At 46.9% G+C, this 235,897-nt stretch overlaps 9 protein-coding genes and 1 long non-coding RNA gene across 20 annotated transcripts; 6 read left to right on the plus strand and 4 right to left on the minus strand.

Moving 5' to 3' along the window:
* Window positions 1-1,014: 1,014 nt before the first annotated feature.
* LOC133370734 (uncharacterized) lies at window positions 1,015-8,318 on the minus strand. The gene is made up of 2 exons (XR_009759195.1): window positions 8,142-8,318; window positions 1,015-1,232 (listed from the first exon to the last, which is right to left on the minus strand). It is a non-coding gene; the product is annotated as an uncharacterized LOC133370734 (long non-coding RNA).
* On the plus strand, window positions 1,529-8,637 carry LOC133370733 (homeobox protein six1b-like). 2 transcript variants are annotated; one of them, XM_061597439.1, is made up of 4 exons: window positions 1,529-1,809; window positions 1,894-2,256; window positions 5,722-5,885; window positions 7,376-8,637. In XM_061597439.1, the coding sequence occupies exons 1-4, from the start codon at window positions 1,780-1,782 to the stop codon at window positions 7,644-7,646; spliced, it is 828 nt and encodes a 275-aa protein (XP_061453423.1). In that variant the 5' UTR covers window positions 1,529-1,779; the 3' UTR covers window positions 7,647-8,637. The 2 variants fall into 2 exon arrangements, with proteins under 2 accessions (XP_061453423.1, XP_061453424.1); XM_061597440.1 differs by having other exon boundaries at window positions 1,529-2,256.
* A 1,221-nt stretch (window positions 8,638-9,858) lies between these two features.
* On the minus strand, window positions 9,859-36,765 carry MEIOSIN (meiosis initiator). Of its 4 annotated transcripts, none has more exons than XM_061596799.1 (14): window positions 36,693-36,765; window positions 30,561-30,640; window positions 29,296-29,386; window positions 29,021-29,120; window positions 27,899-28,027; window positions 26,984-27,208; window positions 22,824-22,947; window positions 21,899-22,008; window positions 21,429-21,575; window positions 18,519-18,595; window positions 16,583-16,702; window positions 14,997-15,253; window positions 12,597-12,686; window positions 9,859-11,481 (listed from the first exon to the last, which is right to left on the minus strand). In XM_061596799.1, the coding sequence occupies exons 2-14, from the start codon at window positions 30,638-30,640 to the stop codon at window positions 11,310-11,312; spliced, it is 1,722 nt and encodes a 573-aa protein (XP_061452783.1). In that variant the 5' UTR covers window positions 36,693-36,765; the 3' UTR covers window positions 9,859-11,309. The 4 variants fall into 4 exon arrangements, with proteins under 4 accessions (XP_061452783.1, XP_061452784.1, XP_061452780.1 ...); XM_061596800.1 differs by lacking the exon at window positions 36,693-36,765 and adding an exon at window positions 33,553-33,630 and having other exon boundaries at window positions 21,429-21,572; XM_061596796.1 differs by lacking the exon at window positions 36,693-36,765 and adding an exon at window positions 33,553-33,630.
* Window positions 36,766-40,920: 4,155 nt separating this feature from the next.
* On the plus strand, window positions 40,921-41,970 carry LOC133370882 (adenosine receptor A1-like). The gene has a single exon (XM_061597761.1). The coding sequence runs from the start codon at window positions 40,921-40,923 to the stop codon at window positions 41,968-41,970; it is 1,050 nt and encodes a 349-aa protein (XP_061453745.1).
* Window positions 41,971-50,158: 8,188 nt separating this feature from the next.
* Window positions 50,159-52,627, minus strand: SNRPD2 (small nuclear ribonucleoprotein D2 polypeptide). Of its 3 annotated transcripts, none has more exons than XM_061596492.1 (3): window positions 52,439-52,627; window positions 50,975-51,154; window positions 50,159-50,641 (listed from the first exon to the last, which is right to left on the minus strand). In XM_061596492.1, the coding sequence occupies exons 2-3, from the start codon at window positions 51,124-51,126 to the stop codon at window positions 50,467-50,469; spliced, it is 327 nt and encodes a 108-aa protein (XP_061452476.1). In that variant the 5' UTR covers window positions 51,127-51,154; window positions 52,439-52,627; the 3' UTR covers window positions 50,159-50,466. The 3 variants fall into 3 exon arrangements, with proteins under 3 accessions (XP_061452476.1, XP_061452475.1, XP_061452474.1); XM_061596491.1 differs by having other exon boundaries at window positions 52,431-52,627; XM_061596490.1 differs by having other exon boundaries at window positions 52,472-52,626.
* Window positions 52,628-58,509: 5,882 nt separating this feature from the next.
* On the minus strand, window positions 58,510-59,526 carry LOC133370883 (forkhead box protein G1-like). Its single transcript, XM_061597762.1, has one exon. The coding sequence runs from the start codon at window positions 59,524-59,526 to the stop codon at window positions 58,510-58,512; it is 1,017 nt and encodes a 338-aa protein (XP_061453746.1).
* Window positions 59,527-76,068: 16,542 nt separating this feature from the next.
* On the plus strand, window positions 76,069-139,159 carry HIF3A (hypoxia inducible factor 3 subunit alpha). 5 transcript variants are annotated; one of them, XM_061598044.1, is made up of 15 exons: window positions 76,069-76,143; window positions 101,184-101,374; window positions 104,096-104,241; window positions 106,448-106,532; window positions 109,500-109,609; window positions 110,866-111,080; window positions 112,209-112,315; window positions 114,540-114,687; window positions 117,216-117,376; window positions 117,500-117,741; window positions 118,282-118,377; window positions 125,088-125,470; window positions 128,411-128,522; window positions 130,737-130,842; window positions 131,276-139,159. In XM_061598044.1, exons 1-15 carry the CDS (start codon window positions 76,070-76,072, stop codon window positions 131,425-131,427), a joined length of 2,328 nt encoding a protein of 775 aa, XP_061454028.1. In that variant the 5' UTR covers window position 76,069; the 3' UTR covers window positions 131,428-139,159. The 5 variants fall into 5 exon arrangements, with proteins under 5 accessions (XP_061454028.1, XP_061454030.1, XP_061454031.1 ...); XM_061598046.1 differs by lacking the exon at window positions 76,069-76,143 and adding an exon at window positions 77,107-77,181; XM_061598047.1 differs by lacking the exon at window positions 76,069-76,143 and adding an exon at window positions 80,404-80,540.
* Window positions 139,160-143,227: 4,068 nt separating this feature from the next.
* On the plus strand, window positions 143,228-167,141 carry PPP5C (protein phosphatase 5 catalytic subunit). The gene is made up of 13 exons (XM_061596979.1): window positions 143,228-143,674; window positions 151,272-151,513; window positions 152,647-152,794; window positions 155,870-155,991; window positions 157,244-157,309; window positions 158,714-158,812; window positions 160,414-160,519; window positions 161,394-161,536; window positions 161,656-161,743; window positions 163,053-163,093; window positions 163,308-163,486; window positions 164,701-164,782; window positions 165,079-167,141. The coding sequence occupies exons 1-13, from the start codon at window positions 143,545-143,547 to the stop codon at window positions 165,139-165,141; spliced, it is 1,509 nt and encodes a 502-aa protein (XP_061452963.1). The 5' UTR covers window positions 143,228-143,544; the 3' UTR covers window positions 165,142-167,141.
* Window positions 167,142-177,329: 10,188 nt separating this feature from the next.
* On the plus strand, window positions 177,330-211,254 carry LOC133370681 (protein jagged-1b-like). The gene is made up of 14 exons (XM_061597325.1): window positions 177,330-177,637; window positions 181,576-181,878; window positions 189,339-189,402; window positions 191,365-191,619; window positions 192,265-192,325; window positions 196,834-196,964; window positions 198,871-198,990; window positions 200,569-200,703; window positions 201,983-202,096; window positions 203,155-203,268; window positions 203,967-204,013; window positions 204,867-205,052; window positions 205,558-205,699; window positions 207,430-211,254. Exons 1-14 carry the CDS (start codon window positions 177,569-177,571, stop codon window positions 207,792-207,794), a joined length of 2,106 nt encoding a protein of 701 aa, XP_061453309.1. The 5' UTR covers window positions 177,330-177,568; the 3' UTR covers window positions 207,795-211,254.
* Window positions 211,255-217,642: 6,388 nt separating this feature from the next.
* On the plus strand, window positions 217,643-227,748 carry CALM3 (calmodulin 3). Its single transcript, XM_061596253.1, has 6 exons — window positions 217,643-217,817; window positions 223,026-223,056; window positions 223,766-223,909; window positions 224,901-225,007; window positions 225,235-225,370; window positions 226,281-227,748. Exons 1-6 carry the CDS (start codon window positions 217,815-217,817, stop codon window positions 226,307-226,309), a joined length of 450 nt encoding a protein of 149 aa, XP_061452237.1. The 5' UTR covers window positions 217,643-217,814; the 3' UTR covers window positions 226,310-227,748.
* The last annotated feature ends 8,149 nt before the right edge of the window (window positions 227,749-235,897 follow it).

Below are 235,897 nucleotides of genomic sequence, written 5' to 3' on the forward strand. Positions count from 1 at the left end.
GACAGCTTGAGACTAGGATACTTGAAAGATTGTATCACCCCTTATATACCCAATCGATTGCTGCGCTCTGCAGATGAGGGCTTCCTTCAGATACCGTCTTATCAAGGGGTCCATTTTGCACAATATAGGTATCAGGCCTTAAGTGTGGTGGCACCGATATGTTGGACTTTCCTCCTGTTAAGTATCAGACAGGCACCGTCTCTGTTGTCTTTTCTGACGCTTATTGAAGACCTTCCTCTTTCAACAAGCCTTCTAAGTAGAGACCTGTACTCCATTCTGCATCTGTATTGGAATTGTTTTAAAGATGTTTTATTGCTTGTTGGTTGCTGCCCTGGGCTCCTTTGGGAGGAAGGGTGGGATATTTATTTTTATTTGTTAAATTTATACGTGGCAACAATGGCGGGCAAGGAGAAGCAGCTGCCACCCGCTCAGGGAAGCCGAGAGAGGAGAAACAGTTATACCACAGGTGGCAACAGTACCCACCGGAAGACATTTTGTTGAGCCCGCCCCTGTAAAAAAACCTCTGGAGCCAGTCTTGCTAGTTGGGTAGAGCTGGTGGGAAAGAGTGTGGCTCCTTTGCCCCAACTGAGGAGCTGCCGGGGTCTCGGTTTTCCCCGGGAGCTCCCTAAAGCAAACCTTCTCTCTCTCCCTCTCTCCACCTTTCCCTCTATAAAGGATGGTGCTTTCACCCAGCAAGCAACACAAGGCCTCTTTTTCTTTGTCTTGCGAATGGCTGCCAGCCTGGTGGGAAACATGATCTCCACATGGAAAGAGCAAAGTGGGCAAGGAAAGGGAACCGTCAAGGCAGGAGCTCTGGCTTGGGGGCTGATTTGTCACCTGGCAGGGCTAGAACAGAGGGAGAGACAAAGGATTTTCTCAGAAAATACATGAAAAGCAATTTGTTCCCAGGGATATTAAAAAGAAACTAGCCAGTGGGTTCTTCTCCCAGTCTCCCAATTTAACATCAGGAAAAATAAAATAAATTAATGTAGTTTAAGGAGCTGCTGCATCAAGAATGGATAAACAGTATTTTACTGTTGAGCACCTTATGGATTCTCAAATAAGCTTGAAAGTCGGCAGAAGCTGTGCTGGGTGGGTGTGCTGCTGACCAGGAGTGGCAGTGATTGTTGGGAAGGCTTCTGTGTCCTGCTTTGCTCCTTGTCCCTTGCCCATGCTTGGCAGAACGGAAGCAACAATCCACATTCCAAGGAAGCGTTGCATAAGATGCGATCCTAAAAGGTTTGGACAAACAGGCAGGCTTGAGCAGACACAGGGAAACAAAGGGAGAGGCAGACATGGGCGGGAAGTGGGGACTTTCCTCTTCAGCTTGCCCCCTCATGCCCCCCTCTGTAGAGGGCATCTCACATTACCAGATGCCAGCGACCCCTCCAAATAAAGGTTTACCATCCAAAGGTGACGGTGGTAAAAGTCTCCCTTTCTCTAGCTTTTCTTGCGGAGTTGGCCAATGGCTGGCCACGGCTGCAGTCTGCGTGGGCTGGGCCTGTAACCGATACCCCCAAGACATCTACCCTGGGCGACTGTCTCTAGAGCCAAAAGACAGGCAGAGAGAGGGGAGCCCTGACGGCACAGAGAAGTGGAGAGAAAAAAGCAGACATGGCCATCCCAGAGAAAAACTTGCCAGGCACCAGACTTGCCTCCCGCTCAGCTTGTTCTCCCCTGCCTTAGTGGGGCAAATCTCGTTTCCTCTTCCAGAGAGGCAGGATCACCTCCTGTCCTCTGCTGCACAGAGATCTAGAAAAGGACAGTGCCGTCTTCCACATGTGGGACTTCTTGCAGGAAGCATATCAGGTTTGTACAGCCTTCTAGGGCAGTTTTGGAAGTCACAAGGCTTTGGAGGCCACCCTCTCAGCCATGAATTTTGGTTTCACCCAGGAGCAAGTGGCATGCGTGTGTGAGGTTCTGCAGCAAGGGGGCAACATTGAGCGCTTGGGCCGTTTCCTCTGGTCGCTGCCGGCCTGTGACCACCTGCACAAGAACGAGAGCGTCTTGAAGGCCAAAGCAGTGGTGGCCTTTCATCGGGGAAACTTCCGGGAGCTCTACAAGATCTTAGAGAGCTACCAATTCTCACCACACAACCACCCCAAGCTGCAGCAACTGTGGCTCAAGGCCCACTACATTGAAGCAGAGAAGTTGCGTGGGAGGCCACTGGGGGCCGTGGGAAAATACAGGGTGCGGCGCAAATTCCCCTTGCCTCGGACCATCTGGGATGGAGAGGAAACCAGCTACTGTTTCAAGGTAAGCCTCCCTGAAATGACACTTCCTTTGATGGGCATCTCACAGTTCTCACAGAAACCCTAGTCAGAGATGTGGAACAAAGAAATCTCTAGTTCCACCAAGCCCTTCATTTTTTGCAGGCACGAAACCTCCAAATTGTTCCTTGAAAATTTTCACAGCTTGGATTAGCAAATTAGTACTTCAGGCTTCCCCCCCTCCCCACTTTGGATTGTTACAAGTGCCACCTAAGTCTACTGCAACTTTCTTCTCATTAGTCTTCCCTGTTCCTATCGTGCTTATTTATCTATTTATTATACAGTTGATACTGCCCTTCCTCCCAGAAAGTAGCCCAGGGCGGCACTTGTCCTCTTGTCAGCTGAGAACAGCCCCACTTTAAAAAACCCTTTTCTTTATCCCCACTGGTTATGTGTCGCTCCTCTCCTGTCTTCTGCATTGGTATAAAACTCATATTACATCAGATGCTGTCTTCCTTCCCTTGCCTGTATCTCCCCTCTGCTCAGCACAACCCCAAGTGCTACCTTCATCCCTTTGTCTCTTTTTCCCACACCTATTCACTTCCTTGCCCTGGAGCCCCATTCAAGCCCACTTATGCGGTCTATTCCTCCTCCCTCTGAAATCCCTCCTCAAATCCTGCTCTTCTTCCCCCCACCCCGCCAAAGCCTTACATCGGAAGCTGCCTTATCCTGAGTTGGATCATTGGTTCATCTAGTTCAGTATCATCATTCTGCACTACCCTGTGTCGCAGACCTCCAGGATTTCAGACAGGAGTATCTCCCAGCAATACTTGGAGATGCCAGAGAATGAACCTGGGACAGTCTGCATGCAAAGCAGGTGCTCTGAGCGTCACTGAGATACAGCCCTTCCTCTTAGACCTGTTCCCAGGTGAAAAAGTCCACAGGTAACTGTGTTCAGTCCTATTCATCTCCCCTGTCGCCTCTCTCCTCTCCATCCTTTTCCCCAGATTGAAAACTCTTTGAGGCAGGCCGCTGTCTTTCTTTGTAGGTTATGCTACTTTACAAAGCACTATACAACTGCTTCCCACTCTCTTGTCTTTCATGCCATCTTCTCTAAATGCCTCCTCACAATCTGTCCCTACCACAAGGTTCTGGAATAGCTTCCACAGCAAGGTATAACACCTGAGGACATTCTGGAGGGTTTGCAAAACTCATTTATTTTATGTGACCTTTGGCAACTAAAATGAATATGATTGGCCAGGGGATGGAGCTTTTGTGAGTAAGCTATGGATTTCTTTTGTGTGTATGCGTGTGTGGGGTTCAATTTAACTATTATTCATTATAGACTGTAATTTATATGATTTTAATGTTTTTACGTACGGTGCATTAAGATTAGAAGAAAACAATATTACACATGTCATAAATAAAAATATTTCTTCCACAATGCTTTTCCTGGAGCACCAAGGGTCCACATTGTCTTTGCTTCCTTACCACTTGGTAACCCCGTGCTATTCTTCCACTCTTGGTGCCACCCCAGCCTTGCTTCCCATTCATCAAGTCCTGACCTTGGATCCCAATCACTCTTTCACCTTTACTCTCTTTTTTAAAGCCCTGAAGTGTGTATGTGGGTGTCACGTCTGCATTGCTGAGAGCTAAATAAATGTTAAGCTGTAACAGTAGCAGCAGTAGTAGTAGCAGCAGTAGCAATAATAATAACAATAATAATAGCAGTGATAAAGGAAAAGTGGAAACTGGTTTGGGATAGGGCTATAATCCTCCAGGAAGGGAGAACACATTTTAGGGATGTCATCATTTCACTGCCCACCCCTACGCAGGTCTCCTGTGACTTTAACAGTTATGTGAGAGACAGGAATTCAACTTAAACATCTTTTCCCATCTGTGTGCTATGGGGAAACTGCACCAGTTGAATTTGTGCCCATCATAAGCCTGTTAAAGGCACAGTAGCCCTGCCAGGGAATGTGGGAGAAAAGGTGGCAACTTTAGGAATTTAACTTTCATATAGAAGGCTTGCTGCCTCTCCCCTCAAAAATATATCTCTCTGTAGCTTTTAATGAACACAAGTTCTCCCCCTGCACAGAGCTCCACTCATGCATTCAGGGGTGTTCCTCCTCCCTCATTCAGTCACAGAATCCAACCAACCTTTAAGGCTTCCCAAAATGATAGATATGATTAAAAATAAAATAAAAGATTGACTGAGCACAGCTAAGAAGAGAGAATGATGTCATTGCCCCCTGTTGGTCATGTTATATCACATCACCTGAACTAGATAAAAGTAAGCCTACAATAATGTACATTCAGATTAAAAATAATAATCTAACCGCATACACATAGATGGGGTCAAAAGTGGCTGTACCAAGTCAGGAAAAACCTTATGGGGTCACAAAAACCTCCAAAATCCAGTGTTCAGCAATACCTTTATTGGGATCAACCAAAATGTCACACAAGTTTGGCAAGCTTTCAAGTTCTCCAGAAATATTAATCAGGCAAGATGTTATAAAAAGCGGGGGATAAAAAATACTGGATTTTATGCCACTCTGGGCTCCTACTGGAAGGAAGGGTGGGATATAAATCTAACAAATAAATATTCAACTAAATCCTACTCAGAGTAGACCCACTGAAATTAATGGGTCATGTCTTCAATAGGTGTACTTTGAGTAGGACTACCATTAAATACCACCCTTAGTAATTATTAGGAAAGGAAGTATATTATTATTGCCATGGAAAAGCACAGGAAGCCTTGTTAGCCTATCAGGAAAAAAATGCACAAAATCCACAGTCAGGCACAACCTGTATTAGGATCATCCAAAAAGTAATAAAACAGTGTTCATTCTTTCAGGTTTCCAAGAACCCTTCATCAGACTGGATGCTAAACAAATAATGTCATTATATATTGTGGCCACATTTAGAATACTGCATAATGGTCTGGTTGCCCCATCTCAAAAACAGCATAATAGAGCTGGAAAACTTTCAAGAAGAATAAGTAAAAAGCTCAAAGGACTGAAGCACCTTTTCTATGAGAAAAAGCTAAAAGACTTCAGGATCTGTAGTTTGGAAGAGCAAAGGGGGAGGGAAGATAATTTAAAGTGGGCTGTGATGAGACTTAAAAAAATATGACTGGCATTGAGGGATATCATCTTTCTCTATTTCTCTTTTGCCCCATCAAGCTATCCTTTTTATCTGATTAGGTCAGAGGTGGTCAACCTGTGTTTTGGCCAAGGACTGCATTGCCTTGGAGGTAACCTGTTGGGGAATACATGTTGGTGGGTGGGGCCAGAGCCAAAGGTGGGTGGGGCCACCCCTTTCGCTTTTTGCCTGACATCCTTTCCAGCTCTCAGCCCAGCAAGCTGGCAACGGACGCACAGGTCGCTCTTGCAAGAGGTTCGAAATGACTGCTGGCAGAGAGAGTTTGAAAATTTAGCCGAAGGCTGCATGCCACCCACGTCTGGATGTGCTTAGTTAATGATATTCCTACCACTCTGCTCTCACGCAGGAGAAATCTCGGAGCGTCTTACGGGAGTGGTACATTCACAACCCCTACCCATCCCCTCGTGAGAAGAGGGAACTGGCAGAAGCCACAGGGCTGACCACCACCCAGGTCAGCAACTGGTTCAAGAACCGGCGCCAGAGGGACCGTGCGGCCGAAACCAAGGAGAGGTGAGGGGGCCTCCCTGCATTGGCATTGATGTGGAGCCTCTGAGGCTTTGTTGGTTCAGCAGAAGAAGGTGCACAGGTGTCTGCTCTCTACCAACACAGCAGGGGACAGAGAAGGAGGCCCTCATGCTACTAGAAGCCATAGAAAAAGGGCCAGGGCAAACCCCCTTGAGAGTCATGAGAGGAGTGCTGTTAGGGGCCAATGAAAAAGACCTTACTTGCTTTCCCACCTGTAGCCTTGGCATGCCTTTCTCACTTTCTCCAAGGTTTTCCCTCTCTGCACTGGCTCTCTGCTCGCTTTCTACTTCAGGCTTCTTAATTCTCACGTTTAAGATACAGCACGTACCCCAGGCATTGTTTTTATACGGCACAAGCTAACCTATTAGCCCTTTGTGATTCCTTTCTCAAAATCCCACTCCACAATGGAATAACCTCCCTGCAGTGGAGGCTGGTATGTTAGAGCAATTGAGGGCACGGCCCCACAAACCTTGATCTACCCTGAGCCAGCCTCCATCTGTCAGCCTTCTTACTTACAACCAGTCCAGGGGGCCATACTGGCTGTCATCTCCTTAGTCTCAGCTTTGCTCTTGTAGAACTCAGCAGGGTGGAGGACGGGGGGACAAAACTAGAATCAATTGGCTCTGGCTCCATCTAGTGTTGACCTTCCTGCCTTCCATCCTATCACTCCCAATGGGCACCAGTCATCCCAGCTTTGTTAATCATGCCATCCATCACCTCCGTAGTCCTAAAATCTTCTGCAAAACGTTTCCTGGACCACTGCAGTAGCCTCACTTTTTCACTGCATTTTACTTCTGTACTTGCTATGCTTTCTCAAGACCTCTCTCCTTTCTCTTCCCTTTTGTCATGCCCCATCTTCTTAGATCATAAGCTCCCAGAAAAGGAATGTATCTGTTCAAAGCATTCTGTTCAGGTGCAAAACACTGGTGAGATGTGACCTGTAATTGGGTCATGGCCACACCTCAGCCGCAGGTGGGTTGCACCAGCAGTAATTCCACTTTTAAAGTATTTTTTTAAAGCATTTTTATCTGAAAGGAAAAAGTGGGGAAATGGAAAAGGAAAGGAGAACGGGAGATAAGAAAAGAGGGTAAAAAAACATTTTAGCCTAAAAGCAGCTGTGGGGGTGAGGCCTCTGAATTTTATTAGAGTGCTGGGGGAGGTCAGTTAGTCTTTTCCTGCAGTGTTTCCCCTGATCTAAATGGCCTCTCCAAAGCTGCTAATAGCTGTACAGCTGAAAACATGGATCTCCTCTCATTTGGCATGAAGAAAGAAGTAGAAAATGGGAGGAGAGGGGAAAGACAGACAGATATGTACAGACATACCTGAAAAGGCTGAAAGCTACTGGCCTAACATGACTGATCTGACAAAACTTCCTGCTACCCCAGAGCCCATTATTCTATTGGGCACCCTAGCAGGACTGATTCCTTTACAACCTGGAACCTAGAGGCAGTGTTTTTTTCTTCTTCTTCCTACAGGGAGAACAGCGAGGGTGGTCCACTGAAGGAAGGAAGGGGCCTTGCACGTGAAAGACATGTTATCTCCAGCTCAGATGATGAGAGCTCTCCCATGGACAGCCCTGCAGCTCATACATCCAGCCCCTCACTGCTTTACCCTGGGTTGCCGCTCTCAGCTCCGCCAGGAAACGCCATTCACAATGCCCAAAGGGTGGATTTTCTGCAGCACCAGCCACTCCACAACAGTCTCCTGGGGCCCCTCACTTCTACTCTTGTAGATCTGGGGTCCTGAAACAGAACAGTGGAACACCCACCTCATTCCTAAAATATTGCTTTGTCTTGCTACTCTTTCCATACTTCTAAACACTCTCCTGTCCATTCACCGCTTGAACTCACACTGCCAATTACAAAGTATCTCTTCCTGACCTATGGAGGGAGCAGTTATGAGAGGATGAGGCTTATAGGCATCCACATTGCCATGGTGTTGCCCCACAATCCAAAATTCATATTTGTGACGTAGAAACTGTGCTAGAATCCTGGTAGATCTCTACTTTTTTGCATTTTTACAAAAAAGTAAAATAATTTGTTATGGAAAAGAGCACTTTTTTCTGCTAAAACCAGAAACCACTTTGGTGGGATGAGGGGGTGTCAGCAGATAGGATTTCTACTCACATACATTCCCCCATCCCACATTCTGCCAAAACTCCCAAATCCTGCTTCCGCTATCCACTGGTTAATAATGATGGCCAAGCCTTCCTATCTCATACAAGAGCAGCATGAAATGCACCTGGTGGCAAAGCGAGGGCAGGTCTGTCCCCGTGGAACCAAACAAAAGTAGTCACCAGCGCGGCAAAATCAGGAGTTTAAAGCAGAGTACATGTGTATGCAGCAGCAGCAGCAGCTTAAGTTGGAAAGCAGCCGAGCATCCAATTAAGGTTAATTAGGACTTTAGCTTAGACAGCTGAGCACATGCAAACACCTACCCTTTGGAGAGAGCAAGAGCAATTAAAGTGCCTTACAAAGGTTCCAAGAACCTGAATGACTTTGACAGAGGACTTTAATGAAGCACTTGATAGTTTTGTGGGCATTAGTATGAGGAGTGGTGGTCTGCTCTATCCTAAAATATACTTACAGCCATTCTAGGAGGCAAAACGTTAAGAGATGGTGACTCTTTTGTAGGAAGTTTCAGCAACAACAAATTAATGAATCTGGGAGATAACTCTGGAATGTGCTTCTTGGAGAGTGTGGGGTGGCATCAAGGCTAATTTTGGTTCCTTGCCTCTGCTAAGGCCTCTTATTTTAGCCCACCAAGCTATGTTATTCTGCATCACCAATTTTCTAATAAATGAAAACTGAAAAGGAAAGTGTCCTCTTGTATAATGGCACAAAGATAATGTTCTTCTAGGGGCTGTCTGGTACCCAAACAAGAACAAATTCATGGAGGACAGGGCTATCAATGGCTACCAGACATGATGGCTGTGCTTCGCCACCCAAGTCAGAGGCAGCATGCTTCTGAAAACCAGTTGCCGGAAGCCTCAGGAGGGGAGAGTGTTCTTGCACTCGGGTCCTGCTTGCGGGCTTCCCCCAGGCACCTGGTTGGCCACTGTGAGAACAGGATGCTGGACTAGATGGGCCACTGGCCTGATCCAGCAGGCTCTTCTTATGTTCTTACGTTCTTAACCCACTGGCCATTTCCTTCTTCCCTGCACAAAACTTTATGCAGGTGTCAGTTCCTTCCATCTCCGAAAGCACTGTTGCCAACTTGCTGAGGGGATGAAGCTCTACCCTATGTGGAAACCACCCTCTAACCTGAGTGTTTTGTGTGGTAAAGGACAGGCATTCTGCACTTGCACAGGAATACTATGTTGAGGGTTACTGTGGTGTAGTGACAGAGACTGCAATTCTATACACACTTACCTGAGACTAAGGTCCATTTCACTCAATGGGATTTATTTTTGAGTAGATGTTCTTAGGATTACACTGTAAGAGAGCGACCTGCAAACCAAGAAGTCTCTAGAACAAATGTCACTGCTGCAATGAACTCAATAGGCACACCACTATTTTCTCAGACCCAGACCCAGTTTAGAGGGAAGCAAGGTTATGATGTGAGCCTACAACATGGTTTGGGTTGCCCAAAAACAATTGTTTTGTTGCTGCACTTAAAATTAATTGATGCAATTAATTTCTGGGCCCAAACAAGACATATTCTGGGAAGACCTCACACTTCCCCTAACAATTGCCCACACCTCCTGGAGTGGTGGTAGGGTGGCTGCCTCACACTTTCAAAGTCACTGGTTTCAGTTCTGAAAGGACCATAGGGAGGAGAAGCACAGAGGGACCAAAACTGTTAGCTTATTTTAAAACTAGTGTTTATTTTTAAATATAAATATAGGTGAGGGAAAAAATCCTACCAATAAATATATAAATACATAAATACAACTGTGGAAAAACCCGTTCAGGCCTATAACAGAATTTCAAACGCAAACTGATTGTGAACATGGAGGAGGGGCAATTTGAGAGGTGGGTAATGGATGGGTGACTGAGAAGTTTCCCCCCAATCAGGATATAAACCAATTAGAAATGTTACATAGAGCCACTTTTTGCAAGTACAATGCTGACACCCTATCTTCTCAGTGTGCAACACTCACCCTTGTCAGCTCAGAATCAAGTTAGTATTTGAAGCTTTCTGACTCCCTTTGAACCACAGACAATATACAGTAATATTCCTCCTGCAGGACCTTTGTTGTACGGGCCCATGTATAGGGGTCAGTAGGGACACAGAGCTACTTAGAGCAAACTCTGAGCCCATTAATTTGCTCAAGGAAAAAGCAAAGAAACATATGAAGCAACTTTCTACATAATAAAGCATAGGATTTGCCATGGAGCAAGTGAGTTCATATCTAGACTTGAAAACTGCGTTTCTTGCTGCCGTGGAATGTCCCACGGATTTAAAGCACCAGTAACTAAACTGGCTGGGTGGAATATGATAAAACCTACTCTCGGAGCTAAGCTCTGGTGAAGGGAATGAGGAGCTAAAAGCTTTTGCAATAAATATGGATTTGGGATTTTGAAAAACAGACATCCAGTTTTTGGTCACACTAAACTTCTTTTGGGAAAAGTCATGGTTAAAAACAAGGGGGTATTTTTTTTTAAAAAGCCACGCAGTTCCTTCCCCTTTTCAAAATCACACCCATTCATTTCAAATGGGGTAGTGCTCCTTTACTAGGGGTGGGGGACCCACGATTGGACTGTCATTCCCATCATCGCTAACCATTGGCCATAAGGACTGGGGCTAATGGGAATTAGAGTCCAACACCACCAGGGGGCCCACAGGCTCCCATCCTTGCCCTAGACCAAGGACCCAAATCTTCAAGTGGTCCAGCATGGCCCTATCAGCCAGGCCCAGGGATCCCCCTGGTTCCCAGTGTTGCTACCACAGTGGGAGCTGTTATGTTCACCAGAGGCTAGCTTTGGTGGCCTTGAACATAGAGACAGTCACTGTGGGTCTCTGGTGGAGTATAACATGAAACACGTGGCAGTTACTGGGAAACTAGATGTATGGAAGGAGCACATCTACCAGTGTTTTTTCTTCTCCTCAGGACCCAGCTTCTGGAAGCCAGAGGCATATCAACTGATAATACACTAGTTGGGGGTGGAGGAGGATTTGCAAGCAGCAGAAAAGAGCAGCAAGTAGAGGAGTGTAGAAGTTTTACAGGTGACAAAAGGACTATTTCTCCCTCCCTCTTTTCTACACCCCCTGCATTACTGTCCCACAATGCCCCAGTCAGCGGGGTCCATGGAGCCCTTGATGCCTGGTAAGTTGCTGCAAAGGGGGAAGGCTTACACTTCATTGCAAACCCATCAACTGGGAAACTCTGTAACCATCAATAGCAGACCAGAGTAAGGGGCCATCTTTTCAGTGGATGGATATGCCATTACCGTTACAGTGTCAGAGTCAGGGAATAAGCTCTATTAAAGAGAGGTCACCAAAGTTCTGGGTTCCATGGAGAGACTTCTCAGCAAGCAGCAGATGGAAAGGTTTGGGTGGCTCTGGGTCCTCCTCCCCACTGGAGAAGTCGTCCCTCACAATCCGATTGTTCAGGCGGCTGAATCGCCGAGCTTTCATGCTGAAAAGAGATAAAACACAAACAATAAACTCAAGTAGTTATTTCCTGTTAACATTTATCTGTAATAGCCAGACTGCAATAGACATTACACGTAACAAAGCCACCATGTGATAGTTGCCATTATTATGTGACAAAACAAGGTCATACGAAGGCAAGTTCACTTAGCAGTTTACCTTGAAGCGATAGAAGATGATAAACAACCATAAGGCAAGTTCACTTAGCAGTTTACCTTGAAGCGATAGAAGATGATAAACAACCAGTCATAACATGACTCCCATTGCTGGTTAATGAATGCCTATTTTTAGAAAGGCCCAGTATAAACAGAATTAATACTAATTAGCCTCACTGTGTGGTAGAGGGGATGATACACGACTTGTATAACTGTTGTATGTGTTCAGGTTATCATGTGACAAGCAATTTTTATGCTAATTTTCTCAAAGAGGGGCATCAAACTTGGGGTGGAGACAAAGGAATGAATAAATTTCTTTTCATGGTTAGGTTTGTGGCAAGATAGAAAGAAGTTAGGATCGAGTACCCTGAGATAGAAAAGGAAGCGGCCTTATACCAACCCACACTCTTTGTCCATCTAGACAGGTATTGTCTACTCTGACTGTGAACAGCTCTCCAGGGTCTCAGGAAGACAGAAGTCTTTTCCCACCTCCAGGGGGAAATCTCTGTGGCAAGTCCAAAACTGTAGCATTCCCTCTCCACACAGGTGTGTCTGGTGTCTTCATTATGTAGATGGATGCTGAAGACACACCTCTTTACCCTGGCCTTTTGACACTTGAGAGAGAGATTTTAGGGCCCAACCTATTCTCTTGAATGTAATCTGTTTTTACTGTATTTTTAATATTGTATTTTTAAATAGTTGGATCCTGCCCTGTGACTTCACGGTGAGGGGGAAGTAAGAAATATAAACAACAACCACCACTGATCTTTTTCAAACTGTAGATGCCGGGGATTGAACCTGGGACATTCTGCGTGAAAAACAAGGGCTCTACCACTGAGCAGTGAATGTCCTTAAACCACTGGACTGACCTAGAAGCTGGCCTATTGGATGATTAGCCAAGGGACAGCCTAATCCCACAGCCTGTTTTGACCAATGCCAGACATACCAATACGGTTTCCGCTCTTGCTTCGTCATCATACGCCACAGCTGGGCCAACTCTCTTGTAGCAGCTGTGGAGGCCATGCCTGGGCAAGCACTGCCAAGAGAAAAGCCAGTTTGGTCATTCAAATTCATGAGAGGCGTGCACATATGAGGTACTGCCAATGTCTCCATGTTACCTCAAGGTTTCAAGAGAAGGTTGCCATGGTGACCCCCTGCCAGGCCAGCCTTTTGCTCTCCATGGCGATCAACGTTAAAAAATGACTAGCAAACACACATCTGAATGAAACCTACCCCCTCCCCTAAAATACACCTTCACAGCCCATGAATACAAGATTTTTTGCAGAATATATTCTATCTTAGAAACACCTAGAATTTTATAATTGAATCAGCCAGTAAGGTGCAACGCACTCTAGTCCCATGCCCAGGCACAGCTCATCATGCTACATTTCTCTGCTCCCTGGTTACAGGCCTTGATAAAATTATTAGAATCTCAACTTTCATATAGTGGGGAATTAAAAATAAATGTATTCAGGGTGGCTAAGAAACACACAAGTACAACCTATGATTTACTGCCAGGCACAGAGCCCTAGAACACGGAGCTTCAAAACATATCTCAAGTTCTGTGACCTGGGGAGAGGGTGAGAGGTGGATCTGTAATTGCAACAAAGAGTTATGCAACTGACAGATGCAAGGGTGATTGGGGTGAATGAAGGTGTTCCCAGTAGCTGCCCCCTATTTAATTATTATTCTGCTCTGTTGGGGAGAAGAAAATTTGCATTGAGTCTTCAGGGTAAGGCAGGCAAAAAACAAACAAAATAAAAACCAAATGAAACAAAAATAAATTTGTGCTCAAAAGCAGACAGGAACCAATGTTACTCAGATTCATTTCAGTCTGGCTTCCAGCCGGGTTACAAAACAGAAACAGCTTTAGCCACCCTGGCCAGGGAACGGACTGCAACCTTACCAGTTATCTACACTCTCAATGGCTTTTAATCTCATCAACCATGGCATCCTTCTGAACTGTTTTGTCGGATTATGTTTGGGCAGCACAGTCTTGTGTTGGCCGCACTCCTTTCTGTCAGGACAGACCCCGATGGTGGTGCTGAGGGACTTTTGCTCCACCTCATGGTCTTTATGGAGCACCTCAAGGTTCTATTCTGTCTGCCATGCTCTTTTAACATTTACATGAAACTGCTGGGGAAAGTCATCCAGAGTTTGGGTTGCAGGGTTATCATTTTGCGGATGACATGGAAATCTCAGCTCACATTTTCAGGGAGGCTGTGAAACTCCTGAACAGGTGTCTGGAGGCAGTTTTGAGATGAATGAGGGTGAACAAACTGAAACATAATCCAGGCAAGACAGAGGTACTGCGGGTGGGAAAACTGCCAGTTCCAGATGGAGGAGATCAGTTGGTGATGGGTGGGATTGCATTACCCCTGAAAGACTAAATTCACAGTCTGGGGTTCCTCCTAGACTTTACATTATCTGTGGAAGCAAAGGTGGTGGCAAGGAGTGTCTTTTTTAAGCTTAGCCTGATCTGCCAGCTGCAATCCTATCTGGATATAGTGGAGCTCGCTACAGTGACTCATGCCCTAGTTACATCCAGACTGGATCATTGCAATGCTTTCTATGTGGGGCTTTGTCATTTGAAAGCTTCCGCAGGGCAGAATACAGCAGCCTGGGTGATGACAGGAGCTAAATACCCGGACCATATAACACCAGTTCTGTCTCTGCTGGATTGCCTGCCTATATGCTTCTGGTCCCAATTCAAAATGTTGGTCATGACCTTTATAGCCCTTAATGCCTCAGTGAGAGAGGCTTTACTTGTATGCCCACCAGGGAGAGAGATGAGGCTGGTGGGGAGGAAGGACAGGGCCTTTTCCATGGTGACCTCACAACTGTGGAACTCCATGCAGATTGCTGATCAAGTCCAGACCTGCTTAGCTCTAATAATGCTACAATATCTGGTATTCCCAAACCGTTCACTGGATTTGGATTTTTGTGGTGTTGTTTTTTAAAAAAATCTTTGTGAACTACCTTGTCTGCTTCATAGTGCTTATGCAAGCTTTGTAGTTAAGAGTCTGAAGCCCCTCCTGGTTCAGATCTTAGCATATCTAAGCTCACTAAGTAGCCTTAAGCAAGCCAATCTCTGTAATGTGGGGGAGATAAGAGCAGCCTACCTTACAAGGCTGTTTTATGGATCCCTGAAATACCGTACATGAAGAGTTTGAACATTTTGAAATATTACACACATGCTTATTATTATCATTATATTTTGAAAATGAACCAATTAATGAAAATATGAGGTACTTGTGTGTCATGAAGAAGTGTGGTGTTGGAAGAAACGTGTATTGATTAGATGGATTTAAGTCCCTCCATAAGAGTTTGAACCTCCAGTCCTCACCGGATGTAGTGCTTGCGGTTCAGACGGCAGAACATGATAAAGCCATTCACGCATTTCTTCTTCAGCTGCAGAGGAGATGAGCTGCTGCGTTTTTCGCAGGCCCCTGGCCGGCGCCTCTGCCTCCTACCCACTTTCTTTATCTTCTTCTGAGAGGCTACCTGAGATGGCTTTGCCCTCTTGCATGGTGGTGTCCAAGTGCTGTCACTGTTCTCATCGCTGGAAGACACTGGGAATTCAGATCTGATGGTGGCAGTTTCCTAATATGAGAAGGTGGAGGTGGAGTACAGCTGGTATAGCACAGTGGGGAAGAGAGCCTGCCTGGGAGTCCAGAGTCTGTGAGTTCAAATCCCTGCTCATATGTCTCCTGGGTGTCAAGGGCCAGCTAAAGATCACCCCCACAGTGAGTGGCTCAGGGGTTATGTGCCCTGCCACCTGTGCAGCCGTAGGCAAGCTACACAGTCCCAAGCAGCCCAGTTGCCCCCCAGCTGGCAGCTGCGGACAAAGAAGGGGCTGGCTTGTGCAGCTGTGGCAAGCGGAACACGCCCTAGCCAGCTGGGGAGGACTAGCCTCAGAGGAGGTAAACCTCTTCTGAATACTTCTTAACATGAAAACCCTATGAATACAATCAGAAAAAGGATTCATAGGGTTGCCATAAGTCAGAATCAACTTGAGGGCATATAACAAACGGAGGTGGAGTAAAGTTGCTCAAAGAGGCATGTGAAATCGGGTCATCAAATACCAAAACAATGAGCAGTCTTATGATTCCTGAGCCTTTTTAAGTATTAAGAAGACTCATCTAACTGAACTAATTTAACCTCACTACTCTTGTAAAATTACTTCACTAATTGCTGTAAACTGCCCAGACAGCTTCGGCTATGGGGCGGTATATAAATGTAATAAATAAAAAATGTAATAAATAAATAAAATAAATCTAACATGAGAGTCAAACAAGACCCCTCTATAATTTAGTCACAGCTAAAACACAAGAGATGTATTTGACGACTGACTCTAACATACTGTAAAAAATATGAAACTGTATAGTTGTAAAGAAATACAAACTTAAACAGATCTAATACAGTATCTGGGGTTTGTAATAATTCCCAGAGTTAATTCCTGAGGCAGGGGTGGGGCACCTCAGGCCAGGGGGCCAAATAGGCCCCTCTATCTGGCCCTTGGGACTCTCCGCAGGCCACACCCGTCATCAGCCCTCCCTTGCACCCTGCTGGAATGTTTGTGCCTGGCTGGAATGTGCCCTTGAACTCTGCTTGCCTGGTTGGAGGAAAGAGGGGTGTGGAATCAGGACCTCACTGGCCCAAATGACCTTTTAGCAGAGATAGAGTCTCAAACTAAAATAAAAATAAAAATACAAGGTGGGTGAGGAGGGGGTTGAAACCACACAGAAAAATTAACTTCCTTACTTTAGAAGAATACATAGAAGCTGAAGCCTTACAGTTACATATATTATGACTCCTAAATGTATAAAGGATTAAATGGCCAGTCAATGAGGCTAGGCTCTAGTAATGGAATTATAGTAGAGGTTCCCTTACACAAAAAAAACACCCCCATCTCTACAATCTCCTTCCCACCTCTTGAAGAAGTTGTTTGTTCCATGAAGATGCTCTTTCATTCATTCCTGATACAGGGCTGGAATCGCTTTTACCCGTTTCGCTGTAGGAAAGGTAGCAGTGATCCAGTGTGAATGCCGACTGCAAGAGATGAAGGAGGAAATCAGAGCCTTTGGAAACAGAATTTTAAAGAGGGAGGTGGTGGTGCACAGGAGTGACAGAAAGGAACGAAGTAATGAGTTTTTGTTTCAAAATAGAGAATTGTATCACTGTGACAGGATCCTAGCAGAGAGTCCACTAATCCTTAATTCCTTGATATTAAAACTGGATAGCTTGCCTGGCAGCAGTCCAACTGCTCATGGGTGCAAAGATATTGGAACAACTGCAAAGACTATCATAAACTCCTCTAAGTGTTGTTCTATTGGGAAACTAGGGGGATGGGTATATTTGGGCAGAAATAAAACGTTTAGCTTACCACAGATACATCCTTTTCTAGGCAAGGCAGTCTACAAGTTTCTTCAGAGAGCTTTCCCATCCAGGGGCAGGGTGTTAATCTAACTGCCCATGCCCAGGGAAGTTGGGAAGGGGAGAGACCCAGAGGGCTCACTATTGGGAAGAGAACTCAACTAGACCCTCCATATGAATTACCCTTGACTGGTGCAGAACAAAAGCAAAGGGAATGACTACTTAACTGGGCCATTGTTTCTTGACAAGCATCTAAGTATCCCAACCCATCCCCTAGGGGATACCATCATCACCTTCTCCAGGAACTGCCCTTGCCCCCTGGGGTAAGGGGAGCAGGGGAAGAAACCATAATGACCACAGGATGATAGAGAACAGTTTTTCACTGTTATGCACACTAACTCAGGAACATCAAATAAAGCTGCATGTTGGAAGATTCAGGAGACAAGGTTATTAGTGTCTGCTAGCCATGATGGCTATGCTGTGCCTCCACTGTCAGAGGCAGTATGCCTTTGAGTACCAAGTGATGGGCATCGCAGGTAGGGAGAGTACTATTGCACTCAGGTCCTGCTTGTGGTTGGCCACTGTGAGAACAGGATGTTGGATTAGATAGGCTTTTGGCCTGATCCAGCAGGGCTGTTCTTATGTCCTGACTGATACTTAATGCTGATGCCTGGGGTATCTAAAGGCCCATCTTTTGGGGTACGTACCTTTTTTAACCATGGCTGATACAGTCAGAGGAAATTGATCAAGCTCCATGCTGAAACCCATTCAGGATATTCCCACCAACTGGTTAGTACAATATTATTTTACTACTTTGCTTCATTTACTTCACTGCCTTGAACTCCTTGGAGGAAAGGTGGGAGATAAGCGTAGCAAGCAGCAAATAAATGAAACAGCATTTCCTGGAGCTGGACAAAGTATGAGCTACAAGAGCCAGCATGCAGATACTTGAAAAACTGCATACAGGGAAACTGTCTCATATCAGGTTAGGGTATTTGCCCATCTAACCGTGGAGAGGCTCTGGAGGATTTTTGACAGAAGCCTTCCCATCACCAGCTGCTGATCCTTCTAGTTGGAGATGACAGGGACCTTCTGGGGTCTTCTGCATACAAGGCATATGCTTTGCAATTAAGCTACTATTCCCTCCCCCGTGTGCTCTTAGGACTAGTTAACATGCAAGTACATCACTTAATCTTTCACCATGTGATTAGTCAGTACATAATTATCTTAAAGCAAGGGTGTAAAATATCTCCCCTGAAAAATATGTATGTGAGCTTACCCTCAGTGATACAACTACATTCTTCTTTGTGGTAATTCATTAACATAAGTAAGTCGTCGTTTAATTCTGCAGTGAATGTGTAAATGAGGACTGGTTAATGGAGTACAGACTCTGCTGGAATGGCCCTGAACTGTGAAGGAGGCTTAAAGAAAAGGAATGGAAAATGGAGGAGATGGATAAAGGATATATGAAGCCCGGGGGCAATGCACTTACCTTTCTCAAAAGGGTTCCTGAAAGGGTCTGAGAAAAACTACTAGACTGAGGGGACAGATACACATCTTCGAATAACACTGCAGGGTAACAAAAAGGTTCCACTAAATCTCAAGAAAGCACTTTAAAAGGAGGCCATCCACATTCCCTCTTCACAGTCTGACAAGACAAATGAACTTCAGTCCCACACTCAAGGGGGTGGGGGTGAAGATCAATCAATTACCAGTTTCATTATTTGCTCTCAGGTTTCCCTCTCCCTATCTCTTTCAGGTGTCACAATTTACCCTAATGTAAATCCCATCCCAAGGGATAATATTCTTCCACTCTACCAGTGACTCTACCAGGGTCTGGCTTTTGTGATCTATCACACACAAGGCACCAATGTTGCCAGGTCACATTCAGCAGAGACCATTCTCCAATTTCATCATGGAGAGACCAAGAGAATCTGGAACCAACAAGCTTGGTGGTTTTTGAAAACTTTCTACTTCAGGGAACTCTTTCCAAAATCAGCTTGTCTATTCATATTTTGTGGGGGAAGAAGGGGCAATGTTTCCATCTGTCTTAGCTCATATAAATACTGGCCCTTTAACCAGTAAGCTCAGTTCAAAATATGGCCCCTGTTAAAAAATAGTTGCCAGTTAAGAAAAGACAAACTTCTCTTCTGTGCTGCCACACCCAACATTATTCATTATTAATAATTCAGTGTATACTCTCTCTTTCCATCAAGTCTGATGCCCCAAAGAGCTTACAGAAAGATCAAAAACATAAATCAACCATTTATGTTTGCTGCCCTGGGCTCCTTTGGAAGCAAGGGCAGGATATATATTCAATAAATAAATAAGTAATGATTGAATAAGCCATAAAAACAATTAAAACCTATTTTTAAAACCCACAATTGGAAAACCTACAATTAAAACCATTATAAACATTTGATGGGTAAACTCTTCAAATGGCAAAACTTTTAAATATTAAAAGCTGGTTTTACTTTCAACAAGTTCATTTCTAGGGCCCACCTAAAGGTGTTCCCAGCAACAACTTTGTGATGGCATAGCGCATAGTGCATGAGAAGGGCATGATGGAAGAAGGTCAGCAGAGCTACAGCTGGAGGTCTGTCACCACAGTGGGAATAGGCAGGCAGAAGAAGGTGCACAGATGGAGCTGAGACAGATGCATGGCAGATGCAAGGCTAAGTGATCAGGGCTGCTTGGCGAGAGGCTGGGGCAGAAGTCTCAAACACTACAGTTGGTGGGGTTACCTGAAGTAATGAAATCTACTGTGGAGAACTGCAAGGTATCCAAGACAACACTGAGCTGCTTTTTGAACATGAGAAATATACCCCATAGTAAAATTACATAGATGATGATGTTTATGTAAATCTGCAGAGGTTTAGCTGTCCATTTCATTAATCTCTGAATGCAAAACAATCTTGGAACTCAGCACAACTGCTTCAGGGGTAGATAAAACAAACTCTCACCAATCAACACAACAGTTCCTTGATTTTGCAGCAACAAATCTAGGGAAAAAATGTTTGCAAACCCCACTTGCCATTTAACTAGGCAAAATCAGATTTCTCTGTTATTCCTCCAAGGCATAAGTGATAGCTAAAATGGGAGATAAGAGTATCAGTTAGAGTGGGGCAATATACTAAAGCACACAGAAACATTTATTTGGAGGGGCCAAATGGAAAAAAATATTTTGTTTGCTATGGCCGTGTTTCTGCAGACTGTGTGTTCATGGGGCTTCCCGTTAGTAGCTGGAAAGGCAAAAGACTAATCTAAAACACATGGCTGGAGAAGAAACTCGTGCATTATTATCAAGAAAAATACCTGTCATGCTCGCTTCAGCAGCACATATACTAAGAAAAATGCCTGTCATAATGATGGAGAGACTATTGCAAGGACTCCTGGGTGTGGTGCAGCACACCCCTGTGGACACCAAGCCCAAAGACACATTACATGAAATCAGGGAATCTCTGTCAGTTACAGTCAGATCACTCAATGTCAGGGATGGAGGACTCTGCTTTGACATCCCTTTGTCCTTAAGTGTGGTGGTTTACTCTTCTCCATGAGCTAATGGAGCTTCAGGAAATCATTAAGAGGGGGGCTAAGCCAGACCTGCCCAAAGTGACCCCCAACCATTTGAAAGCAAGCTTGTTCCTATCTGCATCACGCTAGGTTCTAGGTCATTTTACACTGAAAGTGTAGAATGGAATGTTGGGAACTGGCTTTGTATATATCTGTCTAAATATATATAAGACAGAAGGGCCAAGAGAAAGAAAGATGCTTTGTGTAATAGATACGCTTTATCAGAGGCTATCACTATGTACCCTTTCTGGAATAATTTGGTAGTGGATGCCTGCTTTAGCACTCTGAAAATCCCAAATTCTTCTTCAGTAAAATAGCTATCCTTTATAACTGCAGGGATAAGCTAGGGAAAAGTGTTAGTAGTACCTAATGAAATGCAATCTCAGAAACCAGGAAGGAGGGAAATGATTACAATTTCCAGAGACCAATGGTTTTTGATTGCTCTGTGGCCTTTTGTCAGTGAATATAATGTTATGCAAAATATATGTCCAAATGTACTTCAGTAATATATTTTGCTTGTTTAAACCAGCTTTTGTTAGCCTAGGCTTTGGATCCCATCCTCCTCTTTTATATTTTTTTTTCCGGCATGGTGGTGGTAAGGTGCAGGGTACACCCCACTCCTTTTATTATCAATGAACATGAAGTATTTGCTGGCATTTCTGGCTGTAGGAATTTTTCTTGGGAGTTAACTTATCTTTGAAAAAGACTGCATATAAATCTTATCTCTCAGGATAGATTATGCTCCTACTCTCCTTGCAGGGACAGGGAGATGGACACACACCATGACTTGCAACCGACACAACTGAGCACCTCTTTCCTGTTACTTTACCTGGGGAAAGTTCATCCTGGCTGCCTTGGAGGATATACCTGGGGAGAAGCCGAGCAGGAGAGGAGAAAAGTGAAGGACTCAATCCCAAATCCAAGCAAGTGTTGCTTTGGGCCCTGATCCCAGGAGAACATAGCTGCAGGCTTCCTGCTAAGACAAGACAGCAGTTTACCAATATATTTTGTGTCCAGTTTTTAGGAGGATGTTGAATAGTGGCAGATAACCACAATGAACAGCAGGTGTTGCCTGTCTCTCAATTGCATTTAAGTTGCAATCCTAAACCAACAAGATAAATCCCATTGAATCTAGTGGGATTAAATCCAAGTAAACATGCTTAGGATCACACAGCATTTCACATTTTTGAACTCTACAACTCCTGGCCCTTCAGCTTCTCTGAATCAAGGTCCCAGCACCCTGCCCTCCTGCAATGCCTTTTCTTGGGCCCTTCCCCAGACTTGCTTGCAACTTATTACCATGGGTGATATTCACTGGGGACTGGGTTGGGACTGAGAGCCAAGGGCTGGCTCCGGGTCCTTCTTCCTCTTCTTCCTCGCAAGAGGAATAATAATACACCAGCTCCTGCCTGAAAGCATAATCAAGAGGGACACAAAGTCAGTCAAGGGATGTTATAGTGAAAGTTTAAGATGCCAGTAGTAAAAAGAAGGGCACAGATTAGGAGGGACTGAAGATACAAGGTCCTGACTTGGACCTATGGTATATTTTTAGCATACGTTTCAGCACTAGGCAAGCTGACTGCTGTTGGTTTACATTAGGGATAAGCAATTGATGGCACAGGGGCTCACTCTGAACCCTCACCCTTGGGTTTCCTATGTGGCCCATATTCCCTCGACAAATCCTAACACACACACACACACACACACACACACACACACACACACACACACACACACACACACACACACACACACACACACACACACACACACACACACACACACACACACACACACACACACACACACACACACACACACACACACACACACACACACACACACACACACACACACACACACACACACACACACACTGCAGTGTAGGCAACCTGACTTACGCAAGTAGGGACACAAGCAAAGGGCTTTTTAACCCCTGCCACCTTTTATACACCTCATTTGCTGACTCTTGAGAAAGAGGCAGGACACAACCAAATGGGAGTGAGCAGCTGAGGTGGATGGGAAGAGGTTTAGAAAAACCACGCCTTTCAGCTCCATCAAGAGTGAGTCTGTGGGCAAAGTCTATACTTCTAGCCCTCCAGGTCTTGCCCAAATCAAAATGTAAAGACCTTGTCAAAAATGAGTTGCAGACCAGAAGTGTATTTCAAACAAACAGCCGCATGGGAACTCTACAAGATGCCAGTTATCTGCTCTCTGCTCCTACCCCATCAGTGAATGTCCAGGCCCTTCAGTGTACTGACGAAGCTCGTCGTAAGCTACTTGTGCTGCACACGCAGAAAACACATCGTCTTCCTTGCTTTCCTCTTGGTCACTACCCAAGTTCCAGTCTGCCAATAACAGTTACAATGCAAGGGGGGGAAGTTGTTAAAGCTTTTTGGAACCCATTCACTTCATTCTCTATGCGGTACAGAAAGCAAGTTTTATTACAGCCAAGTACGGCACGCAGAGAACAGTCCCTAGTGGGCCCTCCTCAGAGCTGAGAGCTCCCTTTTAAGGTGCGATAAAAACCCAAACCTGAATTTCCTTTAGAAGCAAGCAAACACCGAATAACTGATATGAACTGAACTGCAGACTCTTCTTTGCATAGGTTAAAGTTTAACATACTTGAAACGCTATTCTTTAGAAGTCCGGACACAGTCCAGCCCAAGTTAAGCATTTTTAATTCAAGATGGTGGGGGTGAGTTAAGCAGATGCTGTAGCATAAGTATTCCCACACTAATTCCAGATAATAAGAAATACAAAGAATTCAGGCTGGTATCTTTTATCAGACCAACTAAGGACAGCAAGCCTAAGAGAGATCAGCCTGCCTGTTGCCAAAGTGTAGCATGCCTGAATCTGCTTCAAGTTAGAGATAGGAAGGCCTAGAGGGAAAAAAGAAAAAATAGGGGTGGGGGCTTATTTTATCCCTTTTTTCTGAAAAACTGGAGAGGAACAGGGAAAAAAGTTTTGTCCCCAAACTTTTCTGTTTCCCCCCCCCAAGCCTTCACATCTCTACTTCAAGTGCCAAAAACATTTGCATTTGTAACCCATCTTGCTCTCTCCATGTAATCAACCATTCTATTCTGCCTAATGAAGAGTTCTGTGGCACTCAAAAGACTCATTGGCATCTTCCAATAAAACAATTGGCTGGACTAACAAAATGTTTGGTTAGGGCTAGGGACTGACAAAAGAAAGCCCTTTTTTACACAACACTTAATTAATTTATGGAATTCACTGGCACAATATGTGGGGATAGCCAGTGACTCCTGACTAATTTATGGAGGGGCATGTTTATTGATGCCTGTTAGGAGTGAGAGTGAAATAGAAATTCTGTGTTCAGATAAATTTGTGGATATGTTAATTAATGTTAATTAATGCTTATGAGCAATGACAGCAAAATAGAACTTCCATGTTCAGACACAGTATTATACAGCCACAAGAGTGGCTGTATACTATAGCCAACATTGATTTTTCACATTCCACCATGATAAATTGAAAATAACCCCCATGCCATTCCGCTGCTTCCCATAAGCTCATTTCAAAATTAAATCTTACAAAACGTATAGTCCTGAACTCAGAAAAACATGCTTAACAACCCTCTGTTTTCATGGTGATACACAAAACGTGCAGAGAGAATCCAGAGTTCAAAGTGTGAAACAAAAAAACCCCAGACCCCTATTGAACATTTTTCTCTCAGTGGTCTCATAATTAATTAAAATCAGCCATGTTCACAGAGTACCTGTAATCCTATTACTGACCTTGCCCCATACTCTGACCTTCATATTCTTCAATTTAAAAGTTTAAAAGTTAAACAAAATGCATGGCTGATTTTTAATTAATTTAAGAAGATTAACACTGGAGTCTATGATAGTGTGGGCATGCTCAGTAAGAATCAACTATCAGTGTTCTAAAAGCCAGACTAACAACTGTTTGGCTTGGCCAACCTGGAGGCCACACCCATGTCAGACATTTATTCCATTTTAATTTCTATTTCCCTGACATAGCTCCAGTGGCCAGAGTGGTTTAACAGTCAGCCCCTCTTCCCAGAGAATTCTCGGGATTGTAGCTCTGTCAGGGGTATAGGGCATCTCCTAACAACTCTCAGCATCCTTCACAAACTACACTTTCCAGAATTCTTTGGGGGAAGCCATGACTATTTAAGGTGGAATAAATGTCTGGCATGGTTGTGGCCAGGGACAGCTTTGGTTTAAAGTTGGGTGGGAGATGACATGTGTCTGCTGTAGAATAAAAAGGTGGGGGAAATTCCAAAAAAATAATGATACTGTTAATATTGTTCTCCTTTTGGAAAGGAAATGGCTTTCCCTCTGCCCAGTGCCTACCTATCCAATCTCCTCCTTCCCCCTTCCTCTCTACCTCTACCCTTCTTTCGCTCCTTCCTACCCCTCTCCCAGGTCAGTTTCACCTGTCCTAAGCATGATTGCACAGGAGTAAATCCCACTGAACTTAATAAGCATGCAAATGATCAAACATGCCCTTCCCCCTCCCCTCCCCTCCCCCTCTCTTCCTGCTCCCCTTTTCTTTTCCTCCCTTCCTCCTCCTCCTAACTCATTCGCTCCCTCCGCCCCCCTTCTTTTAAATAAGCATGCAAATGATTGATCCATTCTCAGTAAATTTGCACAGGATCCCATTTCTTACCTCCCAGATTAAAAAGCAGAGAAATTCACTAATACGCAAAACTGTTGAGGTTTAAGAACATACCTATAGCCAACAGATATTTCTATCAAACTTTAAAAAGTGGGGAAATTGGGCAGCTATAGTGAATGCACCAGGGGAGCAGGAAACCTGACCTCGTCTCTGAGATATTGTACTGCCCTGCAAATTTGTAAAAATACAAACACAATTTGGGTTGGTCTTTCACAGTTCCTGTGTAGCTTGGAAGAATTTGGTAACATGAACATATGTTGAATGGTGGCAACACCTGCAATCAGGACTGCATCTCCAAAGACAGAAAATTACATTTTTTGTATGTTTGTTGGTGTTCTTATTTTGCTTCTTTCCTATGTTACTACAGTTTCTACAGATGATCTAACCTATAAAATTATATTTCTCTCAGTATTGATCCTAGAAATCTGTGTCAATTTTATTTTCATTAATTTCAAAGCCTTTTTGGGGGTAAAGTCATATGATAGTGAAGACAGTCTTTTATGTTTCAAACTGGAGGTTTTATTCTATTTCTATTTTGGGTGCATTAACAGTTTAATCTGAAACTGCAGCTTTGATATAAAATGAGACCGATTACAATATCTTGCTACTTAAGCAATGAATCTAGCTGTTGGAAAAAAACAAACTTGGCCTCTCCAAGATGCATGTGTTCTGCCTGCTATGCTTAAACTACTCCATTTAAGGAAGGTCAATTAAAAACATAGAGCACACCTAGAAATTTGCTAGAATATATTTTACCTCCCACTGTTTTATCTTGTGTAAACTGAGATGCTATTCCTGCCCACTGGAGACTATTCTGCCGTTATTCCACAATTGTTTTGGGAGATTTATTTCATGTAAATTATGCAAAGTGTTGCTCTAACCCAATATTTACAGAAACAGAAGCAAAATATATCATTTAACATAGGAAACCACTAAAACTGCAATGAAATCAAACATATTTGAAATTAATATTTGAACTACATCAACTGCCTTAATATTGTTGCTTCATTCCTGCTATAACAAGATCAGCATAGTGCAGCAAATGTCTTGTTTCTGTTATTTGGGCTGATTGCAGGTGTGGCCACCACTCACCATATGCTCAGAGACACACGTGACCAAATTCTTCCAAGCTATACAGAAAGTGGATCGGACTGTGAAAGACTAACCCAAATTGTGCTTGCATTTTTATACATTTGTAAGGCAGTACAATATTTCAGTGAGGAGGAGGTCAGATCTTCTGCTCCCCTGGCACATTCACCTATAGCTGCCCAGTTTCCCTGCTTTTTAAAGTTTGATAGAAGTAGGTACATTCTTAAACCTTAGGGTTTTTTGCCTATTAGTGAATATAGCACTCAGAGCTACATGCTGGGATAATCATCAAGGGATGGCCACTGCTTGCATGCCCTGTTAATAAGCACCCACAAGCTTCTGGCTGGCTACTGTTTGGAACAGAAAGCTGGACCGGATAGATCATGGGTCCATCTGATCCAGCAGGACTCATCTTATATTCCTAAGCTAACAAAGATCACAGTCCAAAAAATGATACTGCATTTCTTCATTCTGATTGGTCTCACACTCAAATTAAAAGTTCAAATTGGCATGAAGGAACCAACTTCAGTTTGATTTATCATTATGCCCTTGCTTCTCACTAGGAGTTTCATACAAAGTACCCACAAACCAATGAAGAAACCATTCCTACAATATGGAACAAAACTCCACCTTTGGTAATGTCTAGAAAGGTTGTGCTTGCGGGCTGGTAAGATTCTGCCACTGGAACTTGGAAGCTGGGAAAGAAAGTGGATTGCTTCTGGGAGGATGAAAGAATTGAGGACACATCTTGCACAGCAGACAGGCTCTCCTCCCTGCAGGTGTCAGCTTGGGAAGGGCCCTTCCCAGTCTCCAAAGCAAGGCACTTGCACACTTTCTTGCTCACCCCTCGCTGCTCTGCAAAACCAAATGACACAAAGACTATTGAGACAAGCCTCAGGTATTGCAGCCATCTGCCCTGTGCCCTCAGGAGCATTTGCTAAGTAAATGCAAGACTCATTCCCCCCACCTCCATGGCACAGAAACATAAGGAAACCTCAGCAGCCTTGCACATCCATTTGCAGCCTTAGTCTTCATTGGTTCAAGTCTCTCTCATACACTCTCTCTCTCTCTCTCTCTCTCTCTCTCTCTCTCTCTCTCTCTCTCTCTCTCTCTCTCTCTCTCTCTCTCTCTCTCTCACACACACACACACACACACACACACACACACACACACACACACACACACACACACACACCCCTGTTCTCTGTGATTAGCCTCCCCTAAGGGTATAGTAACCTGTAATCTGCTTTCTCCCTTAGCTGCGCATTGCAGGTGCTCCTCCACCACATCATCCCTTTATCAAAAGCAATAACTACATTGTGCCCAATGCATAGCCTGCCCTGGCTCCCTGCCATCAGTCTCATGGGTTAGTGGGGAGGGAATGTGTGTGGACTGAAGCCGCCAGGGGTGCAGGGTCTCAGCTGTGGAAATTAGAGACACTGTGCAGTGCCTATCATGCAGAGGTGGGAGGAAAGAAAGGCCCATAGATTGGAAAGCGTCAAATAATGTTGTAGAACCCAACACTTGCAGAATCCTTCCCCAACCTGATTTGTGGGTGCGTCTCCTCTTCCTAGGTTTCTTGCAGACGCCCAGTGGCTTGGTATTCTTTACTCGTGGTGTGCCTTCTCTTCGTCCTCTCTTCAGGGCAGATGTTGCCATCTGCTCAGACCCTCCTATTTTTATAAAGAAGAGAATTGTTCACACAGATCTTTCTGTCTTTTCTATCCTCTACATTGGCTGACTCCAACATGTCATCACTTTCTTCTCTCTACTTACATTTCTACTTTTCTTTTTCTCCCCCTCTCATTATTCCAGTCTGGTGCTCTTTATCTTCCCAAAAGCCAAAATAATATCCCTCAACTGCACCCTTACACCCTTCTGTTAGTATTCTTTATCTCGGCTCCTCCCATTGGTGTATTTAAACACCCAATAAAAACTCATCTCTTCATTCCATCATTCCTTAACCTGACTTCACACCTCTGTCTCCACTTCCCTTGGCTCTGATTCATTACTCAGATTGCAGGGCTGAGAGCAAAGACTGTATTTTCAATTTTTGCTTTATGTACAGTTCCTAGGTTATTTAGGTGCTCTAGAAATAAATAACTGTGTATTTATATTAAAACACAGTTCTAGAACCAGGAAAATCCACATTCTAGTGAAGGAATAAACAATGCAAGTATATTAAAATTACATTAAATAACTCTGAAGTAAGAATTTGATTTTCCTTGATGTTTAATGTATTTCTTGTGTTTTTGCATGGAACACTCACCATGCTAACTATATCAGATTTGCAAATAAGTACAAAGAATTTAGTCGTCCACAAAAATATTTACTAACCAGCCTGCTCATACATACTAATTTATAGCCCAAAAGAAGAAGAGAGCAAACCTCTGTAAAGATTTCCTCCCTGGTCACCAGGAGGCAATTCTTACCACAGGAGACCAGGGAGAGAGAATATTTACAATCTTTCATTATAGGCTGCCTCTTTGGCTCCTCTTGAGCAGCCCTCCTCACATTACTTCGCCACCCTTCCTGGACAGATATCTGTGCCAGACTAATTAACCCTTTTGTAGCTACATGCCTTTCTTTGTTCTAAGCCCATGACACTTGCAACATTTCTTGTTAAGTTTTGCTGTCTACTCTGCCTCCCTTTGGTGTTATATTACCTTTTTGCTCTCCACAACGGACCTGGAGCAGTGATCTGGCAGTATCAATGCTCGCCTGCAAATGTTCAATGTAGTGGAGGACCCGGAGGAGAATTTCTTTCTGTTCCAAGTCAGAGAATGCAAAGTGAATGAGAGGAAACAAAAAGAGGAACATTTGCAATTCTTATTAATGTACAATTTGGGAACAGCAACAGGTGTGACACATCAAACTTGCTGCAGAGCCAGGGCCAGGGCCAATTTTCAACTGTGGGAATCTGAGATTTTCAGAAAGATACCTTCGTCAGCCTCTTGTAGCTAGTCCGCAAAGGGATGGGCAACATCTGAGCCAGTTCTTTAAGAGTGCTGGTGTAGTTATCACGTTTTCTTCTGTTGAGAAGTGAAGGGGGGGGACTGGGTTAGAAATTTCCTTCCAAAGTCAGTTACTATTTTTTTTAAAGTAGTTTCTTGCCATCTTTTAATCTTTAAGAATAATATCATGATAAGCAAGCAAAAAACAAAACCTCATCGATTCACACAGAGGCAGTTCTACATACAGGGCTGTGGATCAAAGTGACTGATATGCATTAAATCTGCAACCCTATCCCACACATATCTTCATAGAAGAAAACCCCACTGCAGTCAGTTGGACTTACTCCCAGGAAGTGTGTAAGAACATAAGAAGAGCCTGCTGGATAAGGCCAATGGCCCTCTAGTCAAGCATCCTATTCTCACAGTGGCCAACCAGTTAAGAACATAAGAAGAGCCTGCTGGAACAGGCCAGTGGCCCATCTAGTCCAGCATCCTGTTTTCACAGTGGCCAATCAGATGCCTGGGGGAAGCCCGCAAGCAGGACCTGAGTGCAAGAACACTCGGCCCTCCTGAGGCTTCCGGCAACTGGTTTTCAGAAACATACTGCCTCTGACTAGGGTGGCAGAGCACAGCCATCATGGCTAGTAGCCATTGATAGCCCTGTCCTCCATGAATTTGTCTAATCTTCTTTTAAAGCCATCCAAGCTGGTAGCCATTACTGCGTCTTGTGGGAGCAAATTCCATAGTTTAACTATGCGCTGAGTAAAGTTCTCTATGGGAAACCCGCAAGCAGGACCTGAGTGCAAGAGCACTCTCCCCACCTGAGGTTTCCAGCAACTGGTATTTGGAAGCATAGTGACTCCACCTATGGAGGCAGAGCATAGCCATCATGGCTAGTAACTGTGTACAGACCACCACTTTGCTGAAGCTAAGCAGGTGTCAGTCTGGTTAGCACCTGGTGGGTGACTGCCTAGGAACCATGATAGAAGAAAGATGGGGTGTAAATGCAAGAGAATAAGCTGACAGATAGTGCTGTAATTCTGACTGCCATTTTGTATTTTCTTTAAGAATGTAGGCATGGGGAACCTGTGGCCCTCCAGATATTGCTGGACTACAACTGCCATCATTCCTGACCATTGGCCATGGAGCTGATGGGACTTGGAGTCCATATGCCTCTGGAGGGCCAATGTTCTTCATCCCTGCTGCAGCATTTCAACTTGTTTGTTCCCCCACCACCACCACATCCCCTCACCTGTCAGCAGACTTCTGTTTGGAATTCTTGCTGTTTGGCTGAAATTCTTCAGGGCAAACACGACCAATTTGGTCCCACATCTGTAGTGGAGAGAGGTGAGCGTTGAGAGAAATTGTTAATTCCTTGTCCATAAAGGATACAAAAAGTAAAAGGAAGTGAAGAGAGGGTGGAAAAAGTTAACCTACAGCAAAAAGGGCAAGGTTGTATAAGGAATGGAAAATATTAACTGGGAGGCAGGTCTTACTCAAGTGGGAGGACCTGAAGCAAATTGTATTTGCTGTATAAAGGTGGCACTGAAACCAGAAGGTCCCCTTCCCAGAATGAACACTTGCTGAACATAAAATAGGCCTACATAACTAGTGAGGCACAAAACTGATAAGAGCCCAGGAACCAGGTATGGTGGTAGTGCTTCTCAAACTGTGGGTAACAATATCCCAGAGGCTTTTATTTCTTTCACTGGACAGCACACCATTACTGTTATGTAACCACTTTAAGAGACATGTTCACTCATTCCCTTCACTCATCGGGTGGTACTCAGTGCTAGTTCTACCCAGAGTAGACCCACTAAAATTAATAGGCAATACTGTAGTTTGTCAAGTGTGCTGGCAACTGTAGCTCTGTGAGGGGTAAATTACTGTTTCCAGGATTCTTTGGGGGAAATAGTGTGCTTTAAATGTATGGTGCGTACACAGCCTAACTAATTTCAATGGGTCTACTCTGAGTAGGACTTAGTTGAATACAGCCCATCAGGTTTAATTTCTATTCAAATATATACTTCCTATATATACCAATATTAACATTAAAATATATATACTTGTTCAGTGTTAATTACTGATGCCACAGTGTTATCATTTACTGATGTTGAGGAGGAAAGGAGAAAAAGTGGAATTAGTGTTTACAAGTGTGTCCTGAAAGGATAAATAAGTTTACAGGTGAGCCCCACTTGAAAATGCTTGAGAAGCACTGACTTTGGGGCCTGTTTTTGCTCTCTGCCTGAAGATTGCAAAAACAGAACAGCTGTCAAACACTTGGCAGGCAGCAAAACACGGCTGGTGGTGGCTCAAATTTGGCCTGGTTGACAAGTTGGGCAAGCTTGACCTAAAACATATTCTTGTGAAGATCCTGGCAAAAGCAACAGCATCCCAACTTTCATTTGAGGTCAAAACAGTTATTGCGTTGCCTCCATTTTGGGTTCTGAAGAAGAGAAACTACCAGTGAAGAACATTTGTGGGAAGGAACTAAAATTAACAGCAAAGTCAGGTAATTTAAAATTCTGTAGTGGCAAAAATGTGAGGGGAGCAATAGAGAGGAACTTCCATGAACGGGCATCCCTGTGTAGAGAACAGCAACAAAGGAATTCAAGATGGCGGCTGGAGTTGAAGAGGGCTTTTTGCATGAATTAACAAGGGGAGACACTGTGGGGCAATGGAGAATGGATTTTCTTTTGGAGTCCCCCATGAGAATCTTTCATGGGGATAATGGCCCAGCTGGGAAGCTGGATCTTGGTTATCTCCCACCCTCAGGGCATTATTGTTTCATGAAGGTGTACAGCTGAAGGAGAGAAAAAATACAAAGTTACTCAGGAGTTCGGCCTGTGGGGTGGTGGTGGTATCTTTTTTTAAACTGAATGAGGGTTCTTCCCAGAGGTATTTGGGGATCCAGCTCATTCAGAATGAGGGGAAAGTAGTTCTCACTAGGGTGGGGCAATGTAAATGACTGTGATGCAAGAATATTGATTTTATTTTATTATATTATTATTTATTAAATTTACATTATAGAATAGTAGAATTGGAAGGAGCCTATACGGCCATCCCGCCCTTCCTCCCAGAAGGAGCCCAGGGAGGAGGCTTTTCACTCCTTAGGGTTTTATGGGATTTTTTCATTGGGAGGCAAAACCCTATGTAAGGAAAACATTTGTCCCAGGAGTGATACCTGACATGAGGGAGCAGTGGAGTAATGGGTGGAGAGGAATCTGATTTTAGGGAGTTGAAGGGTGGCTCTCTATGGGAATGGTGAGGCAGACAGGAAAGGAACTTTTAATGGAAATGTAATATGGTGGCAGGTCATATCTGAAAGACATTTGTGTTGGTATCACTGAATAGCAGCAATGAGAAGGGATCTATCTGACTGAGGAAGCACTGGGGATAGAATCTATCTATAAAAGAGCTTTATACTGGCAGGTCAAGATCTGATCTAAGGTGGGCCATAACAGCACCACCACCACCATAGAAGTGAGTGTTAAAGAAAATATAAAAGTGGGTACTCAAATGCATGTTTGGGTTAAAGATGGATCCTGGATCTGAAACAGTTGAAGACTACTGGTCTAGAGGGTCTTTGTACATCATTTGTTAGAGGTTCCTGAAAGGAAAGTGAAACATCGTTCTTTAAACTGTGGGTGCAATGTGGGGCCGGGATGTTCCTGTAAGGTTTTATGTGGCATGGAGATGGTCCTCAAGGTTTCAGGTCCAACTGAAAGAGAAGCTGGGAGTGGGCAGATTAATGGGCAAGTCTTCTAGCAGGGATTGATTGGATCAACATGCAATGGAGGGGGGACATGTGTGAGGAATATTTATTTAGTTTTCACCATTTGATATTTGTGTGAACTTTAAAAAGAAAACAAAATGTGAAAGTGGTATCAAATTATATGTGATTAGCAGTAGGGGAACTCGAAACAAAAGCCATCCTGGTTTTGTGTAATGAGTGAGTGACAAGGATGGTGTGTGCGTGCATGCGCTTTATTTGTTGAAACCTAGTAGGGGGAACTAAAATAATTTATACAGAATGTGAAGGGAAGCCAGGATTTGACCAAGAGGAATTGAAAAGAAGTGGTTGTATGGCTTTCTTTAGGGAGAAAGGAAAGAGAAAAGTTAATGAGGAGAATCTTAATCTCTCCAATCTATCAGATAAGAGGAATCAAAGACATTAAATAAGGGGAGGGAGACAATCCTGCTGAAGAACAGGAGATCTCCCCACACCCCCCAAAAAAATCTACCTCTCAGGGATACCTTCGCTTACAACCAAGCAAAGGAGTGAGGGAAGGCGAAAGCGCGATCTCGCCTCAGCCCGGGGCCCGCGAAAATGAAGGGCACGCGAGCGAGGAATGCCATCGCCGCCTCTGATCAAGTGAGGGGGCGGGGCCTTGGGATGCAAGGGCGGGGTCTATGGAACGACGAGGCGAATCTACGGCTGGGTGACCTCGACTGGAGGAGGCGGAGCGGAAGAAAGAAGGAGCCGGATCCTTACAAAAAAAAAGTTTATCGTAAAAAATCCACCACCCCAGTGAATGCCTTCTGAGCATGCGTCAGTGTAGTACGCATGCTCAGATGCCTCGACTGAAGATCATGGATCCCTTCTCTTGCCCTCACTCGTAGTTAGCAGGACTTGCCCGCTTTCTTCTTTTTAAAAGTGTGCTGGCCTTGTTGCGGTGTCTAATAAACAGAGTAGCACTTGGGGGATTAAGGGAAGTAAAGTCTGTTTCTTCCCTTTCGCACCAGGAAAAGCTTCACATGCACATACACACACACACAAACCCCACACACTACAGTATGCGTGTCAGACTGGTTAAAAGCAGAGGAGCAGGGACAGAAAAAAAGTTGGCTACCTTGACAAAAGAGTTTTGTTCAAGGTGGAAGAGGGTAGCATGTTACGACGAAACAAGCCTGAAGTCACTGCTATTAGATCAAAACACATTTTTTGAGGGGGAAATGGGAAATCTGGAACAGGTCAGAGGGCTGGAGATCTGGCCAGACGTATATATATATATAGGCAATGCTCTGTTTCACATTTTAGTTATACCCCTTGAGGAGGGAGAGAGAGATGGGTGTCCTCTGCGTACATGTGGAATAGAAAGCCATGGGATTGGATGTGGTCACCCAGAAACAAGGGTGTATTAAAGAGAGAAGAGCAGAGAACCAAGAATAAATTCTGATGCAGAAAGGGGGAAATGTGCCATCTATGGAAAACACTGAAAGAATTATTAGACAGGTAGGACAAGAACCAGCTAAGGATAGAATCACAGATCCCCAGGTCAGCCTTCACCCCTGGCTGGAGCTGATGGCAGTTGAGGTCCAAAACAGCTGGAGGGCACCAGGTTGGTGAAGGCTGGCCTTGGGCACTGAGGAGGGGAGACTGTCAATTCTGTCAAAGGTAGTTGAAAAGGCAAGAAGAATGAGGCCTGAAGTTGAGGGCTTTCCACTTTGCACACAGGAAGTCCTTGGTCTGTCTTGCAAGGGCAGTTTCAATGACGGGCAGGGAGTGGAAACCAGACCGGAGAGGTCAAGAGAGGAGTTAGAGGAAAGAAGACTGAGACAACAGGAGTAAATTACCCATGCCAGGGATTTGGAGGATGCTGGTGAGGGAATACGGGTTCAGGGATGGATTTTTGAGACTCTGGGAGACAAGAGCACAATTGAACATGGAAGGAAAGGAGCCAGTGGCAGGTTATATGGAAGAAAAGAAGGGAAATGGGGAGGTGATCAAGGGGGGGGAGTACAGACTTCCCCCACGCTTGAGTACTCCACATATTTTGGACTACAACTCCCATCATCCCTGATGATTGGTCATATTGACGGAGGCTGATGGGATATGAAGTCCAGAACATGTGGCAGGCACCAGATTGCAGAAAGCTGGGCTGGAAAGATGAGGACATTAAAGACATGGGGGGGGGCTGTGGAGAGGAAAGAGGAAAAGGAGAACTGAGAGAAGGTAGAGTAGCCAGATGTCCTCATCTACAGAGGACAGTCCTCCATTTGAAGGTGTCCTTTATTTGCAGAACTGTCCGGTTCAAACCTGGTTTACAGATCACATTAGCACACCACATTACAGCCTGTCCCCCAATGGTGGGAGGTGTTGCCCTTTTATTTAAATGACAGCAATAATTTCTGGTTTTGCAACTATATGTCTAAATTAGTATATACACATTTTAAGCAAATCTACACGGAGCCTTTTCTGCCCTTTTTTGGCATTGTGCAAGTGGCTGCCCAGGGTGGGGAGTAGGGTTGAGAAGAAGAGAGCCCCAAGGGGATGATCTCTTGGAGCCCTTTACCTGAAGGGCAGAGCACAACATTTTGAAATAAGCACAGTCCTCCAGGCTTTACTAGCAAAAGTCTCCCACCCCACTGCACACTCGAGATGAAAAGAAAACCCATATAAAACCTAGTGGGCAGGAACTGCTTTGGGGGATGGTTCCTAAGGCATCACCTTTCCATCTCCGTAAAGTAGCTATTGGCCAGAGCATTTGAGCAGATCCCCTTTTTTTCTTTTTGACACAGGGACGCACAGCCCTGGCTTGTTGGCTGTGTGCTATCATGATATGGGAAACCTAGCAGATGTGAGGCTCATCTTATCTGGAGAGTGTTTAGCTACTCCGGTAATCTGGGCCAAGACAGCAGGGATAAAATGTTCCTGAAGCAGGCTGTGCATTTCAGGCCCTTATGTTACCTGGGTGTCTTTGGCCTTCCAGAAAAAATACTTTCTGTAACATGGTGGATGTCACTGCCACTGGCTTCTTCACCTGAACAAATCAGGCGATACCTCTTTTTCAAAATCAGAGAAGCTCCCTTTTGGAAGGGGTTCTTTCTTTCTATTTATTTAGAAGCAATCTTTGAACTCTTCTTTAGATGCAGGCATCCAAAGGAAAAACTATATATATCATAGAATAGTAGAGTTGGAAGGGGCCTATAAGGCCATCAAGTCCAACCCCCAATATCTTTCATACGTTCCAAAGAGAGAGACTACTTCATGCATTTGACAAAATGGGCTTTGTCTTGTGAAAGATTTTGTCCAGCCTTCGCCAACCTGGCGCGCCCCTTTTGCAGTTCAACCCCATTTGGCCCCACTGTATACAGTTTTTATTTATTTGCATTTCATTATAGCAAGGGTGGGGAAACCACGGGCCCAGGGCAGTGTGTGGCTATCCAGGCCTCTCTGCCTGGCCTGCAAAACTCTCCCCAGATCACATTCCCTCAATCCAGGCCACAGACTTCACTGGCCCTGCTCTCCCCCCCCGCCCAATGTCTGTCTGTCTATAATGTGTTCTTGGGCTCTGATCATGACTCTTGCCTGCCTGAATAGCGTGGGAGGGGTGCACGTGTGTGTGTAGCAACAAATTTACTGTACGAAGGTAAAACTTACCTGTGTTGTTCCATCCTCTTCTGCTTCTGCCCTTGCTTACCCTTGGCATGTGGCCCCTGGAAGGTTGCTCAGGAGGAAATGCGGCCCCCAAGGTGAAAAAGGTTTCCCCACGCCTGATTTATAGGTTTGTAGCCCACTTTTGAGAGAGAAAAATTCTCACAAGACAGCTTACAGATCATTGCCATAAAAAAACCAAAAAAGAATCAACAGTAAGATCAAGCCAGTAAAATGTAACAAACACAGGTTAAAACAAAACCAGCAAGTCTATAAAGCAATTAATTATATACCCAGTCGATCACTGCGCTCTGCAGGTGAGGGCCTCCTGCAGATTCCATCTCATTAGGAGGTCTGTTCTAATACTTTTTTACAGATGCATTGTTTTTAGTGCTTCATTGTTTGTTTGCCGCCCTGGGCTTCTTCTGGCAGGAAGGGCAGGATAGAAATTTAATAATAAGATAAATAAAAATAAATCAATCACAAAATAATAAATACATCTATTTTCAAAATTCTTTGAGCTGAAAGGTGGGGTGGCAGTATAGAAAATAAAGGGAAAAGGCCCTGCACAAAGAGGTGCATTGGTTTCCCCCACCTCTCCTTTGAATTTTTTTTAAACCCACCCTCCTGCCTGCCACATAATGTAAGAGGTTTTATTTAGTCAATATTTATGTTGCTCTCCAAGGAAATAGAACAGTTTTCACAGAACTCAGAACGCATAGCTAAGAGAGACACCCAATCCTGTACTTTCTTGCACAGAAACAGAAAATTGGCGGATGTTCTTTTGTGGATGTGTAGTGAGGCTGTATGCCCCCCTCCCACCTTTTCAACCTAGCCTTCACCTCCTCTTCATGTTCTCCTGCCAGGAATGTGTGTTTATTTATCCAGTGTGTATCCACAGCTGTGCTCAGCACCCTTCACCAGTTCTAGAAGCTTAACAAGTTTAATGAGCCATACATTTGATAAGAGGCTTTTCACAATAGTTTTGATTTTCTTCTTCATCATCATCATCAGGAGGGTTCCTAGATAAGAGATTTATAGGCTTGTTTGACGTAAAAGTCAATAAAATATATATATATCAAGGAGACTTGTTTGCTGGTTGTTCTGAATGTAGACAATCAATCAACATATTCTTCAAAATTCTGTGGAGAAGACATGCCAGGGTTGCCAACGTTTTCTTTCTTGCAAGGCTGCAGTGCCTTAATGCCTACAAGGCCAGCAAATGGGGGGGGGAGGAAGCAGGTGATGCTTCACCTCTCATTGGATCTCTCTGCTAGGCAAAAAGATTTATATGGGTTTTTTATGGCTGATGCTGTTATTTAAGACAGAGGAGCCCAGACAGAGTGAATAGCTGGCCATCTTCCTCTTTCCCACTTCTGCGGTGGCCTCTGTGATGCCTGAGGCAATTATGTCAGCAGTTTCTCCTAATATACAGGCCATCACTGCTTTGCCACTGCTGCCCCCAAATTTTACAGCCAGGCAACATCTACTAGTAGGTTGTGCTTGATCACCTTGGCTGACCTTGAGAGAAATCATTTAACTTGACTGGATCCTTCACTAAGGGCAACCTGAAATACATCTGCCAGTTGCTGCTTGTGCTTCTGTTCCCTCCTGTTCCACCCCCCTGCTTTTTTCCTCTCAGTTGCGAACAAACGTTTGGTTACCGAGCCGCACCACTGGTGCATCTAGTTCAGTATTATCCACACTGACTGGCAGAGGCTTTCCAGAGTTTCCAGAGGGAGTCTCTTCCAGCCCCACCTGGAGACACCAGGGATTGAACCAGGGACCTCTTGCATGCAAAGCATGTGTTCTTCCACTGAGCTATGGCCCTTCCCAGCTGCCCAACCATTTGCCTAGCCCTTTCCAATGAAGCTGCAGGTGCTTTTGTATGCCAACCGCCACTTATCAGATCTAATTTTTATAAACATTAGAAAACGAACGTCACGAAAAGCAAGCCACAGATGGACCAGGCAGCCCAGGCTGCATGAGGTGTGGTGGCACTGGGGGCCTATGCGCTGGCTTCTGCTCCCCCCCTTTGATGGCACCTTTCTGAGCTGGAAGCCGCCACAGGGACTGAGATCTGTGGGTGAGTCAGAGATCACTTTCAATTGCCCATTAATAGAACCCCTGCCCACCTTGCTCCTCCTGGGCAAAGGATGAAAACTTTCAGACCTGCTATTCCAACCCCTCTCCTGCCCCAAGAGGGCTAAATCCACCCACACTCCTTGTCTGACATCTTCGATGCTTGGATAACTACAAATAATCTTGCCAATTTTGCATTCATTGGTACTGAACCCTGAGATCATCATCCACAACAAACAAGTCCAGAGTGCTGGAGGAGTTAGCAAATGTTGCAAGGGGGGATTACAGTTGTGGGGTGGGAAACGGGTGGCTCTGTGGGGGGGGGACTGAGCCCCAGGACCCACATCACCTGCCCCTTTCCCCTTATAATTTTTTTAACTTTGCTTATAAAGCAGCAGTATGCTTTGCGAGTCATCAGCTGGTCATCATCTTCATTTCATCTATACATGCAAATTAGCACATGCAAATACTATACAAATTCGAATTGTGGGCTGGTGCCCCAGTAAGTCCTTTAAGCATTCAGCAGAAAATGGGGGGGGGGAGTGTAACAGCAAGAGGTGAGGGAGGTTTAAAATGTGACCTACTTTACTCCCTTAAAAAAAACTGTTCCATGAAAATGTTAGGGGGGGGGAAACCATTAAAAACCCAACTATCTCCCTGCCTTTAATGGGAAACTGTCCCCCCTTTTGTAAAATACATAACCAATATTTGTTTTGGTTTTTGTTGTGTTTTGTTCTCATATCTCAGGGTGACTTGCATAAATATTTACAATATTACATCAGAATGAAGTTGGGCACACATACATGCACATTAGAGATGGGGAGATTCGACCCAGTTCACCTTTAAAGCCAAATCCAATCCTCACTTTCCAAAACAATATGGAAACTGAAACTCAGACATCCTTCAACATTCACCCGTCCTCAAATTTTGCAATGCCAGTGTTTGCAAAAATGTGTTCTATTGTGAGACATTGCTTGCAAAAAATATATACATTAGTCAAAACTGCATACAGAAATGTGTTTATTGGGAGAAATGCTAAATCACTTAAGAATTTTCTTAAGAATTTTTAAAAAATCACAAACTGCTGCGGAAATGTGGAGAACTGGGAAAATTAGAAACCGAGAGAGCCAAAAGTTATAGATCCTCCCTAGTGCACACACACGTTGTGGGAGGTCTGGTGAAGACCAGCCCCCAAAATGCGGAGGGGAGTCATCTGATACTCCACAAATAAGTTTGTTTTAAATCCCCCCAGACAAAGGTTTCTCTTCTTGGGGAAGGCCCGTAACGCAGTGACAGAGCAGAAGCGTTGTGTGCAGGAGGTGAGGCCCCTGGTTCAGCTTGCAGCATCTCTCTCTCTCTGCCCAAGAGCCAGTCAGAATATTGCCAGTCAGAATATACAAATCTGGGGCAAATAGCCTGACCTGGTCATAAAGCAGCTTTTCAATCAGTATCCGGGAAAGGGCTTAAGCTCAGGGGCAGAGCGTCTGGCTCTGCATGCAAAGCATCCTAGTTCAGCCCCCAGCGGCATCTCAAGGTAGGGATGGGAATGCTCTTCCTGAAAAGCTGGAGAGCAGAGCTTGTGGCTGTCAGTGTGCTGCGTAGACCACACAGACCTAGATGGACCAACAGTCTGACTTGGTCTAATGCATCTTCTTATACTCCTGTGTCTTTCTTGGGTTCCTTCTTTAATGAGAAGATCAGAAAGGCAGTGACATTTTTGTCAGCCACTGTCATTCTTCCCCTGCAATGTGCTGCAGGCAAGAGAGTCTTGTGTGCATGTTAGGGCTCGCTTAGTTGACAGTGTTGCAGTCACCGCCCAGCGTGGGCTGGGTATGGGCCTTAGAACATTTCCCCCAAATCCTCCGCAGTGTGCAGCTTCCCCACCCACCTCCAGCAGATGAGTCCATGTGGAAAGGGTTCCATTCCCTGAATGTGGACAGTACAGGTGCAGAAGACTGACAAAACCTAGGAACATCATCCTATATCTGTAATGCGGCAACAGCTATTTAGAAATTGACTGAACTCTCAGAGGGTTTCCTCCCCCCCCTTCCCCATTTCACAGATTCCTGGACTTAGGACTCATCATGGGCCAGCAATCTGCAGAGGCAGGAAAGCTTCTTGCTAACAGAGTCAGCATGGCTGCTGTGCCATAATGGATGCCTTTGACAATTCATCATCCAAGCCGCAGCACCTTCAAACAGCAAATGCAACATCCCCACCAGTTCTAGACATCCCCTACTTCCTGAGTGAGAGCCTGACTGCTTTGTTCTCTGTCGTGGGTAACCTTTTAATCTGCACTGTCATCTTGCGGAGCAGGAAGTTGCGTGCCGTCGTCACCAACTACTTCCTGGTTTCGTTGGCCGTGGCAGACATCTTGGTCGGGGCGGTGGCTATCCCATGTGCCCAGTTTACTGACATGGGTTTGCCACGATACAGGCCGCAGTTGTGCCTCTTGATGCTGTGCACGTTGCTGGTGTTCACACAAGCGTCGGTGTTTGGGCTGTTGGCCATCGCTGTGGAGAGGTACATCTCCATCTTGAAGCCTTTCCAGTATCAATCCTTGATGAGTCCTCGCAATTCCCTCTTGGTTATCTTGGCTTCCTGGGTGCTGGCCATTTTGATTGGCCTTTTGCCCATGATGGGCTGGCACGACCCCTTGCCAGCCAATGGGGAATGCCAATTCAACAGCATCATCACAGACACTTACATGGTCTATTTCAACTTCATGGCCTGCATGTTGGCGCCTCTCTTGGTCATGATGGTGCTGTACGGACGCATCTTCCTGGAAGTCAAGCGCCAGATCCGGAAGGTAGCCGAGGGGGAGGTCGAGATCAGTGCTCGAGAGAGGCGCCGGATCATTGTCCGCAAAGAGCTGCAGACAGCCACCTCGCTCTTCATCATCCTCTTTTTCTTCACCGCCTGCTGGCTCCCAGTCCACATTCTCAACACAGTCATGCTTCTCTGCCCCACCTGTTACATCCCAAACCAGCTCGTCCTGGCAACCATCATCCTCTCCCATGCCAACTCCGCCATCAACCCAGTGGTATACGTCTTCCGCATAAGATCCTTCCGGAAGGCCTTTGAGGTAGCCTTTTCTGGCCTCTGCACCTACCCTGCCGCAGGAGTCTTCTCTGGGTCCAGAGTAACACCAACCAATGTATCAGATGTGCCACTTCGGAATATGTCTCTGCCTGGGAAGTGAATTGAACACTCCTGTTTGGGACTGGTACAGCGGAAGGCAGGGAGGCCAACAGATGGTGGAACCAGAGCCAATGACAGGCAGAGCCGCTCACGGACAGGTTGTAAGTCGGAAGGCAGGCAAGTGAGGGCTAGCTGAGGGCAGATTGAAATTGGTGGGGCAGTGCCCTCACTTTGCCCTAATGGACCAGCTTCCACTGTAACCATCCATCTATTCCCATAATAGGGGGAATGTCCAGATCAAGTAATATTCACTACAGGCAACAGTCAAGCAAACTTCATTATACGCCAGGGAGGGAGGACTATGTGAGAGAACATAGCCAGAGACGCAGTCCAACCTCTGCACCACTCTTGACCAAATTTGAACATTTGATCTCCCCCTCCCCCCACAATTTATTATGGCTTTACTGGTCATGGGGAAGTTGCTATTCTGGGCACTGATGCCCAACCTCACTCCTAACCCTTGAGAATCTCACTCAGTCACTCCTTTGCCTTCCAAGATTTCAGTTTTACTCCCACCCTTTCAAGAATATAGTTGCACCATGAGGGCTAGAAACATGTTGTTTTTGTTTTTCAGGAAACTGACTTCTTTTTCTAGTGCCCCATCCAGTTCCCATCTGTGCGATTGTGGCATTGCAGCACACCCACATCCAAAGAGACTGAAATGCATTTCATTTGTTTCTCAACGTTCTTGTGCTTATTATCCGATTTACATCAGTTGCTTTAACTAATTTCTGGATAGGCATCCTTTAATTAAGTCTCACGTCCTCTCATAGGCCTACAGTTCCCAGAGTTCCCTAGTAAGAGGGATGGATTGTGAAACCACTCTGGGAATTTTAGCTCTGGGAGAGGAACAGAGTTCTCCTAACAACTCTGGACACCCTTAACAAACTACAGTTCCCAGTGTTCTGTGGGGGAAACCACGACTGTTAAAGCGGTATAAGAGTATATTAAAGGTAAGGTGCAGATGGTCACCTTCCATGACCCAGGGACATGCTCAATCGTCAATGGACTGTTTTGAGGTTTCTCCCTCTCTTAGGGTTTTCCTCCCCTAAAATACTTTGTCATTCTGCAAACCTTGGGGTTCCTCCCAAACCCTCATGATTGTTGCTTTCTTGAGCATGGCAAATGGTGTCTTGGTTCCATTGGGATCCACACAAATTTACTATGAGCATATAGTGTGTTAATTGTGTGCTGTGTGCAGGTCTTCCATTTGACATTGTTTTAACTGGGAAATTCCCTTGAGTTTTGGGGAAACTTTTTAGCATTATGAAGGAGGGAGGGGGAAATATATATATATATATTTATTTAACATTTATGTATGTACTGTACTGCCCTCAAGTTGATTCCGACCTATGGTGACCCTATGAATAGGGTTTTCATGTACCACTTGATTGTTGAAAAAAAAAATCCCTCTACATGGTTTAAAAACAGTTAAAAACAAGTAATTAAAAGCATTTTAAAACGATTAAAACAGCAATAGACTAAAAAGAGATTTTAAAAATATCTCATTACCCCTCCTACCTTTCATTAAGGCTGCCACATGAGAGCCTGTATACATATTCTCCACAAGAGGGTGCTGTAAGACTTCATGTACTTTGAAGTCCATCACACGCAAAGTCCCTCCCCCCCATACTTTAATTCCTGAAGAGAGAAAACTGAGCACCAGCGAGACTCAGTTGGGGTGAGGAATCAAATTGCTTTCCCTGGAACAGGCTGGTGAGATGCAAAATTATATCCTGAGCTTTCACAAGCACATCCAACTAAGCATCTTTCTGCAGGGCTGGCTCCATCCAGGCCAGATTGCTGGCATTTAGAGCTGAAACCTTTTTCCAAAACCACTGCTTGGCCCAGCATGCAAAGTGAAGGGTAAGAGCAACTCTGAGCCCATGCAGAGTCCTTCACTTCAGCTTCACCAAGGACTGTTGAATTTGTGCTGGGGTGCAGCGCTGGCATCTCTTTCAATTCTAGGGTTCAACTCTGGTGTGAAATAAGAATAGAGATAAAGGGGTCCCTGAGCATGGGCAAAGTGTATTGATAATGACAGTGTTCCCACACAGGAGTTAGCAGGGAGGGCTTTTAACTCAGAGGATGTCATATCCACACAGATTCACAACCCTGTACTTTTCTCTCAAACAGCTGTGAGGAACCTTTGGCCCTCCAGATGTTGCGGAACTACAACTCCCATCAGCTCCAGCAAGCAAGGCGAATGGCCAGGGATGATGGGAGTTGTAGTCCAGAAACATCCGGAAGGCCAAAGGTTTCCTGCACCAGCTCTGTAAGGTAGCAGTTATCAAACCACCATAGGTAGCTTCGCACATCTAGAATATAGGATGGAGATCCCAGGTTTGAGGTACGCTCAAGGGCCCTGGGCATTTTGCCCTTTCTGCAAGCAAACCACTTTGCCTATCTGCAACTGTAAATGTTGAGCAGCATCCAATCCCAGCTAATTGGCATCATTTGACTCTGATTATTCTTCTCATTGTGATTTATTAATGAGCCCAGCATACACTTGCTGACAGTTGTTACGACTGTTTAACCTTTGCCTTCTGGCTGTAATGCCTCTATTTCCAGACCCTCTTAAAAACAACTACGCCACCCCAGAGATGCCAGTATCTCACCCTGTACTGTGAAAGAGCAACACACGAACACTGCTCCCCCCCACACCCACACATTTAAGGATTTGGAGAGGTAGGTCTGCAATTTGCATCCAAAAAACTATGCCAAACTCCTTTGGAGGTGGTGGTAGGGAAATGCTTCTGTAGATCTCTTCACAGCTGATGGGAACTCCTCCCCGAGCTCTCCCTGGCTCATATGACCATAAACATCTGGACACAGTGATCTATAGATAGCATGACTGATGTACATGGTGCTTTAGAGGGAGAGATGGGCTCCTTGCTATTACCCTACTTGCTCAGACCAAAGATTCACCAAATCCACTATCCTGTTTCCAACATCCAACCAAATGTCTCCAGGAATCTCACAAGCAGGGCACCAAAGCAGTCTCTCCTGTTGTTGCCCCCCACAAATGGTAGAGGTAGACTACTCCTGAACTGGAAGGTTCCATAAAAGCACCAAAACTAGCATAGTTGCTAGACCTATCCTTCAAAGAGCCTGCAATCCATGAGGAGCTTCTGACACATGCTCCATTGAAAGGGAAAAAGTCTGGCAGGAAGGAGGCCCATTGGTTTGGGCCAGTGAAGTAGAAGCCTGCATATTCTTGGTGGTTCTGGACTCCCACACACCCCCATTCCACAATCACTGTGTTCAGTTCTGGTCACCTTACCTCAAAAACGATATGGTAGAGTTGGAAAAGGTTCAGAAAAGGGCAACCAAATTTTTAAATTAATTAAATTTAAATTAAATTTAAATTAATTAAATTTATATCCTGCCTTTCCTCCCAGAAGGAGATCAGGGCGACAAACAAAAACACTAAAACATATTAAAAACAAAATACTTTAAAACATATTAAAAGAAAACATCTTTAAAAGCATATTAAAAGATATTAAAAACATATTTTTAAAAAAAATCTTAAAAAGCAACTCCAACACAGATGCAGACAGGGATAAGGTCTCTACTTAAAAGGCTTGTTGAAAGAGGAAGGTCTTCAGTAGGGACCAAGATGACAACAGAGATGGTGCCTGTGTAATATTCAAGGGGAGGGAATTCCAAAGGGTAGAAGCCACAACCTATGCTGTACGGAACGGACCTCCTGATAAGATGGTATCTGCAGGAGGCCTCACCTGCAGAGCATAGTGATCGACTGGGTATATTAGGGGTAAGACGGTCCTTCAGGTATCCTGGTCCAAAAATGTATAGGGCTTTGTACACCAAAACTAGAACCTTGAACTTGGCTTGGTAGCTAATAGGCAGCCAGTGCAATTCTTTCAGCTGTGAGGTGACATGTTGGCGATACATGATCAAAGGGAAGGAGCAACTCCACTATGAGGAAAGGTTGCAACATGTAGGGCTTTTTGGTGTAGAGAAAAGGCGAGTAAGAGGCGACATGATAGAAGTTTATAAAGTGTTGAAAGATTCAGGACAGGCAAAAGAAAGGACTTCACACAGCTAAGCTATGTTAAACTATGGAATTTGCTCCCACAAGAGGTAGTGATAGCCACCAGCTTGGATGGCTTTAAAAGAGGGTTGGACAAATTCGAGGCGGATAAGGCTATCACCGACTACTAGCCACTATGGCTATGCTCTGCTTCCACAGTTGGAAGCAATATGCTTCTGAATACCAGTTGCTGGAAACCGCAGGAGGGGAGAGCTTTCTTGTCCTCAGGTGCTGCTTGTGGGTTTTCCAAAGTCATCTGGTTGGTCACTGTGAGAACAGGACTAGATGGGCCACTGGCCTGATCCAGGGGGCTCTTCTTACGTTCTTCATGAACATGCACTTTTACCAATAAGCAAAGCAGCCCTAAATCTGGCAATTCTCATCATGCAGTTGGTCGGTCACTGTAAGAACAGGATCCTGGACTAGATGGGCCCTACGTGGCCTGATACAGCAGGGGCTGTCTTAAGTTATTCTCCCATGCTTTGGTTTTTGAACTGGTGTGGTATTATTATTATTTATTACATTTGTATACCGCCCCATAGCTGAAGCTCTCTGGGTGGTTTACAACAATTAAAAACAAATATACAAATTTAAAAACTAAAAAAAAAAAAAAAACAATTTAAAAACACATGCTAAAATGTCTGGGAGAAGAGGAAAGTCTTGATCTGGTGCCAAAAAGATAACAGTGTTGGTGCCAGGCACACCTCATCAGGGAGATCGTTCCATAATTTGGGGGCCACCACTGAGAAGGCCCTCTCCCTTGTTGCCAGCCTCCGAGCTTCCCTCGGAGTAGGCACCCAGAGGAGGGCCTTTGATGTTGAGCGTAGTGAGGTATTGATGGGTTCTGCCGCCTGGCCCAGGACCTGCTGTTATCATGCTTCCCCTTATCAGTCACAGCTGGCACCCGCCTCTCCCTTTCTTCCTGAATTAATCATCAGGACACTGCTGTCTCCCCATTTCCTGAACAGAAACTGTCGTCTCTGCAAAAACCTCTGACTTGTAGAAATCGGAGCCCTGGCTTGCACTAAACCCGAGCTGCAATATTGAGCTGGATCATCTCGCCTGCCTGGATGCATGACCAAGTCGGATGGGGCGGAGGAAGAGGGAGGGAGAGAGAGAATGAGGAGCTGGATCTCCATGCTCCTGCTTAATAAAGGAACTGTGAAGCACTTTTGAAAGCCTTGTAAACTAAGGGCCACTTCTCACCTTACAAAACAGAGAAATTAGCATGACGTTAAAAGGGTATCAGTTGTCTCAGACCAAGGACCTTTTGCAGTAAGTCTATGTGCTGGGGACCACGATTAACCCCTGCTTTCCAGACATGTATAAAAGCAGCAATTTACACACATGTAAGGACCAGTATGTAGGCCTAGTTGGCAACTAGATTTCCTGGAGGGCCACTCTGAAAAGGCAGGCAGGGTGGAGGTCCCTACTCTCCCTTGCAACCTGCTTGCAAGTCCATATTGCACTTGCTCCATACCCTTTTTGGCCCTGGGTCAGAAAGGCACGGAAAGGATGTCACGGAACACCTCATGGCCATTGCGGAAGGTAAGCAGGCAAGGTCTGTGTTTCATCAATACCTGCATGGAAGACAACCTGGCAACTCTATCTATGCCACCTTAAGTTCCATGATAGAAATGTAACAAACTGGACAGGGCAGATTTGGCTCCAGGGCTTCCAGTGCTCTTTCCTGCTATAAAATCGGAAGCATCCGTTTAGGGATTCTATGATAAGCAGCCATGATAGTCAATCATGCTCAGCTCCTTCTGAGGTCAGTTACATCTCATCACCCCCTCCTTCCTTTATAGCTTGAATGCAACTTGGGGGGGGGGACCAGTGACAAGAATGACATTGGATCAGCTTTGTGAATATTCAAAACTTAGCCATAACATTTACTGAATCTTCTAAAATGAAAAGATGGAAGACATTTTCAGATTTATGAAATAGATGTGGTAGAAAAAAACATTCCCTCTGAATACCAATGTTCATCAATTTCAGACATTTGTTAACATACATATGCAATAACTTTTCCAACTTGTCAACAGATTTACCTGTCAAATTCTAAGATGCATACTCTGTCTTCACGAAGTGGCAGTCAGTTCTTTAGTTCTGAGCAATATCCCAAGTCTCTCTTAATCTGATGGGCCCCTGGAATATTGCACTATGCATTTAATGCTATGCCTATGAATCTGAAAATTTCCCCCCTTATTTCCTCCTGCTCTCCCATGCTGAAAACATTATGGGGCACCCAAGAAGCCTGGCCTTCTCCTGCTAGGAATCTTCTGACAAGTCATCCATCTGCCCCCATATAAAATTTTTGCTGCACCTAGTCAACTGATTGGCCCCTAGGGGGTAATTGATACTTTAAGTAAATTTGTTTTTAAGCAGTGCTGCAACTCTGGAAGAGACAACTGTTAGGACACACTAGGCAGTAAAAGGTTTGTCCTGCATCAAAGCAAGACAAAGTCACTTTCAGAGGCTGGAGAGGGTTAGGGTTTCAAGTGGGGGCAGGGCAGGGAGAGAAAGCCAGCTGGGCCTAAGGAATGAGCTCATACTGACATAGGGAGAGAGACACAGCAGGGAGGAACAGATACCAGGCTTGGCAGTCAGCACAACAGGCAGGCAGAAATAATATTAGGAAATGGACTTGGGCTTTAGGGATTGCACCAGCCTTCCCCAACCTGGTGCCTTCTGGATGGTTTGGACTACAACTTCTATTAGCCGCAGCCAGCACAGGACTATAGTATGATTACCCTAAAAGAGCCCATATTTTATGAACGGTTACATCATCCACCTTGTGTTATGAGGCAAAGGGTCATAGTTCAGTGATGGAGCACCTGCTTTGCATTCAGAAGGTCCCAGGTTCCAGCCCCAGCATCTGCAGGTAGAATGGGAACGTCACCTGCCTGAAACTGTAGTGAACTGCTGCCAGTCAGTGCAGACAATACTAAGGTAAATAGACCAATGGTTTGTATAAGGCAACATCCTAAAATGAATTTGGTAAAACATTATTCTAGTTCAAATTTGTATCTTTAAAAAAGCACTTACCCTTTCCTGTTTGAGTTTCTAGCCCCTAGGGGTGTATGATGTAGGACTGGGGAGAGCAACCTTGAATCCTGTCGCTTGGGAAGGATTTTCTTCTGTGCTGTCTTACCTTGTTTTACTTGCTGATTGAGATTTGTGGCATTCTATTGTGCTCTGCTCTGTTTTGTTGGTTTAATATTCTGTTCAGTGCTTTGGGGGCCTTTGGGCCAAAAAAGTAGTATATAAATAAGTAATAACAGAAGCAGCAGTATTAACAATAATAAATTACAATATTCTCTTCATCCATTTGCCAGGGATGCTATAAGATTTTTTAAAAAGAGATAATGCAATACTGAAGTTGGAAAATTGACGCAGAAGTACTCCTTCCCTACCTTTGATCAATATAACATTTATTTAATGTTACCTTTAAAAATTGAGTTTTCAGATTTGAATTTAGAAAATTCCCAAGAATTTCAATTTGGTATAACTTTTATTTCAGGGATAGGCACATTGGTTTAATTTTGCTCTGTCTCCACATCGTATTCTGAATGGGATAGGTTATGATTTTAAACATTTGGAGATTTTTTAAGGAGCAGGGGGAGGGAGAATTGAAGTCCTTTTCATGCCCTTGAGTTGAAATCTATATGGTACTTGTCTCAAGCTCTATGACTTGCACGGAGTTCTCAGCAGGTCAGTGAAGCCACCTGGGACCAAAGGACAACTTCTGCTTTGATATCCCCTTTTCTTCATTTTTTTGGCTGGATACAGACAAGAAAATCTTTTTGCTGTAGTCGCTGCACAACTGTAGGGCATGCTGACCAACCAGGTGAAGAAATAGGTATGAACTCATCTCAGTGGGACAACTCAAAAGAGACAGACCTTGGGAGTGGGTTCCTTTCATGCCTAGGGCCCTCTTATTTTTTACTTAATTTATTTATTATTTGATTTATATCCCACCCTTCCTCCCAGCAGGAGCACAGAGGACTTCAGGTACATAACCCATACTTAGGGGACAACTTAACTACCTCCAGCCACATAACTCCCATCCCCTTCATTGCCATCAAAACTCTAACCACAGAGAAGAGCCTTTAGCAGAAAAAAGCAGACCAAGAAATGTAACAAACTGTTTATTACAAAAAGAAAAGGTAATCAGGTCACATACAAGAACATACCCAAATTAGTTTGGGAGTAGGAAATCCAACAGCCAGCTCTATGACAAACAAGAAGCCTTCTACAACCTCTCTTCATCAGGAAACCAAAACTTTGTGGCACAAGAATTATCTGAAGAGGAGGCAGGTGACAAAGAGATGCTACTGGCTAAAGCCATCTGCAAACTATATCAGTCTCTTGGTTGTTACCCGAAGGACAGCATCTTGTTTGGACCAAGCTCATAAGCATCCACAACCTTCCAACAACTCATTACTTGCCAGCAATTAGGGGGTTCCTTAGCACCACAATGACTGAATCTCCACGCAGGAACATCTTAGAGATGTAGCGGTCCTTGTTGACAGGCTTGGATTTCTTCTTGCCTTTCCCACTCTTGGGCACCTCCGTCCACATCTCCTTAACATTTTCCAATACCATGTTGCAGTGCCTGGTGAAGAGAGGGTGTTATTGCATGGACAGGAGGCACTCTTTCCTGCTACCAACAAATAGGGGAGACAGCAGAACACCTGTAACACACTCTGCTGCCAAGCAACACCCCTTCTAATAGACTAGAGAGAGTCCAGAAAAACTTCAGACGGATTTCCCCTTGAAGGGAAATTGTTCAGTGCTAAGTGCACATAGGAAATCTTCATGTGATGGAAAGCTGCCACTTACTTTGCAAGTCTTAACTTAGTCTGGTGCCATTTCTTTCAATGCAAATAATACAAACAAGCCACTGCTCTGCCAGACTGCAACAGAGGAGGCACAGATGATACCCTACCTGTCAAAGGCCTTGACGCGTCCAAGGAGCTTCTTGTTGTTGCGACAGTTGATCAGCACCTGTGTATTGTTTTTGACAGACTGCGTGAGCACAGAAAGGGGCCCTGTGTTGAACTCTTCCTCCTCCCGCTTCTGCAGCTCCTCTGGTGTCATCTCACTCTTGGGTTTGTTTAAAAGGCTCCTGAGAAAAAAAAAGAGAGAAACAGCACCTGTCAAGCTCCAGGATCACTACATAAGCATCTAGTGCATGATAACTAGCACCAGCTAAATGTGATTTGGCATTCTAAAATATTTTCTAGTGATTAAACAACTCACCCTCTCACCTCAAGCACTGGGGATACATGTGGGGCAGAGAGAAACAGAGGGAGAGAGAAAGAGAGATCCTGACTATCAGAATCATTTTCTCTCCTCCAAAACATTTTAAGGGAGAAAAACACAACTCACGGAACATCTCCTGAACAGGGGAGCAATGGGATGACTATGGAAGCAAGACCTCTTCCGCTCATAATTAAAGGGGAATGAAATTTCAGGGATTCTAATTAGTTGCTCCCATTAACTCTAAATACACAAATCACTTTATTGTGTTCTGCATAAATTTAGAATGACTACCACCCCAATGGTATGCTTGAAGCCATCAACAGACGGCAAACCTCTCCTTATCCATCAGCATGCACAGCCTTTTACTATTTTTTTAACCCAGGGATGGAGAACTTGTGACCTTCCAGATGTTGTTGGACTGTAACTCCCATTACCCCTAACTATGGCCATCCTATGTGTAGGCCACAGGTTTCCCATCCCTAGTTCAACTACAGTGTGTGGACACAGCAAAGTCGTTAAAGGAGGTGTGTGTGGGGCAGGTAAGCAATCTTGAGAAGGTGAAGCGACTATATAAATATATTATTACTACTCTTAAACTGATTAAAAAGGTGTTTGCTTTTCCCTTTGTATGTGAAAAAGTAAAAAATATACCGCCAGAACAAGCAAGTTATTATTGTTGGGGCGGGGGGAGGAAGGGCTGCTAAAGTCTGTTGCTGCTGGGCACTTAATGCCTCCCACCAGAACAGTTCTAGACCCCACAGCTGCTTCCTGGAGCGGAGCATGGAGAGAAAGATGCGTCTTCCCGCCTTCTTCTGGAGATCGGCAGAAACATATCGTTATGCTTACTTATTATGTTACGTAGCATTTTGGAACAACTTATAAGCGCAAATTTTAAAAAGAGGCGGTTTGAAACGCGTAACGTGAGACCCAACCATCCAGATCGTCACAACTATTTAACTAATGCCAGGGGAGGAAAAACAAAAACAACCCTCTATTAACCGGGGGTGGCGATTCAAAAAATGCAATAGGAACCAACACTCTTCGAATCGGGACGCCTATTCGAATATTTACGGTATAGTTGAGAAGACCCCCCTCTCCATTCCCGTTCCCCACGAAGCGAGACTACCCCTCCCACCAACCGGCTCGCCTGCCCCGAGCTCAGCCTCTTTCGCCTCCTCACATGACCACGCCGTTATCTTTTGGGTCACCGTCTACTCGCGTGGGCAGCTACTCCGTTGAGGCCTGCGAGGCGCACCTTCCCCGAACTTCCGCTTCCGAGTTACCCGGGTCGCGTGCCCGCGCGCGCCGTTCTAGCACTTCCAAGCCGATTCGCTCTCTCTCTGGACCGTCTTTATGGTTAAACCTACGGTGAGCGAGAAGAGGCAAAATACCGTTTATGCGGATTCCAGTCGCACTGCATTCAGTGATGCTTACTTCTAGGAGGAAAGTTTGCACAGTCCTAAACAGGCTTACCAGAGAATAAGCTCCATTGGGCGCAGTGGGACTTTCTTTCGAATAATCGTGCGTGTGGTTCCCCTGTAACAGTGGACTGTTACTTAAGTATTACATTTTAAAACATCATCATCGCCCTTTAAAATGGAGGATGGGGACATGCATAAATCAATCAAACCAGAGCAAAAATAGTGTAGGAAGTGGGTTGAATGCCATTATTATGCTTTACATTTACGTTGCACCCTTCCTCCAAAAAGCTGACGCTGACATACATGGTTCTACCCGATGAGGTAGGTTAGGCTGAAGGAGAGAGAGGCCAAGATCATCAGTAGTTGGGTAGGGATTTTTACCGGCATGTCCCCAGTTGTAATCCAGTGCACTAACCACTACCTCTTACCGGCTTTTAAGATCTGTTAATAAAGGGGCATGCAAGCTTTTGACTAGCATATAATCGCTGAAGGCAGGAATTGGTGTCACATATATTTCAGATTTCTGAGCATCTTGCAAGTTAAGAGCACTGACCTATTGTTATGTGCCTTCAAGTCGATTACGACTTATGGGGACCCTATGAATCCGTGGCCTCCAGTAGCATCTGTTGTAAACCACCCTGTTTGTACAACTCTGGATTCTCCTTTCGCATCTGTGTGCATCAGCCTCTGGGGTTCCTTTTGGCTTTGACCCAGCTGCATCATTAGTCGCAGTGCTGCTTGTCCTTGTCCTTTGTTCTTCCCTAGTAGCTCAGTGAGTGCCTTCTGACTTGGGGGTCTCATCTTCCAGCACTATCTTGTGTTGTATTTTGGATACTGTTTTCGTGGTAAGAGGTATTCAGAGGTGGTTTACCATTGCCTTCCTCTGAGTTTGGATGAAACTTAAGTCTGGTGCCTCAGCTTTGACCATTCCACCTTCGGTGCCCCTGCTCGGAGTCTAGCCTCAGTCTAGACTCCTGACTGCATTGCTCTCAGCTTCTTCGACACTCTCAAACCCCCTCATCATGTTAAGGTGTGCGTCCTAGAGGGGGACCACTGACCTATAGCCCTTCCCCAGTGAAATCAGTTTATGCTTCTGGTGTAAATGGCTTTGCACACCTTATTACAAATGGCGGGCCACTGAGTCTGAGGGGCACAGAAGAGAGAGGTTCTTTGTGGATGGAGGACCATGATAAAAGTCAACAGTTGCCAGCTGCAGAGGAAGAGAGAGAGAGAGACAGGGCTTGTGTTTAATCAACAGAAGCTTCTGGTTACCATCAGCTGCCTTCCCATCTCGCATGTCTGCCTTCAAGGGACTTGAAGGGGCAGGCACCTGCTTTGCTTGCATCCTTTGCATGCTGCTGCAAGTGGAATTGAAGACGATGAGGGGCATCCCTCTGATTTGGTGGAAATCCACATAAGCCTTGCTCTACTGAGCCTTGCAGTCCTGGTACTATGGTCCAGTTGGATAAAGAACTGGCGGCTCATCTAAAATACCTTCTGTAAATTTATTTTAGTAATAACTTCTCCGGGTTTATGTGAAGGTGGCTGAGGCCCCATCTGCACTGTACATTTAAGGCAATATTATACCACTTCAGTCACGCTCTCCTCCAAAGAATCCTGGGAATTGTAACTCTGGGAAGGGAATAAGAGTCTCCTAACAGCACCCTTAACAAACTACAGTTCCCAGGATTATTTGGGGGAAGCCACGACTGTTTAAAGTGGTATGATACTTTTGGAATTCACTCCCCTTAAATATTAGACATGCACCGTCTCTGTTGTCTTTTTGGCACTGAAGGCCTTCCTCTTTCAACAAACCTTTTAACTAGAGACCTTGTCCCAGTCTGCATTTGTGTTGGCCTTTTTACAAAAAAATATGGTTTTTAAGATGTTCTTTAAGATGTTTTGTTTTTAAGATGCCTTATAGATGTGTTTGGTGTTTTATTGCCTGTTTGAGACCCTGGGTTCCTTTTGGGAGGAAGGGTGGAATATAAATTTAATAAATAAATAAATATGTAGAGCAGATGGGGCCTGGGTTTGGTTTGGTTTCTAAAAATATAAAGCTTTATTTCACTGTGTTTTATGTTGTAAGCTGCTGCCTTGAAGTTTCAGATTGTGTGATGTATTGGGTGCCTCCGGACTGTCACTATTTTGTTGGAGGGATTCAAACACATATCGAGAAATTTAGGTTTGTGCTATTAAAATTAAAGTGCTCTGTTGCCCTAGCACATCAAATCCACTTAAAGCACACAAATGTTTTGCGGTTAGGAAAGTGATGGGGACATGCATGCACTGAAAAGTGTGGAATGAAGGCCTGAGAATGTAAAGTCACATAAACACCCTGCAAGCGAATCAGAATGAGTGCTTATTGTTATATAACCACCCGGCAAATAAATTGGAATGAGTGCTCAATAAAGGCCAGATACAAGCTAACTTCCATTTTTGTGCAAGCAAATCAGGATGAATGCTCAATAAACAAGTTGTCTGGAGGAGCCCCTTATTGAAACACATAAATTTGTGTTTATATTAATAATAAGTACTAGTTGTGTGGAGCTGCTAGAGTGAGGCCATGCTGTCTTGGTCCCAACTGTCCTCAATTCTTGCAATGACGAAAAAAGTTTCAAAATCAAACACAGCCATCAGTTTTGGGAAACACTTGGTAGGTATCTTTATTAAGTTCTGTGGGATTGATTCACTCAGGTAAAATCCACTCATGGTTTGTGACATATGAAGTTTTAAGCTGCATTTTGTGGAGCTTCCCTCTCCCATGCAAACATAATTAATTTCAACAAAGCTTGCTAGTCAGGGTCTACTGATCACACAGTACCTGCGCTATATGGATGGAAGACATGCTTGATGGATTGCAGCCTCCCCCCCCCAACCCCAACTCACACCAGCACACACTTTGGAAATAATACAGATAAATAAAGTGCCCGAAAGATTAGCCTGAACATTTGAACTTCTCCATTAAAAACAGTGATGATGATGATGATAAATGTCATATTACAAATTTATTCTCTCTCAAGCGGGTAATTCCTCACTCCTCAGCTCCTGCTAATTTTTATACAGAAATGCACATTAAAGTAGAAATCAGAATTTTTGAATGGTATTAATTACACTTTGTTCCATTAAGGTATGATGTTTACAAGCTAAAATTCTCATTGCGTGGTTTGTGTTTTCTCTGAATAATGGATAATTAAACACACAAACACATTGTAGGGACTAATTAATAATAATACTATTTCAATCACTGCAAAAAATGTGGAATAAATATACTGTAGAAAATGGTTGCTTCTAAATTCACTTTCAAACACACAGATCCTAAACACACAACACTTAAGTCAATGGAACTTGATTATTTTAATCTTGTGTGTAAATGTGTTCAGGACCGGGGAATCAGTTATCAAGCAGCAATTCAAAGCACAATTAATTACTCACAAGAACTATGTCCAGCAGAAATCAGGGAATGCTAGAGCCTGATCTACACACCAATTTAATCCAGACTGGAATTTGCACATTCTGACCCACTGTTTTGTACAATTCCTACTGAGCGAGTTAAGTAGAAACTGCAGTCAAATGGTTAGGACTGTAGACTTAATGCATCTCCAGCAACTCTCATTTAGAGGATTGGATGTGCTGCTGTTTCAGACAGACAACACTGAGCAATTATCCCCCATATGTGTCAAAGCACTAGATCTTAGCATCTTCCAATTAAACTGATTGGCAGGTCCCAGACAAATGAAATACTTGACATAATGAATTCCATATCATGCCCTCAAGGAATTAATTGACACAAGTTGTGGTGATAGTTGTACACTTAATTAGCTTTAAAAAAAATAGACGAATTTGCAGAAGGTAGGTCTGTGAATGTCCATTAGCCACTGTTCATTATAAATTACATGTGCGTGTTCAGAAACAATATACCACTGATTACAACTTAAATGGTATGGGCAACCCAGGATGGCTATTCCCTTGTCATACACTGGAGTGTGTTTATTTGAGGCTAATTAGTTTCTTAGGTCATCTGAGGCTGGCCGCTGCTGGAGACATAACGCTGGACTAGATGGCCCTTTGGATCTGATCCAGCAAGGCATTCATTCACTGGTGATTTCCACAATCCAGAAATGTGGGATGTTTTGTCCTGAGATGGCCCCTTACTCCTGTGGATTGCATGGACTGACTTAAGGCGTGTATTCTATATATGCTGGTTCCTCATTGCCTGCAGGGGTTCGGGGGGGGGGGTTGGAGGGAAGACACACCTGCTTTTTCCTGGGATTTTCCCTGCTTTGTTCTAGGTATGCACTACAACTCCAGATAGGAAGGCTTGAAATGAAGCCAAATTGGAGCTACCATTTGCTCCTCTCCCTTCCATTCCCTTCCTGTTACGATTCCACTGCACTTACAGAATTTATAGTTAAGCTCCTTGGGGGTAGGCAGTGAGTGAGCCTTGTCCATTTTGATTTTTCTCCATTTCTCATTTTCCTACTCTTAAGTCCAGTTGTCCACATCACTTTGCAATTTTAAAAAAACTCATGAAAATTCATAAGCACTGTAGTGTGAATTTCTCCTAATATACACATACTTCTATGCAATTTTGCAAAGCAATTTTCTCCCATATAACACACATGTTATTTTCACTAATGTATGCATTTTTATGAACACTGTACCCGTGTGTGTGTATTTGCACATGTTACTTGTCTGGAGAGCTGCATTGCAAAATTCAGAGAAGTTAAATTTCAAATCAAAGGATGGCTTTGTTTTGTTTCGGAAAGTGTGAATTAGCTAAGTTTGCCTTTAAATGCAAACTGAATCAAATTTCTTCTCCATCCCTACTTGGGATTCAGGGACCTGGCTTTTTTGCTCAGAAAATGCTATGCACATTGATGGTGCTGATGAATTAACTAACAACAAAAAGAGGAACACAAGAACTTGTCAATTGAACATGTCTCAGACCCATCATGTCTGGCTCTTCAGCCTTAAACATGTTTAGCACAAGCCTTGCTGTTTTTGATGGTCTCTTGCTTATAAGCCTGTGTGCCTGGGAGCATCACACTCAAAGGATGTAATTGCAAGGAGCGGCTTCATCACTGAAGCACAGTGGCCCAGCAGCTTCACTGGGTGAAGAAGGTCCAGGGATTTCACACTTTCCCCCTTCACATACATAAAAAAATAAGAAAACAACAAGAACATTGAATGAAAACAAATCCATGCTCTGCAAGAAAGCAGGGAGCTGTCGCTGTTGATTTGTGCCATTCAGGGGGCCTATCCTTTGATTCTATATATTAATCAAAAGGACTGGAAAAGCAGAACTGGAGACAGGGCAGGTGTAAATGTGCACATTTTATAGACAACATACTAAACAGCACCTGCTGGGCAATCCTGTCTCACCTGAAGTTCAGAGTGTCAGTCTTGATTCCAAATACCACAGCAAAGCAAAGCTTGAACCTACACCAGAAAATTGCCGATGTTCGTCGATCCTTGAATACTGTCTCCTGGGTTCATATTAGCAAGAGGCATAAGAATAAATTAATTCCCGGTGCTGGTACACACCAATAGACACGCTCACCTTACTTACACCAGAAAAGACTGCAAAGGAAAAGAACATGTGGATTAAGGTGGGGTAAAAAGTCAGCCTTTCTCCAGAGTTTTTCACAGACAACGAATGGAAGCCAATGCAACTCAGAGCACCACACAGGTGGTGGCTCTGGTGCACAAAGGCTGATTGGATTTAAATGTTAGCAGGCAATAATAAAATGCTTCTTTTTGTGAAGAGGCTTGTGGGGTCGGGAAAAGGTTATAATCAAGGCAGGCTTGGATTAAATGGAACTCCCTGATTCTGAAAAGGAAAGTAGCTCGGGAGCTCGGGAGAAAGTCGTCCAGGGAAAGTTGGAGGGACTCCACCAAGGAGATCTAGGGTGCCTTTAGATGGGAGGACAACTTGAGGGTTAATTGGCAAGGTGTGATGATGTCTCTGAGAGAAGATGTAACTCGCCTGGCCAGCCAGGAAGTTGACGGAGCAGGAGTCCAGACAGTTGGGTGCGGACAGGCTGTAGGGTATGGCTGAGACCAGCATAGTTGTGGCAATGTGTTGGTGACTGCCATAAGAGCCATCTCCTTCCATCTGTCTGTGTATCCCTGGAGGAGTAATAGCCTGATGGGAGAAAATTGAAGAGAAGGTGCCGGGATGATGGCTCAAGTAAGTTGAGGAGGCACCATAAAGAGGAGGCAGAGGCCAGTAGAGTGATCCAGCAAGGGTCAACCCAGCCGAAGCTAGCCTAGCTCCTCTCCTGAAGGTCAGCTTGGCCCGAGAAGCAGAGGATGGCCTCCTCCGAAGCTTGCCAGTGGCACCTCCAATGAAGACATCCTCACTGGAAGGGTCCAGCATCCAGTAGTTGCCTTTGCCGGGGTCGTCATAGTGTCGGGGCACTTTGACAAAGCATTTGTTGAGGCTAAGGTTGTGGCGGATGGAATTCTGCCACCCTTGCTTGTTCTCCTTGTAGTACGGGAAGTTCCCCATGATGAACTCATAGATGCCGTTGAGGGTGAGGCGCTTCTCAGGGCTCTGGCGGATGGCCATCATTATCAGGGCATTGTAGCTGAAAGGCGGCTTCTCCTGTTTCCGTCTCCTTTCCCCAGAAAGATCCTCTTTGCTCAACCTCTGCCGTTCTTCACCAGCTGCTGCTATGCTCTCTTCTTCCCTCAACGGCGGTGCTGACAGAGATCCCTCGGGAGCGCCGCTTGAGGCCACATCTTGGAGCAGGTTGGTGATGCTGAAGGGAGATTTCAGGACCCAGCTGTTTGTGTTTAACCCTTCCATTGCTGGCAAGAGAGGGCAGACGCCGCTGGGTCTTCCCAGGTCCCGTCAACAGTCCCAGCCAACTTGCCCAGCAAATCAACTGGATGTTTTGCTTAACGCTTTGGCAAAGAAGCCACTCCCATTTCATCCACTGCCATCAACACCACCAAGTTCCCTCTCTTTTTAGCCAATCGAGGCATCCAGGCATCTTGCTCTCTAGCCAATCCCATCTCAACAACTGTGCTAGCCACACCTCCTCCTCATTCATTCTGCGAGCAGCAGGACAGAGTGCCTTTCTCTGGCTTTGACTACCAAGGTGAGATTAGAACTTAACTAATAATATTAGGGTGTTTCTTTGTTAAAGTACTGGGATGGTACCAAATCTCAGTACAGCTGGAAAATAGCATTTCATAGTCCATCACTGGGATCTCAAAATCACATTGCAGTTCACTGGCCTCTCTAACACACTATTGATTTGTTATAGGTGTATACATTTTTCTGCTCTCCTCCCTCCAAAAGTATAAATATTCCATCTTGCCAGGTGAAAATAAATATGATTATTGCATTCCCCCACTCACTTTTCCTTCAAGGAGCCCGGAAAGGTATACCCCCCCCACATTTTAAGCTAGCAATAGCCATTATTATTATTATTATTATTATTATTATTATTATTATTATTATCCTGCCCTTCCTCCTGAAGGAACCCAGGGCAGCGAACATAAACAAAACCATTTAACAAAAAGAAGAAAAACACATTAAAAACAGAAACAATCCAAAACACAATTACAATTAAAAACAATTATAAAACACAATAAAAAAGTTAAAATATTCTAACAGCTAAAAACATTATTTCGTCAGTGATCTTCAAGTTGCCAGGAGCAGTCCTCTCTAGCCATAGAATAAACAGGAATATAGAGTAGGCTGAGAGCTACTGATTGTGGAATTTGCTACATATATAATATGCTGCCACAAGGCTTTGGAATTCACTACCACCATCTTGGAAGACTTTAAAAGGGAATTACACAAATTAATGGGGGATAAAGCTATCAATGGCTACCAGCTATGGTGACTGTGTACTTACTATCTCTGATGGGCTCCTGCTGGGAAGGAGGGTGGGATATAAATCAAATAATAGATAAGTAAATAATGTCAGAAACCAGCTGCTGGGAATCACAATTGGAGAGAGTGCTGTTGCGCTCAGGCCCTGCTTGTGGGCTTCCCACAGGCATCTGGTTGGCCATTGGGAGAACAGGATGCTGGACTCGATGGGCCACTGGCCTGATCCAGCAGGCTTTTCTTATCTTATTTATTTATTTATTTAATTCCACTTATATACCACCCTTCGTCAAGAGACGCCAGGGCGGTTTACAACACAAAACAGAAAAAACAATATATATATATATCAATACTTAATATCTATACAATATAAAAATTTAAAGCAATTATCTTCTTATGACTGGTCCAAAGTCTAGTACACTTAGCCATGTAACTCACTGGGTGACTTTAGGCAGAGCTTGGAAAAGTTACTTTTTTGAACTACAACTCCCATCGGCCCCAGTCAGCATGGCCACTGGATTGGGCTGATGGGAGTTGTAGTTCAAAAAGTAACTTTTCCAAGCTCTTACTTTAGGCCAGTTACTCTCTGTCAGCCTAACCTACCTCAGAGGGTTGATGTGATAACAAAATGCAGGGAGAAGGGAGAAAATACATTGACTAAGTTCTGCTCAAAGTAGACTCACTGAAATTAATGGACCTAATATATTTATGTTAATTAATCTGAATAAGTCTACTCTGTATACTAATGCTGGTTGTAGGGATGGAATTATTGTCAGTTTTGGTTCAGTTTCTAATTTTTCTCATCTAAAATTCGGTTCTCCACACTTCAACAGCAATTTGCGATTTAAAATCAAACAAAAATTCTTCAGCATTTTAGTGTGATATTCTCCTAATAAATACATTTTTGTATGCAGTTCTGACTAATGTACACATTTTTGCAACCAATTTATCTTAATATTATGCATTTTGTATGTTATTTTCACCAATATATTCATTTTGTGCACACTTTCCCCTCATACATGCATTTTTGTAAACACTTATTGGTTGGAGAAGTGCATTGCAACGTTCAGCTAAGTGTGAATTTGGAACGATGGTTGTGTTTCTGTTGTTTCGGAAAGTGTGAAATTGAAAAATTCGGCTTTAAATGCGAACTGAATCAAATTTACCCGCAAGGTAATAAATACATTAATACCCATAGCACCATACAGTGTCAACTTTCCTAGACTTAATGTTTTGCATTTTAAAGAATATTAAATAGGAGGAGCAATTGATTATTGCTTGGTACATTTTTTCTGTTATTAATTGCTTCATGTTGATTTATCACAGTGCTATTACAAACAAACCAGAATTCCTGTCCCATTTTTCTATCAATGATGATGGCAAAGACCAGTTCCTTCACTTTGATTCTAAATGCATTACTGGATACAAAATCCAATAAATGGAATACCATTAATTTTATAAGATACTTTAGGGGGGAAATATCATTTTCCCCATTGTTAGAAAAGATCTACAAACAAGGCAGTGTCTGCCAGTATTTGCTTTCCAACTCCCAAGGGACAGATTGAATCCATTTTGCAAAATAATCCCCCAACCCTTGGCTTAAAACATAGTGAATAATTAATTGCCTGAAATCCAGCTATTATACCTTCTCAAGAAATATGAACCTGTATATTTTAAATGATGTCTTTAAAATACAATAAATTTGCTTTTAAATATATTTATTTTTACAGTTTTATTCTGCCTTTTCCACAGATGAGACATACCCCCATGCCATCCCATGTGTCTAACAACGTAAGAAATATGAAAATAGACAAATAATATGCAGCTAAAACAACACATAAAACAACATTGAAAGAACACATTTAAAGGCAACTCAAAATACAAAATTATTAAACATTATTAATAATACAGGAGCACCAACAAAAGCTAGATTCCATCGTTCAATAAAGATTTAACAGTTCAATAAAACGAAGCAACCCAGTTTATTTGATTACTGTTCAAAGCGCTCCCCATTCATTACTTTGTCACCATATTAACAACCCTTGAAAGTAGGAGAGTATTGTTCTACTGGCAGGGCAAGGCTCGCCGTTTGGGGTGTTTCCACACTATGTAATTCATGTAGAATTGTCACATGTACTTTACTCCCTCTTTACAGGGCATCTGCACGATTTCATCCAGTCACTGGGTTCCTCCAGGTGACCCAGGCCATATTAATACCATACATTTATTCCACTGTTGTTCCATTTGAAACAGTTATGGCTTCTCCCCAAGAATCCTGGGAAGTGTAGTTTGCAAAGGGTGCTGAGAGTTGTTAGGATATTCCTATTCTCCTCACAGAGCTACCATTCCCAGAGTCCTCTTGGAAAACTCTGGGAATGGTAGTTCTGAGGGGAATAGGGGTCTTCTGAAAACTCTCAGTACCCTTCACAAACTACAGTTCCCAGGATTCTTTGGTGGAAGCCATGACTGTTTCAAGTGGAATAATAGTGGAATAAATGTTTGGTGTAAATGTGGCTCTGTTTATTGAGCATTCATCCTGATTTGCTTGCATAAATCAGGTTATATTGTATCCAGCCTTTATTGAGCATTTGTTCTGCTTTATTTACATGGTGGTTAGAGGACAAAGACAGCGAGCCATAATGTAGTTCATTAAACCCTGCCAAATAAATATTTTATTTAAAAAAATCTAGATTTAAAAATCTTGATAATTCTTCCCATTTCCAAATAATACAAGTATTATTGTTCTTTTAAAATAAGTATTGGACTAATTATTGAGCATCCCAGTTAATTTCAAATATTCCAGTTTTTAATCAGCCTTTTCTCATGTTAATATGCTGGGCACTTTCCTTTAATAGTTTTAACAAATACTGGGTCTTCCATCATCAGTCTTGAAGAGCAGATAATTTTTGTGTAACTAGAATCTTGTGGTGACCATTCATAGTAGGACTACAACAAATACATAAGCAATCAATTTATTATCAACTATAACACCTTCAAATAATTGGCCAAAAGATCTTCTGGTAATTCTGCCCCAATTATTTTTCTAGATAAATGCATTTCCAATATTCCTTAATATTTGGACAAGACAAGGATCTAATAACTACCCTACTAGTTCCATTGGGCTAAAGGGAACTTCAGGATCCTGTTATTGAAAAGTGATTCTGCAAGTCAGGTTGGTAAAATGTGTGAGAAATGAGTTTGAAAAGCAGTTTATAATACAGCATGGGAATCTGCCCAATAAACATGTAAATTATTTAGGCTTGATTGCCATCACACTTCAGCTCCTAGACATTCCATATAGTCCACTGCCAATTACAGTGAACCTTACTCATTCTGAACTGAGCTGGATTGCAACTTTGGGACTAGTTCTGCAGTGCTCAAGCTAAAATGAACGGGTTGGAATGTGTAGAAGAACAAGGATAAAACAAGTAACATTTATTTAAATGTACTGCACACAGGAAAACATTTTGCTAGTTTGTGCCTCCCCAAGTCATTTTTAAACATGTATTTATTTTAGTTGGAATTTAATATTGGAATTGTTTAATTATGCTAGTTTGGAAGCTCCTTACATTTCTGATTTTGTACCTCTTTTTCCTTGATGGTTTTAATTAATACTTTAAAAATTATTATTAAAGATAAATGTCTTCTAAGTTACTGTTGAAAGGGAAACTTACAAATTTCTGTAAATGAATGAATGAAAAATAGCAGATTTTTATTTAGAAAGAAAGAAAGAAAGAAAATGAATTCATTTTACACATCTGGCCACATATATGAATCTAGTTTTAATATGTGGTTTACAACACTCTAAAATTTACTTGTGTTGTAGATCACAGTTTGAATGGTCATGAGAACTATTTATTATTTGTCTGTGAAAACAAATTTTTCAATTTCTTATTGTGTATTTCACAACTCAAGCCTTTAAAAGGATTTCAGTGATGATGGACAACTTGCAAACCTGAGAACGGAAAAATGAGAGCCAAGAAACAACATTTGACTTTAGATCAGGCTGCATCTGTTCTGTCATTCTCAACTTTTTCACATTCCAAACAAGTACTTACAAATAATTTTTGGCTGTTTTGGTTTTGATCTAGAGCAGGAAAAAAATCTTGATGATTTTGAAAGAAGAATATACAAGCAGCCTTTGTTTTGGGAGTAAAGATGCTTCCAGTCTCCCTTCCGTAAAGATTTGTTTTTGTGCGGGTGTCGTTTTCTGTTGACATGTACACCAGGAAGTTATAAAGATCAAGGGTGGGCAGACTTCAGCCTCGCGGGATCTGCTTTGTTTTTTATCCCGAGACTCACCAACTGTAGCCAAGCACAAAATGCGTACACTTCAGGCACTTCCAGACAACTTGTTTACAGAGCATTCATCCCAGTTTTGTTTGCAAGGAAATTAGCTAGCATTGGCTATTTATTGAGCATTCATTCTGATTTCTTTGTGAGGAGGTTAGGTAACATTGCTGTGCTAGATGCTGTATGATTTTTGATTGTATTTTGATTGCTTCCTTTATTTCTTACATATTGTGCTTCATTGTATTACAATTTGAATTCCACAGAATTATATGTGATATATTCCATAGAATTCAAATTGTAATACAATAAAATACAATATAAGAAATACAATATACAATAAAATATGATTAAAAATAAAAATAAATATTTAATGCAATGATTATGCCGTCTCCTGTCTTCAACCAGATGGCCACAAACACGCCACGGACCACTTGAATGAAGCTTTTGGACCACAGTAAAGAATCCAGGGAAGTATAGTTTACCCCTCACAGAGCTACAATTCCCAGCACCCATAACAAACAACAGTTCCCAAGATTCTTTGGTGGAAATAATGTGCTTTAAAAATGTGTTATGGTATGTACGCACATTGCACAACTTGAGTTTGCTGTTATGTGATTGATTCTCATCTGAAGATAAGAGACAGTGAAAGTGCACTTAGAATCAACAAATTTGTGCCCAGGAACTGAGTATCAGAATTGAACTGAGTTCACCGTCCTTCTACCCAAAAATCAACTCCTGTTACCATTCCCTCCCACCACCAATCTTAATTTCAACAGTATAATTTGGGGAGGGTGGGGAGCCATTTTGTTGTTGCCATTGTTAAAAGAATTGGGAGCCAGACATGCTTGCCCATCTGCTTCAGATTGCTCTGCCAGTAGAAGATCCCAAACTCCCAGACTTCCGGGAAGGGTTGCTTTGCCAGTGCTGCCTCTGAGACGAGCTCTTGTCTCAGAAGAAGCTTTTTCAGCTTTAAAACCAGTCACAACACTCTTTTTGACTGGTAAAGATTTTCTCCCGGTCAGGGAGAAACGTAGAGATCAACCACAAAGCCTGTTTTTGTGGGGAGGACTGGATTTCATTTATTTATGACAGAAGGTTCAAACTGCAATGCCGGACGGACTTTCATCAAGCTCTTGCTGATTATAGCGACATGTTTATCTTTTCTTTAAAGAAAAACGGACTTCAACAGGCAGATAAGCATCCTTCTTTCTATTTTCTTTTTTTACTTGGTTTAAATTGGTGTAGCAAAAAAGAGATTTGTCAATGAATCAGCTGTGAAGAACTTCTAGGTGAGTTTATGGCTTTTCTCTTTCACTAACGAAATTAAGGAGGAAAGAAATCGAAAAAGCTTATCTTTGTTTTTATCGCAAAAAGCTGTCCTGGAGGTGCATTCTAAAGATATCAACGGAAGAGGGATTTCTATTTCGAGGAGGGGGGAACAAAAACTTTTTTTTTTGGTATATTTCGTTTTGAAGAATCTGCTTGTTCACGACGCCACTAATTGTTTTGATGTTGGGAACTAAGTTTGTTTTTGTATTCCTGATTACATAGAGATAAGGCAGGCTGTAATGTCTACACTGATATAAGCAAGCCTGGAACATTAACCCAATTGTGGCTGAAATAATTTTTGTTTCTGTGGTTTTAAGAAAGACAACCAGGAAAGTGATTGAGACCATGGAAGAAATTATGTTTCAGAAAATAATGGCTGAGATTGAGATAACGAAACAAACCCTGAGACAGGGTAGACAGGAGATGAAAATTGAATTTAACAAAATGACGCAGGAACTTAAAGAAACAATGGATTCTGTGAGAGAGGAGTTTGATGGGATAGGGAAGCTACAAGCCCTGGAGATTGGAACAAATGTGAAATTGGAAAAAGATTTGGAGTTTATGGAGTTAGAAATAAAGTTTACTGTTTGGAATTCAACGTTGTCTCTGAAGAAATTAATGAAGATTTTGGTGGTAAAGTTATCAATGTCTTGGATAATTTTCTGGACTGAAATGATATGATGGAGCTTGACATAGAAAAAATCAATGGAGTTGGCAACAGATATGTGACAGTGGAGAAACTCTTTAAGAAATGAGCCAGTGCATTTTGTAAAAAAGAAGAACAGAGATATGACTTTGCATCAATATTTCAGCAACATACTCAGAATTCTTGACTGGAATGATGTGATGGGGCTTGACATAGAAAAAAGTTATGGAATTAACTACAAATATGTGACAGAGCAGAGATGCACCCAGAGCAGAGATGTGACTTTACAACAATATTTCAGCAACATATTCAGAATTGTGGCAAGGACATATTTGTGATGAGGGAAATTCCCATCAGACTCCTGTTATATGACTATGGCTATGACAGCAAGATCATCATGGGATACTGATAATGGATGAATGGATACTGAAACCACTGGATTTAACAGGACTATTGAAGATGGAAGATGGAATTAATATTGATAATGGAAGAATGGTTATGGAAATTATTGGACCTAACAGATTTGACGAGATGGATTAATCAATATGTTTATTTGGACTATGGCTATGACAACAAGATTATTATGGGATACTGATAATGGAAGAATGGCTACTGAAATTACTGGACTTAACAGGATTATTGAAGATGGAAGATGGAATTAATATAGATAATGGAAGAATGGCTATTGAAATTATTGGGCCTAACAGATTTGAATTAGATGGATTAAGCGATATGTTTATTTGGAGAAAAATTGAAAGATATCTCTCTCAAGGAATTGAAACCTCTCTTGGACTTTTTGTGGAAAGAATAAAATAACGTTTATGAGATTTGATGATTAATTAAGATAACTACTGGAGGAAAGTGATTTTATAATATAATTTTAGAGATAGGATTGTTATATATTGTAGACCTATAACTGATCTGCGACAAATCGGAAGTCAACATTTTATTTTATTGTTTAATTGTTTTTGTTTTGCTTTGTTTCTTGTTTTTGAAAATTTGAATAAAAATTAATGATAAAAAAAAAAAAAGAAGAAGATCCCAAACTCCCTTCTGTGCATCCCCAGGAAGAGGTCATGCCTACACCGACAGACATGCCTGCTTTTCAACACCAATCCTTGCACAAACCCCTTTTCAATCAGGGTTGTGCAGGAGAATTTCCCTCTGGAGGTGTCCTCAGCATGTGCGTTCCATTTTGATTTTTCGCCTCACCCTCAAAACAGCTTTGCCTGGCCTTGACTTCCTATTAAACATGTCGCGCAGGAGAGCTTGCCATGTCAGCCCTTGGAGTTGTTCCCTGGCGGCCATCTCTTTTCCCTTTCCTGTCAGTTCCTTTCACTTCCACGAAAAACTCCGCTTTGTCAAGTCCCTCATTGCCTCCTGCTCTGCCACCCTCCCAGCCTTTCTGCTTCTTTCAGCTCCACGCCCCACCCGCTCTCCTCCTGCCAGACCCTTGCCGTCTCTCCACACTTGGCCGTCTCTGCCCCCTCGTTCCCATCTCTCAGCAGCCGGGCAGCTGGGTCTGCTTGCCCCTCGCTCCCCTTCAGCCTGGATCAAATTCCCAACAGAGTCTGTGAAAGTTTTGGGCCTCCACCCTGCGGCTGCTCACTTGGTACTAGCTACTACCTCTCAAGCCGCATCCCCCAAGTCCTTTATCTTTGCTATTGGCACAACAAAAATGGAGGGAAAAGGTTTCGCTGCAACGACAACTGCTTTGTGCCATATGTTGGGAGGTTTAGGCGATGGCTGAAGATGCCATTTGATAGACAGAGTTCCTACAGGGTGTAAGAGGCCTTGTCAAAGTGCCGCCATTATTATGGCCCTTTTGTCAGGCAAAACACTTTTCTCACTGTGAGGAGGCTCCAAATTGTGCTGGGAGTCAGGCCTCTAGGCTCCAGTGTGTCCCACTGACACAACTGGGGGCACTCTCTGGGGCCTAGAGCAGGCGTTCCCAAAATGTGGCCCACAGACCACCAGTGGTCTCCAAGTTTCACTGAGGTGGCCCATGGCATACCCACATTAAATATGCTTGCTGATTTTTAATTGTATTTATTTATTTATTTATTTATTATTTCAATTTATATACCGCCCTTAGCAGAATAGCTCTCTTTTTTTTTTTGCTTCTTTCGTTTCTTACATTGTATTTGATTGTATTGCAATTTGAATTCAATGAAATTCAAACTGTAGTACGTTAAAATGCAATATAATAAATAAATAAATAAAAATACAATTTAAAAAATCATACATCTAACACAGCACATAAACAGGCATAAAAATTGTGTTGTGATCTGCCAAAACCCTCAGCAATTTTCACATGGTCCATGGGGAAAAAAAATTGGGAACCACTGGCCTAGAGGCCTGATGATGATAATAATACATCCTTCCTCCCAAAGGTCAGCAAACACATGTTAAAATAAAATAACATATTTAAAATATCCACAAACAATCACGCACTCTCAGAGCAAGGAACGGTATCTTCTAACTAGGAACTGGAAGGTCCCAGGAACAGTATCACCCATAAATAAAATTCCTAGGTAAATGGGAATGTTTTTAAATTCCTCCTGAAAATTAATAAAGGGGGATATACCCACCTCACCAGGGAGGGCATTCCACAAATGGGGAACCACCCCCAAGAAGCCCCTATCACGGGTCAACGCCAACCAGGCAATGTAGCAGGGCCTCCCCTGCCAATTGTATTGGGTGAGGCACTCTTTTAGGTACAGTACTTGGGTCCCAAGCCATTTAGGGCTTGATTGCTAGTACTAACACCTTGAATGGAGCCTGGTAGCACAATGGCAGCCAATGCAGTGCGTTCAGGACCAGTGACACATGGTCCCATCAGGCTCATTAAATATACGAGTCTCTCTTTCTAGTCTTATTTCACAGTCCTGGCATTTCATCTGGACTTCAAAATGGAGACAAACAATGTCCCTAAATCTGGCATCCAAACAAGGAACTTTCAGACTTTTGTATCAGTTCTCATTACACAACCGTTTCCATTTTCAGATGGGATGTGGCAGACAGCTTGCTCGGGCAAGTTCGCGTCTGCACTTTTGGGTATCTCATTGCTGCTGTTTGCTGCTTCCCTACAGCCTTTCCCTGTGTCACTAAACCACCTTTACAGAGCTCTGTTCCCTTTCCGATTAGCCTCAGACTTTCAGCCAAGGGACAATTGGTGCCTCCCCTTCCCTTCTCACCCTACCTGCCTTTACAAACCCTGCCTCTCCATAAGACATTTTTTTTCAATTTAATGTAGATAGCGCCCTGGAAACATCAACCTTCCATTCTAAACAGGTGGCAAGAACCGCTATTGACACCCAATTTGATCTATTTATGGCTGGGATTCAGAGCTACCCTACGAATAGGGTTTTCATGGTAAGCGGTATTCAGAAGTGGTTTACCATTGCCTTCCTCTGAGGCCGAGAGGCAGTGACTAGCCCAAGATCACCCAGTGAGCTTCATGGCTGTGTGTGGATTCGAACCCTGGTTTCCCAGATCATAGTCCAACATCTTAACCACTATACCACACTGGCTCCCACACTAAGGTAAAGTGTCCATCAAAATGCATGTATTAGTGAACATAACATACAAAAATGCATTATATTGGGACAACTTGCATACAAAAATGTGTGCATTAAAAGAAATTCGCACTAAAATGCTGACAAATTTTCATGAGAATTTAAAAACAAAGAATTCGCAAACTGACCGGGGCTGATGGCAGTTAGAGCCCCAAACATCTGGGGAAGCACCAGGTTGGTGAAGCCTGCCTCAGCTCTCCAGGGCTGTCTCATCCACAGGAAATTAAAGGAAGTAAGGCTGCTTGTGGAACTTCCTGCCACTTGGGGATATGTTGAAAACATGACAATAAGCCTGGGCATGAGTTCTGGGCTATTAAGCAACTTCCGGCTCCCAAAACGTCTCTGAGTTCTTGTCACAGAGCATGGAATTGTATAACCACACCAATTCCCTCTCATCCTGCTATACCCCAAGGAGCAATCGGTTAGCTGCCACACTCCTGCTGTGTTTGGTAACTGATTTCTGCTAAAGAGCTTTCTTTCAACAACCTCATTAGCGAAGTGTTAAGAAGGGATCCGTCTGCCTCGCTGCCCCCTGGTGAGGACAGATGGGATTTATCCATCAGCAAGATATTCCCATAAATCTGGCACCTGAATTATGGTGTCAGTAGACAGAGCGAAACAAAAAGTCACAGCAGGGTTGATTGGTGGATCAAGGCACTGCTTTTTTGCACCAGATTAATTGTCCAGGATGAGTGCTTGTTGAGGGTCTGTCACCAGTACCGTTCTCTGATTTTCTAGCAAAGATGAGTTTTTCTCTTTTGACATGCTGGCTATCACGCAATCCCATCTGCTACCTGGGTCATGATTGTCTCTTCTTATTCCAAGGGGACCTGACCGTGTGCCAGAGTGTCCACAGGGAAGGCAACTCTTAGCTGTTAGGTCTCTCACGCTGACGGAGCTGTGCAGAGTCACAGCTCTTTGGCTTCAACAGTGCTGCAGCATCAGAACATTGCAAATCCTCCCACTCACCCGCTTTTTCAAGATGTTGAGCAAGAGGGCTTATTCAGGATCACTTCACACAGATGAATTGTTGTGCCTTCACGATTGAAACAGGTGTGGGAGAACCCCAGGCCTGGGGACCAAATGCACCCCTCCAGACTTCTCTGTCTGGCCCTTGGACCTCTGCCCAGGCCACACCCCTCACTGTCCCCCCACTACGCCCTCCTTGACTGTCTTTGCCTGGCTGGGGTGGGTCCTGGAACTCTGAACACGTTTCTTGCTTGCCTGGTTGGAAGATAGAGAGGCATGAGTGTGTGTGCCATGGTACCTGTTGCCTCTTGGGACTGGTAGGGCGCAAGCAGGGAGCCCATGCAGGAGGGGAAGCCACAGCCAAGGGCAGCCCTTTCTAGTTTTGCCCCCATCCTCCTCCCGGCTGTACAAAGGCATTGTTGACACTAAGGTGGAAGAAGCTAACAGGCAGGGCCACCTCCCCGGCTGGTTGGATGCAAGGAGGCAGGCAAGTGAGGCCTGGCGGAAGGCAAGATGAGCTTGGTGGAACAGCAGTCCATTAGCCCTGACAGGTCAGCCTCTACTGTCTGCGTGTGGGGGAAGAAATTAGCTTACTGTACAAAGATAAAATTATTGCTCTAAGATCCAAATACAGAGTGATTGCTCTAGCAGCTTTTGCCTCTGGCCCTGTCCACCACTGGCCATGTGGCTCCCGGAAGGTTATCCAGAAGGAAATGTGGCCCTTGCCTGAAAAAGATCCTCTGCTCCTGCAACAGGGATCTACCATGCAAGACTAAAAATCAGCCTAGTCCTGGACCAGAGCGTATTAGGGAGAATTATTGAATATAACCAGGAGTGTGTCAGGCAAACAATTAAGGGAACAGCCAAGAATTATTTTGCGGGGTGATGTTCAAAAATGTGTTAAAGACTGTACCTGTGAATATTATGTATTTGTAGCTGAAACGACATGCCTTACCAAAGAAAAGAAGCGATCACCCTCCTTGCTCCAGCAGCTCTGGAAAATGGCTGTGATGGGCCAGGCTAATATATTAATTACATTTTTAAAAAAATCTTATCACTTTAAAAAAGAATCCAAACTTACAAAAGGTCTCCGATGATCTTCCACCAGCAGGCAATTTTTTTTTTATTTAGTCAGGCTTTGGCTCTTCAGCTGACCTGTAAATATGCTGTTACTCTTTTTTAAACTATTCATTTAACAAAGAAAAGGAGGAAAAATTAAACAACAGTACATCATATGGTACATTATATTTTCAGATTTGACAGAGGTAGTTAAAATTAATGTCCTAAAGTTTTTTTCCCCTTGTTCAACCCAACAATAGCTGGTTGTTTTTACTTAATCTTTATATGCCTTGTTTTTTTACTTTGTATTTGTTGATATTTTTAACTGCACTTTATTATGCCTATTTTTCCATCTATCTGTGATGGATTTATACAACATTCTCTTATAGTAATTTAATTTTGTCTTTGTTACAGTAGATCATATTTTCTTATTAGACTTTTCCCAGTTCTTTGCCGTAATTACTTTTGTAGCTGTTAAGCAGTTAGTTATTAACCCCAAGTCATTTTCTGGAATTGTATTATTTAGAAACACAAAAAGTAGTATCTTGGGCTCATGAGGTGTAAGATAATGTACCACTTCTGTGGTGGTAATACAGACTGTATTTCTAAAAAATTGAATGATAGGACACTTCCAAAATAAATGAATAAAGTCTGGAACTGGATAAAATCCTAAAAGAAATGCACATAAGTATGTCCATCTATCATTTTGTTTGGACATTGAAAGGAAAAAAGCAGAAAAGATTTTAAAAGAACTTTAAAAGGAAGGACATATGTTATAAATTCTGCTTTTACCCTAACAACAGTTTTGAGCATACATCTTCATGCAAATTGCTTCTGTTGCAATACTGGATAAATCCCCCCCCCGTTTTCAATAGTTCAGTAGTGTTGTATTCACATAGTTTCATCATGGCCATTAATTTCCAAATAAACAAGGATTATTACAAAATAATAATTGTATGCCATTTTTTTCTTGCTTACATCTCTGGTTTTTAAAATTCTTTCAGTTTTTGGCTGGAAGCATTTATGTTGTTTTTTCCTGTAAAGATGTTACTAGTTTAAATTTTGTTAAGAAGAGAGAGGAATATTTAATTGAGATAATTTTAAGGCAATATGGAAGCCTTTTATTACGTTCTGGAAAAAATCATGCACAAGAATATGGTTGTATAAATAGACACACAACTTGATAAGAGTTTTGCAAAAGGTTGCTGTGGATTAATTTGTTTTGCAAAAATTGCTGTGTGATATTATTGGAACTTGTATTTGTTTGTTAAGAAAATATATTGAAAAAAGATGGAAAAATATGCATTTGAATACTTTAAAACACGGTAACTTTATCCATGCCTGGTTCAGTGCCAAAATCAAATGTATGGATAATATACTGCAGAAATGGTACTTTTGTCCTGTTGGAAACGGGGAAACAGGATGAAATTTTAGTTACACTTGTGGATCAGGCCCCTTTTCTCTGATTTTAATATGGCAACAAACTGACTTTTCGCAAGGAACCCAGATTATGAACCAACACTGCCCTCTGGTGGAGAATGGGAGTATACTCCTTCTTTGGAGGCTCTTCCATACCTTGTTCCCTAATATACATCAGAGCAGGAAGTTTGTGACCACCCTGACTAGGGGGAGTTGCTAGGAGTGGACCCCTAAATCTTTCCCTAAGTGCCCCAAGAGTTTCTGGGTAGGTAATAAATTTGAGGAATAATGATTTAGGGGTGAACTGGGCTACTGGGTAGAACTTTAATATGGAAGAACTTAACTTAAAATGATTTTATCTAGAGATTATTTGGGGGCAATTGAATGGGAATTCAATTTATTAATAGCAGGATTTGTTGGGGAATTAATTGGGGAAAAGAGAAATTGGTTTAGGGTGATCTGGGCTGGGGTGCAAAATAATTTAAGAATTTATGCTAGGGTGATTTGGAGGGGAAAATTAGTTGGCTTGTCTTCTGTTACACTTAAATTATAAACTGGCATCTATACATATACATTAACACATGTGAATTATATGCACTTTTCTGATCGTGGGCTCATGCCCCAAATATTTTAAGTACTTACCAATGCCTCTGTCTGGATCCCAAAATGAAACATCTGCAGCAACTGGCATCCCCTGCGCTGGGAAAATCATTCATGTGTCTGGATTGAACCATGCAGTACCAGGAGCAATCTTTCATGACCCTTTCAGGCAGCTGGTACATATAGTTATTTATTTGTTATTAAAACTTGTATGCTACTTTCCCATATAAGTATGTCCAATGTGGCTCACAACACAATAAAAATGTATTGTTAAATTTATAACCGCTCTTTTCTACCAAAGGAGCCAAAGGCAGCAGACAACAAATTATAAAACAATAAAAACGTATTTAAAACATTTAAAAAACGATTTCAATACAGATGCAGTATGGGATAAAGATCTCTGCTTGAAAGGCTTGTTGGAAGAGGAAGATCTCTCATAGGCACCAAAAAGACAACAGACACAAAATGCAAATCAGTACCTCATTATAATAACACTCAAACACTAGATCATTTCAAAACATAATATGACAATCCAAATAATCCATTTTGATGGCACAGACATTATAAAGTTTCAACAATGCTTGATGAAGTATTTGAGGATACAGATGTTAGCATTACAGTTTATACCCTTTAATTTATTATCCTTTTGTATTCTGTGTTTGTAACTGATTTGTGAAAAGATGGTGATGTGATTTTGTTCTGTTTCCCTTTCTCTTTCAGACATTTCTCACCATTACTAATATCCAATCATAGAGAGTGTTTTGTAGACATTTATAGTTAAAGCTTTTAATTTTTAATCTCTAATTTTTAGGATTTTGATTATGTCTATATGGAATGTACTTGTGTTTGGTTGTAAGTCGCCCAGAGTGGCAGATTAACCTCTGCCAGATGGGCGGCTAACAAATCTCATAAATAAATAAATAAATAAATAAATAAATAACATTTTACATTTCTGTTTATTTCTGACTCTTCTTGCACGGCACTTCCAGCTGTCCCCCCGTCCAGATTACTGATAAGCAACATTCCTTTGGTAGTATTTTTTTTTGGGGGGTGAGTGGGCAGCCATAGGTGGAGAATAACATCCTTTGCTGCAAGCCTGAAGTCTGCACGCCTTTGAAAGCTTGTTAGCTATTTTATTGCCCCGTTGTATAGCGTTGCATGTCACTCTGAGATCTTCGGCTGAACAGCAGCAAATTAGCGATTCAAATAAAATAAATATATAAATGCATTTAAAAATAATCAACAAAATATAACATAGCCTTGCCTAAAATGGGTGTAGAACCGCACCTTTCAGTCGCTGGAAATGTTTCACTGCAAAAAAAAGAAGAGAAAAAGATGGCTGCAGGAACTTTATCTCGCCACACGGGGGCGCATAGATACAATCGTTCCCACCTCTAGGGTGGCTGTTTTAAGGCTGCGATCCTCCATAGTCACCTGGCCGCGCAGACTTGGAGTGGGCGCAGGACGTAAACTCTGCTGGCGCAGGAAGTCGCGCTAAACTCCGTGGGGTGAACGTCCGAGCGGACCCGTCTAGATGGCCGCGTGCACGTGATTGACCTTAATTCTGCCCCGTTCCCCAAAGCAAACCTCAAGAGGAGGTGAAAAGTGGGAGAAGATGGAGGTGCACCGAGAGGAAGGGCCGGAGCAGCTGCTCGCCATTCCGAAGGGCCTGGGCTCAGTCATCTCCAGGTAAGGCCTTGCGGGCTTCCCCCTGCCTGAAACCCTGGTGAGCCGCTGCCAGTCAGTGTAGACGATATTGGCTTAGGCGGGCCAATGGTCTGACTCGGTACAAGGCCGCTTCCTGTGCCCCTGGGAAGCTCCTGTCCAGCTGCAGCACTGAACACTGCGAGGAAACGAACGGCGTCGGTTTGGTTTTCTAAATCCGAATTCACGCCAAGATTCGGAGTCGCTCCCTTTTTCTCATAGAGCTTGATTAATCTTCCCCTCCCCCCCGGATCTCACCCCATTGTTCCGCATTGAGCTGAAGGTTGGTTTATGCATCCAGTGACAGGTGCAATGCTATACTCAGAAGGCAATCTCACCAAGCTTCACTGGGGTTTATTGCCAAATAAGCGTGCACACAGGACTGCAGACTCAATCCGGAGTCACTCTCTTTTGTGCTGAGGCCAGTTTAATGACTCCGAAGTAGTCCACCCACTTGCTTTCAGCGGGTTCTACTCCCAGGTAACTGTGAGGGCAGCCTTGGCCTCCGAAAACGGATCCGGGTGCAGTTTACTGAAAGAAACCGTGCGACTCCGGATTAACACCAGCCTGGCGGAGAGCGCCGCTTGCCAAGCAGCCTGCCCTGCAATCTCTGCCCATCCCGCCCCCCGGGGAGCTCCCGTCCGCAGCCGCAGTGGGGCACCCTCGCCCTCTGCCGGCAGATAGGGGGGGAGGGAGCGAGCCCCCTTGGGTCTTCGAGTGACGCCCCCAGCACCCAATCGCCGCGCACATAAACAGAAGGAGGCGTGCCAAAAGTCTCCTGAATCTGCATTGCTGGGAGGGGGGGCAGCCTTGGGGGGTGGGAGGGGGAGCCAATGACATGGATGGGGGAGGGGCGGTGGGAGTAGCCTGAAGGGGAGTGGGCTTCGGGGGGGGCGAGGAAAGGCGCGCCGGCGGAGCGGCAGGAGGGCGAGAGAGCGCGGAGCAGAGCGAGGCGAAGCGGTTGGACCCGGGCAGGAGGACAGCCAGCCAGCCAGCCATGGAGAATGGCTTGCCGTGCCCCAGGTAAGGGCGGGGAAGGGCGCGAAGCCCCTTCCCCCTGGGGGGCTTGGGGGACGCCCAAGAGCGAGGTGCTTCAGAGGGGCAGGATGCGCCAGCAAGTTGCAAGCCCCAAGTTGGGCAGGGGGGCAGAGGAGGGGAGAGGATTGCGCCCGGGTTGCGTGTCTGTAAGGGTCCCTTAACACCCCCCCCCAGCGCTGGGGCGATTTAGATCTATTTTGGGGGGGATGTGCAGACTCAGCAGGTTCCAAACTGGACTGTGTGCATTAAAAAAACCCACCCCCGTTGGTGTGCTTTGGGGCTCCCTGTCGGGGGTTAGCCGGAGCCCTCTCTTGCTTCTTCCTTGCCCAGGCGACCACCACCTCCCGATTTTTCCTGAGAAGGTCCAACTCTTTCCTCTCCTAAAAAACTTCTCTAGTATGTGAAAGGAGCTTTTTGCACCGATCCCTAAAGAGAGGTTTTCTGGAGCCTTGATGTGCATTTTTGGGGGGGGAGGGAGAGAGAGCTTGGGTCTGTGACCGTATTATCATTATTATTATTTAATTAATGGAATGGCTAGCTTTTTTCTTTCTTTCTTTTTTTTTGTTTTATGCCTGTGGCTAGTCAATGTCATCCGAGGGGGCCCTCAGTAGCAGGGAATGTGCACTTCTGCAGAGCTGGAAGGTAGGAATGAAGGCAAAAATGTCCTCTTGGCTGCAAGGAGATCTAGTAGATTACAGTGGGGATCTGTGCCAAATGTAAATCAGCAATTAGGCAGTGCGGGGGAAGAGGGATTTTAAGCCTGATTCCGTCACCAGCCACAGGCTGGTTGCCAGCAAGGTACATATCATGGAACAGGCCCAAGAAGGGAAGGACAGAGGCGATGAGTGTCTCTCTCTGCCTCTCTCTAGCATCTGTGCATTTAATCTCCCCGCATACCTTGTTTACAGTGCTGCAATCTTTTATCATGGCCTCTCTGTGCTGGCTGCCTTCAGACCCCGGCTGAATAATTTAAGCATATGGATTAGATTTTGTGTGCGTGTGTGTGTCTAGAACAGTACAAGGAAGAAGGCTTTTTGTTTTTAATATGCTCAGAAACTCCTCTGCTCTATTACATCTGTGGCACTCTCTGATGTTCTGTATACATTTAAATGGACACTTAAGAGGACAGCAAAGAGCATCACGAAATGCCACTTTTAAGTCTGTACGCCTTTGGCAGAAGTGAGTCCGCAGGAGTCTTTGTACAGTAGCAGAGGAGAGGAATTCTCAAAAGGGAAAAATGCTGGGACAGTGAAAGGGGCATCCAATTACTTAGTACTACTACAACTACTACTTTAAAAATATAAGGATGTTTTCAACTGGGAAAAATTGTTTTGTTTTTGCCTCAGCTGTTGGAGCTGCTGAAAGCTTTCAGTACTGTGGCGGAGAGGGTTGGCAAGCTGAAATCACCAACAAAGTTACGGAGAGAGGAAGTGGGCTTATAGTTGCGGGGCAGCTGTTGGCATGGAGAATGTTTGCATGGAGAATGTGTGAGCTTTTGGGGGTTCCCGAAGGACTTTTAAAATGAGGCAGTGGCAGGAGATTTTGGAACAGGTATACCAGCCCCTGTGGCACAGAGGCAGTCATGAGGCATTCCAGATGTAGGTCAAATCTGCGGAGATTGTCCCAGAATTGGGTCACGGCAAGAAGGATCAGGGAGGCCAAGATATTTTTGCGGGAGGGTGAGATACAGGTATGGGAAATGACAACTTTATACACAAGGTTCTGTCCCGTGGGCTTTTCAACTTTGTGAAAAGTAGGTCCTTGGAAGTTGGTAGGCAGCGGGTGTGGAAGTGGGCTGCCAGTAGAGTTGACCAGAGGAAACAGGGCATGTAGCCATGGCAGCGCCAATGTGCCCAGGTGGGTGTGTTGCTGCTGTCGCTCCGTTCTGGCTGCAGAACTAGCCGCGCCGGATGTCCCGTTGACGATCTTGGCCGCTGTTGCCAGGTATGACAAAATTGGCATCATGCCACTGGCTTCCAAGGGCACAGGGCCAATATGGACCTAATTGTGTGTGCTTTATCCTTTGTTTTGCTTTTTGCTTTGCAGGCTACAGATCTATAGTTAACTGTTGTTAAATCAGGAACGGAGAGCTTGCCAGGGTGCAGACGTACTCAGTCACTCCCAGAATGAGTGTACCATTCAAAGTGTCAAAAGTAAGGGAAGTGTTTTGGAATCTGAAAGAATATCTCGTGGGTTTCTTCAGAAGTGCTGTTTCCTGGAATAGCCCTTTAAAGGAATCTGCACCTGTCAAATCATAGTTCCCTCACTGTACTCACTAGTTACCACTCCTTTCAGAGAGCTGGAGGAAGACCCTTGAGCTCTTGAGCCCCAGTGCCAGCCCTTGACCCCTCGCTTCCACTTCTCCCAAACGGCAATCTCTGAGATTTATTAGGTTCTCCACCCCTTATTAAATCCACAGTGCTTCTGCGGCAGATCTCAGCTGCTTTTCATGTATTGCCTTTCCTGCCCACCACGGCATTGTCCCCTGCTGGCTGAGGTAGGGACAGCCCATGATTTTTTTCTTCTTCCTAAAAAAAAGAAGGAAAAAAAAGGATTTCACATAAGACCTGCAAGCTTCCCCTGTGGGACTTGAACTTTTTACAAGCGAAATCCAGCTGTGGGATCTCTCGCCATTCTTGAGTACTTATGTGCCCCATCCTATTGCTGGCCCTGGAGATAAACTCCTGCAACCCTCGGTGCCTGTCCAGAGTGTGCCACCCACTGCTGACGCCCAGCCCCTGATCGTGCCTTTGGGAAGGCTGCTTTGTGGTTGAGTTGGGGGACGGTTTTGAATCCGGTCCGTCCATTTACAGCAAGTTTTCTGCTGTGCATCATGCCCGGCCGTTCCTTCCGGAGCTGGATATTCTCGTCTGCCTCTGTGTGACTTCCCTGGCATGGGTCCCTCCTTCTCCCCCACCCCTCCAACAGCTCCCCCTTGTGGCATTCTGAGAACTCGCTGGCTCTGGCTTTTCCCTTCAGCATTTCTCCACTTGCAGGCGGATGGACTGGCATCGGTCCCAACCCAGCCTCCTCCTCGAACATGTCCTTCCTCCTCGGCCTCTGCTGTTTGACTGTTTCCCTTTGGGCAGGGAAGCCGGTGGACCTCGTGTGCCACAGGACGAACACATGACGGGACTTGTGTGCATCACGTGTTCCCGGCCCTGTGCCAGGCCGTGACGCGGTGGGTGGAGGTAGGGGGCAGCTCCTGTTTGGAGAGGAGCACTCTCGGCTTGTGGTTGGCAGCGAGGCGGTGGTCAACTGGTGGACTGTGGGGGCAGATGGGGCCACAGGGCAGAAAAGAGGCCCTGGAGGCAGGTTGCCCGAGGGGAGAACGCCGTTGGATGGTGAGTGTGGCACTGCCAGGGGTAGGAGGCTGTGAGAGCAGATGTATGGCTGGCTTGGCTGCTCTCCTCGTCGCTTTTCTTTCTCTCCTTTCATGCGTTTCTGGCCATCTCTTCCTCCTGTTTGTCCACGTTCCTCCTCCCCGCTTTGCTCCCCTTTCCCTTGATTAGGATCTCTCTTCTCTCATCTGTCCATTGACTTCCTCATGCACACGTTCCCCAGCCACCCTCTCCTCTCTTCTGTTGGTTTCCCATTCATGTGGGTTTCCCCCCACCTCTTCTTCTGTTCTGTGTCTTCTCTCGTCCACACGTGACCTTTTCCCTTTCTTTTTTAATCTGTGTTTTCTCCTTCCTCCACGTTCTGCAGCTGTTCTGTTGTTTTCCCTATTCACATCCCAGCTGTATTCCTTCCTTTGGAATGTTTTTGTGTTCTTCCTTAAGATTTCTCTCCTTTCCTTTTCACGCATTCTGCCTTTTTCCATTTCTTGCCCTCCCTGGCCTGTTCGTTGCCCTCTCTTTCTCATCCACCATTTCCCTCATTTTCCTTCTGTGCATTTTCAAAATTTCATGCACTGTCTTCACTTCTGTCATTGTGTTTTTTTCGGTCGACTTTTCTGTGGCTCCTGGCTGAAGTAGCTGTTCTTTTTTCCAACAAAGGATCCACTTGGGGGTCTGTGGCTCTCCAGGCCCAGCTAACCCAAACTGTGTTGGGGTCCCCAAGCTGGTATTGGCTTGTACAGGGATGGTCAGCCCTGGGACTCATCCGACACTGCGTATTGGTGTCAAAAAATAGGTTGGCACTAATCTGCTTAGGCTTGAGCTGACGTGCATGAATCCAGAACTTGGGGTGAGTCGGTTTCTCGCCTCGTTCGTGACCTGCATTTTGATCATCAGAATTTGGACAAAGTTGTAGTTTTGGTTTTGGGCTGTTTTTTTTTTTTACGTGGTAGACACTTGAGGTTTATTTCTTCTGTTGGTGGGGACAGAGGAATAGCTACAAGTGTGGCCCTTTCCCTGGTTGGCAAGAGAGAGAATTTAGTCGAGTGGATTTGAGTAAGGACTGAAGAGTTGTTTTTTGTTCTTCTGCCATTTTGGGGATGGTAGCAACAGCCTCTGATGATCTGAGGCTGGCACTGAGACTTGGAACTCGGAGATAAATAACTCCTGGAATGTTGAGGCCTGAGGAAGGAGTTGTGTCAGGGGCTTGGATCAGAGGGGTTGCCAGGACGCCTGGGTTCTCTTCCTGAGTCTCGCTGCAAGCCGTCCGTTTTGAGACCGTATCTCAGCTTCCTCCTCTTGTGATCTGGATAACTGACTAATTGACTGCATGTGCATTATTTTTATGCATTTTTTTTTGGCTTCTGGGATAAGCAGTGATGAAATGTGAAAGATTGGTGTTCAAGCCCCACTGCCAGGGAAGATGTGGTGGATCTGAATGACCAGCAGGAGTCACTGGAAAGGATGGAGGTATTTGGTCCTCTAGGACGTAAGAATTGTGTTGTTTTATTTTGGCCTGGTGATCTCATTTCTCTCTCTCTCTTTTTAACTGTAATTAAGCTAACAAGGGGTAAACTGTTGATGCCAAATGAACCTTACAGGGGGCAGATCTAATAGGGGAATTATTTTTTGCTCCTTTTAGATGTAAGGGAGCCTTCAGTACAAGAATGTGTACCCACTCAGCGATTATTTTTCAAAAATAAGTATCCTGGCTCATGCTAGCCTGGAAAAAAAAAAGAGCGGTGCCCTTCCAGCCTGCAAGTGGCTGGCTTTGATTACCCTCTTGGGAGGTAACTGTATTCTGTGCATGCTCAAGAGGAATTTTTTTATTGCTTTGTATATTCCAGGGTCAGCTCTAGGGCTGAGGCCTGGCTCAAATCTAGCCTCTGTGAGCACCCAAAGTTCAGAGTTGCTTGGGGGCGGGGGCTGATGTTAGCATTATGTCCTAGGAGGTGGTGCAGGAGTCTTATAGGAGAAATGCCCATCCTTCCTAGTCCTAACAAATGTGTACTGCTTTTCAAGAAAAAAAAACCTCAGAGTGGTTCACAGGTTATGCACAATAAAATATGGTTCAGAATTATTTCGAAACATCCAAATCATTGCAAGCATTATTGTATCGACACCCTGCTCAAAGCCACCCAAAAAGTACAACAATAGTTCAGGTTTGTATAAAAGTATCAAAATCAACTCTACTGATTATGGTTAGCCGTGAAAGACCACAGTAAAAAGACGAGCCTTTAAAGAGTCCATTTTAAAATATCTAGAAATGGGACTTGCCTGAAATCATGTGGGATCATATTCCACAGTTACGGGGCCTTCACCAAACAGCCCTTGTCTGTTTGCCTGTCACCCTACATGAGTAGGTGAGCACTTCAGCAGGGTTTCAGAAGCTCATTGTAAAGAACTTAAGGCCCTATTTGAAGCTGACCCACTCTACCTAAAGGGACGCCTCCACTCTCACCAGGGGCGTCAGCTAACAAGATCATCCACGAATTGTCTACTTCTTATTCCCCCCATAAAAGCAGCTAGATTGGTGAGGACCAGGTCTAGAGCCTTCTCAGTCGTGGCTCCCTCACTTTGGAACTCCTTGCCAACCGACCTCCGCCAGGCCCCCTCCTTGCTGTGTTTTCGACGAGCCTTGAAGACCTGGCTCTTTAACCAGGCATGGGAGGGGGTTTAGGCTGGCAGATTGCAGTTCTAGGGGGGTTTAATTTTTTAATGTTCTCTGTTTATGTTTTTATATGGAATGGATTTGTGTTTTGTTGTATGTCGCCCAGAGTGGCAGATTAATCTCTGCCAGATGGGCGTCTAATAAATCTAATAAATAATAATAATAACTGGGGTTGATACTGGACATAGGTGGTCCTTTGGGTAACCCAGTCCGGCACACCACTGTTGATGATGATTTCCAGTCTCTAAAATGGGGGGGGGGGAATAAAAGGACCGTAGCTCAGTGGTGGAGCATATGATTTACATCCACTATCCTTGGCATCTCCAGTTAGAGCTGGGAATGTACCCAGTCTGGAAGCCTGGAAAACCGCTGCCTGGCAATTAAGGCAATACTGAGCACAGTATAAGGCAGCTTCCTATGTATGTGTGGACCTTATGGGGTGGATGCGAGTGCCACATAAAATAATTTCTGCATTAAGTGTTCTACTACCTGGTAATGATTTTCTGCATTGAATATCTCTGTACCAGCCTCTGTCCATAGAGCAACTCCTCCCTTACACCCTAGTGTGGAATTCTTCCAATCTTACGCTATTTATTTTATGTCTACCTTTCCTCCAAGGATCTCAGCATGTTATGCATAGGGCTACCTTGTTTTTATCTTCACAAGAGCCCTGCAAGGTAGGTTAGGTGGAGAGATTTGTGACTTGCTCAAGGCTGCTCAGTGTGAGAGGCACCAACGGTGAGTAGGGTTGGGTATAAGCCTGGGCCCGAGACTGTTGAGGGTACCCACCATGGATCTGCTGCTGCCGTCTCCCCTGCTAGTGTGTGTATGTGGGCTGCGGTATGCCATGCGAACACTCCTGGGAGTAATCTTTGATATGATCTCATAGAGTGAGAGGTAATGCCTTTCCCTCAACTCAGATGTGTTGAAGTTGGCTGTGATCACACAGTGTTAGAAGAAAAGGCTTTGTACACGCTCAACGACACTCTTCATCTTTTATTTTGCATGCCCATGACTAAACTGGGGCTAGGAGGGACTGCTTTTCAAGAGCTCTTGAATACCTGGAGCCATTGGGCTTTTTGTCTGAAAGGGGTTCTCAGGGCAGTCTCCCACATCCAATTCTCTCTCTGTCTTTTGGCCTTCCCTAACTTGTTGCTCTCCAGAGGGTTTGGACTACAACTTCCATCAACCCCAGGCACCACAGTTGTAGCCCAAAACATTTGGAGAGCGCTAGGTCGGTGGGAAAAACAGAAGGAAGTAGAAAAAGAGGAAGGCCAAACAAGAGATGGATTGATTCCATAAAGGAAGCCACAGACCTGAACTTACAAGATCTGAACAGGGTGGTTCATGACAGATGCTACTGGAGGTCGCTGATTCATAGGGTCGCCATAAGACTGAGGGGAGATATGATAGCACTCTTCAAGTACATGAAAGGTTGTCACATAGAGGAGGGCCGGGATCTCTTCTCGATCGTCCCACAGTGCAGGACACGGAATAATGGGCTCAAGTTGCAGGAAGCCAGATTTCGACTGGACATCAGGAAAAACTTCCTAACTGTTAGAGCCATATGACAATGGAATCAATTACCTAGAGAGGTAGTGGGCTCTCCAACACTGGAGGTATTCAAGAGGCAGCTGGAGAGCCATCTGTCGGGAATGCTTTGATTTGCACAGGGGGTTGGACTTGATGGCCTTGTAGCCCCTTCCAACTGTACTATTCTATGATTCTGTGATACACTTGCCTTCCCAAATGAAAGATCCTGCCTTCCAACCCTTGCTGGACTCTGGGTGAAAAAACGTTTAGGAAATGAAATGTAGGATTTCTGGCTTGCAGATCCTCTCACTGTAACTGATATGCTGTCTTTCACCTCTGGAGATTCATTGCTGTACGCTGTCCACCCTCATCCCATTATAGATCACTAAGCTTCCCTCCACTCCTTTAAAGGGGAACATCCGTTTGTATCTGTACCACATAATGAGTGCCTTGACAGGGTTCAAGGGCATTTCAGTTGCTCAACCGTGCTTTGATCACCAGCATTGATTTTAATGGGCACAGTGATGTGCTGGGATACTTTTTGCCCAGGATCCTCTTCAGGGTCAAGGGGTGAGGGGGGAGGGAGATATGCATTTTTCTTGCTCTTTGTGAAATGCGACTGGCACCTTTTTAAGCAATTTCAGTATCAGACTGCTTTTTGCTTGCTGCTGTCTGAACGTTTTATCCACGTGATTTGGGCCACAATGGCAAAGCAGTTATGGGCCCCTTCCTCCCCTCGTGCACAATGATTCCCCTCCATCCAATCCTGGCTTCATAGCGTGTCCTTCCTGCCAGCCCCCAAACTGACCAGGAATGTGCCTGCCCTGCAAACCAGGGTTGCACACCTTGGCTTGATCCTGGTTTTCAGGAAAAGCACAAGCTGTAGGTAGAAGGAGGAAGCAAGGGTTTGCCTCAGAGCAGGACTGGAAGGAGGGAATTGTGGGATGTTTGAGAGGGCACACAGATGTGTGACCCTGAACATCATCCTTGCTTGTTCCCATAATGGGAAACCATGGTTTGGGGCTAAGTCTGAATCACCCCAATGTTTTTAGTACGGCCCTAGAGTAGGACACAGCAGCTGGTGGTCACTGGGTGACATTGTACCTCTCAGTGATGTCACCTGCCCACCTTCCTCCCTAATTGTTTTGCTCCTGGAGTGGAAGACAAACCATGGCTGGAGATAGAACCATTGTTTTTCAGAGAGTTGAAAGTGGTTCAAGAGAGGGTTTGTGGTTTGTTTTACCATTGCGGGCATGTACAGCCTTCTCTTACTCCATTGTTGCCTCTTATCAAATAAATGGGTATTTGAAACTATTTGAAAAACCAGGGCCGGCCCCACTGTTAGGGTGAGGCATTGGCTAGAAAGGGAAGAGCCACAGCGCAGTGGCAAAGCATCTGCTTTGCAAGCAGAAGGTTCCTCGTTCAATCCCTGGCATTGACAGGTAAGGTTGGGAAAGGCTCTTGTCAGAAACCCTAGAGAGTTGCTGCCAGTCAGTGTAGATAATACTTACCAAAGGGATAAGGCAGATTCCTGTGTTTCTATGCCAATGCCTGGTGGTCAACAGAAGGATCCCCTAATTGACATAAAGGCCTGTGGAGGATGGTCCCTTTGGTTTCTCACATTGAAAATGGAGAGGGTTTTTTTTCTTACACCCTCGCCCTGGGCTGTCACACAGGGCTGCCAGTATGTGATTTTACAAATACCTGGCTAAGTAGTGGTGTGTATTAAAGAGAGCAAAAATGGTAGGTTGTTCCCTCTCCCCAGATTGCATTCTCACAGGCAAAGGGGTGCAGTGGCAGGTTGGTGGTCTCGAGGTCGAAATCCAGCGTTAGCAGTTACTCTACATGTTATTTGGCGCAGAAGAGCCCCTGAGTGCAAACTTATTACTTCTTGTATAGGTGAGGGAAATGATCAGAGGAGAGGGGGAATCACATGGGGATATCTCCGTACAGTAAGGCCCCACTCATATGGCGGGTTACGTTCCAGACCCTCGCCTAAAAGCAAAACCCGCCGAAAAGCAGAACTCTGTCAATAAAATGGCGCCCGATGCCCGGAAAATGCTGTAAAAACGGAACAAGCATGGTATGAGTGGGACCTTACTCTAACTGAAAGCCGCCGTATTAGCGGAACGCTGAAAAGCAGAGCCCTGCTGCAAGGGGAGAGCTGGTGTGTGTAAATGCGGTGGGAGTTTTTTATTTTATGTCATCTATTTTGTGTCAAACCGTGTGTGTGTGTGTGTGTCACATAGCAGGCCTTCTCATCTAATTTGCCATCAAAAGGTAAAATCTCAGATTATTTTTAAAAGGGGAGAGGGGATTTTTTATTTTACCTTAAGTACAGGGGACCGAATCTGCCCCTTAGTTATGTTTAGAAAAGTGCACTATTCGAATACAAAACGAAGCTGCAGCAATGCCTGAGATATTTTTGGTGTTCCCTCAGGATAACATTGCCTGCAACTTGGTGTGTATTTGAATAGTTGCGAAGAGGATTTGAATGTCTCTGAGAGATGAGTGTGATATTTCTGTTGAGAGGTTTTGGAAGGACTTGTACTTTTAAAATGCAATCCCCCCTCTCTCCCCCCTCCCCGATATATTTATCACAGCCGGCTGTTTTTCTTCTTTGGGGCTCTCACGTTCTCCCTCATTTTCACAGTGGGCTGCAGCCCCCGCCCCAAGGCAAGAGCGGCTTGGTGACCCTGCCAACGCCAGCCCATCTGGCAAAGGGCCCAAGTCTTGCGCATTATAGCCCGGCGCCCAATGGCAGTGCAGTGTTCCCAGCCGAAATTAGCAGGCAAACAGGAAAAAGGCCGGGCGCTGGTTGGCTGCTCCTGGCCAAGCCCGGGCCCCCTCCCGTCGCTCTGCTCACGTAGGCCTGGCCTGAGCGAGGGGCCTCTGGGATGCCTTCCAAGCAGAGAAAGAAATGGGGGTGGGCAGGCAGGCGGCTGGAAAGGTGCTGCTGCTTTGCAAATGGAGAGAGAGAGCTAGGCCTCGCTGAGGCTGCAGGCCCCGGGGGCCTCGGCGGAGCTCGCATCAGGTCCAGGCCTGCCTGGTGCCCAAGGGGATTCGGCCTGCTGCTGTGGTGATGCCTCTCCCAAAGGTCGGGGTGGGGGAGAATGGCAGCAGCAGCAGTGACACCCAGATATCAGGCTTGCCCAGAGCTGGCTTCTGCACACGGATGGGGGCAACGTTAGCTGGCTGATTGAGCCAGACGCCTCCATGTTTCCTATCTGAACAGGCTGCAAAGAAAGGCAGCACTGTTATTGCCTCAATATCGCCTCAGTCCTGTTTACTGCACACTCTCTGTCTCCCCCTCCCCCAAATTTGTTTGGAACTGACTTGGAAATTGCCCCTCCTGTGGTAAATTGTTCCTCGGCAGTAGAGCATCTGCCTTGCATGCAGAAGGTCACAGGTTCAATCCCTGGCAGCATCTCCAGATAGGGCAGGGAGAGACTCCCTGCCTGAAATCCTGGAGAGCTGCTACCAGACAGTGCGGACAGTACTGAGCGAGATCATAGAATAGTAGAGTTGGAAGGGCCTGTAAGGAGTCCAACTCCCTGCTGAAAGCAGGAATCCAAATCAAAGCATTCCCGACAGATGGCTGTCCAGCTGCCTCTTGAAGGCCTCCAGTGTCGGAAAGCCCACTACCTCTCCAGGTAATTGCTTCCATTGTCGTATGGCTCTAACAGTTAGGAGGTTTTCCCTGATGTCCTGTCGAAATCTGGCCTGAGAAGAGATCCTGGCCCTCCTCTGTGTGGCAACCTTTCAAGTACTTGCAGATTGCTATCATATCTCCCCTCAGTCTTCTCTTCTCCAGGCTAAACATGCCCAGTTCTTTCAGTCTCTCCTCATAGGGCTTTGTTTCCAGTCTCCTTATCATCCTTGTTTCCCTCCTTTGAACCCATTCCAGTTTGTCTGCATCCTTCTTAAAGTGCAGTGTCCGGACCTGGATGCAGTACTCTAGATGTGGCCTAACCAGTGCTGAATAGAGGGGAACCTTCATGTGATTTGGAAACTATACTTCTGTTAATGCAGCCTAAAATTGCATTGGCCTTTTTTTTTGCACCCACATCACACTATTGGCTTATATTCAGCTTGTGATCAACAACAATTCCAAGGTCCCTTTCGCATTTCGTATCGCAGAGCCAAGTATCTCCCATCTTATAACTATGCATTGGACCAATAAGGCAGACTTTCTGTGTTCCTACATGGAGTGCTGTATTTATGTTTAATGTCTTGCGACAACACATGGCAGCAAAATTGATTGTGTTTTTATTCCACCTATCCTCCCAGGGTAAGGTGTAAGGTCTCTCCTGCCCCCAACCTCAATGTTTTCCTCACAACAACCCTGTGAAATGAGTTAGGCTGAGAGGGACTGGCGTAAGATCACATGAGGAGTTTTACATCATACGGAGATATGAACTCAACTCTTTTTCGTTCTAGTCTGATATCTAACCGTCCTGGATGAGTCAAATCTGTTTTTATGTGGTGGGAAGAGATGGAACTGCACTTGTTTGTGAACAGAATTTGAGTTTGGTGTTCTGCCACAGTTGCTCAGCACAGAATGGAAACGTGGGAATCCGGACACCTGGGTTATTTCCTCAGCTTTGGAGTGACCTTGGGGGCCTAGTGGTTATTATTTATTTTATTACTTACTGTATTTATTATTTGATTTATATCCTGCCCTTCCTCCCAGCAGGAGCCCAGAGCGGCAAACAAAAGCACTAAAAACACTTTAAAACATCATAGACATCATCATGGTTAGAGTACAAAGTTGTGGGATGTGGAGTTGGGGCTTATGAGTCCTATTCACTGTGGCTAAGTACTTGTGGCTAAGCTTGTTGCATTGAGGAGAGGAGCAAGGAATATAACCCACTGAACCCAGTTTCTCACTTCACAGTGGTAGCGTGGTATAGTAGATTCAGCTGACTGCCAGGACACCTGGGTTCTATTTTCAGATGTATGTGTTTTATAGGGCAGTGGGTGAATCTGCAAGCCCGGGTGTCCTAGCCTTGGCTTTGGCTTCATCTTGGCTGTGAGCGGGCTCTTTTCCGCCCTCTCTGTTTATTCACACGCAATGTATGTTCTTGGCTTCCTCTGCTGGCTCAGCCAAAGAACAGGCCGTGGAAGTGTGCCAAGGAAATTGGGCTCCCTTGTCAGCAGTGAGCTTAGTCGCTCCGTCCTCAGGAATGCCAGAGGTTCCGTGGCCTTTCCCAGTTTGTCTTGGGAGTTTGGGATTCTGTGGCGCAGCAGGGTGGCTGAGGGGTGAGAGGACCCTTGTGCTGTGGAAGCTGTGTGGATGACCCAACCAGGGTGCTTTCCTTCTGTCACACAGCCGAGGTGAATCTTAGCAACCACACAAAGAGGAGGGTGCATTTCAGTGCTGGGATAGTGGTGGGGCAGATTGGTATAAATGAGTGTTTCACACCAGAAGTAGCTGCATTTAGCTTTCAAGGAATCCCAGTATATGAACAACTTGTTTATGTATTTGTTGTTTATTTAGAGGTTTGTTTTTTAATTCCACCCTTCAGCAAAACAAAACAAAACAAAAAGGCAGTCTCTGCCCTCAGGCTTACAAATCTAAAAAGAGATGACACAAAAGGAAAATGTATTGGGAGGGAGGAGGAGATAAGCAAACCCAGGTTTACGCTCTTTGTTACAGGTTGTTCTAATGACCAGCTGGGATGCAAAAGTTTATGGAGATGGGGCAACAAAAACTACTAGTCTCTTGGCTGCATCAGTGGAGTGTCTCTGCATTTCTTCTCTTCCATCCTCTGCCGCAGCTTGCTGATGCTTTTTTTACCGTGTATGAAGTTATTCCGTTCATATCAAGAGGCAGCTGTACCCTTCGGTGCTGCGCTCACTTTCCTAAATGTCCAGCATATACATGCTGATGTACATGTTTACATAATATGAATGATAACTATTTATAATGAAATGAGGGTGAGTGTTTTTCTCCCGCAAAGTTAAAGAGGGTTTTTCTATCTCTTTCCTATGGGGCAGCTGAACAGGGACACCAGATTCCTTCCCATTTATTATCAGCTGATGACGGAATAGCATCAGCCAGCTATTCACAGTCAGAAAATCTCACGTCTCCTGTTGTCTCCTCTTGCATGCGCTGTGGAAAATGAGAACGTCTGGGCTGGTGGGGCAGGGTGCTCTTTGCCAGGCTAGGTGCCCGAGTGTTGTCATTCTTAGGCCTTGAGCTGGCCCTGCTGGTTGTGAAATAGGTAGGCAAGGGAGGGGCTCACCTACATGAAGGAACTGTGAGTGTGAAACTGGAGAAGATCTGGAGTGTAGAGATTTGGCTGAGGGCCCCACGAGTTTTAGGACAAAATTCTAGCTTCTCGGTAGCCTTGGATGAGTCATTGGACTAGTTGGCCTCAGTGCTCGACCTGTAAAATGGAAATAACAAGGGAGCCCAAAGATGGCGACAATGAATGTGGAAAGCCTTATTGCAAATGTAAACAGCGCTTTAATAATATAAAGTCTGAAATCCTCACAGATGGGCTCTGGAAGCCAAGAATGGCATGCCGTTCCCCGGTGTGACCTGCCCAGCCCAGCCCAGCGTCCTGTGTTAGTTCAGGTAAAAGGTAGCTCACCCCTCCCTTATGTACACAAACACACACTCCAGATGCACAAGTGAATGGGGTGGGGAGTCCAGACCTTTGCCAAGAACATTGTGTTCCCACCCAGCCCAGAGGGAAGAGGCCCTTGTGTGGCTGAGAGGAACGAACGGGGTGGGGGTTGGCTTTGCAGACACTCCTGGTTCAGATTTGGGAGAGGGGGAGGGAGGGGAATTGCTTGACATACAAGTGCTCTATTATTCCCTTCCCACCCCCTTTCCTGGTGAAAAACAAGGCCGGTTGCTGGCTCACTTGCGATGTCGGCATAGTGCAATCCTGCAGAATAAGGAGCTAACTCTTTGAGATATCAAGAAATGGCGGGGTCCCCAAAATGTGCTCTTTGGTGGGTCCAGGAATACACTCTCTGCCCATCTTTGTCATCCAGGTGCCCTCCAGAGGTTTTGGACTACAACTCCCATCAGCCCCAGCCGACTGGCTGGGGCTGATGGGAGTTGTAGTCCAAAACCTCTGGAGGGCACCAGGTTGGCAACGGCTGCTCTCAAGGACAGAACTGCTTTCTTGAAGGTGGTACAGTCAGATTATTTCCTGTGTGTGTGGAAGTAGCTGGAACCCAAGAGGGTGTCACAGGGGTGCAGTCCCTCTTTTTTAGGGGTAATGCCCCCCTTTTTTAATATAGCAGCGCCGTTGACGGTGATTGAAGCTCTCTTCCTCCCCGCTTTTCTTCCTCCAGCAGCGGCATTTTTCCTCCCGCCCACAACTTTTCCTCTCCTCCCTCCCTCCCTCCCCCTGCCGTGATGAGTACTTGGCATTGGTCCCTGTCTACAGTACAGAGTGTCCTGGGCGGACGCAGACAGAACAGCCGGAGGCACTGCCAAGAGCACGTGCAACAGGATTCCTGTTTGTTGGGGGGGGTAGAAAGAGAGAGAGACGCACATTCTGGGTGGTGATTAAGGGGCATGGATCTGCGTAGAGGGTGGGCGGAGAGCGTGGGGGAGGGCTGGCTGGCTGCTGGAGTAGAAAGGAGCCAGCTCAGCAAGCTTGAGATGCTCTGCGGAAGCAGCCGCTTTGCGCACGGAAGAGCCCAGGTCCAATGTCTCCAGGTAGGGCTGGGAGAGACACCTGTCCTGCCTGAAACCCTGGAGAGCCACAGCCAGGGTAGTCAATCGTGGGTGAGATGGACCAATGTCTAAGGCAGCGCCATAGAAAGCTGTCTTATCCTGAGTCAGACCATTGGCCCATCGGCTCTCTCAAGCAGGAGTCTCTCCCAGTCGTCCCCAGAGATTCCATTGGGGACTGGATGGGGGACCTTGTTCCTACGTGCTTGTGTGGCAGAGTGGGCCCTACAGGGGGATAATGGAGTATTATGTAGCCACGGGAATTTGGGTGGGCAGGGGTAGGCAAGTGCACCAGGCTAGAAGGGGAAAAGGCATTGGGGATGGTCCGTTTGAGCTGTTGGGTTGCATTTGGGCTCTGCTAGAGTTCAGTCCTGGAATGCAGGAAGTCAGAAAGAAGAGGGTGCCTTTGAACATGTGCTAAGTGCCTTTCTCTTGCATAGACTGAGTTTTGCACAGCTAGCTGGGGAGGATCTGAAATTGGGGATGAAACATTTAGGGCAGAGAGGGTGGCACCAAGCAGGATTGAGACCCAACCACGGGTTATCTTAGAAATTAATTGGGGGGGGGGCTGAGCAGTGATTATTTAGTGGAAATGCAGTCATGGCTGGGGGGACATACAGAATTTGTATTGTGAAACGGGTTGGTTGTAGCATTGACAGAGAAGTGAAGGCCTGGGGGAAAAATGGAAACATTCAGGAAAAATGGGGGGAGAACGGGAACATTCAGGAAAAATCTGGAAACACCCTGTGCCCCCCATTTTCCCATTCCCCCCAAGTGTTTACATCTCTAAGCATTGGAAGGGTTCCAAAGGCCATCTAGTCTGACCTCCCTGCAGCTAGGCAGGACCAGCCACCCAGACAATCTCCCAGCCACCACAACACCCCAAGCTATAGTCACAATGTGCAGCAAGGTGACTAATGGAAGTGAGCCAGTCTGCATGTTTGCAGTGCAGAACAGGCTCTCATTAGGCTTGCGAGCCAATCTGATTTTTAGGGAGGGGAAATTCCTATTCAGCATCCAAATAGGATGCTGAGCCAGGCCCTTCACTGGATCACACAGCCTATTTACAGTGGCATTCCAAGGGGAATTGATCAAGGTGCTAGTCCATTCCACTCAATCTCTTCTCTCTTTTTTTTACAACAGCCCCTCTTTACCCAAGAAAGTGTTTTAGTGGGGAGACACCAATTTATTGAATGTGGCTGCCTTCAAATTCTCATGTTTTTATTTTGGTTGTCTCTATGTGCGTGTTTGCCTTAAGGAATCAATGAAAAGACAAATGATGGATCTACTAACAATTCTTTACAATCGGTTCAACCGTCCTCGTTGAAAAGGGTCGCTCGCTCCCCACTGCTGTGATGAAGTTTGCAGTGCTGAGGAGCTGGATGTTGGGGTGCTGGGGGAGGAATTGTTTCTGTCTGCCCACCGTGTCTCTCCCCCCCTGCCCTTTCCAATTTTGCAGTAATAAGGAAAAAACAGGTTTGTGTGCAGAGTAGCCAGTTGGTAACATACCACATGTGCGAAGCTGAGATATTCTCAGTGGAGGAAGGAAACTGACGTCACAGATGCTTGATCTGAGCAGAAGACATTGGAGATGCACGTGAGCTCTGCGTAGGCTGCTGTTATCAAGCAGTGTCATAGTGCAGCAGAAGGAGCTCCTGTTGGGATGGTGCTCAGGTCCTGCTGGCCTCAGCATGTGAACTTTCTCCAGGACAAGTGCCCTGACTACAGGGGTGATCTTCTAGGTTTCAGGGCAGGAAGATGTTTCTGCTTGTCATGGAGCGAGGGAGAAAATAGCTATGCAGGGTATTTTGATGTGTGCTCCCTCTGACCACCTTCTAACCTGCTCAGCCCCACTGTGGTGTTTAGGGCTTCTCTTTTCTGCGTTAATACGTTGTTTTTATTTTCATAAATAAAATAAAAAGTGTGTCTGTGTGAGGGGGAGACTATGCATTGCCAAACAATTTTCCAAGGGTGAGGTAGTTTGGGGAACTTTCTCAAAGGCTGTTCGCAAACTTTCATACCTGCCATTGGCAGCCTTGAGGACTAGAAGCTTGTAACTGTTTGCTGAGGAAGATCTGATGCCCAGTGACTTGGAAGACATATCATGTGGAGTGGAATGTTGATTTTATTCCTTCCTTTATCTGTTTATAATTTATTTTATTTCTGATGTGAAGATTATTCTGTTCTAGATTAACCCTATTACCTGTGCATTAGAATTCATTTTAAGTATTTGTATTTTAAGGGGGGGGGGTAAACGCTGTCAGGTATGGGAAAGTAGGAAAGGGTGGAGGTAAAGAAGGAAAAATATAAGAGGAATTGCTGTATGGAAGAGCCAAACAAAACTTGGAGTGCTGGATTCTTCATCCAGTCCCAAATTCTGTGGTGCCTCAATACATATGACTGTTATAGTCAGTAGTATAGTGGCAAATTCAGAACTGCAGGGTCCCTTCATGTTTGTCACAGCCATGCCCCCCCCCCTTTTGGCTGCTGGATTGAGAATTAGATCCTTGTTAGTGCCTTCTCCCACAACAACAGATATCCCTAGGAGCCAATAAGCATGAAAGGAGAGAGTTTTGGCTGCTGAGAAGAGTCTTCCCAATGGCTGACTTGCCTCTTTTCACTCTGATTGGCTCCAATAAGCAGGTAAGGACAAGGACTGATATTAGAAGACTCTTCTCAGTGGCTAACACACTCCCCTTTCATGCTGATTGTCTCATAGGATGCTGAAGACATTGGGACCCTGCTCCCAAAAAAGTAAAGGGTCTAAGACCCTCTGAGACCCTGGACAACTACACCCCTGGTTATAGTACCTGGCCCTTGGGAAATGACAAAATAATTGAACCACAGGAAACCTCTCAGCCTGATGGCATGACTAAAGAATTAGTTTGCCCAATAAATCGCTGTTAGCCATTATAGCTAAATGGGATCTCCGCAGAGCTTGGAAAAGTTACTTTTTTTGAACTACAACTCCCATCAGCCCCAGCCAGCATGGCCACTGGATTGGGCTGATAGGAGTTGTAGTTCAAAAAAGTAACTTTTCCAAGGTCTGGATCTCCGCAACCCAAAGCAGCATCTCTCTGAATACCAGGCGCTGGGAGCAAGTCCCTTCATGCTCTGCTAGTGGGCTTCCCAGCTGGGGCTTCCCTTGAGAAATGGGAATTGGGACTAGATGGACTTCTGGTCCAAATCAGCGGGACTGAATAAGTCATGTCTGTTTTATCAATGGAGTGCAAAATCTTTATGAAAAAATGGCAGGTGAGCCAAATTGGGCAGAAATATGGTCTCTTTAATGTGTCCGGATCACAGTCTTTTCAGAAAGTCAGGAGCCCGGCTTTGGAATGTGGGAAGGGTTGCTTAAAAGGAGTGTCTCTGTTCATACACAGAGTGTCTTAACCCTAGGGCACGCTTACGTTTTAAGCTGGGGGAGGAGAATAGCTTAGGGAGAGCAATTTAAGGCAGGGAAAGAGTTAAGAATCACACCTCTCTCCATCATCCTCTTCAAAGATGCCTGCATGCAAAGGGTCCCAGGTTCAACCCTTGGCATCTCCAGGTAGGGTGGGGAAGATCCCTTTCTGTAGCCTGTGGGATCTGCTGCTAGTCACTGTGGAGTCTACACTAAAGACAATTCAGAGTTTGATGGGCTGGCTCAGTATATGAGAGCATCCGGTGCTCCTAAAAAGTTAAAATATTTATTTATTAAATTTATTAGTCGCGCATCTGGCTGGTTGTCCAGCTACTCTGGACGATGTACATAATAAAAACATATAATTACATTAGAACATTAAAATCAACAGTAAGTAAAACCTAAATAAGTAAAATAAAATAAGTAAGTAAAATAAAATAAACTGGCATAGGACTTTAATAACAATGTTTGCACATAATGAGTTATTAGTCTGAGTGTGTGCTACGCATACCTGGGAAGAGGGTGCAGATTTTCTGATGAACACTTCCCCCCCCCCAAAAGCACTTCTCTGTTGTGGGGTGAGAGGAAGAGTTGATTTGAACCGGCCTCCTCTTTTGTCTAGCTGGTGTGTTCCTGTTGTGATCATTTACAGCATTCATGCCCGTGCGCATCCATGCTTGTCTTGGGCATGTGGCTGCACATGAGGATCCCCCCTGCTTGTTGCCAACCCTGTCTGGTGACCCTTTGGCCCAACTGGCCAACAGCCGTGCCTTCTCGGTGAACCCGCTTGCCTGGGAGTAAACCGAGAGCAGCAGATAAGGTGCTCTTATACCTAGTGGCAAAACACAGCCTGTTCTCTGCAACCCGGAGCCCCAGAGTGATGGGCGTCGAGCCAAAGGACAGAAACGGAACAGCCTGTGCGCTTCATGGGACCAGGGAGGGAGGAGTGGGTGGGAAGAGGCTGTGAGAGGTCTGGGGAGATCAAAGTCCAACTGATTCGACTCGGGGGAGTGAACGGAGAACGAGGCGCTGGCTATGCGGCGGAGGCGGAAGCGGTTATGGGGCAGGAGATGGTATAGGTGAGGCCTCTGTGTGCTTTTGGGGGGGCGTAAGGTTTGGAAGGGCCCTTGTGAGATAAGTGGGCTGTTCTTTGTGTTGTTCTTTCGTGCTCCAGAGCTGCACGGCTCTGTGGCGTTCTGCAGACCAATGGGGCTTGTCTCCCATGGGTTCTCCAGAGCTCTTCAGCTGCAAGGCTTCAGAGTGTTCTGCAAATTTTCTTTTGTGGGACGGTGGGGGTCTTTTGGTGGGCTTCCATGGGGTCATGGTGAATGTGTCATGCTATTATTTGGGTTAGGGACTACAACCTCCCATCTGTCTTGCTGCGTATGGCTTTTTTTAGATAAAAGGTGGGCATAAATTGTAATAAGTAAAATTATTATTTATTATTATTTGTTAAATTTCTATACCGCCCGACTAGCATAGCTCTCTGGGTGGTGTACAACAGAGAAATAATACAACAAAGAAATATAAATATACACAGTATATAAGTAGCCAAACAATAATAATAAACAACAAACTAATGAAAACATCTCAATAAATATACAATTAAGCAATCCCCACACACTTCACAACAGTGTCTAACAAAAATATGCTGTAGTCCAAATAACAGCAAAAATGAATCTCCAAAATTAAATCTTGACCCCAAAAACAACTAAAAATAAAAATGCTAGCCTCCAGAAACTGTGAATTGTGTGGGCTTTTCCTGGAGCTTACAAGGGCATCCCTCTCTCTCTCTCTCTCTCTCTCTCTCTCTCTCTCTCTCTCTCTCTCTCTCTCTCTGGTGTCCCAAGGAACAGTAGGCTTTTCAATTGTGCAGTATTTCTGTGGGTCCAACCGCTATTGGGGGGGTTGTGGTGTTTGTGGGGATCTGTCTGTCTGGGGATACTTCTCCCTGGAGCTTGGGGTATGAGGGCTTTTGGTCACTGACCTCCCTTGCAAGCGGTGAGGATGTGGATCTCTAGGGGTCTCCGGCATATCCGTGGCGGTGGAGTTCTTTCTATATTTGTGGGATTTCACAGTAGAGGCTGCAATGCTGAGGATTATTTTTTTGGTGGAAACGGTTTGCCTAGAAGCTCACTCAGTGGCCTGGTTAGAACAGAATGGGGCATGTGGCGGCGGACGAAGAGAGTTAGTAAAAGGATTCCAGTAAGCAGTGGGAACTGGGGAGAGGAATTGGTGGTGGGGGAAAACCGCAATGGGAGCCTAGATTGGTTTGTCCCCAGGGGAGCAATACAGAGTCAGGCAGAATGTTGGGGCATATGAAATGTAGAATTTGGAGGTGCTTGTTGGTGCTAGGCCTGGATTTAGGCAAAGTGGTATAGGGGAGAGAGTTGGCAGATGTGCGTTTGTTGAGGGGCTGATCAGAATCCAAAGGGAGGCGTGTCACCATTTTTTAGTCCGAGAGAGGGGTCTTCCATCCCTCTTGCCAGCCCACCTGCTCTACCTCACCCCAATCTGTGTGCATCTTTCTTGTCTCAGTTTGCTTGTGGGGAATTCCCCCCAAAATAACACCATCTTTTCTTTTTGGAAGATGATTGGCTGCTTTATAGGGATGCCACCATTTTAAAGCAAAACACCCAGGCACCCGTTCCCCACCTCTCAGGGTACTTCCATTGTGGTAGGCTGTGGGATGGGTTGTGTAGGGGGTTGGGGTTGTGAGGGTGGCCCTGTCGTGGTGTTTGGCTCCGTGTCAGTTCGACCTTGCCCTGCCTCCCACCCCCAGTCCCTGAGTTGGCACTGACTGTAGTGTAGACCCGAGTTCAAATCCTTGCACAGCCAGGAAGCTCATTGGCTTGCTTTGAGTAGCATCATTCTCAGCCTAATGTACCTTGCAGGATTGCTGTGAGGATCGAAAGGATACGTCGCCTTAGTGAACTCGTCAGAGGAAAAAATGGGAGACGTGTGTGATTAAACAGGGTTGTGAAATTTGGTTTGGTGTAAGCTGTTGCCCTCCTGTGGTGCATACAGGATGCTGTTGAGGAACCTGAAGATCGTGTGTGCATAGGGTCAAATCTTCTTCCTTGATGTGCTTGCTCTCCACAAGCAGGGAGAGTTTTAACAAGCAAGAGCATTTAAACAAGGGAGGGCATTCCATCATGCAAGCCTCCCTTCCCACCCCACATTCTGAAGTGGTGCTGTTTCAAGAGAACTATTCCACATCTTTCTTTTCTGAATGAGGGGAGTGGTACTTAATGGTGCTTCACTTTTTATCTGCTCACATTAAATTCTCATTTTCTTCTATTTTAATTGGAGCCAGCGTTGACTGGCAATATGGTCTGGACAAGAAAATTAAGAACTGAGTTTTGGAGGGTCTGTTTTTTTCTTCTGTATGCTATCCTGGGAATAAAGGTCCAGATTGCAGATGTGATTTCTTTTGTCTCTTGGGCCTGGGTAAGGTTGACACATTGGTCAATTAACTGGTCAAATATAGTCCATTTGACCCACCCATTATTTGACCATGGATCAAATGAAAAGTTCAAGGATGCCTGCAGGCAGGAACTGTCTTGTTTTTTTCAAGACAGTCTGTAAGCCACTCTGATCTTTTTCAGCTGAAGAGTGGGTGGAGTAAAGATGCTTTAAGGATGCTACTTTGTAGATGGCAACTTTCTTTCTTTTCTGTTTTTTTTAAAAATGTTTTAGGGTATTATTTTATTAGCAAGAGCGGGAGGTAGGTCTGCTTGCCCCTAAACCTGCAGCAGCCAGGGGCAAACCTGTCATCGCAGCAAAGCGTCTTTCATTGGCTACCTCTTATAAATGAATGCATCTTCAAGATCAAATCAAAGGCCCATCATCCTGTTCTCACAGTGGCCAATCAGCTGTCCGTATGGGACGCCTGCAGGCACTCTCCTGCACTCTCCCCATGGGTGATTCTCAGCATCTGTGTTCAGAGGCAATACTGATTGATAGTGGATGGAAAACATAGATATCTAAGCTAGTAGCCATTGATAGCTTTATCCTGTTCCGTGAATTTGTCTAATCCTCTTTTAAATCCGTTCAAGTCGGTGGCAGTCCCTACCTCTTGTCAGAGCGAATCCCATAGTTTAACTGTGCACTGTGTGCAAAAGTTTATCTTCTTCTTCAGGTGTGTTTGGTGGTGTTTGCTGAATCTTCCAACGTTAAGCTATTTTGGATGCCCATGAGTTCTTGCCTTATCAGAGAGGGAGAAAAATGTTTCTCTTTCCACTTTTTCAAAATGTACATAATTTTATACACTTCTCTTATGTTCCCCCTTACTTGCCTTTTTCTCTAAACTAAAAAGCCCCCATACTGTAATTTTTCCTCATAGAGGAGTTGCTCCAACCTCTCAATCATTTTGGTTGCCCTCTTCGGAACCTTTTCTAGCTCTACAATACCCTTCTTGAGGTGAGGCGACCAGAACTGAACACAGTGTGGTTTCACCATAGATTTGTATAAGAGCATTACGATATTGGGAGTTTTATTTTCAGCTCCTTTCTTAATTATCCCTAACATGGAATTTGCCTTTTTCGCAGCTGCTGCATGCTGGGCTGACATCTTCATCAAGCTAGTGTTAGACTAAGACCAGAGAGACCCAGATTCGAATCCTTGCTCTACCAAGATGTTGGGCTGTCCACTATCTCTCAACCTAACCTAGCACATAGGATTGTTGTGAGGTTAAAATGGACTCCATATGCCTCCCGGAGCACCTTGGGTGAAGGGAGAATTAAGATTAAATAAATACTATTTTTTAAAAAAAGCTAATAGCTGCATTGTGAACTAATGACCGCTGTGGTTTTGCCAAAAGTCATATCGAACCTGTTGATTATTATCTTTTGTTCTTCTTCTAACATTAGTCCTTAAACAAAGTTCAACCATTATTTGACTAGTCAAATGTCCAGCCCTAGATCTGAGCTCCTTCTGGGAGGAAGGGTGGGATATAAATGTAATAAATAAATAAATAAAATGCAGAAGGGTGGCTTCAGGAAATAGGAGATGATTTTATTATTTATTTTATTTATTACATTGATATCCTGCCTTTCATCCATGGTGCTCAAACCAGTGTGTGGGGTTCTCCTCCCCTTTTTTAATCCTCACAACAACCCTGTGAGGTAGGTTAAGCTGAAAGTGACTGACCCAAAATCACCTAGTGAGCGTCACCATGGCTGAGTGGAGATTTGAACCCTGGTCTCCTCAGCCCTCTAGTCTTAACGTGGTCACCACTATGCTACTCTAGTAAAGCCCCATATTGGCCCTGCCTGCCACCAAGGCCCTGATGGAAATCCTCGTGTTTTCACCTTGAGCCTTCCATTCTTCCTTTTCCTGCAGGTCTACCACAGAAATCCGGAAGGAGAAATCCCGGGATGCGGCACGATGCCGGCGCAGCAAAGAGACAGAGGTGTTCTACCAGCTGGCTCACACTCTGCCCTTTGCCCGTGGGGTCAGCGCCCACTTGGACAAGGCCTCCATCATGCGGCTGACCATCAGCTACCTGCGGATGCACAAGTTGCTGAACTCTGGTGAGGATTATCCCCTTCTCTTGGAGTGTTGTCTTCCTTGCATCCCAAAGCCCCTGTCTTGCTCCATTGGTGGTCCTGAGCCCCAGGCTTCTCCAGGGGGCTCCAGAGCACCCTACATGCCACCTTGATGGGCTCTGTTCTGCCCCACAGATGCCTTGATGCTAGCTGTCCCCTACAGTGGGGCCTCGGTGATAGGTAAGCAGGTGCTGGCTAGACCCACCAGATGGGAAAGTGGGAGGAGGAAAATGACAAGAGCCGAGTGGTTGCTTAGCAGCCTGTGCCCCACACACACACACACACAATAAGCTTCTCCTCCTTTCCGCTCCCACTGGTAGACCTGTGCATGTCAGCAAGTGGACGTTGCAGACCGATGCGCAATTGACAGGCATTGGCAGATGGTTGGGGAGCACTTGCGCATGGATGCCTGCACAAGGATGGCTGTTGGATTAACTGGCAGCGGCTTTGTGGACCTGAGACTCTCCACCTTCATTTAAAGCTCAAAAAGCAAGTTTCTAGACTTTTTTATGGCAGCAAATGAAAAGCTTGAAAATGCAACAGGCAGCTCTAATCTCACAAACTGAGTGTCACTGATGCAGAATCTGGGTTGTCTCTGGTACTGATTTTTGGAATTGGGGAGCAGGGTGGGATGCCTACTGGTCTGGCCCTCTAAAAGTGTCCCACTGTTTGGGCCATGGAAAGGGGAGCCAGGATGATTAATCTTTGCTGTCCATAGGAAGTGTCACAATTCCTAAGCCTGCCCTTGTGTCTTACAAAACTTCTGTTGGCATTCAAACTGCCCATATGCCTTTGGTTGCTAGGAGTGCCTTTTACTAACTTCCTGCTGATAAGACAGCTACAGGCTTCCCTGGAGACAGAAAAGTGTGGCCACTGTTGTACATGCACTGATAACCTTGATACTAGATTACGGCAATGCATCCTATATGGGGCCGCCCTTAAGGCTGTTCTGGAAGCTTCAGTCAGTGCAGGATGCAGCAGCTAGACTGCTAACTGGAACCACCTACTGCTAGGGTAAAACACCTCTGTTAAGAGAATTGCTCTGGCTGCCAATATGCAACTCGGCTAAGTTTAAGGTTTGGGTACTTGTGTACAAAGCCCTAAACAACTTAGGACCAGATTACTTGAAAGATCGCTTTGCCCTCTAAATACCTGTTTGGCAATTGTGCTTATCAAGAGGTGGTCTTCTAATCGTACTTTAAGACATCTCACTTTCAATCTATGACAACCCAGAACAATCCCTGCTTTATGAAATCCCTCTCTGTACAAACTAGACAAGTACCAACAATAATGGTCTTTTGGAGCCTGTTGAAGATCTTTTTATTTAGGCAGGCCTTTCCAAGAGAGGTGATTTCAGCCATGCTTGTCAATTTCTGGATTTTAAATTTGTATTTTATATTGCTTATTGTTGCGTGAATTACTTGTAGATTGCTTTGGATACATTCACAGAGAAACAAAAGTTTCCCATTCCCCTGCTTTAAAAATGGTTAGACTAAAGAGAGCTTGGTAACTAGTAGGCCTGAGTTACCATGCTTTTAAATTATTCTACAAATAGAATGCCCGGGGTGTGGGGGTGGGTGGGTGCTGGTTCCCTGTCACTGGGGATTGAGGTAAACACTGGAGTCTTCTGTGTGTTTGTGGATTGAATGCTGGGATAACTTGCACTGGAATTATCAAATTGAGTGTCTCAGACTTCATTTAAAGCAAGTTTCTGGCCCTCATGATGGTGGCAAAAAGCTTGAAAATGAATGTGCATTCTCATAGCCATATATATTTTCGTTCACTATAGAATCTGAGAACTTCTTCCCACAAAGAACTCAAATCCTAGGTAATCAGAAGAGAGGCCTCTTAACTCCACATGGAATGGTGTTGTGGTTGTGGCCTACGAGGGAGGGACCATTGAGCAGAGTGAGGCAGCTATCTCAGGTGGCACATTCTGCAGTGCCTTCGGGATGGCAGGGACTATTCCAAAGGCCATTCCTCCTGAACGTCCCCTCGCAGCCATTCTCCTCTTTTGGAGGACAGATGTTTGTGTGCTATATGCCTTGCCCTGCACTCTGTAAGCCAGCCTGTTGCTCTCAGGTGTGGTAGAGGATATTGTCCCATTGGCTGTGATGAAGTCCAATTCATCTTCCTCAGAAGCTTTATGTGTGTGGGGGGCAGGAGAGGGCATTATCTGCAGCACCGCCTAAGTTGTAGCACTCCTTCCCCATAGAGGTGTGCCTGGCACCATTTCTGTACAGTTAAATGCTGAACAGTCACCTCTTTCCCTGGCCTTTGACACTTGATGTAGATTTTTAGGACCCATCTTATTGTGATTGTAATTTGTTTTAAACTGTCGATAATGTTGTATTTTAAATGGATGTGAATAGGACCTTAGTACAGCACATCAAATTAATAATTTATTTTTATTTATTTAATTACATTTCTAGACCGCCCTATAGCAGAAGCTCTCAGGGCGGTGTACAACAAATAACAGCAATAACAGCTACTATTAGACTGGTCAGCTTCTGGACATGGAGTATGTGTATGTGTATGTGTGTGCATTCTTGTCCTTGGCCTCAAACAGCAAAATGTCTTGAGCCGGCCCTGCTGACCTCCCTTAGAGCCGAGGGTTGTTGTGACTGTACGCCACGACACCTCCGAGCTATCCCTTTTGCCCAGCCTTGCCCTGAAGCAACTCTTTCCTGCTTCCCTGTAAACCAGGAGAATGGAGAGATGAGGTGGAGGCAGAAGAGCAGGTGGACGCCTATTACCTGAAGGCCCTGGATGGCTTCCTCATGGTCCTGACCGAGGAAGGGGACATGATCTACCTTTCCGAGAACGTCAACAAGCACCTGGGCCTCAGTCAGGTGAGGCGCTGTTACCCGGCCGGGACAGGGAGGCACCCAGTGGCGGCGGCTGGCTCCATGTCAGTGGGGCAGTGGAATCCGCTCCGGGTTTTAGTCCAATCTGTCAAGGAGCTGTCCAGGGTGCAGCCCCTTGGACAGCCCCTTGATACTTTGGACTAAAACCCAGAGCGGTTTCCACCGTGCCACTGACATGGAGCCACCAGCTGCCACTGGAGGCACCTGGATGAGTTGAAAGTGTGGGGATCTTGGTAGGGGACCCCTGAAGGGCTGAGACCAGAGGGATGCTCTTCTGCAGTTCCACAAAACTGGCAGGAAATCTACTGCCTGGACAGGCCTAAACAGGTAACCTGGGGATGGGGAAGTTGCGTAAAGCTTCAGGGCCGCATTCCCTTAGGGGCAGCCTTCTGAGGGTTGCGTGTTGGCAGAGGGCGGAACACAGGGTGTGATTCCTGCCTTTGTACAGTAGGCTACATTCCAGCTACACAACAGTCAGAGGTTTCTATACACATGCCCACATCTCTCCATTCTGGCAAGGAAGAGGCATTATCACAGTTCAAAGACACGTCTCAGCCAGGCAAAAGCAGTCGAGGAGGGTGCGGAGCTGGGCCGTAGAGGGCTGTGGCCTGGGGAGAGGAGGAGTGGCCTGGGAAGAATCCTGACGGCTAGATAGAGAGGCTCGGAGGGTCATATTTGCCCTACAGGCCTGAGGTTCCTCACCCCTGAGGCATATAGTGAGAGTCTGTGTTGATCCAGAGCGGAGTGCGTCGGTGGAGAGGAAGGGTGGGCAGAGCAGAAAGCAGGGGAGAAACCAAGGGCGACGGCTGCAGAACTTGGACTTGCAGTTCCAGAAGCACAAGGTGGTCGCAGTGGGGTGGGGGAGACCATAGCTCAGTGGCAGAGCAACCGCCAGATGCCCATGGGAAGCCCACCAGCAGGACCTGAGTGCAACAGGACTCTCCTCTGATCTCCAGCCACTGGTATTCAGAGGCAGAGTGCCCCGGATAGCCACAGCTTGCAAGAGGAAGACAGCAAACTCCCAACATTATTTTGGGAAGAGAGGTCACCACAAGCTGTTTGTTCTGGGCACTGGCTTCCTAACCGAGGCCCCTGGGCAAGGGGGTGGGCCTGGCCAGGAAGACAGCAGCCCACAATGTTAGAGAGCAGCCAGTGACTTTTTAAAAAGAGAATATGCACTGCCGAATGGGCTGATATATAGTTTATAATTGCTTGTACCACTTGTCAGTCTGGAAGCAAAGCCTTTATATTGTCTCTATTTTTGGGCGTTGGAAAATTTAAAACAATGCTTTTCTTTCAGCCTTGTTGAATTGCACCCAGTGTTGGCATTTCTGTGGGTATTCTTAAAGTAAAAAAATCCCTACTGGCAGCTTGATCACTGAATGGATTGTTTTGTTCTGCTGGAGTATTTAAAATATGATGATGTATCTGACTTCATTCATCCCTCTGGTCAATTTTTTGCGAATGGAGATCTTTCCCTCAGGAAGCACAAATTAAAGAATGTCTTCTAATTTACACTTCAAAAATTTATGCAGATTGTTTTCCCTCTGAATCCTGATTGAGATGTAGTGATTATATTTGCTCCAAATATGTCACTTTTATGTATTTTTCAAAATGTGCTTTTTTCCCTTTAACTTTCACCGTCTTGGAGCTGAAATGAACTCGTTTCTGAAAACGAATTTAAACAAATGAGTTCATTTATCACTGAAGAATGAGACATCTTGACATTCGAAAATTTCATTTTCCCTTTTATAGTTTTCTGACTGTGCTGGTTGTACCAATGCCAGTGGTTTGTTTTTTATGAGCTTCTGCTAATTGCCTCTTCTTAAACGCTTGCCGAAAGGGGGCTGAAGACAACAGCAATCTCAAAACACACAGATCAAATGCCTTCACAAAAAATGTGCTCTTCCCAATATGTGACCTGCCTTTATTAAATTTCTGAAGGATGTAAGTGGGAGAGTGAAAGGGAGCACAGGAAGGAGGTGGGATTTCTGATTGGCCGGCTCCAGAGAGCCCAAGCCAATCAGCTAGCACCTAGCAGATCCTCGCTCCTTTGCACGTGTTCCAGCATCTGGTGGCGTGCTTCCGTATCCACAGGCTTAGCGGAGACAGTGCACTGTCTCCAGCCTTCCTTCCCCCGCCCCCCCTTCCAGTGCCCTCTGATGCTCCTGATGTTCTTTCCTTCCATTAGCTGGAACTTATTGGCCACAGTGTCTTTGACTTCATTCATCCCTGTGATCAAGAAGAGCTGCAAGACGTATTGAGCCCCAGGCAGGGTGAGTCTGTTCCCCCCCCCCCCCCGTCCTTTTCCTTGCATGCTCAGTGGGCCTTGGGAGAACTCTCTGCAAGGCCCCCCCTCCCATGACACACACGTAGAGTTTGTTCCTCCCATCATGTTGTCATGATAGGCTAATAGCCAACACATTTCCCTTACATGGAGTCCTTTTTATGTAGCCAAAAATGGCAACATAAAAAATGGACTCCTGCTGGAAGGAAGGGCAAGGTATAAATAAAATAATAAATAAATGAATAAATAAATAAACAGCCAAACATAAGAGGCTTGGGAAAAACCCAGGCTTTGCAGAAGTATCAAGACGCTGTTTAGAAAACCCTGATTGAGTTGGGGAAGCCCTGAAGACAGCTCAGTGTGCAAGAAACGTGTGACTTCTGGTGGGGAGGAATGGAAAATTGGGTGGAATGAAATGGAGCATCCAGAAAACGGGGTGGGTGGGATAGAAAGGAATGGAATGGTTTATCCTGAAAGAAGGCACAGCTGGCTGGAATCCTGAGCAGGAGCACCCCGCCCTGTAGCACTTTGTTGCTGACTCCACTTGCGAGGCCTTCCATCCTGCCTGCCTGCGCGAACGTTTTGCTCTTGGACAGAGCTGATCATTGTTAATGGGCGAGTCGGAGGCAAATTAACCAAAGGTGCTTTCCCACACGCTGTGTGGAACCATCAGTCTTTCCCTGCATCTCCGTCGCCGCCTCACCCCCCCCCTTTTTTTTTTTACAGGGGGCTGGGGTTTTTGAGTGCTGCCCCACTTTCTTTCTAAAATGCTTCTTTCCTCTGAGTTAAGGCCAACGGCTAGAGAGGTGGGGCACCTGCCTTGCATGCAGAAGGCCCCACGTTCAATCCCCAGTGGCATCTCTAGGTCGGGCTGGGAGAGAACTGTGGAGAGCTGCTGCCAGTCCGTGCAGACAACACTGAGCTAGATGGTTTAAGGTGGTTTCTTCTGTTCCAAGGGCAAATGGGGCCCTGCCCCACCAACCCCAGTCTGCCTTCAGCCATCCCTCGCCTCCCTGCCCTCCTACTTGCAACCAGTCCAGGGGGTGGCCCTGCCTGTCGCTTCCTCCTCCTTAGTTTCAGTGTCACCCTAGAACTCTGCAGAGGGAGACGGGGACAAAACCAGAATTAGTTGGCTCTGCTGTCATTGACTCTGGCTCCACCGACCTGTTGTGTAAATTTGTATAGAGATTAGCAGAGATTGTCAACGGTCTGAAATGTGCTTGTGCCAGTGTGTATTTACCTAAGTAGCAGGCTTTTACCCTGTGTTGAGATCACTGAGACAAGACTTAGTAAAATAAGAAATGCTACTTTATTTATAGAAATACATAGTGGATAGGAAAGGCATACCTAGTTCTAACTAACTAACTAAGTAGGAGGCGCAATGCCCAGGCTTAGGAGTTGCCCTCATGGCTCAGGAGGGAGAGAGCAGAGACAAAGGTGTCTCCTCTCTCCCGGACAGTCAAAGAAGAGAAGAAGGGAAGGGCAGGAGGAGGAGGGGCAGATAAGCTTCCCTAAGCATTTCAGTCTGCGACAGACAGAGCATCACAGGAAAAGGTCGTCAAGCCTAGCCACCTGGAGGACCCAAACCCTATCTTCCTTCTGGAGCATTAACAAAAGAACAAAACAAGAGTTGCTCTCGCCCTCCCTTCCTTCCGCCTTGCCACCAGCCACCACTATATGCCATGCACCACCACCCTCAACTGTCTGAAAGTTGCCAGCTCCCTTTAATGACTGTTCTCCGTCGCTGCCCCTTGTGCCTGGAACCTCCTTTTAGTTTATTTGTTCACATTTTTATCTCCCCCTCCCCCTGAGGAGCATATATGGGTCTTCTCTCCTACGCCTGTGTTATCCTCACAAGGGCCTTGCGAAGTAGGTTAGGCTGAGAGGTTGTGAAGAGCCCGAGGCCACCCGCTAATAGCTTTGTGGCTGAGCAGGCATTTGAATGTGGGTCCCCCTAGACTGACATTCTCCAGAAGGGGTGGGGAACCTTCTTCCGCCTGAGGGCCATGTGGGCAATCTCCCAGGGGCCACATACTAGTGGTGGGTGTGGCCAAAGTGGATGTGGCCAGACACACACTACTCTCCATTGAGGCAAGCAAGAGATACTAGCACAGCTCAAGGACGTATCCCACCCACGTAAAATCAGTAGAGGAGCTGTGCCAGTGAGGGGTGTAACCTGGGGGATGTAGAGTGCTGAGGGCCAGATACGCCTGGAGGGCCACATTCGGTTCCCTACCCTTGTCCTACAGAGATGGAGAACCAGATGCTGCTGGAGCAGGGCTCCCACCCTCCCTGGCTGTTGGCCATGCTGGCTGGAGTTGGAGTCCAATAACAAGCAGAGGGCCACAGGTTCCTGATCCCCAGTGTGTTGGCTAAAAGACTGGTCTCCCAACGGAGAAGCCCCTGGAACTAATCTCACCGCTGCCATGTATATCTCCCAGTTGGCCTGCAGCGAGCCCTTCCGTCTCTGCCTCCACCCTCTGTTTGCAACCATGGGGATAATAATTCTCCCTTCGCAGGGTTGTTGTAACGATTGTGGGGAGATAGTGCACATGCAGTGGTTTGAATGTTTGAAAGATTTTTTCATTTATATCTTACCTTTCTTCCAAGGAGCTCAAGGTGGCATACATGGTTCTCTGCCTCCTCATTTGCTCCTCACAACACCCCTGCGAGGCCACCCAGTGTGCTTCATGACTCAGTGGGTATCTGAATCTGGTTCTCCCAGGTCCTGGACCGACACTCTAACCACTAGGCCACACTGGCCCCCTTTGTCGTTATGCCTTCCAATAATAAAATTTGTGTCTCGAGGCAGATCCCTCTTTTCCATCCCCTAGGTGCACAGCCCCCTCACCAAACTCTACCTCCTGTTCCCCTTTCACTTGCCCACTTCCTGCCCCATCCTCCGGGCTCATGCGCCCCACATCTTGACAGGTTTTTGACCCCTAATCTTCCACAGGTTTCTCAAAGAAGAAGGAGGTGAAGACCGAGCGCAACTTCTCCTTGCGCATGAAGAGCACTCTCACCACCAGGGGGCGCACCGTCAACCTCAAATCTGCCACCTGGAAAGTGGGTGAACATGAAAGGTGCTGGGAAGGGGGTGGTAGAGGGGAGAAGGAGCAGGTGTAAGGTGCGATAGTTAGAAGTCTGTGGTTGGGCCTAAATGGAAAACAGGAGACCTAGGGCAGGCATCACTCTGGAAAAAGAGGGCAAGGCATGCCGTCGGTGTGGAAAGAGGCACCACCAAGGGCATCCTTATGGAAACGAGGAGTCTGAAACCGTGGCATGGACATCCACGGGGTGGGGAGGAGAAGGTTCTGGAACGAACGGTGCCCTAGATTAGGGCCATAAGGAGCCAGCCAGTAATTTCCACAGTCTAGTTGGTGTCGAAGGCCCTAGAGCAGGGGCAGGGAACCGTTTTCAGTCTGGGGGCTGCCTTCCCTTTTGGGTCACGTGCCATTGGTGGGTGGGGCCAGAAGCAAAAGTGGGCAGAGCAACAAATGTGAATTTTACTTCTGCATGGTAGGCTAGTTGTTGCACGTGCCCACGTACCTCTGTCTGTTTTCCATCCAGGCAGGCAAGAGACATTGTCAGAGGCACTTTCTAGCCAGGCAAAAGAACTCAAGGAAGGGTGCAAAGCAGGGGCAGTGAGAGGTGTGGCCTGGGGAAAGGGGGTGTGGCCTGGGAAGAGTTCCAAGGGCCAGGTAGAGAGGCCTGGGGGCCAGATGCTGAGGTTTCCCACCCCTGCTCTAGATTATTATGGGGGGGTTGCTATCACAGCTGATTTCTGGAATGGAGGCATTCCAGTTGCTGGGGGTGGGGGCAGAGGGATGGGGCAGGATGGTTCTGGAAGAGAGACCCTGGGCCCCTGGAGATAACCAGCTCTTGCGAAACTTCATTGGTAAATGTCTTCTTGAGATACTGAAGGAAGCCTGTGAGAACACAACTGTGATTACCAAAAGCCTACTCCTTCCCCTTAGGGATGAGTCATTTTTAATATTTCCTTTTACAGTAGCAAACCTGAATCAAAATAATCTCCAAAAAATAAAAAAGTGCGCCCTTAGCAATTGGCCTTATCAGTTTTAACGTGATCCTTGCCGTTTAAAAAATCATTTCGTTAAACCTTGATTTGTCAGTGCAATGAAAGGTGGGCAGTCCCACTACAAGCCAGTAGGATACATGAAATTTAAGGATGCTTCGAGGGGCAGAGCCATCTTTGAAGCGGTTGAGGAGGCATATTGGTGAGTGAGTTGGCAGGGCAGAGCCCTCCTGGGGTACCATCTGCCCGTGTTCATTGGCTGCTCTGCCCCATTCTTCTCCCATAGGTGCTGCATTGCGCCGGCCATATGCGGTCCTACGTGCCTGCCAAGCCAGCAGGAGGGAAGGAGACAGAAGGCAGCTTCGTGGAGCCCCCTTTACGGTGTTTGGTGCTGATCTGTGAGGCTATCCCGCACCCTGCCAACATCGAGACGCCCCTGGACAGTGGCACCTTCCTCAGCCGCCATACAATGGACATGAAGTTTACCTACTGCGATGAGAGGTGAGTACGAGGCAAGGAGGGCTGGGAAATGTGCTGGCTGGGGCTGATGGGAGTTGGAGTCCAAAAGGGCCCTCTTGGCTGGGGCTGATGGGAGTTGGAGTCCAAAAGGGCCCTCTTGGCTGGGGCTGATGGGAGTTGGAGTCCAAAAGGGCCCTCTTGGCTGGGGCTGATGGGAGTTGGAGTCCAAAAGGGCCCTCTTGGCTGGGGCTGATGGGATTTGGAGTCCAAAAGGGCCCTCCTGGTTGGGGCTGATGGGAGTTGGAGTCCAAAAGGGCCCTCTTGGTTGGGGCTGATGGAAGTTGTAGTCCAAAAGGGCCCTCTTGGCTGGGGCTGATGGGAGTTGAGGCCCTCTTGGCTGGGGCTGATGGGAGTTGTTGCCCCAAAGGGCCCTGCTCGTTGAAGCTCATGTGAGTTATCATCCAAAACATCTGGAGGGCATCAGGTTGATGAAGCCTGGTAGAGGCCATGAGTTGAAGTGGCCAATTGGAGACAGTTGGTCGGGACCCCTGGTGACTTCCCTGGTTCTGGCACTTTCCAGGGACAGGCGATGTAGTGCCAGAAGCAGCTCACAGGGCGGGGTGAAGCCGCTACCCTACCTTCCCAGCAAGGGGGGTCTTTGTTGCTTACTGGAAGCAAGAGGGCTGAGGTGGTTCAGAGGCTGTTGCAGTGCAAGCGCACCAGGAGGAGAGCCAGATTGCCTCCGTCAGTATGTTTGCCCTGTGCCAACCCCCCTGCCGCCTCACCCCTCTCCCTCTCAGTGAGCAACAGCGACCCACCTGCAGGGAAGCAAAGGCAGCAGTTGCGCCCCACCCCGCAAACACCTTCTCTTTAATGCCCACCTTTGGGTTCAGAATGTGGAGTTCTTTTGTGGCATGGCTGGGTGTCTCTCACACCTTACCTTGCCCCAGCAGTTTCTGAGATCCCCAGTTACGGGAGAAAGTGAAGGGCAAGAGGGAGACCTTGGCGGTGACAGGAGGGTTTTTTTTTACCATTGGGGAAGAGTTTTGGGGGCCTGAGCCCATTGGCAGGGATGTGGCAGTATCTATAAATGTATATGTGAACTGGAATAATAGCCTGAGCCCTAGGAGATCTTCCTTGCTGTCTCTTACTCGCTGTCTCCCCGGGCAGGATTGCCGAGGTGGCTGGTTACACACCTGAAGACTTGCTTGGCTGCTCCATTTATGAGTATATCCACGCCTTGGACTCTGATTCTGTCAGCAAGAGCATCAACACCCGTAAGTTATGCCTCCCCTGGTTTTTCCCCCTCTATCAAGTTTTTGAGGAGTGAGATCCTGTTCCAGAAATAACCATTCCCTGTGAAGCAAAAAAAGACAGCAATTTGTTCTGTTGCAGACTTTGCAGGGTACAGAATGTAGTATTGGGAACTAAGACTAACACCCTGCTCACCTTGGCTCTTGTTTCTCCTCAACTAAGTTTCTAGTCCTTATGATGGTGAAGATAAGCTTGAAGATATGTGGGAGCTTTTGGGTTAAAAGAAACCAGAGACACCTGGAGATTTCTTGCTCTGCCTTACTATTTGTTGTTCCTCTGTGGCTAGGAGAAGCAGAGTAAATGGGTGCAAAATGATCAGATATATGCCAATTTAATATGCATAATTCATGCTGGTTAGGTTATTCTGCTTTTCTTGGTACAGAATGTATATGTTCATATAACATGCACACACATATACATTTAAGCACACAAGTATGTACAACCCAGCACGAAAGAGTAAACTATCATACTGATAGTAGCTTCTGGCATTCCTGAATTATTGCTTTGATTCTTAGTTTAGAACAATTTGAACGAGCTGAACATTTATCCCTGCGATAAATCAGCTACCGTAGGGTTAAGTAAGTTACATATCGAAGCCCTGGGCTGAGACTTACTGTGAATTGGGCATTGTAATACAAATAAGCTGCTTTCTTGGTAATGTTGCCAGTGTCGATTTTTGCTTGTGTACTTTGAAGAACAAGTTCCTAGTCCTTATTGTGTTGAAAGCAAGAAATGGGGGCTTAGAATACAACCAAGTTGGCTTATACCTTCTTCATAGCTCCCAATTTATCTTACTTCTCCACATATATTGTGACCTATAATGCCTGTGGCTATACATTTCCCCATAAATTCTCCATCTGTCCTTGGCTTCCTTTCTTTCCATTGTTGCTAGGCTGAATGTAGGATGAATTATAAGGTGGTTAAGCTAACACAAGGTGATGTTTCTGGCAAGTTGGACTGTTCCTGCGAATGCTGTATCAAGCTGCAGACAAGGAGCGAGAACCCCTGTGAGACCTTTGAAAGTGGATGAGTGAGGGGACGGTGAGTGGCAACCTCCCCATTTGTCTGCAGGATACTAGAGCAAGCCGTTGCTAACCTGCCACCCTCCAGACGTTTGGGACTGCAACTTCCATGAGCCCTAGCTGGCAGACCTGCTGGTCGAGACTCATGGGAGTGGTAGTCCAAAAGAGCCCTGTTGGCTGGGGCTTGTGGGACTTGTTTTCCAAAGTAGTCCTGCTGGCTGGAGACTCCTGGGAGCTGTCATCCAAAACAACTGGAGGGCACCAGCTTGGCAAAGACTGTGTTAGAGGATTCGCACAGCCAGTCCAAACTTAACTAACTGGTGGCTTAACCACTTCAGTGGTTCATCTGAATTCACCCTTGGGAGAATTAAATTCTGCTCTTGTGCGAGTTCAGATAAGATTTGCAACGAGTTAGGGTTGTTGGGGAGCCACCTGATGTATTCATAGAGCACAGCAGGCAAAATGCTGCAGTCCGCTTGCTGAATGTTTAGAATAAGGCAGTTTTGGGAGGGGGCTTTCCTCTTTTAAAGTCTCTCAGGGTTCAGAAGTAAAAAAACAAAAGGCACACCTCTTTTTAGGGTGTTAACTGTGCTATGAACCTATATTGGTTTTGCATCATTTTTCTTCCAGAGAATCCTGGGAATTGTAGTCTGGTGAGGTGCTGATAAGTCCCTGTGTAAGTCACTTTCACAGACTACAACTCCCAGGGGTTCCCCGAGAAGAAGAATGACTGTTAACAGCACTTTAAGTAGTGTGGATGTGTCCGTACAGCAGCGTTTGCCAATCTGGTGCCCTCCAGTTGCATTGGACTACAACTCCCATGAGCCCTAGTCAACACAACGGATGAGAGTTGTCGCCCAACTCATCTGGAGGGCACCAGGTTGGCAAAGTCTATTTTACAGGCATTACTTTTTTAAGATGGGTCCAGAGGGCATCAAGTGCAATAGACAGTGCGGTGCTCTTGTCAGGGAGGAGGAGACTAAATTAGCCTCGGTGGGGATTTCCAGTTTTGTCAGCAAGTAACGTCTTAACAGAGAGAGAGAGAGAGAGAGAGAGAGAGAGAGAGAGAGAAGCCTGCTCCACCTTCCTGTCTCCTCCCCTACCTCCCAGCTTATCTGTTTGTCTGTCTGTTCTAGACTGTCTGTGTTTCACTTCCTTCTGGTAGTGCTGAGCAAGGGGCAGGCGGTGACCGGGCAGTACCGCTTCCTGGCCAGGAACGGCGGCTACTTGTGGACCCAGACACAAGCCACTGTCATCTCCAGCAGCAAAAACTCCCAGCCTGAGAGCATCGTCTGTGTCCACTTCATCCTGAGGTCAGATTCGGGGATGGGGTGGCATGTATTTTCGGCAAAGGGAGGAACTCTTCTGGTCTGGGTTGTTGGCAGGAATGGGGAATATTTATACAAAGAAAGCATCTCAAAATGACTTGACAAAATAAGACCAGAAACCTTTAAAACTACAAAATGCATCAAATGCTCAGCCAGCAACGTATCAATAAGGACAAGTCCTACCCACCCCAGTATAAGATGAGCATTGCCAGAGGAGACAAAGGCCTGAGAGAACCGGAAGGTCTTGACCTGGCGCCTAAAGACTGACAAGGATGGCGCCTGGCACATCTCCCTGGAGAGAGCATTCCAGAGATGGGGGCAGGAGACACCAGTGAAAAGGGAAGGGAAAAGGTCTTGTCCGCAGAGGGAGGAACAAGCCTGGACTGGGGTGAGGCAGAGTTGTAGGAATGGTAGATGTTATGTAGAGTTGCACTGCTTTGGGGGGTGGGGGTGGAAAGAGCAACTCTCCTAAAATTACCTTACAACAACAACAACACATTCAAATGACAATGAACATACTATTATGCTCTCTAGGTTGTCAGTATGCCTGTTGCGGATTCCTTGTGCCACTTCCTAATTTTAATGATTTTGGGAACTGATGTTGTGTTGGAGCTTCTGGGGAACAAGAAACTCCTATTGGGGGAATTCTACTGGTTAAGTTACTTGGTACGATTCACACTGGATATGTTTTTTTAGAAGAAACCCCTAAAAGGCCAGAGAGTTATTTTCAGCTGCCGAGAATGAGAAATTCCTCTTTCCTAATTTGGTTTTGAGGAAGTGATGAGATGAGGTACAATCCGGAGATCTTGTCAACAACTCATATTCTATAACACATTCTTCACAGGGGAATTTTCTGTTTTCCACCTATATGGTAGTTTTTGGCTACAACACGAGTTTGTTCCGTATGTGTTTTTAGGTATTCTCATGATATGCTAATACTACATGAGCCTATTTCACGTCTGTCTTGATATATTATTGTTGCAATATCTTGTATTGCTGTTTTTCTTCAGTAACATCAACAATTTTTACTATTGTTTTTGGGTCCCATTGATTTTATATGTGGTTTTTGTGGGGTTTTGTAATGGCAGGAAAAGTGAACACGTAAACCTCCTTGTTTCAGTTACTGAGCAGGAGCAGGGAAGGGCTACTGTACCTCCTTTATGCCCTGGTTGTGGGCTTCCCGTTGGGGCATCTGGTGGACCTTTTTGGTCTAATCCAGCAGGGCTGCTTTTATGTTCCCGTGTAATGCCCATCCATTGTGACTGTATTTGTCACCTGCTATTAACCATGGTAGTAGAACCATGATGTTTCTTTGAATACCAGATGCTGGGAACACACAATAGGGGAGAGTTGCTGCCGTTTTGTCCTGCTTGACGGCTTCCAAGAGGTGCATCTGCCTGGTTACTGATAGAAAGAAGATGCTGGACTAGGTGGACCTTTTGGTCTGATCCAGCAGGGCTTATCTTATGTTCTTAAGTAACTGCATCTGGCTAAAACTAATATAACTAGATAGGCATTAATACATTATTGCCTTAAAACTGTTGTCAAATCTTATGATTTGGTTTTTCTGTCTCCTTCAGAAGTTTTTGTTTCTGACTTCCAAATCTTTGGCCAGATGTTGAATGTGTTAGTTCAGTTCTAGCACCGATAGGCCAGAAATAATTGTTCATGCAACTGTTATGAATGTGAGGAATCTAGCTAGTTTCAAGATACAACTAGATAGACATTTATTAAGGATATCTGATTGTTATTATTCTGCCTTAGCTGATGCTCAGGTCGAGAACTGCTACTCTCTTCCTTGCCCTTCTCTCCATGCATTGGTAACCTTGAGACTTGACTGCTATAATGTGCTTTATGTGGGGCTGCCCTTGTATCTGGTCTGGACGTTGCATCTAGTACAGAATGCAGCAGCCACACTGCTCACAGGAGCAGACTGCTGGCCACATGTTACTCCTCTGCTGAGAGAACTGCACTGCTTGGCAGTTTGCTACCAGGCCAGGTTCAAGGTTCTTACCTTAAGTCACAAAGCAATAGACAACTTTGGCCCAAAGTACCTTAAGGATTGCCTGATCCCATTTGTTCCACCTCAGGCTTTTGATGTGGCCCTTTTGGTGGTTCTCCACACCTGAAGGTTCAGTTGACCTTTACCAGGGACCGAGACTTTAGTGTTGTGGGTAGTACCCTGTGAAACTCCCTGCCACTAGTAGAAGTCCAGCAGAAGACATACCTGCTTTGTGGTAGACCTCTTTTAAAGGCTGTACTGTCTTTGGAGCACAGTTATTTACCACCCAATCTTTACCAATGTTATTGTAGTATTATGGTTTTATGGTGTACACCTCGTTATATTTTTCATGGAAGTGTGGATTATAAATATTTAAGTAAACATATACAAAAATGAATATCTTGACAATTCCCCTACATACCCCCAAGCCACTCAGGTGTCAGTGCCTGTGAGTTGTCCTGGTCCTACAATCTTGGTTAACAACTGCCTTGCCTTGATGCCTTTTCTACAGCCAGGTGGAGGAGATGGGATTGGTGCTATCCTTGGAGCAGACTGAGCGGCAAGGGGAACATCGCCGGCTGCCCCCGCCCTCCCTCGAGGGATTGGACTCTGACGGGGCCCTTGATGAGCTGGACCCCAATGGGGGAGACACGATTATCAACCTCAGCTTCGGTACAGAGCAATAGTGGCAGGGATTAAGTGATTTTTTGTGTGTGTGTGCGGGGGGAAGAGGTAGGGAAAGGAGAGAGGACCCCAACCTGTAAGTGATGCTGCTGTTCTCTCTCCTCTCCCCAGAGCTGCGTGGCCCAAAGGTCCTGGCCTTCCTGCGTCCTGCCAACATCAGCGAGGAGGAACTGCAGCTGGACCCCAAGCGCTTCTGCAGCCCCGACCTCCAGAAACTGCTTGGCCCCATCTTCGACCCCCCTGGGGCCCAGAACCAACCGGCAGGGACTTTGCGGGCAAGGCCTCCAGCCCTACTGCCCAAGCCTGCTCCCATTGCCAAGAACACCTCTGGAGGCAGCAGCCCAGTAAACCCAGTAAGGAGGCTGCAGAGTTTGGGATGGAAGGGCAGGGGCAGGTGGGGACGACTTCTCTATGTGGGTGTGTGCATTGAAGGGTGGATACAATGGGCCATGTAAGTGGGTGGCTTACACGGGACTACTAGCTGCTGGTGGGGGTGCGCCACTGAGGCTGTGTTGTGGAGACAGTGGCACATGGGCTGAGGGGAAGAAGAGGAGGGGTTCTATGGTGAGGGAACAGGGGTGTATCATTGTGCATATGACAAGCCAGAGCAGGTCTGTGCATTTAGGAGCAAAAGAAAAGCTCTGGCGGATCAGGTCAAAGGTCCAGCATCCTGTTCTTCCAGAGGCCAACCAAATGCTTCTGGGAAGCCTGCAAGCAGTGTGCCCACAGTGCATTTCTCACCTTGTGGTAAGGTTTCCCTGAACAAAATGGAACTCCTTTTGACATCGATGCACGGACAGTGTTAAAAGAAAAGGACTTGACCCTAGTAACAGGGATGAGAGAGAGCATTCTCACCAGTCTTCTGCTTCTGTTCCATCTCCCTCCACTCCCAGGTCGAGCTGCCAGAAGAGCTGCTTTTTGACATGGAGAATGTCCAGAAGCTCTTTGCTTCCAACAAGGATGTGCGGTCAATGGAGACAGCGCTGCAGGTATAATTGATTATGGCTTGCATGGAGAAAGCTCTCTGTTCTGGGGGCTCTCAGCCGTAGACAAAGAGCACTCGCCATATCTGTATGTTCCATTTCAGACTGAATTCACTGACCTTCAAATGCCAGCTTTCTTTTTTTAAAAAAAAGCCAAGTTTCTTGAAATTTCCAAAACCAGAGTAGGAGTCCTAACTAGTCAGGAAGGGAGCAGGTTTTCAGCATCCTACACAATAAAGTACGTACAACAAAGTAAGAAAAACAAGCACATCCTGATGTACATAACGTGTACAGATAGCAGAAGTCAGCTTTGGAGTATGTGCCATCCTGAGTACCCCATGGGGCAAGTATTTCAGCATTGGATCAGTGCCAACAGAATGTACACTAAAAGTAGAAGTGATGTTGTTCCTGCCTGGGTGATTCAATCAGGGATGGGGAACCTGTCTACCCCCGATGTTGGACTACAACTCCCATCATCCCTGATCACTGTCCATGCTGGCTGGGGCTGATGCGAACTGGAGTCCAACTACATCTGTAGTGAGCCTTGGACTCACACTGCTCCCCTCCTTTGCAAGTGAGAGAAGGAGGGTGAGCGCTTCCGGTTCCACTCTTGACTAAAACCACAGCTTCCTGTTTTGTACGAACTCTGGGAACTGTGATTTAGTTAGTGTCAGGCCCAGGATGTGACTCAGGAACCAGACCAACGATTGTAGTTAATTCGTGTTTTATTAGGGTAATATCCAAACAAAGACTGCGTTTTCTCATGAATCAATACAGGGATACAGGTCCTGCGGCATTGGGAGAAAGTTGACAGAGCAAGGGACTTCTTCCCGCCTGTTCTTTAAGAAGGGGCCAAATGGGTGCGCAATCTTTCGCTCCTCCTTAACTGCCCCTCAGGTACTGCCCTCCTTCCCCCCCTTCTCTCCTGTCTTTTCAGCTGTCTGCGTGTGCGCGGTGAGGGGGGAAGCATCACCCCCTCCTCTTCTGAAGTTTCCGATTCCAGGATGGGGGATAGGGGAGGGGCTGATGGTAAACTGCCTCCCCGCTTTTCGGCTGTGAGCAGCCCTCCCTCTTCCCCCTCTTGCTCTGAGCCTGAAAGAGGGGGAGGCGTGAGAATGTCCAGGGAGGGCTCAGGCTCCCCGTTGCTAAGCGACCTTATCACTGGCAGTTCCTCTGTTTCGTCTTCGCTCCAAAGGGGGGAAGTTCCTCCCCCTTCCCTCTGCCATCCATCCGAATACTCTTTTCCCAACTCTTCGGGATCCAGCTCCCCGGGATTGGGACCCCAGCTCTGCCTTCCGACACCATCCCCCCTCCCAAGCTGTGCCCCCCTCCCCTTGTCTGGCTTGGGACGGTGGGGAAAATGTTGATGGAAAAGTTTTACCAATTCTGGAGCATGCACATCAACTGCATCTTCCCATGATCTGTCAGCCACCCCATAGCCTTTCCAGTGAATCAAGTACTGCAGCTTGTGGTGTCTGATCCTGGAATCTAAGATCTCCTCAACTTCAAACTCAAGCTGCTCATTTACCAGGAGTGGAGCTCCGGGAGGTTCCTCCGGCTGTAACTCACTGGGAGGGGCGGCTTTCGTTAAGAGGGATCGATGGAACACAGGATGTATTTTAAACGTGTCAGGCAGCTTCAGTCGGTACGCCACGGGATTGATTTGAGTTTCTATTTCGAAAGGACCCACCCTCTTGTCTTGTAATTTTCTACATTTGCCCGGCATCTGGAGGAAGCGGGTGGACAGCCATACCTGGTCTCCCGGTTGAAGGGGGGGGGCCCTCCTTCCTGTGCAGGTCAGCAACTCGCTTGTACTCCGTTTTGGCTTCGTTTAACTGCTGTTTCAGTGTCTGTTGCGCCGCTTGCAATTCCTTAAGGAAGTTCTCAGCTGCCGGTACCAGCATTCCTTCTGAGCTGCTTGGAAAGACTTTAGGATGGAATCCATAATGAGCAAAGAACGGGGTTTGTTGAGTGCTGGAGTGCAGAGAATTGTTGTAGGCGAACTCTGCAAAATGCAAATATGATACCCAGTCAGTCTGTTGATAGGACACATAACTTCGTAAATATCTTTCCAAAACGGCGTTCAAGCGTTCCGTCTGCCCATCTGTCTGGGGGTGATGGGCGGAGGAGAGTTTTAATTCCGTCTGCAACTGTTTCCACATTGCTCTCCAAAATTTGGCTGTGAACTGAGTTCCTCGGTCTGAGACTATGCTGTTTGGCAATCCATGCAGCCGGTAGACTTCTTTTATGAATAACTTGGCCGTTTCTTTAGACAAGGAAGAAAGTGTGCCATTTTGGTAAGTAGATCCACCACTACTAAGATGGCTGTCATTCCTTGGGACTTGGGTAGATCAGTTATAAAATCCATGGAGAGGTCCTTCCAGGGTTCGTGTGGGACAGGCAATGGTTGTAACAGTCCTGCTGGTGTCGCTGTTTGTGTTTTTGTCCGCAGACAGACAGAGCAGGACTTTACATAACTCTCAATATCCCGACGCATTTTAGGCCACCAGAAGTCCTTGGCCACATTCTGAATGGTCTTGTAAATCCCAAAGTGTCCCGCTGTGATGGAATCATGACACTGGGATAGGATTCTGAGCCTTAATTCCCCTTCTGGCACATATCTGGCGGTTTTGAACCATAACAGTCCATTTCTGCAGTGAAAGGTTACTTCTGAGTCTTGACCTTGTCCCGTCTCCTGCTGATATTTTAGCATGTCTGCATCTTCTTGTTGTGCCTTTTTGAGTTCCTCTTCCCATGAAGGCTGGCATACTCCCAACGTTAATTTCTCTGGCAGGATTACGTACTGAGGCTGGTCCTCGGATTCACTTTCTTTGTATTGTGGCTGTCTGGATAAGGCATCCGCTCTCTGGTTTTTGGCTTGGGCATGGTAAGTAATCTGGAAGTTAAACCTAGTGAAGAACTGGGATTCGATATCCGCTGAGATTCGATATCCAAGGAAGTCTAGAGACTTGAGGTCAAATCCACATTTCTCTAATTTAGCATACAGGTGATTTTCTCTCAGTCTCTTCAACACCGTCTTCACATGCTGGTCGTGGTCTTCCTGGTTCTTTGAGAACACCAGGATATCATCTAAGTAACAGATTACATACGTGTCCAACAAGTCTCTAAACACGTCGTTCATGAATTTTTGAAAAATTCCTGGACTTCCACAAAGCCCGAACGGCATGACCAGGTATTCATACTGTCCGTAAGCGGTCAAGAATCCTGTTTTCCATTCATCTCCCTCCTTCATTCTGATCAGATTGTACGCTCCTCTCAAATCCAACTTCGTGAAGATTTTTGCAGAGCGCAGTCGGTCCAGCAACTCTGAGATCAGGGGCAGCGGGTAGCTGTTGGGGATGGTGATCTGGTTCAATGCACGATAGTCGTTACAGGGTCTGAGTTCCCCCCCCTTCTTTTTCACAAACAATAGTGGCGCTCCAGCAGGGGATTGTGAGGGGCGTATGAATCCTCGCCTCAGGTTTTTATCCAGGAATTCCTTCAGGGCCTCCCTCTCATTCTCTGTGAGAGAGTAGATTCTCCCTGATGGGATGCTGGCTCCTGGCACTAGATCAATCGCACAGTCGTAAGGGCGGTGGGGGGGTAAAGTCTCTGCCTCTTTTTCATCAAACACATCTTTGAATTCTTCATACTTTGGCGGCAGGGTCACTTGCTCGATCTCTTGCACTGCCCCCGCTAAGGTGTTCTTGATTCCTTCAGGTTGACAGTTCTCCTGGCAATACTGTGAGGTGAACCACACCACCGCCTCCTTCCAACTTATTTTGGGTTCATGCTTTGCTAGCCAGGGCATTCCCAGAATCACCTCAAAGTTCGAGAGATCTGACACGTATAGTGAAATGAACTCTTCGTGCCCAGGGATTTGAAGTTTCACTTCCTCCGTGGCTTGTGTCACCCCTCCTGACTTCAGGGGTCTCCCATTGATAGTCTCCACAGCTAGGGGAGCGTCCAGTTTCCACCGGGAAATTCCATGACGCTTGACTAACTTTGCATCAATAAAATTTGTGGAGGCTCCACTGTCAATTAAGGCAGTGGAATTAAACACCACTCCTCTGGAAGTTGTAATCCGAATAGGCAAGACCAACACCCCCTTTGAGGGAGGTTGGATCGTTGGGGGGCCTTTATACAACGCTGCCCCCAGTCCACCGGCCTGCACGTGGACTGGGTGTTCTAGTTTCCCGACGGCTCGGCTTTCCCCCCTTTCAGTCCACAGTCTCTGGCCACATGGCCCGGCTTTGAACAATAAAAGCATAAACGTTCCCGGCGTCGTCTTTCCTTTTCTTCTTCCGACAGTCTTGGCCTAGCCCCTCCCTGTCCCTCAGTTGCATTACCTGCCATCCCTGTAGTGGGAAGGGTCTTGTTGCGGGATGCCGAGGCTGAGTATCTCGGGACCTCCTGCTTCCTTTCCAGGCGCCTTCCTTCCATCCGGTGATCTATCTGTAGGCATAGCCGGATGAGCCCTGGTAGGTCAGCGGGGGGGGGAGGTCCTGGCCAACTCATCCAGGATTTCAGCATTTAATCCACTCCGGTACATAAACATCAGGGCGGCGTCATTATAACCAGTTTCCTGGGACAGAATTTTAAAAGCATTAGTGTACTCGGAAACAGTCCCTTTAGCTTGCTTCAGAGCGCCTAGTTGCCACGCTACTGTTTCAGCCCTTTGCGGGTCTTGAAACATCTCGGTCATCTCCTGTATAAATCCTCTGTACCTTCCTAAGACAGTATCCTTTCTCACGAGATACAGAGTCACCCATTTTGCAGCTTCTCCCTCCAGGAGGCTAATCACGAAAGCTACTTTAGCCCCATCGTCTGGAAATTCCGTGTGCCTGACATCCAGATATAACTCACATTGAGCCACGAAGGTTGCCAACTGATCACTTTGTCCCGCGTATTTTGGGGGCAATCCAATGGGAACCTTTACTACGGCAGCTGGAGGGGCTGTTCGCGTCTGGTCTATCGTGGCCTTCAAGGTTTGATTATCCATCTTCAGCGCCTTGACTGCTGCTAGCAGGGCTTGAACATCCGTCTGCAAATCAGCTACCTTAGTCCTCAGGAGTTCCACTTCTTCCGTCTCAGAAGTGGGGTTCGTCCCCCCCGCTGCTCCCTTTGACATCTTGTCCCAGTCAAGTGAAGAGAGCGTTGAGGGTGATTTAGGTGGCTCTGTCAAGCTGTCAGGCCCAGGATGTGACTCAGGAACCAGACCAACGATTGTAGTTAATTCGTGTTTTATTAGGGTAATATCCAAACAAAGACTGCGTTTTCTCATGAATCAATACAGGGATACAGGTCCTGCAGCATTGGGAGAAAGTTGACAGAGCAAGGGACTTCTTCCCGCCTGTTCTTTAAGAAGGGGCCAAACGGGCGCGCAATCTTTCGCTCCTCCTTAACTGCCCCTCAGGTACTGCCTGCCTTCCCCCCCCCTTCTCTCCTGTCTTTTCAGCTGTCTGTGTGTGCGCAGTGAGGGGGGAAGCATCACCCCCTCCTCTTCTGAAGTTTCCGATTCCAGGATGGGGGATAGGGGAGGGGCTGATGGTAAACTGCCTCCCCGCTTTTCGGCTGTGAGCAGCCCTCCCTCTTCCCCCTCTTGCTCTGAGCCTGAAAGAGGGGGAGGCGTGAGAATGTCCAGGGAGGGCTCAGGCTCCCCGTTGCTAAGCGACCTTATCACTGGCAGTTCCTCTGTTTCGTCTTCGCTCCAAAGGGGGGAAGTTCCTCCCCCTTCCCTCTGCCATCCATCCGAATACTCTTCTCCCAACTCTCCGGGATCCAGCTCCCCGGGATTGGGACCCCAGCTCTGCCTTCCGACAGTTAGTGAAAACAAACCAATTCATGGTATGATTATCTTGGTTTGTTTGCACTTACTGGGGTAGAGACATACTCCCTGTTCTGCCGGTTCCATTGCATCTCCTCTCTTTTCTGAAAACGGGAACACACAATGCTAGTCAAATCCCACCCTTTTTACTGTAAAACCTGGTGGGAGCAGCTGGAGTGCTTTTTTTTTTTTTTAATCAGCTTTAAACAGATTTTGCAACTGTTTGGCAGATCAACCCGTTGCCCCTCCAGGTGTAGCCAATGAAAACACTTTGCTGTAGGCAAGTAGTATGCTCACACCCTAGAATTAGAATAAATTACAGTTCCTTGAGTTCACATATAATGGTAAAATGAGTCTTACGTTTCCTTCTCTTGGAGAAGAGGAGTGGGGGACAACATGGTTCATTCACTATCATCTAAGCCATGACTTAGGTCAGCCTTTGTCAATCTGGTGCCCTCCAGATGTGTTGGACTACAACTCCTGTCAGCCCCAGGCAGCATAGCTACAATCAACATCACCACCACCATCATCTGGTGCTCTGAGCAGCACTAGACAGGTGGGTCTAGCCACCATTAAACCTCCTATAGTTCCCTTGACATAGCATCGCTCTGGGGCACTGCAAGAAATTTGATGATGGGGAGACGCAGCTGCCAGGCACTATTTGGACCGTTGCTGCCTGTTGCCAAGTAAACCTGACAATGTCCACTGACAAAGCAGAGAGCTCATCAAATGGCATTTTGCCTCTGGTCCCCTGAAACCTGGAGCTGGCCTTGAGAACGTAAATTTTTGCAAGCATATTTTAAACCTTGAAAAATCCCCTTCAAATATTCCTTTTGGCTCCCAGCGTGTGTTGTCATTGCTACTGACAGCTCTGTGCTGCCCCCTGCAGGATTACGAAGGCTTGGACCTGGAGATGCTGGCCCCTTACATCTCAATGGACGACGACTTCCAGCTCAGCAGCACCGACCACCCGCCGTGGCTGGCTGAGAAACGTGGGGGGGGCCCAGGGGTGGGAACCCGGCCAACCTCGCCACCCCCACGGCCTCGTTCGAGAAGCTTCCATGGGGTGTCCCCCTGCCCGCCTGAACCAGCCACTCTCCCTCGCTGGGGCAGTGATACCAGCCTGAGTCAACCCCGTTCTGTCCAGCCACCAGGGAGTCTCCAGTGCGGAGCAGAGCAAGTAGTGGAGATGGTGGCATCTGTCAAGATTCAGGCTGTGCAGGATGGGAACAGTCAAAATGGCCAGGTGGCCCCCTTGAGCGGTAGGAAGAGGTGAGAGGAGGACTGACTTTTAGTATTAATTTATTTTAAAAGGTTTATATGTTGTCTGTCAATACAGAATACCTAGAGTGGCTTACAAACAAAGGCATAAAATGTGGAGTAAATATTGTAAAATCAAGAGCCAGCAGAAAAGGCCTAAAACACCAAACAAAATTGAGAGTTTAAAAGCCTGTGGAAATTGGCTGGTGCTTAAAAGCTGCATTGGAGACGGGGACCATTCTCCCAGTGGGTGCACCCCAAGAGGAACAGGGAGTTGCCCATGGCCACACCCAGACATTTAAGTGAAAATGTGCAAGGACTGAGTTTTGCCACCTCCACAGATAAACTGCAAAGTTATCTAAGCCCAATGCAAAGGATGAGAATGAAAAATTGCAAGAAGCCAATTTTAGCGTCCCTTAGAAGGAATAAGCTTCAGAGAGCAATTTGCATCAGGACTGCATGGCAGGGGAAATGCAGACTTCCTCCTCCCCACACACCAAGCTCCCAGTCTTGATTGAGAGGGGTCCTGTGTGTCAGTTTAAACATTAAAGGAGATATGAAGTATGTGAAAGCATTTCATTTATCTAGTTTGACCCTTACAGGGTCTCCACTTTTTCCGGATGCAGAATTCTTCAGGGTGCTTGGAGAAATCCCACTCCGCTTTCACCAAATTGTGGAGATCCCATACCTTAGTGTTTGTTTTCTGTACTTAAGGTATAACCTTTTACTTATTAATCTAACCCTTTTACAACTGCTACCATATATCTAAATGCCAGGTAAATGACATAGCTCAGTTTACCTACCAGTAGCTGTGAACAGCCAGCCAGTGTGGCATAGTGGTTAGAGTGTTGGACTATGACCTGGGAGACCAGGGTTCGAATCCCCATACAGCCATGAAGCTCATTGGGTGACCTTGGGCAGTCACTGCCTCTCAGCCTCAGAGGAAGGCAATGGTAAACTACCTCTGAATACCACTTACCATGAAAACCCTATGCATAGGGTCGCCATAAGTCGGAATCGACTTGAAGGCAGTTCATTTCCAGCTGCGAACAAGCATGGGACAAAAAAGAGGCAGACACCACTGTAATATGTAAAACAAAGTAAATTATATTTTAAAATAACTATTACTTTAAACTGATAGTGATGTTGGCTTGTATGAATACTATATACTGAAATTTTACTGTTTCTTTAACTCGGAATAATTACACAATAAGGTTACTGTTTCTTTCAAACAGTCATCTGGAGTGATTCAGTTCCTCTCCTATTCACACCTATAGCAGTTTCCCAAAACTATTCCTGCCCAGTTAACACTCCTCAACGAAGCACTGAGGTCTCTGCTCACACTCTTCACTGTCTACACTTCCTTGCCTCTGGAGTAGCAATGGGATCCACTGGCCACTGCTAGTTCGAAAGCATTCCGTCAGCCTAACGGCATCAATTCGAGCTTGTTCTGTATCCGTTAGCCACTGCTTGTACCAATTGGGGTTTTGTTTTGTTTTTTGCTCAGAAAAGGATATTTTGAAGGAAATATCAATGAATGATCATTCTTACAATCCATGTTTTAGAGGTGGATTTTTTTTAAAAAAGTCCACTTTCAAAAATAGCAGCAGAAATTTGCTACGTTAAAATCCAGTCCTCAGGGATTGAGAATAAACAAATTAATGGAAAATCCAGTACCAGATCCGAATTGGGCAGACTTCTAGCACATCCCTACTCTGGATAAGCTTCCATGAGGACTTCCGCCAAAGTCTCCACCTTGGCCCAGCAACCCCTGCTGCTTCAGGCATTCAGCAACGAAGCCAACTCTTGGCTTCAGAGTTCTCTCAAAGGCTGCCTCTTGGGACACAGCCTCTTCCCCGCAAACTTTCTCAGCTCCAGCTAGTGATTTCAGCTCTTGGGTTCTCTTAGGCATCCTCTAAGCCTGCAGTGTCCTCTGCCTGGCTCCAGCTTCTTCCTTTAGTTGAATCTTCTGTCCTCATCTCCAAACCCCCTCAGGCACACGCAGACACACTCCTGTTGTGGTCTGAGACCTGCCTTTTATGCCCAAACTGGGTCTCTCTGTAGCCAATCATTTTAAATTTGGGTGGAATTCTCCCCCCCCTTATCAGGCCACAACTCTGGCCCAATGGAATGAGACAGAATGACCTCTGTCTTAACCAATTAGAACTCACCAGTTTTCAATCCACTGTGTCTATATATAACGATAGAAGGTCTCTCACCTCCTGACTGTTGATACCTTGTTCAACACAGTTTGTGTGCAGTTAACCTTTTCCATTCAGTAATATGACTTCCCTCATAAAATCCTTTGGAACAAATGTTTTACCTCAGAAATGGATTTTAAAAAAACAATTTCTCCAGTTATAGGAACACAAACTTAAAATTTGTGTTTCATTTATTGGCTTAATTAGTTAAGTGGACATATGTGTAACAATGTTTCTGAAGCAAAAAGCATTTTTTTTTTAGATTTTGTGGGTGTGTTATAATACACGCTGTCTTTAAAAGTGTATTATTCCTCCCTCTCCCAATTATCTCATGCACAGGAATGAAAGCCCCTTCTAAGCCCTTTTCTTCCTGAAGTTCATTTAAAAAAAACTGGGATGAAAATAATACTTCTAGAAGTTTCTCAAAACGTTTGGGTTTTTAAAAAGACCAATTTCACTCATTAATAAATTGAAAAGTTGCAGCCTTAAGATGCAGCTTTGTCAGATGCTTGTGATCCATTTTGAAGTTTTTTTGCTTACAGACTTAGTTGGGGGCAATGTGTTAGCATGAATTCATTTTTTAATCAATTATAATCATCTAAAAATCATAAGATTAGTTGAGTAACCAAATAATTGATGTAGGATGATAGTTTTAGTCCTGTCATTTGTGCCCGTGCTACAGTTTGCTTGCCTGCCTGATCATCATCTCATACAGTCTTCTTATCCTGCCTCTCTGCCATTCATGTAACAGGGCCCGAGATCTGAGCATGGAGGAAGAGAGGGATCTCATCCTGGAGGCAGGGCTCCCTAAGCGTGCCCGTGGCCATGAGTCTGATGGCTTTCTGATGCCCTCCCTTAGCCTGGTAAGTGCTGAAATTACCCATCCATAGGTGGGAGAGATGCATCCTCCAAGCAATTCCACCGAAGCTCCCTGCAGACCAGGATATGGCCCAATGTACCCATCCAGGCCAGGAACCTCTCTCCTGTCAGTAGCTCCCAGAGCTTGGAAGATTACTTTTAAAAAAGAATAAATTACAATTAATGTTACATGGCCCCAAAACAGAATAAATTACCATTACAATTACAATTGTTCTGTAAGGAATTGATTACTTTACTGTTACAGTAGGGCCCCGCTTTACGGCGTTCCGTTTTACGGCGTTCTGCTGATGCGGCGGCTTTCAATTAGGGGAAATTCCTGTTTTAAAGCCGATTTTGCGCTTTTGCAGCATTTTCGCGCAACGCGACCCATTATAGTCAATGGGTTCCGCTTTATGGTCCCTAACCCGCCGTATATGCGGGGCCCTACTGTACTCAAAAGTAATCACTACATTTACAGTTAAGTGCCTTTAATAGAGCGCTTACAAGGTGCTGGCCTTGGGTGCTGCACACCTAAGTAGCCTAAAAAAACATTAAAAATAAACACACACACACACACACACGGAGGTAGTAGAATAATTATCTTTATTCATAAGAAAGCAATGGTGGTCTCTCTGCTGGTAAGGGAGGCAGGGAGGAAGGCAGAGGCCACCGCTCAGATCTTTGCACGTCAGACCAAGGCTGTTTTCACACATGGAGCTGATTGTGTTAGTTTAACAGATTAAAAAGGTAGCTCTTCTGTCCCGATTTCTAAAATTCCTTTCACACTACAGTACCTGTTGCATTAAGGAACAGTAGCTTTTTTAGCCGATATACTGGCATTTCGTGCAACTGTCTTTCACATAGCTACAATGAACAACGTCTTGTTTTCATCCCTCACCCGTTAAAACACATGCGCACTGTAGTCCTTCATAATTCGCTGCTTGAATTAGTGTCTGGACACAGGGGTGTGTAATGGGACAAGAAGGAAGGGAATGCTGTGACCCACATCTACATCAGAATACCGGTACAATTTTCGTCAGGCAAAAATAAAGTGCGTGCCTAAATGGCGGTAACGCACTGCATGCTGGGATGCCTGTCATGTGAGCGGCTGCAGCTAGCGCAAAACTCCTGCAATCTTCTGGGTTCCCAACCTTGCAAACAGATTATTTCTAGTATTATTTATCATGGAAATTAGTGCTAAACTTGCACTATATTCCACTAGAATTCTGGAAGTAGCTTATACGTTGTGTGAAATGTCAAATATAATGCGCAAATTACCAGGTAAGAAATTGTCAGAGTAACTTCATAAAGTGCAGTGTGAAAGCAGCCCAAATGCAACCTACACATACTCTCTCTCAGCCAGCAAGTGTCATCTCTGTCACTCAGTCACCTCCTAGACCCTGCCTTGCCACCAACTAAGGCACACCCACCCAAGCAAACAGTTTCCCCTGGGGTGCAAAGAAATTAACACTACAAATGCAACAAAGTAGGTAGGGAGGGCAGCAGAGGCCACTTTGTGTGCCAAGTGCAAACACAGTATTAACAAACTCACAACCACGCTTACCATCGTCTCTCACCTCCACAGTTCTTTATCTCCATTCTGCTGCTGCCTCCTTCTCCTCCTTCATCAACGTCCTTGCCCTCCGGCTCTTTTCTCCCTTTACTCCATTCTTCTCCACCACTGTCCATTTTTTTAACAATTATTTTCTCCACTCCACCCCAGTCTTGCTCTCCATCTTCTCCTTCATTGCCTCCTAAACACCCACAGAGCATGAGGGAAGAGTGACGCTGTGCAGAAGCCCAGTTTAAGGCACATTATTTCCATCCACAAATCAGAGGAGCAGAAAACTTCCCTTGCTCTCCTCCCTCCCCAGTAACACCCAAAAGTAATGCTGGAAACATTACAATTACTCCTCAAAAGTAATAAAAATACTCCTATTACAATCAAAATGTAAAGAAATTACCCACTTGTTCCTCAAAAAAGTAGTGAATTAAAAGTAATTTGTTTTTTTGTAACTAGTTACTTCCAAGGTCTGGTAGCTTCTTGGGAGCACATCTGCTTTGCATATAGAAAGTCCCAGATTCAGTCCCCAGCAGCATCTCCAAGTAGGGCTGGGACCCTTCCTTGCCTGAAACTCTGGAGAGCTGCTGCTGGTCAGTGTACTGAGCTAGATGGATCAATGGTCTGACTCGGTGTAAATTTCCTATGTTCCCCCTAGGGATTTCTGCTGAGCGTGGAAGAGTGTTTGGATGCCAAGTCTGAGCGGGGCTACGGGGGCACTGTGACATTGGGCAGGAAGCTTCTGTCGCTGGAGGAGCCAATGGGTGAGTGTCACGTAGTTACGAACTGCTGCATCTTTGCTGATGAGGGGCAGGCACAATCACTGTGTGGGTGGTATGTCAGCCCTGGCATTCGCTAGCCAAGAGTTTTTTCATGTGGAAGTCACATAGATAGAATGAAGGCAGAAAGGTTCAGGCTGGCCTTAGCTGCGGTTGCTGTGGTAGTCCCCACCTCGGTTGCTGGGGATCCTGCTCATGCTGGCTGGGACGAATGGGAGTTGTACTTGAAAAACATCAGGACGGCACCAGGTTGGCGTAGGCTGCCAGAAAAAGGTTGCCCTTGTGCCTCTGGAACTCACTGCCCGCCAGCATAGTACTACATTCTGAGGACCCAATCTTTTACAAAACAAACAAAAACCAAAGATTCCCTCTCCTAACTGCTTTTCTCTTTCCCTGTCTGGGCTTCCATCCTTTCCAGGCCTCTTGGGTGATATGCTGCCTTTTGTGGTGGATGGACCAGCACTGTCTCAGCTGGCCCTGTACGATGGTGAGGACGAGGCCTCTGTGCGTAGCGGAGAGCACTTCCAGCTAGGGGAGGAGCTCATGGTGGAACTGGACCAGGCCACCTGAGGTGGCGGCCCCTGCCACCGCCACCACCGCTGCACCTTCATCCCACACTCCTGCTCTGCAGATGGGACAAATGGAACCAAATCCAACCCAAAATCATCCATGAGAGGATGAGGGGGGCGCCTTTCCCTCCTGCTCCTTTTCCACCACCACCACCCTCCGCTGTCTCTTTGCCCGCTCACCCCTTCCTCCGATGGCATCCTTAGAACTCTTCCTACCTCAATCTTGTCCTCCTCACTGGGCAGCCTCTCCTCTCTGGAGATGGCGAGGGAGGGAGGCTTAGCCAAACTTAGGAGCCTGCATTAGTAGGCACAATCCTACCCCCCACTCCAACATCCTCCAATTTGGTGCTTACATATGCTCTTAAATGTTCCTGAGATGAGAAGCAGAAGTGGGTGGCAAAAAAGGGGGGTATTTTAAGCATTCAGTCCAGTCTTTATACAGGAAGAGTCAGTTCTGTTAAATTCCCAGAGTAAGAGACAAGAGTAACAACTAAGAAACCTGTCCCAGGGATAGTCAGGGTTACATACAGGAGTACAGTTTGCCCCTTCGGGGCACAGAATCCATTATGCTATTCCCTGTCCCCACAAGGGGGGAGAACCATGAACATGAAAGGGGCGATTTCCCCACCCATTCCTGAAGAAACTGGGACCATCCAAAGTTGAGAGGTTAAGAGTGTGTGCTCTTGTGTCACAAATGACTTTTGGAGGAGTGTTAATGACTTCTCTTGCCTTTCTCTTTGATTTCCCAGAATCCTTCAGGATCCTCTTTGGTGGCAGCACCTTACTAATTTACCTCAGCAAAGCTCTTCCCTTATGAAAGATAAGGGAGGTGTGGAGCACTTCTGGGAACCTGAGAGGGACACTTAGCCAGGGTAGAATTTTGTTCAGCCCCTGCTCTATAGTCCAAAACTATAGACCCCAAAACTTAAGAGATACACATGGATTTCTCTCAGAGGAGAGGAAGGTGATCACAGTGCTCTGGCCATATTTTTTGACCCAGGTTTAAAAGAGGTCTAAATGCTTCTGAGGGTCAAGTGACCCCAACTTTTAAAACATAGCAAAATTGAATGTATTGTAGAGGGAGCAGAAACAATGTTTTAAAAACCTATTTTTCAAAATAGGATTCTATTTCTTGTTCCTCCCTCATGGGATAGATTTCTAGTCCTTAGGAAGACACACACACCTGCCTTTGTCACTGCTTTGGGGTGGTTGAGTTTGTTTTTAAAGTTCCTTGAATCCTAAAAATGGTGAGATCTGTGTGGGATACCCCCCTTCCCCCACCTACCTATATCTTGGCTTCTCACTAGAAAGGAACAAAAAAAAGGTAGGTTTCTAAACTCATTGTAGCCACAGGAAGCTGGATTTTAAAATCTAAGATTTTAAAAGTCCAAAATCAGAAGAAGGCAAAGTTTAAGGAGCCCAAATATTGGTCACATCTGCACAGTACTGTACATTTAAAGCACATGGCTTTCCCCAACGAATCCTGGGAACTGTAGTTTATGCCTCACATAGCTACAGTTCCCAGCACCCTTAATTAACTACAGTTCTCAGGATTCTTTGGTGGAGGAAAGCCATGTGCTTTAAAAATGTATGATGTGGATGTGACTGTTGTTTTTACAACCTGAAGCTTTTAAAGACAATCTTTAGAAAAAGGCAGGGTTCCTGAATTTGAAGGGGAAAAGGCTGACCTATTTTTAAAATTTCAATATTGGCAACTCAGCCATTAAGATCACATTGGTTCTTAAGCAAAGTAAGTTTGCACTGCAATCAATGAAAATGAGTTTCTAGGAAATGGCATTTTTGTCAATATTTCTACTTAAGCAGGGTGGAAAATGAAAATTTGAAGAGGAAACCTCCCTCTTTCTCTTGTTTTTTTACACCCTGATCCTAAATGCATTTACACATTGAGACTTAACATCTGAGTAGCTGCTTGTATAAGATTGAGGGTTTTGCCCTTCACTCTTGGTTTTTTACAGCCTGATCTTATACATGTTTACTCAGGAGTAAACCCCATGGTGTTCAGTGGACTTACTTTACTTCTGGGTTAGCATGCCTAGGATTGCAGCCTTACTTGCATCATATGATATCAGAATGGAAAGGTTGATCATTCTTAGCTCCTTTTTTTTTTTTAAGTTTTGTGATAGAATCACAAAACCCCACAACTTGAAGTGACTAAAATGTTTGTATTTGGAACCAATTTTGGTGCTTTAAAATGAGCTATTTTTTCATTCTGTCCAAAAAGGAAGAGTTCTTTGTGACTCAAAATCTTGCAAACTCCTGCACTAGCAAATGTTGATGAAAGATTGAATTGCCTTACCTCTTTTATGTCTTTTGATATAAAAGGATCACCGTAGTATTAGCTGATGCTCATAGTAGGGTTGCCCCTATTTTTATGAGGGATGGGGCTTCCTCTGCCTTTTAATTGTTCCCCAGAAAAGAGAATATTGGCAAGTGCTGCTTCTCCTACCATAACATCACCATGGCAGGCGAAGCTTTGCTGGCTGGAATTCTCCCATCTACGCAATTGTTAAAATCACTGGAATCCTTTCCCACTGGAATGCTGGCGACCCTAGTTATAAGCCCATTTGGTGGAAAAAATTTCCCCAGTAGTCTCCATTTTAAAACAAAATCCTGGGTTCCCCCCCCATTTTTAAAAATCTCATTAGTTTAGCTCTTGACATCGTTACTTTAACCATGACTTTTAGGAGTTTTGTGTATGTTTTTAAAAAATGGATTTTATACCCAGTCCCAAACCAGGCTTAATCAGCTCAACTCACTGCTTTCCTCTACTGTCCAAAGCCCTTGCAAGAGAAAACAGAGCATAGGAGACAGTGGAAGCCAGTGTTTCTCACTCTGTGTGTGTGTGTGTGTGTGTGTGTGTGTGTGCGTGCGTGCGTGCGTGCGCACGCGCGCTAGCCAGGCCCATCAGTGGCTGAGCAATTCTAGTTTTCCTCAGCCACAGTGGCTACCTGGGGAAGTAGCAGTTTTCCAGCTGGGCAGCAAGAGGGACAGGCCAAATCTTCACCTCAGGCTTTTATTTCCTCTCTCTGTTGCCTGCCTTCTTCCCTCTAGACAACTGAGAAAATTTGGGGGCCCCAGAGGTAGGAGTGGGTCTGACAGCCTACAGCAGGGGTGGGGAACTTTTCTTGGCTGTTAGGCCAGATTATTATCTCGCCAACTCCTGGCAGGCCAAAATTGGCAGGTGGGAAATTTTTAGAAGTTTAAAGAGCCAGTGTGGCATAGTGGTTAGTGTGTTGGACTTCGACCTGGAGACCAGGGTTCGAATCCCCACACAGCCATGAGGCTCACTGGGTGACCTTGGGCCAGTCACTGCCTCTTAGTCTCAGAGGGAGGCAATGGTAAACCACCTTGTGAATACTGCTTGCCATGAAAACCCTATTCATAGGATCGCCATAAGTCGCGATCGGCTTGAAGGCAGTCCATTTCCAAAGAAGCAGTGCTGGGAGGGAGAGGCGGTTTCCACTGAATGGAAAGCTATTCCTCCTCCTTCAGCTGATGGGTGGGTGACAACGTGCCTTGCTCCCAACTATGGTACAATCAGGAGTCTACTTTAAGTTCCCGATAGTTGTTTTCAAGCCCTGTCCTTATTCACCCCACATCAGGTGTAGGGCAGGTGAGTGTGGCTCCCCCAAAATGGCCTGGCAGACCAAGCTTAGCCCGCAGGTCAGCAGTTCGCCGCTGGGTGGCACTCTGCATTCAGTCCTTTGGGTCCTGTCCTATATTGCCCCACCCCCAGAAAGAGGCAGGGAGCTTCATTCAAACAAGTTTGATTTAGACACTGAAGTTGACAAGTATTTGGTTAGGTCCCTGCTTACAACCCAGCTGGGGATGCCCATCTTGTGAAAACAGTGTGATGCCAGGATCAAACCTCAGTGAGGTGGGGGAGAGGAGGCAAGAGCGTGCCCTCTCTCTCTTTTCTTGACGAGCCGCAATGAGAACTGCAGTCTGAGTGGGGAAAATGCCACCCTTAAACCACTTTTGCCTCGTTGACCATTCACCTGTGCCTTCAAGTTGACAATTTCACCAGCACCAAAAACAACACACACACAGAAAAGCCAACCAACCCCTTCCGATCTCTTCCGGGTTGGTGAGGGCGACGGTCAGTGGCACGGGAGAATGGGGGGGGGGAATGGGCTGCAGATTTCCCCAGATCCCTAGTGAAGGTGCCCCCCCCATCTTCAACTAGCAAGGAAAAAGAGGCGAGGGGAAAAACATGCCCTGTGCGACTACCTCCCTTTTCCTAACATGCTTCCTCTCCCCACATTTGCTTTGTGTTAACTTCCAAGCTGTTCACTATGAAAAGCAAGGAGGTTGGCAGGGTAGGTGGGGGGAGTTGTTGGGGTGGTGAAAAGAGGGGAAGCCCCACATTGGGCACCAAGATCTAGGAACACAGGCTGTTCAATTTCATTGCGAGCAAAACACACACATGCACACACACACATATATATATAGACACAAATGCACCAATGCATTAACAAGCATGCGCAATCTCACCATGACAGGCCGCAGTCGGCTCAGGCAGCTCTTTTTTCAAAAGCCGCACTTGACAACACGCACAGAACAATAGAATCTCCAAGCCAGGTGAAGAACACGGGATGTTGCGTCTCTCTCTCGCTCTCTCTAATTATTATTATTGTAATTGTCGCTGTTCTTATTCCCGGCTGTGGGGGGGGGGTGTCTTGCATTCTCCCCCCCTTTCCCTGCTAGCCTGTTGTTGTCCTTTTTTTAAAAAAAATGGTTTCGTTCTGTTTCTTTTTCAAGAGACTGTGGTGAAATGACTATGGCACCGTCTTTATTATTAATGTTGTTATTGTAGGGTTGTAGCTTTTTAATTTCTTGTCTGCCCCAAAGCCGGACACTGTGTCCACTGCCATCGCCCTCCTTTGAATTTTAACAAGTCCTGCTACTTTTTTAAAAGGGGGAGGGAGGGGTTGTGTCTCTTTCTCTTCACTCCTGTGTCCAGCACTTGTTCCACAAACCTCACCCCTCTGTTTTCTTTCTAAGGGCAGCTTCTCTTGCCTGCTCAGTGGCATTCCTTGTGTGGCAGCCACAAATCCTGCCACACCTACTTCTGGGGACATGTCATGCAGATTTAACATGAGGTGCTAATTGACACATAAGCTGTGATGTTCTGTCCCTGGTAGTAGTTTTAAGGCCACACAGTGGCCATGGTGCTCTTTCTTCACCTCCCTACACCTGTGACAGTTGTGAACCTACAGAAGAGGCCGTGGCGGCCAGCCCACCCTCACCCACCCCATCCTTACTCAGCTCTGACCTCATATTGGCAACTGGTAGCCATACCCAAGTGCCATGGTGCTCAGCTCACTTGCTTCCTCTCTTTGACACACCATGATTGTGAGGCCACAGTCTGTGGCTGTGGTGATAGGGCCACACGGAGGGTTGTACCGCCTCTTTCTGGAAGGGCTTTCAAGTCTGCATGAAAGGCAGAATTTCAGCAAGTTGCCAAGGACAGACCTGGAGAGAGGTCCTGAGCTGTTTAATGGTGGCATCCACAGGAAAACTCAGCTGTGTGCAGCTATTGCAGCACTGGGATGGGGGAAAGCAACACCTGATGAAATTCTGCCTTTTATGTAACTCATAAAGTCACAAGGGCCCTTTCAGGGTCTACACCTGGCAAACTGAAGCCAAGTTTTTTGTCGTTGTTGAATTGTCCTCCGCCACCACCATGCAGCTGCATGAAGGGATGAGGAAGGGGGCAATCTTATACCCAAAGAACAGAAGACTGTGTCTAGTGGCCATTGCAGAGCCGCTAGTGAGGCCCTGGTGCTCTGCCCCTCCGTTCTGCGGTTGTGGTGGCTGGGCTGCACAGAGGACGTGGCCCTCTTCCTTCCCCCTGTTGGTGGCTGCTAGGCAACCCATGATGACTCCCCTTGTGGTAAACCTATTGTGTGTAGGGGGCCGTCTTATTTAAATACTCCTTGGATATAGCACTGTACTAAATGCACACATAAGAGACACAACCCCTTCCCCCTCCTCGGCCACGCTTACACACGCACATTGCTCCCTCGCCCCAAAGATTTGTCATGCCAGCTAGCACTGTGAGATCAGTGGCTTTCAAACTTCTTCTGAGGAACCCCTTTATCCCTCAAAGAGAGAAATAATGGTGGACGAGCCGTCCTGAAAGACAATGTGCCTGCCAGTACTGACTGGCCTGCCCCTGCTACAGGCGCACACAGGAGAGTGCTGTGGGTGGGTTCTAGGCCACACAGTTCAACTTTGGGGATGGTTCCGACCAGGGCCATGCGTGACCTGAACATGAACCAGAATCCTTGGCAATGAGGGGAGGGGATTCCCTGAAGGCCAAACGTTTTGAAAACCACTGAGCTTGACAGTCTTGGATAAGACAAGGCCATGGCCGTACAGATTTGAAAGTGGAGGCCTACTGCAATTTTAAGTGCCTCGACAAGGGATTCCATCCAGTGTTCCTACTCAGGAGCAGGCCCATTGAAATGAGTGGTCATGACTAAGTTGGATCCATTTATTTCAGTAGGTCTGTGCTTAGTGAAACCCCTGGTTTCCAGGTTTGAGAATGCCAGAAGCTTTGAATTTACTCTTAAATTAGGAGTACCGTTTGTGAGATCTGAGGAAAATTGTCAGTTGAGCCCTGTTTGCCACTATTTTTCTGAGAAACTATAATAGTACATTAAGGAAAATTCTTTGATGGCTTAGTTGTGTTATATGTGCTCAAGTCATTGGAGACTGTAGAAATAAATTCTGAAGTAATGGCAGTCACTAGGTCAGCCTTCCGCAACCTGGTGCCCTCCGGCTATTTTGGACTAGAACTCGCATCAGTGGCCAAGCTGGGAGTAGTGGTCCAAAACAGCTGGAGAGTGCCAGGATGGGAAAGGCTGCAGTAGGCAAAAATGGTACAGAAAGGGAATGATATTGAAAGCTGAGGGGATAGAACAATAGGAAGCAAGATCCCTCGGGAAGTCCTATAGGTCTGTATAGCTGTGGGCTAAAGGTACAGAAGGATTTAATTGGGAACACTGACAGTGAAGTAAATCCAGACTGAGATCTAGTAAGATCAGACAGATGTAACTGAAGAAGTGGGCTACATTCATCACCCGAATTATTGGCTTGGTTTTGGAGTAACTCCATGCAGGTGTCATTTGGGGGCGGGGGACACTACTCAACTGAGGGATGGTACCCAAATGTTCAGCAGGAGGGTGTGCTTTGTCAAACAGACTTCCACCTGCCTGCGTTCCAACCTCTGATGGTAAGTAGGACTCCATGTGAGAACGCCAGGTGGATTTGAAAGACAGCCATGTTGGGATGGGAGTTGCCACTTCCAAGGAGAATCTCTTTCTTTTTGTTGCTCTTGGTTGGGAAGTGGTCAGGCTGGCATTCTTTGACCAGGATACTCCAGAATTAATCTGCAGCTGATTGGTAAGTAGGTCTGCACTCTGTTCAAAGGGCCATGAAATCAGTACTCAGTCTGTTGGTAGAGGGCTTGCTGGCTATGACAAGAGGGTGTAGGAAGGGCTGCTTCAAAGGGGAGCAGGTTGTAGCAGGCTCCAGTGTCTGTAAAGGCTTTGGGGATCTGTTTATATATAATTTTTTTTAAAAAAAATGTTTCCTCTACCCTTGTGTATGGTTAATTTTTTCCTCTCTGTGGCGGGATCGGATTTGGCCCCTGCCTCGTCTGTATCTATCGCTGTTGTGAAACATAAAATACGTCTGGTAACATACATAGTCTCTGTGCCTTTTTTTAAATTCCACAGACGGTTTAGTGGATGGTAAGGGGGCCAGTTAAGCAAGTGACTTCTTTGGGATGGGGAGAGAGTGATGGATCTGGGGCATGATCCATCAAGGAATGCTTCATATTATAAAATTTAAAAACTAGGATTATTCTTTTTTGTTTTAGACACCTGTTAAATGTTTGGATACTTTTTTAGAATTAGAACAACAAATTTAAATTATTTCCAGAGGGGTATCTACTGCAGAGTCTATTGCCACAAAAACAACCAAGATTCTAGTACTACCTTAAAACACTAAACACATGTACAGTATTAGGGCATGAGCTTTCATGGACTGCAGTCTATCAGACGAACGAAGTGTTATTTTGAGCTGTTGTTATACACATGGTTTTTGGGGCGGGTGAGGACCAAGGAAAATGAAATGCAGAAAGTACAGAGATAGTGATAACTCAAAAAACGGTTATTTGATAACACAGGTAACCTGGCATTGGTAAGCCAATTAACACATGTGATAAAAATCCATTATCTCAATTTAGTCCCCACGTAATAGCATCAAACCTTTTTAGGAATTGCAATTCATTGTTCACATTCACCCATTTCAAATTATTGACTTGCCATAGAAATACAGTCTGTCTTGTGGCTAAATTCAACATTTCCAAAAGAGTATGTGTGTAAGGAAAAGAAAAACAGTGCTAGAGCGTCAATCTTTCAGTTTTTACCAGTTTGCAAAAAGAACATTCATCATAAGTGATTATGATTTAATTATTATGAATAATTAAAAGTGAATGATAAAATCTTTATGTAGAATATTTTAACAGCCTAAAACACAAAATTATCTATTTGCTCACTTTTCCTCAACTTTTGCACTAACAGAAAACAACTTTTTGGGGGGAAAGGGAATGTGCTATTTCCTCTGGATCAGCAGTCCCTGTGAACAATAACAGCAGAATACTAGAGATTTGGGGAGAGGATTTACTATGACTTATCTAGTGTATCTTTTGGCTGACCCACCTCTGGAATATGAATGGTTTTGTATAGCATATCTGTTATGTTGCTTAAAGATGATTTGATTAAAAGGCAGGAACACAGAAATGCAAACATGAATACATAAGTATTGGTGTTAGGATTTATGGTGAACCGCATGGCTTTGCTCATTGTCTATCCCAGATTCCAATACAATTTTCAAAATGCAGCACATGCTCTCAAAGATGGCTGATGTAGAATTTCCAAGGAAGACGTTACTGTCAACAGATGCAGGAGCTATCATCAGCCCTCTGAGGTAGGGCTGCTGTGTGGGATTCAGTGGAAGCCTGTTTAACATTCTCAATTACTGCATGGCTGGTGTCTGGCTTAAATCTAAATCCTATCTCTGTGAAAGCAGCACAAAGGAAATGAGTCACTGGGTAATTGGAAACTGAGCCAAAGCAACTGTCACTGGATACAATAAGGGTTGCTCTTTGATCCATGCCTTGTGAATGTCTGACTGCCAGGATACCACCCAATCAGAGTCCCTGTAAAACAGGGTCTTATACGGGGGAAATTGCTGGCTGCTCCCATAGGTCCCCTACTCTCATACTGTGTTTTTTGTGCCTCTTCACCCCGATGTGCCCTTTTTTTTGCTATATCCACTTTTATACTGGCCATTTCCATTTTGACTTCTTGTCCCCGGGGTAGTTGACCGTGGGTCAAGGCAACCCTCAGCCTGAAAAAGGCTAGCTACCCCTGCTCTAGACCCTGGCCACTTCTTTAAGAGAATAGTATTTGTGCATGCATGCATGAGTACACACACACACTACTGGGGTGCCCCCTGTCACCTTTGCCTCAAGATTTAGCCTGATATAGGGGAAAACCTAGTTGTGTCGCCAATTGTCAAATCTCCCTATCTGCCACTGGCTGAAGTCATGTAATTGTTCAGAAGCACATTTCAGAGGAGGAAGGATTAGCATTAAAATGATAGAAAAAGAAATCAACACACTGACAGCTAACTCGTGGAGTGGGAACCTTTGGCCCTCCAGGTACAATCAGCCCCAGCCCTCATGCTCAATGGTGAGGAAGAAGGAAGTTGTAGTCCAGCAAGATGTGGATGTCCACAGGTTCCTCATCTCTGTATTTTGGTTTGGCTTAGCTCCTGATCAAAACTTCACACAGCAGGGCCAAGAGAGAGAAGAGGTGTGTGTGTGTCCAATAGCACCAAAGAACAGGAAGAGTAGGAAGGATTGCGCTGTTGCATCCTGAAAGATGTAGAGGAGGGTATTTGAACAGATGTTAAGTGGAGGGAGAAAAAGCGACTGAAATTCCCTTAAGACAACTCTTACAACTTAGGGAAGCCCAGAAGCCTCCTTTACCTTGGGATACCGTACCCAGTGGTATAGCAGAAGGGGAGCAATCAAGAGTGCAGCTCCAGGACTTTTTCAGAGCAGATCCAATGACTTCATTAGCTGTGGCACCAGAGTAATTAACTACCATTTTCTTTATTCCTGCAGTGAATGAGCTTTCTTTTTTTTTACTATAGTTTGAGAATGAGACCAGCTTTGTATTCTTACTAATGAATTGGTTATGATGCTATGCAATGTTTGTGTATACCCATTCAAAGGGGCTCTGGGCAGTTCACAAATTAGAGGTTAAAACCATAAAAGTACAATGACAAACAAGATCTAAAACAAAAACAGCCACGGAATGAAATCAATAAAATCAGCAGCAGACAACAGCAGTGCCAAGGATCTAAGAAACATCAACAATGTTAAAACTCTGGGACTGAAAAGCTTGGGAGAATAAAAAGGTCTTCACCTAGTGTTGAAAAGGTTATTACACGGGTGCCGCAGCCAGGTGATACTCTCTAGGGAAGGCATTCCACAACCAGAGTGCCAGACTGAAGGCCCTTTCTCTGTCTGTCTCATCTCATTTGGAGGGCACCCAGAGAAGTGCCTAAGAATGTGACTTTAGGGTAAGGGTAGGTATATACTGGAGGAGATGCTACTTCAGGCAACCTGGCCCTGAGCCACTTATGGCTTTAAAAGTCAAAACCCAGCAATTTGAATTGGGCCTCCATAAGACTGGCAACTAGTGCAGATCACAGACATAATACAGTATGGCTCTATCATCCAGTCCCAGTGAACTATACTGCTGTCCTGGTTTGGAGCAACTCAAGTTTCCATAACATTTTCAAAGGCAGCCACGCACATAACACATTGCAGATGACGGTTTTATGTATAATTTTGCAATGGGAAAAAACTTGATTTTATGTGGTGCTGACTAATGGGGAGTCAGACTTAATGCTGTAACAGGGACTCCGCCCTTGCTTCTTCACCCTGAAATCTGGAGCCTAATATCTGTAAAACCTGATAAGAGACTAATTGAATCAATTTGCAGTTTCCATTTTGAGACGAAATGCAGACTTCATGGCTACAACCTCTGGCCAAATTTTAGTACTTTTGGGGCTATTTTCCCTCGTATCCCAAGGCCATGCTTTGCCTTAATGTCTACACTTCTGGGGAACTCAAAAGGTTGTTCTCTATTTTTTGAAATTTTGGTTGATCCTAATAAAGGTTCCTGCCTGCTTCACGGATTTATACTTTGTTGCATCTCCATTTTATTGTTGTAAAAACGATGCTGTGTTATTTTTAGTGTGTGTGCTGTACGCTGCTCTGGACTCCCTTAGGATGAAGGGCAGATTGGAGTTTTCAAAAATTGTGAAAAAATATCGCCCAATTGTAGATTTTCATTATTTTCCTCCTTATGCACCAACAAGTGCATCTTTGCTTTATAGGGATTCCCCCCCTTTCCCCCCATAAATTAGGATCCCCCCTATTTCCATTGGTCCTCCCCTTCCCTATCGTACAACACAAACAACCAGTGCGGAAGATTGGGCATCCTCTCCCTGCCGCAAATAAGCACAGACCAATCATATTCCACTCATAACAAACGGACCAATCATAGGACGCCGGGCACGGCTGTGGCCAATCACATAACGCCCTACTTCTACTCTACTGGCCTATCACGATGCTGACCCCGCCTCCACCTACCATGGGGACGCTCTAGTCCGCTACTGAGGAAGGAATTCCCTCCTCTCTCTGTGGTTAGGGCTCCACTTGGGCCCCGCCTCCTCGTTGACTAGCCTTTTGCGTGCAGAAAGGGAAGCCTCCAGGATTCCTCCCGGCTTTGGTTCTGCGCATGGGTAGCAGTAGTAGTAGCGTACGCGCCAAATGTTCTCTCCCTTGTCCTCTGCGCGCGCTTGACGTCTTCGCTGGCTCCGCCCCCCGCTCCTTTCCCGCTAGGTTGGTGTTTGCGACCGCCACACTTGACGGCTGGTGGGTTCCCCCCTTGACTCCCCCATCCTCGCTGGTTGTCAGGGTGGCTCGCTTTACGGCCCGGCGGCGATGGCGGAGGGAGAGCGGGCGGAGAACAGCGGCGGCGGAGGAAGCTCTGGGCGACCGCCTCAGGAGGGCGAGCCGGGGACGCTGGAGCGGGCCGAGGCCCTGAAGACGCAGGCCAATGACTACTTCAAAGGTAGCGCCCGCCAAGGAGGAAGAGCCGAAAGGAAAAGGGGGCGGGGCACCTTGAGGGCGGTGGAGCAGCTGGGGGCGGGGCGAGGAGGGGCAGGGCTTCGCGAGGGAGGAGCCAATGGGGACGAGGGAGGGGTTTTCTGAGGGGAGGAGTCAGTGAAGGGCGGAGGTGGCCAGTAGGGGGGAGGGGCTGCTTGAGAGGGAGCAAGTGAGGGAGAGGGGTCGAGGAGGGAAGAAGAAAGCAAGGGGCTTCTCGAGGGAGGGGGAGTTACCAGTGTGGGGAAAGGGATGGAGGAGGGGTTGACGTGAGGGTGGGTTCTCCTGTGTGAAGGGTAACCCGTGGTGGTGAAGGTACCTAAGGGGGGGGAAGGAAGGACTAATGAGGGGGAGCTTTTGGGGGGGGCACAAAAGATTGTGATTGTTGGAGGAGGAGCTTCTTTGAAGAGCATCCTTGAGGGGAGTGGTTCAGTCAGTAAGGGACCAAATATGAAACATGTCCTGGGGCAGGCTGTTAAAGTGGGGAGGGGTGAATGCATGGAATCATAGAGTTGAAAGGGAACCCAAAGGTCATGTAGCCCAACCACCTGCTAATCCGCAAAATCCACTGCAACATCATCTCTGACAGGAGGCCATCCAGCCTCTGCTAAATAACCTCCAGTGAAATAGAGTCCACTGCTTTCTGAAGCACGCTGTGTTCTTGCACTGTTCTGCTGCCATCAGGAAGTCCTTCCCAATGTTTAATTGAAACCCACCTTTTTTTTTTAATTTGAACCCATTGCATTGGGTCTTACCCTCCTGAGCAAACTAAGGGGTTTCGTTTTGGCTTTGAAGTCACAAGAAAGAGCCAACGGGGAAGCTGAGACTTCTTGGGACAGAGCAACACATGGGAACGCAGGGCTTTCTAAGGTGGCTTCCTCTGAAGATATGGGGAGGGAAGGGTGTCTTCTTCATGATTCATGGGGGAGGCGAAGGGTAGCCAAAGGGGATATGGTAGTCTTGATGGATGTACAAAGAGGTACATGCTTCACTGGGGAGGTGAAGGTGTGATATGGGCAGCCAGACCATCACTGCCCCTCCTTCATGTCTGGAAGATCTTTCTATGGCTGGAATGTGTGAAATCAGATCTACTTCAGTTCTTGATGTCCTCTGGCTAGGAAAAACACTTGACAAATTACAGGTTAATACTCTGGGTCACTCCCTTACACTCTGTTGTATCAAATCTGTTAATTAGAAGCAAGTAGATTGCAACTCCATTTCATGACTCACCTCTAGTGAGCCTACTGTGCTAGTACAACAAATTGCCCCAGCATCCACTAGAATGATCTCTTCAGGGAGAAAAGGCATTGTGATCAATTTGCAGGATTAGCATTCAAAGGGAGATTTGCAGAGCTTTGAGGGCACTGCTAAACACCAAGCCAGATCTGTTGCAGCCATTGAGGTGGCAGATGGTCTTGCTGATAAGGATTCTTTTTCAATAACTTTCTTAAGAGAGTTGAATCTGAGATGAATTGGAAAATGTTGGCTGCCTTGGAGAAGTGTATAAGTGATGGAGCTATATGGTTTTGTCTCTTCTTTCCATTTTGGGACACAACAGAGTGGGGTTTCCCCTGAGTGGGCCTCTATGAGCCCTTGTTGTTAAGTCCCCAGCATCTTCCTTGCAATCAAGCTCTTAAAGGTGGATTGCGATTCTTCTCTGCCTCACGGCCCCAGTGCTTAACTTTTAGTTGTGTCTTCTGGTCACATGACAGTGAAGTCTGTAATGAAACAATTTAGGCCTCTTGGACTCTCTGCTGCACATGGTAGAACCTTTGCCAACTTTCAGAATGTGGTCCTCCTTTAATCCCTGATAATTTGGCTCATGCCCTGAAACAATATGTTTTTATATAAATTCTGGCTTTTCTGGATCCATGTAGGTGAGAGAGGAAAGTCTCATATATATGGAAATGTGCACATTTCTATTTATTTCCTTGAATAATTACATCTCTTTCTATTTTGTCATATTATCTGTGGTAACTTGCATGTTCACATGCTTAGTTATATCAGTTTAACATAACCTTAATGTGCTTTTAGTTTCTGTCCTCACTAACATTGCATACATAAAACTCATAACTTGTAATTGATTGGGGAAAGTTTGACTGTGTAGTCAGTCTAGCACAGCGTTTCCCAACTAGTGGGCCACCAGATGTTGTTGGACCACCATCTGATACAGAGGCTGTGGCCCTACCTTCCTGTGCACCTGCTCCCACGAGTGATACATGCCCTGGTTTCCTCTCGCGTAGACTACTGTAATGCGCTCTATGTGGGGTTACCCTTGAAAACGGTCCGGAAATTACAGCTGGTACAAAATGCGGCGGCACGCTTGATTAAGCATAGCTGCCGCCGGGATCATATTACCCTGGTGTTAGTAGACCTACACTGGTTACCAGTTGTCTACCGGGCCCAATTCAAGGTGTTGGTGCTGACCTTTAAAACCCTATACGGTTTCGGCCCAGTTTATCTGAAGGAACGCCTCCAGCATCACCAATTATGCCGCCTGACAAGATCAGCCACACAGGACCTCCTCTCTGTCCCACCAGCCAAAACAGCTAGGCTGGTGCGGACCAGAGAGAGGGCATTCTCGGTTGTGGCCCCCACCCTCTGGAATTCTCTCCCTTTTGATCTCCGACATGCCTCCTCCCTGACCGGTTTTCGCTGAGCCTTAAAGACCTGGCTATTCAGACAGTCCTATGGGATTCTTGGGAGGGATTAGTTTTATGATCTATAAATTGATGTTTTAGAATAATTGATGTTTTTGTTTTTGATGGTACAGTGTGTTTTAATGTATTGCTGTAAGTCGCCTAGGGTGTCCGTTAAGTCGGACAGATAGGCGACTAACAAATAAAATTTTATTATTATTATTATTATTATTATTATCTTTCCTGACCGTTGGCAATGCTGGCTGAGGCTGATGGGAGTTGTGGTCCAACAAGATCTGGTGGCCCATTAGTTGGGAAAGGCTGGTCTAGCATTTCCACTCCACACACACACACATGTTCTAACTTAACATTGTTAAGGCAAAATAAAATCTTCCCTTCATCCCTAAATATCCTTAAGAAGTATACAGAAACTTTTTGCCAGTCTGTCTCACTGTCTGTGGGTACAGAAAGATGGTGAATGGTATAAGGCTTTTTAAATTTTTAAATTTTGTAAATTTTTAAATATTTTAATTTAACATTCTAAACTTAATATGATCTTAATTTAAATCTCAATGGCAATTTTATTAATGTTTTATAATTGTACTATATATATTTTTTTTTTCCACACTTGCTCATATTTTAATTGTGATTTTATTTGTTGTACACCGCCCTGAGAGCTTTCTGCTATAGGGTGGTCTAGAAATGTAATTAAATAAATAAATAAATAAATAAATAAATAATCCTTTGTGTCTACTCAGAAGTAAGCTCCATTGACCTCAATGGGACTTACTCACATGTAAGGCTGTGCAGGATTGTAGCATAAAATGGATTAACTAATCTACATGATATAATTTTGAATATGTTCTCTGAGAGAGAAGTTGGAGTTAATACTGCTCTTTAATTAAAGAGAAGTATGCAATCCTGCTGAGTTGTCTGTCCACAAGAACATCACCTCACAGATGCCCAAAGAGAAAGGAGCTGTTTCCTTCCCTCTCGTTGACTGCCAAGGCTTGATAGCTCAATCTTGTGCCAAGTCCAATGGGACTTAATGCCCAGGTGAGTGTGTGTATAGGGTTAAAGGTGATTTTAAAGGAAAAAGAAGCAGTGGGGACAGGAGTGGGGACAGGCTGCCTTTTCTGTAAAGAAAGGAATAGCAAATGTCAGATGCAGTAGACCCTCCTCCCCCCCGAAACCCCTTTGAGGAAGGGGAGCCAAGGCCCACCTGGTGACCTTTCCAGGCTGTTACTGGAAATGCAAAGCAAAGAGCTGCTTTAACTAGAGCATTATGGGTGAAGAAATTTGGTATGCCAGTTGTGCTGTCCAAAACTCTACACCCATTTAAATTGTTGGCATATCACAGGTCACCTTGTTTGTGGCTTTAAGGTGCTGGGTCAGTCTCATCACCCTTTGCACTTGGGGGGCCGGGAGATGGTTGTTTAGTCTTGGACAGTGCTGATTCTCTGGATCATTCCAGTCTGGTGTCAGGCCCATTTATGAGATGGAAAAAACCTTGGTCGCCTTCATGGAGACTTTACACAGAGGAGTGGATGGGGTGTGTGTGTGTGAGTGCTACCCTATTAGTTTTCCTGAACATCAGCAGCTTATGATACTATTGACCGGCATCCTTCTGGATTGTCTTTTGCAGCTGGTTTTGGTCCTTCCTAGATTGGCATACTCAAATGGTGATGCTAAGGAGCTCTTGTTCCACCCTGTGGCCTTTGGTTTATGGGGTTCGGCAGGGGCCTATATTGTTCTCCATGCACTAACATTTACATGAAACCCCTGGGAGAAGATTAGAAGGAGCCAGCATGGGTTTGTCAAGAAAAAATCCTGTCAAACTAATCTCATCTCCTTTTTTGATCGGGTCACTAGCTTAGTAGATGGTGGAAATGCTGTAGATGTCATCTATCTAGATTTCAGCAAGGCGTTTGACAAAGTCCCCCACGACCTTTGGATTAGCAAACTCGTCAAATGCGGACTACATGGAAATACTGTCAGGTGGATTCACAACTGGTTGGAAAACCGTACTCAAAGAGTGGTCGTCGGTGGCTCTGCTTCGGACTGGAAGGAGGTCTCGAGTGGAGTGCCACAGGGTTCTGTCCTGGGGCCAATACTCTTCAACATTTTTATCAATGACTTAGATGATGGGGTGGAGGGAAGCCTTATGAAGTTTGCGGATGATACAAAACGGGAGGGATAGCTAACACAATGGAAGACAGGAATAAAATCCAAAGGGACCTGGATAGACTAGAAAATTGGGCTGAAATTAATAAAATGACATTCAATAAAGACAAATGCAGGATCCTGCATTTAGGCCACAAAAACAACATGCACTGGTACAGGATGGGAAATACCCAGCTTAGCAGTAGTGCGTGTGAGGAAGGACCTTGGAATTGTAGTGGATCGCAAGTTGAACATGACCCAGCAGTGTGATGCTGCGGCAAAAAAGGCAAACGCGGTTTTGGGCTGCATAAACAGAGCTATAGTTTCCAGGTCGAGGGAAGTAATAGTCCCACTATATTCTGCATTAGTCAGGCTTCATCTGGAATACTGCGTTCAGTTCTGGGCGCCATTTTAAGAAAGATATAGACAAGTTAGAGCAGGTTCAGAAGAGGGTGACAAGGATGATAACCGGTATGGAGAACAAGTCTTATGAGGAAAGGTTGAAGGAACTTGGCATGTTCAGTCTGGTGAAGAGAAGGCTGAGGGGTGACATGATGGCACTCTTTAAGTACCTGAAGGGCTGTCACATAGAGGAGGGTACAGATTTGTTCTCTGCTGCCCCAGAGGGTAGGACTAGGTCTAATGGTTTTAAGTTGCAGGAGCGTAGATTCAGATTGGACATTAGAAGGAACTTCTTGACAGTAAGGGCAGTTCGGCAATGGAACCGACTGCCTAGGGAGGTGGTGGGATCCCCTTCGCTGGATGTCTTCAAGCAGAGGCTGGACAGCTATCTGCGGGAGATGCTCTAGCTGTGGATTTCCTGCTGTGAGCAGGGGGTTGGACTCGATGGCCTACAAGGCCCCTTCCAACTCTATGATTCTATGATTCTAAGTCATCCAGAGGTTTGGGCTGCGTTCTCACTAGTATGCTGATGACATGCAGCTTTGCCTTAATTTTCCATCCTCTGAGCCTGTTGAAACCCTAAAATGATGCCTGGGGGCTGTTCTGAGATGGATGAAGGCACACAGATTGAGGCTCATTTCAAGCAAGATGGAGGTGCTGTGGGTGGAGAAGTTTACAGCTGGGACTGGATGGGGTAGCGCTTCCCTTAAAGACTTAACTCTGCAGCTTGTAGGTCAACTGCGGCCCTACCTGGTGAGGTTCAGTCTAGCCTTAATACCCAGACCAGGTTATAATATGCTCTCTGTGGGGCTGCTTTCAAAGGTGGTTCAGATTGTGGCTGCCAGAATCCTGATGGAAGCTCAGTGGTCACCTTAAGCAGCATCTCTGCTATATCATCTGCACTGGTTTGTGTTTACAGGTCCCGTGTAAAGTGCTGGTCTTAACCTTTGAAGCCCTAAATAGTTTTGGCCAAAGCAGTTTTTGGACCACCTGTACCATCCTGCCTGTGCACTGAGATCTCAATTGGAGTTACTCTTGGTATGCCTGCTCCTTAGGTCTGTGAGGTACAGTAGGTGGGCACAAGAGTGAGGATCTTCTCCATTGTGGCCTCACAACTGTGAAACTTCTTCTTAGCAGATCTGCAGAGTTTCATTTCAGTGTTTGTGGAAGGCTGTTTTGATTGGCCTTCCCCCTGTGTAATTTTTGCCTGTTTTCTGCTGGATTGGGGCGAGATTGGATTAGGTTATATTTTTATTAGTTTATGGCTTGTTTGTTGGAATTGGATGGGTGGTTATAAGCTAGTTTAGACTGCCATTGCCCAGAAAAGCAGCACAGAAATGAAATGAAGTAAAATAATTAATAAATGAGTTCCAGTGAGACAGGAAAAAACCTCTGAAAATGTATTTAACTTATTTTAAATACTGGATAACTGTTGTTCCCATTGACTAACATACTGTCTCATTTGCTGCGTGGTTGGGAATTATTTATTCATTCATTTATTTATTTATTGAATTTATTAGTCACCCATCTGGCTGGTTTATCAGCCACTCTGGGTGATGTACAACATACGTACGTATAACGTACAACTATAGATGTAACTAACTAAAATGTAATTAGGTACAGGATAAGGTAGCCATTAATGGCATGGGGAGGAAAAGTCTGACATGTAGGCATAACAGGAATCGCAGAAATACATGTCGTCTTTGGATCTGCACCAGTGTTTCTGATCCTTTGACTATAAGGGCCAGGAACTTAGAAAAATAACCCTCAGGGTTTGAGCAGGAGGCAATCTGGTGCCCTCCAGCTGTTGCCTGGGCTGAGGAGAGCTTACTCCAAAACATCTGTACGGCACCAGGTTGGTGAAGGTTGGTCTAAACTATTACGTATCATCTAGAGGTGACCTTGGGTCATGTTCACACAGAATTTAATGCCTTTCACTGGCCAAGAAGTGAACACTAGAAGGGAAGCTGGACTGCGGATTCTTCTTTAGATAAGAATGTGTACCTTTCAGCTTTAATTGTTGGATGAATTGTACCAGAGTAAGATCCCTCTTCCCAGGGTGCCTCTGCCTGCCATGGAGGAGCGCTGCTTCCTCTTGACAGAGGAAAGGATAACTCTGGGATATCCTGATCTGATTTCCTCGTTATGTGGAGTCTGCTCCTGTGTGTAAATGGCAGAGAAGAGCCTCCTGCAGAGAAGCCTCGCGCCCCTTGCCTTTCTTTGCTTCCTTGTGTGAACCTCTCTTCCATTTAGTTACAGCTGTGGGCTCTGCAGCTGAAGAGGCACTTCAAGCTGCTTATGGCTGCCACATTGGCTCCTTGATAATGGCCTTTTTCTGACTTTCTTCCTTTCTTCTCCCAGCAAAAGACTATGAGAATGCCGTGAAGTATTACACCCAGGCCATTGAACTGAATCCCACCAACGCCATCTATTATGGCAACCGGAGCCTGGCCTACTTGCGGACGGAGTGCTATGGCTATGCGCTGGCTGATGCCACCAAGTCCATCGAACTGGACAAGAAGTACATCAAAGGCTATTATAGGCGGGCCACTAGCAACATGGCCCTGGGCAAGTTCAAGGCGGCCTTGCGAGACTACGAGACTGTAAGTGGGAGGCCTGATGGGACGGTGGCTTTCTTCACCCTGATCCCTTTGGCTGTCTAGGACTGCTGCAGCTGGTGGGGGGGCATGTTGCTTTCCATGGTGGTAAACTGGGAAGGAATAGACAGATTTGACTAAGGAGTCCACAAATTCTGGCTTACTTTACTAGCCGGCCATTATTTGTGGTCATTGCCAAACCTCCTTTCCTCCCCCTAGTCCTTCAGCTCACACAGAAGACTTGTGGGAGAAGTGTGGTCTTCACATATTTGCACAAGGATCTGGAGAAGGGAAGAAACAGCAAGAATCTCTGTTGAGCAGCAAGAGAGATTCCTGTTGATTTCTCTTCTCCAAATCCCAGGACAACGTTGAAGATATAGGCACATGTGTGTGTAGGCTGTCTCTGATTCAAGGGAGGGGGAGTTGTTCTGGGCATGAAGGGAAAGGTGATTAACACCGGCTATCTGATTATTGGATTTGTGGAATCCTGACAGTGGTCAGATAGAGATGAATGGAGTATCAAGGACAGAATATGTAGCTTTGTATGGAAAATATTTTGTAAATCAGAAAAAGGTGCTTAAAGTGGGGAGGGACAAAGCCCTAAGGTTAATGTAGGCAGATTTCATAGCTATGGAAACTTTGGGTTCAGTTGAGTGATGTTAGCCTGCCCTATCCAATGGCTCAGTGTCTGAGGTGTTATGGAATGTACACAAACATTCCATTTGGTCAGAGGTTTTAAAAAGTGTCTCCTCACAAGGGCAAGAACCTGATGGGCTCTGTGCTGTTAGTTGGGAGGGTTTCAGCAAAGAAGGGAGTAGAAGCCACAATTAGAGTGTTAGGCAACTATGTGTGAGAGCTCAGTGTACATGAGAACAGTGTATGTTTGTGTCACAGAGAGCAAAAAGGGGAAAGGAACATAGAGAAGGTGTTTCTTTATAACCTGACTTTATGGACCGCTTTCCAGGGCGGTGTACAAGATTTCATAAATGCACAGTAATAATAGCAAAGCGTAATAAAATAATCATCCAATTAAAGGTGCATTATGAGCAATTTGTGTTACACTCAGAAGCACAATCGTGAACTTACGAGAGTCTCTGCTTACAAATTATGTCTTTCTCCTCTTCCTCTCCTCTGCCCAGGTTGTCAAGGTGAAGCCGAATGACAAGGATGCCAAGATGAAGTACCAGGAGTGCAATAAGATTGTGAAGCAGAAAGCCTTTGAGCGGGCCATCGCCAGTGACGAGCACAAGCGGTCTGTAGTGGACTCGCTGGACATAGAGAACATGAGTGAGTTGGGGGCAGACAGAGCAGCTGTTTGTGTGGGTGTCAAGGGGTTGGCTGTGGTGGTTTAGGGTGGGCAGCCCATGATGGGGTTGAAACCCTGAGATGGAGCATTAGGTTTTCTGTTAATCTACATGAGATGACTTCAGTGGGGGTTTAATTAATACAGTACCCCATTGCCAAAGCTGCAGGCATCAGCAGTTCTGATGAGCATTTTGGGAATGCTCAGTGGGAAGACCAAACCCACTTGGTAACATTCAGAGGCAAGGGGAGGGGCTGATGAAGGCAGGAACAAGCCCTCTGCCCTGCTGGCCTTAAATCTGAGTTAGAGACCAGTACCCAGCAACCTTGGTGCGGTCTCTGATTTGGGGTGTGGCTCGCAAACGAATGTACTGTCTCCTGTGCTTTCTGCTCTAATTGCTGGTCTCCAGTTTCTTCCCAAGGCTGTGAGATTTGTGCTAGAAGCAGATCTCTTAACTGCTGGTCTCAGGACCATTGGCTCTCAAACTTCCTATGTTCAGAGAACCCTTTCTATATTGTCATTTCTCCCGAGGAATCCCTGCATGTCTCCTGAGGAATTCCTGCATATTGCAGAGGATTCTGGAGCATATTCTAAGGTGCTCACGCATTCTGCTGGGCTTCTAGTGTTGCTCTATGTGATGTGCTCTAGAAGATGCCCGTTACCCTCCACCCTGGCAGAATTTGCAGGAGAAAGTAGGTTGTGGCAGGCAAGCTTGTCTGCCATTACTAATCTTTTCACTGAGGAATCCCCTGATAAACTTCCAAGGGATCCCTGGGATTCTCCAGAAGAGACTTGAAATAAGGGCCCCAAGGAAAGAATTCAAGCTTGTTGCAAGTCAAGAAACAAAGGCAATGAGGAGGTCTTGCATGCACAGGATTTTAAGCTCCTTAGGCTAAGGTTGCTGCTTGAGGCCCTGCAAATCTTGGGTGGGTTGGAACCCTTTTTAACTTGTTTGGACCCCTGCTTATTATGGTTTGGGTTGAGAACCTCTGATTCTGACAGGCCGTGCCTCCCAGTCGCCCCAGTATCCCTCCTTTCCAAGAGAGTCCTGTCAGCATGCCAGTGACTAATGCCATTTCGCACGGGTGACTGCGCCAAGACTTTCTGCCAGTGCCGAAAATAGATGGAGATCTCTGATCATAAATAGATCCCGGTATGGATAGGCTCAATCAGTAAAAATAAACAGACTGGTCTTCGCAGTGGGCCAGCTGCTGGCACGAGCCAGGTTCCTTAATCCTGCTGTCTGGACTAAGCTCCTTCACGGTTCCATCCTGGATGCCTGTGAATTCTGTATTTAAAGTTTTCTGCAAGCAGCAGCCCTCCCCCACATCTCCTGGTGTTTCGAGAAACTGGAGAGAGAATTGCTGTGCCTTGGGGTTGGCAGTTCAGCCCAATTAGTGGAAAGGCAGTAGCGTGCTCTTTAATTACAGGAAGGGAAACCTGGCAAGAGACTTCAGTTTTGCAGAAGCGGCACTGTTCTGACACCCACTCACCCTCCACGCTCTGTCCCTGCCTCTGACAAATGTTTGCACAGATGATCCTGGGACTCCCGAGTCCTACCCACGGTCTGGAAAACTGGAAACAGCCTACTGCAAGGGAGGGCAGCCTCTGTCCCAGAGAACAGCGAGATTCTTTGGAAGCGCATCAGAGACTCCTCAGTGATCTGGAATGGTGGTCGAGCTTCGCAGAAAGATGGTGTGCTTGCTCTGCCTGCTACAGCCGTTCCTTGCAATGTGCGGCTTTAGGGATGGATTATGGGGTCACTTCACAGAGGCCGAGAGGCCCAACGGGACTGGCTGGTGCCCTGAATGTGCGCCTCTCCCAGCCTTTGGGGGTCCCCAGACGTTGCTGGACTTCAATCTCCACCATTCCTGGCCATTGGCCATACTGGCTGGGGCTGATGGGAGTTGTAGTCCAACACAATTTGGGGGCCCAAAGGTTGGGAAACATGCAGTATTATTTATTTATTTATTTATACCCCTCCTTATGGCCAAAAGGCCCTCAAGGCGGCTTACAAGAAAAAAACAAATACAGGAATACATCCATGAAACAATACAATTTACAAAATTAAATAGCAAATAACATTATTAAAAAACAGCGATTACAGAACTTCCAATGGAAAAACAGTGTGGTGCAGGCGCCTGGAGCGGCAGAAACATCTCAGGCTACCCCCAACAAAGCTGTGGGTTGGTTCTCTCTCTTTCCTTCTATACTTGCAAGTCTAACACCTTCCATTGAACTTCTAGGGGTTCCTCAGCAGAGAAACTGACAGGAATGGAAGACTTAGAAACAAAAATAAAAACTTTATGAAAATTACTGGCCTGCTGGGATGATACCCTCCTCTCCTCCGCCACTCTTTCTTGTGTGGGAATGGAAGGAAGCACTAGCCATGGGTCCCGTTCCATCCTGAAATCGTTGAGAGGAGGGCAGCCTTATTTATTTATAGCGGGTTGAATCCAATGTCATGCTCAGTAACTGCTTCTGTTAGTGCAGCCTTTCCCAACCTTTGGGTCCCCAGATGTCATTGGACTACAGTTCCACCAGCCCCAGCCAGCATGGCTAATGGTCGGGAAAGATGGGAATTGTAGTCCAGCAATATCTGGGGACCCCCAAAGGTTGGGAAAGGCTGCAGTATTGCAAGGATTTCTGCTTGTGCAATGGAACCCCCCCTTCTCTTTCCCTGTGTCCGCTAAATCTGTCCTAGGGACTCCCCTAACTCTCCAGAGCATAAACCCTTGCGCTAACAGAACAAGTGCATTGGGATGCTGCCCCAACATTTTTACTCTACTCCTCAGCCAAAAAAGGCTCCCAGCTCAGCTTTCAAAACACAGTAATAAGACTCGGAAGGGGGGCATTTGTGCGATGTGAAAGCATGGACTGGTGAGGGATCAAATCCCCAGCTGCCTGCCTGCAGCACATGGTGGATGCCACCTGGGTGGCCGTTTTTGTGTCTCACGGGCCAGAAAGCCCTGTCCAAAGCTAGGCTGGCTTTTGTCTCTGGCCTTCTTGCGCTGCTGCTCCGCTCGCCTCACCACCTCCTGTTTCTGCTGCTTCCCCAGCCATTGAGGATGAGTATAGCGGCCCAAAGCTGGACAACGGGAAAGTGACGCTTGAGTTCATGAAGGAATTAATGCAGTGGTACAAAGATCAGAAGAAACTCCACAGGAAATGTGCCTACCAGGTAAGCCTTCTCCTCCATCCCTTGCGAGCTGTCACCAGGGCCGTAGGAATGCTGGACCCAGTGAGTGGAAGCAGGATGGAACTATGAATCCTCCATGCTCTGGCATACAGTTGCTAGAGATCGACAAGGTTGCTTTGAAGTGAAAGGGAACCTTTGCAGCCGCCCCATAACTGAAGGCCTGTCCCATGCAGGCAGCATGTCCCAGCAGGCCATTGGCACTCGCTGGATCCTGGCCTGTGAAATTTCCACCAGCTATTTATTTCTTTACATTTCTGTTCCTTCCTCCTCAGGGTGGCAAACAACAAAGCAAATCTTTTAAAAACATTGAGAACATTTTAAAAACAGTCACATATTCTAATAATTTCAGGGCTGGCAAGAACAGTATATTTCACACATCAAATGCCTGAGTGAAAGGGAGTGTTTTTTTAAACAAATTCTCCTGATTGTTGTTAATGAGGGACACAGATGCACCCCACTAGGGAAGTCATTCCACAGACAGGGAACCACCACCGAGAAGTCCTTGTCATGGGTCAACGCCAAGCAGGCAGACTTTTGTCTCACACCAGGGTCTTTTCCATAGCAAATGAAGGCAGGTGATGCTACAAGATACAGTCTTCAGGGACTTAACAGCAGTGTCCCCATCCTAGATCAGGCATTCCGACGCTTCAGAAATTACACAGGGCAGATAATTTTCTGGGCTGCAGCAGCGTTGCATGGGCAAAAAGGGTGGTGGAAGTTGGAGTCCATGGGAGGGAGGGGAAGGACTCTGAAGAGGCTGTGATCGCTAGGATCCTCACCCTGGTCTCTTAACTCTTAGGCATCCTGCTTCATAAATTTCCCTTTAAGAAAACCCCCCAAAGCTTCTGGAAGGGTAGCCAAGGTTAGTCTGTTGAAGCAAAAACCAGATTTATTTATTTATTTCCTGTCCTTCCTCCCAGCAGGAGCCCACGGCGGCAAATCTGACGAGTCTTGTATCGCCTTCAAGCAGGGTTTGCCAGGCTCTTTGGGCCTGTGGGCATATAATTGTCTGTGGTCATGAAGAGTAGAAGCATTTTTGTTTTAAAATATTATTAAATTTAATCTTAAGTTTTGTGTTGCTTCCCATCATCTAAGCTGCTCCAAGCCATGCCTGCCGGACTTCTTGACTCCTTCCCCCCCTGAGTTCTTTACATTAATCTCTCCTCCACCTGCACCATGCCTTCTCTCTCTCTCTCACTGACTGACTGACTGACTTATCTTTTCACTGTTACAGATCTTGGTACAAGTGAAAGAGGTGCTATCAAAACTCCCCACCCTAGTAGAAACTCCGTTAAAAGAGGTGTGTGTGACTCTTTCTGCCCAAAATGTTTAAATCAGACGGCGCAGGTCTGGGTCTCTTTTCTGCCTTGACAAATTCTTTCTTTCAGGACTCCTTGAATTGCCCAGCTGTCTTTTAAAGGTATTTGCTTGTCTGCACTGCACTTTCCACCCTTGAGAACCTTAAACCTTCCATTACTATGAAAATATGGTGAATACCCCCCAGGCCTTGGATTCCCCCAAGTGGTTTCTCTCCCTCCCCCCAGCCCCGGCATTCATATTGGTTTGGCCTTGTTTCATTCTCGCCCTCCTGCTGTTTCCACAAGCCACCACAGCGGCACAACCACGGCTGTGGAGTCAGAGTCGTCGGAGTCAGAGTCGGGAGCAATTTTGGGTGGCGTCGGAGTCGTTAGAAATGTACCGACTCCGACTCCTTCATAAATGGCAAATGTATATTAATTAGTAATAACAAATTTACTGTAGTAAAATGGTAGCACAAGGCATTTCATCACCACCACGTGAATCCAGAGCTTGGAAAAGTTACTTTTTTGAACTACAACTCCCACGAGCCCAATCCCTGGGGATGATGGGAGTTGTAGTTCAAAAAAGTAACTTTTCCAAGCTCTGGATTCATGTGGTGGTGATGAAATGCCTTGTGCTACCATTTTACTACAGTAAATTTGTTATTACTAGTTAATATACATTTGCCATTTATGAAGGAGTCGGACAGTAGAAAAATAGAGGAGTCGGAGTTGAAGGTCTGGCGTACCAACTCCACAGCCTGGGCACAACCTTGTGTAAAAGTGTATCTCTGCATTGCAGGCTGAAAATCACCACTTAGAGATGTTTGGAACATTTAGCAGTTTAAAAATGCTTTTGAATGAGTAAATAAAGAATAACTGGTTTTAGCTGTTGTGGCTACTGTTCCTTCAGAGGACCGCTGGGAATGATTTTGTCAGCAGCGTAGGAGTCTCTTGGGGATTTGTCGGCACCATTGCAGTGCTGCCGTTCTGTGAGGGAGGCCAGACCAGTTAGACAACTTTATGTCACCTGGATCAAAAAGAAAACAACATGTGTGGCCCACTTGTCCCCTTCCAGGTATTCCACTTGTTGGGCCTTCCAGGTATTTGTTGTGCTCTAACTCCCATCAGCCCCAGCCAGCATGGTTGATGATCAGGGCCGAGGGGAGTTGCAGTCCAGCAGTGTCTGGTGGGGGTGAGGGTGGCACAGGTTCCCCACCTCTGCCAGCTTGCTCTGAGCTGGAAAGCCCGAGATGTTTTTGTGCTTGAAGTGAAAAGTCCAAAGAGCATGAATGGGGGAGAAGAATTATCCAAAAATAGTTAGTTATAAATAAGTGTTATCTGTCTTCGCCTCACGCCTCTTCCCTCTGCTGTCTTCTCCCTTCTCTCCTGCTCCTTCATTCCAGACAGAGAAAATTACTGTCTGTGGAGACACCCATGGGCAGTACTACGATCTTCTGAATATATTTGAATTGAACGGACTGCCGTCGGAAATGAATCCATATGTATCCTTTCTTGGTGCTCCTTTCTGGGCTGCCCGTAGGCTCTGTTGATCTGTTATTTTCCTTGGATGGAAGGGCAACTACGCTGTTGCATTCTTGGCCGGGGATGGAAGGACAGACTGGGGCCTTGGGAAAGAGGGGGAGACTGCCAGGAACGTGAGGAAGTCGCAGCTTGGGTGTCTTCACACAATTTGCCCCTTTCCTTACATCCGGGTGTGAGGGGACTGGCCTGTTGGGAGCCAAAGGCTTATTTTTATCTTGGGAAGTTGTAGGCCAGCTTTTGTATGCATCTGAACAGACCTGAGGCCAGCGGGTGGCCAGGTTGGGCACTGGCCAAGGGCCCCTGGGGCTGGGTGGGTGTAGCTCCTGCTCTGCGACCAGACGCTGGCATGGATTGCAGACTGGGAGCCGCCCTTCCACCGCCATCATGGCAAGTGTGCCTGCACAGCGCGCTGACACAGCCAGGCCTATTTAAGCCCCCTGCAGCGGTGGTAGTGCTGGCACAGTCTTCAGGGGCCTACTGCAATGTGGTGCCGGCCCTGTATCTGAATGTGGTTTATTGTCTGTCAGTTTCCTGATTCCTGATGGTTGCTGAGGATTTTCATATATTTGTCAAGATGTGCTCAGATTTTCTCTGCAAACATGAGGACTAGAAATTCTTTTCTTTCCTCCCCACCCCTCTTTACTATTTATTTTTTATGAAAGCTGAGACTCCCTATGCAGGCTCCTGGACCCCACATTTAGGCTGCAATCCTAAACACACTTGCTAGAGAATAAGGCCCACTGGGCTCACTGGGACTTACTTCTGAGTAAACATGCCTAGGATCATGCTATGAGAGCTTGTTTTCGGAGTCTCCACAGAACTGTGGGAGGTGGAACGTTCTGGAAGTTGATCTAGCTGATCCCCTCCCTGCCCCCCCTTTTTTGTTTTTGCTCTGAGGACAGAATCCACATATAGCAGTTTTTAATTGCTATTGTAATTCTTCTTTGAGTTCCTCTGAGGCAGCCAGCATGAACCCACCTTTGGCACCTGCTGACCCATCACCCTCTCTTTGTCCTTTATGTTTATCTTGGCTTCCTTCCCAAAAGCTCTAGGCAGGGCATAGTATGTCTTGGAAATGAAGAGATTACTTGAGAGACCGCCTTAGCCCTTACGTGACTGTGGTCTGCGGGTCTTGCTTCTCCTGCAAGTTCCAAAGGGATCAGAAGCTCATTCCCAATGACTCAGAGCAGGGCTTTCAATGTGGCCGCCCCTGTACTATGGAACAGCATTCCTGCCAAGATACAGCAGGCGCCCCCTATCTGCACTTTCCGGAAGATATTTTTGTTCAGATGGGCTTTCCCAGCTGGATGAACAAGTCTCTGCTTTGTATTGTTTTTAAATTTTATCTGCTGTTTTCTCTGTTTTCGACTGTTTTTTTCAGCTCTTTTTATTCTACATTGCCTTGAGACATGTGGGTAGAAGGTGAGAAATAAGTAAATCAGTCATATTGGATGGGAGAAAATAAGCTGGGGAAGGGGACAGAAGCCCCCCTGGACGGGCCACAAAAAAGGCAGCATTGTATGGCTTTTTCCCCTTGACTTCAGCCCCTTCCCTACCGCAGATATTCAACGGGGATTTTGTTGATCGCGGCTCCTTCTCAGTGGAGGTGATATTAACGCTCTTTGGTTTTAAGCTGCTGTATCCAGACCATTTCCACCTACTTCGAGGTAATAGCTTGGTAGACAAAAAAGGGGCGGGGCGGGGGGCTCCCTGTGTGTCTGCCTCTCTCTTTGCTCATCCAACTACTTCCGCACGCAGCAGCACATAGTTAAACCATGGGATTTGCTCTCGCAAGATGTGTTGATGGCCACCCTACCATCAATATGGCTTTAAAAGAAGATGAGATGAATTCATGGTGAACAAGATTAGCAGTCGCTATTACTAGCCACAATGGCTGTGTTGTCTTCACCTTCAAAGGGCAGCATTTATTTATTTATTTATTGTATTTATATACCGCCCCATAGCCGAAGCTCTTTGGGCTGTTTACAGTAACTAAAAACATTAAAACAAATATACAAATTTAAAACACATCTTTTAAAAACAATTTAAAACGCAATTTAAAAATTGAAAACAATTTAAAAACACACGCTAAGATGCCTGGGAGAAGAGGAAAGTCTTGACCTGGCACCGAAAAGTTAACAGTGTTGGCACCAGGCGCACCTCATCAAGAAGATCATTATGAGAATCAGAAGTGGGGACAGTTGCTGTTGCCACATGCATCCTGCTTGTGAGCTTGCTATGGGTGTCTGGATGGCCGCCATGAGAGCAGAATGGTTGACCAGATGGGCCTTGGGCCTCATCCAGCCACAGAGCTCTTCCGTTCAGCTGGCTTCACTGCACGTTCCAAGAAGAAGGACCATGTTGTTGCAGTGGAGCCACTTGAGTTGCTTGTGCAGTGATAGCAACCCCGTTTGCTCCCATATCTGGCTATGGAAGTTAGGTGGGTGGAGGAAGCCCTTGTTCAAACAATGCAAGCGAGTTCAAGCAAAGAACCATCTTCGTGCTGGCCTCTTAATTTCCCCGATTCCTCCTGTGTTCTAGGGAACCATGAAACAGACAATATGAATCAGATCTACGGGTTTGAGGGAGAAGTCAAAGCCAAATACACAGCCCAGATGTTTCAGCTCTTCAGCGAGGTCTTTGAGTGGCTGCCTCTGGCCCAGTGCATCAATGGCAAAGTCTTGGTAAGGGGGCAGCGGCGGTGGCTGGGTGCGGGGCAGCTGAGGGCTCCTGGTGCATAGTAGTTTTTCTCTTGCTGATCCTTGGTCTCCTCTTCCTACCTCCCTCCCCCCCCCCCGGATAGATAATGCACGGCGGGCTCTTCAGTGAAGACGGCATAACGTTAGATGATATCAGGAAGATTGAGAGGAATCGGCAACCTCCAGATTCAGGTGAGCCCTGGGCTGTGTCTGTGTGTGAACGAATTCCAAGGGTGTGGTGTGGAATGGTGCATCTGGTGGGGGAGAGTCACCCTTTTGTTCCTGCCCAGCTGTCGCGCAGCTAAAGCATATAGGAAGCTGCCGTCTGCTGATTCAGACCGTTGGTCTGTCTAGCTCAGTATTGTCCACACTGCCTGGCTGTGGTGTTCCCGGCAGGAGGCCTCTCCCAGACCTACCTAGAGATGCCGAGGACTGAACCCGGGACCGTCTGGGTGCAAGGCAGATGCTCTGGTGCAGAGCTATGACAGTGGAAGATAAGATTATTAACACTCTATGTTAGGGAACATTCATTGTCTTTTGTCGACTCCTAGATTTTAAACAAGCATAAATCTGTACAAGAGAGGGAATAGTTGTAAACTACAACAGCAGCACACTCTCTTTAGACAATGCACGTGTGAACTGAGTCACAGAAGAGACACTCCCTTCACTTTCAAGAGTACCTCTTTTAAGCTGGGGCTTGTCATCTGCTGTTACAAATAATTAGGGGGGGGGAACATTCCTGCAGCAAAGAAGGGGACGCTTGGATGCGTTGTCTCTCCTACTCGCTCCACCAGGTGGGTTTCTGCAAATTAGAACAAGCTTCCTGTGTGTGAGGACAGCCCCTTTCCATTCCTTCCTGCATAGCTCCCAGTGTAGGTTGTGACCAGCCTTTTTTTGGAGGGGAGGGCCATCATTTGCTGCCTGGTTTAATTAGGGACACCTTTATGTTAATTAAATTGGTCAGTTTAATTAATTTAGGAACACTTATATTCTCTAAAAGTTGCAGGCCTAGGTGCGTGTCTGTCTCGCCCACCCTTCCTGGCCCCCACTCCCTGCCTTTTGGGGGCAGAAATTTGGCAGGCGAAGCTTTCCTGCCAAAGAGATGAAGCGATGGGGGGAAAGCTCCTGCACATTCAGCTCCTGTTACAGAAAGAGAAGGTTGGGCAGAAGGCCTGAGATGTGAGTTTAGCCAGTGCTGGCTGGGGCTGATGGGAGTTGTAGTCCAACACATCTGGAGGGTGCCAGGTTGGCGATGGCTGGTTTAGAGCTGGCAGTCAGCATGGGGTGCCCACCAGCTGGCAGCCAGGTTGGGCACTGGCTGAGCCCCCCTGCGGCTGGGGCTGGGTGGGTGTAGCTCCTGCTCTGTGACCTGTGTGGCATCGGGCGGCGGAGCGTGTGCCCCATGGCCAGATGCTGGCATGGATTGCAGAGTGTGAGCCACCCTCCTGGGTTTGCCCTCCTTCTCACTTGCTGATGCAACCTCTGGCCTTCTCGTTCACAGGTCCCATGTGCGACTTGCTCTGGTCAGACCCTCAACCCCAGGTAGGTCCTGCTTTGGCAGCCCTGTCACCTGCAGGCCTCTGCTCTTCACCATTGTCGTATTCTAGCCTGGTTCTGCTTCTTGGCATTGCTTGTATTCTGGGCAGCAGTCCTGCCGCCGCCACCCCCCTCCTCCTCCTCCTTTTCATAAGACTCGCTCCCTCCCTTTGTCTTTGCTGCTCCAAGGGTCCCTTTCTCCTTCCTTTATCTCCTCCAGAACGGCCGGTCAGTCAGCAAACGTGGCGTGAGCTGCCAGTTTGGGCCCGACGTCACCAAAAGCTTCCTGGAGCGCAACCATTTAGACTACATCATCCGCAGCCACGAGGTCAAGCCTGAAGGCTACGAGGTGGCGCACGACGGCAAGTGCGTCACCGTCTTCTCAGCCCCCAACTACTGGTGAGTGTGAGGGTGTGCGCCGCCACGGTGGCACCCCATCTCCTAGCTTGGAGGGCGGAGTCCAGGACCTCTTCTTTTGGAAAGGCTGACTTCACCTGAGCTGACTTCAGGAGCATGGGACGCTGCCTCAGGCTGGGCTAGACCAGTGGCCCATCCAGAGCACTGTTGTCTGCTCTGACTGGCAGTTTCTCCAGGTTCTTAGGCAAAGAAGAGCCTTGAGTTTCTCGGGGGCCACATGCCAGGGGTGGGCGGGGCCACAGACAAACCTGAGCAGAGCAATGAATGTGAAAGTTGCCTTTGTCCAGTGGGCTTGTTTTGGCACACCCACCCATATAGGATATATCCTATATGTCCAGGCAACCAAGAGGCATTTGCAGAGTTCAAGCACACATTCCAGCCAAGCAAAAGCAGTCCAGGACGGTGCCAAGTAGGGCCAGTGTGGGGTGTGGCTGGGGAGCGTCCCAAGGGCCAGATAAAGAGGCCTCTGGTCCTTGGGCCTGGGCTTCCCCTCCTCTGCTTGAACTGGGGATGGCTGGAAATGAACCTGGGACCTTCGGCATGCATGGCCTGTCCTCTGCATGTGATCAGCGATCCCCTGAGAGGGTTGATGAGCATAGGGGGCGTTGTTAGCCCATCATAATTTCTTCTGCGAGCCGGATAGGTGAATGGGGCTCTCTCTAGGGGCTACGCTCTCATGGAGGTGGCTGACCTGTGTCTATACCTCTCCAGACTGAAGGTGGGGGCTGGTATGACTGAGTGCCCATCCACACAAACAGATTCCCTGCACATAGAAATTTAGTAAGTGAAGGGGAAGGGCTTTAGCCTTGCCTTCCCCCTGACATGCTAGTTGCAGGGACTGCGTTTTATTTTCTTTGTATAGAGGAACATTAATCATGTGATCCCTCACCTACAGTCTGAAGTGGTACTGCTCTGACACAGGTTGACCACATTAGTGAGAACTAGATCCGAGCATAAAAGTCATCTACCCTTCCCTGAGTGCTTTGCGTCATGTACAGCCCATCTCCCATTTTTGAGACGTGTGGCTCTGCCATAGTTTTTATCGTCCTGTTGACCAAATGACATGCAGAACTGTCCATGCCCTTCTTGCTGGTGCCACCCCCACTTCCTGAAGGGGGAGAAGGCCCTGAAAAGTTTTTGAGAATTGCTGTGCTAACCTCTCCTTCCCACTCTTTTTGAAACCCTCCTTGTGCTAGTGACCAGATGGACAATAAAGGTTCCTACATCCACTTGCAAGGCTCAGACTTGCGACCGGAATTCCACCAGTTCACAGCAGTGGTGAGTCCTTGCGCACAGGGCACCCCTGGAGTAGCATGGCCAGCGGACGCACATGGCTATCACATGCGGCTGGCACATGCCTCGGTGCTTCCTCTCTGCGCCCTTCCCTGGAACCGTTCAGTCTGTGCAAACTTCCACTGGGAGAGGAGGGATCTCTGGGGGCTGATGGCTCCAGGTCAGCACCTTGAAAGTTCAGACTAAAACCTGGAGCGGATTCCACTGCCCCACTGGCATTGGAGCCACCAGCCTCCCCTAGGAGGGATGTTTGCTAACTCAAGTTTGTTCTCCTTCCCCAGCCTCATCCGAATGTCAAGCCAATGATGTATGCCAATTCTCTGCTGCAGCTGGGGATGATGTAAGCTGCCCTTCACCTCTGCCGGCTCGCGCCCCCCTCCTCAACCTTCTTCCTTCCTGCCTGGAGAGTCATGTGCTAGGCAAACGACAGCGGTTTTCTTGTCCTTTTCTTTCCGTTTTATTTTTACATTTCTTTCCAACATCAGCCTTCACTACAACGCAGGGGTTATCTTTTGGGCAAGGGAATGAAGGGGAGGGTGGATCAGCCTGAGCACCTACTACAGGGGAGGGATTGCCGAGGACTGCGTATGTAACACGCCCTCAACCCAAAGGCAGGAACTGGCCCGGGTCTCACTAACGCTGTGTATGCAGAGATACACATATAGAAAACGCCAGCCAGGGTGTTAGGAACAACTGGTGGGTGTTTTTTTAATATATTGGTAGATTGTATTTATCTGCTCTGATTTCTTCCCCCAACCCTTGCTCTCCTTCACTGTCTTTTCCCCCACTTGATAGCCCTCTTGATCTCCTGTCTGGAGCAGGGGTTGAAGGCTGTCTGTGTCAGCCAGTATGCTGCCTCTCGCCTACCCCTGCCCCCCAAACTGATGCTGTTGTCCTGGAAGACAGAGTGTGGCTGCATTAGGTGTGCAAACACACAAGCCGTGTGTGGTTCCCTAATGGCAAATAATGTCTTTCGTTGGCACGTTCTGAGTTTAGGCAGCCAAAGATCAGGGGGTCAGTCCCAAGAGGGGGAAGGGGTGTCAGGTGAACAGCTGTGTCTCTCCCCCTGATAAGCATTGTCATCTCATAACAAACCACCTGGGGTCTGTCATATCTTTGACAGGTATGGAAGGAAAGATTCTCAGCTACTAGTCAGCACCTAGTTTCCAACAAACCAGCCCCCCCAATTTTCCATGATATCTAGTTGGTGCCATCAGAGAGAGAGAGAGTTTTTCCTTCCGTCTTGAAGCCAACTGTGAAGAATGACTAGATGGGCAGCTGGAGACTTGTATGTGGGCTGAGTTTAGCCCCTGCCAGCCTTTTCCTGGCTGCTGTCCTCAGCTGTTTCATTGCAAGCATTGCAGAGAGCAAAGTGGTTTCTTTGTGGCAATGTGGGGCAGAGAGAGGGAGATGTTCAGGAAGGGGACTGGGGAGAAGATAGGGCTGACCCTTGGCTTTCTGGACCCCCATCATTCCCGCCTCACAGGGGTTTGTGCTGTGGAAGTTTTTTGCGAGGGAACAATTCATCTGTGCATTTTTACGACTCTCCCATCTTCAGTCCTGCAGGCTTTTGGGAGCCATTTGTCCTGGGGACTCTGCTTCTTGGGCTGTGAGCCTCTTGGGATCCTTCTCAGTTTTTCTTACCTGGAGGGATCCCTCTTTGTCCACGATAGGCTCCTGTGTCAGTGTCTTGAGAAGGTCAGGATCCTCTGACTCCCAACTCTCTAGGGACCTTCCAGCTTTGAGGTCTCACTGGGCTCAGTTTCTTGAGAAAGAGGCAAAGACCAATCTTAGTCCCGCTTCATCTCAGCCTGGCAGTGGAGATGAGGAGAACCTCCCGTCTGCCTCCTGATTGCCGCATGGGTGATCGTCCATCCCTTGCTTCCTTCGGCTCAAGCTTTTAAAGTTTTCTTCAGTAGAAATACATGACAGAAAATGTAGGTGGGAGAAAAAATCTGGCCTGAGGGGGACCAGCCTTGCCAAAGGGCCGAGGAACTGGAAAATGGAAATGTTTTTTAGGTTGCCCCCATTTTTCTCCACTTCCCTGAAGACCGACCCCCCCCCACGCACCCTTGGGACCTCCCCATTCTCACTCCTGTTCTGGGAAGGCATCGCCATTTTTGCTTTCCCAAACGGAAACGAGGCTGCTTCTTTTCCTTTGTGGCCGAAAAGAAAAACCAGCGAATATTCCAGGAGGACTTTTGAATGTTCTTATTTTCCACGCTGACCATGGAGGGTTTTTATACATCCAGGATATCCCTTCCACTTGCCCTCCTACCTATTGAGCTGTTTTACTGTCTGTAATTAAAGAAGAGATGTTAAAATAAAGTAACTATTGAAAGACTTGCCGCCTCAGGTGGAGCCTTCATTTCTCCCAGAATGCTCAGCGTCTTTGTGTGAACATCACCTTTGTTTTGGCTCTAGGCCTCGTCTCAGTCAGGGCCCACTGGGGCATAGGTTTGATGGGAGAATGTCACCCTTCTCCTTGGGTCCAGTATGAGGAACCTGTTTCTCTCACGCATGCACATGCACGCACTCAGAACCACACTTTGCATAATCCTTGGGCATATTGGCCAGCGCTGATGGGAGCTGGCATCCAAAAACATGTAGTGGTGGACCACAGGCTCCTCTTTCCATCGACAACACCTCCACCTAGTGGTAAAAGGCTGGAAAATCAACTGATTGGGTGTCAAGGTTTCAGAATCTGGATTCTGAGACTCTGGTGTCTCCTCACCTTTGCAAGAGCAAAATCTTCATAGAGTTAAGGGAGGAGAAGTGCCATAGTTCCACGCACAATGTCCCATGTTTGATTCCCTGCGTCCTTACATAGGGCTGGGGAGGGCTCCCTGAAATCCAGGGGAGCTGCAGCCGGCCAATGTGGTCAGAATGAAGCTGTATAGACCAGTGATCTGATTCAGTAGAAGGCATCTTCCTATGTTCCTAAGAGGACAGAGGGAGAGAAGCAGCTGGGGTTGCCACCTTTTTATCTTCCCTTGCTTCTGTGCTCTTGCAGCTCAGGCTGCAGAAATCAGCTGGCGATCATTGCTGATTTTCACTTGATGAAAAGCTTTCACAGAAATCAAGTGTATGAATAGGCTGGACTTGATTATGTGGTACTCACAGGTGCAGTTTTTCTGAGTTTGTGGCATTGTGCCAGTTTTCCATATGTTTTTAAAATAAGTAAAAATTATTTGACAAAAAGAACCCGACCAGTGTAGCTTTTCACAACATGAAGCTCTGCTAATGCCTGTAGTTCAGGATGCTGTTCAAGGTACAGAAGAAGACCAGGCCAGGGCTATTCACCGTCCTCCTCCGCCCCCCTGGTCCACGCTTGACCATGTCAGAGATGTGCTCCTTAGATCCTGCTCTTGCTTTTCCTGTCTTGTCAATCAGAAATGGCAACCACCTTTTCACTTTGCACTGCCAGTCACAGTCCTGGGTTGTGAGAGTCCCTGCTCTACAATCTAGTTTAAATTGAAAGGAAATGCAGCCGCCCTGGTACCACCGCCCTTGGGGAAGAGCCATAGCTCAATGGAAGAGCATCTGTCTTGCATGCCGAAAGTCTCGTGTTCAGTCCCCGGCAGCATCTTCAGGTAGGACTGGGAATGTCCCCTTCCTGAAACCCTGGACAGCCACTCCCAATAGTCTGGCTGTGCATGAGGCCGCTTCCTGTCTCTCGAATCTAGGGCAGTTGATGCACAGAGCAGAATCTAAGAGTTTTTCTTGGACTGCACCACTTTAGGGTATAGGTTAAAAAACCACAAACCATCCCTCCCAACCCACAGAAAATTTAGCTGTAAGTATAGGGTATTTTGTATATTTAAGGAAAAAAACTTCGCAGAAGGGAAAATAGAAATGGACTGCCTTCAAGTGAATCCTGATTTATGGCAACCCTATGAACAGGGTTTTCATGGTAAGCGGTATTCAGAGGGGGTTTACCATTGTCTCCCTCTGAGGCTGAGAGGCAGTGACTGGCCCAAGGTCACCCAGTGAGCTTTGTGGGGATTCGAACCCTGGTCTCCCAGGTCGTAGTCCAGCACCTTAACCACTACACCACACTGGCTCTCAGCATAAGGGAAGAGTTGGCTTAATATGCTAGTTTTCTATGCAGGGAGTATATATGCAATTTCTCCAGTATCGTGAAATGATTGTGCTGATTGTCTAAATTGTCTTCCTGGATAGGGTGGTGGAAGGGCAGGTAATCTTAAGAACATAAGAAGAGCCTGCTGGATCAGGCCAGTGGCCCATCTAGTCCAGCATCCTGTTCTCACAGTGGCCAACCAGGTGCCTGGGGGAAGCCCAGAATCTTGTTCAGTTCACAACCCAAAGCGGCTCGGGATGAAGGAGGCTGGGGTTAGGGAGTTCCGTTTCTGCCTTTCTGGCAGTTCATTGGTTCTGCTCCAGGGGTGGGGTGGGTGGTCCTTGTTAATGAATATCAGCAATGGGATAAGCTTCCCTGAAAGCCACCTTGTCCGCCAATCTGTACTGATCATCTTCGGTGCTGCAGGGGCTTGCTGTGTTGTCCACCACGGGATGGGAAACCTGTGGGCTCTCCAAGATGTTGGTGGACTACAACTCCCATCATCCCTAACCATTGGCCCTGCTGGAGTCCCAACAGCATCTGGAGGGCCGCAGGTCTCCCACCCCCTCCGGTCTACAGCGCACGCTCAACCCGGTGGTGGCAGGTGCCCCTTTAGCCTGGTAGGGCACCCAAGCAGCAGGTGGAGCCAGAGCCAACAGCAAGCGGAGCCAACTCATTCTGGCTTTCTCCCCATCCTCCTCCCTGCAAGGGAGTTCTGCAAGGGCAGCATTGAAACTGAGGAGGAGGAAGTTGACAGGCAGAGCCACAAACCTGCCTTGAGGCACGATGGCTTGGCTAGGACCAAAGGCAAGCAGGTTTGGAAGGGTAGTGCCCCTCTTGCTCTAACGGACCAGCTCTCAACAAACATAGCCCCCCCCCGGCGTGCAGCCTGGAGTGCATGACCCAAGTGGGTGTACCCGGCCACGTGTCCCAGAATCTCCTCCAGCCCACATCGGGTCTGAGGTAGGCGGCTTTCTGGACAGACGGGTCTGCATGGAGAGTGCTTGTTCTTGAGGAGGAAAGTCTGAAGCCAGGAGGAATCATAGAATAGTAGAGTTGGAAGGGGCCTACGAGGCCATCAAGTCCAACCCCCTGCTTAATGCAGGAATCCAAATCAAAGCATTCCCGAAAGGTGGCTGTCCAGCTGCCTCTTGAAGGCCTCCAGTGCTAGAGAGCCCACCACCTCCCTAGGTCATTGGTACCGCTCTAACAATTAGGAGGTTTTTCCTGATGTTCAGTTGAAATCTGGCTTCCTGCAACTTGAGCCCATTATTCCGTGTCCTGCACTCTGGGACAATCCAGAAGAGATCCTGGCCCTCCTCTGTGTGGCAACCTTTCATGTACTTGAAGGCTTTCCCTGCTTTCCCCACCTCGGAAGAATGCTATAAAGGGAGAGGAAGGAAGCGTTTCCAAGGTGTGGAAAGGAAGGCAAGAAGAAACAGGTTCATGCTGGAGCTGGAGCCAGGCCAAATGTCAGATTGTGCATGCTGGAATGTCCCTCCCGGGAGGAGATGTTGAAGGTTGCTTGGATAAGGAGCTGTCAGGCATGGCCAAAGCAGGCCAAATCTCCCCGCTGGAGGCAGCTGGCGGGGCTGACGTTGAGGCTCTTGCCTGTCTCGCTGTGGTGCTTGGAGCAGGGGGATAGACCTGGAATCCCTGGTTGTGCTTCTGTCAGCACGGACAGGGTCAGGGAGGGATGGGTCATATTGGTAAGTGCCCATGCACTTGCACCCTGCTGTGCAAGAATAGGTGGCTGCTTCCCTACGCAACCTGGCCGTCTTCGTGGGAAGAGGTACCTTGGAAGTGGTCCCTGCCATCCAAAGGAAGTCATCTCACACTTCCCGTTCGGGGACATGGGTGGGGGAGGAGTTGATTTGTATCCTACCCCATCATCCTTCTCTTCCATAGAGCGTTCTCTCTCCTGCACGCACACCCCCTACCTACCTCCTCCTTCAAGGTTCAGCCCTGCTGGAATATTTTTAATGCTAGGAGTCATCCCTAGGATATGTTACAAGTTATTGCCTTTCTCGTACCAATGTTTGTCTGTAATGACCCCCCCTAATGTGCATCCCCTCCAGAAAAGGCTCAGAGCAAACGTTTGACAGAGAAGGAGGGTGGGTTTCTTGATTGCTGTGAGCCTCTTCCCTGTTGTTTCAAGGCAATTGTAAGCACTGCCTCTTGGTGAGCTGAGGGTTAATTCCATGTTGGAGGTGGGAGAGGGTTGAGAAAGGCCTGACCCTTGGCTGTGACCAGTGGGGGCTTTTCTTTTCCCCAGTTTTCAAGCCTATTCTCCCCTCCTCCCTTTTCTAAGAGGACAAAAGGGGCTTTATGAGAATCTGCAGCAGGGAGATGCCAGTGGGGCAGCTTTGGTTAATGCCTTAAATAAACAGAAAAGGGGGCAGGGTGAAGAGAGCTGCATAGGCTTGGGGGGCGGGGGGGTTATCTTCCCAGCTTAGATCAGCCGCTCCTTCCCTCTGAGTTGACAATGGAGCAGAATGTCATTCTTGTGGCCCAGCTGAAAGGATGAGCGAATACAAAGCTGGAGGGGGAAGGATGCATTTGAGGCTTCCATTATTTCCTACTCTCTACAAAGGTGTTTGAAAGGAAGATGGCATTGTCCATCGCAAGTGGAAGTTCTTCTGGACCTTACATCCATTTCTCTAAACCGCCATTTCCTGTCAGAAGGGGAAGGCACTCTGTACATCCCCAGAGACAATTTGCTCCTGGCAGAGTTGTGGTTTTTATCATTTGTTTTCCCCAGGGAGAAAGGCACTCTACATTGGATTATCAGAGACCATTTTCCTCTTGTGTGTGTGTGTGAGAGACAGAGGACATGACTTTCCCTTGCGAGAAAGGCACTCTGCATTAGGTGTAGTGTTAGAATATGCACAGTCATGAACCAAAATTGAAACAATAGTCAAGAAATCAGAAGAAGGCTAGGAGTAGGGAGGGCAGCTATGAGAGAACTAGAAAAGGCCCTGAAATGCAAACATGTATCACTGAACATTAAAGTCAGGATCATTCAGACCATGGTATTCCTAATCCCCATATATGGATGTGCAAGTTGGACAGTGAAAAAAGCGGATAAGAGAAAAATCAACTCATTTGAAATGTGGTGTTGGAGGAGAGTTTTGCGCATACCATGGACCGTGAAAAAGATAAATAATTGGGTGTCAGAACAAATTAAACCAGAACTGTCAGTAGAAGCTAAAATGATGAAACTAAGGTTATCATACTTTAGACACATAATGAGAAGACCTGATTCACTAGAAAAGACAATAATGCTGGGAAAAACAGCAGGGAGTAGAAAAAGAGGAAAGCCAAACAAGAGATGGATTGATTCCGTAAAAGAAGCCACAGACCTGAACTTACAAGATCTGAACAGGGTGGTTCACAACAGATGCTCTTGGAGGTCACTGATTCATAGGGTTGCCATAAGTTGTAATCGACTTGAAGGCGCATAACAACAAACAGAATATGCAATCCAGTTGGGGAGCTGCATTCGACTTACTGTATCTGGAGTCGGATTTATGTCCTGGAGAGGTTCCCAGAGCTGAATGGCTATGCACTGGGTACCATGACCTGTGTTTTGTTTTAATGACTTATTATCGGATCACATGAAGGGATGCAGATTAAAGAGCCCATTTTAGAGAGTCAGAAATGGCTTTCATGGGGGGAGGGGCTGGAGAATTTGCACCAGCTCGTTTTCTTTTATGAGTGATGAGGCTTCTTTATACATGATACTAGAAGCATCCTCAGGGCTTCTCTCATGTGCACTAGAAAGAATAATGTCTTTTTTTTACTGTGTTCACAAGACACTATAAAGCACCTCTGACTGCTCATGTTTATGTCATGCGTAACTGCAGGACCAACTGCAAGAACTACGCCAAATCTATATTTAAATTGCAACAAATTCTAAAGAGCAGGCAACGTGACCCTCATTTTATATTTGAAATCCCAGAGGGCATGATGATGGTGGGGGTAGTAGTGTTTTGAGATTTCTTACCTCACAGGAAGGTCCCTGGTCAGGTTACAACAATGTAAAAAAGCAAGATTAAAACCAGTAAAATCAAATTTAAAATTAGAAAAGTAAAGTGGACCCTAGAAATCTAGATCTCATGTGTCAAAGGGCAAGGTAAAGGGGTGCGTCTTCAGCATGCAATGAAAGCTATACAATGAAGGTACCACATGCATCTCTGTGGGGAAGGCATTCCACAGGTTAAAGGCCATCCCCGAACTTCTAAGGGCAGCCAAACTACCCAGAGGGGCCCCTCTATTGATCCTCAACTCCAGAGAGGGTCTGTAAGGAAGGAGGTGGTCTTTCCATATTTGGGGCCTAAGACATTTAGGGCTTTAAACACTGATGTTAGTCTGTTGCAAAAGACCCCACCAAAGTCTTATTGGGCTAACAGATTTATTTGAGGCATAAGCTTTTGTGGACCAGAGACCATTTCATGAGATGCACAAATGTTTCTGCCACAATAAATCTCTTAGCTTTTAAGGTGCTACAAGACTTGGCTGGTTTCCCGTTTAAAATGCAAGCATAGTGCAGGAGCCGATTTAAATATCCGTGCTAAAAACAAGTTCTAAGAGTTATCTGCAGGAGGGAGGGTTGCCTTTACTGGTGGTAGCCCACAGCGGGAGACTGCATCCTGTCTCTGGCTTAAGACTCTCTTTACAGTATGTGTGAGGGAAGTTTGTAAGTAATGAGCAGGATAGGACACCCGCAGGCAGTATGTTAAGGATCAGTAAGGAATGTGCAGAGTTACAGGGATGCACTTTACTGGGGTCGGCTATTGTCGCCAGAGAAGGAGTGTGCGTCTGAGTGACAAAAAGCTCTACGTCAAGAGGAATTAATCAGGAGAATTGGGAGCTTAATTTTAGAGCGGGATGGAAGGTATAAAAGTGGATAAAAAGAATACCTCTGACTGGGCTGAATTAGGTGAGATGAATAAGTGTGCAGGCTTTGGCATTTCACAGAACTGTTCATCAACCAGAATTAAAAGATGACCTCTCCCTTTACTGTCTCCCACACTTAAAAAAAACCAGCTTGCAAACTCTTTTTCCTTCTGTTGCTTCGGAAGGTGCCAAGCGCATTGATGGCAACCGATAAGGAATAAACAGGCAGAACAACGGTCATTCTCTAGCTGTGTGTGTATACAGGAAGATACCGAGATAGATATGAGATCAGTCAATCAAAGATTTATTGTTTAATCAGTTAGGTTATTACAAGACTTCATTGCTACTGTAAGTAGATAAAATCAAGAATTAAACTGAACCCAAAGCAAAAACAAAACAAAACAGACAAACAAGCAGGGTGCATGTAGGAAGCCCATCTTTCTGAAGGGTTATCTTAATATAAAGATGCCCAGTTTGACAGCGTATGGCATTTGCTGTGATAAATTCATTAGACAAATTCATGGAGGACAGGGCTATCAATGGCTACTAGCCGTGATGGCTGTGCTCTGCCACCCTAGTCAGAGGCAGCATGCTTCTGAAAACCAGTTGCCGGAAGCCTCAGGAGGGGAGAGTGTTCTTGCACTCGGGTCCTGCTTGCGGGCTTCCCCCAGGCACCTGGTTGGCCACTGTGAGAACAGGATGCTGGACTAGATGGGCCACTGGCCTGATCCAGCAGGCTCTTTTTATGTTCTTATAAGATTAGACTTATGTTCTTAAATGTTATATGTTATTGTTTTTTTAGCAAACAAACATGAAAAAGCAACAGTACAGTTAACATGGTACAAGTCCTCAGGATGTTTCACATGCTGTACTGAGGTCACATACAAAGTCAAACTAATATTCTCAACATATATGTGTTGCTACAGCACATTTTGAAAATGTGAATACTGTATAATAAATTTTTCTCAGTTGAGGCAAATTATTTTAACAATGTCCTAATTGGTCCAAGCTCTGTCCAACAACAGTTTGATTAGTTTCTTCCTGAGAGTGCTATAAGGATATTGAGTCAACTCAGGCTGCCATCCTATATCCACATTCCTGGGAGTAGGATCAATTAAGCTCAGTGGTACCTATTTCTTAACAACTGGGGGAAGGGGTTTAGTTTTAATTAGGGTTGGCAATTTTGCAACCAACCTTAGTTGCTGTGTTTATGTGGTGGTTATGTGGTGGTGTGAGAGCCAGTATGGTGTAGCGTTTAGAGTGTTGGACTAGGACCTGGATGGCCAGGGTTCAAATCCCTACTCAGCCATGAAGCTTGCTGCGTGATGTTGGGGCCAGTCACTCTCTTTCTGCCTAGCCTACCTCACAGGGTTGTCGTGAGGATAAAATGGAGAGGATGGAGAACCATGTGTGCTACCTTGAGCTCCTTGGAGGAAAGGCGGGGTATCAATGTAATAAGTAAATAAAATTTAAAACGTTACTAATCCTTGCAACTCAAGCTGCTGCTGCAAGCAACAGCGCAGAAGGCCACTTTCAAAGTTGGCAACCCCCTTTTTAATCGTTGCTCTATCTTGGGACTGTCCCTCAAAGGCCCAATTGTTGACTGATTAGGGGGGAGGGCTGCCCTACCCCATGGAATGATTCCTAGAGTGGAAGGGGGGTCTTGTAAGCCATAGATCTTGACCTCCCCTCAATTCTGGTGATCCAGAGCCAAGGGAGGGCTCTCCCAGCCTCTGCTTGGAGACCCCCAGTCAGGGAGTGCTGCCCATCCCCTATCTTGGGTGAAAGCAGATGATCAAAGCTGGGTCTTTCCTTCTTTAAAAATTGCAACTGGAAAAAAGAAAGGAAGGAAGAAAAAGGTGAGCGGGGCCCTTGTGCCGCGTGCTTTCCGTCTGCCTCCAGGCCTTGGCGAGGCCGGCGCTTATTTCACCCACCAGGGGCTCACTGATTTCAGCCAGGCAAGCGACGAGATGCAGGTTGCATGGCAGGGAAGGCGCGGCCATCCGGATGTGGGCCAGCCTGCGACCCCTCCTCTGGCCGTTGGCCATTTTGGAGCCCAGCAGCGTTTGGAGGACCGCCCTTGAAGCCGAGTGGAGCCCACCGGGGCCCTCGGACTCCGGAGACTGGGGTTGGGCGGGAAGGGAAACCGGTGGCCCTCTGGAGGTCGGGGGACCCCAGCAACCTCTGGCCTAGCAAAGGGGGCTGCTGCTGGCCTTGTGGGCTCCCACGACTTTGTCTGACCAGGTGGCCTGAAGCATTTGCCTCCACCCCACAGAGCTGTTCCTCCTCAGACACCCTTGCAGGCAGAAGGGCCCTGGCTCGGGGGCAGAGCAGCTGCTCCGCGTGCAGAAGCCCCCCCCCAATCTTTGGCTAGAGCCAGGGGTGTAGGCGTCCAGGGTCTCGGGGGTCTTAGACACCTTACTTTTTTGGGGAGCAGGGTCCCTATATCTCCAGTTCCTATGAGCCAATCAGCCTGAAAAGGGAATGTGTTAGCCACTGAGAAGAGTCTTCTAACATGCTTCCTTGTCCTTTTCTGCTGATTAGAGCCAATCAGAGTGAAAGGAGGGGAGTCAAACACTGACAAGGCTCTTCTCAGTAGCGAACACTCTCCTCTTTCATGTGTATTGGTTCCTAGGCATTATCAATGATCTTATTCTCAACTCCACAGCAAAAAAACAGGGAGGGGGCATGGCTATGATTAACATGAAGGGACCCTGCACTTCTGAATTTGCCACTACACTACTACCTATGAGCCAATCAGCCTGAAAGGGGAATGTGTTAGCCACTGAGAAGACTCTTCTCAGTAGCTAACACTCTCCCCTTTCGTGCTGATTGGCTCCTAGGGATATCTGTTCTGGGAGAAGGCATTAACAAGGATGGCATTCTCAACCCCATAGCAAAAAAAGCTGTGACTAAATTTGCCAAACGTTACTGGCTAGAGCCTGAAAACACTCCTGGTCTGAGACCTGGACAGCCGCTGCCAGTCAGTGTAGGCAAGACTGAGCCAGATGGACCCATGGCCTCGGTAGAAGGCCAGCTTCCTCCGTGCCTGTTCCTCTCAAGGACCGTGAGGACTGGGCGCTTACTTTAGTTTTAGATGAAAACCCGTACTTCAGCGGCAGAGCCCCCGCTTTGCTGGCACCAGCTCCAAGGAGGGCTGGGGCCCTCCCTCGCCTGCAACCCTGGAGAGCCGCTGCCAGCCAGTGCAGACATTACCGAGCTAGATGGTCCGATGATCTGATTCGGTAGGAAGCCGCTTCCTTCGTGCCTTCTGCCCTGGCGGCAGCAGCTCGGGGCCCCATCCATCCGTCCATCCCACCCCTTGGCAGGGCACAAGAAGCCGCAGCCCCCCGCCCCCCTTGGAAGCCCCGGCTGCCTGCCTGGAGGGTCGGGAAAAGAAGCTGCCGCTGCCCTCGCCACCGCCTTTGCTCAGCCACAGCCGGCAAAGGGGCCTGGGCGGCGGCGGCAAGCACACAGCCACACCCCCGGCGCGCATGATGTCAGCCAGCCCCGCCGAGCCGAGCTGAGCCGAGCGCAGCCGCCGCCGCTGCCGCTCCTAGACCCAGCTGGGCTCCCCGACGAGGAGGCAGCGGCGAGGGCGTGGGGCTGCCGGGCGAGCGGCAGCACCAGCACGCTCCGGCTCCTCGGGCGGCGTGGCCTGGCCCTGGTTCCTGGCTCCTTGATGCCCGGCGCTGCGCGGCGCGCCAGGGGCTCCCTTTCCCTGCGCTGGGGGCCGGCCGGGGCGGAGAGGCAAGTGGCCCGCTCCTCGCCCGCTCCTCGCCGCCGCCACGATGAGGCTGAGGACCCCTGGCATTGTCTGCACCCTCCTCCTCCTGCTCCTGCTGCACAAGAGGCCCCAGGTGAGACCGCCCGCCCGCTTCGGCCGAGCCCTGTCTTCGGGCCAAGGCGCCCCTGCGCCGCGCAACGTGCCCGTCTGGGCTGCGCCCCGAAGAGGAAACTTGGCAAGGGGGGGACTAGCCTCCCGAGAGGCTCTCCGGACGCTGGCTCTTGGGGCGGCGCCGGGGGCTTGCAGTTACTTCAGGGAAGGGGATCGGGGGCGGCACGCAGCCCGGGCGGAGGGGGGGCAGATGCCAACTTTTCATGGCATCCCAAGCTAGCCGAGCCCTCGTCTGCCCCGACATTCGCACCTGGGGCGTTGGGCTCTGCGATCTCTTTGGGGGAAGTTTTTTCCGGGGGGAGGTAGTCTCTGCCCCCCTTTCCTCTCTGTAGGGAATGCTCTGGCCAGGGATCAAAGCGCACCTTTGCGCTCAGCCCCTGGGGCAGCGGCGCATGGGCATGGCTGAACATCGGGCTGGCTGGCGTGCGCCTGTCTCTCTTTTGCCCGGATATGACCCACCCCCGCCCTGAGGCTCTCAGCCCCAAGCAAAGCTGAACATGGCACCTCAGGACCACCACCCCCGCTGCCAACATCGAAGGCCACTTGCCCTCCCGCCCTGGTATGGAAAGAGGATCCCCTTCTGACAGAAGGATGTCTTCTGCCGTGGGCGATCTAGGTGTGGTGGCTTCCCTGCCCAGCAAGCCACAGGCTGGTGAACATCAGTAGGGCAGGCAGAGAGGTGGTCTTCCTCTGAGTAATGCCTGCTTGTTGGACAGGCTAGGAGCTCATTTTGTGTCTTGGAACCAGAGGGTACTGCAAGGGGTGGGGAGGGAGGGCGGAGGATTTTTATGGGGTGAGGATTGAACCGGGAAAGAGGTGGCACTCATAGGGGGAACTTTCTTGGGGCTTGGATGAGAGACTGGAATCCTAAATACACTTACTAGAGAGTAAGCTCCATTGGGGGCTGGCTTTTGAGTATACATGTGCAGGATTAGGCTGGGGGGAGTGGCATTAGTGCACCAAAAGCTTGCCTAATATACCGTTGAACAACAACCTCCCTGCCCCCTAACGAAGCCTGGGAATTGCAGGTTTTATTGTTGTGCAGGTTATTATTATTATTGCAGGTTATTTATTGTGGCGTAGTGGTTAGAGTGCTGGACTACGACCTGGGAGACCAGGGTTCAAATCCCCACACAGCCATGAAGCCCACTGGGTGACCTTGGGCCAGTCACTCCCTCTCAGCCTCAGAGGAAGGCAATGGTAAACCCCCTCTGAATACCGCTTACCATGAAAACCCTATTCATAGGGCCACCATAGGTTGGAATCAACTTGAAGGCAGTCCATTTCCATTTTCCATTTTAAAGGGGGAGCTAGATTTCTCTGTTAGAGCTTCTCCCAGCCCCCCCTTCCCATTACAAAACTACAGTTCCCAGAGTTCCCGGTCCCTGAGGAGGAAACCTGGTTAAACTGGTTAAGTCTGTAGTGTGGATGCATATTTGGTGTTGAACCAGCTGCAGCCCTTGGGGTGTCTTTGGTAGTGTATCCGCCCCTGCTGTGCTGGCTTGAGTCTGTAACTGGGGAGGGGCGCCTCTTTTGTTTGAGGGAGCCTTATAAAGGCAAGGCCTTAATCAGAGCCTCAAGAACCCCCCCATCAAAGATGGCAGCCTAGGAACCTCCGCGAAACTCATGTGACCTCCCTGTGTTGTCCCCCCCGGGGTGTGAAGAGGGTGTGGGATCTTGCTTGGCTTCTCAACAAAAGCTGCTGCAGTGTGGTAGGCCACTGTTGCTGTGCTCCACCCCAGAGGCAGCTGCATCTCTGGACTGGGAGGAAAGTGATCACCCCACTCCAGAGGCAATTTCACGTCATGACTGGAGCATGCTCACTTCAGGACTGCCAGCACCTCAAATGTCAGAGCAGGTTAGAGAAGGTTTGGATAAACAGCTGGTCCTGCTGCGAGGCGTCGCTCTCAGGCAGTGAGGTTTGGGTGCAATTAAGAGGCGAAGACAGATCTGATAGATGGTGGCCCAACCCACCGATACGTTTTTCTGTACAAGCCTCTGTGGGTGGGATCCAATTTTTACTCAGAGTAGACCCACTGAAATTAATTTCAGCGGGTCTTTTCCAGGCAAATGTTAATTGAATACCACCCATTGAAAAGAATGGGAAATGCGCAACACAGCAGCACATAAGAAGGACCCTGTGGCTGGATCAGGGTACAAGGGACCCATGTAGTCCAACATCCCATTTTCACAGTGGCCAACCATATGCCCATATGGAAAGTCCACAAGCGGATCTGAGCACGTCTCCCATTCAAAACGTGCAAGAGCACATGCATGTCTCCCATTTGCTTCAGTGGATCGGCCCTCATATCTCTTAGCAAGATGGCAGGACGCTCTCTGGGCTTTCCCACCTTGGGCATCAGCTGCTGGGACCGCGATTTCCATGTTCAGACATGAAACAAAGGATAGCTGCGTGTGCGTGTTTTGAGAAATGCATTGTTTATAATCGCCACGAAGCGTCAATGTTTCTGAGGCTGCAGAGTTCTGTGGGGCAGGCCTGGGGAGGGTGGGCTGGGTCTGGGGGCTGCGATCCATTCTGGGTGCTGGGATTTGGCAGCTGTGCCACCATAACTGCTACACATCTGGCTCAAAGGGCAGGCAGAACAACCTCCCAGCAGGCCCCTCAGCAAAACAGGAGTGCAGAGGTGAAATCCTGCCTGCAATGATTCCAGTAAAGCCCTGGATCTCTTGGGGAAGATGGATTTCCTCATTGGGGTGGGGCAGGGGAGAGCGGATCTTGCCTCCCCAGTTATGAACATTGAAGGCGGTAGGAGACGGATCAACCTTTCCTCCCCTCCCTTGACCTGAACAGGCATCTGTTTCCCTTGCATCCAAGACAGACACTCTTAGCCAATGGTTCATAAGTGGGGATATCAGAGAGAGATTAAATTCTGGGGTTCGAGCCTCTCACACACAAAGCAGAAATCACGTCCCTAGACTTGCCTGCTCTTGGCCCAAGATAAAGGCTAATTGTGAATCAGGACGCAACCCCTGAACCTTTTTTTTTTTTAATGTATTTATTAAATTTATATCCTGCCCTTCCTCCTAGAAGGAGCCCAGGGCGGCAGACAAAAACATTAAAAGCACTTGAAAACATCTTGAAAACAAAAGACTTCAAAACATATTTAAAAACATATTTTGAGTGCCAGGGCTCACTGCTTATGTGAAATGCATAATAATGGCAAGGGTGTCTCTGGACATATACAGGGTGCATTTTTTTAGCCACAGCCACAGCCATCCATTCAACATTACTGGGTAGCGATTCAAGAGCAAGAAGGGGAAATTTTCATGCCAGTTTGAGCTTTGCCTCTTCCTTTTATCTGTATGTTTTATTGGATGCCTTTGAGCATGTGCAGAGAGAAGTTCCTTCACCAGCAAGTACTCAAACAGAAAGACTAGGTGCTGCTGGAAGTTGCTGCTGTGTGCAAGATCTGTGTGATTGTGACTGGAACTCTTGTGTGGGCTACTCTTCAGTGAAGGGGCATCTCTCTGCACATGCTCAGGGACCTCAAAACCCTACCTGCTTTGGTGGCTGTGGGTAGGAAACTGCACTCTACCCTTTCCATTATTATGCACTTCACTACTGAGCCCTGGCACTCAAAACAGCTTCCAGCACTCTGGGTGTGTGTTAAAATCCCCAACAAGCCCGTACAATGGGAGGGAGGAGGGAGGGCAACAGCTCCTTTGAAAACACAAAGTGAAAAATGCATTTCCTGCTGGCTGCTGTTGGCATCAGAGTGCTGGATTTGGTGGACCTTTTTGGTCCGATCCTGCAGGGCTCTTCTTAACGCAGCTGCAATTGCAATCACACGGGGGGGGGGGAATTCTGATGCCACTTTTTCCTGTGCCTCTTCCAGGCCTCGCATTCCACTCGCCTCTCTCTCTGCTCTGCCCCTCCAGGTCTCTGAAGCAGCGGGCACCTTTGAGCTCCACCTCCTCTTTGTCCGCAACGAGAAGGGGGTGCTGGCTGACGGCCGGTGCTGCCGCGGGGGGCTGGATCCCCCTTGCCCCGTGGCGGAGCAATGCCACACGTTCTTCCGGGTCTGCCTGAAGGAATACCAGCTGCGGGCACTCCCAGGAGGGCCATGCGTCTTGGGTGCTGCCACCACGCCCATCCTAGGGGGCAATGTCTTCTCCACCAGTCACCGGAAGCGCACAGACCGTACTGGGAAGGCGGTGGTCCCTTTCGACTTTGCCTGGCCGGTAAGGAGCTGACTTGTCTTGCGGGGGGGGGGGGTTAGTCTGGCAATAGCGTTTATGAACGCTTCCAAAAGTAAGTGCTGCAGCAGATGCCTGCAGGGCTGGCTAAGAATGCTCAGTGGTGATGGGGAATGGCATTCTGCACCTGCCAGAGGGCCGGCTTCACCTGTGCCAGTGCTGAACCGTACTTTCCTGTGATTCTCGCCACTAGGCAACATTCCCCTCCTAGAGCTGGGAATAGAACGAACAGTTTTGGAAGCAATTTTCCTTTTACTGGGAAGGGACAAAACTTCATTCCAGATGAGCTCTCCAATTCCAAGCCCCAACCCCTCGCCTCCACTCTGCCATCACTCTGCAAGGAGGAGAGGAGATGCGGGAAAAGAGAGAAATGCCTTGATTAAGTGAAGCCAGTATGCAAGCTTTAAAGCTTCACAAAACGCTTTGTCACATTGCATCAGGTGTAATGTGGAGTACAGAGGTCAGTGAAACCTGGAAGGTTTCCTTCTCCCCGCTGCCTAAGTCCTTCCAATTGCATATCATTTCCTCCCCACCCCGCAGATCTCCTCCTCTTAAAGGGTTGGGGGGGGCAGGGTCTACCCTCTGAGATCGGAGCCAGCTTCTTTCTCCCAGAGTGGGACCCAGATGCTCTGGGCGGGAGAGCAGGAGTGGAAGAAAGCCAGAGGGAAGGAGAGCCAGATGGACTTTTGCTTGCACACTCTTTTCCCCTGGGGCAACTGAGGCAGAGGCTGCATCTTGCTCAACCTATAAAATGGGCAAGACAGCTTCTGTATAAACTGGCTGCGTTAGTGATTTATTGATTTCCGGAGCTTTTATCTGCGTCTCACACATGCCAAAGACATGGAGACAGTGTGTGTGTGTCTGTCCAATTTCCTTATTCTAATTAATTAGGCCGCTGATGATATTCTCCCAGTGGGAACCGGGATAAGCACCTGAACAGCAAGAAACTGCCTGAGCAGCTGGAAATCACTGGGCCCTGGCTCAGCAGCAGAGCATTTGCTTTGCGTGCAGAAGATCCCAGGTTCAGTCCCCGGCATCTCCAGATGGGGCTGGGCAAGGCTTCCTGCCTGAAACACTGGACAGTCGCTGCCAGTAGTGTAGACAGTACTGAGCTAAATGGACCAATGATCTGATTCTGTATAAGGCAAAGTCCCATGTTCCCTTGCCTTCAAATGCCCACAGGAGGCGGATAGACTTGGCTCTAGCATCAGAATCCCCAGGAGCTGGGGGCACTCCTGTACCTTTTAGCGTGGCTTCGACAGGAGAATTCTTCCAAGTGTCGCTTCTCCACTCACTGTAACGCAGGGAGGAGAAAAGCTGCATCATGGCAACCGTTCTCTGTCCAAGCCGCTCTTCAAGACGCAAGAGCCCTCCCACAGTCTGGATCTGGCAACCCTCGTTTTCCCAGTGAGAGGTTCTTCCGCCCCCGTTGCAGAACTGCAAACAGTTGCCGGGGGGGGGGGGAGAGGGAAACGCCTTACTCCTTCCCCACCCACGCACCCCCTTTTGCCTCTTCCTTTCAAATTCTGTTTTTGAAAGGGCCAAAGGGCGGAACCTGGGCCTTGTCCTAGCTTTCCATCATCTCAGCTGGTGCAGCTCTCCATAGTCCGGAGCGTGCGCAAACCTCTCCTCTGGCCCTGGGAAAGGTCACTGAGCACAGGTGACCTTTGATCCTGTGGGGCCCGCCCCGGATGCCTTTTCCCACTGAAAGGGCACGCCGGCTAAGTGTGTGGGCTACTTTGGCTCTGCATTTAAAAAACACACACGCTTGAATTAGTTTGCATGTGTTTGGTTGCTCCACCCATCTGCCTTTCCCTCTCAGAGTAGATTGGGGAAACTGCTTTGGAAATACCTAGCTGTGGCCAGGGTTGTGCTGAGGGTCTGCCGCCCCAAAGAAGGCGGGTGCCAGCACCTGGCTGCCTTGGGCATTTGTTAGGGACTCAGCAGCCTACCTTGGGGACCCCTTTCATTTTTTTATTTCCTAGCCTGGCATTCTGCAGGAAGGTGGAGTCTAGCTGCCATCTTAATTTCCCACAGCGCCCCTGACGTAGCATTGCTCTGGGGTGTTGTGGGAAATTTAAGTAGTGACTAGACCCAGCCTTGTGGGGCTGCTTGGAACACTGCCCCTGCTGCCCACTGTCGGGGGGGGCACCAGAGTCCCCATCTGCCCCAAGCACAAACATACCTAAATTCTGTCATTACAGGGGTGAAAACAGGGACCTGCTTGTAGATGTCATTTTTCAAGCCAGCAATCCCTTTCTGACAGGTCCCCCCAGCAAATTGCCAAAGGCACCCCTCTGCCTTCAGTACCCCATATTAATTTACTCTGCAAATGTTGGGTCTTCCACTGGTTTAAAAGCCAAGAGGGTGACAAGGTGGTCACTTCACGCAGCACCAAAAAGAGGAAATTCATCATAAAAAAAATTACATAATATTTGCACCACTAACTTTTATATATCGCTGCAAATTTAGAAATATTATGATTTTAAACAGAGTCAGTGTGATGTAGTGGTTAAAGTGTTGGACTAGGACCTGGGAGACCAGGGTTCAAATCCTCATTCTGCCATGAACCACACTGAGTGACCTTGGGCCAGTCGCTGCCTCTCAGCCTAACCTACCTCACAGGGTTGTTGTGGGGATTAAATTAGGAGAGGGAGAACCATGTATGCCACTTTGAGCTCCTTGGAGAAAAAGTGGGAAATAAATGCAATAATAAATAAATAAATAGAAATACAGTCCATCTCCCCATAGTGGGGAAGACTGTGACCGTCTGCTCTCCAGGTGCTGCTACCTGTTGATAGGCAGCTTAAGAACATAAGAACATAAGAAGAGCCTGCTGGATCAGGCCAGTGGCCCATCTAGTCCAGCATCCTGTTCTCACAGTGGCCAACCAGGTGCCTGGGGCTTAAGGGCCCTTCCACAGCTCTGTCCCTTTTTAGGCAAAATGCAATCTCTTCCCCCTGCCCAAGACAGCAATCCTATACCCTCTTACCTGAGAATAAGTCCCATTGAACTTGATGGGACTTACTTCTGAGTAAACATGCATAACATTGCACTGTTCATCATGAATCCCCGGGGGTGGGGAATCAGACAAGTCACCTCAAGCCCAAAATCCTACCCCCCTGCCCAAATCCCCAGGATTTTGTGTAGGAAGCAGCAATAGGTACATTGGTATCAAAGCAATACATGTTTGTAGGGTAGGTATGTCCTGTGACCCAGAGCCAGGGCTGGGCTCAGCAAGGTCTCATAAAGGTGAGCATCTCCTAAGCATGTGCAAAGTGCTGTATCCTCCAGACTGAATAGCCACCACTCTGGCCTACGTCCTCTAAAGGGTTGTGTGTTGGGATCTGGAAATGGACTTGCTGAAAGGCTGGCTCACAACGCCAGATCTCTGTGCGCAGCAGGAAGGTTATTCCGTAATGGGGTTGTTTCTCTCCATGGGGATTTCCACTGCTGGGAGGGCAAGGCAGGGTTGCGGTTCCTCCAACAACCCCCCCACTCCCCTCCATGTCAGCTCCTTGTGTTATTTAGCCCATCCCTGGGGGTGGGGGGAAGGGCAGGGAAGAGGTGAGATGTGAAGATAAATAACTTAATTAAAGTCTCTCTCCTTAATTGATGCCAAGTCACTTCCCTCCCCGAGGAGTGTGTTTCCTCCTCCCCACATAATGACTTAATTTTTCATAGCGCTTTGGATCTGTTATGCGGCTCTGTTGATAGGGACCTGGTCAGGTTTTGTGACCAGGGTCTTCCACAAGCCGGGCACTCCTCTAGGCGAGGCCCACGGCACCCAAATCCTCCCGCGAGTGTTTTTAAGACAGAGGTGTCAGGACTGCTTGTCTCCCTGGAAGCTGCCTCCTCTAACCCTTTAGCTCTAGCTGAGTTTCCTTGGAGGTGGCGAAAAGGCGCTCTGTGCATGCTTGGGTAGTCTAGGACGGAGCGTTGGTATTTGGCAATATTTCTCCTTAGTATTCCGAATATATTCAGGGTGTTAAACCAGGGGACAGATTGAACTTCAGCATAAATCTTTATTTGTTACATCCCTCACACACAAACACATGCGTGCACTGTTAAAAATGTGAGGGGACGTACATGAGAAGAGCCTGCTGGATGAGGCCAGTGGCCCTCCTAGCCCAGCATCCTGTTCTCACAGTGGCCAACCAGATGCCCCGATGGGAAGCCTGCAAGCCGGACCTGAGCGCAAGAGCCCTCTCCCCCTTGAATCATGATTCCCAGCGACTGGAGTTCAGACACATACCTCTGCCTCCGACATTCAAGGGAGAACATAGCCACTGTGGCCAGTACTCGTTGAGAGCCTTGCCCTCCATGAATTTGTCTAACCTTCTTTTAAAGCCATCCAGATTGGTGGCCGCCAGTGCCGCTCGTGAGATCGAACGCTGTCGTTTAACGATGTGCTGTGTGAAAAGTCCTTTCTTTTGTCTGTCCTGAATCTCCCAACGTTCATGAGAACATTTTTCAGGAAATCACACCCTGTGACTAGGAAGCTCTTCCTGACGCTTTAGGGGGCCGCCCTGTGCCAGCTCAATAATGAGTTTGGCCTCGGGTCCAGCTCCCCCACCCTCACCCCAGTGAAAAGAAGCAGGACGTCCCTTGCTGGGGGTCAGACAGACCGTTAGTTCTGAAGCAGAGACAAGGAACCCGTCCAGATGTTGCTCTATGCCAGCTCCCATTGTCCCTAACCATTGGCCTGGCTGGCTGCAGCAGCTGATGGGAGGTGGAGTCCAACAGCATTGGTGGGGGGAGGCTACAGGGTCCCTGTCTAATGTATCCCACTCACTCGTCCATCTTGCAGAGAAGTTTCCCCTGATTCTGCCCTACCCTGTCAGATCTCAGGCCAACAAGTTGAAACCTAACCAACTGGCTCTCTGCCTGAGGCCAACAGCCGGGTCAGGGTTCTTGGGGTTCATCATCTGGCATCTTACATCTTTCTTTATCTACCTGCATTTAAGCTCCAAAGGATTTCAATAAGCCGAGTTAGGCAAGAAGCGAGACAGCCTGTGCTGCCGAGTATTGAAAAGTTTTAATTGTAGTAAATAAATATGAATGTTTTTATTTATTTACACATATCATAGGAATGTATTCGTTTAGATATTTATATAGTTTGTATAGTCATAATATTAATAGTAGCAGAAGAACCATCCACATGCATGGCACTTTACAAAGAACGAGAAGGCAGGTCTCTGCCTGCAGTGGCTTACAATCTAGAAAAATGGGGCTGGGGGGTGGGGTTCAGGCAGGGATAACCAGGAAAAATTAAGTGGTTTCTGCAGTTACCTGTTGTTAGGCTTACAATGCAATCCTAACCACATCTGCTCAAAAGTAAGTCCCACTGAGTTCAGTGGGGCCTAGTCCCAGGTCAGTGGGTTCAGACTGCACCCTTAGTTGCAGTAGAGGAAGGGGATTTGGGTGTGTGGCTGCATCTGTGGTGGCTGCACGCGACCTTCAAGATCAGAGGCAGAGAGCTTCTGAATTTCACTTGCTGGAAATCAAACTGAGAGCTGGTTGCCCTCAGAAAACCCCTGTGAGGCACTGCTATTGTTCCCATTTCACAGATGAGAGGACAGAGGTTGTGATTTTCTCAAGGTTGCAGAGGAGTTCATCTCAGGCTGCCTGTGGACTGTGCTGGCTCTTAGTTATCATTTGTTGTTGCTGCTATTATTGTTATTATTTATTCAATGTATTTGTCACTTGATACCCAAAGGTTTCCAAGTGTCTTACACAATGTTAAAACAAATAAAACACGCCATAAAAACATAACAATGAACAACAACAAAACAACAGCAATAGCACCCCCACGCAGGCGCAGGAAGGTTTGGCAGTATATTAAAACAAAACATCATCTCAATCTATCAAATGCCTGGGACAAAACGTACATATTTACCTGGTGCCGAAAAGATGACAATGAAGGCATCAGGCAGACCTTACTGGGGAGCATATTCCACAGACAGGGAGACACAACTGAAAAGCCCCTCTCCCTTGTCACCACCCTCTGAGCCTCCCTCAGAGCACGGACCTGGAGAAGGGCCTCAGAGAAAGATCTAAGGGTCCCGGGTAGGTTCATATTAGGAGAGGAGTTATTGTGCATATAAGAGAATATTTTCTTCTCCCCCACCAGGAAGTTGGGGGCACCAACAGGTAGCAATTTAGGGGGAACCGGGCTCTCAGCTTTTCTTGGGCTGGTTGATTTTCTGCCGGGTTTTCAAGCTTGAGAAATCTCACAAAACAGATTTGCAAGTTGGGATCTGGATTGTTAGTTCCATACAGGCCCAGCCTGAGCTCTGTTTCAACAGATCTGGCCCGAGTTCAGATCCAAATTTCTGTGTGGTCATAGGGGGATCCCTGGGGCTGTGCCCCATTTTCCGCCTGCTGTACCTGTGAGCAAGGCCAGGCTTTGCAAAAGGGTAGCTGTGGGGGCGATCGTCACCTATGATTCTCCCTTTCCCTCTCCCTTTTGCCAAAACTTGGATGTTTGGGTGGGCAGAAGGAATTTGTGAGGAATGCAGCCAATCCTTCTGAGTAGTCTTCCCAGCTTTGGAAGTGTGATGGTGGGGGGTAGGGGGAGTGATGTCCAAGGGCTATAGCTCTGGGGCTGGCAGCCAGGGAAACTCTTGGATTGCCTCTCTATAGTTCTTCCACCTTGTGGTTGGCTCCCAAGTTGCAGATTAATTGTTGCTTGCGGTAATTACATGAAGGAGGACATTTTGGGGTGTGTGTGTGTTGGGACCCTGGGAGTCCCGATTCTGTTCCCTGATCCTTTGCCTCATTCAAGTGCCTCAGTTTCCATCTCTCTGAAATGGGTGCAGCTGTCTGCCCCAGATCCCTACTTTCTAGGCTCTCATCCCAAATTTCCTGATATGCAGAGACAGCCCTGAAGTGAGGCAGTTACCTCAGGTGGCAAAATGCTGGCAGTGAGAGGTAACAGAGGCAGCCCCTGCTGTGGGAGCACTGAGCTGTGAATGTGACCCAACATGTTGCTCTCTCCCCCACGCCTGAGCTACCCTCCTGCCCCAGATGTTGTGGAGGACGCTATCGCTGAGTGAAGATTCACTGCTTGCCCAGTCGGCTTCTGTAAAGGGAATGTGAGTTGTAGCGGCAGCCAGTGGCTCCGTGTCAGTGGGGCAGTGGAATCCGCTCTGGGTTTTAGTCCAAACTTTCAAGGAGCTGAGCATCTTGGAGAGCTCCTTGGAAGTTCGGACTAAACCTGGGAGCGGATTCCACTGGCCCACTGACACGGAGCCGCCACTGGGGGAGGGGGCGCCATCTTGCCATTCACCTCAGGCAGCAAAACGTCTTGGGCCGGACCTGCTGGGGTAGCAGCTGGAAAGAGAGTCTTCTCCCGACGCTCTTCCCAGGAAATGGGGCGTGCCAGTACCAGCATGAGAACGCCCGCAGTCGTTTCTTGTAACGAAATGCCTTCTTATTTCCAGTGCTCGTATTCGCTGGTTCTGGAAGCCTGGGACGCTCCCAATGCCACTGATGTCACCAGCCAAGGTACGGAGCTCCTCTCTCCCCTCCTGGGGAAATCCTGGGCAGGGGCAAGGTTAGGATTGTTGTGGTAAGGTCCCTGGGTGTGTAAGGCAGGGACAGGGTACCTCAGGAATGCGGCCCTCCAGCCCTCTCTGTCTGGCCCTCAGGATTTTGCCCAAGCCACACCCCCTTTCCTGAGGCCACACCCCTTACTGGCTCTGCTTCACACCCTCCTTTTTCCCTGGCTGGGCTGTGTCTTTGAACTCTGATCGTGCCTGTTGTTTCCCTGGATGATGGATAGAGAGGAATGTGTGGGAGGGTGTGTAGAAACTACTCTACTGTACAGAGGTAAAATTTACATCCATTGCTCTGCTGACTTTAGCTTTTGGCCCCACCCACTATTGGCATGCAGCCCTCTGAGGGCTGCCCGGAAGGGAATGCTGTGCAAGGTAAAGATCAGCAGCTGGAGGCCCTTGAGCCAAACCTGCCTTCCCTGAGTGCAAGGAGGTGTGTCGATGGGTGGCGTTTGTGGCTGCAGAGCCGGGCTGCAAGCTGTTAAGGTGGAGCTTGGGATGGAGTGACATCATGGCCTCCCTGCCCCGCCCTCCTTCCTGCAAGTGAACACTAGTTGCCAACCGAAGCTGCATTGATTAATAAGAGAGAAGCAGCTCCGGTGTCAGTGGGGCAGTGAATCTGCTCCGGGTTTTAGCCTGAACTTTCAAGGAAGTGTCCAAGCTGCTTCAGCACCTTGGAAGTTTGGACTAAAAGCCGGAGCGGATTCCACTGCCCCGCTGACTGAGTCATCAGCTGCCACAGGAGAGAAGGAGTCTTTACCACCGAGCTGCATTTGGGACAGAGCTCTGGGTTTGAAAAGGCAACCCTGCAAATTATTACTTGCCTGCTGGGCCATGGTGTGTAAGAAATGGACTCTCCATGTTTAGAGCCAGTCTATCTCTGAATGCCAGTTGCCGGGTTTGCGGGGGACAGCCATGAAGGAGGCCCGTTGCCTTCATACCTAACTTGCTTGTGGGCTTCCCAGAGCCATCTGGCGAGATAATGGCCTAGACAAACTTTCTTTGGTCTGATCCAGCAGGACTCTCAGGAACAGAGAAAGCTGCCTTGTACCAAGTCAAACCATTGGTCCATCCAGCTCAGTCTTGTCAACACTGGCTGGCAGCAGCTGTCCAGCATTTCAGGGAGAAGTCTTTCCCAGCCTGCCTGGAGATGCCGCCGGGGATTGAACCTGGGACCTTCTACGTGAAAGGCAGATGCTCCATCACTGAGCTACGGCCCTTCCCCAAAGTTAACTTCTTAACTGCTTCTAGGCAAGGAAAGCTTTTGTTAAACTGGACAATGAGAATAGATTTGTGAGTGGTGAGGGGTTTTTTTGTGTGTGTTTGGCATGCTGCCAGTGACTTGCAGTGGAATCCATGGGCAGGCAGCCAAATAGATCTTCCTGTGGACTAGAAACGTGTGGGCTCATTTGCAGTGCCATCCAGACACGGGGCTGTAGCGCAGCGGGAGGGCACATGCCTTGAAAAAGGTCCCAGTTTCAATCCCTGTCAAGTCCAGGCAGGGTTAGGAAAGAGTTCTTCCTGAAACCCTGGAGGGCCGCTGCCTGTCAGTGTAGATGATTCTGAGCTAGATGGACCAAGAAGCGGATTTAGGATAAGCCATCTTCCTAAATTCCTATGCATCCAAGTAGTCTTGGGTCCTCCGCTGCCATCATAACTGCTTCTATCCTTGGAAATGATCCAGGTGGGTTGTGTACATGCCATACATTTAAAGCACATGGCTTCCCCCCAAAGAATCCTGGGAGCTGCAGTTTACCCTCACAGAGCTACAATTCCCAGCACCCTTAACAAGCGGCAGTTCCCGGGACCCTTGGGAGGAGACCATGTGCTTTCAATGTGCTTTGAAGGTACGCAGCCGTAATGTGATGATGAGTCACAGCGCCCTCCCCCACTTCTTGCCTTCCGTTTGCAGGTGGAGGGCAGCTGATGGAGAGGGTGATCCGTTCGGGAATGCTGAACCCAGGTGAAGACTGGCAGAGCTTGTGGCATCATGGGCGCAGCACCTCGCTGGACTACCAGGTGCGTGTCCGCTGCCAGGAGCACTACTACGGCCCGGCGTGCAACCTCCTGTGCCGCCCCCGTGACGATTTCTTTGGGCACCATGGCTGCGACGCTGCGGGCAACAAGGTCTGTCTGGACGGCTGGACGGGAGACGAGTGTACACGGGGTATGTCCCAGGATGTCTGGCTGGCGCAGGGAGGAGAAGGAGCAGAATGGGGCCAGGGAGGGGAAGAGAACCTTTTTAGGCCTGTGGTCAAATTTGGATTTTTGGGCAAGTGCTATGAGCGCCACCCCCTATGGTCACTTCTCTTCTTCACCCTCCCCTGGACCCAGTGCACCTCCCAACAGTGCGACAGAAAGAGCAAGAGTATATGCTCGCATAATTCACTTTTCCAAGGGTTCTGGGTTATAGTCAGATAATCTGCACCTTGAAAACCAGAGAGCTGAAAGAGGAAGTGGGAAAGAGCTGCATTCTTGCAACTTGCTCCTTTAGCTCTGTGCACTTTTCAAAGGAGGAAAAGGTAATCACCCTCACCATCTCATGACCAAAGGGGCAGTGAGGAAAGAGCTCAGAAGTTTTATAGGCATCTGGGGGGAGACCTCAAGGACCCCACTGCACCCACAAGCATACCATGTTGGTGACTTCTGCATAGGGCCCTCGGGATATGCCCAGGAATCCTTTTCTTTCTCTGCCTGCCTGCAGTCATTGCAAGAGAGGGAGGAAGTTTGATTTCATATCAGCAGCACCCTAGATTGAATTCTGAATCGCTGAGATTTCAGTAGTCCACATATACTCATATTTCTTTTGCAGCAATTTGCCGCCAGGGATGTCACAAAACGCACGGGTTTTGCGAGGAGCCTGGCGAATGCAGGTGAGTGGGGCTGGGAATCCTAAAGAAATGACTGGGTGGGTGGTTAAGGTCTGTGGGCAGATAGCACCTGCACCCGGGATGGACAAATCGGTCCGTTTCAGTTCTCCAAGCTTTTAATTTTTCCAGTCTTAAGTCATCCGCATTCCTGCAACAATTCGTAATTTAAAAAAAATTCTCATGAAAATTTGTCAGCATTTTAGTGCGAATTTCTTCTAATAAACATATTTTGTATTAGTTTTGACTAATATATACATGTTTTGCAAGCAATTTCCCCTAATACAATGCATATTTTCACTAATATATGTATTTTTGTACACATTACTTGCCCAGAGAGCCAAACTGCAAAATTCTGAGAAATGCAAATTTTGAAGGATGGTTGTTTCAGTTTGCCTATTGTTTCAAAAAGTGCAAATTTGGTAGGTTCACCTTTAAAGATGAACTGATTTAAATTTCTTGCCCCATCTTTGCCTGGCACCTCTGTTCCGCAAGACTAGCAGTAATATTTTTATTTATTTATTATGAGTATAAAGTCTAATAAAAATACTTCATTGCAGATCATATCAGCTGCAAACTAAAAACTACAATTCAGTTGGGAAAGGACTGAATAAAAAGAGGTTTTCAAGGGCCAAGCACAGAATAGGAGGCGCCTTCTAATTGCCAAAGGGACAGAGTTCCATAATGCTGGTGCAACTATGTTGGAGGCCCTGTTATCTGTAACCTCATGGCTCTGCCAGCAAGGCTTCATCAGCTGAGCTCAGGGACCAGGTGGGGATATAGGGGGCAAGGTAGTTACTAAGATAATCTGGTCTTGAGTCTTTTATAAACTTAGACTTTAAACTTGGCCCAGTAGCATATAGGCAGCCAGTGCAGTTATTTCAATGAAGGTGTCTTCTGGTGACAGTAAGTGGTCCTACAGAGCAATCTAGCAGCTGCATTTTGCACTGTAATGGGTTTTTATTATTTTTAAAATTGATACCCCACCTAATTTTCAAAGAAATGCAAAGCCGCTTATGATCCAAAACACAAAAGAATAAAGAAATATGTAACATTCTCCATTAAAATCACAAATATTGAGGTAGTAGGAACTTTATAATTACATTTATATCCATCCTTGTTTGTTTATTACATGAATATCCTTCTTTCCTCCAAAGAGCATGTGGCACTACACAGAATTCTTCACACACAGACATACACTCTCACTCTTTTATCCTCACAGCAATCCTGCGGGGTAGGTGTAGGTTAGGCTGAGAGAAAATGACTGGTCCAAGGTCAACCAACAAGCTTCACAGCTGAGCAGGGATTTGAAAACTGGTCTCCCTAGCCCTAGGAGTGTGGAACCTTTGGCCCTCCCAGATGTTGCTGGACTGCAACTCCCATCAGCCCCAGCAAACATGGCCAGTGGCTAGGGATGATGGGAGTTGTAGTTCAGCAACATCTGGAGGGCCAAAGGCCCCCCACACCTGCCCTAGTCCAACTCTCCAATCACTGCCGCACACTGGCTGTCTGCAGCAGAACCAAACTTGAAATGGCGACGTGCTGGGTTTTATTGTTCCACGGCTTCCCACTTCCATCAATGACAGACTATTCTGTGGAAAAACCCCAGAGGGCCAATTTCTGTTCCTGTTATTCCTGCTCTGAATAGACCCATTGAAATCAATGGGCATGACTAACAGGGCCATTAATTGCAACAGGTCTACTCTGAGTAAAACATCGTTGGCTATTCCCCTGGGGTAAACGTATTACAGGAATTTAGTTATTTCTCGTTCCTTCCCTGCTTTCCAAATTCTCTCCCCCTCCCCATGAGAAGGCAACGTCTGGGCCAGTCCCAACAAGTTGGAAGCCCAACAGCTTGTCACAGTTGCCGAGGTGATGCCCTTGGGCAGGAAAGAGCCAGTTGAACCCAGCTGGGTGTAGAGGGAAATGCTGGATCCCAGCCAGGAAAATGAAGTCACCCTTGAATTCCAGGGCTGATAAGGATGGGGTGCGGTGCAGAGAAGAGGTTACGGGGGCCGCCCAGCCACTGATGTCGGAGGCTTGGCAGGGTTCGGAGACCTGACTGGCTGCCCACCACCACACACTCTGATGGGGATGGGACTCAGGAGTCCTGCTGTTAACAAGTCATGGGGAATGAGCCAAGCCAAGGCTGCAGTAGCTAGGATAGCTAAATGGGATTTCCGTGGCCTGTTTGGCTATGGGAACCGAGGACGCTGCCCTGCTGATGAGTCAGACCGGTGGTCCGTCTGGCTTGTGACTGACTGGCAGTGGCTTTCTGGGGTCCAGGCAGGGGTCCTTCTGGAGATTTGTTCCGGGGCGCCTTTTGCTTGCAAGGCAACACTCTACTGCTGAGGTGGAGCTCTTCCCCTAACTACCATGGAACACAGGAAGTTGCCGTATACGGAGTCAGGTCATCGGCCAATCCAGCTCAGTCTTGTCTACACTGACTGGCAGCGGCTCTCCGGGTTTCAGACAGGAGACATTCCCAGCTCTACCTGGAGATGCCGGGGATTGAACCGGGGACCTTTTGCATGCAAAGCAGATGTGGTTCCGCAGAGCCACAGCTCTATCCTGGTCTAATAACGAGATTAGACTGGCATTAAGAATGTCAAAGAGTCCAGCCTGGGTCAGAAGCCCAAAAGTAGGCCTTGAAGGGGATACCTCACTCCTGCTGCTGCACCTTCCCAGCAGCTGGAATTGTATTGCTTGTGCAGGAGGCGGCAACCTGCCATCTTCCCAGGAGCCACTTGATATCTAATGATAGCGAACAAACAATTTTCCAAAAGATATAGTAGATTTATTATTATTATTATTATTATCAACTCATTTTAGTGTTAATATTTTTAGTATTCTTAGTATTTTAATATTTTAGTATTTTGTATTTAATGTTGTAAAGATAGTTATATGTTTATCTTTTTCTAATTACTTTTTGACTTGTATTTAATGAGTTTAATTATGTTAATCTTAGTTTTTGCTGTATGTTTAAATTGTTGATTTGATGACTAGGTGGTTTTAAATTGAATGTAAAGTGTTTTTACTTGATGTACACCGCCCAGAGAGCTTTGCTATGGGCGGTATAAAAATTGAATTAAATAAATAAATAAATAAATTTGAAATGTGGTGTTGGAGGAGAGCTTTGCATGTACCATGGACCGCTAAAAAGACAAACAATTGGGTGTTAGAACAAATTAAACCAGAACTATCGCTAGAGGCCAAAATGATGAAACTGGACACATAATGAGAAGAGATGATTCATTAGAAAAGGCAATAATGCTGGGAAAAGCAGAAGGGAGTAGAAAAAGAGGAAGGCCAAACAAGAGATGGATTGATTCCATAAAGGAAGCCACAGACCTGAACTTTCAAGATCTGAACAGGGTGGTTCATGACAGATGCTCTTGGAGGTCACTGATTCATAGGGTCGCCATAAGTCGTAATCGACTTGAAGGCACATAAAAACAACAAATGATGATGATGATGATGTAGAGGTATTGGCGTACATGGCACATGACAGAGTTCAGGAGCACAGATCCCCGTCCTGAAGAGCTTACAGTCTAAAATTTGACAATAAATAAAGGGAGTGGGCAATGAAGGCAGTGGTAAATGGGAGGGAGCAACATGCCAGTGTCCATTCAGTTGCCAGTGCTTTGGCTGAGTCACTAATAAGGCAGGGTTAGCCAGCGTGGTGCCCTCCAAACAGTGGTGGTTTTTGGACTACAACTCCCATCACCCCATCCCGTTGGTCACGCTGGCTGGGGCTGATGGGAGTTTGAGTCCAGCAACATCAGGAAGGCACCGCCTTGGCTACCTCTGCAGTAAGGCATGGGAATTGGGGGATTGTGCCAAAAGGCTTTGTGGAAAAACCAGATTTTGAGTAGGGGCTTGGAGGAAGAGAAGGACGGCATCATTCGGAGAAGCAGTTCCAGGCATAAAGAGGGCAGCCAGGGAGAAAGGTTCACGCCACTTCAGGGAGGAGGTATTTTTAAAGATGCTATTAGATGAGACTCATACACACTAAATGATGAAGGCCTGTCTTAGAAGTGGGGCTCCTCAGGCCCAGAGGCTGAATGTGGCCCTCCAGGCCTTTCATCTGGCCCCCAGGACTCTCCCTAGCCCACGCCCCTCACTGGCCCTGTTTTGCATCCTTTTTGAATGTTTTTACCTTACTGGAATGTGCCCTTGTACTCCCATCATGCGTTGTGCCTTTCTGGATGGGAGGATAGAGAGCGGTGGGTGAGTGTGTGTAGAATGTAGCCTAGCATACAAAGGTAAAAATTGCATTTGTTCTTCTGCCCGCTTTTACCTCTGGCCCTGCCCGCTACTGGCATGTGCCCCTTGGCAGGTTGCCCAGAAGATAATGTGGCCTTTGGGCTGAAAAAGGTTCCCCACCCGTGGCCATTCCAGTGGCCACCCAGTGAGATCATCTCTCAGCTCCAGCTGGAAAATGATCCAGCTGGTTGCTCACACCACTATGTTGCTCCAGCTGTGCGCTTACCTCTTTTTCCTTCTCTTCCCAGGTGCCACTATGGGTGGAGGGGTCCCCTCTGCGACGAATGTCTCCTCTTCCCAGGCTGCGTTCACGGTAGCTGCACTGAGCCATGGAAGTGCGATTGCGAGACCAATTGGGGTGGCCTTCTGTGTGACAAGGGTGAGTCCCCACTTCAAGCGTTTCCGGAGAAGGCACCTTGGCCAGTCTGGAACATCTCCCAGGCTGCTGCTCTGTGGTAAAAAGCTTTTCATGGAGAGGGTGGAGTGGGGCTTGTCAGCTTTCCCTTGGCTGTTGAGAGCGAGAGGACGGTGCCAGCTCCTGTCTCGGCGATGATGGGCCTTGCTTAAGCCAGCTCTGGGGCAGCAAGGCCACATCTGGGAACAATGGAAAAATGGAAATGGACTGCCTTCAAGTCGATCCCGACTTATGGCGACCCCATGAATATGGTTTTCATGGTAAGCAGTATTCAGAGGGGGTTTCCCATTGCCTCCCTCTGAGGCTGAGAGGCAGTGACGGGCCCAAGGTCACCCAGTGAGCTTCGTGGCTGTGTGGGGATTTGAACCCTGGTCTCCCAGGTTGTAGTCCAGCACCTTAACCACTACACCACACTGGCTTTTTTTAATTGTGCATTCATGGCGATTTGTGCTCATGATGGTATTGGGCTGGTTATACCCCATCCCACTTTCAATACTTGTTTGTGCTTCCATATGTTTCCTGCTAAAATCCTGTAACTTTTCATACCGCAAATGTTCCGGTGTGAGGTTTTTTTTTGCTCCCTCTTTTGTTGCACAAAAAGGCAAGGGTGCCCTTCCGGATGGCAATGATGCAGTAACATTGGGGAGGCTTTCCAGAACAACTAATAAAGTGGAACGACGTGTGGACAGTCTGGTACAAAGCCATTCCTAATGCACTATGATTGTGTCAAGAACACGCTGTAGAATACAGCCAGAAAGAACACCCATCCGGCAGGGCCCGGTGTCTTCTATCCCTATTTCATGGCTGCCTCAATCTCCTGTCCCCTTGCTAATTCAGTATCGACTCTAGGTGTGCCCCATGGGAGCTGAGAAGGGCAGGAAGGCAAACACCTCCTCTGTTAGTTGTTTTTAGGAATCTTTTGTTCCTGGAGTTTTATCCAACTATATTCTAAGAGTAAGCTCATTGAAATTAATTAATTTATTTGTTATTTATTTATTGTATTTGTATATCGCCCCATAGCCGAAGCTCTCTGGGTGGTTAATTGGTCCAAGTTAGTCATGCTCATCAATTTCAATAGGTCTATCCTGAGTAGGGTCACATCCATACCAGACATTTATTCCACTTTAAACAGTCACGGCTTCCCCCAAAGAACTCTGGGGTTCCCTCGGAAGAGGGACTGTTAATCCACTCTGGGAATTGTAGCTCTGTGATTCTCAGCACCCTTCACAAACTACCCTTCCCAGGATTCTTTGGGGGAAACCATGACTGTTTCAAGTGGAATAATAGTGGAATAAATGTTTGGACTAGCATTGGCTACAATCCCCTGGTGTTTTTAGAATTGGTTTTATGTCTTACTGGCAGTTTTTTTCATAATTTGTTTTACTTTGTGCTTGTAAATGGGTTCCTACATTTTGCTTCAATGGCCTAGGGGTGGTAACCGGAGTGGTAACTGGAGAAAATAAATAAATAAATAAATTGGAAATGCTTATTTAAATCAAAGCACAGAAATGACAGAAGCACATAAACTCAGTGGTGACTAAAATATAAGAATGTATGAACGAAATATAAGAGTGCATTATGTAGATGGAAAATGTTAGATTAGCAAATAAAAATAGACAGCTACCAATTAAGGACCTTTGAAATAAATAAAAATAAGTGATTGGGAGACAGCTGTAGAACAGCTTTAGGAAACAACAGACAGAGTCAGGGTTAGGCGCTGGCCATGCTGTTGGGAGAACAGGGAGGTCCCCTCAACTGGACAGCTTGGCCCAGGGAGGAGTCTTTGTTGGGGTCATGGTGCAGGGATGGTGTTGGGGCCATGGAGATCTACTGGAGGCAAGGAATCATCTTCTCTTTCCTTCCTTCCCAGATCTGAACTACTGTGGATCGCACCGTCCATGCAAAAATGGGGGCACGTGTGCCAACAATGAGCCGAATGAGTATGAATGTCTTTGTCCTGATGGATTCCATGGCCGGAACTGTGAGACTGGTGAGCCGCAACATGGGAGAAGCCTGTCCTGAACCCTTGTGTTGCATGGTCTGAGCAGTAGCCCCTCCCAGAATCCTTTGCAATGCTGCGCAGAATTCTGGGGGAGCAACGTGTGGAGAACTGTTTTGGTGTAGTACAAGGGGAGCCAATGTGGTGCCATCCAACTATTTTGGACTCCAACTCCCATCAGCCTCAGCTAGCCTGGCCAGTGGTCAGGGATGATGGGAGCTGTAGTCCATAACATCTTCAGGTCACCACCACATTGGCTGCCCCTAGTGCAGTAGACTGAGTGTCAGAGTTGGACAGGGGATCATATCCCCACTCAGCCAGCAAGCTCTCTGGACCAGTCAGAGTTTCAGTCTCACAGGGCTGTTGTGAAGCTTAAAAATGAAGTACCTCCTCACATGTATGCCATCTTGAGCTCCATGGAGGTTGTTTGAGATAGAAATTTGGTAAATAAAATATAATATTGCAAGGGATTTGGAGGCCCAACTGTTAGATCACTGGCTGCTTTGTTGGGGCTCCTAAAAGTAAAGCTGATCTGAGCTGCTGCTGGGGTCACTCGCGTATCCAGGCTGCTCTTGGCTCCTGGAAGAAGAGTAATTTTTATCAGTGGAAGTCAGGAAGTGCCCACATTTCCTATCTGTGCTTTGTCTGCAAACCTTTGTTTTTTCAGTGGGACAAACTCCCTCCTTTTTCTCCGTGCTCCAGAACTGTTTTTTCAGCTGTGTGCTGCGGGTGACTGGAAATGAATCAGAATTTGGTTTGTTGCAGAGAATTAGGTGGAACGGTAGTGCGAGGGAGGAACATGACTCCAAGCCTTTGCTGCAGGAGGAGACCCAGGGGTCATAAATGGAGGAGGGCAGGCACCAGTCTGTTTTCAGTGCAGGCTGGGAAGCAGAGTGAGCAGTTAGAGCAGCCTTTCCCAACCTTTCGGTCCCCAGATGTTGCTGGACTCCAGTTCCAATCATTTCTGACCATTGGCCATGCTGGCTCTGGCTGATGGGAGTTGTAGTTCCGCAACATCTGGAGACTCAAAGGTTGGGAAAGGCTGAGTTAGAGGGTAGCTCTCTGTGTTAGGACCACTGGGTCCCCCCCCCCCCGGTTCTGTGATTTGGTAGTTAAAGTGGGAGCTTGGAGAAACTGGGAGGCCAGCAAAGTGTGTATTTGAAAGACAGTGGCATCTTGGATTTCATCTTCAGAGCTCCTCACTGGTCACCTCCAGTGAGTTAAGAATCACCTCCAGGCAAGCAAATAAACTTTTTGAGAGTGGGTTCCTTTTTCTGTGATGCCAACCACAAATTAAATTGTTTTTTTTAAAAAGTGTTTTTAAATTTGTATATTTGTATATTTGTTTTTAATGTTTTTAATTGTTGTAAACCACCCAGAGAGCTTTGGCTATGGGGCGGTATACAAATGTAATAAATAATAATAATAATAACAACCAATGGCTAAAGTAGGCATGCAGGGATGGCCAGCTATCAGATCTTTCAATGGACTAGTCATGTTTTGCAGGCTGATTTGCAAAACAGTCTTGACAACTTGGTGCTTTCTCCTTTTGATGTTTCACAATTCCAGCTCTCCTTCCGTTACCTGTTGCCGAATTAACTTGCACTTCCGACCTTTGTGCCAATGGTGGAACGTGCCTCAACAGCTCATCTGGATCCCGGTGTGTCTGTCCCCCAGGATGGAGCGGGGAGTTGTGTCAGCATGGTAAGGGCATTCCAGCATGGAGGTAGTGGGCGGGGTCTGGGTCGAGAGATGTGTAATAATGTGAGAAGAGCTCAAAGTTTGCATGCACATTTTACAAATCTAATATTTCAGATCTTGAGGGCATTTTTTTTTAAAGGGAAGGTGGTTGAAGTTCTGGAACAAATGTGTGTGTTGAGTATTCTCATTTGTAAATGTTGGAAAGAAATGTTAAATTTTTCAAAAGTGGAAATGTGCAAATTTCTGTTTTGGTGAGTGTGCATGTGTGTATTTTGTAGAGGACGGTGTTGGGACTTGTAGGGCAAAGCATATACATAGTATGTGAGGGTTCAATTTTGCAAATTTTAAAACTGAATGGAAAATGTTTATAACATTTTAATCTTTCAAACTTCAACACTTCCAACTAGTGGGATGACTTTCCCTTTTTGGAGGACTGATGAGTTTTAGGACATGCAGGAGTGCTTAAAATGAGACAAAGTCCAGAGACAGGCACCAGAAATTCTACGCTTCAGCAAAGAAAAAGGCTACTGCAAAGGTTTCAGGTGTCAGACTGTTTTGGATTTCAGTGTACTGATTTCAGATCCAGAGAATCTACTAAGTTTTTGATTTGGCTGTCAAAGGTTTCCACAGGCGAGAAAGAAAGCAACCTGGAATAAGGGATCTTTAGAGACAGCTCAAGTCTTTCTGGGGATCCTTTTAAAAGCCACAGTAAATGCTACAATGGTATTCATTCATTCCAGTAGAAGAGTCATGTTGGGCAATTGTAGCAAAACCAATGAATCAACAAAGAGCGAACCAATATAAAGCAGCCTTTGCCAACCTGGTGCCCTCCAGCTATTTCGGACGACAGCTCCCAGCCAGTATAGCTGAGGGGAGTTGTAGTCCAGAACAGCTGGAGGGCACCAGGTTGGCAAAGGCTGTTATAGACTTATTGTGGTCATACATTTATTTATTGTTTCATTAAATGCTTATGTTAAATGCTTTCTATGTAGTTTCAAGTTTTTCCTCTGTCACCTCTAAGAATCAGAAGCTTTAAAAAGTGATGATATCTGTGTTTTTCTGAGCTGATGAGATTCTGCATTTGTTGTTCTTTGATGTAATTTCTAGCAGAATTGCAGTTCTGGACTCTGCTGGGTGCTGTGTTAATTCACTGAAGGAGTTCACCTTTGGCATTAGATATGGCACGGGTCACTGTCATTAGAAGGCTTTAAATTTGTACCTGTTTTAAGGCACTTAGAAGCTATGCCTAAACCTAACACATTCTGATTTTGCTTCTGCCTAGAGGTGACTGCCTGCCTGTCAGAGCCTTGCAGTCATGGAGGCAGTTGCAGAGATCTCCCCGACGGCTTCAAGTGCTTCTGCCCTCCTCAATGGACGGGGAAGACCTGCCAGATTGGTGAGACTTTTTGCCCTTCATTGCATGACATTTTGTGGTTGTAAGCCACTCTGCCTCCCTGGATCAAACTAACCCTTCCTATCCCCTGGCCCTGTGTGAACTCTTCCCACCAAATCAATGTCCCACTTTCACTGCAGCTCTTCTGTTTCTCAGCATTGTGAGGCTGATGCTGGCACTTCCTCCTCAGAAGTTAGAATGCCTGTGCTCATTCTGCTACTTCATGGCAGAACTGCCAGTTGTAGGAGGTAAACAGCTTTTCGTGTTAGTTTCAAGTTTTTCTCGATAACCATGAGGCCAAAAGCTTGAAAAGCAGTATCATCTGTGTGTGTGAGTGGGCACTTTTTTCCTGAGCCAGCTGGGTTTGCATTTGGAGTCCTTAGCCATGACTTCTGCCAAAATTATGGAGGTTCTGATCTCTGCCAGATGCCCTATTAATTCACTGATTGAATTAACTGTTCCCATAAGATGCAGCAATGGCTGCTGTTCTTGGGCAGCTTTACAAATAGGATTGGACATATTCATGGCAAAAGGATGCATTTGAGTGTTAGCCAGATAGTAAAACTGCATCTCCGTCTACAGAAGTGGTATACCAAGATGCTGGGGACAAGTAGTGAGAGATGTCCCTTAGGTCTTCATGCCTTGCTGATGGGCTTTTCAGGGGGATTGAGAAGAGGCTCTTTTGGGAGTTCCATCACCTTCAGAAGCTTGGGGTGGCGGCGGCCCGGAAGAGGGCATTCTTTCTGGCAGCCCCTAAGTTGTGGACCTACCTCCGGCAACTTCACTGTACAGTTTTTGGCAAATGCTGAAGACGCACCTCTTTACCCTGGCCTTTGGCACCTGAGACGTATATTTTTAGGATCCACCCTATTTTTTGTGATGTTGTGATTTTAGCTTGTTTTAATTGTTTTTAATGAGGTATTTTAAAACTGTTGTTACCCACCCTGGGACCTCTGGATGAATGGCAGGTAAAATGATGATGATAAGGCTGACCACTGTTGGAAGCCACGTGCTGGTCTAGCTCTGATTTGGCTGGGCTCTTCTTGTGTTCCTGTTTCCAGATGTCAACGAATGCCAGAAGAACCCTTGTCTCCATGCCCGCGGCTGTAAAAACCTCATTGGGGGCTATTTCTGTGACTGTCTGGATGGATGGACTGGACCAAACTGCAAAATCAGTAAGAGGGGGACCCCCAATGGGGTGTGGTATGCATTCAAGAGCTTGGGGTAAAATAAGCGTTCATTTGGTTAGTGCACTGGAAGCTGTACTCATGGGAAGGGCCGACACCCAATGATGTGCCTGTGCTGGAATGGCTTTTTAAGATGTTTTTAAAGTTGTTTTTAAAAGTGTTTTGTTTCAATATGTTTTAAAGTCTTTTGTTTTTAAGATGTTTTAGAGTGCTTTTAGAGTTTTTGTTTGCCGCCCTGGGCTCCTTCTGGGAGGAAGGGCGGGATATAAATTTAGTAAATAAAATTAATGAAGTGCACGTTTTGCATGCAGAAAACCCAAAGTTTAATCTCTGACAGCTCCAGGCTTTTCTTTAGCAAGGCTTGGGGTGGGTGAGCTGTGTCTGACATCCTAGAGAGCCGTTCATCCAATCAGATGAGAGAATACAGCCCTAGATGTTAAGCTTGGTAGCAAGCAGCTGTTATCTCCGTATCTGTAAGCGTCGGACTCTCTAATGGAGAGGTCTGGTGGTCCTAAGGAGGCCGGTGGGCCAGAGGTTTCCCACAGCTACTTTAGAGTCAGGCAGCTCAGCTGAGAAGCTTCTTCACAATATTGTTGGCCTGATAACTGATGTCTCCCACTGGAACTGGTTGGAGCTTTCATAGATCACGTTCTTTCTTTTGCACCCCTCTTCTCTCTCCCGGATAGGAGAAAACTCGTGCCAAAGACAATGTCGTAATGGAGGGACCTGCCAGGTACGTGTGCGCATGAGAGTCTCTTAAAAATCAAGAACTAGAGGCTGTTTTCTTAGGGTTGTTATCCAGAGAAATTCACCCCACTCTGTGCTGCCAAAGACGTCCCACACTGTTTTCCTTCCTGCAGCTTTGTTGAGTTTCTTGGGTCACTCACTGCTACTGGCCGAAAGGCGGGGTAGAAATGAACAACAACAGCAACAGCAACAATAATAATAATACCATTTTTCAAACTGCAGCGTGGAGATCCAGCCCATAAAACCGACCCTGTGTCCTGAACTGTGCCATCCTCCACCAGCTTGGGAAGGGCTGTTGCTTAGTGGTAAAGCCTCTGCTTTGCCTGCAGAAGGCCCCAGATTCATAAACCCATAGAACAGTAGAGTTGGAAGGGGCCTGTAAGGTCATCCAGTCCAACCCCCTGCCCAGTGCAGAACAACTTAAACCATCCTCGACAGGTGGCTTCCCAGCTGCCTCTTGAAGGCCTCCAGTGTTGGAGAGCCCACCACCTCCCTAGGTCATGGGTTCCATTGTCGTACTGCTCTAACAGTTAGGAAGGTTTTCCTGATGTTCAGACGCAATCTGGCTTCCTGCAACTTGAGCCCATTATTCCGTGTCCTGCACTCAGTTGCCACGTAGGGCTGGGAAAGTCCCCTGTATGAAACTTTGGACAGCCACTGCCGGTCTGTGCGGATGATACTTAGCTAGGTGGACCAATGGGCTGACTCGGTATAAGGTCGCTTCCTCTGCGCCACCTTCGTGTGCCATAGGTGCCTTTCATACACAACTGTTCATCTCACAACGACTCCCCAGTGCCTGGTCCCATCTCTCTCTCCTCCTCCACCTCTGTTTGGAACAGGTGAAAGATGGTAGGCATAGCTGCACCTGCCGGGCAGGCTATACAGGCGCAGAGTGCGAGACGGAGCTGATGGAGCTGAGTGCCTGCGATGGCGCCCCCTGCCTGCATGGTGGGCAATGCCAGGAGATGGAAAATGGGACGTTCCTTTGCAGTTGCCCTCCTGGTCTTAGCGGCAGCCGCTGTGAGGTAACTGTCTGTCATGCATGTGGGGCTTCTGTGGGGCAGAGACTCAGCAAGGTCAAAGCACCACCACCTGAAAAGGGGCGGTGCTGTGCAAATCTTTCTTTTTCTCTGACCAACATTTGGAGAAATCTCAAAAAGCTGAGCACGGTTCCTTGGAGGAGGTGTGTGTATGTATGCCTTCATCAGTGCTGTGCCTAGGCCTTTGGCCAGCAGAAGCTGGATAAATTATGCCAAATGCAGGCAGATGTGCTCCCTTTGCATAACCCATGCATCACAGGATTTTGCCAATGCAAGATATGCTTACCCCTGACCTTTTATGGGGGGACAATAGAAAGGGAAGAGCCCTGGAACTCCAAGCTTTCCATAGATTGTCATCGTAGGACAATGTCCATAGAACCACCCCTGGCAATCTGGAATGCTTCTGCCCTGTTTGGTTGAAATCCTCCCTCTGCCCCGGCCCACAACACTGCCCCCCTTTCCAATTTGTCTCCTCCATTTCCTCCGGTAGATCTTTGTGGATCCTTGCTCCTCGAACCCTTGTCCTGACAATGCCGCCTGCCTGGGCAGAGAAGGCAGCTACGCCTGCTCTTGCCCCGAAGGTGCCCTTTGCCAGCCACTGCAAGAGGCCTGCCTGGATGGCTTGTGCCAAGGTAGGTGCCCGAAGCCAGCATAGAGCCTGCAGCGAGTCCTGAGCTGAGATGACGGGGGTGGGGATGGTATCAGTGTGCTACAGGAGAGGTCAACAACAGCCGCCTGTTATGCTGAGTTGGACTGAGTATATTGCCTGCTGCAAAGGAGAGGACGGAACCTTCTTCAGTCAGCGAGCCACATTCCACGTTCGTAGTCTGGGGGTCCATCTTTGTTGCTAGAGGCCCAGGTGACCTCAACGGATAAGAGTGCCTTTTGCCAGCTTTGGCTGGCAAGACAGCTGCGGCCGTTTCTGCACCAGGATAGCCTGACCACTGTTATCCATACACTGGCAACCTCCAGGCTGGATTACTGTAATGCATTGTATGTGGGGCTGACCTTGACGTTGGTCTGGAAACTGGTGAAAAATGCAGTGGTGCAACTGCTCACTGGGGCAGGGTATTGCCAATATGTTACCCCACTGCTGAAAGAATTGCACTGGCTGCCCATTAGCTTCCAGGCCAAGTTCAAGGTTCTAGTTTTGGTGTTCAAAGTCCTATAGAGTGTGGGACCAGGATACCTGAAAATCATCTTACCCCTTATATACCCAGTTGATCACTGCACTCTGCAGGTGAAGGCCTCCTGCAGATACCATCTTATCAAGAAGTCTGTTCCACACAACATAGGAAGCAGACCTTTAGTGTTGTGGCACCAACACTTTGGAATTCCCTCCCCTTAAATATTAAACAGGCGCCATCTCTGTTATCTTTTTGGCACCTACTGAAGACCTTCCTCTTTCAACAAGCCTTTTAAGTAGAGACCTTATCCCAGTCTGCGTGTGTGCTGGAATTGTTTTTTAAGATGTTTTTAAAGTTGTTTTTTAAAGATGTTTTGTTTTAATATGTTTTTTGTTTTTAAGATGTTTTAAAGTGCTTTTAGTATTTTTGTTTGCCGCCCTGGGCTCCTTCTGGGAGGAAGGGCGGGATATAAAATATAAATAAATACTTCTGGGCAATCTTTCAGGGGCCACATGCCATTGGTGGGTGGAGCCAAAGGCAAAAGCGGTCAGAGCAACGAATGTAAATTCTGCCTTGGAACAGTAGGCGAGTTTCTACACACACTCACTGCCACCTGCTCTATCCTGCAACCAGCCAAGCAAGAGGAATTGAGAGAGGTCGCAGACACATCCCAGCCAGGCAAAAACGTTCCAAGAGGCTGCATGAGGGCTTTGGCCTGGGGAGAGTCCTGGGAGCCAGGCATTTGGCCCCCAGGCTTGAGGTTCCTAACCTTGGGTCTACCGTGACTGGCAGCAGCTAGCCAGGAACTCGGGCAGAAAACTATTTCCCAGCTCTGTTTCTTGAGGTCCTCTCACTCTGGGACGGGGAACCTGTAGCCCTGTCGGATGCCAGCTACCATCAGCCCAGCATGGCCAATGGTCAGGGATTATGGGAGTTGTAGTCCAGAAGCCATCTGGAGGGCCTCAGCTTCCCCACCCATTCCTGCTTTAACACGAGATGCCAAGGATAGAACCTGAGCCCTTCTGTGTGAAAAACAGATGCCCTGCTACAGAGCTGTGGGACCGTTTGGGGAAACCTTCCCCAACCTGCCACCCTTCAGACATTTTGGACTACAACTCCCATCACCCATGCTGGCTGGGGCTGATGGAAGGTGTAGTCCTAAAGCTCTGGAGGGCGCCAGGCTGAGAAGGGCTCGTTTGGGAACTAGGCCTCACTTATACTTTTCTCCCCTTTAGGGGCCACCAGCGCGACCCTCCTCTACAAGGTGCTGCCGCTGGCTGTGCTGCTTGTCCTGGCGGTCCCCATCTTGGCCCTCCTGGCACTATGGATCCACCGAAAATCCCGGGAGACCCCACCAGGGCCTCCAGAACCCGCCGCCAACAACAGCCTGCAGCCCGATGCCGTTCACCTCATCCGCAACATCACCTATGGTGATGCTGAACAGGGGCCGAGGGAGGATGGCACCATGGCCAAAGCGGGGTTGCCCCCTGGCGTGCACCCTCCCTCTGGGCTCCAAAAGACAGACATCTCCAACGAGGAGAGAGCCAAACTGAACCGACTGAACGCTGTCCCGGCCTTACCGAGTCGGCCGTTGCTCTGACCTAGCGAAAGAGGGTGGCAATTCAGCTGTGCGGAAAGAGGACCGAAGGGGACGGGGACCACCGTGGAGGAGTCTCTCAGCACTAGGGCTGAAGAGTCCAGTGGCACTCCAAAAAAAAAAAGAGGGGCTAGAGCCCCAAAGCACCTTATTGACCTGTTCCTGACCAATCTATCCTTTTGGATTAGATGGCTGTCTGTAATTCTACGGTGCTGCTGTAGTTTGTAACTTGGAAGGAGATAGCTGGACGTCAAGATTCCTGTCTGCTCTTTCTCTCTCCCACCCCTCAAAGGGGGTATTCGTCTTAGGACAGTGATGAACAGGATCTGTGAAACATCACATGTGCTGGCAGGCAGAAGTTCAACAGGCTTGGTTGGTGGATGATCCTTGAGGGAGATCAACTGGGAAATTTTAGTTCTGTGGATGTGAGGAAGGGTGCCCCTGTCCTCTAAACCTAGCCTGGCTAAGGTAGTATGGGATGCCAGAAAGCGTTGGCCCCTCTGCCAGACTTTTCTTAGAGTCCTGACTGGCTGGAGGGTGATATAAGGCCTTCTTGCCTCTTTTCTGCTTCCAAAGGGGTGGGGAAAGAATTTGAAAGCAGAGGGGTGATTGGAGGAACTGGGAGCACCCCCTCTGATCTGGCCACTGATTGGCTACGAGGTCTGGAAAGCAGTCCCTATTGTTACGCCTTGGGGCAAATGGGTGTGTGGAAGTCTCTTCAGGCGGAATATCACCTTGTGGCCAAGCATGGCCAACCATGGCTGGATGTAAGGTTCCGGGGAGGTTAGGGGTGTGTGCTAAGAAGAAGCACATTGAAGGCCTTGCAGCAGGATCACCAATCGTATCCGCCACCTTTTGCTACGGGGGCAGAAAAGCTAAGACCTACTTTTCCAAATCAGGCCAAAGGCCATCTGGTCCACTGCTCTGCCTATGAGGGCCAGCCCGGGACAGCTCATGTGGGCGGCATTAAGGCGATGGCTTTCTGCTCCTGTTTGTACCCAGTCCCTAGTACACCCCACTAGGGTGGGGGAAATATGTGACCAGTGGCTGCTAGTAGCTCTATGTCAGTGAGGCAATGGAATCTGCTCTGGGTTTTCGTCGGAACTTTCCAGGACCTGTTCAGCTCTTTGAAAATTCGGACTAAAACCCAGAGTGGATTCCAGAGCCCCACTGACCTGGAGCCACCAGCCGCCACTGCATGTGACCCTTCAGATGTTGCTGAACATCAACTCCCAATCAGCCCCACCAGCAATGGGCAATAGTCAAGGGTGGTGAGCACTGGAGTCCAGCAACATCTGGAGTACCACAGGTAGATTCTCCACCTCTTATTTAGTCTACCGTGTTTCATCACCACTTGATAGACTTTTCATCCTTGAGAATCCTTCTAGCCTAGGAAGCAGGAATTGACCGATCCAAGAGTTCATCCAGCCCCTTGAAATCTGCCCTTGGCTCCCTACCCAACTTCGGAGGCATGGAGAGGAGGGGCCTTGGGGTCTGAGACCTCCACCGTCACTCTCTTATCAAAATGGCATATTCAGTAAAACCTTTAAAAGAAATATCTGATTTTGGGGGATGAAACTAGCTGCCTTATACATTTAAAGCAGTATTACTCCAATGTGAACAGTCATAGCTTCCCCCAAAGAAACCTGGGAACTGTACTTTGTGAAGGGTGCTGAGAGTTCTTAGGAGACTCCCCCTCACAAGGCTATGATTCTCGGAGAAGAGGGATTGGCTGTTAAAGCACTCTGGGGACTGTAACTTTGTGAGGGGAATGTTAGGAGTCTCCTAACAACTCTCAGCACCAGGGCTGGCGCCAGAGGGTGGCCCGGTCAGGCCCTGGCTGAGGGCCCCTGCAGGAGCCCTCCTTAGGGTGGGAGGGTAGCGCTTCCATTCCATGATCTGCAACAGCATCGGCTCCTGATCCTGCCACAGATCGCGGAGAGAGAGCTCCCAGGCACTCCCTCCAATACAGTTAGTGTAGGCTTCAATAAGCACACACACAGCCCACCTACCTCTTGCACACATGCCTACCATCAACCAAGATGGTGGTGGGGGCTTCCCTAAGGGGTTGAAGCCCCCCTGACGCCATCTTGGTTTATGGCAGGCATGCACATGCAGCACATACGTCAACATGCTACAGTTCCCAGGATTCTTTTGGGGAAGCTATGGCTGTTTAAAGTGGTATAACTGTGCTTTAAATGTATAGTGCAGATGGGGCCCTTGACTGAGAATTTCATCCCCACGTTAACTGCAGAGCAGCTTAATGGGATGGTGATGCTGATGCTTGATGGCTTATTCAGGCCACTCCACACAAGGAGACCAGCTGCCCTGTCTTCAGCACAGGTGGTTTCTGCTGCAGAACATGAAGGTGAGGATGCATCAGCCTGCATGGCGAGCATTTAAACCGTGGGCACGCGCACGGTTGATGCTCTGGAGGGGCAAGGCCTTGTCTTTTTTCTCAGTATTCAAGTCTGGTGTTTGCAGCCAAATTGGGAGGGCAAGTTGAGCTCCTTCGCTTCCCCGGATCTGTCCTTATTTTGGCCCAGCTGCTAACCGCCTCTCTGGACGGGTGTGAAACCATCCTGGTTGCCTTAGCCCTGGGAATACATCCCAGATTCCACTCCGTGTATTGAATTGTCGTTTTGAAAGCTTGTAGGATCATGGGAAGCTGCCTTATACCAAGTTAGACCATCGGTCCGTCGAGCTTAGCATAGCATTGTCTACACTGACAGGCAGCATCTCTCCAGGGTTATCAGGCAGGGAGTCTCAAGCCCCAGGCCTATCGGAAGATGCCAGGGATTGAACCTGGGATCTTCTGCATGTGGGGCAGGTGCTCTACCACGGAGCTACAGCCTTTCCCCTATCCAGCTCCAGTTTCTTAGAGCAGCTTTCGCCAACCTGGTGGCTGGGGCTGATGGGAGTTGTAGTCCAAACCATCTGGAGGCCACCAAGTTGGCAACGGCTGGGTTAGAGGGCGAGAAGGACATGGTGAGCTAGGGGCCTGCTTGTTCGGCCTCCGGCAAATCCTCATTGTCACAGGTACTCCTCCTCCGCATCTGGATCGGCAGCAGGGGACCCCCCCCTACCCTTCATAGTGGAGCGGGGCAGCAAGCATCTTTAAGAGCCAGGACCACCAGTTGCGGAGCACAGATCAAGGCCTGTCTCCCACTCTTATTCTGCTGGGCACAGTTTGGATTATCGTTGTTGCTATTAATAACAACACATGACTCTGAATCAAATACAACCTGTACAAATACAAGTACATATTTGAAAGAGGGGGAAGAAGGGTAGGTGAGTAACAGTGTCCCCAACTAGAAGGAGGCTGAATGTATTTACATTGTAATATACTGTAAAGATTTCTTTATCGCTTGTTGTTGTTGATCTTCTGGTACCTTACGACGATGATTCTTTTGTACCGGGGCGAGGTTGATGAACCACGAGTAAATATTTTATTTGCCTCATTTTTTTGACTTGAGGGGAATTTCATTTTGAGGCTCGGTGGCCCATCCCAAGAACAGCTGGGCCTGGGTTCGTACCACAGAGCCAACCACTCAGCCAGAGAGGGCAGCCCCCTCTGTCACCTGCTGCGCCATGGCTGCCCCACCACCCTCAGGCCATCAGCCTGGCAGTGGTGGGGCTGAAGCTGTGCATCTATACTTCACAATGAATCCCACACCCATGGGGATGTTTTCACCCCAAATTGAAAAGTTGGACGTGCGTTCTCTCTCTCTCTCTCTGCCCCTATCTGCGCTATAAAGCAGTATTATACCACTTTAAACAGACATAGCTTCTCCCAAAGAATCCTGGGAGCTATAATTTGTTAAGGGTGCTGACAGTTGGAGGAGACCCCCAATTCCCCTCGCAGAACTAGCGTTTCCAGAATTCCCTGGGAATAGGGATTGATTGTTAAAACCACTTTGACAACTGTAACCCTGTGAGGGGAATAGGGGCTCTTTTAACAGCTCTTAACAAACTACAGTTCCCAGAATTCTTTGGGGGAAGGCATGACTGTTTAAAGTGATATAATATTGATTTAAATGTATAGTGCAAATGAGTCTCTTTCTCTCTCACACACACATGCGCACACACTATAATTATAGCTAAAAGGCCCCGGAAGAAGCCCCTTGCTTTAGAATGTTTATATAACCATCCCTAGCCCTGTCCAAAAGTGAAAGCCAGCCAATATCCAGCTGCTGGATATGTGGGCTAGTGGCGTCACTCAAGGGTTCATATGTGAATCCTCTGGGACTGTGGCGGATGGTGGCTCCATGTCAGTGGGGCAGTGGAATCCGCTCTACCAGCTGCCACTGCTCTGGGGTGAGATGGAGTACCCACAGGAAGGATATTGGGGGGGCACAGATGCAGTGGCCCACTTGGCTTTTGCAATACCCAGTGTTTGTTTAAGAACCATCTTGGGAGCACATATCTAGAACTGGGTACGTGCAAAGGAGATGGTTTGCATACACCCAGATAACTAAATAGCTACCTAGAGACAGTTAAAACATTTCTAAACCACTTAATATTATTTAAAAATCTCTAGGTGGTATATGAAAGAACATAACAAAATAAAACCATTTTATAAAAACAGGAATTTGGAAATGAGGTTCAATCTTATGGGGCAGGCCAAATCTGGCAGCAGGGCAACAGGCGCCATGCAAGCCAGAAAAAAATTAAAACGGGTATTTTTAATGGGTCAGGGAAAGCATGGGCAAAATGATATATTTTTATTTTTTGCACTCTGGATGTGGGCAGGTTGTGTTGATGCATGCCCTCCCTGTGGATCGTGATTATATTTGGCTTTGAGTGACAGTCCCTGAGCACCAGCCTCTGACAAATCCAGGCCGATGGGATCTCCTTTTTCTTTCCCAGCGAGCGAAACCCCTTCAGGGTGCTCCTGTTCTGGATGCGAGGATCAGCTTCCTTGGCACCTGCTCCTCATCCCTCACCTGTTCTGCCACCCTCTCTTTCCACCACTACCTTCCTCACAGTAGCTGGAGGAAGAACTGGTGACCAGCCAAAATGGAGAGCAGCTCTTTTGTGCAGATGGTAGTGATTTGGGAGCAGGCTAGAGCCTGCTCCCGCCTTGCCCTCGGCTCTTGGCTCCTGAGAACATGGCAAGGCTGTTCTGGGCGGAGGTGGCACCTCAACTTGCAACCTGTATGGGCAGGGCAAACTGTTTGCAAACAGTAACACTCAGCCCATTACACGTCAGCTGTCAACCCCAGTGGCTATAGGAGGGCGTGGGATGTGGATGAAGAACCCTGAGAATCCCCGTCTTCTGAATTTCAAATTATCTGGCCACCTGGAGGACGGAAAGGACCAACGATCATGGTGCCATGTTCACAGAAGCAAATTTCTAGGCCTCCTGCTCCACTTCTGTGTCGACTGTTGGGATTTTGGAATGGGTTTTTAGGCGCTTGAACGGAAATTTTTTTTTGAGAAGGCCTAATACAAGATCTGAGCAATATTCAGCAACGTTATATTAGGAAAAAGTACCTCTGAGCATGTCCAGTTCTGCTGAGCGATGTCTGAGTGGAGGACCCCTTTGGAGAGGGAATGGGAGTCCATGGGACAAACCTCACCCCAATGTCAGAAAATCCTACTATCTGTTCCTGGTAAACTGCTTATTATGCCTTTAAGAAAGGTATGGGTAATATATTTTGGAGGGCGCAGGAATTCCCTTCCCCCCTATTTGTGCTGACTGGGGCTGTTTTAGTCCAGAGCATCCGGAGGGCATGGCAAAGGCTGTCCCAGGGAGGGAAGGAGGAAATAGTTGCCATTGCAACAAAATAGTGGCCTCCATTGGCAAAGGTACCATTTCCTCCCTGCAATGCCCTGGAATGATGCAACAGCTGGAGCATTCTGGGAAAATAAAATGGCAGCCGGGAGGAAATGGTAGCAACAACAGCAAGACAAGAAAGGAGACAAACTAAAAAGAAATGTGAGTGTAACAAAATCTAAAAAAATCCTAAACAAGTGGGGAACAAAACAGTTTTATAACAAAAAGCAAAACTGCCTGGCAGCTTCTGAACAGTGTCCATACGCCATCCCTAACCTCATCAGCTCCCACCTCTACTTGTGCAGATAAAGGTGGAAGAGACCTGAGGCTGCGTCTCCTCTAGACGCAATTCCAACCACCCGAGGTCATTCTTTTGAGCCATAAAAGCAGCAATGTCGAAAGGCAAATTTCCACGCCTCATCTCACAGGCCGCACTCTTGTGGCCTGTGTGGAGGCCCTAGGGTAACATTATCCTCCCTGTTAAAGCTCACTGATAGTCCATCACAGCCCATGAAAGGCAGACAACTCAACGGGAGAGGAGGTCTCTGTTATAGGATCTGTGGCCCAGAGCCATTTGCTAAATCGTTAATAACCTCCGTGCTGGGGGATCAGGATACTGCCAGGCGCCAGGCCAGGTGTGGGTGTGCATGGAGGGAAGAGAGCGAGAAGGAACGGAGGCACCCAAACGGCCAGGAGCTTTCTGGACAAGCATTTAGCATTTATGGGGGGGGGGCAGGGATGCAAGGCGAGGTGGCCCATCTCAAAAAGAATATTCTAGAGCTGGGTTTCTAGGTTCAGAAAAAATGATCAAGGGGATAGAACAACTCCCCTATGAGGAAAGGTTACATCATTTAGGGCTTTTTAATTAAGAGCAGCCTTTTCCAACCTTTGGGTCCACACCCCAGATGTTGCTGGACTACAACTGCCATCAGCCCCAGCCAGCATAGGCAATGGTCAGGGACGATGGGGACTGTGGTCCAGCACATCTGAGTACCCAAAAAGTCAGGAAAGGCTGGTTTAGAGAAAAGGCAACTGAAGGGGTGTGTGCCTAGACAGAGGTGTATACAATTGTGCATGGAGGGGCGAAAGTGGACAGGTCCTCCCCTCCCATAATTCCAGAACTTGGAGCCATCCAGTGAAGGTGAACATTGGAAGATTCAGGACAGGCAAAAGAAAGGACTTCTTTGCACAGTGCACAGTTGAACTATGGGATTCGCTCCCACATGGTGGCCATTCATTTGGATGGCTTCAAAAGATTAGACAAATCCACGGAGGATAAGGCTATGCTCTGCCTTCACAGTTGGAGGCCAAATGCTGGAAATCGCAAGTGGGGAGAATGCACTCTGGTTCTGCTTGCAGACATCCCAGAGGCATCTGGTTGGCTAATGTGAGAACAGGATGCTGGACTGGATGGGCCCTCAGCCTGATCCCACAGGGCTCTTTCGACCCCTGTAGCCAGGTCATGTTTTCCCGCAAGCCCTCGTAATATATCTGAAGTGTATGGCTTGGATCCCAGTTCATATCCCACCCACCTCTACCATGGATGTATTGTGCTGGTGTGGACAAGCCCCTCTCTCTTGTGCCCTGTCTGTAAAATGGGGATAAAGGTGACCTGATGAAGGCAACAACAATAAATTATTTTATTTATTACATTTATATCCCACCTTTCACCAAGGAGCTCAGCATGACATACAGACACGGGCCTCCCCCTCCTGATTTTATCCTCACAACAACCCTGTGAGGTAGATTAGGCTGAGAGACAGTGACTGGCCCAAGGTCACCCAGTGAGCTTCATGATCCCAGTCCATCACTCTAACCACTACACCACACTAGCTGTCAAAATACTTTTAACTAAAGCCTAACCCCCTGAAAAGGCAGCTGTTTGCTTACTGGGAGGTTAAACTTCACCTAGGAACAAAGCTCAGTGGTAGAATACACTCTTAGCATGCACAAGATCCAGCCATGGCATCTCCAGGTATAACTGGAAAGGACTCCTGTCTGAAACCTTGAAAAGGTGCTGCCAGTCAGTGACCAACAGTCTGGCTTCTTAGTTTCCTACCTCAGTGGTGGGTGGGGAAAAGGTCCTCTGTCTGTTCTCAGAGGCACTCTTCCCTCTAGGAGTAGTACATTTCTGCTCTAAAACTCTTAATGGAGATGTGTCTGCTTTGCAAATAACCTCTTCAGAAGCAAGAGCCAAACACTGGCATTGTTGTACACTTTTTATGTATCAGATGCTTTCCCCCCTCTAAGCAAAAATTCACTTTAAAAAAATTAATAATGAAAGGAGGATCAAATTCAGTGATTTCATAGGAAGACATTCTAGAGTTCTTTTCTGTTGTGATTCCCCACTATTCCTGGTGAACATTTGCTGACCACAGAGTCCTCAAGTGCTGAAATATGGTACCTCTCGTTGGAAAGGTCATGAATAAGATCTAGTCTTTATGCTTTCCAACCTTCCCAGGTACAGCTGGGAGAGACCCTTGTGTGAAACTCTGGAGAATCGCTGCTAGTCTGTGCAGGCAATATTGAGCTAGATCAGGAGTTCCCAAACAGTGGTCCGTGAGCTTCATTCAGATGGTCCCTGTCATGTCTGTGAAGAACATTTAGAATTTGAATTCTGTAGAATTCTATGGAATTCAATTTGTAATAAAATGAAATATAAGAAATAAAAGAAGCAATAAAAACAAAAAGTCATATGCAGATACCACAGCACCTCGCAATTGCTATAATATGTGGAAAAATAGTTAAGTGGGCCATGCAGACCCTCAGCAATTTTCAAGTGGCCCATGGGAAAAAAAGTTTGGGAACCACCGAGCTAGATCAACCAATGGTCTGACTCAGCCTAAGGCAAATGCCAGTATTCCTACTTTTATTCCTAATTTGGCCAGATGAATAGGCAGGAGAGGAAGCCAGGAAGTGCAGCTGCAGCTTTAACTTCGCATGAGAGGCAGAAGTTCAACAAGCAGAGTTCCCAGTCATCACTGCACCCCCTTGCCTGTGGAAAAGTGCAGCTGTTAATCTCTCCTAATGTGACAAAAGGATGTTGACGTGTGTGCATTGTTGCGTGAAACAGCATTAACATTGGAGTTAAGTTGAGCAAGAAACATCACAGAGGCATTAGATCAGGTTAAGAGTCTTTACTACAAGACACTATGGCTTAAGGCTTTAAGATTACATGTAGAGTTGCTCCCCCCCCAGGAGAGAAGTTCTCAGTTCAAAGACATGACACAGAAGACAACCTCTCAGTTCAGAGGCAAAATACAGAAGTAATGCTCTGAAGAAGTCTCTTGCTCAACTTAACTCCAAAGTAATGTATGCTGTTTCACGCAACAACGCACACACGTCAACAAAGGAAACGTATTCAACCAGAAAAATCTGCAGGTAAAGAGTTTAGGAAAGGGGCGGGGAAACATTCGAGAGGGCGTGGCCAGAGGCAGGGGTGTGGCTAATTCAATTGTGATGAGCGCGTGGCTGTATGAAAGGGGCGGGGCTATTGCCACCTAGTGGTTATTGTGACTCCTGCCTCCCTGCTCAGATTGATCTATTTGTGTGTGGAGGGGGCAGAGTTGGTTTGTACTATTCAAAAGAGTGTGAGGGATTACCTTCCTTCCTTCCTTCCTAAAAATCACGAAACAACGAGCCCGGTGCTTCTCTGCCTACCCTGCTGCTCCACCCGCTCTTCCCGATTTGGTTCCTTCCTTCTTCCCCCTCTTTCCCTCTTCAACTTGGCCCGCTCCAATTTTGACGCATTGCAGGTGAGGGGCGACCAATGGCCGCGAGAGTCTCATTGTGTGCCTCCCTCCCGAGCCAATGGGGACGCGTGTCACAAGTTCGGCGTCACAATGCTGTGTCCTTCCGCTGAAGAGCGGTTCGAGGGAGGGGCCGGCGGAGAAAGAGGCGCGAGGCGACAAGGAAAATAGTCCACCCTTTCCCTCCCCCTCCCCGCAAAGAGGAGGAAAGGTGGGCGGGGCCAGCGCGTCGGGAGAGAGCTGCTTTGACACGGACGGGGCCAGGGGGCGGAGTCCTTTCCTCGGCGAAGATGCGGACAGCGCCAAGCTGGGGCGAGGCCGTTGACGGCCGTTGGCGGAGGGATCCCGCGCGCCCCGTGTGTGTATGTGAGGCGGCCCGCAGTGGGTTCCGGCTAGTGCTGCTCCCATCTCCTCTCCCGATATCGCCGCCGCCGCTCTTGCTCGAAGCCTCTTGACGCTCCAGCTGCTGCTGCTGTCGCCGACCGGGACCCAGCCATGGTGAGGGGGAAGTGGGGGGCTCGGCCCTGGGAAAGCGGGAGAAGGCAGCTAGCTAATGGGCGGAGAATGGGAGCGAGGCAAGGGTCAGGCGGGGGTGGGCAGCCGTGGGCTGAGGGGGGCATTCCAGGGGAATTGAGAGAATAAAGGGGCCCGAGGGGGTCAGGCAGGTAACGGGGTAACGAGGGGGGTTAATGAGGGGTAAGAGAGGGGAGGAAGGAAGGAAGGAGGGAGCAAGAATGGCGTAAGTGGAATGGTTGGGGGTGGAGAGAGTGAAATAAAGGGAGCGGGGGGAGCATTTGGGGCACGTGAAATGGGGGCCCCGCGCTCTGCAGGGTGTATGGCGGGTGGGGTGGCAGCGGTGCGTTTGTGGCAGTTCCGGGTGGCAAAGGGGGAGCCTCGCGGGGTAACGGGAATGGAAAGAGGGTGTCGGGGGGTGCTCTCTCGGGGGGGGTGAGCGGAACTGGGGGAGGAGGAAGGGGGGCGGGGAGTCCTCGAGGGGAGTGCCAGCTGAGGCAGGGCTGCAGGAGAGGGGGCGGGGGGCTGTTTGGGAGTTTAGGAAGCCACCCACGGCGTGAAGGGGGCGCAGTGAGGGTTGGGGGGCCTGGCGACCGGGGCAGGCAGAGGCAAGGCAAGGAGGACAGCTGATTCCATTTTTTTTAATCGGTGTGTGTTTGGGGGGCTGCTGTTGGAGAGCAAATGGGGAGGTGAGGGGGGCCCTGGGCCAAGGGGGTGAGTCTGATGGGAAGAAGGGCAAAAGCCTCGGCGCCGGTCTAAAGGAAGTGGTGCGGAAGGCCCTGGGATGCAGCTGGGGTGCTTGTAGCCTGGCAACTGGGGTGAGGGAGCAGGTGGAAGGAGGCAGAAAGGCCGGGTGGATGGGGATTGGCAGCGCTTGGCTGGCGGAGCGGGAGGTGCCCTGGGGTGTGTGCCGGTGGGAGCACAGTAGCTGCTGAGTTGGGGAGGGGGTGGCACTGGACAGAAGGCCCAACTTGCTGAGTGTTATGGGTCAGGGCACTGGGGGGTGGGCTGGGGGAGGATGGAAGCAAAGTATATATGTCTGCTGAGCATCGCAAGGCCTTTGGGATATGAGTCCCTTGAGGGTGTTGAGGCCTGTCTCCAAAGGATACGCCGGGTGGGAGTATTGGTTCTGGAGATGGAGACATTGCAAAAAGGTGTTGGCTGCAGAGTGATGCAGTGGGGGTTTTTAGGGAGGGGGAACTTGAGGCCTGTGGGAAAGGGACTTGAGTGACTTGAGGGTGATGTGACTGGGCGTTGAGACAATGGGCCTTTGGGGAAGGTGAGTATAGGAAGAAGGGTGCCCTGCAGAGTATCTGGTGTGAGAGGAGTTACCAGAGTAGTACTGGAGGAAGTGAACTTAAAAGATCTAGCTGCCTTTTCTGGGAGTGGAAGGCCAAATAGCAAAGGTGGTGGTAGACACTGAGAGTGTGGGTTTTTATTATTTTAGTGGCCTTTTGAATTGCCTCTCCGTAAGCTATGCAGGGCTTCAGTTAGGTTGGGGCTGGAAATGATGCAGCTGAGGTGCTGGTGGGAATTCAGTGGCCACAATCTGGAGGAGTGGGAAAGCTTCCTCAGGGGATACCAGAGATCATGGGTGTGGGTCCTGACATAGTTTCGAGCCATCTCTTTTAATAAATAACATCTTTATTATACGCATGTCCTGCTCTTCTCTGTGGTTCCTGCTGATCCACTGTCCAGATTGCTGATCGATTCCACACCACCTTAGCTTCAGTAGTGCTGCACCTCTGGTGTTATTCATTGGGCCTCAGAAGCCACCTTGATCTCCCTGAACAAGGAAATTGCAGATGTCTGCCTTCAACAGAAATATGGAAGTAACTGGTCTGCTCACTGTCTCACCTCTGACTGGCCTGGGAGGAAATGGTGGAAGTGCAGAAGCCATCCAACAGTGAAAACATGAAATGCAGTGGGGTAGTTAGAGAAATTACAGTATGACGAACAAGTCAGCAAGAAATATCAGTGTGAAAACTACTTTGAGGAGAGGGAATTCTTGGGACCTCAGAGGGCACTCGGAGAGGAGCTGTAGCTCGGGTAAACCATATGCTTTGCATGCAGAATCTCCCAGGCTCAGTCCCTGGCATCTCCTGGTAGGGCTGGGAGATAACCCTTGTCAAACCCCAGAGAGCTGTTGCCAATCTGTGTAGACAATACTGAGCTAGATGGGTCAGTGATCTGACTTGGTATAAGCCAGCTTCCTATGGGTATTGAAGTTCTGGAGAGCAGCCAGAAGGTTTGAAATGGGCAAGGGAGATTGACTTTGGAAGAAGTATCTGGGTGCTCCCATTTTACGCCATTTTGGGGGCACAACCTGTAGCCTGATCACTAGGTTTGATGTCTAACCCTTCACAGTGTCACTTGTCTGTGGATGGGAAGAGTGACAAAATGGAAAAGCAAGATCCACCCTCCTGCTAAGGAGTCGTAGGTCCTTCCAGCTTTTATCTTCCTCTTCTTACTGCAGCTTCCGGCGCATGGATGATGCACTAACTCCTTTAGACCTTTGTTGGAGCCTCCCTCAGCCCATTGTCATCCCTTTTGGATCTGCATGTCCCTCTAATTGCTTGTGGTGATAATCCGAGCCATTAAATGATTATTTTCATGGTACTCTAACAAATCCGAGATGTATGCTGTGTTAAGCAGTGCTGAAAGAGGAGCAACATGGTTTGAGTTTGGGAAACAAATGCCAGGGCTGTCCTTTCTTGATCTTACAATGGTCTTTGGTCTTCTGCCTTATTGCAGGGGGATGAGTATAAATGCTAGGCCACCTCTGAAGGCTGATTCCCAAGAGCAATGTAGTTCTCTTTGTCCTTTGGCTTTCTGTCCCTTCCATCCAGCAGACCCTGCGTAGCTTATGCAATCTGACAAGTGTAGTCGGGGATGGCGGAGTTCAAGCTCTTGCCCTGAAGAGAGCTTTGGCCAAGATGAAAGCCAGTGGTTGTTCTGGCCCCCTACCCTGTTGTCGACAACTCTATGCCTGAACTCCAAGGGAGGATTGGACCACTTGGCTGAGGGTCTGATCCCCCCCCTTTCTTTGTTGATGTGACCCTTGGTGGTGCAGTGTAATAAAACCTTCCCTGGGTTCTCACTCTCTCGCTGTGTTGCAATTGCTTTATCATCCTTGTTTCCTCTTCTGACAGCACAGGGCTCGTAAGTCCGCTGCAGTCTGTTTAGCTGAGTCCCTGTTACCCTAATATAGCATTAGTTTCTCTGAAGAAAGACCTTTTGCTTTAAGCCAAAATTGATTTTTTTCCAGAATATGGGGAGTGGGAGGAGTTAATATAGCTACATATGAACTTTGATTGGGGGCCTTTCCTGGGCTGTTCTGAATGTGGCACCCTTGGCAGTCCTTGGTGGTATCTGTGTTTTGCAAGGAGTAAATTTCCAGCGGTCTCAGGTTTGCCTTGGATCTTCTGCTCCAGCTCTTGCTTGTGCTGCAGTGTTGGACTGCCTGCGACTGCAGTGGAGGCTGAAGTCCAAGCGATCCTCGTGTTTTCCAACTTTTACTGTCAAAAACATTGAAATAGGATGTTACAGCTCTTTTCTTAACAAGTGCACTGTAATGGGGCGTGAGCTGCAGGCTGCTTCTCAGCCAATGCAGAAGCATGATTGAATGGGATGGCCAGCTTCAGCAGGCCAGACAAGGGAGAATGCGGCAGAGATGCTGTTGTCCAGAATGTACCACTTGGATGGCGTTCCCTGAAGTTCCATGATGTGGTGGGAATGCAAAGGTGGGAATGTGCCTTTCCCTCTCCGTCTGGAATCAGCCTTACTTAGCACCTGGATACTGTTGATAAACATCCACACCTCTCCTTAGGCCAGGATCTTTACATTTTTATCCTGCCTTCCTTCCAAGGCAGTTCTCATTCTCACAGCAGTCCTGTGAGACTGGTAGTAGAGTGAAATAGCAGAAATAGATTATGTAACCACAACCCAAAAATGGTACAAATCCCAACACTTGTGAAAGGCAAATGTCACATAGGGTTTCATTTCCAAAAGCCTTGCAAATAGGAAATGGGAAGAGATTATCACTTGGAGATCCAATTCCACTTTTGGTCCTTCTGGCTTTAAGTGGCCATCTTATGGCAGTGAATTCTGTAAATTGTTGGCAGACTGGCTAATGATCCATGGCTTTTTTCAGTCCTTCCTGCGTGAATCAGCTGGCAGTGTCAGCACCTCTGGCAGTGCATCTGCTGTCTGCTTGTGGTGCACTGGCTTAGGAATTCATAGCCTGACTTGTGAGAGGCTCACAGGTGGGCAGGTGCTGCCATCACTCCTGGACAGGGCTTGGCTTCAGCGCCCTTCTGGTACCCCTTGTGGACACAGGAAGAGGCAAAAAGGGGCTGGACACATCTTGCTCTGAGCAAAGGTTGGGGATGGTAGGCTTGAGTATTATGTTCAGCTTTTATTTTATGGTATCTTACTAAATGTCAATGCATTCATTAAGAATACAATTTACTTGATGAAGACTTGGACACATTAAAAAAACTCCTGACTTGCTCTTATTTTTTTTATGCTGCTACCTGACAATATCTGAAAGCTGACGTAAAGAGACAAGAGGATGGTTTTTTACCAGGGTCTTTCCTTGCAATAGGACGAGAAGGGTTGGGTCATCTTTCAGCAAAGCGACCATAGATTGGATGTCAAGGAATTGAATGGAACAGATTGACCAGTAGAGTCCAAAATATTCAGGGGTCTCCAAGTGACTTGTCCAAATTATGCAGGTGGTACCATCCAGCTGCAGTTCTTTTCCATTAATGTGCATGAGTGAAGGATGGCATTAAACGTAACAGGAGGGAGGAGACAACTGAATGAAGGGCAGGAGGGAGGGTCATGACCCAGGTATAAGGAGCAGTGTCCTAGAAGCCCATTCTAGCTCCTCTGGTTTGGAATGCTGCTATAGTCTCGCATCAGTAGCAAGGCAGGCTGTGGATGGGGGTGGGGGCTTCACATTTGACTTAGGCAAATACAGCTACATACAGCAGGCTGGCAGCAGAAACGGGAGACCCCTTGAATGTTTCATGTGGCAGGTGGACTGCATTCACCATGGTGGGTCACGAGGTACGTGAACCTGGGCTAGGGGCTTAAAGATGATATGGAAAATGGCATGGCCTCTGCTGCCTCCCCACCAGGGTATGACTCAGCATGTAATTGGCACTCTCTCTCTCCCCCCCTCTCCAGGCTGACCAGCTTACTGAAGAGCAGATTGCAGGTGGGTTTTCATCTTACAGTGGTAGTAAATACTAACTTAGATGGCACTGAATTGATCTGGTTATTGAGTGGAGACAAGCAGTAGAATCCCATTTTCTACTGGAAGTTGAAGTTCTTGGCTCTACAGCTAGGCTCACTAGTGCCAAATACATCAAGAATACACCCAGTGGGGGGAAACTTGTTAACTTCTCCACAGAGAATGAGGGCAGTTTTCCTGGTAGTCTTGCATTGGTCATTTTATTTACAGATTGCTTCCCAGGAGGCACCCCAAAGTGATTTACAATATAATACAAATATACATGAAATAGTGATTTATGTAAGAACAGTTAAAACAATTGTACATAGGATTACAATTTAAAATTCTGTATGAAAAGCAACAGCACCCAGATAAAATCAGTTAATTTTTATTTACTGACTATAGTAGTTGTCTGTCGGTTAATTTGTCCAGCTGCTGGATTTGGGTGATGGTGTCGGGTGAAGGCCACAAAAGACCAGGTGAAGCTAACCTCCAGGTTGGGAAAATGTGAACCAGGTTTGAATGCTGATGGTGGCACTTGGGATTTCAAATACGTCGAAAGATTCGCTTGGTTCCCCTCTCTCCCAATATTTGGAATGGGATTGGCTGGATGGCTGTCATAGAGCACCAGGGTTATCATTGGTGGCAGGTACACAATCACTTTGTAGCTTTTAACAGCCCTGCTTTCCCCCAGAATTCAAGGAGGCCTTCTCCCTCTTTGACAAGGACGGGGATGGCACCATCACCACTAAAGAACTTGGGACTGTGATGCGCTCTCTGGGTCAGAATCCCACTGAGGCAGAACTGCAAGACATGATCAATGAGGTGGATGCTGATGGTAAGTGGCCACACAACTAATAGGCCCTGGGTAGCCAAGTTCCATAGGCAGAATAAATGATCCAGAATACATGGAATCTACCATTACTTGATGTGAGAATTCAGCTAGATTTAAGATTGGAGGGCAAGTTATGTTCTCAGTGGATGAGAAGGACTGCTCATGTCTAGCCCACCTGTCATTCCTGTACTTAGACCCCCTCCCCCAGAATGCTCTGGAGCTGAGAGGCGATTTAAGAGGTAGAAGTGAGAGATACTGGCTTATTTGATGATGACAGACTAGTGTAGGTTGGTCTATTATAGCAATGTGCCATTTAATGCACTGGTGCTAACTGGATATGATGGAGTACTATCTAACAATCATAGGGCATGATTCAAGATGTGTGAAGGTCCCCAGGATGCCCTTCCAACAGGACACAGCACCCTGTTTCCTGCCTGGGTACCAAAGGTGTGAATGCACAGGGGTTCTCTTGGATTTCTGAGCATTTCCAGTCTTTATTTTATCCAGGCAGCTTGTATTCAAGAGACCATAATAAGATGCACCAATATGGTGGGGTGAGGGGTGTGTGTCTTAAAAATGCCACTCACTTTCTTAAACATACATATTGCCATCCAATTGTGTTATGCAAGATGCTTAGAATAAGAATAAACTACAATTAATTGATTAGCATTGGTAATAGCTTGAGGTGTTCTTGGTGATTGCTTCGCAGACAGACCCCTAGCAGGCACTAGTTTCAATATTGGGTTGTGTTCCCTGGTGGGACCAGAGAGCTAGAAACCGGTTCTGTGGTATAATGAGTCCAGCCCAACCATCTACATCAACCAAGACTGCCTCTTGCTAAAATAATGTACTCTTCATCAGCCAGTTAAGCCTGAATTCCCTTCAAATGGGGCCTCAGTCTTCCAAGGCTGGCTTTGCCCGGTGACTATTCTAGATGGTTCTAGTCTGCAGCTTCTGCTGGCTTTATCTTATCAATGCTGCTTGCTGTTTTCAGGGAATGGCACAATTGACTTCCCAGAGTTCTTGACCATGATGGCAAGAAAGATGAAGGACACAGACAGCGAGGAGGAGATCCGAGAAGCTTTCAGAGTGTTTGATAAGGTAAGAAAGTGGAGAGGGAATACTGGCCTTCTTGAGGGGAGGGAGAAGGAGGGAACACTGAAATGTAACCTGCACTCTGTCAGTGATAGTGACAAGGAGAGCTGCTATGTCTCCTTCCTGACCTTGGCGCGTACAGAGTGAATAAGGAACACGCCTTCTATCAGGATACAAGCTGACGGTGCTGACTTGTTGTGTCCCTCTGGCCAAACTAATTCCTTTATTTCCAGGATGGAAATGGCTACATTAGTGCAGCTGAGTTACGCCATGTGATGACAAACCTAGGGGAGAAGCTCACTGATGAAGAGGTGGATGAAATGATAAGGGAGGCAGATATTGATGGTGATGGGCAGGTCAACTATGAAGGTGAGTAAAGGGTGGGATTAGAATCTTGATGATTGCCATTTTGGCAACCTGAAAGTTGCCCCAAAGAATTGAGGTTCTGCTTAGGTGGACGGTCCGTAAAGAACCATATGAGTCTCTCTACTGTTTTTCTAGGGCAACATCACAAGCTTCGGCTATTTGGGGGGCATGGAAGTGCCTTCACCATTTTTGCATATGCTTTTTAGGGGGAGATGCCTTGGATTACATATGTGTGCGCTTCAGCTTGGACCCATGGAAATAACCCCAAATGTAATATTTGTGAATCAGTCAGTGAGACCCACGTGTACGCACAAGTTATTTGTTGGCTTTGAAGTTTTGACAGGCCTTGTTTGATCTGTAGAGCCGGGCCTTTCTTATCCCTCCCCTTAAACAGCATCTTGATGGTGTTGTTCTGGGCACCTTTCTTTGGTGCTTGAAGTAGCTCTTAATTCAGGTGGCTTTAAAAAAATTGGTCTAGATTTGTAATGTTGATGGCCTTGTTCAGGAGTGTGTGCGAGAGCCTGTTGGCCATCTACAGTATTCTTGACACGTTGCTCAGTATGGGAGAGTGCATCTGAATATACGTACAATGAAAATGTGGTGATGGGGAAGTACCTTTCACTCCCCTCTGCTCGTTCTCTCCCGATGGAGGTATTCTGAGAGTTGAGTAGACCTTTTAAATGAAACTATTCATAGTGTTAACATGACTTTGCTCCTGTCTCTTGAAAACTGAAGAGTATAAGAGTTAAAGCAGGTGAAACTAAAGTAACTGTATATGGCCATTGTCTGGGTGAATGTCTAGTTTGGGGGTTCCACTAGCTGGCTTCAAGTTGCCTATGTCCAGTGTGAAAGGGTGGGCTTTTGATTGAGATCCTCATACTTACTGTGCTTCCTTGGCCTGTGTTTCTTGCAGAGTTTGTGCAGATGATGACTGCAAAGTGAAGCCCGCAGAATGGGTGGCTGGCAATGCCCATTCTCCCTTGATACTTTTCTTCAACACACACTCTCTCTACTTAAGTAACCTGGTTCTCTAAGCAAAACAATCGGCTGTGGAATAAATCTGACCAAGCAATTTAAAAAAACCTTCCCAAGCTGCATGATTGCACTCATCTCTCCCTCCTCTTCTTGCTCTTCCTCCTTGTCCCTTTCCTTCCTTCCACCTCTTCCTGGTGCATCCCTGAAAATCCCTGAGAACCTCCGACCTTGTGGATGTCTTTTGTTTCCATCGGGTATTCTGTTCTGCAGTCAGAGCTGGCCTGTCTCCCAGGGCGCAGATTCTTTCTCTTTCTTTCAAGAATCCATACGATGGGGTAGAGAGAGCGCAAAACCTTCTTAATCGTGTTGCATGTGTCTGGCACTGTGGTCGTGCGCATTGACATGGTGGTTGCCACCGAAGGTCTTGCCCCAAGGAACACCGGGGGTCCAAGGAAGAAACTGGGTTTTTTCCTTAGTTTTCTTTGGAGGGTGGGAGGGGGTGCTATCCCACCATCAGGGTGTCTGTGACTGAAGGTGGGTTCCAGAGAGCTCCGTCAGCATGATGTGGGGAAGAGGCTGGCAAAAGAGGAGGGGGAGCATCCGACACTGTCTGATTGGCTCTTTAAAACACAAAACAATCCCAACTGCCCATAATTTCAACTTGTCTCCGCTCTTAAGTTTGTATAAATTGTAAATGTCCTTACAGTTTCCTAAGCGTTCTGTCCAGACACTGGAGCTGCTATGTAAATACCTGATGCTATGGGCCCCTTTGGGGAGTGCCCTGTCTGTGTTGATGGCAGGTGCTTTTGATTGGCAGCTTGAGGGGCTGTGAGGAGGAGGGAGGCATTGGAACAGAACCGCAGTAAAACAGTGAAGCCACTGCTGAGCAAATGCCAACTGCACCAGGACGCCCTCTTCTCCCTGTCTGCCTCATGCAATGCTTTTTTTTTGTAGTGGCTCTCAGTTTAACGTTTGTGCCGCACCTTGGCTTCAGTGTCTGTGCTCTTCAATGTTGCTTCCTTACTTCGCCTGCCCCCCCTTCCTTGTGGCAAACAGCATGAGCCACAAATTTGCTTCTCTTACTTTTTTCACTTTTATTTTTTAATCCAAGAAAAACAAGTTTTGGAGGGGAAATCAAAACAAGCTGCAGAATTTCCCTGAAACCGGGTGAAAGAAGAGTGCTTTGCGCAGTCCATGGCGGATTTGACCACGCCCCCTCTTTATTTTGTGTCTTCTGCACTCCTCTGTGAGTGGAGGTGGAGGATCTCACCTGAGAACTTAGGAAGGGGGCGTGGGGAAGGTTGGAGCAAGAATGTCTTTGAAAGCAGGTGGTGGTGTGTTCAGTTCAAGCTGTGAAAATAAAATTATATCAATGTTTTCCAATAAAATGCAGTGACTACCTGAAATGGCTGGCTGTTGCTTTGATGTTCCCTGTCCCTTTAAGTGGGCTTCCTAATTCAGTTGTTTGTTTCACAGTTGCTGGAACAGCTTAGATGTGAGTATATTTTCCCCCCATGAGGGCATGCTGCAAATTCCCTTTGGGAAACTTTGAAAATAAATTGGTACCAGCTTTCCTCTGAAGGTTCTCTGCCAAGCTGTTACCACCCCCACGGGCACCTTCCGGTTTAAATGTGTGTCTTCTTAGGTTTGAATGGATTATTTGACATCGCTGCTGTGGACAGAAGGGGCAAATCTCTCCCAACGCCTTTGTGTTGTTCTGATTGATTCTGGGTGGGGGAAGAAGGGAAATGACTTTGCTCACAGAGCAGTTGCCTTTCAAAATGGATGTAACCCGAAAGGGCAAATATGGCCGCTGGTCTGGCCAAGGCCTCTCTCCTTCCCTGGACTGTGCATAGCCTTCTCTAGGGGGCTTGTATCCCTAGCCTTTGCAGGAGGCAGGTGAAGGGTAATGTTTATAATTGGAACAAGGTGCAGCCTCCCCTCCTCCTCATGTCTGAGACCAAGAGAGGTGTCCAGCTCTTTTTAGCACAGACACTTGTTTTTAGAGAACTTGTGTTCTCTGCTTGCCCCACATGTTCTAACAGTTCGTGAACTTTCATAAGAATTGGTGATCCCCTGTGCCACAATGGTGATGATGGAATAGCAGTTAAGTGCTAGTTATGTCCCAGTCCCGTTAGCAGTCTAGTCTTTAGGGGTCACTGCAGGAGTAAGAAGGAAGCCTTTGGCCTTATCATTTAGGACGTATGGCTGGTGTATGGGAAGTGGTGGCTAGATAGAGAGGTCTGCAGGCTCCTCCCTTCTCTGTGGAAGCACCCTCCCAATTTGTAGCTCGATGCAACAGTGGGAGCATCCTTGGAGCCAGCAGGCATTGCAGGGCCTAGAGTCGTGCTGCCTGGGGCTGATGTGATTTGCAGTCTAAAACGTCTGAAGGCACCAAGTTGGGGATGGCTAGCTGAGAGCATTTGTCTGCAAGCTGAGCACTTAAACGTTCTACAGTAGCCCCCAAAACTCTGCCACTCCAGTTGCTTTTGCATGGAATGTTTATTTACCATATGTTATAGACTGCCCTGTAACACAAGTTCTTAAGGTGGCTGTCAAGAAGAAACGTTAAAATTCAGTAACAACAAAAATATGCATAAATACAGGAGAAAGAATGTTAAATCTGCAGTTGGTTGTTACAACACATGCCTTTTGAGTTTCTAATGCTTGTGGTTTTTACAAGTTGCAAGAGGGGGAAAATGACACCCTGTGCTATAGAACATGGCAAAGACCTCTTGTAAAGTTGGAGTTCTCAGAAAGACGGGTATTTGGTTACAGCTGCTGCCCTGTGCCAGCTCTCTTGCTGTAGGTGGGGAGTCAGCAATGAACTGCTTCTAGACTGAATCCCAGCTATTTGTTGCACTTAAATCCCACCTGGTTAAGCAAGGAGCTCAGGGGGATGCATGTGCTGCTTCCACCTTGCCTCATTTTGTCCTCGCAACAACTGTGTTGGAAGGTTAGGCTGAGAAGATGATGTCAACATCTGGAGGCCACCAGGTTTGTGAAGGCTGCTCTAACTACGCCAGTCGTTTCCTTGTGATCCTTTTTGAGGGTTTATGTGCTACCTTTTGAAAGTTCTGCCAAGTTGGCCACTGGCCAGTCTAAGATCTTTTTTCTTTTTTAGCATGTGGCAAAAACATGGGGAGACAAGAAACAAGCGTGGTTGGGAATATCGGCAGTCACACTGGTGCTGAGAAGGCATGTGGCTGGAATTTGCCAGCAGATCACTCAGGAGCACGCACACACTCCCTCTGCTGGCTCCAACTTGGGCAAGACACTCTCAGTTGTTCTGTCTACAGTCTCACTGTCATTGGTGGCTGCTGGTGTTTCTCTTCTGCCTCATTGCTACCACTTGCTTGCTTGCTGGGCGGAGAGCCAATGAGCAAGCAGGCAGTGGCAGTTCCAGCTAGGAGCCCAGTGAACAAACAGGTTGCAATCATAGAATAGTAGAGTTGGAAGGGGCCTATAAGGCCATCAAGTCCAACCCCCTGCTCAATGCAGGAATCCAAATCAAAGCATTCCCGACAGATGGCTGTCCAGCTGCCTCTTGAAGGCCTCCAGTGTCGGAGAGCCCACTGCCTCTCTAGGTAATTGGTTCCATTGTGGTATGGCTGTAACAATTTTTTTTCCTGATGTCCAGTCAAAATCTGGCTTCCTGCAACTTGAGCCCACTATTCCGTGTCCTGCACTCTGGGACGATCAACAAGAGATCCGGCCCTCTGTGTGGCAGCCTTTCGTGTACTTGAAGAGTGCTATCATATCTCCCCTCAGTCTTCTCCAGGCTAAACATGACCAGTTCTTTCAGTCTCTCCTCTTAGGGCTTTGTTTCCAGTCCCCTGATCATCCTTGTTGCCTTCCTCTGAACCTGTTCCAGTTTGTCTGCATCCTTCTTGAAGTGCGGAGACCAGAACTGGACGCAGTACTCAAGATGAGGCCTAACCAGTGCTAAATAGAGGGGAAAACTAATACTTCACACTCTTTGGAAACTGTACTTCAGTTAATGCAGCCTAAAATAGTATTTGCCTTTTTTGCAGCCACATCGCACTGTTGGCTCATATTCAGCTTCTGATCAATGACAATTCCAGGATCCTTCTCACATGTCATATTGCTGAGCCAAGTATCCCCCATCTTATAACTGTGCATTTGGTTTCTTTTTCCTAAGTGTAGAACTTTGCATTTATCCCTGTTGAATTTCATTCTGTTGTTTTCTGCCCAATGCTCCAGCCTATCAAGATCCCTTTGAATTTTGTTTGTCTTCCATGGTACTAGCTGTGTCCCCCAATTTTGTATCATCTGCAAATTTGATAAGCATACTCTGTACCTCCTCATCCAAGTTGTTAATAAAAATGTTGAAGAGCACTGGGCCCAGGACCGAGCCCTGCGATACACCACTCGTTACTTCTGCCCAGTTTGAGAAGGAACCATTGATAAGCACTCTTTGAGTACGATTCTGGAGCTGTCTGTGGATCCACCTGATAGTTGTTCCATCCAGCCCACATTTAGCTAGCTTGCTAATCAGAATATCATGGGGCACTTTGTCAAAAGCTTTGCTGAAGTCAAGATATATTATAGCATTCTCACAGCATTCCCACAGTCTACAAGGGAGGTTACCTGATCAAAATATGAGATAAGATTAGTTTGGCAGGATTTGTTTTTCATAAATCCATCTTGGCTTCTAGTAATCACTGCTTTGTTTTCAAGGTGCTTACAGACTGACTGCTTTATAATCTGCTCCAGAGTTTTTCCAGGGATTGATGTTAGGCTGGCGAGCGTGAGCCTCTCTTGTCATTGGGCCCCTACTGTGTTGTAGGGCCTTGGCAGGTGCCCTACCATACCGACCCCTGATAGCCGGCACATGCCCCCTGCCCACCAGTTGCATTGCTGGCCAAGGCCCTGTGCCCTTATTTGCCACCTAGCAATCCCTCTGTTGGTAGAAGGAGGGTATGATAAACATATCTGCCTCATTGCAGTTCCTGTCCCTTTAGTTGTTGGGAAAGGGGGGGCGGTTGGGCTGGGGCAGCTTGGAATAGCTCAAAGCTGGAGGGAGAGAATGCTTTTCTACACGTCTCTTCCCAGTACAGCAGGCCTGTCCTCTCTTGCAGATGATTGCCTTGCTTCGTAGCTTGGAACACGCAGTGGGAAGGATGTTGGGCCCTGTAGGATGCAGGTCATGGTAGGGGTGGCAACAACCTGTGGCAGCTTATTGCTCTTTGGTTGTTTTGACCTACCTTCCTCTCAGCCCCGGCTGCGGTGGCTTGCGCTAATGGGTTGTAGTCCATGGGAGGCCACTAAATTGGCAAAGGCTGGTCTACAAAGGGAAAGCAGCAGCTGCTATGGTTGCCCCCCTCCCCTTCCATTAGCTGTTGTAGTGAGCTCCAGGTGAATTTCAGGGGAAGCAGCTGTCTGAAGGGACAGGGGAGACACCCCTCATTAGCCCTTGTGCAAAGGTGTCCCTCGTAGGGGCGCCGCCTTGTTTTATTGCACAGGTTGCTATGGTGGCTGTGTCCCCTGCGTGGAAAGGGCTAAGCCAAAATCAGCGGCTTGTGTAGGGATGCAATGGGCAGCCATCTCTTGAGAGGGGTAAAGTGTGATGCCCCTTTAGCAGCAGTCACTGATGGGCATTTCCACTGTGCAGAGCTGTAGCAGGTTTACCTGTCCTGATTGATGCTGATTGGGAGACGTCAGGGCCAGAACTGTAACTCTCACAGAGATGCCTGGAGCAGCCTCCTTTGAAGGTATCTGCTCACAGCAGCCTTTGCTTTCTCTCAGCACACTTCAAGCTACAGCACACATTTATCACCAGCAACATTCAAACCATACATTTAAAGCAGTGTCATACCACTTTAAACAGTCATGGCTTCCCCCAAAGAATCCTGAGAAGTGTAGTTTGCAAAGGGTACTGGGCGTTCTTGGGAGATTCCCTATTCCTCACAGAGCTACAATCCCAGAGTGGTTTAAGAGTCAAGCCCTCTTCCCAGGGAACTCTGGGAACTGTAGCTGAGGGGAAGTTCAGGGTGCTGAGAATTGTTAGGAGATCCTTAAAAAGCTACAGTCACCAGTTGAATTGAATTGAATTGAATTCAAAAATTCAATTCAGTCACCAGGATTCTTTGGGGGCAAGCCATGACTGTTTAAAGTGGTATAATACTGCTTTAAATGTATGGTGGGAATGTGGCCTAAGTCAGGGTGATGTCTTTGAAAAACACCAAAGGGGAGTGGTGTTCAATGCTAGTCCTACCTCAGAGTAGACCCATTAAAGTTAATGGACATGACTAATTTACGTTCATGCATTTCAGTGGGTGTACTCTGAGTTGGATTTAGTTGAATGCAACCCATTGTGTCCTCCAGACGATACTGGCTTCTGGCTCCCAATATGGCCAGTGGTCAGCTAAAGGGTACCATATTGACTACCTCTGCAGTAAAACATCTTGTGAAAACTGGGTTCTTAGTACAGTAGTTTATTTTATGTTCAGTAAATGTCGATGGCCTAATTATACAAATGTTGTAGTGGTGTACAATAAGACACAAAAACCAACAGCGTAAAGAATGCTATATTATAAACACAATTTAAAGCAAGTGGATGCACAGTGTGTCTGATGATCAATTATGGCTATGTTGCTAGCCCTGGAATGCTTGGCTAAACAGAATAAAATAGTTTCATTCTGGTTCATCTCTCTCCTCCCCCAAAGCATGACAGTTGACCCTTTCCATTTTTCTCCTACAGGACTGAGCATTTGACAGTTCAAATTGTACCCCCAAGGCTCTCAAATAGATTGTAGAGGTGGATGGAGAAAGTTGACATGTTTTTTTCCATAAATTAGCTTTGGGGATTTCTGAAATCTTTGGCATGTGCAGTTTGAAACAATTGGACTGCATTGGGGAGCTGAAATTGAGAACTGAGTGAAGGTTGGTTATGAAGTTGAGCGAGGAGAAACCAATGTGTATTAGAGACTGCAGAGTCCCCTTGAGCACAGCAGAGGGAGCCAGCCGCTGTGGGAAGGAGGGCCTGGAAGATGTCGCTTCCTGAACAGGCTGTTCTACCCAGCAACTATGCGCATCTTGTCATCTCCAGCTTGCTCTGGTCTGCCTAATGTCAGTTGTAACCCTGCTAGATGGTGACTGGGGAACCCTCGTGCTCCTTTAGTACCTGGTTGCAGCTTCACTTCTGTGCTGTCACCATCACCCCATGACTATACAATCTTCTTAAGCCTGGGGCAAAAAAGCTAGACTGGCCAAGGTCTCATTCATAGCTTCTGAGCTTTATTATTATTTATTACATTTAATTTAGAACATTGCACGCTGTACAAGGCCCCACCTGCATTTTGTGGCCTGTCTTTCACTTCCTTTGCGGGCCGTTCTGGAGGAAGGAGAAATGAAACAAAAGTGACAGCTGTAAAATAGCAGCAGTAGATAAAGAAGGGCACACATCTGACCTGAAAAGATAAAACCAACACTTCTGTCGTCATCCTCTCTCCTTCCCCCTTGCCCCTGTCTGCATTGCAGCCCGTTTGGATTTGTGTGTGTTAAGTGATTGTTTATACGGAGTTATTTGTCCAGGCAGCAGCAACTGTAGGGCTGCGGTCTTATCCTGGAAACAGCTGTGTCCCAAGTTCTTTTGAAGGGAAGACCTCCTTTTTTACATAGCCACAGTGTGTTTCCTTGTTTAATTCAACAGGAGGGCATTTGAACTTCCATGTGGATTCTGTGGTTGAACATGAAGGAGGACACCAAGCTCACCATGCAGAGATGTTGCAGAATTATGTACTTTGTGGGTGCCCTGTTCCACCTCTGTGGGAGTCACTTCTCTACTCAGGACATGCACTTAGATCAGGAACTTGTGTGAGACAACACATGACAGAGTCTCCCCAAACTGTTAAAATGGATAAACGTGTGGCCCTCCAGATGTTGGGCCACAACTTCCATCATGCCTAGTCGTTGGCCATGATGGCTGAGGCTGATGGGAGTTGCAGTCTAACAACATCTGGAGCAGGGGTTCCAAAACCGTGGTCTGTTATACGTCTATCACACAGGTCTATCATAGCACACTATAACTGCTGCCAACAGGCAGAAAAATCATTAAGTGGTCCGCCAAGACTCTCGGCAGTTTTCAAGTGGTCCATGGGGGAAAAAGGGTGCCACAGATTCCCCATCCCTGCTCTAAAAGGAGTCGTCTTTTGGGGGTGGCAAGAGCTAAAGTGCATGGCTATGTTAATAGCTTTGGTAAGCTTGTTGTCTGCCACTTCCCAGCTTCAAATAACATTGAAAAAGCCATTTCTGCCCAATATAAACAGTGAACAGTGCATTTGATAGCTTGGGCTTTTAAGCAATCGGATCCATAGATAATATTTTTCTTCTTCAGCTTTATGAGTCCAGGGTGATTGATGGGGAAGGGGGGAATATACCCACCCACCTTTTCTTTCTATCTGCATGCAGGGGGAGTTCAGCTCCAAGGAACTTAAGGGGCACTCCCTTAATGCATTGACATTCCACCTTGGAATTGATGAGATGCAGGCGCTGCTGTTTATATGAAGACAGCCAGGTTGATGCCTTGTTTGGCATTTTTTCCATTGCACCAGGTGCCTTGGCTCAAGCAGCCTCCCTTGACTTTTAGGAGGAGATGCCATGCAGTGGCAAACACAGCATGGGTTGGCTCTTTTTTTGCTCCCTGAGCCGTGCAAGTGCCATTTCAGAACTCCACCTCCTTGCAGAAAAAAACAGGGTGCCTGCCGACTGAAAAATAATGCTTGTATCCTTTTCTGTTGCCTCTGGTTGGTCATGAGCCAGCACAACATAGGAGTCAATGGTGGTAGCATTTGAGAGACAGCACTTTTCCTAATAGCTGAAAGCACCTCATACAGTAGTCACTTCGGGGGGCAAATAACAACCCTGTAAGGTAGGCAAGTGATGGAGGCCTGGGGCTGGGAGCATAATCGTTTGCCTGCAGATGTGCTGTAAACTCACAGGTAAAGTGAAAGCGTAAAAACATAAGGTTATATCCAATGAATAGCCCTATTGTAATTAATATATCTAAATTAGTCATATTTATCATTTACAAAGGGTCTACTTGGAGTAGGACTAACGGGATACAAGTCAACCCATTAGAACCACCCTGCTGAATCAGCTGTCAGCCAGCATGCCATGGGAGTTGTCCAGCAACAGCTGTTGGGATAGATTCTTTCCCCAAGGTTGTCCAAATTCATTTGTAAAGGTCTTCTAAGTTATTGATGTTGGAGGGAGAAACATCAATAATTTAAGATATGCAGACGATACCATACTCTTTGCAGAAACCAGTAATGATTTGAAACGAATGCTGATGAAAGTTGAAGAGGAAAGCACAAAAGCAGGACTACAGCTGAACGTCAAGAAGACTAAAGTAATGACAACAGAAGATTTACGTAACTTTACAGTTGACAATGAGGACATAGAACTTGTCAAGGATTATCAATACCTCGGCACAGGCATTAACCAAAATGGAGACAATAGTCAAGAAATCGGAAGAAGGCTAGGACTGGGTAGGGCAGCTGTGAGAGAACTAGAAAAGGTCCTCAAATACAA

Source organism: Rhineura floridana, chromosome 15, assembly GCF_030035675.1.
Source record: "Rhineura floridana isolate rRhiFlo1 chromosome 15, rRhiFlo1.hap2, whole genome shotgun sequence".
Lineage (NCBI taxonomy): Eukaryota > Metazoa > Chordata > Lepidosauria > Squamata > Rhineuridae > Rhineura > Rhineura floridana.

Coding starts and splice junctions, on each gene's coding strand:
- LOC133370733 (XM_061597439.1), top strand. CDS start 1,780: ATGTGGGACTTCTTGCAGGAAGCATATCAG. Junction 1,810..1,893: donor TCTTGCAGGAAGCATATCAG/GTTTGTACAGCC, acceptor GGTTTCACCCAG/GAGCAAGTGGCATGCGTGTG. Junction 2,257..5,721: donor AAACCAGCTACTGTTTCAAG/GTAAGCCTCCCT, acceptor GCTCTCACGCAG/GAGAAATCTCGGAGCGTCTT.
- MEIOSIN (XM_061596799.1), bottom strand. CDS start 30,640: ATGTGGGACCAAATTGGTCGTGTTTGCCCTGAAGAATTTCAGCCAAAC. Junction 28,028..29,020: donor CCGTTGTGGAGAGCAAAAAG/GTAATATAACAC, acceptor TTATAAAAATAG/GAGGGTCTGAGCAGATGGCA. Junction 12,687..14,996: donor AACCGCAAGCACTACATCCG/GTGAGGACTGGA, acceptor TTCTCTTGGCAG/TGCTTGCCCAGGCATGGCCT.
- LOC133370882 (XM_061597761.1), top strand. CDS start 40,921: ATGGATGCCTTTGACAATTCATCATCCAAGCCGCAGCACCTTCAAACA.
- SNRPD2 (XM_061596490.1), bottom strand. Junction 50,642..50,974: donor CGCGTCAAGGCCTTTGACAG/GTAGGGTATCAT, acceptor TCTCTTCACCAG/GCACTGCAACATGGTATTGG.
- LOC133370883 (XM_061597762.1), bottom strand. CDS start 59,526: ATGGAAGGGTTAAACACAAACAGCTGGGTCCTGAAATCTCCCTTCAGC.
- HIF3A (XM_061598044.1), top strand. CDS start 76,070: ATGGAGGTGCACCGAGAGGAAGGGCCGGAGCAGCTGCTCGCCATTCCG. Junction 76,144..101,183: donor CTGGGCTCAGTCATCTCCAG/GTAAGGCCTTGC, acceptor CTTTTCCTGCAG/GTCTACCACAGAAATCCGGA. Junction 125,471..128,410: donor CCCTTGAGCGGTAGGAAGAG/GTGAGAGGAGGA, acceptor TTCATGTAACAG/GGCCCGAGATCTGAGCATGG.
- PPP5C (XM_061596979.1), top strand. CDS start 143,545: ATGGCGGAGGGAGAGCGGGCGGAGAACAGCGGCGGCGGAGGAAGCTCT. Junction 161,744..163,052: donor TCGGCAACCTCCAGATTCAG/GTGAGCCCTGGG, acceptor TCTCGTTCACAG/GTCCCATGTGCGACTTGCTC. Junction 163,094..163,307: donor GGTCAGACCCTCAACCCCAG/GTAGGTCCTGCT, acceptor TATCTCCTCCAG/AACGGCCGGTCAGTCAGCAA.
- LOC133370681 (XM_061597325.1), top strand. CDS start 177,569: ATGAGGCTGAGGACCCCTGGCATTGTCTGCACCCTCCTCCTCCTGCTC. Junction 177,638..181,575: donor TGCTGCACAAGAGGCCCCAG/GTGAGACCGCCC, acceptor CTGCCCCTCCAG/GTCTCTGAAGCAGCGGGCAC. Junction 191,620..192,264: donor GGGAGACGAGTGTACACGGG/GTATGTCCCAGG, acceptor TTTCTTTTGCAG/CAATTTGCCGCCAGGGATGT.
- CALM3 (XM_061596253.1), top strand. Junction 223,057..223,765: donor TACTGAAGAGCAGATTGCAG/GTGGGTTTTCAT, acceptor GCTTTCCCCCAG/AATTCAAGGAGGCCTTCTCC. Junction 225,008..225,234: donor CTTTCAGAGTGTTTGATAAG/GTAAGAAAGTGG, acceptor CTTTATTTCCAG/GATGGAAATGGCTACATTAG.